This window comes from Rhododendron vialii, chromosome 7a (genome assembly GCF_030253575.1).
Source record: "Rhododendron vialii isolate Sample 1 chromosome 7a, ASM3025357v1".
In the NCBI taxonomy this organism is placed as follows: Eukaryota; Viridiplantae; Streptophyta; class Magnoliopsida; order Ericales; family Ericaceae; genus Rhododendron; species Rhododendron vialii.
The window spans coordinates 27,223,657-27,512,014 of NC_080563.1; the positions used below are offsets into that span (position 1 = coordinate 27,223,657).

The window sequence follows — 288,358 nt, forward strand, 5'->3', positions numbered from 1 at the left end:
GCGGAGGGGTGGTAGGTGGAAACCCAACCAACCTAAACACTCTCTCGCTAACTCTGTGTTCTTCTCACAGGTCCTAACTTTTGATTGACCAAGAATAAATAAATAAAGAGAGATTCTATATACAATTGTGAATTTAGTGTATGCAGCTTGTTTTTAAGTAAATCATATTCGGACAAAAATACCCTTAAAAAATGGACAAAAATACCCATAAGATTACTACATACAACTACATCCAAACAACCATAACATACAAACGCAACCCACTCATCTTCCTCCCTGTCTCCCACGTTTTCACCATAACCACCATCGGTTCCTCCCTCCCACGTATCCACCATAACCACTGGTTCCAAGCTCCACCTCCCACCTCCATTTTTGTTCTCCGATTAATTCCCCCATCGTTTTGTTCTCTAATTAAGAAGGACAAACAAAGATCAATTGCAAAGAAGCCCATTTCAAGAACAATGTGGAAACCCATTCCTGTTGCAGGAATCCATTTCAAGAACAATGTCATTTTTTTTGCTGAGAAACCCATTCCCGTTGCAGTTGCAAACGATTGCTGTGAATGAACATTCGTCTGCAGAGAAACTCATTTTCGTTCTCTGATTATTATTATTTTTGTTTTGAACGGTGTTCTTCAATTAACTTTCGATTAAATTGCCCCATCGTTTCGAATTCAAAAACCTAAAATCCATAAGCTTTTTCGGGTTTTAAAGATCGAATGTGACTTATATTTTCGGATTTTCAAGTATGAATTGTTTATTGCGCACTATCAAAATGCGTGATGTCAATCGCGCATGCACGAAATGTGTTTTTTTTATTTAAAAAGTGACACATCTTCAAGATGCGTTATATAGGGTTTGGGTTTTAAAACTTGAAAGTGTCATATATTTTCGAATTTTAAAGTATGAATTTGTTTTTGAAACCATTCAGATATCAAAACCCGAATATGTCTAAGATTTTCAGGTATTAGAATCCGAATTTTGCAAACATTTTCAAGTTTAAAAATCCAAAATTTTCTAAATTTTTTGAAAGCGTGTATTTGTCGGGAATTTTTGTTTTTTTGAAGGTGGCGGCACTGGTGATGGTGGGACACTATTGGTGGTGGTGGTGTTGGGTCGTTGGTGGTGTGGTTGTACTGGTGGTAGTGAATGTAGAAGAAGGGGAAAGAAGAAAGTTAGGAAAAATCATTAAGTTTTGGTGTTGTGCGGTGGTGATGGTGGTGTTGGGTGCTGGTGTGGTGATGGTGATGTGTTAACAGAAAGAGGAAAGAACGGGGAGAGAGAGAACGGGGAAGATGATTGCTGGGGTGGAAAAGGTATTTTGAAAAGCTCATGAATATTTGTTAGATTTTATATAGTAAATTATTATAAGATAAATTATTATAAGATTCATGAGTTTTATTTAGCACAAGCTACATGCCGTAAATTTACAGTTATATAAAGAATCTCCCTAAATAAATAGTCACAGTTTGGTTAGATATTGAATGACATAGCAATGTCGTAAAAAGGTAATTCTCTTCTCGCACCCCCCAACACACACATCCCCCGGCCCCACTCCCCCCTTTCCGAAAATACCCCCAGAAATACAACAACCCATTTTCTCATATTTCTCTGTTATTTACTAAATAATCTTTATACTCCTTTTTTCATTTTTATTTATTTAATATTATTTAAGTGTTCCAATTTACAATCCGATTGAATCAGTGTAAAGATCTTGTTTTTTTTTTATCATTTTATCTTCAATGGTCATAATGAATTTTTGGCTCTAAGGCCTTTCAACAAGCACCCGAATGCTCTTTATTTAGTTTCAGGTCTCTCTTAGGGTGCTCATTGAAAGGCCTAAGAGCAAAAAATTCATTAAGACCATTTAAGATTAAATGATAAGAAAAACAAGATCTTCGCACTGATTCAAAAGAATTCAAAATTAGAACACTTATTTTTTTTACATAATTTTCTTTTTTATTCAATTTCTTAATCCATGTACGTTATTTAATTAATTATTCATTTATCTATTTATTTAGGTCTTTTTATTTATATATTTTACTCTTTATATGTTTTTTTTAATTATTTAATCTACCTAATAAAACACAAGGGTGTGACGATCACACAAACATAATTTGAAAGAAGGCTGAGATTCATTTGATTCAATGACTGATGTGTGCTCTCCAACTCTCTTAAGAAAACACCCACACCCTTACGAATATATTACAAAATGCCATCAATTTTTTTTACTCACTGCTTGGCTTCTGGTGTTGACATAAAAAAATAAAAATATATTAAAAAAATACCCGTACGTGGTGCCGTAGGTATGGGTAAGCACTAGTATTATATACGTGAGTAAATTTTTTTTAATTTTTTAATTCTTTTATGTTGTTGAATTTATTAATTTTGTATTTATTTATATCTTTTATCTATTTTATTTCTAACCACTTATTCAGATTTTCTTTTATCGTTTTATCTTCAACTATAACCACTCATTTATTTTCACTCTTCGACGAAATTAGTAGTACAAGTTATATTTTAATATTAATTTTGTAACACCCCCAATTTCTGGGTACGTTAATAAGACATTTTATTACAAAAACAAATGAGTCTGGCTCATTATTACATCACAAAGTCTTTATAAGAGTACTTTTATCCAACAAGGGAGGGAACTAGGGTTCTTAACTATTGCTCCGCCTGCTCTTCCATCCTAGCAAGCTCCGAAGGCCTCCAATGTGTACAGCTCTCCCTATTCATCTATGAGGTCTGACACATTATACCGGCGTCGCCACCAATATAATATGTCAGGGTCACCAAAAGGCAACACCGTAAGCTACAAAAGCTCAATAAAGTAACTCATACCCTCTAACCCTTAACTGACAAACATTTAAACCATAAAGTCAACAATTTCCACATAGTTCAAACATTATTGACAAACAATGACACATCCAAACTAACGTTGGTGTCCATGATTTTCTGAGTTTCTCCTACGCAACTCTTCGTAGACCGTGTCAACATTTTCCACATTTCATAATCATATCATATTTTCAAAATCGTTTTTAACACACCCAACCTCGGTTCCGCTGTTCTGGTCTCCCGAGTATCCTCACAATAGTTCCGCCGTCCCGGGTTCTCATTGGCACGCATTGCATTGGCTCCTCTTCGTGGATAACCAAGCCACACACCCAACCTCGGTTCCGCCATTCCGGTCTCCCGAGTATCCTCACAATAGTTTCGCCGTCCTGGGTTCCCATTGGCACACAAAACACACACCACACAATGGGCTACCAAGTCCGGCCACATTGCGGTTTCCAAAACATTTCACCCTTTTCAAAACACGCCTTTTCATTAACCACACCCTAGGTGTCATGTTTCTACTTTCTCGATTTTCGTGTCTCGTTTTCATGCATCGACTCCGCAGTAGGACTTTTCACATACGACATCATTCATTGAACTCTTTAAACTAACAAGATCATCCAACTCAATATTATACCACTATTAATACAAGCAATTCATGTATGCATACTTGCAACTATCATAAAGATCAAAATACAAATACTTCTAAACAAGCGATAATTTTCTATCTTTCAAAAACCGTTCTTTCTTCTTTTGAGAGAAGTTCTAAACAATGTTTATTGAAGTAAAAGTCAATTATTCTAACATGCTCAAACTTCCATTTAGCAAAAATAAGTTTGTTAACTATCATGCATTTCAAATGTCATAACCTTATCTACTTTAACGAAAACGATTAAGAAAATTATACTTTGAACTTACGGACATTCTACTTTTCAACATACGATTCTATACTATACGTAGAGTAAGCGAACAAGGGTTCCTACCTTTCTTCTTGGCGGTAGTGGCGACTACGGAAAGTAAGTTGACGATCGGGCGGAGTAACTTCCTACGGTATGCTTCCGGAAGTTTCGAAAGAGAAAGGTTTCTCTCGAACTTGATCTTGACTAAACTACTTGAACTTTTTGGATCGAAAGGGGTTTTCGGATGAGTTTCTTGAAGAATTTAGAAAGAACTTCAAGAATGCTCAAGAACAAGAAAAACAAAGTAAGAACAAAAATCTTTTTCTAGAGAGAGAAGTTGTTAGGTGAAGGTATGAGTTGAATGGTTGGACAAGAGTGCTATTTATACCAAAAGTCTTGACTATTACCCAAGGGATAAAATTTTTCCTAGCAATTATTATCCAATGGGTAAAAGGCCTTGAATGACTAGATTTTGTACTTGGGTAGATTTTAGGAAGATTTCAAGATTTGGTTGTCATGAAGTACTAGGATTGTGTGTGAGGTTGGCTAAAAGATGAGCAACACATGCACACACATCACTCTCTCTCTCCCTCACCCTCTCTCGGCCTCTCCCTCTCTCTCTCTCTCACGGCTCTCTCTCTCTCTGTCACGCCCTCGATTTTTAACATAAATAAATAATCTATTTCAATAAATGATCCTCACATAGTACAGATAATACCCAAAAGAGAGAATTCCAAATAATCATTTACAAACTAGGTTTCCAAGTTTAAAAATTTACAACATTGGCACTACGGCCCAAACTCCATAGTTAGTTAAAGACAGTAAATTTAGAGGTTACATAATATCATAAATAAATAAATAAAAACTTCAAATGAATTTACAATTTAATCCTTTCAAAAGATCATAGAATCACTTCTCGGGATGGCTTTCAAAAGATATGAAGTCAAGCATGCACACCATGCACTCCGCGTCAAAATCCTTGAGGTGTACCTGAAAATGATAGGTTGAGCTACACTAGCCCAGTAGAGAATTCTATACCCAAGCTATATGTAAATGCGATAAAACATGCCACAAGAATGAATGATTTCCAATGGACGATCGAAGATACAAAAGGCACAATAAACCAACAAACAGCGACTAAGGAATTCAATACGTCTTATGGATATCCCTTGCCATTCGTACAACAACTAGGAGTAGCTTTAAGCACAAAATCAATCTAATCAACCCAATACCGTTTTCTCAAATCATTTTAAGATTTCTCGAATGACTGCCACCTTTATTTTCCTCATTTCTTACCTTTTACCATCAAGCCTCTTCTATAGAAGGAAAACGTTTCCTTTTTTTGTTGCCAAATTAACTTTGAGAAAACTCTCGACCTTCACGGGTCAAGCTCCGTTGATTCGCTTGAATACCGAAATCCGTTGATTTGTGCCCAAATACCGGAACCGTTGATTCGCTTAGGAATACCGGAGGATTTTTCATAGAAATCCTTTTTCCAAAACTAAATTCCTTTCCTTTCAAAACTTTGATAAAAATCGATCATTTATTCCTTTGTTCGACAGTTACCATCTCAAGCAACAAACACAACACGAACTTCTATAACCAATCATAACTTCCTTCATCATGCGAGACATTCAACCGTATTACCACCCCTTGCGTTACAGTGAATTCTTTCCACCTGGGTTTCCGCATTACCACACCTTGCGTTGCGGGCCCTCTAGAGTCTCTGCATTACCACACCTTGCGTTGCAGGACCCTCAATTCAAATTCACAACTCACACAAACGTATAAGTATTAACAATCCGAATACAATAAGGCAACACTTCCCAAGGCCACATTCTTTCATTCGTCGTCATTCAATGCATTTTAAACTCACAAACATGTCCTTTTGTACATCATTAAACGCATTTGGTCACGTTATCTCTCAAAGTCTATCACGACGCCCTACGTCACGTACCAATCCCACAACGACTCCCGACACACCGCCCACTAGGTTCTAAACGAGAATCTATGGAATGAATACCAAATGAACCTAGAATGATCCATCTAAACGAAGTACGAAGATACAAGTTACCCTATTCTCTTCCGGACCATTAGGCAAAACCCCATCGATCAACTATGAAACCTAAGACATACTTTACGGCCAAAGATACTCAATAATGCCTCCATTGTACGTTTCTCTACTCACCAATCATCACGTCATGTTATAACGCTTAACAAGTCTATATCGATCATTAAGACATACCACAACATTTACTTCAATCAACCAAAAGCGTAAAATAATGAACGAATATCCTAACCATTTAATTCTACACTTTTCTAGGTTATGACGAGAGCTTAAGGAGATCGATTGGTCAACAAATCTTTCGAGGTTCGAACAATCAAGTTTAGAAGTGATTCAAAAGTGTTTAAAGAGTGCTAAAAGTGATCGAGGTTCAAACGAGAATGAGAAGAGCAAGACATGCCAAAACTATCCAGAAAAATAGGGGGGTATCAATACCCCAATATGAGGTATTGATACCTGGACGGCTGCTGTCCAGAAAAGGCTGGGGTATCAATACCCCGGAGTTTTTCAGCAAATTTTCAGACTTTGAAAGACAAAATCCCAACAACAACAATGAATCAAGGCACGATCCAAGCACATAATCACCTCATAAACACATAGAGAGAGTAAGAAATCCCTACCTCGAAGTCAGAAAGCAAACACGAAGAGAGATCGGGCCATGCAAGCTCTAGAACTCAAATCTCAAAATACGCCAAGCACACTCCTTGCCGAGCCGAACCCCATGAACAACAAGCTCAAAAACACGCGAGGAAGGTAGAATGATGGTTGTTTTTCATGGGTTTTGAGTTTTGGGGTGAAGTTTTGTGTGATGGGCTAGAGAGAGAGAGCCGAAGGAGAGGGGGGGAGAGTCGGCTGGGGAGAGAGAAAGATGAGGGAGATTTTTGATCTCCTACATCACACACACCCCTTTTATACTAACACCCAACTCAATTACACTTACACTCCCTCAAACAACAATCCTATCATTTAAGCCCCAAATCAAATAAACTCATAATTTTTCCATTATTCGGTATTCTAGCATTTATAAAACCATTAAACCATTTTTGGATAATACGGGTCTCTACACTCTCTCCATCTCTCTCTCTCTCTCCTAGTACTAGTACATATATATATATATATTCTTCTATGTACAAGTAAATATATATATACAGTAATGTACTTAGAGTACTATGAGATTTTAAAACTAAGATTTTCCTAATAAACAATTCAATTAAACACATGTGTACATATATATATATATATATATATATATATATATATATAAATAAGTCCAAGTACACAAATATATATATTAGTATGTACCATGCAATCTATGTAGATCCCAAGTATCTAATAAAAAATTATAAGGTCAAAATCTTCTATTAAAATAATCCAATTTAGCACATGTCTCTTATTAAACTAATGAACTAGTGTACCTAGGAAATCTAGGGTATTAATATATAAAGTACACACACACACACACACACACACACACACACACATATATATGATTTTAAGGGTGCCCGCGAGAAATTAGCAAAAAAAATGACCGGGAAAGACTTGATTTGAGCAGTTTTTATTTAAACCGTTCAATAAAAAATTGTTCGAAACTGTTCAGATCAAGCCCTTTCCGGTCATTTTTTTGCTGATTTCTCGAGGGTACCCTTAAAATCACGTTCTGATCACATTGAGTGGCTCAGATTATCAAAATTTGATCAAGAACTATAAGGTATTTTTTTGGGTGTCCCCGGAACCGCCCCATATATATATATGTATGTATGAGTTAGGTTCCGGTGAGGGATCCCTCATTTTATTAAAATGCGGGACTCCCTATCCCGATTGAATTTCGATGATCCGAGCCGCTCAAAGTGATTAGAACGTGATTTTAAAGGTCCCTGAGAGAAATCAGCAAAAAAAATGACCGGAAAGGGCTTCATCCGAGCAGTTTTCATTGAACGGTTCAAAAAAAACTGCTCGGATGACGCCCTTCCCGGTCATTTTTTTTGCTGATTTTTCGAGGGGACCCTTAAAATTACGTTCTGCACACATTGAACGGTTCGGATTTTCAAAATTTGATCGGAAAATGAAAGTCCCTCATTTTAACAAAATGAGGGATCCCTCACTTGAAAATTCCTCATATATATATACGGAACGGTTCAATGGACACCCTAAAAAAACACCCAAAAAAACACCCATAATCTCATTCTCATAGTTCCCGATCAAATTTTTATGATCCGAACCGTTCAATGTGTGCAGAATGTGATTTTAAGGGTGCCCGCGAGAAATTAGCAAAAAAAATGACCGGGAAAGGTTTGATTTAAGCAGTTTTTATTTGAACCGTTCAATAAAAAACTGTTCGAAACTGTTCGGATCAAGCCCTTCCCGGTCATTTTTTTTGCTGATTTCTCACGGGTACCCTTAAAATCACGTTCTGATAACATTGAGCGGCTCGGATCATCAAAATTTGATCGGGAGCTATGGGGTGTTTTTTTAGGTGTTTTTTTAGGTGTCCCCGGAACCGCCCCGATATATATATATACTAGCGCATACCCGTGCCTGAAGGCACGGCTCAAAGAATGCGGCATGGGAATTGGCTTTTAGTGTCGTTACTCTTCAGCAAAATCGTGCCCATGGACACACACCCATATAACTTGACCCCAACACAAATCGATTTTTAATTAGTGGGGACCGCTTCGACTAATCTAAAATTCAACAGCTCCATCGAGAGTCAGTCACACTCACACTTGAAGTGAAATTAACTACAAACAATGTCATCTTAGCCTAAACGTAATGTGATTGCACGTTCAACAAATCGTATACAATAGCAATTACAAAACCAGACACAACACCAGTGAGAGACCCATCTTCGTCCTCTAACCTATTAAAACACAATCAACTGTAATAAATTTCAAACCCCAATTTATCATGACTTACATTCGAATCATCCTTTAGATTCTCACCCGTTCTAAGCCACTTCAACCCATTCGTATCTCTTTCCACTTCTTACCATAATCAAATCCTCTATTCTCATCTCCCTCTAGTAATAGCAGGAGGACCTCATATCTTGCAATATTTCTGCATGAAAACAGAAACCCATTGCATGTGATCCTTATGCACCTGCCCACCTCCGTAGCTCTCTCATGCAGTTTCTCCCATCTGCAACACCAACCCCTGCTTCATAACCTAATAAAAAGAAATTAACAAAACTAAGAATATTATCAAAATAAATATTTTATTTGTCCTACCGCATATTAATTTGACTCAACATCAAAAAAGCAACAAAGACACAATCTTCAATTAGAATTGGAATTCCCATAAGAAACTGGAATAGAGATCATGTTGGTAATGAATCTAATGAGACAAAAAAATTATGTTTACCATAGTATTAGTTTCAAGCAATGAGTTTCACTCCATCCACAACTCGTCACTTCATAGATTAAGCTAAGCCATGCAAATTTGAGCCAGTATGTACATAGATGCCTATGAAAAGGTGTTTTGGCACTTTTGGCGTACTATGGCGTGGCAATGGAAAACACAGCTGGCAAAGCATTTTGGTCATTATATTCCAACTAAATGTATAAAATATGAAGGCAAGCAAATTCAAAACAAAAAGGTTCTAAACGGTATCATACCACCAAAAACTAATCCTTATTAGACCACCAAAACCTCAGCCATATGATTTCTCTTACACCAAAAAAAAAAACCATTTGTAAAATAAATTCATGTATGATATTAAAACTTCGAAGTCCTGACTGAATGTAAATGTAATACAATAAGGAACATCTCTACCTAATTAACTTACCGTAATACAATGGAGTCTTCGGTCAAACTACAAAATTAATGCTGAAAGCCATGTACGGAAATATAGAATCGCAAGACCAAAACAATTCAGTCTTAATGTACACTCCAATTACTTTGTATTTAAAAGAGTTCCAAAATCTTTAGCAAGATGTGGGCACAAAACAAATTAAATTTCGAATTAATACGAACTATGCCTTCAAACTGAGTCGTCTCAATACCTACATTAGGAAGCATTTCTCTGACAAATCCTCTAAAGTTGGATTGCCAAATCTGTTTATTTCATCAAAGCCGTGATCAATAAAATAACCCTCCTACTGTAGTACACTAATTAACTCATGGCCTTTCATATGGCACCATTATACAGGGCCTTGCTATGAAAAAACATAATGTTTAATTAGTTGGCGACAAAGCGAAACTATATCAATAAAATGCAGTGCACTATAATAGTGATTACATAACATAAACATAAAAATATCTCACATACCTTGTTCAAAGATAAGTTTTCGGTATATACATCTGGATTGGGTTTCAGTGGTAATGGTTGTTGAAGACAAATGCAAATGAAAAAATTGGAGTTACAATTGGAGATCTCTTGGAGTTGCAATAGGTAGTTCCTAAACGTGGTTTGAAGGGGATAAAATCCTACGGAGGATTTGTGGATGCTTTTCCGAAGGCCAACTCTTCATTTTCAAAAAAGGGGAAGTGGGGGGGGGGGGGGGTTCGGCGGTGGGGAACCGGCAGGTTTTTTAAAAATACTAAGGAGTACATTTTACAAAACCAGTGGAACCAAAGATGTCTTATTTCTAAGTTCATTTAGTATCTAACTTATATTCAACAATGTCCACCCCACAACTTACCAAATGAAAGAAATATTAGAGGAAGCAGAATAAAATGATAAGAAATATTGGCATATGAAAATTCTTTTCATCTTTCATTCCCAATGAGAGGTTCCAGGAGACACAAAGCATTCAGTTGTAGCTTTACTTCAACTCCGTTCTTTTTAGAACCTTGTATACCAAAACAAACATAAATTTAGTGATTCATCACAGTGAGAGTTCACAAACATAAATCAAAAAATAAAGTGAGATTGCACCTGGAGAGGTAATATGTATTTAGAACAAAAACACGTTGTTTGTTTGACTTCAGAAATTTCAAATTGATTCTCACCTAATTGCCCACTGATAGTTGTCTAATGCTTTCATTGAATATTCGGCATAATTTCACACATTTTTAAGGCACAAATAGATCTTGTTGCTCTAAATATCCTACTTTAAAGATGAATCATCTAATTTCTAATTTGGATTTGAGAGGCTTCGTTCCAATCATAGTCCGATTTTAGATGTTTGACTTGCCCTTTTCAGTACCTAGTCCGGCTACTTTTTTCCATGATTTTAACGAACACTTTTTTATGCCCACAAAAAAAAGAGGTTTCATTTTTAGCACAGATATCACAGCAAATTCCATATACTTTTAGCCCCCACCCCGAAATTAATTATTAGTCTACTTGAATTACCTGTTTGGTTGGTTAAAATTGGGATACACATCCATTCCGCCTCCTGTGACCTCGCCGGACCCTTTAAACCCTTTACTCTCTCTCATTCATATTTTGAAAAAAAAGAAGGGAGAAAGTAGCTGATTGGAATTACCACAGAGGGAAAAAATCATATTCATTAGATCAGCCTCCCCTCCCTTTTTTGAACAACATCACTAAGTTTTGCAAAACACTCTTATTATGAGAAATTCATCAAAGATGCCTTTTATATTAAAAATCACATGCGAGTACACTTATCAAGTCTCCAATAAAATAACCAAACAAACTAACCCTTTGTTAAGGTTAATCTTAACAAAGATAAAATTACGGAAGAAGACCACCGGCTATACTCCAATTAAAATTGCAAAAGATAAAATTAGAAAGGAAATAGAGCTAATACTACCTAATCAAGAACTTAAATGTTTAGACAGCCAAAATGAGTTCTTCACCAAGGCTTTTTTATCACACATAGCGATCACGTCTTTTTATCAAAGATGTGTTTTTTTTTTTTTGTCTACATTCAAAAAATGAAAAAGCAGATTTAGAAGAAATAAAAAATCTCACCAAACTAACCGTCTACCTTCAATATAGTAAAAATTCATAAGCATGCGAATGGATAAATGTAAACAAAAACTTTAAGTGTACCTCAATTTTCCTATAAACTTGTTAGGTAAACCTGTTGCAAAACAAACTCAAACATCATAAATTAATTTAGAAATAATCCTTACGTAATCGAGTTTTGATGCGATTAAAAAAAAAGACCTGAATAGAAAGACCCAAACGGGAGCACCGGAAGAATAGAACTTTGTTGCCATCGACGTTGTTGGATGAACTCATATTCATGTTGCAAAAATGTGAACAAAAAACCCTAACTGAAGAGGTAAAGTACCTCTCAATTTTTGAACCACGGTTTAGAGAGAGAGAGAGAAGGTTTCAAATTTTGAACCAAAAGGAGAAGGGAACAAAATTAGGTTTTGGAAAAGGAAATGAAATTAAATCAAAATCATATCTCATTACTGATTCATCTAATTCTATATCAGGGAAACATTTAAGACTAAAAAAGGAATATAGAATGGAGGGCAGAGATTTATGCAGAAGAAGGGGATAAATCTAGAGCGTTGGTTGTCTATTGGATTCAAACACAGCTCTGTTTTATTATATAGATGCTTGGAAAGCGGTATCGATGTTTGGTTGTTACTTTCATGGTCTCCATATAAATAGTGTACGAAGTACCTCACGAACACGTATGATGTTCACATTCCGCTCTTCATGGATTTCAACTCCAACATTTTTGTCTCGAAGTGGCTCTACCTATAATTATGGCACATAATTTCAAATTTGTTTAAAAGATTCAAATTTCAAATTTAAAAGATTCAAACAATAAAAGAAGGTAGGGATACAATAATTATGGCACATAATTTCAAATTTGTTTAAACTCCAAATAATCCACACAACAGACTTTTTGGAAAGACACAAAGCATTGTGCAGGAATAATACCAAAGAATCTTTTTCAATAGCATAGGTGAGAAGTCCTTTCCCCTTATCTGCATAACTTGACTTCTGCCTTGCCTGAGCAATTGTGTTCGCCCTTTGTGTATCCTTTGAAGTAATGCATAATGAAACGTTTATTCGCAAAATTAACAACGCTGATTAAAATAATTATAACATAAAGAGCGTGCTTAAGGAATACCTCACGAATATGGAGGTTGTTGCCAATGTTGACACAGTGCTCATCACGGGTAGCCCCGATATTTATTTCGTGTAGAGGTTGTGTCTATAAATAGACAACGAATAGTTCAGTCAGTTGCATCGACTATCATATTTGTTGTTTTTAATTTAATTTTGCATGTCATTGTTTTTATTCAAAAGAGTCTTACCCTAGTATCCCATAGCAGGTGTTGTTCTGATCGCTGAGTAGTGCTTTGCTTTAGGTTTCGTTCTCTTTCCCGTCGCGCACGTTGTGCCGATGCCAATTTTGATATATCTTTACCAACCTGTGGCTAAAGAGAGAAGCAGTATTACTTAAGAAATTTTTTTTTTTTTTCAAATGAAAGGTAGAAGACATGTGTCATCTTGTGTTGTGTCAACGTGTGATACCTTAGAGTTTTCCTTTCCACTCCCTACATACGTTGCCTTCCTTTTCTTAGCCATTGCCCCTATTCTTTGTACATCCTGTTAAGAGACACATAAATTATATTACAGGTACTAATCAGTGTTTGGCAGAACCTCCATATTTATATGGAGACCTACCTCGTGAACATGGATAGCATGGTGAACATCAATTGAGAAAGAATTATTAAAAAAAAATGGTTAGAAGATATAGATAGTCGAACACATGAATTAATAGCACGCGCGTGAGAGTCGAGCCCCAAAACAAAGGCTTCGACCTACCTTGTGAACATGGATAGCACGGTGAACATCAATTGAGAAAGAATTATAAAAAAAAAATGGTTAGAAGATATAGATAGTCGAACACATGAATTAATAGCACGCGCGTGAGAGTCGAGCCCCAAAACAAAGGCTTCCTGAGTTCCATGGCGGTCTCGTGACTACAGTTGCACCATAACTGAGAGTTACCAAAGTGCACTATGTCTCGTCATAAAGAAAACCAAACCCATCCAACAGTGCATTCTTAATTGGTTTACTAAGAAACATATATAGATTTGCAGATTTGAACGACCATTCATTGCACAGGTTATCATGCTACCAGTTGAACACCCGAATCATTTTTTCCCCATGTATTTAACATAAAAATTTTGGAATACATATTTGCTTACAGCAAGATGTACTCTGAACTACCTATAGGATTCATATGCTGCAATGTTGTACATCAGCATGTAGCTTATCACATAGCAAAACAATGTTTATCTAGATGCCAAGGTCACAATTCTTTAATGTCTCGTGACCTAACTTTCCTCTACTCGCCTAATTCAATATCTGAAACTCAGGCGTCCAAAGTTTGGGTAAAAAATGCCCGTGCCTGAAGGCACGGCGCAACGCATTTTGAATACAATTAAAATGAATTACGAAACTATTGACCACCCCCGCCAACGAAGCTGATTTATACGGGAAGATTTGTTTTCTTAAATTAGGTTCATGCCCGTGCCTAAAGCCATGGCTCAAACGATCGCACACACAAATAGACATTGGACTCACGTGCAATATATCAACCCTTGTCCAACGAACCAAACTACGCAAAAAAAAAAAAAAAAAACCAAGCATATTCGTAGAAATTCCCTGTGCTTAAAGCCGCAACGCGATGTAATAGGAAGTTTGCAACTATACAAAATTACAAATCGGCCAGACACAGACAAACCACAACAAAGTAAAAAAAATGGTCCTGCCGCCTCAGACATGAACAACAGAAAAAAAAAAAAGGTCCCGATAATTAGTTACAGTTAGTTACATACAATTGCACAATGTAAATCTCGATAATTTGACATAAATATGGAATCTCATGATTCTTTGACAAAGTAGGATGATTCCCAACAAAAAAAAAAAGGGGCAGACTATAAGTCTCTAATGATTGAGGAGAAACATGCCTGATTTGAATCCAACCTAATAGCAAACGAAAAGCCCCTCATCCAGGTTGATTCATTGTGTAAATTGTATGTTACTTAAAAGGTCTTCATATGATGTCCCTGCTATACACCATTTTCCCCTTTTATGTGGAATTGTAAGGGAATTAACAATCACACTTGGGACAAAAGAAATCCCAAACTCCCACTCTGTCGAAGGACTTGGAAGCTTCACAGATAAGTTCTGATTTGTTAAAGAAATGGCTACCATCTAAAAAAGCTAGATTGATGAGCAATTGACAGTATAATAATCTTAGAACATGAAACTCCTATTAAACGGCATGAGAATGGTTCTCACTAAAAAAGTAAAACTGAAAGGTTTAAAAAAAATGTGTGGGGTAATCCGTGGAAGTCATCTTGTACCCAATAAATCCATGGAAGTTGTCCACTCTTAAGAATCTGAAACAAAATCATCTAAACTAAAAGCCTACTTGGACATAAAAATTGGATAACACAATTGCAAAAATCAAAACAAAAATGTGGTTTTCCTATTGAAGTGTTCAAATCAGATATTTCATTATAGCCTCCAGACTACATGAATTGGGAATCATGAGAAAAACTAAGTTAAATAGAGCATAAAGAACAAAAATATGAAACAAACATGTGAGATGCATGTGTGTGAAAATAAAAACACATCCAATATTTACCACACAAAAAAAAAAAACATGATTTTGATTAATAAGAGTCTTACACTTGTATTTATCGGCGAGTGTTGTTCCGATCGCCTTTCAGTGGTTTGCTTAAAAATACGTTCTCGTTCTCGTTGGGCACGTTGCGCTAGTGTACCTTTTGATATATCTTTACCGGATTGTTCCTAAAATACGTGTATAAACAAATTTGAGAAATTAGAATGTCGTTTAGCTTATTGACTATAAAGATAGAAGATAGAAGATACGTCAAAGGGTGATACCCGTGAATCTTTTTCTCCATTGCTAACACATGTTGGCTTTCCTTTGCTGGTCATTGCCTAATGCAAAAAGACAAAAAAAAAAAACGGCAAACCAACATTGGAAAGAAAATATTGAAATAGTGGCTCCTTATACTATTGATATGGGGCAGACCACCGCCTTGAAACGGCAAAAAATAAAGTCACTTAAGTCTCTGACAAATGGAGTACTAAAAGGCAATGGTGCACTCTGCTGGTGTGAACCGATGGAATAGAAAAGCTTCAATTGGCTTGGCGTAGACGAATGGCAACAACTTAATTGGTCTCGTAATATACTGAAGCATTATTTCTTTGAAAATTGAGGAGCTCAAGGAACACTATGCCATTCAACTGACCCACGTTGCAGAAGGCATAGTAGTTGAAGCTAATGAATTATGACAGAGCAATTCTATTTGTATGAGGCATTTTTACAAACACCTAGGATGCATTAAAATAAGGAACTTCCGGTTTGCCTGAAGACTACCGCCTGAACATACCGATTACAAATTGGGTACACGCAATGCATGTGCAGGGCATGAATCAAAGAACTGGAAAAATCTATACACAACGTACAGGGCACGAAAACAATACAATCATTCAATCAGATTATACAACGTACAGGGCATGAATCAACATTGCACAAAAAAAAATATAGGTATAATCAGTCGTGCTAACCCGTAACAATTCGTTTCCAAATGGGTAGCTGCATGTGTTTTCGTTTCCAAATTGACTTTTTAAGACAATTTGCAAATAGCATTATAGGGCACGAAAACAAATCGTATTATCAGGTTCCTTCGAAAATACATCAGAGCAAAAAAACATGTCAGCACATCTATGTGAAACTATGGGGAGAGAGAGAGAGAGAGAGAGAGGGAGAGAGTTACTGGACTGTAGGGTGATGCAGAGCCGGACATTGAAGCTTTCCGTTCACCTTTTTTATCGAAAATACATCATAGTTTCACATAGCTGCATGTGTTGGGTCATTAGGGATTGGCGATCTGCCGGCGCGGGGAGAATGAGGTGATGGCCAACCTGCGTGATGGGAGGAGGCGGAGGAAGGCCGTATTCGGAGAGAGAGAAGGCCGTATTCGCAGAGAGACAGAGCGCGAGAGAGAGAGCGTGAGAGGGAGAGGGGTCTGCAAATGGAAATCGGATTTCCAAAATAGAAGGGGAATGTGTGATTAGAAAATGGTCAAAAAAAGTTATCAATTTACGGACATGCCATTTTGTAGAATGGAGGGCAGAGATTTATGCAGGAGGAAGAGATAAATCTGGAGCGTTGGTTGTCTTTTGGATTCAAACACAGCTCTGTTTTATTATATAGATATATATATATATATATATATATATATATATATATAGATATATATATATCAACACATGGGAAATCTAGAAAATAATTTGTTTAATAATCCTTGTACTTATTAGAAAGATTAACTCTATTATCCAAGGGGTAATAATTTTCCTAGCGGTTATTGACCAAAGGATAAAAGGGTGAGGTATTATATACATTAAAATAATACCATGTCCTTTAAGCATGTGGATATATATATCTATATATAATTGTATATATGTACCTAACAAATCTAACTTAGATATTTTAATGGAAATCCTATTATCTAATGGATAAAAGTTTTCCTAACTTTTATCGTCCAATGGGTAATGGTTAAAAGGTAACTAAATGGTTTGGTGGTTAGATTCCTCCAACTAATTGGTTAGGAGCTAACTATACTAGCCATGGGATATAATTTAAGTATGACAGATTAACAGAGTTAACAAGAAAATCTTTAAGCCATCCAAGAGAAATTTAAGAATTTGAATAAACAACGAAATTTTTATTTACTAAAAATCGGAGTTGTAACAAATTTATTAATTAAAATTATAGTAAGAAGTCTTTTAAAAGTAAAACAAAAAAAATTAGTAAAAGTAAAACAAAAAAAACTAGTAAAAGTAAGAAAAAAAAAAACTAAAACAGTAATTAAAGTTTTTTAAAAGTAAAAAAAAAACTAGTAAAAGTTTAAAAAAAAACTAAAACAATAATTAAATTCTTTTAAAAGTAAAAAAAAAAACTAGTAAAAGTAAAAAAAAAAAAGGGAATAGTAATTAAAGTCTTTTAAAAGTAAAAAAAAAAAAAACTAGCATAAGTAAAAAAAAAGACAAAAAAATAATTAAAGTCTTTCAAAAGTAAAACAAAAAAAACTAATAAAAGTAAAAAAAAAGAAAAGGGGAGCAGTAATTAAAGTCTTTTTAAAAGTAAAACAAAAAAACTAGTATAAGTAAAAAAAAGAAGACAAAACTGGGGGAAGATGAGGGGCAAGTGAGGAAAGGTGGTGAGGCACGGAGGGGAGGGGTGTGTCAGGGGGGTGCGAATAGAGACTCCCCGTAAAAAGGAGTAGTAGTAAGGGGTTGTTTGGACAAAAAAGTCAAAGTGGCTTATTTTTTGTTTTTATTCAAAAAAATTTCGTATCACTTGGCTTATCATCATTTTTTTTGGGGATTATTGCATCCTCATGACAAGAGGAATTTAAAAACTAAAAATTTTTAATCGAAATTCAATTTTTTTTGAATAAAAATGAAAAAATTGACTTATTGACTTATTTTCGTCTCTATATGGCTTTATTTGGCTCATTTTTGACGGAAAAACTATTGGTTTTTTTAGGAGAAAAACAACCCCTGAATACAGTAACAAGAGACTTGGATCGTTAACCGTGGTCTTGTAGTAACCTCCCCTTGGCTTCCAACATCTTTTACTACTCCAGATCTTGCCACATCTTCCGGGTCCCACCTGTTAGTTAACGTGGCATAATCGAGGTTGTACTACATTCCCCCCAACAGTATATCCAACCCCCACCCTCCCTCCCTCCCTCAAAACCGTATCGTATGTTTCTCCCCTCCTCTCTCACTCAAAGCTGCCTGAATCTCACTCTCTCTTTCTCTCTCTCATAACAGAGAGTGAGTGACCTGGAATGGATTTGAAACCCGCTGGCACAACACCAAATTTAGACCCTTAAGAGCCTCCCCGTTTCAAAAATCAAAACCCACCTCCTAAATTTACCCCAACATTCCAAAGATCACAGGTTTCACGAATCTAGGGTTCCCATTCATCCACCCTCTCTCTCCTCTCCTCTCCTCTCCTCTCTCTCTCTCTCTCTCTATATATATATATATATATATATATACACTTTCTCTCTCCGCTCTCAGATCCTTCAAACTCCAAACCCATTCATATATTTCTCCCCCTCGCCCTCCAATGGCCCTCGCTTAATTTCTTTCCCCTATCTATGCTTTCTTCTAGCTAGGCAGGTGAGCCCTCTATACAGTAAAAGCCGTTCATAGTTATGTTTATAATTGCTTGCATTTGACTTTCTTGGTTTTGTTTTCATTTCTTGGGGTATTCAATTGCTATTAGAGATGATTAAGGGGCGTTTTGTGTTTCGATGCCGAGATCTTGGGATCAGAACAATGGATCTAATCATTAGTTTGAAGATCTAGGACACCGTTATCAATTTTCGTGTATTTGTTTATTTATTTGTTTAATGACTAGGGGGTTAGTGGGGCTTGGGTTATGTGTGGTCCCTGGTTACAAATGTATCAGATAATTGTCTTTCCTAAGCCCTGAGTGGCAACCTCAATGGAGTATGCAATGGAAATTGACTTCTCTGTCTATCGCTTTATGTTTGAATCTAAGACCTCTTAAAGAGAGAGGTCCTGGTTGTGACGAATTGACAACGGAATTTCTCCCTTGTCTTGTGGGTGTTGGTGAATGACTTTTAAGGTTTCTTTATAATTGATTGATGTCACTGCCAGCTGTATTTGCGGACAGTTTTGGGGGTTTCTTTTAGCGTATCTCGTTTATGAAGTTGGTTGAACTTCGAAGTTATAAACCACACCCAAATTCAATTCTCTTGATTATCAATGCTTTTTTCTTTCACAAACGAACACAACCGTACATAGATTACACCAATTTTACTTGTTTGTGTAGTGAACTATTGCCCGGCATTTTCTTTATTTTTGTTGCGTTTAAAGTTGTGGGTTCCTCTCTGCCAATACCTGCTTTGAAATTCATGTACAGTATACCTCTACTATAGAGTTGCTGCTATAGGTTATTCTATCTTTTAGTTTGTGACTAAACGGCAGTTGTTTTCGCATTACTTTTTCTTTTTTCTTTTTCCTTTTTTGGTATGGTGGTGGTAAAATCATTAGTTCTGGGGTTGATATATCCAAGAATTTTGGTTAACATAAATTCATTGGGTTTTAGAAAAATTTGTTGGCAGGACACTAATTACTTTTGACACGTGGTTAATAAAGAGTCTCATATTCTAGCATTTGATTTCTTTTAATCTTGGTCCCAAGAAAAAGCTTCGCTGTGTTTCAGGTCTTATCTGTAATCTCTAGGTTCTAGCCTGAGTCCTTTTAAAAATTTGCCTACATCTGGAAGGTTGTACATTTAATGGGTTGGATTAATTGTGATTTCCAGCGTTCAATGGTTGCTGACTTATATGTACCTGTTTCAGCAGACAAGATGAGTCATGAAAATGTAGTTCATGAACAACATTCTGCCCCTGGAGAAGGTGTAGTTTTGGAGAAAATGAATGGGGTTCCAGCTAGTGGTTCTGAGATTGCTGCGCCAAATGGGAATGCAGAAACTGTTGCCGTGCTGGAAGATGATGGAATTATTTACTCGTCTACCATAGCAGTGCTGGACAGACCAACTGCTCATGCTGAAAGTAATGGTTTGACTGCCTCTAAGGTAGGTGATAATTGTTAAGTTAGTTTACTAGCTTGTGCACCTATAAACTCACATTCCGGTGTTAAAACATGAGATGCAATGAACTTGGCATCGTTTGTTAAAACCAGTCTAAATGTCGATCGAACCTTCAGGAAGTTGGAGTGAAAAAGAGAGATTCATCAAAGGGCCCTAAACAAGAAAAGAGTCAAAGTAAGGAAAAAAATGACAAGCCATCTAGCACCAAATGTGCTGCAACAACGGGGTTGAAAAAGAGCAAAGATGGAAAAGATATGGAGACGACTTCTGCTCTTCCCAATGGTTCCTCGGCTTCAAATTCCCGACCTAAAGAGCCCCTTTCTCATGCAACAAAGAGTAGATCATCCAATGGCAAAGTGGTTTCTGGTATCAATTCTAAACCAGCACCTACTAAAGTCTATGTTCGGTTACCCAAGGTAAACATTGATCTTGCTCTTTTTCGATTTCCATCACTGGTGCATATTTTTGTTATGCAAACATACACAATAATTTTCTTTTTTTGGTGTTTGACTACCATATGTTACTAATTATTGTTGGGCTTTTCAACTTTCTTGCAGGAATCCGTAAATTCTGATGCTGCGTCATTATCCGTGAATGTGACACATTCTGAAGGCCTTTTGTATGTTCTGCTTGCACTTCTAGATTACTTGCCTCCTAAATGGAGCTAAATGTCTATATTGTACTTTTTTTTTTTGCTCGGCAAACGGAAACGATTTTATAAAACTTGAAATGGGGTACATCGAGTGGGAAAAAGGGGGAAAAACAAAAGGGAGCATCCAACCGAAAGTTGGATGTTACAACACCACAAGGCCAAACTTAGAGCTTTAGTCTACAGATTCCACCTAAAAAGCTCTTAAACTCCTCCACTGAGTACATCTTGATGTCGAACTTAGTTTTCATCCACATAGCGACCCTTGTTTTGACTAGATCCCCTACCTCACTCGCAGACCTTGTTACAATGTTGAACATGAGGTCATTCCTCGCAAGCCACAAAGACCACAAAGTAGCAAAGAAAGTCACCTCCCAAATGTGCCGTGCCAAATTTCGAAACCTGTTGCCAAACCACCAAGTAGCTAAGACTGCCAGAGAATACCCATTCCAACTTCCGCCACTGGATAATGATCGACCAAATGTTCCAAGAAAACAAACAATGCAAAAGGAGATGCTCCGGGGTTTCCTCATACAGAGAGCATAACTGGCAGAGAAGCGTTTGACCCTCTGGAATCACATTTCTGCTAGCAAGAACAGATCTAGAAATTACCCCAACCTTGAAGAGCCAACCAGGAGAAAATTTCCACCTTTTGTGGACTAAGGTTCTTCCATACTGATCCTAACACCTCATCTTGAACCTGAACAGATTGCTCCCACTGTCCATAAACCGATTTCACCGAGAAGCACTTATTTACTGTCCATTTCCATTGCAGCGAGTCCTGTTTGGATGGGTCCAAAACCGTTTTTTGCAATCTTTGTTGTAACTCCTCTTCTTGGCATTTTTCCCAATCATACAAACGCCTTCCGAATAGAAGATTCCATCTACCAGCCCCCTCTCTTCCTTCATAGCGCTGACCATGTGCTCTTTTTGAGTAGAGATTAAAAAGAGTCTGGGATATACTTCCTTGAGTGCTACCTCCCCGAGCCAAGCATGATCCCAGAATTTCGTTTCCTGTCCTGAGCCAACTCGCATTTGAAAACCCTCTTGAATTATAGGACCAATAGACGAAGAGACATTCCCGATGGAGCAAATATCTCTCCATATGTTCGTGATCTGACCCGAAGCAGGGAGATGAGGAAGCCAGCAGTCCTGAACCAGATTGTACTTCCCTCGAATGACTTTCTCCCACAAAGAATCCTTGTCGTTCCTATACCTCCACCACCACTTTGCAAGCAGCGCTAGGTTTTGAATCTGCAGGTTCTTCACTCCCAACCCTCCATTCTCTTTCTTCTTGGTAATCACCTCCCATTTCACCAAATGCATCTTCTTCTTGTTCACACAATCACCCCAAAAAAAATTGTTGCTGCAATTTCTCAATAGAGTGTGCTACAGCCACAGGCATTTTGAGTAAAGACATATAATAAATTGGTAGATGACCAAAGTTTGAGTTCAACAAAGTGAGTCTACCTCCTGTTGCATTAAATCTCCTTGTCCATATGCTCATTTTCTTACCCATCCTGTCCAAAACTGGTTCCCATGTTTTTATCCTCTTCGGATTAGCACCCAACGGCAGCCCCAAGTATTTGATTGGCAAAGTCTCAATTTTGCACCCCATCACCTGAGCAAGATCTTTCACATCCTGGTGACAAATCTTAACACCACACAAAGAGCTTTTGGAGAAGTTAATTTTCAAGCCTGACATAAGTTGGAAACATCTGAGCACCCTTTTTATATTAGCCAACTCCACTCTATCATTGTTACAAAAGAGAATCGTATCATCCGCAAATAGGAGATGAAACAAGATAACTCCATTAGCCCCAATCCGTGTTCCTTTGATTATGTTTAATTCTTTGGCTCTTTCCAACAATATATTCAAAGCTTCAACCACAATATTGAAAAGAAATGGGGATAAAGGATCCCCTTGTCTAAGACCTTTCTGAGTTTGAAACTCCTTAGTAGCTGAACCATTAATTAGAACAGACATTGCCACGGTAGAAATGCACTCTTTAATCCAGCCACACCATTTTTCCCCAAAGCCCATTTTCACATGCAAATCCAGCAAAAAGCCCCAATTAACACAATCGTATGCTCTTTCAAAATCAAATTTTTAGAATTAGATCACCTTGAGAACTATTTTTCCAGCTTTGTCCAGAATCTGTTTTCCCCCAATAAAGGCAGCTTGAGACTCACCAATTAAAGAGGGTAGATGCAATTTGAGTCTATTAGCCAATACTTTTGAGAGTATCTTATAGACCCACCCCACCATACTAATGGGACGAAACTCTTTAAAAGTATTGGGCAATCCACCTTAGGGATCAGAGAAACAAAAGTAGAATTAGTACCTTTTGTAAGCTTTCCGTTGGCATGAAATTCAGAGAAGAACTGAAGTATCAAGGGCTTTAAGAAATCCCACCCTTTCTTCACAAAGGAGAAGTTAAATCCATCCGGTCCAGGTGCCTTGAGGCTACTGCATGCTTTCAGGGCTGCAAATATCTCTCCCTCTTCAAACGGAATTTCTAAGTAAGAGTATACCAGTGGACTTAGTTTCCTGGTATACACTCCTCCCAAAACAGGTCTGAATCTTCGTTCCTCTGTGAAATTGGTGCAGAAGTATTCAACCGCTGGTTCTTTGATATCCTTAGGATTTTTCAGCACTCTTCCATTAGCCTTAATCGATCCCACTATGTTCCTCCTAAGCCTATTATTGGCCATCACTTGAAAGAACCTAGTATTTTTGTCCCCCAATTTCAACCAGCTGATTCGGGATTTCTGTCTCCACATGGATTCCGTCAGGCGGGAAAGTCTCCAGAATTCAGATTTGGACTTACATCTTGAAGCCTTTTCATCCTCACTAAGCTGTCTTTCTTCAGCTAACAACTCGAATTGGAGTTCAGCTTCAGTTTGTTGTAGAGCGAGGTTTACATCACCAAAAACTTCCTTATTCTACACCCTGAGCTTATCTTTAACAGCCTTCAATTTTTGCATAATCATGAATCCAGCCCGTCCGTTCACCTGGACCTCATTCCACGTTTCTTTGGCTAATCTCATACAACCTGGATTTGAAAGCCAGATATCCATAAATTTAAAGGGACTAGGACCCCAATCCCTACCATCATCGAAGAGCACAATGGGGCAATGATCAGAGATTGGTCTCGGCAATCCCCACTGAAGCACGTTGAAATTTCCAGCCACTGGGCAGACACCAGAAATCTGTCCTATTAGCTAGAATATCAAGATGGTGCGAATGACAATGTGGGGGCTCTTAAATCTAGCGGCTCGAAGATTCAAACATCTGATTAGTTGCATTTAGTTAGTTCTTTGTGAATTTTTATCTATTATTGACAACCTTCTCTTCTGGGGTTTTGAACTGTAATTTCCTGACCACAGGGAGAAGACAAAACTGAAACCATTGAAAAAAGCCCCCCCAAATAGTGCAGAAGGAAGCATAGAATCTACACCGTATCCTAATTCTGCTGACCTTTTATGACCTCCTTTTCTTTAAAGGGTGGTTAAGGTGCAAATAATGGCAACAAAGTTTTCAAAATATCATTCTCACACATTGCAATGCATTCACATTTCTTCATACATGGTTAACATATTTCAACGTACTTTTTGCACCGTAATCAGTGCCCAATGGGCTGTGGTATATGTACACCCTTCTGTTTGTAGAGTACCTTAGTTGATTCTCAGCTACCCTTAACCACATGACAGAAGCCCCACTGCATCGGATGGTACCCGCAGAGTGGGTACTCTTCCAGCCTACAGTTTCAGTTTTAAGTGTAACGAGAGAGCTGAAAAAAGAAAAGAGGTTAGCTTTTACTTGAAGCAAATTTTGATCCTACTTTGTCATTTGCTTGACATTCCTCATATATTGACAGTTTTATTGCAAGCTGGAGGAAAAGATTCATGCGAAGGAAGTAGAAAAAAGCAACTTGCAAGCCAAAACAAAGGTAGGTAACACTGTTGTACTAATAGATTCAAATCTACTAGTTCTGTGGTACGCTGTTAACATTTGTGTATGACTTGTTTGATAATTGTTGAATAGGAAACTCAAGAAGCTGAGATTAAGATGTTAAGAAAAAGCTTGACTTTTAAAGCTACACCCATGCCAACCTTCTATCAGGAACCTCCACCTCCTAAGCCAGAGTTAAAGAAGGTATTTATGTGTTTCCTACTACATATCTCTGGAACAGATTCAACAATCTGTTCATAATGTGATACAGTTGTCAAAATAGAATTGATACTCCTATGAGGACTATCAAGCGTGCTCATACATAAGATGGGCCGGCACCCACTATATTGTTGCTCACCCTCGGAGAAAGAGCCATTCTTGGACAGGATTTTGTACTTTTATGTGCCATGTCACATTAATTTCATGCTCTACCCAAGTCTCCTTCACAACCAGCTTGGCATAGGTTTGAACGCATCATTATACTCTGTATTTGAACACTTCCAGCCACTGTCTTGATTCTTCGTTCCATCACAAATTATTAGAACATAGAAAAGAAATAATCTAAGAAGCACAAATACGGACACGGGACACAGATGCATCATGACACAAACGATGTTTCTCTAAAAAGTAGGACAGACTCGTTGGGAGTACATTGTCTTGTATACGTTGAAGTATGGAGCTATATATCTATGGCCATAAGTTTTTTTTTTGTTGATAAGTATGACTATCAAAAAAAACGTCCTTGTAGCTCCTCGGTTCTTGGAGGTTTAGGGGGGTCACTGTTTTAGTGGTATTCTGAGAGCAGCCACTTTGTGCATATATTGCCAAAGGTTAGGTCTGTCTCCAATCATCTCCCGCCCATACCCCCAATGATTGGGGACTAGATGGGTTATGTTATGTTGTTGTTGTTGTTGATAAGTATGACTATCACCGTAAGTTTGCAATATTAAAATAGATAAGGTACAAAGAAATTATGAAGAATCTTGATGGTCACGGAACTCAAGAAATGATTAAAAAAGGGCATAAACACGGGTAGGTTGAATCCTCTTCCTCATAATTATTTTAATGTACCTTCTTCATTTCTGCACAAACTTTGTGTGAACTGAAAATATGTCCAACTTGTATGCGATAAATCTGTCAAATTTTAAAGTTTCAATAATAACACTTTAGCAAGTTTTTAAGAAGTGTCAATTGCAGCCAAATTGGCATAAACTGCTAAAGATGAACCCATTCAATTGGTACCATTTCGCTACAGTCAGTCCTTTCACGCAGATCAGTTGAAGCCAACGCGAATTAAAAGCCAATGTGAAATAGCCTTACTGCAGATTGAGACCTAGATGGATGAAGAAAAACATAGGAAGGAGCTTTCTTACCACTGTACGAGACTAACCTGCTATAACCATTGCTAGCAAAAGAAATTTCCTTTTAACCTCCCGTTGTATGGATTGCCCCCTGATTTTCATTTTTGACCACCTAACTTCCTAGTGATTTTTGGACCAAAGTGCACCACTAACTTCTGTTACGGAAGTTGTATAAAGACCTGGGTACCCCCAATATTCTTCATTTCATCTGAACAAGATCAGACCCACACTTTTATACATGTAAATAACCGTCGCATATGCACACCAATACAATTCTCCAAGTATCATAGCAACCATCACCATCTACCAGAGAACTAATTCTTTCCTCATAAAAATGACTTAACTTTAATGTTTTATTTTTCACCTTACTATCACCCTTGTGTGTGTGTTTGTGAGCAACCCTTCGCATGCCACCCTTCTCAGTATTCTCCTTGACATCCCTTCGCCTGAAAAGCCCCTCCCAGTGAACATAGTTGATGCTGGTTCATTCGACTGCCAGACCTTGTCCAACTCTCGATCTCCTCAAGGAACATGTTTCAATGCAGACGACCCCGTTAGATTCTGCATAAGCACTGCTTTCCCATTCTCGCACAGATGATCACTCTCTGTCTCTCTCTCTCTCCCTTCTCTTTCTCTTTTGGCTGTGTTAAACGGCGTGAGGCTTGATTTCCACAGTAATTGTTTGTGTTGAGTTACCAGTAATCCCAAAAGTTTAAGCTGTTAGGAAATTGGCTCAACAATGTATATCAAGCTATTTAATGTACTCCTTCACGTGCAACCCCGTCGTGCACGTTGAGATGCAAATTTTCATACATAGAACAAAATAGAATACGAAGGGGAGAAGCAAAATGCAAACGGAGAGAACAAATGTAAACAGAGAGACTTGAACCCAAGACCTCTTCCAACCAGAGCTTTGATACCATGTTAAGTTATCAGTAATCCTAAAAGCTTAAGTTGTTAGGAGATGAGCTCAACAATGTATATCAAGCTAATTAACAGTCGGATGCTTTTCTTTATTTTTGTGTTCCAGTTGTGAATGGTTCCTCTTTCAGTTTTTCAGCCAGGATGAGTGCGCTACTACTGTTTTTTTTTTTGGGTTGTTGTAGTGGTTGGTTGGTGTGTGCTGTTGAATGGATGAATAGGATTGGACGTTATTGGTGGTGGTATTTGAAAATGCTAGTGCGAGGGTAGAAGCAAGGGAGGATTGGCCAGAAAAAAATGGAGTGTGTCGGTGGAGGGAGAAATAATGGAGAGAACAAAAGAAATAGTGGCATTTCTTTCAAAACTTGGAATTCTGAGTGTATTTTGTCTCGAAAAATAGTCACTCTCTATAAAGGTGAGTGAGGTGTGTATGCAGTTAGTTTGGAGAAGAATGAGACAGTGCACTTCTGTCCAAAAATCATGGGGAGGTTAACTGGTGATGAGGAATGTTGGGGGCAATCCGCACATGGCATATGCTTCAGGAGATCAAAGTGAAATTTGCCCTAATAGGAAACTATAATTAATAAAGATGCCACAGTTCGATTCTGGTCGACCCTCGGAGGAAGAAGCCTTATTATCATACCTTGATTGCACCGTTGATTCCAAATATTCCAGTAGACCATGGGAGGAACGATGAACTTCACGACAGATCACTATCATTGGTTGAAATACAATGAACCAATGACCCTTCGATTGGTCCCTTTTCTGGTGGGCTCATCGCTCCAATAGTGTTCTAAAACTCGGAAATACTCGGTGAGTACTCAATGAGTACTCGGTACTCGGTGCCTAGCCGAGGAGAGTTAGGGCTACTCGGTGGGAATTACTTGGCCAGCCGATTACTCGGCATTACTCGGCGAGTACCCGGCGAGTACCGATTACTCGGTAAAACGAGATTACTCGGAAGTGGGGAGAAAATCGAAAAAAAACTTAAAAAATGGGGTAAAATACATATGTTAAATTTGAAGGGTCGTTAGTGTAATTTCAGAATAGTTTTATACTTGCCCTAATAGAGTAAACACACCAGTCAAGCTACTGCTGCTGTTCGAAGCGACTGCTGATGTTCATTTGGTTTGAACGTTGAACTTTGTAATTGACTATTAATTTCGTACTTGGTTTCATTGGTTTGAACGTTAAACTTTGTAATGGGCTAGTAATTTTGTACTTGGTTTGAACTATGAACATTGAACTTTTCATTATGCATTATGAATATCATTTGGGGAACATATAAAAAAAAAATCAAAGTAATTTCTACTCGCCGAGTAATTGCCGAGTACTCGGCCTCCAAGGTACAAGGTGGCCGGCCGAGCGAGTACCGAGTTTTAGAACATTGCACTCCAATCATGAAAACATTGGTGGTTATGAAAATTAAAGGGTAACCCTCCCTCATCCATAATGAACCAGACTTCCTTTCTAGATCCCAGCATCTAAAAAGGTTTAAAATTAGCTGATAGTTGTGGTCACCTTTTGGGTGTTTTGTCGACATGCTTGTGCTGTGTGTGAACTGTGAAATAACTGCAACTGTGTGCTATAAATCACTGGATTAAAGATGTAAAAGTCAATTGTTGTGTGTTTAAATGTTCCTATTTACTTTGGTCTTAAACGTCCACGAAACTGTGATGCAGATACCAACAACGAGAGCCAAGTCTCCCAAGTTTGGAAGAAAGAAGGACTCACCCTCCAGCGACATCGAAGGAAACACTAGCTGCAACCTCCGACCTGTTCGGTTAAGTTTGGGTGAGAAGTTGTCCGAAAATAATACAACCACCAAAGGGACTCCTACCTGTCCCAAGAAGCCCCAGCGTAAGTCCCTCCCAAAGCTGCCTTCTGAAAAGACCATCTTAACCCCGACTAATAAAACGAACGAAGCCGAGTCTCATGAAATCACCGTACCAAAGGAGACAACTGAAATCGCACCTAATGCTGAGCCAAGCTATATTCAGCCCAACAAAGATGACATGGCTGTGGCTGAGACTAACTTCGTGGAGGAACCAATTGCATTGGCAAATTGAACTCAGACGGCAATGGAACGTGGCAGTATTTGATGAGTCCTCAACCCCATTTTCGTGAAAATATTACCAGAGGTATATGTCTAAGAGTTTGAGTCAAAATGATTATGAATGCGTGAAGGATTTATATTATTGAGGGTTGTTATTGTGGTCTTGTCTATAGGCAACAGCAAGGTTGTGCTCACTTAATGTTCAATGAATTTCGAGATTTTCTAGTTTGGTCGTTAGGATTGTGCATTATCCTATGCAGCATTGTACGATAACTGTTTGCCAGTTTGGAATGCTAAATTATGTTAAATGTCTTTCGTTTGCTTGGTCAAGATGATATGTGAATTTTTGGGGGGAAAATCTTCTGTTAAGTAGTCTGGTGTCGAAGTATTTGCCGTTCAGACTCTATGCTGATGAACAAATCGGTAGTGTGACTGTTAACATTGCTCTGGTGATAGAAATTAGGGTATTGCTTAATTTATTGAGGCTTCTGTTGTAATTGTCAAGTTTCTTCTATCTGGAGTTGTTTAGTTTTGTTGTGTCGTTGCTCCTCATTTCAATTTCTGCTCACCCATAAGTAGAATCATTTAGAACTTCCAATCATTTAGTTTCTTTTCTCATCATCGTTTTTCCTTCTGTTTCTTTGTTTTTTTAAGCTTGCCTCTTTTCTCATCATCGTTTCTCCTTTTCAATTTCTTTGGGTTTTTTGGACAACTCACCAAGCACAGCCAGGTTGCGTTATGTTGTGTACGAAGTATATACTTTTCAGCTAGTTCTCCATTTTTAACCTCCAAAACAAGTTCAGCTGTTGCATATACTCAGTTTATTCAGAGCACTAGAATTGTGAAGAACATCTGGGCAAAAAGATTTTGTCTGTTATGTTTTCGAGTATTGTTGTCACTGTCAATATAGTGGGAGTTGTTTAACAAATTTGTTAATATGTCAAATACAGTAGCTTTGCAGTTAATACGTACCAAAACTTTTAGCAATGTCTAGTGAGTAATATATTTGCAAGTTTGGTGAGCGTGATGTGATCTGGTAGTTGAGAGTAAAGTAAATGGATATCTTCAAGGAGATTTCATTTAGATTTATGGATTTTGGATGGAAAGGATAAATAGTACTCATTCAAGGAGGATAGCTCAACTTTGGGATTTAAAGTAGTAAGTTGTTGAGAGCTTTATTATGATGAATTCCAAGTAAGGATGTGGAAGTGGTTTTTTACATATTCAGGGATAACCCAAACAAGTTGAAGCCTTTTAATAAATTACCATATTAGTTTTTTACATTTTACTAGCAAAGTTTTCAATCGCGCAATGTATAGGAATGGGGAAGTCACGGCCGGTCCGCTAAAACGGAACATGTGGCTTCGTGATATGTACAAGGCTGCCTGTTTCGTGCATATTCCATAATTTTGGCCATTAAAAACATAGTAATTGTTTTATTACTCTGTTCCAAGTTGTGAAATTACTAGGGATTGTCCGTACCTAAAGGCACAAAGCAACGCATTTTGAACACCATTTAAATAAATTACCCCTCTATTATTGACCACACCACCAATCAAGCTGACTTCTCCTAAAAGTAGTGTTTTCAAATAAACTTTAAATAGATTTCATCTAATCAACTATGCTTATATTTCATCTAATTTACTATGGCATGCATCAATTCAATATACCCAAAAAATATGTCAAAAAATAGCATATTTGCTGTAATACTTTAGAAATGCCTATAACATAAATAAATCTCACATGGAATATTAACCAATAAACAAAACAAAAAATGAATATCAAAACAGAAGTGTAAAGAGAGTATCTTCCTCGTAAAACTTCTTCCCGATCTTTTTATTTGTCACTTCTGACCATGAATGTCTTTAAACTTCATCGTCATCAATTTTCGAAATATCTTCAATTGTCTTCATCACTCTTGAACACACGCCTATATGCTTCGTCCAAAGAACAAAATTAAGAACATGAACAACAATATAAAAACATACAAAAAAATAATTGCATGAGTAAGAATTCCCTCTTGTAAAGCAAAATGGTGACGAAATACAAAATTAAGAACATGAACAACAATATAAAAACATACAAAAATAATACTTACATGAGTAAGAATTCCCTCTTGTAAAGCAAAATGCTGATGAAATAAGTTACCTTAACCATAGATCTCGTTTATTTGTCCTAACACGGGTGATCATTACCTGTACCGATGTTACCCTAACACATCTCATTTATTTTCATACAAAAGAAAATACATCCATGGAGAGAAACAGTGTACTACTCCACACGACACGACACGAAAGTGCCTCAAAATATCTAACCTAGAGAGAGGGAGAGAACGTGTAGAAAATAGAATAACGGAAAAAATAAAAAGATTTGATTACCTCTTGTTCTGTCAAAGTAGAGGCAATGACCCTCTCTCTTTCTCCAATCAAAGTATGAAGGAAGCTGGTTTCTTCTCTTCTTGGAAAAGATTACGAATTAAATTATTAAGGAAAACATAGATTCATTTTTTGAAGGAATGCTACTCCGTTTTAAGGAAACAATGTAATTATCAACTTGAAAAAAGGATTGTTTCCTTTTAGTATATGAATCAAAAAGGGTTTGTTTCCTTTTTGAATGTAGAAAAATCAACCTAAAAGGAAGCAAAATTAAAAGCAATTATTGAGTTTGATGTAGGGAGATTAAATAGGAAAACCTTTTTAAGTAAGCAACGTAAAAGTAATCAATTGAAAGAATTTATCACTCATAACGTTAGAGAAGTTTATATTATGAAGTATTCTCTCAATCGGACGGCTACAACTAACATGAAATATTGATCGGACGATTGTAGAGAGTGCTGAGTTTATATGTATAGACAAAAGCTGCTCATTTTATAATATGGATGTAACAAAAATATAATACAAAATATAAAATATGTATTGCTGTAAATTTGTAAACATCAATGTAGTGGCCCCGGAAATGGGGCTTGGATCACTCACCGAGCCATAAATGCACCGAGTGCGACTAAGAGGATCCCCGACTCCATGCTGGGCATAAGACCCAGAGACTCCTCGGGATCCCCTCGGACCACTCACTGAGCCACGGTGCACCAAGCGAGACCAAGAAGACCCTCGCTTCTCATTCAGCATAGGGTCTAGGGACCTCATTGTGTCCCCTCGGAACATCGCTCGATGGGAGGAGTCTGGCCGGGCACTGTTGCTATCTAAAGGCGCGGAGCATGCCTAACTCTGATATCCCGAGGCCACTTGAAGAAAGGTAGTTACACCATGAGGGCCCCAGACGGTTATGCCAGGAAGATAATCATTGGGGTCTGACCTGGCTATGTGCTCCATAACCGCCTTATCCCATTCGTCACATATGATGTCACCCGAGGCGGTTACCCGAGTATACCCTCCACACGATAGCTTGGAGGCCAAGCAAAGTAAGGTCTATAAATACAAAGGGACTCTAACTTAGAGAGGTGTGTCATTCTACCCTAACCCTATACCTATACTGTAATAACTCTGAATTTTAATAAATAAAAAGTTATTTATTATTCAAGTTATTATTTAAATTGCTTGATTGCTTTGATTTTTTTTTTATTTTTCCAGTAGTTGATCATAATTACACTTTAGCCCCTCAAGGATCGTTTCTTGACTTTTAAGTCCTACTTAGCAAGTCTAGCTAGCTTCTAATCGGCTTGTTGGAGAAACCAAACTAGGAAGTCACCTAGTTACTTTTCCCTAACCGTAGATGGACCATTTTGCCCATCTTGAACCTTTTCAAACCCTAGACTAGAAATTGTTTAATTAGTTTCTTTTATTGTTTTGGTTTTATTCTTTATCCTTTGGACGATAAAAGTTAGGGGAACTATTATCCATTGGATAATAGAAACTCAATTCTTTATAATAAAATGATTTTGGAAAGATTTGAACAAAGTACTATGATCTTTTAAAAATAAACTTTTATAATTACTTTAAAAGTACTTTTCGATTATTTTACTAATGGAAGTACCCTAGTAGCTATGGTCCATTGGACGATAACCGTTAGGGTAATCTTTACCCATTGGACAATAGCCTTTTCATTATTATAATTGTTATATATATATATATATATATATATATACACACACACACACACACACACACACACACACACGTGTAATTACAAAGGACTTGTAGTTTTTTTTTAAAAGACTTAATTTATTATTTAAAGTACCCGTCCTTTATTATCCATTGGTTATTAACCGTTAGGAGATTTGTTATCCATTGGGTTATAGGTCCATCTTTCAACTATGTACTTGTCCTATTAAACTAATATTTTGTTAAGATTCCCGGAAGTACAAAGTACACTATTATAATAATTAAGTACTAGTACTTTTTGTATTAATTTTATGGGAGAATCTTGACCCTTTTAACCCTAGAGTACATTAGTACATATGTATATATTTATATAAGTACTTGGATGATGTAATTTGCCTTAGTACACTTGTACCCATTTATTTGTTTATTGAGAAAATCTTGACCTTTTAAAGACTACTTGATCTTTTTGTACAAAAGTACATATATTTTACTCTTGCATTGTAGTACATATGTATATAGTTAGTACATGAGAGAGAGAGAGAGAGGGGAGAGAGAGGAGAGAGGAGCCGAGAGGGAGAGAGAGGGAGAGAGAGAGAAGGAGAAAGGAGAGGAATTGATGTGTACCTTGACATTGGTCTTCCAATGTACTTCAAATCTTTGGTGATTTCTCTTCCTAGCCAAATCTTAACTCCATTGTCCTCCTTTGTACATCTTTCAATTGTTTAACACAAGAATCTTGTACCATTGTCTCCAAATCTTCCAACAAATCTTCCAAAATCCCATCCAAGGACTAACCTAGCCATGCAAGCCTACCAATTAGCCTCCAACCTTTCAATCAACCTTGACATGTGAAAGAGAAGTGAGACTTAGAGAGAGAGAGAGGGGGCCGGCCAAAGGAGAGAGAGAGGGAGAGTTTGCCTATAAATAGAAGCTCACTCCAAGCTTTGAACTCACACCTCCAACCATTGCTCTTCCTTCTCTCTAGAAATTCTAAGTGTTCTTGCTTCCAAAGTTTTAGTTTTCTTGTGTTCTTGAGAGTTCTTGAGAGAAACCACCAAACCACTTTCAAAACCACTTCTAGATCCTTAAAGTAGCTTAGTTAAAGTTAGTAAATTGTTTCTAGGAAAAGAAAGTACAACTCTTTTCCTTTCGAAACAAACCGACGCCGTTACGCCGCCGAATTCCAAAATCGACGACCAAATCTTCATAGCCGACTACTACCGCCAAGAAGCAAGGTAGGATCTCCTTATCTTCCATCCCAAGTAGTTATCCTTACCTACCTTCCCAAGTATAGTCTTGTACCCAAATATAAGTTCATTAGGAAGTATCTTTAATCATTTCATTTAAAGTAGATAATGTTATCTTTTGTTGGAAACGTATGAAATGCATGATGTTCATTATTAAGTGATTCAAGCATGTCAATTAGTTTAAAATGGATGATCTTGCTAGATTGAATATTACCATGAATGATATCGTATATGAAAAAGTCCCACCACGGAGTCCATGCATGAGAACGAGACACGAAAATCAAGAAAATAGAAACATGACATCTAGGGTGTGGTTTATGAAAAGGCGTGTTTTGAAGGGTATGAAATGTTTTGGAAACCGCAATGTGGCCGAACGTAGTAGCCCATTGTGTGGTGTGTGTTTTGTGTGCCAATGGGAGACCGGGACGGCGGAACCATTGTGAGGATACTCGGGAGACCGGAACGGCGGAACCGAGGTTGGGTGTGTGGCTTGGTTATCCGCGTTACGGGAGCCAATGCAATGTGTGCCAATGGGAGCCCGGGACGACGGAACCATTGTGAGGATACTCGGGAGACCGGAACGGCGGAACCGAGGTTGGGTGTGTTAAAAACGAGTTTTTGAAAAGGTGATGAGTTTATGAAATGTGGAAAATGTTGACACGGTTTACGAGGAGTCCTGTAGGAGAAACTCACAAATCTTGGACACCAACGTTGATTGTTTATCGTATACGAATGTGTCGTTGTTAGTTATACGAATGTGTCGTTGTTAGTTAAATTGGCTAGATAAGCATGCTATGAGGAAATTCTTTGACTATGTGTTATATCGTTGGAAGTTAAGGGTTAGAGGGTTTGGATTATTCTATTGAGCGTTTAAGCTCACGGTGTTGCCTTTTTTGGTGACCCTGGCCTATTATATTAGAGGCAACACCGGTATAATATGTCAGACTTCATAGATGAACATGGTGAACTTTACACCTTGGAGGCCTTTGGAGCCGAAGAGCTAGCCCGGATGGAAGAACAAGCGGAGCAGTAGTTAGGAACCTTAGTTCCCTTCCGTTCGTAATAAAAGTACTTCTTTTAAGTTTTGTTGTAATAAAGAGCTCGACTCAGTTTCTTTTTCAATAAAATTACTTATTTAACGTACCTAAAATTCGGGGCGTTACAACTTGGTATCAGAGCTTTAGGTTCAAAACCTCGGCCATGGGTAGAATGGGTAGAACCACGAGATAAGTTTGACCGTTGTACAAACGTGAATTGAGTTTAAGTTTACCGTCCCAAATTGGGTGGAATTCTGTCAAAACAATCTTCGGATTGAAGCAAGGCACGGAAATTGGCAGTACAGCCGAGCTGGGAATTCCCGAACAATTGGATGATGACTTAAATCAAGAATCGAATGTGGAATGTAGAAACCTAAAAAGTTTTCTCTAAGTTTTTACTAAAAAAAAAAAAAAAAAACTTCCCTTCAAAAACTTGGCTAATAGAAATCTTTCCTTGTAGATGAATCACTTGAGCTCCTACCAAATCAACCTGCTAGCCGAAGCACACCATCTCGCAAGTACCTTAAGGTCAATAATGAACCAGCTAATAGAAGATCCTTACTTTCCATATGCCTTTCCCTACACCAATGACTACTACCGAGAACATGGCTCTATCATACTTCCCGAGGGAGGAGATGATGCCGAAGCAGCACCCGTCCTAGTCCAAATAGCACCTCCCAACGATGTGGAATTCTTGATTGAGGGAAATGGAGAGGACGATGCGGGAGCAGCCCTCGCCCAAATTCCAATGATCCCGCCCATCAACATGATTGCGGGAGAACCCGAAGAAGATCCCGAGGAAGATCCGGAGGAAGAAGAACCTATGGAAGAACCGGAAGAGGACCCCGAAGAGTTCAGCGACGAAGAAGATTGGCAGCAAGCGATGCAAGGACCAGATCTCGATGCACCGACCGACGACGAGGACTTAGAGAATTGGGAATCCGATGAGGAAGAAGTAGCATTCCTAGGAGCAGAGCCCGAAGTCATGGATATAACCACTAACTCCGGAGATGTGCCACCACCACCTTTCGAGACCGACATAGGCGCATATCGGATGGAATTTCCTAGTATTTTCTAGAATAGTTAGGAAGGCTTAAGAAGTAGTTGGACCTTTTTGATGTAATCAGTTCTAGTTGGAAGTTGTGGCTAGTAAGCCTTCTATGTTGTACTTGTTTATTAAGTAATGAAAGACTTGTGTTTTCTGTTAGACTTGGTCATTGTTTATGTATGTGCGTGCGATTTCCCCCTACCATCTTAAGTCTAATATATAACTTTCCTTGTTGTAGATATGAATTGCCGTATCACCGTAGCAGACCTGCTGTACTACAAGACTTTGATATCACCCGAGAGCCCCATTCCCATCCCACACTTGGGAGTCCGCGACCCCGAGACCGATGAACAGCTATACGAGATAGTTGTGACACCCTACACCAGTGAGGAGCAGTACTTGACACTCGATCCTCAGGACTCACCGCTTAGGGAACTTGCTGAGAAGATTCGCCGAGAGGGAGAGCGTTGGCTCGAGATCCGGGAGAAGGAATGGATGGAGCAGCTGAGAGAGTTATTCGGACTCATTCCGCCCCGTCAGTAGGGTAGTAGTATTAGAATAAGATTCGGATAGCTTGAGTTGCCTTGAAAGCACCAAGGCTAGAAGAACCATCGTTACAACTTGTATTTAGAATCTTGTTTTCAGTCTACTTGTTTTATAGTAGAACTCTATGATTGTAATTTCTTGCTAATCTATGAAAAGTTTGCTTTGTTTTTGAAAATACTGTTGCATATTAATTGATAAATGGCGAAATTCATAAGTAGACTAAATCGCCCCTTTACAATTTTTACTCGTAGATGGTGAACCGACGCAGCGGACTAGGGTACGAGAATGGTGAATCCTCTAACACTAACACCGATCTAGCTCAAGTCATGCGAGCACTTGTAACTGCTCTAAATGCTAACCGCCATGACCAGAATCGTGATGATGGACCAATGACCCGAACCCGGGCAATGAATGAATTTTGCAAGCGTCGACCCCCGACCTTCAACGGAGATCCTAACCCTACCATGGCGGAAGCCTGGCTGAAAGAAACCAAGGTGATCCTGGACACCTTGGAGATCACCCAGAACGGGGACCGAGTGGCCTTAGCTACTTACCAGCTGAAGGGAGAAGCCCGCTATTGGTGGGAGTTAATGGAGGCCACCCATGCCATCGCCACCATGACATTTGCCGAGTTTGAAACCCTATTCCTCGACAAATACTTCCCTACACCCCTTCGCCTAGCCAAGGAGCAGGAATTTATGAACCTGAAACAAGGGACGATGACCGTGACCCAGTACGTGGTCAAATTTGAGGAGCTATCCCGTTACGCCCCAACCGCTGTGGCAACCTAAGATAGTAAGGCAAGAAGATTCGAGTGGGGGTTGACTACCGCTCGAAGGGCCGTAGTGGCACAAGCTTTTACCACCTGTAATGGTGTGGTTCAGTGTGCTCTCCGCCTGGAAAGCGAAGAGGCTGACTTCAAAACTCGATGGAGGAAGGCGACGGGCAACACTGGCGGGCCGATCCGAACGCAGCCATCCAACAACAACCGCGGACCCTACCTGACCAAGCCTTTCACCCCAGCGCAAAACAACCAACCCTGGAGGACTACTGCATCCCGGCATGGTGAACCGCAGAGGGGCAGCCAGAACAGAGCAACGGTCCAGTGCTTCAACTGCCAGGCCATGGGTCACTACAGGCGTGAGTGCCCCCAGCCCCAGAAAGAGAGGAATGGGAGCTTTTGGAATCAGAAGGCTCAACAGCCCAGGCAGGCCAGCTTTGTGAAGCAGAACCCTGGAGGTCCAACACAGTAGCTGAACGGGCAGAACAAGGGAAAACAGCCCATTGGAACCCAGCAAGGCACAGGAGGACGTATCTTTGCTCTACAGGCTGAGGAGCAGGAGCAGGATCCCTCTGTGATCCAAGGTACACTACTATTGTATAGCACCTGTGTACAAGCTTTATTTGATTCTGGAGCATCGCACTCGTTTATATCTACCACTTGCGTATCTGCCTTAGCACTAGAAACGGAACCCCTTAGCAAAAGTACGAAAGTAGTATCGCCAATGGGAGGGAGCATAACTGTTAAATTAGTGTGTAGAGGGTGCGAGTTAGAGGTAGCCAACCTGCGCCTGACTTGCGATCTCAGAATGATCGACATGGTGGATTTTGACGTAATTCTAGGCATGGACTGGCTATCTGCTCATCGAGCAGTCATAGACTGTCATCAGAAGACAGTGACGGCCTACACTCTAGAGGGAACTCATTTCTATTTTAAGGGGGATAGAGAAGCAGCGAGTTTGACAATGAAAAGATCTAGGTGGCAGAATCAACTATTTGGATGGCTAGCTAGTCTCCAAATGGAAGAAACTGACAGGATGGAGTTAGGACTACCTCACATCGTGTGCGAATATGCCGATGTTTTCCCTGAGGAACTTCCTGGCTTACCACCTCCAAGGGAGATAGACTTCTCCATAGAACTTCAACCGGGAACGGCACCAATCTCGATGGCGCCATACCGAATGGCCCCGGCCGAACTAAAGGAGCTCAAGACCCAGTTACAGGAGCTATTGGATAAGGGATTTATTAGGCCGAGTACTTCACCATGGGGGGCACCTGCTCTGTTCGTGAAAAAGAAGGAAGGGACGCTGCGATTATGTATCGACTAAAGGAAGTTGAACCAAGTCACCATCAAGAATCGATATCCGTTGCCTAGGATCGATGACCTTTTTGATCAATTAAGAGGAGCAACCTGCTTCTCTAAAATTGATCTCCGATCAGGCTATCATCAATTACGGATTCGAGACGAGGATATTGCCAAGACGGCTTTTCATACCAGATACGGCCACTACGAGTTTGTAGTAATGCCATTCGGGTTGACCAATGCTCCGGCAGTATTCATGTGTCTCATGAACAAGATCTTCCAACCCTACTTAGACAAGTTTGTAGTGGTGTTCATTGATGATATATTGATATACTCTACCAACAAGGAGGAGCACGAAGAGCACCTTCGGATAGCGCTACAAGTACTTCGAGATAACCAACTCTATGCCAAGGCAAGTAAATGCGAGTTTTGGCTAGAAGTGGTTAAGTTCTTGGGACATGTAGTATCCAAGGAAGGGATTGCAGTGGACGAAGGCAAGGTCGAAGCAGTGCTGAACTGGAAACAGCCGACCTCAGTGTTCGAAATCAGGAGTTTCCTAGGATTGGCTGGGTATTACCGAAGATTCATCCCGGACTTCTCAACCTTGGCCAAACCAATGACCAAGTTGACTCAAAAAGGAGTGAAGCTGGATTGGAATGAAGCCTGCGAGAAATCTTTCCAAGAATTGAAGAAAAGACTGACCAACGCATCGGTAATTATCGTCCCTGAACGAGGAGTAGATTATACTGTTTATTGCGACGCTTCGAGAGATGGCTTGGGATGCGTGCTGATGCAGAATGGGAGGGTCGTAGCCTACGGATCTCGACAACTTCGACCTCACGAGAAGAATTATCCTACCCATGACCTAGAATTGGCCGCAGTAGTGTTCGCCCTCAAATCTTGGCGATACTATCTGTGGGGAGAACAATTCAAAGTTTTCACCGACCATAAGAGCCTCAAATACCTGTTCACTCAGAAGGAATTGAACCTGAGGCAGCGCCGATGGATGGAATACTTGGAGGACTACAAGTTTAGCTCCAGTATCACCCCGGCAAGGCTAACGTGGTAGCCGACGCTCTGAGTCGAAAAGACAGAGCACAGAAGGTCAAGACTGCCATCAAGGAATGGGAGATGGTGGACACCCTTAACGAGTTCAACCTGCGATCATCATCAAAAAGCGGAAACGCTCGACTGTATGCTCTAGTTGCAGAGCCAGCACTTCATCAGGAAATCTTACTAGCCCAAACCTTCAAGCAGAACTGTGAGTTCGTCCGACATCGAATCAGAGAAGGAAAGGCAGTGCCAGGATGGACTATCGAGGAGAATAACAGCCTAAGATTCAAAGGGAAAGTATTCGTACCTAATATTGGAACCCTTCGAGAAGACGTACTCTGAGTAGCTCACCATTCGAACTTCGCAGTTCACCCTAGCGGTACAAAGATGTATCACGACTTGCGAAGAACGTACTGGTGGGAAGGAATGAAGAAGGATGTAGCACGGTTCGTATCTACCTGTTTGGTGTGTCAACAAGTCAAGGCTGAGCATCAGAAACCTGGAGGAGATCTTCAACCCTTACCAATACCGACTTGGAAGTGGGAGCACATCTCGATGGATTTCGTGACTGGACTGCCAAAATCTGCCAAGTCCAACACAGCCATCTGGGTGATCGTAGATCGACTCACCAAGTTTGCACACTTCTGCCTGTCAAGATGACAGAAAACATGGAGCAACTAAGCATGTTGTACATTTGAGAAATCGTACGCCTCCATGGAGTACCAATCTCGACAGTATCTGACAGAGACCCACGTTTTGTATCACACTTTTGGAAAGGATTGCAGAAAGCATTGGGAACGGACGTGAGGCTTAGCATGGCCTTTCACCCCCAAACAGACGGACAAACGGAGAGAACTATTTAGACCCTGGAAGATATGCTGAGAGCCTGCGCCTTGGATTTCTCTGGAAATTGGGAGCAGCATTTACCGTTGGTGGAGTTCGCCTACAACAATAGCTATCAAGCAAGCATTGGGATGGCACCATATGAAGCTCTATACGGTCGACCCTGCCGATCTCCAGTCTGTTGGACCGATGCTGGGGAGACAGGATTGATCGGGCCTGACATAGTACGAGATACCACGGAAAAGGTCAAGACCATCAGGCAAAGGATCCAGACCGCTCAGAGCCGACAGAAGAGTTATGCGGATAAGAGAAGCCGACCATTAACCTTTGCTGTGGGAGATCATGTATTCTTGAAGATCAGACCAAAGAAGGGAGTTATCTGATTTGGGAAAAAGGGGAAGTTGTCTCTGCGCTTCATCGGACCATTTTACATCGTGGAGAAGATCGGGAAGGTTGCATACCGCCTGGCACTACCACCCCAGCTGGACCAAGTGCATAACGTGTTTCACGTTTCCATGCTTCGCAAGTATCTAGCCTTACCCACTCATGTTCTCAATTGGGAAGACATCACTATCGAAGAAGACGCGACATACGAAGAAGAGCCAATAGAGATTCAAGACCAAAGTGAGAAGGTGATCCGAAACAAGACCATCAAGTTGGTGCGAGTTTTGTGGAAGCACCGAGGAGCTGGAGAGACCACATGGGAAAGGGAAGAAACCATGAAAATGAATTACCCTCACCTGTTCGAATCCGAGCGTGCACCTAATTTCGAGGACGAAATTGTTTAAGCGGGATAGGTTGTAATAACTCTGAATTTTAATAAATAAAAAGTTATTTATTATTCAAGTTATTATTTAAATTGCTTGATTGCTTTGATTTTCTTTTATTTTTCCGGTAGTTGATCATAATTACACTTTAGCCCCTCAAGGATCGTTTCTTGACTTTTAAGTCCTACTTAGCAAGTCTAGTTAGCTTCTAACCGGCTTGTTGGAGAAACCAAACTAGGAAGTCACCTAGTTACTTTTCCCTAACCGTAGATGGACCATTTTGCCCATCTTGAACCTTTTGAACCTTTTCAAACCCTAGACTAGAAATTGTTTAATTAGTTTCTTTTATTGTTTTGGTTTTATTCTTTATCCTTTGGACGATAAAAGTTAGGGGAACTATTATCCATTGGATAATAGAAACCCAATTCTTTATAATAAAAGGATTTTTGAAAGATTTGAACAAAGTACTATGAACTTTTAAAAATAAACTTTTATAATTACTTTAAAAGTACTTTTCGATTATTTTAATAATGGAAGTACCCTAGTAGCTATGGTCCATTGGACGATAACCGTTAGGGTAATCTTGGATAAAATATCGTTAAATACTTCATCGGAATACATATAAGGGGAAATAACGAAACAGTGGAACAAGGGGCAAATATTGCCCAGTTCATGGACCACTTTTTCCTGAATTCATCTGGACATGAGAAGGAGACAAATAATCCCCTATACATGGAGAGGGCAACCTAGAATGACTAATATGCCCTTGCTGAAAGAAACCCTAAATTTCCCCAATTTTGAATCCCAGCCACTGTTCTCTCATTCCATCCTTCCCTCGTACGCTGCTGAAGAGGAAAGACCTACAGGGGAGGGTTCCGCCTCTGCTCGTTTGCTGCAACGACCATTCTCCTTCACCTTTTCTTCCTCTCTCACTTCATCTCTCTGTAAGCTATAGTCCTTTCTCCATTCCACCGAAGAAGAAGCAGTGTCTTCTCCCTGACCAAGCGAGTTCGTAGCTGTACGCATCTGGTAAGGAATGTTTTGGGTGTTTCAATTTTCTTTGCAGTTTTCTCTCTTTTCTCTTCTCTCATTTCGTCCATGTGTCTCTGTTTGCAAGCAATTTGGTTTTTTTCATGTATGAGAGAGTGGCCTCTTTGTTATGGTGTTATTGTGTTCAGGTCCTTTGTTTGTATGTTGTAGCACTTGCTTTTTTCCTTTCTAAAAAATCTGATCTATGAACTATATGTGTAACTGTTGAGGCTGTTTTGGTTTTTTGAACTGGTTTTAAGTTTAACTCTTTGTTCCAATTCTCATGTGTGCCCTTTGCTCTATAGTTGGACAATGGACATTTTGCGCAGGATTAGTGTGATGGAAACTCTTCACTAGCTTTGGTACAAATAGAACTGATGCCATTCATTGATGGGCATTCGTTGAATGCTATTTATTTGTTTTTCTTCCTTGGTGTAACTTTAGATTGATACTATCAAGTTGTTTTGATGACATTACTACTGTTTCAATGCTTGTTTATGTTATCTGCAAACCTATGTATCCAAGTTTGTAACTTTTTAAAGTTCAAAACGAATTAATTCGAAAGGACAATAGTTGTTCAGGTCATAAGAATGGTTTTGCATGTGTTGTCTATTTGTTTCTGTAAAGGAAATATGTGGACAAGGATAAGTACTACTAGGTTTGGTTTTGGGAAAACAATGGACATTGGCATTGTTTTTGACCAACGAAATGATGAGTCTCTATAATCTGGAAGTTGTGTTCAGAGGCAGACATGTCGTCCAACTTGGCCAAATATGGATTCTCTTTTTCGGTTGATTGATGCAAAGTTAATAAAAACCTATACTTTTTGGAGAAAAGGTTAAGGAAACCCTAGAATTGGTTATTGAGTAGGTGGATGTCCATATTTTGTTTGTATTACTCCCCATTTTTTTCCTGTGCTGGAAGGACAGGAAGCTGTTAGTTCCTCTATCTTTCATCTCTTTGAAATCTATTAGTTTAATTTTCCAAATAAAATTGTATGAAATTTTTGTGCTCCCAAAATGGTTTCTATGTCCTACCCCCTACTAAGAAACTCTAGTTTTTGTCTTTTTCTTGTGAAATTTGATCTCTATTAAAATATAACCAACGCCTATGTCTAAAAAGAGAAGTTAATAATATAAACACCCATGGATGAGAGAAAGAAGGAAATATAGATTACTATGAGTTACTCCTTTAATATATGCTTATCTATTTCTTAGGGTGGGATGGAATTATTGTTAAGTGTAGCCATGAGATGATTCTGGGCTATCACCTTAATCTGGCATAAGGTTACTTTCCCTTCCTACCTCCCTCCCCCTTCGTGGAAATTGTAGTTTGTACAGCAGAAAGATACAATGTGTGTTGTCCATTTTCAAAGATGTGTTGCTCTATATGAAATGTGGTTCTTGTTCAAGTCATGTAACATGTTTTTTTGCTGAAAATATAATACTTGCTCTTTAAGTTGCCTAATCTTACTCCTTGTAAGAAAATTTGTTGCTCTGTATGCAAGAATGGATGCTCCAGGGCAGTGACTTATATTTTAACTCATTTCAATGGTTGTCCCTTTACAAAGGTGTGTTGATATGTATGAAATGTGGTTCTTGTTCAAGTCATGTAACATGTTTTTTTGCTGAAAATATAATAGTTGCTCTTTTAAGTTACCTAACGTAACTCCTTATAAGAACTTTTGTTTCGCTCTATGCAGCAGACTAGTGTTCCTTAAAAAACTTTCTCCCTAGACAACTGTACATTGACGATGGGAAGGTGGAAAACAAAAAACTATTGTGGAAATGGACTTAGATTAGGGAAGTTTTAAAATAACAATTGTGGTTGATGGTATTCGATCATTGTTGAAGGATATGTCCTCGAGTTCAGTTAGTTCAGGTTGTAGTTTGACGAGAAAGTGCCTTTGTGGTGATGAAGTTGTTTTGAAGCCTTCTGGAACTAATTTGAATCCTGGTAGGAGGTTTCTTGGGTGTCCTAAATATCCGGTAAGTTTATGTTCACTTGTTGTTTAGTTCATTCTTTGAGGAGAGAAAGGGCTTAGTGTCATTTGATGGTATATTTTGTAGGATCCAAACCGTTGCAGTTTCTTCGAATGGGTTGATGATCCCATATGCAAGCGTTGCAAGGCTGTTATTCTGGAACAAAAGGAAACAATAGGCAAGTTATATGACCAGATTAAGTATATACGAGAGAAAGCCAACTTCTTTGAGGACAAAGCCAAGGAGTACGAGAAGAAGGCTCAAGAGTATGAGGATAAGGCAAAAGAGTTTGATAACATGACTTAAGTTTGTGAGTGGAAGATTATGGAGATGAAGAGAATTGAAAGAAAGAAAATTAAGGAGGCTAGGACAATGGAAAGAAATATTTGGATGAAATTGCTGGTTGCACTGCTGGTTCTTGTAGGCGGAAGCATTTTTTTTAATTATGGGGTTTGGGATGAGGGAATTGCGTTGCCTCATTGAGTTTCATGGGTTGAAATGCCATAATGTTAAGATGTAAATTACTAACTTGGTAATTTGTTGGATGTAAATTACAAACTTGGTAATATTTTGTGTATGTAAATTGTTGACACGGTTAATGGTTGTGTATGTTAATCTAATATTGTTGTATCTGTATCTGTGTGGTTTGACACGAAATGTAATAACTTTATTGTGTTGTGGTGTACATAAGTTGGGTCATGAATTAAATACATTAGGTACATTTTCTTTTTAGGTTATGGAGAATGCGGAAAAGAAAACATTGACAGGTTTTTGCTACTGGGGTGGGAAACGAAAGTTAAATGCCAATGGCACCTTCTTGTACAACGGTGGGACGTGTGTAGCTGTTCTACTTGAGGAAGGAAGTAAAATAAATGAGTTACGTGAGAAGGTTTGTGGTGCCCTTAACATGAATTTGGAAGGTAAATTGTACTTCTATAACACAAAGAGGGACAAGACGAAGTATGTAACATTGAATGATGACAACGGTGTTGCAATGTTGTTCCACCTGAACGAAGATGATGTCGACTTGTTCGTAGAAGATATAGGACAAAATAATGACAATATCCCAACCTTTTACAATTCTACAAGGTTAGATGAATTGTTTCATCTTAATTTAACACTTGGAATTTATTTGTTTGCATTTGAATAACCAATGTCATATATTTTGTTAGGGAATCGATGGTCACTGACAACATTAGCTCGCCTGGAGGAACAGTGGCAGTACCTTCTCCCAGTCAGGTAAGCAATAGTTGTAGCCAAGAGATGGGGTTGGTACCGTACTTGCCGAAAAATGCAAATGAGATATTAACCGGGAAGGGTCAACTATTTGATAGCCCTGACCTATTCAAGCAATCAGTGCTACTATTTGCTGCATCGAACAAGTTTAGCTTCAATTACTTGGATAATAGTAGAATGTACTACCGATTGGTATGTAAAGTAGTGGGGTGTCCTTGGAAGCTTACGGCAAAATGTGAGGGTTCCACTGATTTGGTTCATGTCATAATGTTTAGGAATGAACACCTACACAATGCAGAAGATGCTAGTAATTACAAGTTGATCTTTCGCAGTCAACAAGTGGGCTTGCTTTTCAAAAACCGAATTGTGGACAAGCCTGGATATTTGCCGAGGGATATTTGCAGGGACTTCGAGCATACCTTCCAATGTTGTCTGAATTACAGTCAAGGATGGAGGGCGAAAGAAAAGGCAAAGGAAGCCATCACGGGACCTCTTTCGATGACTTTCCACCTAGTCCCATGGATGTGTCGATCGCTTGTTGAAGCCATACCAAACACGAGAGCAATATGGACGTCGACAAATGAAGGCAAGTTCAAGCAACTATTTGTTTCTTATGGTTGCTCTATTGCTGCATTCAGAAAAGGTTATTTAAGGCCAGTTTTGAAATTGGACGCATGTTTCTTGACTGGATACTATCGGGGCCACGTTCTATCGGCTAGTGCACATGATGCGGACGATGGATTGTACCCCTTAGCATATGCCATTGTGTCGAGTGAGAATGATGAAGACTGGTTATGGTTCTTGATTAATCTTATCGAAGTTATTGGAGGACTTCAAGTTGTGTTGGTCACCGATCGGAACACTTCTTTGTTGAGTAGTATAATTAAGGTTTTTGGCGGGGATTGTAATTCATGGTGTCTCCGTCACCTAAAGGAAAACTTCAGCAAGTTTGCTAGCTCAAAGGGGTTGAAAGCTGAAAGACGGAACACGGCTCTAAAGGTGGTTAATGATTTTGCGTATGCAAGGACCGAAGACTCATTCAAGTATCATTTGGGCAAGTTGTATGGGATTTGTCCTGATCTTTCAAAATGGGTGGAAGATAACAATCCAAAGCACTGGTCGAATGCATTTTTCCCTTACAAGAGATGGGACAAGATGTACACAAATCTGGCTGAATGTTTCAATTCTTGGATATTGCCATTAAGGGAATTGGACATCATCCAATTTATAACAGGACATGTGTCCAAGACCACTAAGTTGTTGCTCCGTAAGCATACCGAGGTTAGGAAATGGAAATTGCCGGTTGGGAAACAAATTGAGGATGACATTAAGAAGTCTCAATAATATGCTCAAAAATTTACGCATCGTAACTCCTCGCCGACCGAGTTCATTGTCGCTAATGACACTAGGCGACTTTATGCAGTCAAGCTGATCCCACGTAGTTGCAGTTGTCTTGCTTGGCAGATGTCAGGAATTCCTTGCGCACATGCTGCTCGTGCTATTCAGAGCTCTTGTTTTTCTATTTACGATATGGTGGATCCTTTTCTAAAAAGGGAGATGCAAATGGCGATATATGAGAATACCATATCCCCAGTGCCGTTGCATGACATGCCTAGTGCTGAATCATTTTTGGCAGTCAATGACCTGAACGATAATGTAACGCCCCTCAATTTTGGTCAATAAAAATTTCGTTAAATATTTGAATTTTATTTGAATTACTTATTTTTCTCTTGAGTAGCTATACGATTTCTTATTTTCCGTCGTAGTTAGATTTTGGTTATTGGTAACTCTCGACTAGAAACCCTACTTGGCCAATCGAATTAGTTTCTAACCGACTACTTGGAGGAACCAAGCAACCAACTTACCTAGTTACTAGATGAACCTTTTGAACCTTTTCAAACCCTAGACTAGATATTGTTTAATTATTTCTTTTATTGATTTGGTTTTATTCTTTATCCTTTGGACGATAAATGTTAGGGGAACTATTATCCATCGGATAATAGAAACCCAATTTGTGGGCACGCGCCCCAAAAATGCTCGATTGGGTCCATTTTAAAAGATTGGGCGCGGCCCCTTTTTCGGAGAAAGCGCGGCGAAACGCCTCGATTCAGAGTCGCCACTGGGGTTTTAGTGGTGAAAACACCCAAGGAACCGAACTCGAAAATGTTTGCCACGTTTGTTTGATTTTGAAAAAGGCGTAGACCGGTCCGTCGTCACCTTCGATATCTGAGGTTCAGGAGCCAGTTTACGAGAGGGGAAGGGTTTTATGGCACCCCTATCGCCCAATCCAGAGATCGGTCTCTACTCAGGCATTTTTATAAAACTTTTGCATTTTTCTCTCATTTGATCATCTTTTTTAGCCAGTTAGGGCGGGGGAGCAGTTAATGGGGATTAAAACGGTAACAAGTTGCAATTTATGTGACAAAAAGCTTTATGGATGATTTGCTTGCAATCATAATCATAGATTGTAAACAAGCACCGAGAGCAGTTTGAGTAAGGTGGAGTATGCTGCTCTGAAGGGATGTGAGCAGGTATCGCACCAGTATGCACCGGCCAGGCCACTGCATACTAACGCAACCTGCGCACGCCACCTCATCGCTGGCGTAGTCCACTTACCATGAACTCACAGTCTTTGTTTGCAACCCTCTGGGCTCTGGAATGGACCAGCGCACACCCAGGACAAACCACGCAGTCAATATATCAGCGGTTATATAATTACAGACAGATGAAATGGCTTTAAGCCATGAAAATAAACAAAACACCCCATAAATAGTGTGGGAACCTAAAAGAGGCCAAGACTAAGCTAAGATGCAAGGGCCAGCCACTGGATCTTGGCATAACTGCCATACGCCAATCGTATGAGACCGTACGCCAGTTACACCCCTTACCCAGTGCTTGGCTTTGCATCATCTGGGTTCTGAAACATGACCAGAAAGCATCCCAGAGGCTTTCTAAAACAGATATGGACAAATATTGAATATTACAACTAAACAGTTCTAAATACAAAAAGCAGTAGACTAGTTTTTAGCATGCAATAAGGTGATGAATAGACAAGAAATAAAGCATAAAATAAAGATCTGGACCCCATTTCACAACTGGAGTACGCCAGTTCTGGAGGCCTTAGAACTGGAGTACGCCAGTTATTAACTGGAGTACGCCAGTTATTAACTGGAGTACGCCAGTTCCAGACAGACTCCAAATAGATCAAATTTAAAACTGTACGTTCTGCCACGGACCGGCGTACGCAGGCTTATGACCGGCGCACGCCGATTCTAGTCAGAAACGATTTTTTTTTTGTTTTTGAAGCCTTGACAGCGTTAGGGCCAGGACTGGTATTGATTACCAGCCTTGACCCTGTCAGCTCCCCTCAGAGATCAGAACAGGAAAACAGTTCAAAGGTGTATACCTTTTGCTTTTGAGTTTGATGGTGTGTTTTGAGCTTGAGATTGAGGTTTGAGGGATGGATGATGAATGTTTGGGCTTGGATGATGCATGAAAGGGGCTGCTTGCTTACTCTTTCAAGTGGTGGAAGAAGAGAAAGCAAGAAACCAAAGGAGAGAGATAGAGAAAGAGACTTAGGAACTCTCTCTTTTTTTGTAACCCCCTTGCAAGGATGAAGAGAGGGGGCTTATATAGGAGGAGAGGGAGAGAGAGGGGCTAAGGCCAGTCAAAGGGACTAGAGCCTTAGCCCTTAAGCCTTCCTTCTCATTGGATGAGAGGAGAAAGGTGATGGGATGGGTGTAAGAAAATGTCCCCCGGCGGAGAATGCTTTTTCAGTGGATTGGAAGGTTCCCAAGTGCTGTAGACCCCTACCCATGGCTGCTGCATGCTTAAAAACACAAGCTTGACCGGAAGTTTGACTGGCGTACTCCAGTTAATAACTGGCGTACTCCAGTTCGGGCTTGGTCAACGGTCAAAGTTGACCGATGACTGACACGTGGCAGAGAACCGGTGCACGCCAGTTGATTACTGGCGTATGCAAGTTGGGTTTTGTTGAGGCCTTTTGGTTCTAGTTTAGAGAATTTGAAAGGATCTGAAAGGGTTTTGGAATGCTCAAAGCTCAAACATACTAACATTTCCGGGGTGTTCTTGATCCATTTCATCATCGGGGAATCAAATACCGTAAGTAAACTAATCTGGAAAGTCCAAAATAGGGTGTCTACAGTAGCCCCCCTTTGACGGCACTTGGAGCACCATTGTCTTGGTACAAGTAATGTCAAAGGTTTCTAGACACCCTCTCAAGGCTATCCAGAACAGAACAGGCTAGTAAAGCAGACACGAATACTTAAAGAACCTGATTGATGGATTGAACTGAACGGGCAGGCTGTCGCCGATTGAATTGGTGGATAGGACAGACCTCCGCGTTGTTGATTGAATGGACATGAAGACCGTCGCTTGTTGATTTTTGAAAACGAACGGGCGAACCGTCGTTTTATTTGAACTGGTGGACGGGACAGACCGCCGCGTTGTTGATTGAATGGACTGGCCGCCGTTTGGGGAATAACTAGATGCAGGTGACTCATCACTGCTTGGGGACCAAACCTTTCGGCACACAAAGAACCCCAACATTCACGGGTAAGTCACGTCAGGGAGGTTAAATTCCAGCTGTTGGGAATCAGAGCCAATCTCCTTATCAAGGACCATCCGAGACAGAGCAATAAGACTGTTGGAAGATGTGTTAATATTTGGATCACTGTAGACCAGGACAGAGTGACGTTGCAAATGGATTGGATAGGACAGGCTGTCGTTGACTTTGGATAAGACTGGCTGTCACTGAATTGGAACTTGGACGGGCAAACCGTCGTTGCTTAGCAATTGGGCAGGCGAACCGTCGTTGCTTGGAAATTGGACAGGCGAACCGTCGTTGCCTGGAAATCGGACGGACGAACCGTCATTGATTTGAAAGTGGATGGGCAAACCATCGTTGATTTGAAATTGGACGGGCGAACCGTCATTGATTTGAAGTTGGACGGGCAAACTGTTGTTGGTTTGAAATTGGACGGGCGAACTGTCGTTGAGTTGAAATTGGACGGGTGAACCGTCGTTGATTTGAAGTTGGACGGGCAAACCGTCATTGATTTGAAGTTGACGGGCAAACCGTCACTCGTTTGATTTGAAAGTGGACGGGCGAACCGTTGTTGAAGGGATCAAGCTATCCTTGGCACACATAATTTCCAACAAACACGGGTAGGTCGTGTCAGGTAGGTTAAATTCCATCTGTTGGGAATCAGAGCCAATCTCCTTATCAAAGACCATCCGAGACAGAGCAATAAGGCTGCTGGAAGAAGTGTTTGAAGCTAGATTGAAGGAGAGGTATTCATTCAGGGCAAGCCGAGGTGGACTCTCGTGGGGAACAATTAGTTGCAGACGGATAAACCGTGGGACAACATTATGATCGTCATTGATTTGATTGAGAAGGACGACATGGCTGATCGTCGTTGATTTGATTTGAGTAGGACGACATGGCTGATCGTCGTTGATTTGATATGAGAAGGGACGACATGGCTGATCGTCGTTGATTTGATTTGAGAAGGACGACATGGCTGATCGTCGTTGATTTGATTTAAGGAGGACGACATGGCTGATCGTCGTTGATTTGATTTGAGGAGGACGACATGGCTGATCGTCGTTGATTTGATTTGAGAAGGACGACATGGCTAATCGTCATTGATTTGATTTGATTTGAAAGACGACATGGCTGATCGTCGTTGATTTGATTTGAGAAGGACGACATGGCTGATCGTCGTTGATTTGATTTGAGAAGGACGACATGGCTGATCGTCGTTGATTTGATTTGATTTGAAGGACGACATGGCTGATCGTCGTTGATTTGATTTGATTTGAAGGACGACATGGCTGATCGTCGTTGATTTGGACAGAACCGGAGGATCATTCTTCAGGATGAACGTGCCGTCGATGAACTTGGATTTGAGTTGCACATGCCATTGCTGCTTTGAATTGTATTCTGATTCCCAAAGTGTGCTCCAAGTGCTAGCAGAGTGGGCTGTATGCTTGACATTTTTCATGGAGAAATGGATAGGGAGAACAACATGTGGCACCCCCCTTACAATTGCACTTTCCCAGAGCAGCGGCTCCGGCTCCAGTTCCAGTAGTGACTAGATCCCAGGTATGAACCCCCGAAATCCTGATTACTTGCTGCTTTCGATATTGGACGGGCATGTTTTGGCACTTGATTGGCTTTTCCTGTTTTCAATAGTTGATATACAGTATGCAATGATATGTACTAAATTGAATGCATAAATTGAAAATGCAAGGGCAGACTAGGGCGGCTTCTAGAGGATGATGGCCTAGGATGGCCACATAAACAAGAGCTTCACAAAGCGATACTTTCACCTTAGCCATAGCTCAGAGATACGAGAGCAATAGATAACCAGCGGCTAGAGGTGTGCAGATGAAAAAGAGGCCCATAGGAAGGGTGGCTCGCGCCAAAGAGTTTTTTGTTTTTTTTTTTAGAGGTTCAGAGAGAGAAGTCTGAGGGATTGAGAGAAAGTGAGAGAGAAAGAGAGCTTGTCAGCGAAAGCCTCCCTAGAAGAGGAGGATGGGAGAGGAGCCCCAGGTACTTCAAAGAGATCAAGAGTGACGACAACGACGAGAACGTGGCTGAGCTCTACCACTGAGGACTACCACTGAGCCTCTTTACTTTACTGTCTTTTGCTTTTGAGATGTGCTCCTAGATAGATAGACGTTGAGCGGGCCAGCATGCCTCAGTTGACATTTAGGAGCGGCATCGGGTCGGTGTGCTCTTTTTCTTCGATGCTTGGGCAGATGAGCCCCATAGATAAGCTTTGCTTGGCCTTGAGCCAACATGCCCTCATTGCTCACAAGATTCCACTGCTTGCGGACTATAGATAGTAAGGTAGCAATGTAAATAGCATTTTTCCAATTTATTTGACTCTCTTTTGAGAATGTCTAAAAGAATGCATAAACAAACCGCTAATATCCAATTTTGCATTGACAGCGAACTGAATCGACAAACAGACACATATATGTATAGACTCGCCTAGCTCAAATGAGAAAGGAAGAAGAGCCCCGGATATGACATGGACTCCTAAACATATGGAAAATAATGAAATTTTGGGCATTAATGTGCCAAAACTCATAACATCCTTTAGACAGGTGAAACTGACACTTGCGTAAGGTCAAACAAATGTACAATGACCTGTATGAATCGGTAAAATCAGGAAAAACATCCCAATATGACAATGGATTGAAAACTTGAAAAGTGTCGCAAAGATGGACAAAAGACGCAAATGATGACTCATATAGGCCCGGATTGAAACCGACACCCCTGTGCAGCCACATTAGGACCATATGACTTGCACAGCATGAAAAGACTTGGTAAAAGCCCCTTGAACGAGATTCGAGGTGCTTTGAATTTGAAATGTGCCCCCGAGGGTCTAAAAATATTTGTTAGGCATGATGGCTGCCTACTGCTGTCTAATGCAGGAATTGAAGAAGCGCGCGCAGGCTTGAGACCAACGTGCATCACTTTTGTATGAGTGCATGTGAGCCTCAAACTAGCGCGCGAGATTGCAAAGCTGCTGCAGCCGCTTAAACTAGACGTTTGCTGAACTTAGAATAAACAGTGAGCCGTTAAGCCTCATAAGCATTTCGTTCTGTTTTTTATGCTTCAAAATATTTTAAGGCTTTTGCTCAGCTTTACAATTGAAATAGCAGTTTGCATTAAACTTGAAAGACAAATGGCTTCCCCCTTTTGATTCTCCAATGAATCAATGGACTTCAGCCTACCAGTCAGCACTTCGGCTTGTCTTGTTCTCAACCTTTCTTGACCCTTGATGTGCACCAAAACGTCAACCTTGGATCCAATTGATAAAGTATGACCGAGCCTCGAAGAGAGACTGCTTACGTATCCCTTTCTGGGAATCAAGTCAAAACGTAGTTCAGGCTAAGGTTCGCTCGTGTATTTTACCTCTCCTTTTATGCTCTAACTTTTGTCTAGTACCGCCCTTTCAGGTTTTTGGTCTAGCGAGCTTTCGACTTTTTGCCAATTCATTTTTGCCTAGACCGCCTTCATAGGTTTTCGGTCTAGCAGGCTGCTCTAACTTTTGCTTGGAATCGCCCACCCTTGTGGTTTTCGATCCAACGAGCATCTCTCAGGGATAATAACACTTGAGTTGATCTAAGTTGACCAAGGTATTGAATTTGTTGCCGTCGAGGTCGATGATCTTTGATTGTAGCCCCAGATAGAATGACTTTGATAGTGAAAGGGTCCTGACTGCTACAATTGGAAATGCCTCGCTCCAGGCCACTTTTGCACCCTTTTAATGTGCGCTTGATGGAACACTGCTGTTACTGTTTTGAACATGGTACGAGGCCCGGAGCCTTCTGAGCTTCTGCTTTCTGGCTTGGCATCCGGCGGCAGGAGATTTGATACTTCTTTATCCCATGATCAACGCCAAGCGTGTCTTTGTGAGACCATGCCAAGATATCGTTGAATTTTTTTGAACAAGTCTGAACAGGCACAATACTCTTATGGGGACAGCGCTGAACTAATTTGAACCATCCGGGGGTCTGCCCCATCTTTCAAGTTTATTTGAAATTACTTCTTCTTTTAGAGGATGAGCATGCCTTTCGTCTTCCCTTTCGGTGAAGGAACACATTTCCTTGGGGACATTCCCATCGAAATCTATCCCTTCATCGTCAGGGTCGACACAGTTTATTCAAAAGCCAGCAATGTACTTAAAAGCAGGATAATGCATATCATAAGAACCCTCGGGGTTGCCAAGTACAGCAAAAAGACCCAATTGAGAATAAAAGCTACGACATGGAGGGCCAAGAGTCACAAACTCCGACTCAGAGCTAGACTTAGACGACTTGACAGACACTACGTCAGACTCAGACTCGAAAGTGTCAATGCAAAAGAGACGCGATTTGAAAATGCAACTTTTATAGTTACCCTTGACTTCCTCGCAGAGAGGTGGGAGCTAGAGGACAACAGGCTCAAGCAACAGCACTTCTGCTTCTTCAGCTTCTTCGTCCAAACCCACTTGAGAGAACTCCTTGAACAACAGCCCCAAATTCTCATGATTGAAGGATCTCAGCCAGTCTATTTTCTCTTTTGATTGATTAAGCTTCCTCTTGAATTCTTCCTTTGTAGGCTTCCAGGTATCGGCGGTAAGGACCTCGACTGCACCTATGGCCATCAGGTTAACCTCGGGTTCGGATGGGAGAGACAAAATTGGCTTGGTTTGATTTTCTGGGATAATGAAAAGGGTTGGATTGAATATGGTGGAGCTAGGTTTGATTTGAGTGGAGCTTGAGTTGATTTGAGTAGAGCTGATGGATATCTGGCTAACACATGGGTTGGAACCATGTTGAGGCATGAGGTTGGATATGACATTGGGCTTTAATGGGAGTGGAGCTTGAATGGTGCCATTATCAATGAGATTTTGAATTTCAATTCGAAGGCGGAAGCAGGCATCGGTGAGATGGCCAGGCATTTGATGGAAAGCACAATAGGCATTTGGACTGTAGGATGCCGGGAATGTTCGAGGTGAAGGAGTTGGAAGGAATGGCTTGAGGAAGCCAGCTTCAAAAAGCTTCTCATAAACCAAGGACAAACGTGTGGAGAAACGGGAGAAGGTCCTTGGTGGGTTTCGGCGATTGGATTGGGGGTTCAAAGTGGAACCTTTGCTTGCTTTGCAGTTGCACAACACTGCGCCTTCCACATGATGCACTCTTTTGCCTTTGGGATTGACTTCTTTGTCACACATATCCTCCCTTTCGGTGTTGGCTTTGAACAAGGATTCAGCATTCTCCTTCGGGTGAGTTCTGGCTTCATGAAACTCAGCCAGGTCTTTAAACACGTCTTTCGAGCACAGCTTGGTTCCAACCGTAGGAGTGTGGCGGGCCTGAAGAGGTTCTTTGACTAGCCCCAGATCTGTCTTTGAAATGACAGAGGTAAAAAGGTCAACCAGTCCCTGGACCATAGCCATTTGTTTGTCCATTTTCTGGTTCATTTCTTGAACAGCCCTCTTCAGCTCAGCTAGCTCTGTTTGTGCTGCCATTTTGGATTAATGATTGAGGAGGGACAAATGGCTTTGGCAGACGCTCCCGAGTAGGTTTGGCTCTTTCTTTTGGTGAAATGGCCTAGAGCTTTGACAGTAAAGTAATGAGAACTCAGTGGTGTTCCTGCAGCAAGCTTTTGAAAGAATTTTGAAGGAATGCAATGCGCATGTCATCGTCGTCGCTGTCCTCCTAGACTCTATGACTAAAGAGAGTCTATCTTATGACATTTGGACGCTTGCCATAGAATCCTCGGATTTTCTTTTCGACGGTATATCCTTGATTGAATCGACTGTTACTAAGAGATGTCAAAACGGCCTAAGCCTTTAACTTTCTCCCCTCTCGAAGTTTCAAAGTATGAGCTCGGAACAACTCGGTGTAGATGGCGTGATACCGTAACCGAAGTGGCGTAAGCAGCACTGTGCCGGAGCCTGAGCGGTGTAAGTGATTAGCACTTTTAACCTGGGTGGTGTAAGCATCATGACATTCTCTCCGTTGTTCATAGTTTTCTGTTTGAAACTTCGATCGGGCGTTAGACAAGGACTTAGAAAGTCTTGATTTCCCAAAACATTGTTGATTCAAGGACTTTGAAAATTTGATAACGTGCACCATCGAGATGCACGACTCGTCATCGGTCCAAGGCAATGCCAAACAGGCATAAGACAAACTCGACAAGAGGCAACCTAAAAGCCACCCTAGCATGCTCCTACGCAAAACGGTATGAATGTATGTATAGACATGCGATATGAAAAGCAGTAACACATAGACAGTATATGGGGGTTAGATGCAAGTAACCCTACCCTGTGGGTTCCTGTCTTAGGTTGAAAGGTTCTAGTGCTTTGTACGCATGTAGAGGCCAGTTTTGGTTTAAGGGGGTTCCTCTGACTAGAGCCGCGGTATACCTCCCACTGCAACACGTGTAGCAAAGCAATGGTCGAACGGTATTACGACTCATCATCGTCCAAGGTTGTTGGGCATTCGAGGACCCCGGGCTCCAGTAAACTGTGCCGGTTACCCGAAACACCTCAACGGGGCTAGCCAATCATCGATGCGGATAGAGAATGCCAAAGAATGATAGAATGAGAGAGAAACACAACGTTTTTGAAAAATGCCCTTTTGAATTTGGCTCACTTTTATTAATCAATACTTGGAGAAAATTCCACAAGTGAACAATAGTAAAAGCCCCAGTTCGGATTGGTAGGATGCTGAGATCCTGTTACGTTACCACTCCGTTCTTCAGCAGCGCGAAGCGTACTGTTTTGATAGACTTTTGAAAATTTGTTCAATTATGTATTAATTGCCAAATACCAATCAATGCAATGAGTTCCCCAGCAGAGTCGCCACTGTGGGCACGCGCCCCAAAAATGCTCGATTGGGTCCATTTTAAAAGATTGGGCGCGGCCCCTTTTTCGGAGAAAGCGCGGCGAAACGCCTCGATTCAGAGTCGCCACTGGGGTTTTAGTGGTGAAAACACCCAAGGAACCGAACTCGAAAATGTTTGCCACGTTTGTTTGATTTTGAAAAAGGCGTAGACCGGTCCGTCGTCACCTTCGATATCTGAGGTTCGGGAGCCAGTTTACGAGAGGGGAAGGGTTTTATGGCACCCCTCTCGCCCAATCCGGAGATCGGTCTCTACTCAGGCATTTTTATAAAACTTTTGCATTTTTCTCTCATTTGATCATCTTTTTTAGCCAGTTAGGGCGGGGGAGCAGTTAATAGGGATTAAAACGGTAACAAGTTGCAATTTATGTGACAAAAAGCTTTATGGATGATTTGCTTGCAATAATAATCATAGATTGAGAACAAGCACCGAGAGCAGTTTGAGTAAGGTGGAGTATGCTGCTCTGAAGGGATGTGAGCAGGTATCGCACCAGTATGCACCGACCAGGCCACTGCATACTAACGCAACCTGCGCACGCCACCTCATCGCTGGCGTAGTCCACTAACCATGAACTCACAGTCTTTGTTTGCAACCCTCTGGGCTCTGGAATGGACCAGCGCGCACCCAAGACAAACCACGCAGTCAATATATCAGCGGTTATAGAATTACAGACAGATGAAATGGCTTTAAGCCATGAAAATAAACAGAACACCCCATAAATAGTGTGGGAACCTAAAAGAGGCCAAGACTAAGCTAAGATGCAAGGGCCAGCCACTGGATCTTGGCATAACTGCCATACGCCAATCGTATGAGACCGTACGCCAGTTACACCCCTTACCCAGTGCTTGGCTTTGCATCATCTGGGTTCTGGAACATGACCAGAAAGCATCCCAGAGGCTTTCTAAAACAGATATGGACAAATATTGAATATTACAACTAAACAGTTCTAAATACAAAAAGCAGTAGACTAGTTTTTAGCATGCAATAAGGTGATGAATAGACAGGAAATAAAGCATAAAATAAAGATCTGGACTCCATTTCACAACTGGAGTACGCCAGTTCTGGAGGGCTTGGAACTGGAGTACGCCAGTTCCAGACAGACTCCAAACAGATCAAATTTAAAACTGTACGTTGTGCCACGGACCGGCGTACGTGAGCTTATGACCGGCGCACGCCGATTCTAGTCAGAAACGATTTTTTTTTGTTTTTGAAGCCTTGACAGCGTTAGGGCCAGGACTGGTATTGATTACCATCCTTGACCCTGTCAGCTCCCCTCAGAGATCAGAACAGGAAAACAGTTCAAAGGTGTATACCTTTTGCTTTTGAGTTTGATGGTGTGTTTTGAGCTTGAGCTTGAGGTTTGAGGGATGGATGATGAATGTTTGGGCTTGGATGATGCATGAAAGGGGCTGCTTGCTTACTCTTTCAAGTGGTGGAAGAAGAGAAAGCAAGAAACCAAAGGAGAGAGATAGAGAAAGAGACTTAGGAACTCTCTCTTTTTTTGTAACCCCCTTGCAAGGATGAAGAGAGGGGGCTTATATAGGAGGAGAGGGAGAGAGAGGGGCTAAGGCCAGTCAAAGGGACTGGAGCCTTAGCCCTTAAGCCTTCCTTCTCATTGGATGAGAGGAGAAAGGTGATGGGATGGGTGTAAGAAAATGTCCCCCGGCGGAGAATGCTTTTTCAGTGGATTGGAAGGTTCCCAAGTGCTGTAGACCCCTACCCATAGCTTCTGCATGCTTAAAAACACAAGTTTGACCGGAAGTTTGACTGGCGTACTCCAGTTAATAACTGGCATACTCCAGTTCGGGCTTGGTCAACGGTCAAAGTTGACCGATGACTGACACGTGGCAGAGGACCCGCGCACGCCAGTTGATTACCGGCGTATGCAAGTTGGGTTTTGTTGAGGCCTTTTGGTTCTGGTTTAGAGAATTTGAAAGGATCTGAAAGGGTTTTGGAATGCTCAAAGCTCAAACATACTAACATTTCCGGGGTGTTCTTGATCCATTTCATCATCGGGGAATCAAATACCGTAAGTAAACTAATCTGGAAAGTCCAAAATAGGGTGTCTACACAATTCTTTATATTAAAAGGATTTTGAAAGATTGGAACAAAGTACTATAATCTTTTGGAGGTAGACTTTTATAATTGCTTTAAAGTACTTTTTGATTATTTTATTATAAAAAGTACCCTAGTAACTATTGTCCATTGGACAATGATTGTTAGGGTAATCTTTACCCATTGGACAAAAGCTTTTCCTTTATTATATTTGGCTAAGTACATATATATAAACACATGGGTAAATTTCAAAAGGACATGTAGTCTTTTAAAAAGACTTAAATTATGATTTAAAGTACTTGTACTTCTTTTACCCTTTGGTTATTAACCGCTAGGGAATTTATTATCCATTGGGTAATAGCCCAAATCTTTCCATGTACAAGGTTGCATTTTAATAATCAAGATTTGGATGCCTATGTACTTTTATGCATTAAACTTTTGGGGTATATCTAAACCCTAGATTTTCTTGTACTTGTACTCTTTTATAAACTAATGGGGAGAATCCTAGCCTTTTTATTTAATTGGGGTACTTGGTACCACACCTATATTTAATATAGGGCTTTTGTCACATGCTTTAAAAGGACAACCTTGATTATTTTACTATAAAAATTTCTTTTTAACCTTTGTCCATTGGACAATAAAAGTTAGGGGAATTATTGTCCATTGGGTAAAGGAGTTATTCTTTCACCAAGTACATGGGTTCATTAAAATAGTCTTTTCTAATTGCCCCATGTGATAAAGTACATATTATTTTATTATTAAAAGTACTTAGTAGCCTTTAAGGCCTACTATTCTCCTAAGTACTTTGTTATTATTTTATATTGGGGTTTTGTACCCAATTGGATTAATTTAATGGGGAGTTGATCTTCCTAGAGTACCCAATTGGATTAATTTAATGTGTGTACCTTTGCAAGAGAGAGAGAGAGAGAGAGATAGGAGAGAGAGGCCGAGAGAGGGAGATAGGAGAGAGAGAGGGAGAGATTTTGTTGTACTTTGCTTGACCTTCCATATCTTCCTCATCCTTTCAAATCCTTGGTGAATCTTTTTCCTAACCAAACTTAACTCCCCATTTGTACTTCCATGCTTTGTTTAAAACCAAATCTTGTACTCTTGTCTCCTTCTTTCCAAGCAAATCTTCCATAAATCCCATCCTTGGTACAAACTAGCCATGCAAACCTACCTTTTAGCCTAACCTAGCCATGCAAGCCTAGGATAGCCTTTGATCTTTCAAAGATTGCATGCCATGTGTCAAAATTTGAGGTAGAGAGAGAGAGAGGGGGGCCGGCCTTGGGAGAGAGGAAGAGGGCATGCCTTGGCCTATAAATAGCAAGCCATCCCATGCCATTCAACTCACACCTTCACCTAGCAACTTCTCTCTCTAGAAATTCTTGTTCTTTCTTTGTTCTTTCTTTTGTTCTTCATGTTCTTGAGTTCTTCAAGAAACTCAACCTAGGCCGCCACTAAGCTGCCACTCGACCACCCTTTCGATCCATAAAGTAGAGTAGTGTTAGTCAAGTAGAAGTTTCGAGAGAAACCTTTCTCTTTCGAAGCTACCGGAGACCACCGTAGGAAGTTACTCCGTCCGACCACCGACGTACTTTCCGTAGCCGACTACCGCCTAGAAGAACTGTAAGGAAATCCTTACTTACTCCCTATTTATTTACTTACTCAAGTATAAAGTAGGTTATCTTTATTTTCATACTTATCGTTTGTTTAGAAGTATTTGTATTGTGATCTTTAAGATGATTAATGCATATATGAATTGCTTGTATTACTTGTGGTATGTGATAAAGCATAAGTGATTTCACTCCAAAGACGTCCGTACATGTGGCGTTGTGCTTTGAATAAAGCATAAGTGATACACTCCAAAGGCGTCCGTACATGTGGCGTTATGCTATAAGTAGTAATTGAGCGTGATGAGTAATATAGAATTGGATGATCTTGTTAGGATGATTCTTGCTTACGTTTGTCCTACCGCGGAGTCTTTGTATGTAAACGAGACATGAGAACCGAGAAAGTAGAAACATGACACCTAGGGTGTGGTTAATTAAAAGAAATGTTTTCCGAGGAAGGAAATATTTTGAAACAACATAATGACCGGTTTTGGGTGGCATTATGTGAGTTGTGTGCGTATATGAAAGAAACATTTGAAAAGGCTAAAATATTTTGAAAACCGCAACGTGGCTGGACTTGGTAGCCCGTTGTGAGTATGAAAACTCGTAATGTGGCCGGACTTGGTAGCCCATTGCGTGGATTGTGAAAACCACAATGTGGCCGGACGTGGTAGCCCATTGTGTGGTGTGTGTTGACAAACCCAATGAGAACCCGGAGCGGCGGAATCATTGTGGGAGACTCGGGAACCCAGAGCGGCGGAACCGAGGGTTTTGAAATGTGTGCGTTCCCATGGGAACCCGGAGCGGCGGAACCATGGTGAGGTATAGCTTGGTTATCCGCGGTACGGAGCCAATGCAAATATTTTTGTGTGCCAATGGGAACCCGGGACGGCGGAACCATTGTGAGGATACTCGGGAGTCCGGAACGGCGGAACCGAGGTTGGGTGTGTAGCTTGGTTATCCGCGGTACGGAGCCAATGCAAATATTTTTTGTGTGCCAATGGGAACCCGAGACGGCGGAACCATTGCGAGGATACTCGGGAGTCCGGAACGGCGGAACCGAGGTTGGGTGTGTAACTTGGTTATCCGCGGTACGGAGCCAATGCAAATATTTTTTGTGTGCCAATGGGAACCCGGGACGGCGGAACCATTGTGAGGATACTCGGGAGTCCGGAATGGCGGAACCGAGGTTGGGTGTGTAGCTTGGTTATCCGCGTTACGGAGCCAATGCAAATATTTTTGTGTGCCAATGGGAACCCGGGACGGCGGAACCATTGTGAGGATACTCGGGAGTCCGGAACGGCGGAACCGAGGTTGGGTGTGTAGCTTGGTTATCCGCGGTACGGAGCCAATGCAAATGTTTTGTGTTAAACAAATGATTTTTGGAAAGGTTGTTTTGTAAATGAAATTGTTGACACAGTCTACGATGAGTCGCGTAGGAAAAACCCGAAAATCATGGTCACCAACGATAGATGATTATTGAATGTGGATGTGTCATTGATTAACTGTGTATATACTTATCATGTGGAAATTGTTGTTGTATTATAGCTTTGTTTTAAGTTATGGGTTAGCGGGTATGGGATTTCTCTGCTGAGCTTTGTAGCTCACGGTGTTGCCTTTTTGGTGACCCTGACATATTATATGGGTGGCGACGCCGGTATAATGTGTCAGATTTTTTAGATAATCAGGGTAAGCAGATCACCGTGGAGGCTTTTGGAGCTGAGGAACTGGCAAGAATGGAGGAGCAGGAGAAGCTGTAGTTAGGAACCCTAGAACCCCTTCCATTTGTGTAAATATTAAACTCTTATGGGAGTATTTGTTGTAATAAGAGCCAGACTCCATTTGATTTTATGAATAAAATGTCTTTTTAACGTCCCCAAAATTCGAGGCGTTACAGATAATAATGTTATGAGTGCCTCTTGTACTGATCCTTTTTTACGTCCCCCCATTGTGAAAAGGTCGGCCGGCCAATCGAAGAAAAGAAGGATTGAGTCACAGACACAAGATAAGGGCACAGTTTTTTGCAGCCGCTGTCACAAACCAGGGCACAACCGTAGCACATGCCAATCCGCAATACCAGGATGATAGGTACACTCACACAAAAGTCAAACTCTTTTGCCTTATCCTTAGTAACTTGTAATACCCCTGGCCTTTAATTATGCTTAGAGTTACTTGTGTGTTGCATTTTAGGCTAACCATGTGGGTTATTGACTTATTTTATTTGTTAATAGGAGTTGGAGCATATGTTACCACATGTCACACATACACTTGCTGAATACATGCTTTGGATAATTGGTTTGAAGTACAATTTCGGTATTGGTATGTAGTTGAAGTGAGAAAAGATATTTCAATTTCTGCAGAATTGAAAAACCCATGTTTGTTTCATTTTGGGGAATTTTATTCTATATAAATTCGGAACGTAGCATTACTCAATTTCAGAACTGTGTTGACTGCACCAACACATGTTGGGGAAATGGCCATAATTTTATGCTCGATGAAATCGTGAACTGATTTCTGATTTCGAAACTACATTCATAGACCTGAAAAAATATGTATAGTTTGTGCCGTACTTACTCTTATGTGACGTCAGATGTAATGTTCAAATTTATGGAATTGATGTTCAAATTTATGGAATTGCAGATTCTGGAATTCTTGCGTAATTGTAGGGTTGTTAACATCTTCTAATCATATTTTTTTCCTGATTTTGTAGGCAGCAAAGGTTGGTTGTAGTAGGTATCCAACTATTGGTGAAGCAGGCCGCAACCACATGGTTGGGATGCCATTTGCTAATTGTTTCCACTTCATTGCTTGTACCACTAATTGAACTTTTTTCTTGTTTTTTTGGCATGTACGGTAATTAGCCCTTATCTCTCTTACAAGTATTGTTGAGACTTACAGTGTAATGGTCATTTGTTGAAATCATGGTAGTTAATAGCCAACTTGGTTGTCCTACGTATTGGTGGTTTTGTAGTGGATTTTTAAGTAACATCAAAGCCTTCAATTCAATTCTAGTGGCGACAGGCCATATCAATGGTTCTTTGTATTTTGAGTAACACCAAAGCTTTCAATCTTATGTGCTTGCACAATGTTTGATATGTTTCGAGAAGGTTTGGAGGGTGGCTTGGTTCTTAGCACCTCTTCATTATTGTCCTCTTCATACAGGAAAAAAAACCAAATGTAAACTGATCTGGCTACGGATTAAAGAAATAAATGGGTTTGAATTGTTTGATTGGGGCCTTCTTTTTGTAGAATAAATTATTTTGTATTTGAACTCAACTGAAGGTATCCTTCCTTTACAATATTTATTCACGCTGGGTTGTCTATGAAATCAGTGTCCTCACTCTCTACCGTAAGGGCTCTATGAACTGCTTCTTGTGTAGTCATTACCAACACACCCTCCCCTTCCCTTCTGTGATGTAATGCTTCTTGAACAACACCAGCTGGTCGGGGAATCTTTCGATGACGTACCCTTTCTGATCCCGAACTACATTCTGCAATGCCTTTGCCCTTCCATTTTTGGTCTGACTTGTCCATGATTTTGTTCAAACTTCTTTCAATGTGCCTTCACAAAAAAACAAAAAAAAAAAAATACACAAACGCTCATAAATAACATTACCAACATACTTTCTTAAATATCACTACTCTTAACCTATCTACCTTACATACAAACTAATATTTTATGGGATTTATTGGTAGGGTACATTTATGACAAGATTCACTGGACTTCTTCGCTGGGCCCCTTTGAAAATGGCAAATAGAATAAGGGATAGCTCACACGTAATATTCCATAGTCCACATTTATATAATAACATAAGAGAACTCACCTACGACAATTAATATTTCATACTCCACAGTTATGTAATGCCTCACAATGAATATTTCATACTCCACTGTTATGTAACAAACAAATTGGTCTTTGTGATTCAAAGTTGTAGTCTATGTGAAAAAATAATTTACTCTTTGAGTAATATTTGCTTGCTCTTAATACCTCGGAGAATGGTTCTTGACTTGAACTCAACTACCACAGTTATGTCAAAACCAAGTTGCTCTTTGTGATTAAACATTTTAGTCATTGTGTAACAACAATGTACTCTTTGAGTAATATTTACTTGCTCTTACTACGTCGGAGAATGGTAGTTGAGGCGTTAAGCTGCGTATCCTGGCCTGTTTTTAGGTGCATTAAAAATATCATTGATTTGTATGGATGCTTTGTGGCTATTGTTATTCATACTTGTCTCATGTATGAGTATCACAGTCATTTGCAGATGGGGTGGTGGAAAAGATGATAAGTATTTTGCCCAAATTGGTAAAAGTGTTATCTCTGTCTATGAAACAGACACCTTTACTCTTATTGACAAGAAATCCATAAAGGTTGAAAACGTTATGGACAAGACATCCATTCTTCCACTCTTTTTCCCTGAACTTGGAGGAGGAAACCAACCTGCAAGGGTGATTTGAACTGTTTCATTTCCATATTCCCTTTATTTTTTAAATATCTTTCAATAGTGGAAGTTTATTAAATAGGCATGCTTTTGTCAGGTGAGTCTCATTCAAATCCCTGGCAAAGAGGAGTTCAGGCAGAAGAATCTTTTCAGTGTTAGTGATTGCAAAATGTATTGACAAAGCAGTGGAGAGTACCTTGCTATGAAGGTTGATCGGTATACAAAAACAAAGAAGAGCACATACACTGGCTTTGAGCTTTTCCGCATCAAGGAACGGGACATACCCCGGAACGGGACATACCCATTGAGGTTTTGGAGCTAGAGGAAAAAATTGACAAGATTATTGCATTTGCTTGGGAACCGAAGGGCACAAATTCGCTGTCATTCACGGCGACAACTGTAAGCCTGACATTAGTTTCTATTCCATGCGTAGCACTCATAATTCTGGCAGGGTTTCAAAGTTGACTACTCTTAAGGGAAAGTAGGCTAATGCCCTGTACTGGTCGCCAGCTAGACTTTTCATCTTACTTGCTGGGTTGAAGGGCTTCAATGGACAGTTGGAGTTCTACAATGTCAATAAGCTTGAAACCATGGCAACATCTGAGCATTTCATGGTAACGGATATTGAATGGGATCCAACTGGACGGTAATTTCTAAGAAGAATTTGGTTATGATTATGTTGGAGGTGATGAAAGTCAATTGGCAAGTTGGGGCTTGGTCAAAAACTTGCTTATGATTTGAAGTTAATTGAAGCTTATCGGTTTCCTGCCCTAGTATTTCCTTAGCTTTCAATAAACAGTTCTCTTGAAAGAACACAGAATCCTTGCTTTATTTTTTGCCGCGCATGTGGAGATAGAATCCTTGTTTTATTTCTGAAATAAATTCATCTAATTGTCTTTTTAAGGTCATCTGCTTGTGATTTTAGGTATGTTGCAACTTCAGTTACTTCGGTTCACGAGATGGAAAATGGTTTCAACATCTGGTCTTTTAATGGCAAGCTTCTATATCGCATACTAAAGGATCACTTCTTTCAAGTAAGATTCCATGCTTTTAGGGGGAAAAAAGTTATGTTATTGTACAACATTTATCCTTTGGGGTTGTAGATAGAGTAATTATTTCATTTTCGTGTGTTATTTTGGAAAGCAAAGAGACAGAATCATTTCAGAACATGTTTCACCACTATGCTGTCTTTTATTACAAACAGTGAAAGTACTTAATTTCACTACTGTTCCACTTCACTCTCTTAGGAACAAAAATGAAAATTTAGTTTCCAGGTAGTCAAATAGGACATGGCCTGACTATGGTATGTTTTTTATGTTGATCATTGCAGTTCCTGTGGTGTCCAAGGCCACCATCCTTCTTGAGCCTAGAGAAGGATGAAAAGATTGCCAAGAACTTAAAGAAGTACAGCAAGGAGTATGAAGCGGAAGACCAAGACGTGTCGCTGCTGTTGAGCGACCAGAACCGTGAGAAGCGGAAGATGTTGAACGAATAATGGGAGAGATGGGTTTTGGAGCGGAAGCGATTACACGAAGAAGAGAAGAGAAATCAGACAGACAATTTTTTAAGAACGCAATTTCAAGTTCAAAAATAATGTGCTTATGCAAATAATTTTCTTATCAATAGGGATCTTATTTGATAGATCTCATTGAGATTTTTAATACGGTGCAAACAAAATTGAATTTTTTTTCATTTACATTATTTTTGAGTTTGAAAATGTGAAATAAACTTTTTATTTGGGTTTTGTGGAATGACCATTCTTATTTTTCTTTGAGAAGTTCCAAAATAAGTACTTATTTTTCAAGAAGGTTTCCGGAACGGGGCCTTAATATTCCATAGTCTAGAGTTGTGTAAAAATTAACGTGATCCTTGTGATTCTAATTTGTAGTCTTTGTGAAAAAAATTATACTCTTTGAGTAATATTTACTTGCTCTTACTATGAAAATAAGTTGCTGCATATACACGATAAGGAGGCCAGTGAAAGGTCAAATCAACTAAGTTGCCTGTCTATATACACACTTGCTGGGCCATTGATGAAGCATTCCTCATAATTACGATATGGGTCCAAATTGGCCTTTTGGAAGAAGACTACAAAAGGAGGAGAGTTCTGGTTCTGGTTCTCGTACACGGGCACGGGCACCCCCCCCCCCCCCCCACCTGTTCAACATCCGAACATCCGTCCTTCCTTTGGTTCGGCACAAGATGATGAACTGCATCGTTTACTTGAAAGAAGAACTATGAGAGTTCTCACAACAAACGGGGAAGTTGTGGAACGATCGATAGACGAATATGGTGGATTACCAATCCAAGTGCCACCACCAATAAACCCCCCACGTGTTGATCTATCGAACAACTCCCATTTTTGTCGTTTCCGACTACCAAGTGAGATGGATGAAGGGGACGATCGTCGACAATCACGGCTTTCTGTTATGGATGCTTGGTTGGCCGACAACAAAGCAAGGACTCGTGATGCTTTTTCCATACACCTTATGCGTGGGTACCGCGGGGTCATGTCGCACAATTCATTTCATAAGTGGCCAAGGACAGCCAGTGAACCACCACTGCCAACAGTAAATCCACGTGAAGATCAACGTCTCCTGCCAAGATTGGACTATACACTTGCTACATACGATAGGCGTGGCAAACGAACATTTTTTGAACCTTTGGTGCAATATGATGCAACTGAAGATGCTTATTTCAAACTAGATTGGAACCAATCTTCATTTGAGGGTGAAGTCGGTGATTTTCTTAAGTGGCCTAATATGTTTGTACAGAGGAACAAGTTGGAAGCAAAATGTCATAAGTACCTACTTAAGGTGCCTAAAGCACGGTCAACGCATATGATGGACGGAAGAAGGCCAAACCGTCTCCATAACGACGTGTGCGAAAGGCTGCAGCTTGAGATTAATGCCATGTGCAGGCGACTAATTCGTCAAGGCTTGATAGTCAAGAAAGTAAGGGAAGCTGAAAGGGACGGCTTCGACCCTAGAGAGTCTATTACAGGAATTAAGAGGGATCCACAGTATGCATCCGACCCCGAAGTATCTGATTACTCCGATGACGAATAGGAGTAATTGTATTTCATTCCATTGTTGTAATTATAAATTGGAGTAGTATTGTTCTTCGATTTATGCAACAACTTTATGGAAACTTATAAGGATGGTGTATTAGGTAAATCTTCAACTCCGGTGGAATGGAGGAGAAGAATGGTGGAATTAGCATAGGGACTTTTGTAGTGGGTACTAAATTTCTTTCATTTGAATTAGCATAGGGACTTTTGTTACCTCGAAGAATGGTAGTTGAGCTGCTGAACTCCATAGTAATGGTAATACTTTCACTGTGGAACTATGTCCAAATAATGTCATAATGTTAGTCAAGATTTATTGGTAGGGTCCATTAATGACAAGATTCACCGGCCCCCCGTGGTGGGCCCCCTTTCATAGGGCAACTGGAATAGGGAATGCCTCACATTTAATATTCCCTACTCAACAGTTATGTACATTACAAAGTGCTCCGTGTGATTATAAATTGTATTCTTTGTGAAAAAAAAATGTACTCTTTGGGAAATATTTACTTGCTCCTGTTACCTCGGAGAATGGTAGTTGAGGTCCTGAACCCCATAGTACTGGTAGTACTTTCACTGTGGAACTATGTCCAAATAATGTCATGATGTTAGTCAAGATTTATTGGTAGGGTCCATTAATGACAAGATTCACCGGCTCCCCGTGGTGGGGCCCCTTTCATAGGGCAGCTGGAATAGGGAATGTCTCACACTTAATATTCCATACTCAACATTTATGTAAATTATAAAGTGCTCCTTCTGATTCTAAATTGTATTCTTTGTAAAAAACCAATGTACTCTTTGGAAAATATTTACTTGCTCCTGTTACCTCGGAGAATGGTAATTGAGATCCTGAACCCCATAGTACTGGTAGTACTTTCACTATGGAACTATGTCTAAATAATGTCATAATGTTAGTCAAGAATTATTGGTAGGGTCCATTAATGACAAGATTCACCGGCCCCCCGTGGTGGGCCCCCTTTCATAGGGCAGCTGGAATAGGGAATGCCTCACACTTAATATTGCATACTCAACAGTTATGTACATTACAAAGTGCTCCGTGTGATTATAAATTGTATTCTTTGTGAAAAAAAAATGTACTCTTTGGGAAATATTTACTTGCTCCTGTTATTCGGAGAATGGTAGTTGAGGTCCTGAACCCCATAGTACTAGTAGTACTTTCACTGTGGAACTATGTCCAAATAATGTCATAATGTTAGTCAAGAATTATTGGTAGGGTCCATTAATGACAAGATTCACCGGCCCCCCGTGGTGGGCCCCCTTTCATAGGGCAGCTGGAATAGGTAATGCCTCACACTTAATATTCCATACTCAACAGTTATGTACATTACAAAGTGCTCCATGTGATTATAAATTGTATTCTTTGTGAAAAAACAATGTACTCTTTGGGAAATATTTACTTGCTCCTGTTACCTAGGAGAATGGTAGTTGAGCTGCTGAACACTATAGTAATGGTAGTACTTTCACTGTTTAATTTATAGTACTAAATGATGTGTATAAATAAATATGAGATAGGAAACTAATTTGCATCTTCATCTTCTTTCTGCCTCATGCAATGTTTGTTGGCTCCCCTCAATTCCCATCCCAACTTTCTATATACCTTAGGTTCACATAGTCATAAACCCACAATGATTAACTACAATCAAAACTCAACATACTGACTTCATCTTCTTTTTGCCTCATAGATTGGTTGATGGCTCCTCTTAATTCTCATCCCAACTTTCTTCATACCTCAGCTTTGACTACAATCCAAACTTAACTTTCCCAACTTGTTTGTCCTAACAAAATTTTACTTGTTGCGCGTGAACAAGATGCAGTCCATTTCCGTTCAAAAACCCATAAACAAACAATACAATCCAAACTTCTGAAATGCCCTTCTTTCATAATCTATGGTTATATACATTTGTTGTTGGATTATTCTTCATGGGTATGGGCGGTGTTGGTAAAAAATAACTAAAGTGGCTATCTACCTTATTAGGTCATTCTGACACCCATTTGGAGCATATCTCACAATTTCGAACGCTGAGTTCGATATAAGTTCAAAAACCAACAAATCCATTTGTTTTCATTGACAATATCTCACGAGCTTTTCCAAGCAGTTGCTTTTTCCATAAAATTGATGATAGGTTCATTGCATGCGTGAACCTATCTACTTGGGTATGGTATGGGCGGTGTTGGTAAAAAACCACTAAAGTGGCTATTTACATTATTATATTGACTTGTTGTTAAGATCCGCAGCATCTTGATGAAGACTGGTCATGGCGGCCCTTCTGGCACTATCAAGCATCTTCACTTCTGTGGTGTTATGCTTGCAAACCGGGGTGACCTAAAGTGGCTATCTACATTATTATGTTGATTTGCCATGACGCAGAAACAAGCAATCCCCACAGATTTGATGAAGGCTGCCCATGTTGGCATTTCCAACAGTGTCAAATAGCAAGGACTTCTGTGGTGTTACATTTTTTAGGGAGGGGACCCAGTTAATGGATGTTGTATTTACACAAGTTTGATTGACGGACCTATGTGATCGAGATTATGTCCATCTTAAGGTTGTAAATTATTTGGGCCATTTTAAGGCAGATGAAATCAATTTTGTATGCAACAAATGTCTTGTTACTGCATTAAACTCCATTAATTATATGGTGTACACAGATATTTGATGTAATTGTCTTAGATTACTAAGTTCGGTCTTTTGGAATTTTCGAATAAGTTGGTTGAGGTTGAATGGAAGTTCGCGCACTTAACTTTCCACGGTCCTTAAAGTCAACACAACATATTCTCGTAATCAATACATTATATGGTCTTCATTGATGTATGATGACCTGGGAGAAAGTTAGATGTGGACTACTAAATTCCCATTCTCATGGCATTTAATACCATCAAGTTGTACCTCATATTAACATAGTCAGAAACTTCCCCCATTTCAGTGTCATCACAAAAAAACCACTACAAAGATGTAGTTGGTTTGAATTGTTCACAAACCCACTAACATGCGACCAGAAGACAAAGTTCAAAAATGGTCTTCCTTTACAAAGGTGTGTTGTTCTCATGTTCTTCTTATGTATGGGCAGTCTTACAAAAAACCACTAAAGTGGCCATCTACATTATTATATGACATTGTCTATCTGTCACGATAGTGCTGTTTATGTTCTTCTTGTTTCCCTCCGTTTGGAGCAAACTGTCGTTGAGTTAGATGGGGTGGGTTTTCAAACCCGATTACTCATCCAGTAGTAGAATGAAAAGATTGGGAAGTCGATCGGTGGCTGGGAAAGTTATGTCACTCCACTTGCGAACGACTGACGCGTATTGTCTTGTCACAGTCTTTACTTGCTCTTACTACCTCGGAGAACGGTAGTCAAACGTCGAACCATGGTAATTGAGGTGTTGAACTCCATACAGCATGTCAAGATATATTGGTGGTAGATTTCTGACAAGATTCGCTAGGCTTCTTAGGTGGGCCCCTTTCAAAAAGGCCTGGTGGAATATGGGGTGGGTCACACATAATATGCCATACTCCAGACTTATATAAAGAAAAAAATGCTCTCTATGATTCGAAGTTGTAGTCTTGTTGAAAATATAATATACTCTTTCAGTAATTGATACTTGCTCTAACTTTCTCGGAGAATGGTAGTTGAGGTTCTGAACTCCATAGTACATTTGGTACTTTCATTGCCAAACTATATATAATTAATTAATGTCATAATGTTAGTCAAAAAGTGATAACCTCAGTTCCAAATGTCCTTTGTTTCTTTTCTTCTTTTTTTTTTTTTGGGGGGGGGGGGTGGTGTTTCATTTAAGTGATTGATTTTTGTTGGCTTGTAATTTGCTGTCCTCATCTAATTGGTTCATCTAGTTGTTATTTATTAAAAAAAAGGTAGAACAAATAAATAACAACGAATTTGGATGACAATTCAAATTGGGTTTGAGGCGGCTGAGCCTTGTGGGTAGAGAAATTATTCAATACCTTTAGAGATGAAACTGGACAGAACCCTTGTTCATGATTTCGTGGGAGAGGGATACAATGCTCCAATGTAGACATTTTGTAATCATATCGATGATACAATTATATATTGGGCAATATCGGATCGTATGGACCAACACACAAGTATATAATGTTATCGGAGATCCAATGTCTCATTACTTAACGGCAGATACACAATATACATAACGGACTTTATTTACAAGGGACATTTACAATGTTATTGGAGATCCAATTATCTGAGCCAATGGACATTTGGCTCAGATAATTTGTAAGATTAATACACTTTTTGAAGGACTAGTAGGCTGCATATCATGCGATGCCAATTTGACCTTCTAATGTTGCCCCGCCTAAGTCCTCAATGTGTGTTGAATAAATTTATCATCATAGCTAGAAAAATATGGGAAAAAAGGCCGATTGGTGCTGCAAGCACAATCTTGGATACAGTTAGGAACCAAAACTGCATGCAAACTTTGAATTTTTTAACCAAAAACATACTTCACACACAGCAGTCAGTTCCACCAAAAAAACCTCTTGGATGGGCCAAACCACAAATACACCTGTTCATGAACACACCTGTTGGATCACAGCAACAATTTGAACAGCAGCAAAAGCAGAAAACCAGCCCTCAAAACACCTCAGAAACAACAAAAAAGTAGCAGCAATTTCAACAGAAAAACAGCCGCACACACCCCTCAAAACTCACTGCAACGGAAGCACACACCTGTTGGATCACACATACCTACACACACATTAAACCTACGCCTAACACACCCCTTCATAGCTCAACACACTCACTCATACAACTTAAAACCTGCTGCAAAACACACACACCTGCACTTTATACACTTGTACAAACAGTTTGCTCACACACACACACACACGAGGGTAAATCAGTTATTGGGGTCAGAAATGTACTACGAAAAGCATAAAAGGTACTCTTGGCTGCAACATAAAAAGTTACCCTGCCAAGGCACTATCTTCATTTAACATTATAATGATTTCATCATTGCCCTCTAAGGGGTACTTAGTCACCCATTGTCTATCATTCAACAAAAAGACTAGTTACTTAACCATATTTGCCATATATGGGATAATTAAAAGTACCATTACATGCCAACAAGCACCATAATTGAAAGTACGTACGATAATTAAAAGTACCATTACAAAGTTGTTACAAACATTGGAACCCTCAAACTTCTTAGTTACCCTTACCCCATACTTACGTAAAATCATCTACTATGCAAAATTAAGCATCACCAAATTCAGTTCGCTTCACCAATTTTGTAAGAACCACATCTCGCAACTGGTTGTGCGGGCTTAACAGCAACCGTACTAGCAGCCTCTTGCGCACATCAATAGCATCAGCTCCCGCATGATCCTATAATGCAACCACATGTCTAAGTTTCTAGTGCTCCTAACGTTCTATGCATAGGCAACTTCAAGCAAGTATTTGGGCAAACGTTTCTTACCTTAAGTTCTCATGTATTCATCCGGCCCCCCGTCCAATGCTCCATGAAATTTAAAGTATAAAATCCACAATCGTGCCTGCATCCAAGGAAATGCAGTTCATAATCATGCATGCATTATGTCGACATTAGAGTCGCTGTAGTATAAGTAACCACTCACGTGTTCGATTGTTGTGGGACTTCTGGTTCATGCACATCCCAGTCAATCCATGGGGTATGTAGTTGCCTTGTCCGAGTCCGACTCAATACGTTGAACAACATCCCAACCTGACTCACTCCAACAAAACAAGTACATTACAACTCAATACGTTGACACTTAAATGACCATGCGAAAAGAAAATGAATAATCAACAAACATGTCTGGCCTGTGCTTACCACTGTAACAGTAGCTACCTTCTTATTGGTAGTTTTTAACACCATTGAGTCAAGAACTTCAATCCGCTTATCCACCAAGTTGACAACAACACAATACCAATGTTCAATATCAGTCAACAACACCGGTAGAAACAGCTGCATAAAGCCACAAGGAATTGCAAATAAGTATTATCGGGACCCAAGCATGGTGGACAAATACAGGACAATGATAGTTTGACAAAAAGTAGACTGTAAAACTTGCCACATTGCACATTGCGACATCGTATCCCAAAATGTTTGCATCAACTGGATCTTCAATGACCTTCTGATCTTGTACTTTATCGAAATTCAACAAATTGTTCTACAGCGGGATGAAATGGAAGAAAAATATAAATTAGCACCACTATAAAAAAAGTAGCCGAACGAGTAAGGAATTTCAAATTACACATATTTTAAATTACCACAAAAGAACTTGAGAACATGTGTCGTGTCGGACGAGGGACCCCGTCTTTGATTAGGGCCTTCGCCTTTTCTTGTTTCATCAACCATTCGGTCATCGTCATCATCACCTGAAAAGCCATTCCAAGAAAGACAAAATGGGACATCAATATAAGCTTCAATGTAAGTGAAGTAATGAAGACTGAATATGTAAGGAACACTTGCAATTCATAATTCATGAAATTGTAGATAAATTTGTGCAATGTACTATAAATTACCATAGTGGACATATGACCCCTTGGTTTGAACACTTCGTGTAACATATCATGCGATAAATGGATCTTCCCGCCGCCTATTTTAACAACATAGTCCCTGCAAGTACCAACTTCTTTAATTATCGCATAGTTATGACCAAATTGAAAATCACAGGAGAGTACTTTTAGAATGTAGGAGTTAGTAGTCATACTCTTCTCCTGTTTTCTTTGGTGGTTGCATCACATACGCCTACACTTGAGTTTCTTGTTTTATAAGCTTTGATAGTTTGACCTCCGGTGGAGCCACATACGGCGTTCTTGTCGCTTTACTTGGTTTCAAAGTCCTCGTACCCGTTTCATCGATGGTCGGGTTACGGACTTACTTTTCTGAACACGTGTACGCGGCCCTTTGTTCAATGGCGAAGTCAATGGGACTTGTTCTTCTTTTTCAATCTCTTGATCTCCTTCTCCTTCTCCTTCATGTTCATCATCCTCTTCTTCTTCTTCTTCTTCTTCTTCTTCTTCGTCATCTTCTTCATCTTCTTCTTCTTCTTCTTCATCATCTTCTTCTTGTTCTTCTGCTTCTTCTTCCTCCTCCTCTTGTTCTTTACCTTATTTGTGACCTTCTTCTTTTTCCACCACAATTTTTTCTTGTAGCTCTACATGTTGCGCATGTTGTACAACATCCCCCATGACATGATCCGGAGAGTACAACGGCATTTCTTGGGCAAACAAAAGGCCACTCATACGGCTGTCATCCATGTCCTCCACGTCAACCCCATGCCTAACCTTCTTCGGATTGACAGTGGAGGTTGAAGGAAAGTCCTCCACATCCATATGTATATCACCCATCTCGACATCATCTTCATTTCGATTTTTTCTCTTGGTGGAGGCCTTCCTCTTTGACGGACTTTTTGTGCATGTTTCAGGAAAATCACCCATCAAGGCGCCGTCCATGACATCGATAAGTTGCATTTGCTTGACGAAATATTTCTTCAAATCATGAAAGGTAGCAATTGAGAACTGCACATAAGGTTAACGAGTAATGTTATGAATTTAAATGACATAAATGGTCCAATTGTATATCGGCAACGAAATTAAGTTTCCTCACCGGATGCCGATAAGAAGCCTCAGGGAATCGCTCAGAAATTGGATCTACCAACTCCAACGTCTTCTCCTTTGCAATACGTTCTTTTATTAACTTTGTCGTCCATGACTGAATAAGGGGTTCACCTTCACTCCCAACCTTCATACCCATTGGCTGTTTGTCAAAATATATAAGCTGCAACAAAAAAAATATTATGACTCACAATAGAGTACAGACGAATTTTATAGCAAACAATTGAAATGCAAAAAAAGCATGTTGATGTACTTACCATTAGAAGTAACACACAACCAGCAACGCCAACGCAATCCTTCTTACCACCAACAACCTTGCCACTTCTCTTCTTGTACTTCGCAATTTCATTCGCCAACCAATCAAGCACAAATTCTGCCCACGCATATGTTGGAGTTTGCAATAAATTGTGCACTGCCGGGTAAAATTTTGTGGCGGCCACATCCTTCGTGGTTGGACACAAGAAACAAGAAAGCACAAACAACACGTACGACATCTGGAACTTCACGTCAGCTTTCTTTTCATTGAATACTTGTTGCATCATCGCAAATGTCACTCCTCTCTTCAACGATTTTTTTTTTGTCCCAAACATCTTCCTAATGTGTTCAAAGTGGGGGTCTTGACAGTCCGTCGGAACTGGTATCGTTCCACAAGATAGCCCTAGCGCCCTTCGAACATCATCAGGCGTGATTGTATAAACCCTCACCCTCCCAAACTCCAAGCTCTTGGTGACAGGGTTGAAATGCTTAACTAACCGACTTATAAAATCATGGTTCAACATTCGACACTTCAATTGAAGCATTGAATCAAAACCCACTCCTTGAACAGCATCTTGTTGGGATTTGGTCAATGCCTCATTTACTTTGACCAACTTCAACGGTGAGCACCGGCTACACATATAAAGGGTTTACGATTTAATACAACCCATCATTGTTACACACATGATACGTTAACATAAAGATTAACTATATCAAAAACAACAATAATAACTGAAACCATACTGCCGCATTTTTCTTTTTTTCCTTCGGAATATACTTTTTAATGCGGGCTTTTCTTTCTTTCGCCATGTCCACGAATGGCGCTTTTTCCGCATCAGACATGTTATTCCATATTTCCGCAGCTAGTTTGGTATACTAGATAGTGTGGAGACAAAAATTTGTGTTAACACGACCATGCACTACAGTTTACCGAATAACCATACGAACTACAACCGCATTAACTCTAACCTTTGCAATTATAAACCTTGGACTCTTATTGGCAGCTTTGGCTTTTTTAAGATAAGCGTCACTGTAGTTGGAAATTTTAAAAAGGGATTACAACACAATCAATAAAAAATGGAAGTAAACACATTAACAAAGTAACTATATTCGTCATATAAATACGTACAAGAAAAACAGATAAGGATTGTTGTGGGTACTTCCCTCTCCTGCCTTTGACCCTTCTACTCTTGCCTTTGACCCTTTTTCAACTCGCAGTCGCTTCTTTCCAGTTGTCATCCTTCATACAGCGCAAAAATAACAAAACTTTAATCATTCAAACTATTTTGAGCAGCTAGATCAATAGAGCATTCAAAATGTAGTCTTTGAATATCTGAATAAATAATTGGACATTACTAAACAACCACAAGGGATCCCATGAATGTGACACATATCCTTCTTAGGAGACCATGGCTTTATGATAGAGATGTGCATCATTGTGGGAAAGAGAACACATATGCTTTTTCATTAAAAAACAAGGAGATCGTTTTGAAGGCAATGAATACAGCTGAAATGGAAAAATACAAGAAGCCAAAGGGTGTTGCTGAAAATAAGCCTAAATCTATCCACATTTTCACCAAGAAGTGTTTTCAAATAGAGAGTATGGAACTGGGAGTTATATATGCCGTGGTGGTAAAAGAAGTATCAGAATCAGTTGCTACAACAGCCTCTGAATTACCATCAGAAGTGGCTGAGTTACTGTCCCATTTTTCTGATGTTGCACCTAAAGAGCTCCCAAATGAATTACTTCCCATGCGCAATGTCCAGCATGCAATAGATGTCATTCCAGGATCGCAATTGCCTAATCTTCCGGCCTATCGCATGAATCCAAGTAAACATGCAGAGCTTAAAAAAGCTTAAAAGACAGGTAGATGAGCTTCTGTCCAAGGGGTTTATTCGTGAGAGTTTAAGCCATTGTGCTGTTCCAGCTTTGCTCACATCAAAGAAAGATGGCAGCTGGCGCATGTGCGTAGATAGCCATGCTATAAACAAGATTACAATCAAGTACCAGTTCCCTATCCCAAGGCTTGATGATATGTTGGACATGCTGGGTGGGTCTTCTATATTGACAAAGATTGATTTGAAAAGTGGCTACCATCAACTACGCATAAGGACAGGAGATGAATAGAAGATAGCTTTCAAGACCAAGGATGGCCTCTATGAGTGGCTAGTCATGCCATTTGGTCTTACAAATGCCCCAAGTACATTCATGCGCTTTATAGCGCAAGTATTACAACCTTTCATTGGTCACTTCCTGGTTGTTTATTTCGATGATATTCTAATATATAGCAAGACCAATGAGGAACATATCTTTCATCTTGAACAAGTTTTGAGGCTTTTCCGTCAAGAGAAACTCTGCACGAACTTAAAGAAGTGTTTTGCATGCATGAGTCCATGGGTTGTATTTTTGGGCTTCATTGTGTCCTCTAAAGGAGTGGAGGTTGACCCAAGTAAAGTGAAAGCTATTTTTGGGCTTCATTGTGTCCTCTAAAGTGAAAGCTATTAAAGAAGTGTTCTGTCACTAATTGTATGAAAGGGGGATAGTTCGTTTGGACCAAGGCATATATATGTACGAATATATGCATGTGTAATATATATGTATATATGTATCTGAAATGTTGAATACTATTAGATATGCAGTAGATATGTATATTTGTACTGATTTTGCTTTTTGTTGGTAAAATGGGTTTATATTTCATTTCATGCAATAAAAAATAGAAAATATATATATATATATATATATATAGAGAGAGAGAGAGAGAGAGAGAGAGAGAGAGTTAGGTTCCGGTGAGGGATCCCTCATTTTAATAAAATGAGGGACTCTCCTTCCCGATTGAATTTTGATGATCCGAGCCGCTCAAAGTGATCAGAACGTGATTTTAAGGATCCTCGTGAGAAATCAGCAAAAAAAATGACCGGGAAGGGCTTCATCCGAGCAGTTTTCATTGAACGGTTAAAAAAAACTGCTCCGATGACGCCCTTCCCGGTCATTTTTTTTGCTGATTTCTCGCGGGGACCCTTAAAATTACGTTCTGCACACATTGAACGGTTCGGATTTTCAAAATTTGATCGGAAAATGAAAGTCCCTCATTTTAACAAAATGAGGGATCCCTCACTTGAAAATTCCTCTATATATATATATATATATATATATATATATATATATATATATATATATATATATATATATATATATATATATATATATATATATATATATCCGTGCTTCCGCCCCCTAATGGTATCAGAGCCAAGTAGGATATAGTTGAAGAATTAAACTCAAGTAATCTGTAAGTTGTATTTACTCCTACTTAATTTTCATTTAGTCTTTTAGTCCTGCTGAAATTTTAGTTAGTATTTTAGTTCGGTTGTCATCGGTCGACCACCTTGCAAAAGACCACCTTAGGTAATCGGTAAAAGTCCCCGTGAGTAAGTCCCAGGGTAGGGCAGTGAGGGGTTGGGAAAAAACTTGGGGTATGTGTCAATTGGGGTATGTGTTTATCATGACAATTTAGGATTAAAATATTAATTAAGAAATCTTTAGGGTTAAAATACTAAAAGAAAAGTCTGTAGGATTAAAAACAATGAATAGATTATTTAGGTGTAGTTCTTCAACCAATTCTTCAATGGCTTCTCTATCTGAGTTAGCGGACATAGTCAACCAAGAAGAACATGAGTATCAAGATTTAGATACAGGATTAGGAAATTGGAATATACCTAAAATCCCAGTAAAAGAAATTTATAAATCAAGTTTTTTAGATGATGCTTTTCGTACTGATCAAGTTACTAAAACTGCTGAACATGTTTATGCCATTACTAAACAAGAAGAGAGATGCTCTCTCCTTAGTCAACAATCAGTCAAACGTCACCTTGAACGAGGATATAATTATATTCATGTAGGATTAATACAAGTTGCAATTAAACCATTAACAAGAAGAGGATTAAATTCCTCAGTTTTATTATCTTTAAGAGATAGTAGATTCACAGTCTATAGTGATAGTCTCCTAGGATTAATGAAGTCAAGTCTACATAATGGTCCAGTTTATTTTAACTGTTACCCCGATTTACCCCTTAGTTTAAAAGATAAAAATATTTTGAAAGCATTAACTTTAAATATTCAAACTGCCGGAGCAATCACTCAAATGCTTGAAGGTAGTCAGTCAATTGCATTAATTTACCGTATTTACTATAAATGTATGAAAACTAATTTAAATATTCATGCATTAGTCAAAAGTCCCAAAGATAAAACTGTACTTATACAAGGTAGCACAAATGCTAATGTACAAGTACCCAAAACCATTTCCTGGAATGATATCCAGTTACCTACCAGTTGGCTTAGTGAAAATGAGAGTTTCCCACAGAAACTCCAAAATGACATAATTGATCTAGACTATATTCAACAATACTTAGATGGTACAGTCAGGATAAGTTTTGATCAACAAAGAGTAAACCCTCCTCTGAGAATCAGAGAATTAAGTCGATCCAATAGCTCAATAGCTATGGATAGGTCAAATAGTTCAACTACTTTGCCTAGGAAGGACAAAAATTTAATTGATCCCAGTATTAGATTAAAAGGTGTTGAATCAAGTTCACAAATTAGTAAACCTTGTTATTCTACACAGTCAAAATTTGAGGATGAAGACACCTTTCAAGGGTCTCCAACTCAAACAGATTTTGAAGAACCCACTGATCCAACTTTATTAGTTTTAAATAAACCTTTTGAAATAAATTTGTACAAATTATATTCTGAATTTAAGTCAAAAGAAAATAAACAAAAAAGAAAAAATTATTTTGCTAAATATACATCTAGTAAACATGATAAAATTTTAGCTCATTGGGAAGCATTTATGGAAGAATCCGGAACTGAAATTTATTTTTTCGACTACTTAGAAAATTATTACAAAAAAGTCAATACTATTAAAAAGGTGAAAAGGAATAAGTCAGACCAGCCTGTTATAACCACAGGACACCCTCCTCTAGATCCAATCACCATTAGTGATACCCCACTATCTAACAGTAGTAAATTGGAAATTGAGGAATTTAAAAAATTAAACGTAATCACCAAAACCTTACCAGAAGAAGAATTATTAATTGACCTAATTAGTAAAATAGATGATTCAGAGTTAAAGCAAAATTATATTATTCGCCTTAAGCAAATTTTACTTCAAAAATCTCATTCAATTACATTGTTAGAAAATTCTGGTAAAAGATTAAACAAAGTCCACACTGAGGTCACTTTGCAAGATTTAAAGCAGGAAGCTAATCTTATTAAAAAAGATATTACCAAACTAAATAAATCTCAATTTGGTAAAGAAATTGCTACAATTCCTAAAAATTACCAAACATCTGATCAACAAGAATACTACCAACAATGGTATGCCAAAGTAAAATTAGTAATCCATGATTATCAAATTGAAATCCCTGCCCTCATTGATTCAGGAGCAGACTTAAATTGTATTCAAGAAGGTATAATACCTACCATGTACTATCACAAAACAACAGAACAATTGACTTCTGCTAACGGTAGTAAAATGGTAATTAATTACAAGTTGCCCAAAGTCCATGTTTGTCAAGACAAAATTTGTTTTAGGACTTCTTTTGTCCTAGTTCAAGATTTATCTGACAAAGTAATTCTAGGCACCCCTTTTATCTATTTACTTTATCCTTTTATAACTACTGAAGAAGGAATTTCTACTAAACCTTTTGGTCAACAAGTAATGTTCAAATTCTTAACACCACCAGAACAAAGAAAATTGAAACAATTAACATTACCATCTACTTATAAAGTAAGTCAAAAAATGAACCAATTAAAATTTTTACAGGAAGAAATTAGATACAAAAAAATTGAAGAACAACTCACCAATACACTACTTAGTCAACAAATTGAAGATTTTAATAAAAGATTAAAAGAGGAAGTTTGTTCTAATCTTCCCAGTGCTTTTTGGCATAGAAAGAAACATATAGTAACACTGCCATACATAAAGGACTTTAATGAAGCCCAAATCCCAACAAAGTCAAGGCCTATTCAAATGAACCCTGAAGTTATGGAAACCTGCAAAAAAGAAATAAATGATTTACTTAATAACAATATTATTAGGAAAAGTAAATCACCATGGTCATGTCCTGCTTTCTATGTTAACAAAAATGCTGAAAAAGAAAGAGGAGTACCTAGGTTAGTCATAAATTATAAACCATTAAACAATGTGTTAGAATGGATCAGGTATCCAATTCCAAATAAAAAAGATTTAATTAATAGATTAAGTAAAGCAGTAATCTTTTCAAAATTTGATTTAAAAAGCGGATTTTGGCAAACCCAGTTACACCCTGATGATAGATATAAGACAGCTTTTACTACCCCCTTTGGTCATTATGAATGGAATGTAATGCCTTTTGGATTAAAAAATGCTCCCAGTGAATTTCAAAATATAATGAATGAAATATTTAACCAATTCAGTCATTTTATTATAGTATATATAGATGATGTTCTCATCTTTTCTAACTCAATTGAAGAACATTGGAAACATTTAGAATCATTTATAAAAACTATTAAACATAATGGATTAGTCATTTCTGCTCCCAAGATTAAATTATTCCAAACAAAAGTAAGATTTCTAGGTTATGATATTCACCAATCAACTATAGTACCAATCAGTAGAGCCATTCAATTTGCTGATAAATTTCCGGATGAAATTATTGACAAAAATCAATTACAAAGATTTTTAGGATCCCTAAATTACATAGCTGAATTTTATAAGGACCTTAGGAAAACTTGTCAGCCTTTATTTGAGCGTCTAAGGGATAATCCCCCTCCTTGGTCACCAGTACACACCTCCATAGTCAAGCAAGTCAAAACATATGTAAAAACATTACCATGTCTAGGTATTCCTACAGTCAATTCTTTTAAAATTATTCAAACTGATGCCTCTGATATAGGATATGGTGGTATCCTCCTGCAGAAAGTCAATCCTACTTCCCCTGAGCAAATTGTCCGATTCCATTCTGGTCTATGGAATAAAACACAAAGCAATTACAGTACTATTAAAAAAGAAATTTTATCATTAGTTTTATGTATTTCAAAATTTCAAGATGATATATTAAACCAAAAATTCCTAGTCAAAATTGATTGCAAAAGTGCAAAGTATGTTTTAGAAAAAGATGTTAAAAATATTGCTAGTAAACAAATCTTTGCTAGATGGCAGTCAATTTTAAGTATTTTTGATTTTGATATCGAATATATTAAAGGAGATCAAAATTCCATTCCAGATTTTCTTACTAGAGAATTTTTATTTAGCACAACATAAAATTACTTTATAGCATTAAAAATTGTTTTCTCAGCAGCATTCATTGTATTTAACATTGAATTCATTTGCAGTTCAGTCATGGCAGAGAAAAGCAAGAAACCTACCTCCACTACAAAAAACCAACTTGCCCTTCCCCCAACTGATTGCAGAAACAGGTACCAAGTTCTTGGGCAAGTACCCAAAACTAGTTACAGTTCTGCACTAATACCTAGTCACAATATTACACCACCCAATTCAAACCTTCATGCTGATCCCTTTTCCTCGACTCAAACTATTCAACCTAGTCAACAAAGATTCCCTTACCCTGTAAGAACTACAGAATATATTCTCAAACCAGTCACCACTAACCTCTTCTCCATTGAACCAGCCCACAAAAATATTCAAAACCCAGTCGAATTAGTCAAAGCCTTTTTCCCCCCAGGATGGCATTTCATCCCTGCTCACCCAGCTAAAACCCTTTCTTTTTACAAAGATATCCTTCTTCACCACAAGTCAATCCTGATAAAACCCATTAATGACAGAGTCAATCCAACTAAAGTCATTTACCATTCCCTCTATATTCACAACATAGTCAGCCTAGAAGAATGGGGCCACCCATCACTACTCAGAGATCTTCCGAATCATCCCATCCAATATAATTATTATGATTATATTGATGCATGGTTCAAAGTCATCCTCCATGAGAATGAGTCTTTTACTCACTCCTGGTTCTTTTCGTTTGATCATAAATTCAAATCAGTAATTCCATCTTGGTTCTCCCGATGGTGGCACCAAAATGGAGCCATTCCAGACATCTTACCCAGTGAACTCATGGACCAAGTCACTTACTTTTCCACTCTGTATCTAGTCAATAGTCACACAAGTCAATTTCCAGTACTACTATTATTTATGGCAAAATACAAAGTTCCATGGATCTTCAAATGGAAATATGGTATCAATAACACGATAGTCAATCGCCAGTATTTGGTAAAATGGTGGGATGCATACAAGTATCAACGAGTTATTGATCAAGTCAAAGAAGAATTCCCAGTCAAAGTTCCAACACCAGTCAAAATTCCAGCTATACAGGTTCAAGTTCCTCAGATTCAACCAAGTTCACCTACACTTTCCACTATTAGACTTGGAAGTCCAACACCAAGCTCTTCCAAGCCTTCGAAATCCAAGTCAAAAACCAAGTGCTCCCAGTTATTAATGTTAGCACAACAGTTAATTGCTCAAGCCAGTCAAGAAGAAGATGATACATCATCTAAAGAGTCAGCTACAGCAACATCTCACAGGAATCCATGTGGGTCAGCTTTCCAAGATGCCCAGGACCCATTTGCCTAAAGTCATTATTTCTACTTTTGGCCCCACCAGCACCAAAAGTAGAAACAGTCACAGTCAAAAGAAGTAATCATTTCTACTTTTGGTCCCACCTGCACCGAAAGTAGAAACAGTAACCTCATTTATTTACTGTAGTCACGTGATTCTACTATTCAATGTTTGTAATTTCTCTGATCCTTATTCTATAAAAGGATCCGAGAAGTCAGTAGGCAACACAGACTGGAATAGAATAGAATAGACTGAAGTAGGAGAGTAAAAAGAGAGGAGAGAAAACGAGAGAGATTTTAGAGAGAGAAATTCTCCTACCACTTCCCCTGTTCCTCATCCTCTGTAGTAAACCCAGTCATTGCTGAGTATCAATATACTCCAGCAACCCTTGTAAACCAGTAAACTGCCATGCACTGTTTCTGATTCAGCAATTGAATTCAGATTGTTTTAGTAAGTAATTCATTTCAGTAATTTTGTTGTTCAAATTACTAGTAAAGCTATTCTATAAAATTATAGAGCTATTATATAATTGATTTATTCATTGTTCTTTCATAGATTCAAATTTATTCAATTATTCACTATTCACCCGACACTATTCACGTGTCACTATTCATCCATCACTATTCATCACTATTCACTCACGAATTTACTATTCATCCATCACTATTCACTATTCATCCGTCACTATTCATGTCACTATTCACCATAGGTACCATAGCCTTTGTTTCTGATTCTTTTGTAACATTTGTTTGATTCTTTTAATAGTAACATTATATCCCCAGTAAACTTTAGTACTCCAATTCCCACTGTCTTTACTCTGACCCACATGTTCTTCCCCCTTGTCCGTGTGTATATATATATATATATATATATATATATATATATATATATATTTGGCATACCCCCGTCGTACCCGTACCCTACATTTTTTGGGTTTTCCCATTTCCCATACCCGTATCGTGTACCGGTACCCGTGATCATAGATCTCAGGTCATTAAAGCAGCAACAAATTTAGATTGAAGAATCAGTGAGAACCAATGTCTCTTCTTTTATCTTTTTTTTTTTGTTTTTGATAAGTGCACAACCAATGTCTTGCATAAACCCTCAAAGGACTTGGAATGTGGAAGATAATCTCAAATTCCCATATTTTTCCTAGAGGTCACTACACATGTTCATTTGACTTGCTGGACAAAAGGAAGTTAGTCACAAGCTAGAGGAAGGAACCAAGTATAAGCATTCCCAGATGTAGAACCAAAATGACACCACCATTACGGCTCGATGAAGGAAATATGTCTAAAGGGCAAAGAAGTTTAATTAAATTTTATAGCTATATAAAGGACACAATTGCACTGGATTCTGGATAGGCAAGGAAATGAAGTGAATCAAAAGATGGTACAAATATCGTCGTCTGGGAATAGTAAGTTTTGTGAAGCGAAGTCTCACATCGCTTGGGTACCAAAGTAATATGCAAAATAGCGTGAGGGCACTCTCACTTCAATAGCTAGCTTTTGGGGTTAAGTACTACGAAGACCGTGTAACATGGTATCAAAGTTGGGTAGGGTGTGTGTCCCTGGCTTACATGCGGAAGGTGCTGCTGAGTGAGCAAGCTGGGCGTGAGGGAGGGTGTGAAGCGACGTCCCACATCACTTGGGTACCAAAGTAATATGCAAAATATAAGCGTGACGGCACCCTCACTTCAATGGCTAGCTTTTGGGGTTGAGTACCACCCAAGACCGTGTAAAAGTATAATCAAGAACTTAAATATTTAAGCTCAGAAAACCGATAAAGTAGGCCACAAGTTGAATTTCCCCCTCAAGGAGAGTGGTCAATACATGTTGAGGATGTTAAACGAAATAGAAGACCACCAAAGAGGACATGGTTGTTGCAGTCGGACAACACATGGATGCAATAGTTTACAGACTTAACTCAAAACATTGCTATGAAAAATGGAAGAGAAATGATCCAGTAGTCAACCACAAAGTAACTAGGACAAAACCTTGATGAGTTGACAGTTGATGGAAGCTGTCCCTTGATTCCCAAGAAACCAAACTATCACTAGTAACTTTTCCACCTTAGAACATGATTGCACTCACATGTATCTTCCAGGATGGAAATGTGGTTTATCATCAGTACTCATAATTTTTTTTGCTTGGAAATGTGGTTTATCATCAGCACTCATAATTTTTTTTGCCTAATGACCTCAGTTTTACATCCTGTACATGCTCTATATTCCAAATCATACCTAGAAAACCAATACGTACAAGTATGGCATATGAAATAGAACGATAAAACTTCAAGCAATTTTTTTTGCTAATGACCTCAGTTTTAAATCCTTTACGTGCTCTATATTCCAAACATACCCAGAAAACCGATATGTACATGTATGGCATATGAAACAGAACGATAAAAGTTTTTCAAAACTATCAATTTAATGACTCATTGTCTGTACAAAAGCCTCAAAGGCAAGCCTACCCAAGGTGTTGTACTCATATTATTTAGTAAGATTCATAATCAAATGTCTATTTATGTAGGAGACCTCACAGTTGTTATATTTAGACAAAAATACCAAGATAGAAGGCTACAAGTTCACAAGGGACAAAATCTGACCTTTGCCACGACCACTTCACTCAATTTTGAATAAACTAAATCCCGTCGAGTCTTCAAGGACTTCAAGGTAGTGTTATACTCATTCAACCTGCATTTAATTGAAATAATATATAAGATACCTCGTAATAACATAAGCATTTGCAAATGATGTGTGAATCTGTGATTACTAACATTATAGAACGAAGCTGTTAAAAAAAATCATAATAGAACGGCACCATTGTGCGTTAACAGATTTGTACACACACACTCAAATGCTCAAATGATTGCCATCAACAAATATGTATCTATTTTAGACTCAGAACTTCAATCTCAAAAAATAGAACTGAGTCGGGCTTAATACCCATGCTCAGAATCGGTAATTTTGTGGGCACCTTCAGTGGAACCAAGTCACGATCGTGTCGATAATGATATTAATGCTTCACCATCCTCATGATATATACCATTACTGCATATACCAAACCCAACCTCTAAATGGAGAGAGAGAGATGGGGGAACTTGGTGGGAGTGGGCGTTGGAGCAAGGAGCAGAGGCGGGTGTGTCAGCAGGGTGTATTCCAGACTAGACGAGCAGATCTTCAGATGGAGGAGAGCACAGACAAGATGGAGGGTGAGCAAACCCTAGGAAGGAGGAGATGGCGTTCTTCTTCTTCTTGAGCACTGTATTGATTTGAAATGGTTTGCCAGGTTTGGGGATGGCGACTGGGAAGGAGGGAAACCCAAAATTGGGAGACGAACGATGACGTATTGGAATGGAGGGGTCATTTTGTCCATATATGTTTTGGTTTCCATGTATGGGGAATTATATTTCTCCTTCCCATCACTTAGGAATTTCCAAAAACTAGTCCATGAGATGGGCAATATTTTCCCCTCCTTCCACTGATTGGCAATTTCCCCTACATATAACTTGGAAAAAAATGAATCCTAATGGATACGAAACACTAGATCAAAACCACTGAATCCATTCTTCTCAAATTATATGGGTTCCGATGAGGCACTTAATGATATTTGATCGGGTTGATTTTTGGTACACTTATAGTACTCGACGAGCTCTACGTAGTGGACGTCTCCGATCGTCGGGCCGATGCCGGCAAAGCGGCACCGGCGGTCGCGCAGCACGCTGCACAGCACATAGCTGTGCAACACGCTCCCAGCATCCCTCTGTCCCTTTTTTAAATGTTTCGCTTCGTAACTCTAACTTATTAAGAAAACATAATCATTACACATTTCACATCAACTTTTACCTCAACTTTCTCTATTTCCCCTCTATGGAGATATCATCATTACACTTTTACTCACTAACTTTTCAAAATGAAATCTATTTTTAAAGGCAAAATGGAAAATGTGCCAACTTTTATCCACTAATTTTACAAAATGGACACTTATTAATGGACAACTGAAAATGAAATACTGGACTTTAAAAACTGGACGGAGGGAGTATCCAATTTTTATTAACAAAGTTGTCAAACTCATAACAATGATTAACAAAACATGAATTTCATCAAGTTGCTACCAAACCAAACCGAGCCTTATATCCCAATCACTTGGGGTCAGCTACATGAATCATTTTCCATCATTGAGCTCTGTCTTTATCAAGTTGTTACCATTTTTTATTTTCCTCTTTCTTTCCTGCTTTTTTCTTCCCTATTAGGCTCAATTTGGATGGCACGAACCATGAGGAGGAATGATAATGTGACACCATACTTCCATGATTCTGACGTTTTGAAGGAGCAGGAATATGAATGTGATGCCACTCTCAAGATTCTCATGTTTGGTAGAGACAGTAATAGGATTGCGATTTCTAACGACACATCTAACCAGAAATCACATCTGATCCCTCCCTTACCCCATGGGAATTTTAGATTTCTGGCTTTAATCAATAAAAAAAAGAAGGAAATATTGACTTTAATAAAATTTTAAAATAATTGATTCATGCATAAGATTACTGAATTAATCTAAACACTGAAATGAAATTACTTCAGGTATTGTATTCCTAGGAATTTCATTCCTATTAATAATATTCTTATTCCCACTCAATAAAATTCCTGGGAATTTGATTCCTCGTAATCACATTAATGGAGGTTTGATTCTCCATGTATGTTGAGTGTAAAAGTAGAAAAAATAATGCATCTCCCCTGTATTTCTATAAAGGTGAGAGGCCAATTATGCATTCTTTTTGACACTTCACACAGACATGCAGCTCTCCTGGAACAGTTACCGTCCATTTTTGTGGTGTTGTTACATATATATTGTCCTTAATTGTCACAATCTTGTAGTACAAGGACTAAATAGACAGAGTTGATAGAAAAGGGATGAAGTAAAAAGACTTTGAATAATTGAGGAGATATAAATGTTAAAACCCTTGTATACAACCCCAAAAGAACAAAGTAACACCATGATGAAACTGAAAGTCGAGAACTTCTAGCTAGTGCCGCACCTCTTGAACTTCTTGAACATCCATGTTGCTCAGAAAGTGTTGAAATTCTAAAGGTCCTATAGTGCACCAAATGCAATACAGGGTTGTAGCACTTCGGTTGAGTCCTTTCAGGATCTTAACATTATGATCAAGACCGTTCATTTTAGACATGTCACTAAATAGTTTACTTATACAAAAAATGAGATTAATCAGACATTGACACTATATGCTTGAGATCAATTTATATTACAGTTCATCTTGAAATCATACTAACCATCCATTTTTTTCAAAGCTAATGTTGTCAGATATGGCTAGTATTGGGCCAATGTGATTTTTCCTACAAATAAAGTCTTAGATGATTTCTATTAAAATGAGCAGTTTAAATCATGATTTGTGAGATCTCGAAGGGTCCCATGCATTGAGGTGCACTACAACCCTTCAAAAAAATTAGATAAGGATTAGCAATAAGGTAGATAAGGCTTGATTTGCTCAAGCATGAGCCGATAGACTAGATTATGAGAAACCTTTGCGATACTGAAAAACAAAAAACATTTTTGATATCTCTATCGATGTAACAAAATTCTACCCAAAAAATGTCTTGCAGTCTTCCCGCCCATCTGTGACAATCAGCATAGCATAGTGTTTAGCACAAAAACGTTCAAGGACTGAGCGCGAGCGTGCTAGGACCTGTCGCATCCAATGTAAAGGACTGGATGCCTTTTTCTGACTTCTAATTGTGAGAGCGAAAGTGTGTGATCTTAATGGCAAGATCACAAGTGGTTTCTGGTTTGCCACAACGGTTGTGGACTTCGTAATTTTCTAACCGTGTAGGAAAGAAGAGCAACGTAAAAGGAAAGACAAACTTTATTATGTTAGAATAATAAAGTTAGGTATAAGGAAAAGTAAAAACCCAAATTACTTGATGAAGTAATTGAGTTGGATGCAGGAAAAGTAAAGATAAAACAAACTTTGGTGAAAGTTTGAGTTTGATAAGCGCTAGGCTTTGAGATATTAGAACCCTTTTTCCATCTTGTGAACTTGTATTTATAGGCCAAGCATCTCCACGGTTTTTGCATGCAAGTGTATTTTCCTGCCTTTTCCTGATGATGCCAAGTGTCCCACGAACCAAGTTGGCAGTTTCTAGCAGTTAGTTTGAATTGCCCATGTGTTCTTCTCCAATCGTGGGTAGTTACTTGCAATTGAGCCAAAGGCTTCCTTGTTCTCCTCTTCCGTGGCAGGTAAATAGGTAATGGGCCATTTGACTTGGTTAAATGGCCTTTAGAGTTGAGTTTTGTTCACCCTTTACTTAAGATGGTGAATATTACTCTTCTTCCTATTTGTTGAAATAATGTGGACCCCACCACAAAGTGATGTTATGCATATCAAAAAGTGTATTGTATGGTACGTGGTGGAGTCCACACCATTTCAACCAATAAGAGAGATGGTAATATTCACCCTCTTTTAAGAAGTTTGAACAAAAATGTAGTCGGCCTTTTACGGAGTAACCATCAACAACTCTCCTTTAGAGAACTTCTGGAACTACCCATCACTAACCGTGGGCCATGGGCTTGACAAATTAATTCCACTAATGAAGCCCATGCAAATTAAACCTATTACCGAATTGGATTAAAATTAACTGGGCCTGATCTATATTGTCTTGGGCCATTAATTTATATCCAAACATTTTTATTTCTCGGCCCAATTCAATTAAATATTAATTAAATGGTCATCCAACGCTAGTCTAGGACTGGTGCCAAAAACGGGTATAAACACAGATATATGAAGGAAAGAAATTAAGAGATAGAGCCCATCTAATTGCCCGACAAACAATCGCAAATTTTGTTTGAAGGGGGCTAGCTAGGACTAAAGCATGAAGAATAAAAACTGTCGGTGGAGGCTTCGGTTATGGCCTCGGAAACCTGGCCAGACCACCGTTAACCGAGGTCTCATGTTGGTACGATCTATAGAACTGTATAGGCGGGCCACGACATATATCCTTCGGTTATTCGCTCGGTATCCAATCTCTTGTTAATACTTCGGTGAATTACCGAAGTAAGCATTCCGTTAAGGTCTCTTGAAAGAATGTAGTGTAACAAGAGGGGACCAAGAGCGATACGTGGCAGATAGGATCATCTAGGCCAGGTCTGGCCATGTGCTCCGTAACCGCCTTATCCGGTGCGTCATCTATGATGTCACCCGAGGCAGTTACCCGAGCGTGACCTCCACGTGCTAGCTTGGAGGCCAAGCAAACCAAGATCTATAAATACAAAGGGACTCCAACCTAAAGAGGTATGTCATTCTTCCCTAACCCTAGATCTATATTCTCCCCTGAGGTCTGATTTGATCGTCGGAGGGTCACTGGGCTACTTCAGCCCTAGTGACTTGTTGCAGGTCCAGAAGCAGGAGAACGAACCTACGGAAAGAGAAACCTAACCCAGGCACTGGTCCCGTCAAATCGAACCCCTACAATTGGCGACTCTGCTGGGGACCTAGCCACTCTCAGTATCCACTTCCCTCTTTTTGCTTCGTTCAGCGTTCTTGAATCAAACATTGTGGAGATCGACGACGCGCATCACGGTGGTACCGTCCACGAGCTCGGTTCCCTCGTGGACCACAGCCTGGCTTCTGGTGGAGCAACCGCCCTTGGAAAGACCCATGTATCCGTCAGAGTTGGCGCCGGAGCGTCAATTCCAGACGCAGGCCCATCCTCCAAGCTCCACTCCTACATTTGCCATCTTGAGCGGAAAATCGACGATCTCACGACGGTGATGGACCGCGACAGACACGTCCGAGACGAGTTGGCGGAGATCAAACACCTCCTCCAAATCTCCCCGTCTCATTCCTCCGGGAGTGGCGGCGAAAGGAAGGACCGTCACACCCCCCCCCCCCCCCCCTCACAGTCATGAAGTTGGTCACCTGCTGGAGCACAGATCCCGCCCCTCAGTCAAGGATCGTCTCGAGCCACCAAGAGCTGCAGACACTCGAGCCACAAAGGACACATCGCATAGGGACCGTTCCCGTTCCCCTATACATCTTTGAAGGAGACCATCGGCCTTCGAGAGGCTCGGTGCTGAGAGCGTCTCTGCCTCTTCCACCCACTCGGTCCGAGTGAGCAAGACAGGCCGGGAATCTACCCCTAGCCTCACAAGGGCGGCCAGAAAAGATGACGACCTTGTGAAGTTCCAGACTAGGGGATACCACGAGCGCCTGAAGGGCCCCCGAGTCAGAAGTCCCATCGTCTCGCACCCCGGCGGCGCACACAGTAGGAGCCCGGTCACTGAGCGCCTCGAGCCTTCCGCTCGGGACAGCTACCGCCATCACCGCCAAGAACGCTTTCCCAGGAAATCGGTTAGTGTTGCCCCAAAGAGAAAGGAATATGAACGATTGGACAAACTTGTCCCCAAGAAGCGTACAGCGACAGAGCGTCCAGACGGCCCCGACTGTTCGATCCGACCTCATCGCGACGCGCGACTTACACGACTCACGACCTCCTCCTTTACAAGAGAAATCGACTCGGTTACCCCCCCCCCCCCCCCCCCCCCCCCAAGGGATTCACCCAACCCAAGTTTCCTAAATACGACGGCAAGACCGAGGCGTACACTCATTTGGTTTAGTACAAGCTCGTCATGTCTTTGTTTCTTCGGAACGAACCCTCGGACGATGCCTTCCTGTGCAAAGTGTTTCCTGCAAGCCTCGGCAACCTGGGCCTCACCTGGTTCAATCAACTCCCGGCTCGGTCAATTTCCTCGTTCGATTCCCTCTGTGTTGCCTTCATGGCCCGGTTCGTAACTCGCTTTAAGGATACTCGGCTTCTTCCCGAGCCCCTTATACCGACCCACCAAAAGTCTCTCACTGCTCGGACTCGCTGCATCCCAAACCTGTGGCAGAAGCCATATCCCTTCGCGACTTCGGCCTACGTCCCCAAGCAGTACTACCATCTCGCGTCTACTCCTCACTAGGCTTATTTTCGTTAACAAGCAGGGGCGTGAAAATCCAAAATTCAATAAATACTTGCTTCTGATTCCATAATTCGGTTCCTACCGACCCTCCTAAAAGTAGGGGCTTCAGATCAGGTCACTTTTCCCTGAATAAACATCTTTTTTATGCTTGGCAAAACGCTTCGGTTAAACTTGTTTAACAACTTTTCAAGTCTCACCGAAGCAGGGGCATCGTCACCCAAGCAGCAAACCAATTATACAAGCATTTCAAAGATAACATTCAGGAAAAGAAAGCATTCATTCACAAAGCATTATGGGTTTTAGCGCCAAACCATAAACAAAAAGGTACAGCTTCGGTATCAAATATTTACAAACCCTGGAACGGCAAACTCCAAATGTCCGGAGCAGTCCAGTCAACTGACTATTCAAATAAAAGATTAAAGTATTTCTAAAGTTATGAGGGATGGAGTTTCCTATGCATCATCGGGAGCAGGGGCGCTGGGGTCAACTTGCTTCTCGGACGCTTAAAGCTCTGGGTTCGGCACCTGCTCGCTCTCCTCCTCGGGTAGCACGAGCTCTTCGAGAGGGGGCTCAGGCACCGTTCGAAGCTCGGAATCTTCTGGCAGATTAAGCTTATTTACCAAGGCTTCGTGGCCATACCGAAGCCCACCCATGAATCGATCTCTGAAGAGCTCGGCTTCTATCTCCCAGACTTGTTTCTTATATTCCACTCCGGCTGCATTCCAGCCTTCATCGTAGCCCTTATTCCTCGCAAATTCAACCTCCCGGGCTCCAGCAACCCTCAAGGTGTTAGCGTCCTCCTCGGCTTTTGTGGCCCTCCCCTCAGCAGCTACCCGTTCCCTGTCGCACCTCTGAAAGTCTGCCAGGTAGAGGTCACAAGTCTCCCTCGCCACCTTCAGATCATCCTTTCTCTGAGGAAGGGCTTTCTCCAGCAGTTCTATTTCCTGCCCTTGCACCTTGCATCGGTCATTTACCACCAATGCCCGAGCACCGGCCTACCAACATAATTAAAAATGATCAAATTCCAACATTCAATCAAGGGGTCAAAGAAAAGTAACTTACTTTTAAAAGCGCATGTGCCATCTCTCCTGTCAGATCCTCGGTACACCCCTCAACAGCCCGGGCGTCCTTCGGAAGAATACACGACCGAAGTAGCCCAAACGCCGTCCCGATGTTGGCAGATGCACTATCGGCGTGATGAATTAGGCGCCCCGCGTAGTGACGAACCTCGGGGGCCCACGGGACCTCCCTCGCTGGAACACGGGTCCCCATGTCGGTTTCCCCCCTGCTCTCCATATCTCCCTCGTCTCCTCGGACTCCTCCTTCTTCTATCACGATCGGCTCCCCACTCCTCCCTTGGCCAAAGCCCTCTCCCTCAGTTCGAGCCCCCTTCTCCAGAGGCTCTTGTGGAGAAACCGGGACGACCCTCGAGGTTCCGGCCCCTGGCGAGTCAATCACGATGCCTGCGCCCCGTCCCCGTGGCCTCTGGCGCCGAAGGTTGAGAACTTCCCTTTCGCGACCACTCATCTCGTCGCTAAGTCCCGTCCTCTCTGGGGTCTCCCGGTCGATTTCTTCTCGGATTGTACCTCGGGGACCAGAATCACTCACTTCGTCTTCTGGCGCCCCAGCTCCTCCGCCTCCCCTCCCTTCTCCTCTTCCTCGGCTTCTCCCTCGGCCACGCCCTCGTCCTGCTCGAGGAACACCTTGCTGCCTCGGCCTCTTCTTCAAATAGCCGGTATAAGTCGATTTGTATCCAAGCAGGTCAGGAGCATACCGACTCGTGATAGGAATGGCATAAGCAGCTGTTATCCGTGCTCGAACAGCCCTCTTCCGAAGCTCTGCAACAATGCACTCGGCTGAAAGAGAAGCAATGGAAGAATCAGTATACGATAAGGTTAAAAAAAAAAAAAACATGCCAACATATGTACTAAAAATAAAAGAGGTTTCTACCGACCAGGAGCCCCGGTTTCGAACTGAACCGTGGTGGCGGTGTCCACGCTCTCCCCGGGCCCAAACATAAAATTCCAGGTAACCGATACGTAGATGCTTGCCCATTCTTCGAAGTCGGGAAGATGGTCAATAAGGAATGTGTCATATCCTGTCCTACAGGAAAGGTAATATCGATCGCTCTCTTGGTTAACTCCAACCAAGTACACACCGAACAGTTCCTCGAGTCCAAACGTAAGGTTGTATTGCCTCCTCAGCTCTATGATGCTAGTAATGATCCGGTAGGAGTTCACCGTGAGCTGAGAAGATGTGAGAAAAAGGGCTCGGAGAACCCTTCAGACTAACTGAAGAAGGGGGAATCTGACACCCCCCTTGGTGATAGCCATTAAAGGGAAAATCAGTGCTCCCTCCCGATGAGGAAGGTTCTTGGGGTCACTGTTCGGTAAAATCCGAACGTCAACATCATGAGGAATGCTGTACACCCTCTTGAATTCAGCATAAGAAGCCGAGGAGCCATCAAAATATTGGTTTCAATATGGGCATGGTCTCATCGCCCTCCTGCGTCCCCGAACTTCCTCGGGGGCATCCGCGAATGGACCCGGACCTTGATTCGAGGTACTTGGGGCTTCCATCTCTTGGGGGTCAAACGTAGTCACCTCATGAAGAGCTCTCGAGGTTTCGAGTGGTTCAATGCAGTCAATTGGAGTCCGAAAGAATGCTAGAGCCCGAAGTGTCTGGCGAATATCCTCGGGAATTTCGATGGGAGAAGAGCCTGAACTACTGGAACTGTCCGAAGAGAGCTCGATGACCATTCGCCTCTACCTAACCAAGGAAAAGAATGCAAAAATCCGTTAGCTATATGCTCAGGGAAAAATCAAGGTCTAACGCTCGGGACAGAATGGTCATCACTCCTCGGGATCTTCGGGTATCGGTTCCTACAAAAGCGCTTCCCTTTCGAGAAGAATCTTTGGGGTCTAGAAATCTATTCCTATGGTATCAGGATGAATTTAGGTCTCGGGATGAATTTAGGCCTCGGGAAAAACATGAGCAGCGCTGGAGAAGCCCAGCGCCGCCCTAAACCAGATGACGGCGAGTGGGTGCTCAGCCAGAATGCACACAGAAAACGACGAGAAACTCGAAAAAAAATGGTCAAAACATGAAGATTAAAGCAAGGAGATTGACATACCTCAAATTCGTACGAAATCCCCCAACCAAAACGCTCAAAATCTCGATCAAAAGGCGAAAGGCGACGGCGGCGGCAGTTCGACTTCAAAATCAGGAGAGCTTTATCGTCCTCTCTTTCCCTTTTCTCTTACATACTCGGGCGATTTGAGGGGGCGAGCGGGAAACAAAGCGTCGCACACCAAGTCGTTGGATCTTTGATGCACATCTGACGGATAAGGTTGAAAGTTCTGCACCGAGGTCGGAACGCCGAATCATCGAGCCATTGGGTTTTTGACGCGTGTCACCGAAAGGACGGTCCGTACCTATCAACTGGTGATGCACGTGCCAAGACAGCTATTGACTCATGTACCTCGGCAATGATCAACACGTGGCACCGAAAGCTGGGAATGGCGTTCCGATAATCTCCGATGTCGCTTTTCTCTTCGGCGATTTGTGTATTGAAAGTCGAAAGCATAATGGATCACGGAAAAGATTAACTCCCTGAAGCAAAGAGCCGATGCATCAGGGAGTTAAGAGGCTATTGTGGAGGCTTCGGTTATGGCCTCGGAAACCTGGCCAGACCACCGTTAACCGAGGTCTCATGTTGGTACGATCTATAGAACTGTACAGGCGGGCCACGACATATATCCTTCGGTTATTCGCTTGGTATCAAATCTCCTGTTAATACTTCAGTGAATTACCGAAGTAAGCATTCCGTTAAGGTCTCTTGAAAGAATGTAGCGTAACAAGAGGGGACCAAGAGCGATACGTGGCAGATAGGATCATCTAGGCCAGGTCTGGCCATGTGCTTCGTAACCGCCTTATCCGGTGCGTCATCTATGATGTCACCCGAGGCGGTTACCCACGCGCGACCTCCACGCGCTAGCTTGGAGGCCAAGCAAACCAAGATCTATAAATACAAAGGGACTCCAACCTAAAGAGGTATGCCATTCTTCCATAACCCTAGATCTATATTCTCCCCTAAGGTCTGATTTGATCGTCGGAGGGTCACTAGGCTACTTCAGCCCTAGTGACTTGTTGTAGGTCCAGAAGCAGGAGAACGAACCTACGGAAGGAGAAACCTAACCTAGGCCAAGGTCCCGTCAAATCGAACCCCTACACTGTCAGTTGTAGATGGCCCAATATTCATCTTAGCTTATTCTGAAAAAAAATATTATGATAATTCAGGTGTTCGAGATCTCCGGACCAATTTACACACGCCTTGACTAATCTTGGTGATCAATCTCACCATCAACTAGTAGAGAGCTCGTATGGAACCAGGGCCAGGGGAATGAACTTAACGCTAAACAGTTAATTATGTCAATTTTTATCAAATGTTTCTTAACAGTTACCGATGCTTAACAGTTCTGTTCGTACATGCTTAACAGTTAATGAACTTAAAGCTAAACCAATCAGCCAATAGGTAATGCTTAAAGCAAAACCAAAAAAAAAAATTACTCTTAACTGTTTCTTATCACCGTCAACTTGCAGAAAATAGAAAATATGTAATGCTTTGACAGTTCCGTTAGTGTAGGAGTGCAATTTTGTTCATCCTCCTTAAAAGAAGGTGAACATTACCGTCCCTCTTATTGGTTGAAATAGTGTAAATCCCATTCGTGCAATACATTTTTTGGTAAGCATGACATCACTTTGTCGTGGAATCCACACACTTTGTGGTGGAATCCACACCATTTCAACCTAGTGTAGTGTACTAGGCCAAATATCCCGGTTTGGTCATGATAGGGAGCCTGACCTCATTTATCAGTATTGCCAGTACTTGGTCGTCCGGGTCCTGGAGTTCGGATAACAGGGCTCGGTCATTACCAAGCTTGGATGAAGTATAACTTGGTCTACAACAAACATTATGTTGGTTTGGACACGATGATTCGGCTAGCTCACCCATGTGCACCTAACTGCCTTGCTCAATGTATCATACCTAACATTACCACACAAGCCCATGTGATGACAGCTCATGCACATAAACGGTAACAAACCTTATCTCACACGTCAATTGTGACGTAGGCCGGAGGCGATTACCGAGCATGCTAGTCATGCGCTAGCTTGGAGAGCAAGTATTGGAAGTCTATAAAAGGCACAGGGATAATCCCTAAGAAGTACACATTACTTCTCCCTTAAAACCCTAGTTTTGTACTTGCTCCTTCTCAGTGTTCTAAATGGCGCTCGGCACAAGTCGGGCAGCGACCCACCGCCAAGCGCCTAGGCACCGCCGAGCAATTCAGCGTTTTTTTCCAAAATATTTTTTTAAAATGTTTTTAAGGCAATCAAGATCCGCCAAGCCTGCCAAGACGGCCGCCTAGCTCCGCCAAATCTCCCTTAACTGCCAAGCTCCACCAAATCTCCCTATCCGCCGAATGAGCCGCCGAGAGTGAAATCATGGTGCCGAACTGCCGCCAAGCACCTAGGTGCCACCTAGGCTGCCATTTAGAACACTACTCCTTCTCCTTCACGTACTCACTAGACCGGTTGAAGTGCCTTGTCGGTCACCTTCGACCGGTTTAGGCACTAACGGTGCGTTACCTATGCAGGACTAGGACGATGGAGCTAGGCCAAGCAAGAGGTTAACCAGAGGACTCGACAAGGAACCCAGATCTAGAGGTGAACCCCACAATTGGCGACTCTACTGGGAAAGATTAACCCAGAATCTCACGGTGGTTCAAATCTAAAAACCCCTCAAACGTCCTCACACAACCTCTGTGCTCGAACAAAATGGGCAGTGAACGAGCTGATATTGGTGGTTCCGGCACCAAGGACGTTCCTCCTAGAGCTCCTTCGGTTAGAACTCGTCCGTCAAAATTCATCACTCCATTTCCGTCCTTTCTTTGGGGGGATTCACCCGTCTCTAGCGTTTCTCCAACCTACAATCAGCAATTGGAGAAGCTTTTGGGGGATAACGACGCAGTCACTGCCGCCATGAAGGAGGAATGGCAAAATTAAAGGTAATGGTCCACAGGACGGCCTCCTATGCCTCAGATCTGGTGGAGGAAGGAAGCAAACGCCGTCCCTTATAGTGGAACAGCGAGGTGAACAAATAAGGAATCGATCCGCCAAGGACCGGCTTGGCTGCCCTAATGATGACGGTCGCTCAGACAAGGTGGTTGTTTATAGAAAACGAGCCTCCTCACCAAGCTGACTATCGCCCCGTGGCCAAAGCCATTCTACGATATTCCGTAGGCTAGGAAGCACTTCGGTCGCAAGTTCTTATTCCATTGAATATAGGACTCCGGCCAAACGGCGAGCTATGAGACTGTACAACATCATGGCAAGGAGGTATACGACTAAAACAAGTACACAGAAGAGCCACGCACCGATTATCGCAAGGTCCAATCCGTGGTTTGGCAAGAAAAAGAAAATGGATGCTCGTCATGAGAAATCTCACGACAAGCACCTGGAGGGACGTCAAGGACAAACCTACAGACAACAACAAAGGAAAAAAACAAGAGGAGCATCTTGACACTATTTTATTTTTGGCTCATCGTGAGAAATCTCACGACAAGCACCCAGAGGGACGTGAAGGACAAACCTACTGACAACAACAAAGGGAAAAACCACGAGGAGCATCCTGACACTCAATATGAGATTTACAAGGACAAGCAACTTGCCATTCACTAGATGAGACTGGAAAGCGTCATGCCTACCGAACCAATTAGCGTCCAAAGGACCATCTTTCTCCAACAGACCCCTGACGTTCAAAGGAACATCAGTGTCCGAAGGTCTAGGGTGAACATTTATGAGTCTAGAATTTCCCTGCCCAGATGGATTGCCCCTATGCCCAGTACCATGGGAACACAAGTGTAAGGCCTAGCCCAAAGCTAGTAAGGTGATTCTCTATGGATTCACACATGGCATTTTGGAGGAAAATTTGGCACCTAAAAAGAAGTGGTCTCGATTGATAATTCTCAGCGTATTAGGGTTAGGGTTATTCAACGAGTGAGAGATTTGGAGATTTCACAAATTTCCTACGATTCAGCCAAATTAAGTTTGCAGTCAGGAAATTGAAGGATGGTCATGGCATTAGAGAGAGAGTTATGGTGGAGCCCCCTGCACTTCTTCTACTCATGTTGGAGTTGTCTCTTTTGTAAAAGCAAATATCTTTTTGCATCTGCCTTACATGAATTGATTTTTCTTAGATTAATATTGGTAGTTGATTACTATCTAAAGTCTAACACATTAATTTAATACTTCTAATGTTCATATCCTTCCTTTGGACATTTTACAATACAGATGCGCTATGGGGGTATGTTGAGGCATACACATTAATTTTTGTCTTTATTCAAATATTTTTTGCATTTCTTAGTTTTTTGTCAAATTTTTTAGAATTATTGCCTTGTTATGACGAGAAGAATCTAAAAAGTAAAAAATTACGATCGAAATTCATAATTTTTTTAATAAAGACAAAAAAATTGGCTTATTTTTGTCTTCATTCAAAAAATTTAGATTACGATCATAATTTTTTACTTTTTAGATTCTTCCTGTTATGTCGAAATAATAATCCACAAAAAATTAATGGAAAATAAACAAATGCAAAAAAAATTGAATAAGGACAAAAAAAATAAACCACAAACAAGCCAGCTTTCCATTCATAAGTTGAATTTTCCATTCGATCAGAATCAAAACTAGCCCGTTGCGAGATGCATATATCTTTTTTTTTTGTTTTTATTCAATTTTTTTTCGTATTTGATAATTTTGCGTCAAATTTTTGTGACTTAGTGATTGGTCTCGTCAAGAAAAATCGAAAAAGTAAAAAATTATGATCGAACTCATAAATTTTTTCAAAAAAACAAGAATAAGTAAATTTTTTTGGGTATTATTGACTTATTTTTGTCTTTATTCAAAAAATTATAAGTTTTGATCAAATTTTTTTACTTTTTCAATTCCTCTCATCGAAACGAATCAATAAGTCACAAAAGTTTGACGCAAAACAAAAAAATGCAAAAAAAATTGGAATAAGGACAAAAAAATAAATCACTAACTTTTTAATCTAAACCCTATGCGGGACTACCATGAGAGAAACTTATTCACGGTGGAGCGCAATTTCATCATTCCATTTGCGCAATCGATGGATGATATGTGTTTTCAATTTTGACTGGTCAAAATAATTATTACCGGTCACAATTGGTTTTTAATTCGGACCGTTCAAAATATTTTTGGACATGTGTAATTTAGCATAGAAGAATTGAAAGAAAGAGAGAGAGAAGATGGAGACACAGAGTATTCCACTTGATTCTTATTCCGTCGTTAAAAATCTCAGAGCTTCAATTGAGCTTCGTTGAATGATGGGAATTTTTAGTGGGTTACCTTCATGACCCATTGGGTCATTTAAGTTGACCCAATTGATGCCCAATTAAGACCCAACTAATAATGGGTTAGTTGGGTTTAGACACATTCTTACCCAACTAATAAATGAGTTGGATTGGATCTATTTTTTAATTGATGGGTCTGAATTTGTTAATGGGTCTGGGTTTAATTTGCCACCCATAATTTCGGGGTAGTGTAGACTTTTTTTGCTTTTGTCATTGTGATGAAATCTCTCTGATTGAGATTTGCAATATGATATGTGATATGCGTGAAAGGTTTGTTGTCATTAACTTTTTTTTACACTAGGGTCAGTGGTGAATTTAAAATTCTAAATTCAGACAGATGCAATGGAGCTGAGAACTTTGTTGGATGAAGATAGGGTGGTGCAGTTTGAACTCTATTCAGAAAAAAGCAAGATCAAGTGCATGTGGGGGACCCAAGAGAGCCAAGTTTGTAGACCTAATAAGCCCAAAAGGATTGGGTGAACATTTATGAGTCTAGAGTTTCCCCGTCTAGGTTTTTTTTTTTTTTGATCCGCAATTTCCCCGTCTAGATGGACTGCCCCAATATCATGGGAACACAGCTGTAAAGTCAAAGCTAGTAACGTGATTTTCGAAGTGGTGAAGGAAGTTAATAATATCAGGATCCCACAAGCAATAAGGCCAAGGTCCAGGCTCTAGTAATTAAGTGATGATATTGTGGATGAAGAGGACTCCTCAGATGAAGAAGGTGGGCCTAATAAGCAGGGAAAAGAAGTTCCCGCTGTTCAATGAGAAGACTGACATAGTCAATCTTGTGTTCAAGTTGGGATTGGAGTTCAAAACTCATGATCTATTTAGGAATCCAGTGAAGGAATATTCCATGAAAAGGAAGAGAAAATTCGATTTGTCTAAAGTGATAGGGATAAGGTGAGGCAATTGTGAAAGGAAGTCTATCCTTGGCCTATCTATGCAGTTTATTGGTTGAAAAGCTACGACGATGTACAAACCTGTAGTAGGTCATTCCGTGTGCCATGGGTTAGGCCAATTAAGTCCCATGCAGAGACCATTGGAAAGGAATATATTGTCAAGGTTCACATCCAAAAGCTCTGTAGCTTTAAAAAATGGCTCTGGCGATGATTCAAGGTAATGCTGCTAAATAGTTTTAGCAACTGTGGGGTTATGTGGTGGAGGTTAGGTCACAAACCCTAGAACAACTGTCAAATTAAGTCAATGTGAAAGCAAGTAATGGGTAGCAGTTTGCAAAGTTCAAGAAATTATACATCTGTTGGGGCATTGAGGACAGGATTCTTGGATGGCCATAGGGCATAGTGCTACCTGAAGGGGCCACATGGCGGCATTTTGTTGATAGATGTTAGCATTGATGCCAACAACTGCATCTGCCCCTTTGCATCAGCTGTATAAATGGAATCCCAAGCATACATGGCATTGCAACATTCATTTTTTTGAACTTAGACATTTATTGTTACTAGTACTTGTACACGTGCTTTGCACGTGGATTTCTTTCAACTAAAGGCCGTTTACTAACATTCCAGAAAAAAAAAACTTCTTATATGCTTCCTGTTGGAGTTTGTCCCGCATCGGTTAATTATCTCCTCCAAAACTCGTATATGAGTTTGAGCGGCCTCTCCACTCTTAACCAATTGGCCTTGAGTTGGATGCTTTAACATGGTATTAGAGCTAGGGTTTCGGAGAATATGTTCCCTCTTATTTGTGCCATAAGTGCACCGTCTCACGTGCGGGGAAGTGTTGGAGTTTGTCCCGCATCGGTTAATTATCTCTTCCAAAACTAGTATATGAGTTGAATGCTTGAACATTCCGAAAAAAAGGTTGCAATGTTACATTGTTCAAGATTACAGATGCTAACCGATGCCATGTATCCAACTACTTATATTTAGATGATGGTGGAATACTGCCAGCCATCAACTTTTAATTGGATTACAATTCCAAGGACTCAAATTGAGTACAAATAGTTGCTTTTAATTGTATTCCATTCCTATCCGTTTTTCAAACTACAAAAGTTGTTCTAACCACCGTTCACGCGGCCAAAATGCTAAAAAGTTTAAGTTTGAATACACATATCTCACAAATAATGTAGACCGCAAACATGCATGCTATCAGTCAAAAACTGCCTCAACTTTGGAGATGTTTTATCTGCCTTAAAATAATTTTGGTTGAAGGCCCCGTGTACAATTGCAAATTATTAGTTTGAACAATATATACTTGGCCTAAAAGCCGTACGGCCCGTACCTCCATTTCTCAGATCAAAACCATTGCCTTCCTACATTTCTCCTTAGAAGAATGACTCCACCTGCATAGTTGTGTTCATAACTATAATTGGGCTCAGTTGCTTGAAACATTTGAAAAGACTCCACAGTTTTTAATTTCTCGAACCTCGTAGAAACTTTCATTTCTGCTTTGCCGTCCCCCATGCTAAAGAGCTACTCTTTCAAGCTCTTCAATTATCATCAATGATTTACAAAATCAAAAGTCAAAGAATGTCTACCAATCAGACCATCACATAACTCAAAAGTTCTTGCCCTTCTCAATTTCTGTAGGTGATGCAATTTCCATTTCGAACATATTGACTGGTCTTTCGGATATAAAAAGAAATTATCTACATTTTGAAAGAATAGTTTTTATTTTCTTTTCATAAAAAGGCTCCAATAATCACTTAAGACAGCCCTAGATGAGTCCTACATGCTCCATTAAATACATCATGTTCAAATATAAGTCCAGTTATTCGAGTTTCCATGTGCATTGAACGTGCCTTCAACTAAAAACTGTCTATTTGTGGCCACTTTACACCAAGGGAAGAAAAAGCTCTTAAATCCAACATCCAGAAATATTGAGTAATTCCATTGAACAGTTGGTGTGCATAACATCAATGATTGAGGTTTGTTGAGGTTTAAGCCTGATGTACATATCCATTGCAAAGCAGAGATATATGTTGACTAAGTTTTTGCTATACGATAGAAAAAGATAGGGATGAAGGATAGAAAAGATTGAACTTACTGTAAAAATATTAGTGGCAGTAGAAGATCGCATTGAAGGTCAGAGAAGAAGATGGAGGGAGAGTCAGAGAGAGTCGGGGGTTTGTTTCTAGCTGACGACCATTGCAGCGTGCGTTTGAGAGATGGAGGGAGTCGTTTGTGACCACTGAAGCGCTTGAGAGATGGAGCCATGGAGGGAACCGTTTGCTTGTTTAACTCGGATACATGTTTGGGGCGAAGCATCTCCAAGGGGCTCAACAAACCCCTCCTTGCTGGCTTAAGTACCGAGCGGTTCTCGGTTGCACTCGGCAACCCGCGAGTCTCTTTGTCGTTTTTCATTTTCGCTGGCCACTGGTGACGAGCGAGAACTCGCTCGCAACTCTCTGTCTCTGGCTGCTGGTGACGAGGAGAAGATCTGGGTTTCCGACGACGGCGACAAGATTTGGGTTTTCGTCAAGTGGGCTTTGATTTCGAAGACTGCAACAAGATCTGGGCTTTCTTCTTCAAGCCCACCGCCATAGCTTCCAATTGCAGCTTTGCAATTGAGGTAAGGGTTTCGGACTTACTTGTTTTGGATTAGGGCTTTGATTTCGAATTTAGGGGTTTCTGACATTGGGTTTTGAAATTCAAAATTGGAGGATTTTGGGGGTTTGAATTCGGGTTTGTGGTTGACTGGTTGTTGAGGTGGTGTAGACATTGAGTTCTGAAATTCGAAATTGGAGGGTCTTGGAGGTTTGATTTCAGATTTGTGGTTGTTGAGGCGGTGTGGTGGTGATGGTGGTCTGATTTTGAACCCAGCGTTGGTGGTGAAGTTGGCAGAGGTACTTGGCAGCGGTGGTGGTGGACTGATTTCGAACCCAATGGGGGCGCTGGAGAGCAAAGATAGAGAGTTGGGTTAGAACACATAGATAAAAAATTGAATAGGTAAAGTAGAAATTGTCCTTCTCTTTTTTTTTTTTTTTTTTGTAGTTTTTGCTAGGTAAAGTAAAAAGTTGAGTTAGAAATGCTCCTAGGAAGGATAATTTTTGGCATGAAAATGTCAACAAATAGGGGGCGATTATTCGCAACCCTGTATTTTCTCCCTTAGTCCGTTAAAAATTTTCAATTATACTCGACAGTTAGTTACCGAAATTGAGATACATTTTCAGCATACAATTACTGAAATATAATATTTTTTTCAACAGCTATTTACCGAAAATATATGTTCGGCAATTGTTTACCGAAAGTTGAATATATTTTCGACACGTAGTTATCGAAATATAATCTTATTTTCAATAGCTATTTACCAAAATGTTATGTATGATTTTTAACAACTATTTACCGAAATGTAGTGGGCTAAGACAAAAAATACGGAGCTGCGAATAGTCGCCCCTAACAAATATCTTCCCCATTTATAAGTAGTAAGATGGATATAGATTTGCATGATGCTGATCAAAAAAGATTTAGATGTGCATGACTTTATTGATGGATACCCCACTTGAAATTAACCCCATTAATAGAAGGGATTTATAGGCAACGCAAAACCCTAACATTCTTGCCACTTGATTAAAAAAGAGAGTTGGAAGGCCAAAGAGACAAGTAAGAAGGAGCCATAAGAGCATATTCCCATTATAATAAGCAAATATGTGTGAATAAACAAATTTAACAACAATATTCAAAAAATACCACTTATTGTAATAAGCAAAGTTATAAGTCTTTTAACAAATAATCAAATTTCACTCATTCTATAATCAAACTTAATAATTTTTACCAATAACCAAACTCAAAACTCAATAACTTAAAAACACTTCACATTGGAATCGTCTCATTGTAATTTGGTATGGTCGGATGCGTGATTGAAACTCGTTTGCGATTGGACAAGTGTGCATTATGTAATTGCTTCGTTCGCTCCGATTAATGCCCCAAGCGTAAGGCTTAATACATCAGTTGAAGTATAATAACCGGAAGACCGATATCGTACCCAAGGGAATAATTAATACGGCTTTGCTGGATTTGTAAATGCAAGCAGGGGCTTTCGGCTTTCAGACAGCCAACTTGGTTTTACGTGTGTAGTGGAAATTAAAAGGGGCTAAACTGAAAAGCGAATAAACTAATATAAAAGGCAGGTTAGGTCTAGGAATTGCTAACACTCACGACTCAAGTTAAACTGCATTTCTCACCCAAATATGCGGTTCAGGATACACAATCAAGGTTCCCGAATCGGAAAATAAAATGATTCGATTACCAAGCTAGCTCTAGAATTTATTTAGCAAATGCCTCGTGCGTCAGAGCTCCAAGCATCATGTGTGGTAAGTAGGCGGTGCTCTTACCTATACATGATCAAGGAGATTAACACCTAAGCGATTTGACAAATAAACCCGAACCCCACATCAATTCTCGAACCAAAGGTTTCAACTTTATGGTGAAAAACACAATTCTACTTGAGCCATGAGGTGCTAATCACCCCATGACCTAACCTTGAAAACTACTCACACATATCTATTGAGATAGGAGCAAGCAAAAATCTACTTAGCATAATTGAAATAAAAACGCTAGAAGAAAATTATATTAAACGGTAGATCGAAGGATTCTCTACAACTTTAATGAAGACAACAATATCAAAAACTAATTAACGAAGACAGAAAATTAAAGATTCAAAGCTGGAAATTGAAGAACAACCAAGAACAATTCAAAATCTAGATCTAGATCTAAAAATGATGTAATCAAATCTATTCTACTTGTTTGTACAATGACATCACGGGCTTTTATACTCCAAGATTCGCGCACGGAATATTCTCAATAGATGCTTTGAAAATCTGCTCTAAGTCCTTCGGTACCGATAGCAAACACCTTAAGTTGTTGTGCTAAGGAGCTCGGTACCAATAGAAGAAAATGGATGGTATCAATACCGAGATGCTTAACTGCTGTCGCTGAAGCCTTGCTAATGCCCTTGGTACCGATAGAACAAATCGGAAGGTATCGGTACCGAGCTGCTTATCTCCAGCACTTAACTTTTGGTCCTCGCCTTGGTCGTTCGTGCCGTCGGGTCACCTTCGAGTCTTTCCGGCTTTAGCATTTGGAGTTCGGCTACACTCAAGGGTCATCCATAGCGTTAACAACAGCTTATTTGCACGAGTTTTCCTGAAATATCTTAAAAACACCTTACGTGCAAAAGTAAATAAAAACAACTAAATTAACAATGAAATCAAATTAAACTAGAGACTTAGCGCACCCTCATAAGCAATATTAGGTGTTTATCAGTATTGTGTGGGGTTTTTTTGGTTATGGATGCAAAAATAACCAATGTGGAGGTAGATGTTGTTAAATTTAATTATGGACTAAATGGATAATAAATGCTGACGTGGCACATCTTGGTTATTGATTTTTAATTATTACCATTGCGGATGCACTAAGGACCTGCAGATCATACCAAGCTGGGGAGAAAAGGGATAAAAATGACTTGTACCTTAAGCAGTAGGGGATAACAACAAGGGATATAAGAAGAAGCAAATACTTGCTAGTGGAGGACCAAGTGATGGAACTGGTACTACTATGCAAATGTTACCTCAATGGGTTGTGAAGAATATCCAATCGTCTTATATTCTAACATTTTTTTTGTCCGTTATTTTAGCTACGGCCTAATTTTTGTGCTTTCATTAATGCAGGTCAACATTATAATAAGAAAGTTAGGAGGCCTAAATCAACTGTAAGACTTCACTTTTTAACCTAACTCATTGAAGCGTAGATACTGCAATAATGGCATGTAATATAAATTATTGTATTTGTATTTGTACAAGTGTTGTGCTTTCATTAATGCAGGTCAACATGATAATAAGAAAGTTAGGAGGCCTAAATCAACTGTAAGACTTCACTTTTTAACCTAACTCATTGAAGCGTAGCTACGACAATAATGGCATGTAATATAAATTATTGTATTTGTATTTGTACAGGTGCAAAGGAGTGTCCAATCCATTGCAAATGCATGTTGGAGTGAAGGTGGATCTGTGATATTGTCCGAAGGAAGATGTGAAGGGATCTGTGGTACCATTATTACAATTTGTTGGTGTGAATGCTTTCCTTCCTCGCCTTCTTTTCCTAAAGCTGTGTTTTCATTTTATTGAGCCTCTTACGTTGCCTAAGAACAATCTAGACTGATTTCTTAAGTAGCCCAAGCAAAGTCTTTGCATTCATTGGTGGGGCAAATCATGAACCTTCGACCTGGATTTACATCGGTCCAAGAGGCACGAATGATGCTTTTTGGAGCCGCTGGACATGCATATGTAGTTCTCCAATGAGCTTGAGATGTTGCTAGCAGCATAAGATGCCACATTTGTGCTCTTAAAACTTAGAAGTGCCTCAAGTATGAGGGATGTTATGGAGGTGAAGGAGCTCTGACTTGGTGTCTAATAATGGAGAGATGTACCTTTTTGGTGGATTTTTGACAAAGCAAATGGGATTTTCTTCCAAAATTGTTTCTCCAAAAAAAGTCCAAAACCAAATCGGCTAGTGTTGTAGGTGTGCCAGAACTAGATTGCAGTCCAAATTCATACCAAGGCCTGAATGCCTCAGATCTGACTTCTATAAACAGTTGCGTATGACCTAAGAGGTGAGGTCGTATATGGTTTGTGGTTTGCCTTTGGGAGATAAGGACTTAAAATTTCCTAACCGTTGTTAAAAAATGGGAAAATGAAAGGAAAGGATTGAAAAATAAAAGATAAAACAAACTTTATTAAACGGCTTAACAAAGTTTGGGTACAAGAAAATGAAAGACAAGATCTAGGCTGAGCTAGATTGAACAAGAAAGTAAAATACTTTGTTGAAAAGTAAATGAAAAATAAATTTGATAAGCGCTAGGCTTGTTGGTGTTGGGACCTTTGCTAAGGCCTTCATTTCTGGTATTTATAAGCAATGCTTCCAGGCCTTGAGCTGCTTCCACAGGCTTTCATGCATGGCTGCCAAGTGTCCTTCTCCGGGCTTGAACTGCTTCAGAATGCTCCAATGGGAAGCTACTTCCTGACCTGGCCTTGCTCTCCACTCCAAGAAAGCGACTGAACTTTGTTCCAGGCCTGAAAGAAACTATTTTCGGACTTAATAATTCTCTTTCTACATAAAAACCTACCAAAAGCAAAAGAAATTTCGGCTGTGTAGAATCCCCAGCCTCTTAAGCTGCTTGTAAGTTGCTTGAATGCCTAGATAGTTGCTGAAAAGAAAACCTTGGGCCCACCAAGGTTAAAGGCTGAAGTTTTTCAGGCCTTTCAGCCATTATATTGGCTTTTGAGTCCTTTTTAAGGGTCCACTTGCTTTAACTTCAGTCACCAAACTTGGTTGAAGCTGATTGAATGATGTTAGAGAGAATCTTCTAGGCCTTTGAGTTGTTTGTGCAGGCCTGAGCTGCTTGAGCTGTTTCCCTGCATGGCTGCCATGTGTCCCAAGCCTTGCTTCGTGCTGAAGGATGTTGGCCATTCAGGCGTTGAGCTACTTGTGAGCAACTAGCTTAGACCTACTAGAGAGAACATTCTTGTAACACCCCGAATTTTGGGAACGTTAAATAAACAATTTTATTGAATATCTAAATGAGTCTGGCTCATTATTACATCATAACCTCCATAAGATTACTTTCATTACAAAAAGGAGGGAAACTAGGGTTCCTAACTACAGCTCCACCTGCTCCTCCATCCTAGCCAGCTCTTAAACTCCAAAGGCCTCCAAGGTGTAGAGTTCATCCTGTTCATCTAAAAGATCTGACACATTATACCAGCGTTGCCACCAATATAATATGTCAGGGTCTCCAAAAGGTAACACCGTGAGCTATGAAGGCTCAATAGAAAACTCATACCCACTAACCCTTAAATTACAAACATTAACAGTTAACAATGACAAGTCCGCATTTACTATTCAAACTAACGTTGGTGTCCATGATTTTCTAAGTTTCGCCTACCCGACTCGTCGTGGACCGTGTCTCCATTTATCACTTACCAAATCAACATTTCCAAAATCGTTTTAACATACCCAACCTCGGTTCCACCGTTCCGGTCTCCCGAGTATCCTCATAATGTTTCCGCCGCACCGGGTTCCCATTGGCACACAAAATTTGTATTGGCTCCTCTCCACGGATAACCAATCCATTCCTCACCATGGTTCTGCCACTCCGGGTTCCCATGGAAACGCACACAACCTCACAATGGTTCCGCTTATCCAGATTTCCATTGGAACACACACACACACATTCCCACAATGGGCAAGTCCGGTCACATTGCGATTTGAAAACACACCTTGTCAATAACACACCCTAGGTGTCATGTTTCTATCTTCCTTGATTTTTTTGTGTCTCGTCACATGCATAGACTCCGTGGTAGGACTTTTCATGTATACATAAATCATTCATTGTAATCTTGAAACTAAACTAGCAAGATCATCCAACTCTATGTTATTTAGCATGCTTAAATTACAACTTAAAGCATAATGCCACATGTACTGACGCCTTTTGAGTGAAAATCACTTATGCTTCACAACAAGACAAGGAATGCAGGCAATTCATGCATGCATGCTCATAACCCTCCCAAAGATCAAAATACGAATACTTCTAATCAAGTTTATAAATCCAAAAAAAAAAAAATTCCGTTCTTTCTTCATTTGTGGGAAGTTCAATACAGCATATGTTTGTTGAAGTAAAAGTCGTTTATTCAACATGTTTATACATCCTTTATCACAACAAATCTACTAACTATCATGCATTCCAAAACATTATAAGCAATAATCTAACTTCTATTTATACTAGAGATAGTAAGTAGAGATATTCTATATATACTTTGAAATAGGGGATAAGAATAATCTACCGTTTTTCTTGGCGGTAGGACGGCTACGGAAAAGTAAGTCGGCTATCGGACGGAGTGACTTCCTACGGTAAGCTTCCGGTAGCTTCGAAATAGAAGGTTTCTCTCGAAACTAGTTCTTGACTAAAAACTACTAACTTTTGGATCGAGAGGGTGGTCGGGTGGCGGTTTAGTGGCGGCTTAGGATGAGTTTCAAGAAGAACTTCAAGAAAAACTCAAGAACACCAAGAACAAGAAAGAACGAAGTAAGAACTCAAGAATTTCTAGAGAGAGAAGTTGAAAGGTTGGAAGGTGTGAGTTAAATGGCAAGGATGGGGTGCTATTTATAGCAAAAGTCTTGACTATTACCCAAGGAATAAAATTTTCCTTAACAATTATTGTCCAATGGGTAAAGATTTTTTTAGAAAAATAATAGGCCAAAAGGTACATGTACCCATATATAAATATATTTGTGTACTTAGAAAATCTAGTAAAATACTTTACAAGGTACTATATAATCTTTTAAGATTTTCAAGTATCCAATAAAAAAATATAAGATCAAAATTTCCTAATAAACTAATCTAATAAGCACATGTTCCTATTATATATATATATATATATATATATATATATATATATATATATATATATATATATATATACGCACACACACACATACACACACACACACACACACACATGTCCAAATTTTCAAATATAAATGTACGTACTATTAGGTACCATATAATCCATCAAGATTTCCAAGTATCAAATAAAATATATGGCCAATATTTTCTTATTAGAATAATTCAAGAAGTACTAGTACTTATATATTTATTAGTGTACTTAGAAATCTAGGAAATTAGATATTCACATATCTTTAATGCATATAAACACATGGGAAAATCTAGGAAGTGATTTATTTAATAAACTTTAGTACTAGTTAGTAAGACTAACTTATTATCCAATGGATAATATTTTCTCTTGTATTTTTTGACCAATGAATAAAAGGAATAAGGTAATATATATACTTATATAATATTTGAAATAACCAAATGTCCTTTAGGCATGTGTATATAAGTCTATATACAACTATATATGAGTTCTTTATCAAATCTAGCACAAAATATCTTTGATAGAAAATATAAGTTTCTTATTGTCCAATGGATAAAAGTTTCCCTAACTTTTATTTTCCAATGGGTAAAGATTCATCTATGGTTAGGAGATTGTAACTAGATGAATTGGTAGTTCGGTTCTTCCAACTAATCGGTTGAAAACTAATTTTACTTGCCACGAAGGATTTCTAGTCAAGAAATATAATTTAAGATTTTATTTTATACATTAGAAAAATATACAAGTGTTTCTACAAGCACACTTATCTTTTAAAAATGACAAGATTGTCCGTTGCAAAGAAATATAATTTTATAAGCCTCAAATATACTTATGACGGATTATTAAAGTTAAAATTTTTTTTTAAAGGAAATCCAAGTAATTTAAAATAAAATTTAAACTAAATTTTTATTTACAAAAAATCACGGTCGTTACAATTCTAGACTTTCAAGCTGCGTGTGAGCAGCTTGCTTCCCAAGCATGACTAAGCAGCTTGTGGCCTTCTTGACTTCTTCATTTCCAAGCCTGAATAAATTCGAAAAACTAGGCCCAGACCTGAAAATGAATCTTGGCCTAACTAGGCTAAATAGGTCTAAAAAACTAGTCCGAGCTTTGATTAGTTGGGCTAAGGTCTGAAAATCGGCCTAGATCTAAAAATTAATTTAGGCCTTGACTAATTAGACCATGCTCCAGATATTAATGTGGCCTAATCAATTTTCATTAGATTATTGTGAAACACTTATTCGAGATTCTTTAACTAATGATCTTTCGGTAAGTTGGTATGAAGTAATAATCACAACTAAATTCAATTTGTTCTTGAAAAAAAACTTAATTGGTGAGCTTCTTCAACTTGTTATGGAGTTTCTTTTTAAATCTTCATTTTTTTGGACAAGAGGAGAGATGAATGGGAGCTAAATGAGTTAGAGTAGATAAGTTTGCAAGGTTTGAGGTAGGTATGGAGAAACCTAGTACCATTAATGTCATAATTGGTAGTAGATAAACAAGGCAATTGGCAAAACGTGATCAATTTGCGTGGTAGGACTAGTTTAAGCATATAGTCGTTTTGCCCTTATTTCATGGTAAGTATTGTCAACCACGTGGTAAAGTGTTATCAACAAATATTAGTTCATCATAAAAATTCAACTTTTGTGATATCGCTAGCCTTATGCTTTGATAAGTAAGTCTTATTCTATAGTAAGTATGACATTAATGATGGGTAAATATACATATATGTATCATCATTAATGTTATAGCACCTGCCATATTAAATTTTATTTGGATCTACTTGTATTACTTTTATGATAAATTAAATAAAAGCATTTATATTAATAAATTTACTTTTAAAAAAGGATAAAATAAATGAGATATTTCAATTTACTGGTTAATTAGTGGTTCCTCCTACATTGGCCAAGTGATCAATATTAACTACAAAGACTATTACTTCTTCATTTGCCAAGTGGTCAATGTTAACCATCAAATAACCATTTTCGAAATTTGCTAATTGTGTAATTTGAAGGATTAAAATAGATAAGTCCGTGGTTAAGCAATTAAACAAATTAGTCTGCCTATTTTAGCCAATTATATCAATCTTCACTAATCACTATCAATCAAGATCATTGTTAACTACAACATCTACCAAATATGATCTTAATCGATTCAAATCGTCTGATCACTATAAACACTATTAATTGTTAGATTTGCAAATTATATCATATTGATCACTATAAACTATATTAATGAAATTGAATAGTCTAATTTCATTAAATACTATCATAAATTCAATTGAGAATCCTACAAAATTATTCAATAGATATTAAGCAAAAATATATTTATTGTTCAATTTTTTTGTAAGAATCAACTTATAGCGTTATTTTATAATATATATTAACTAAATTTGTAAGCTATCAAAATATTAAATGAATATCTTGTTTTCTTCATAATATTTAAATGTAAGTTACTTAAATATATCTATAAAAATGGTTATTTAAAAATAAATAAATGAAATACATTTATAATGTTATTTGAAAATTATGGAAAATATTTGTCAAATTTTTTGTTTTTAGATAATTCTTCTAATTATATCTTCATAACAAATTAAAGTTTTAAATTAGATTTATAATCAAACACCATTTTTTAGGGTTTTTAGTACTCAATGCTTAGCAAAAAGGCAAAACATATGGTGTATATAGATTAAAGTGGTGTGAATATATAAATCCCTAAATCTCCAAATTTTTCTGGCAAAAAATAGGGTACTCTTTTTTTTTAATTAATGGTAACTTGTTACCTGACCAACCGGTTGTAGTAAGTGTTTCTTGTTTGTGTGGTAAGTTTTGCCTTATATGATGTAAGTGTTGCATTAGTCAATGATAAGTGTTGTATGTTTTTGTGGTAAGTAATGCTTCGTTTTTTTGTCAAAAGTTCACAAAACCACCTCATTTTTAACAAAATTACCCTACTTTTGGTTTTTAATTTTGATCCAAGAATTGTGATTTATCTATTTTCAATCCAATGATCCATGTTTATTTGGAGTATGTTGCACTCATACCACTTGAGAGCAACATAAAAGTTTTGCAGTATCAAAAGACTTGGCTGGACTCTGAACTTCAGTAACATCAGGTTCCATAGCTTCAACTTCTCCTTCCTCAGCCTGCTCGACTCCTTCCTCAGCCTGCTCTGGTGTTGCCAGTTCCTCCTGTGCGGATAAATCCATAGGCGAAATTGCACAAGATGCATACAAGACTTGGATTAAGCAAAATCACTGCAAGGCTTAAGTGAAACTTGATGTTGATCGCAACAAGTACACAGTGTCGATAGCAAAATAACAAACATGCCACACCGGCAATAATTTCTTTATAATACAAGCTGTGTTTATAGAACATATATATGGACAGGAAATCCAACCATGTAAAGGTCACAAGGAACTTTGAAACCTTATACAACAATGGCATTATTCTCGAAAAAGTCAAGAGATGAATGCATCAAAACAAACATACACTCGTGAAACCAGAAGTTTCAACATACTATTTCCCCACAAAAAAACTGACCATTATGAGGCTGGAAAAGACCTCTCAACTTTATCCAGACCCGGGAGTAAATGAGCCAGGAATTCCAATTTTGGGGTGATGCCATCTTTGCCTGTTTTTCCAATTAGGTCCCCGGTAGAGATAGGCTTGTGTGTAATGGGTAGGGTTATTTGTGTATTTTCGCGTAATTAGTGGTGGGCCTGTTTCACTGTTTGGCCATTTACCCAAATTACTAATATAGGTTTTCAGACTTTTGCACTTTTCCTTTTGTATCCCTAAAAAAGCAATGGTATTTTGTCTTTATGCATTTGGTATTTTGCGGGTTTTTCAGGGTTAGTTTTGTCTCTGTAGCTTCTCTAAATTCATGGCCAGAATTCACCCGTGTTCTGCAATTTTGGTTTTCCCTTTTTCTTCTCTTCCTGTTTCTCTCTCTCACTCTTTTTTCCCCTCTCTCTGAGTTTGTGTTTTATACCTTCTCTGTTTGCTTTTTTCTCTGCTATAATATTTAGATCTTTTCCTTCTGCTATAAACTTTAGGTTTTTAATTTATAGTTGACGTAGGCTTGTGTGATTTCTATTGATTTTTGGAGTCAAAAGATGGCTTTAATGGCGCCTTTTGTGCATCCTCACTTTGAGCCGGAGTTAAATGTGGTTTTCTTGCAAGATTCACTTGGGCGATTAGAAATTGTTGCTAGATCTAGGATAGGGGATGCATCAGAGTTGGTTTATGAAGCAGATAAGGATTTCTTGGCCAAGTATGGCGAGATAATAGTAATGGGTGACGTTTTGATTTGGGATTCTAGGGAAGGAATAAACGCATGGCTTCATAGAATAATTGGCATGTCGTTCTTAGCTACATCTGAAGATCTTGACGGTTTGCATGGTTGTTTTAATTTTATAAATTTTTTGGAGCTAATTTATTTTGATATCTTTTATGCTGTTTTATATTTTTTTCGGTTTGTTTGTGAATTTACCAGATGGTGGAATTTGTTCGTTTATCAAAGTTATTGGGTATTCTGATTCTCAAGATTCAATGGTGAGTTTTAGATTTATACACTTCTATATTTTTTAAATAAATATATGTATATGTCTGGTAATTTTTTAAGAACTAAGATTGGTATGTGAATTTAGGATATTCCATTATGCTATTGGGAGGTATTCGGCAATAGCAATAAAGATACATGGGTTTTATTAAAGAATGGAATTACAGTGTGGCCAGTATGTGCAACAAACAACCGCTTGTATGATGGGTGGGATGCATTTTGGGAAGAACATGGTCTTCAAATAGGGTGCAGGGTTATATTTGGAGCAGAAAAGAAATGGATTTTTCACATTATTGTCCTAGACGAAAATGTGGTGAGAATTTATTATGATTGGCCAATGGCTGATGAGGAAATGGGTGCACTAATTGTTCCATCTGGTGAGTTATGATTCTCTTATGGTTTGAGTGATTGAATAATAGTTACATGTACAATCCTTTTAAATCTTTCTTTTCCTATTTTATTTTGGGAAACCATTTCAACAGGTCATTTGATAGCATCATGTATCCCATGTACTTTCATCAATGAGTGGTATTTGTTCCAGTTTGCATTTGTCAATGAGTTGGGAACCAATGTTAATGAGGTGTGTCTAATTAAAGAAATTGTAACGCCACATTGGTTTATTTTCAACCTCTAATAAATAACATAAGGTATTTTAATTTTTTTTTTGTTCTTTTAATGTAGGTTTTTATGAGTTGTTTTGAAGGATTGTTGGCGAATAGAGGTGTTGATGACATATATTTCTACATGCACGAAAGACAATGGATTGTCCCTGTTATTAACCATCAATTTCATGTTGCTCTTCTTGATTAGTTTGTGAAATCATTACAATTGGCATCATTGGAGCTAGTTTATGGTAGTGTTTTAGATCCAGGATATGTAAGGGTGCTTGTTTTCAAAAGAGATGGAGTAGAGAGGATATATTCATGGTTCTTTTAATTGAATTGTTTTGTTGCTCTACTAGAATGGTTTTTCTTCTTTTGGATGTCACATATTTTGTTGTAAAGTTTATGTAGACAGACTCAAGTATGAGACTGTTTCTCTCTCATGTATTAGTAGTTTTTATTAATAGAATATTTTGTTAACTAATTTTGTTCTTTTGACGTATGTATTGTCTAAATGTAATGTTCAATATTGTGATATGCTAACCAAATATATGCCATAATATAATAGAGCAGGAATTTGCATTGGTTTCAGGATTGGTGTAACCATTTACAGATTCTATGCAATTACAAGGTGATGTACATCGTTTCTTTAATTATCTCTATCTTTTAATTTTCCTACAAGAAAACGCTTTGAATTTTCCTCTGGTATCCTACCAGTTGAAAAGTGTAGAGATCTTAGCTCAATTTGTTATAATATCTTTATTTTAATTACTTGTTAGGTTATGGCATAAAATAGGATATATTGGATGTTTTAGAGTTCTAATGTATAATATGAGGAGGAGTAACAATTGCTGAAGTATATATTGTGAAACACAATGGATTTTATAGTTAAACTTATTTCATTATATAAAACCAGAAAGAAAACAGTATATTTAGCATGATAGCTGCATTATAGAGGTTCGTATATCTAAATGAAGATAGCAAACTTTATCTTTGCTTCTATCAAATTTACACAGAACTTTTTGTTCTCAAAAAAAAAGTACAAATATTTTGAGTGTTAACTGTTTTGGTATCAGTGTACCTCACAAAAAAAAATAGAAATTTTCTGTTCTAAAAAAAAAGTACAGATATTTTGATTGCCAGCTGTTTTGGTATCAATGTATCTCACCAAAAAAAAGGAAATGAAATTAATTATGATTACACAACAAATTCATTTTTATCTAAAAAAGCACAAGAATTGCTTGCTGTATAAGGACTTCTTTACTTGTATGACTACGTCAAAAGTAGTTACAGTAGCATTGGAGGATTGGATTCACTACTGGTCTACTTTTGAAATTTTGTTAGCCTCCTGCTGTTGTACGGTTTTCCAGTATTCAGTATTCAAATTATTGGCGTCATTTACTGTTTAGTTGCAGGATATTTCATTGTTATGTTCTCAAATATCCTCTATAAAAGGCACGTATACTACCTTTGCTATCTAGAAGCAGTTGTTACATGATAATTTCTTGCTCAGGTCCTCTATTTTTATTTTCTTTTCATAAAAATGTTGTTATAATTTACGTTCAATTAATTGCCTATATATATAAATATTCTGCTTCCTTGTTTTGTTTTTGAACCAAGTTTTACAGTTTTTAGTTTTTGACATAATTTTATTTCCATTTAATGGTTGTCTCTAGCTTTAATCGTTTTTTTATTCTCATGCTAGGAATATGGTTGTTAATGTCCCATTTGTACACTAGGGGTATAATCCAATTGATCCAAATTCACCTAGAAGTGGAGGTGCTTATCAAATGAACACAAGAGATGGTCGTTCAGAAATTATTGTACTGGCAATAAATACATGAGGCAATCATGTATACTATAGTGTACTCCCATCTTTTATCCAAAACTACGGTACCATAATATTGCTTGGAAACATTATTAGATGGAATATCAAGAAATGTTTTGTTAAATGGATGGAGTCTGTGATCTATCATTCATTCCTTCGCCATAGCCTTGATGGTATGTTTATTATTTCTATTGAATTTGTTTCAACATAAAACTTATTACATTCAACTTAAACAATTGGAAAATCTCTTTTTTTGCAGGAGTTCAAAACTGTTGGTTTATGAAAGACGTTTCTGCCTATAGTCTCACAACTCTCATGGTACATAAAAATCCATAAAAACAAAAAAAAAATATTATGCACTTATTTCTGAATTTTAGTTATTCTAATACTTTTGGTAAATATAGACTATTCCAATAGGTTATCGCGATAGTTTCAATGGGGACAACCAAACCATTTGGATCTTGCTTAAGCATGGGAAAAAGGCATGGCCTGTCCAAGTTATCAACAATGTTTTCTTTGCTGGATGGGCAACTTTTCGCAAGGCTCATGCATTGTGACCAAACTCTAGGCTTGTGTTTGCATGCGAGAGAAAATGGATCTTTAATGTCTTCTGTAACGACCTTGATTTTTAGTAAGTAAAAATTTCGTTAAAAATTTGAATTTTTATTTTAATACTTGGATTTGCTTCCAAAAATTCCCTTTTAATTCTAAATAATCCGTCATAATTAGATTTTTAGTCTTTTAAAAATTATATTTCTTGGCTAGAGATTCTACTTGGCAAGTATAGTTAGATTCCAACCAATTAGTTAGAAGAACCTAACTACCAATTCATCAAGTTACTTTCTCCTAACCTTAGATGAGCCTTTTGAACCTCCTTGAACCTTTTGAACCTTTCAAACACTAATAAAAGCTTTTGGACCTAGGTTGTTATTATATACATATACATACATATATATACATACATATATATATATATATATATAATACATATATATATATATATATATATATATATATATATATATATATATATATATATATATATATATATGACTAGTCAATCAAGTCATGCTTGTCATCTTGGATCTTTACCCATTGGACAATAAAAATTAGAGAAACTTTTATCCATTAGACAATAGACTTTTCATTAAAAAGATATCTATGCTAGATTGTTAAGTACAAAGATATAGTTATATATAGGTATATATACACATACCTAAAGGACATACGGTATTATTCTAGTGTATATAGTACCCTACCATTTTATTCATTGGTCAATAACCACTAGGAAAATTATTACCCGTTGGATAATAGCATTAGTCTTGCCAACAAGTACAAGGAATATTTAATTAAATCATTTCCTAGATTTCCCATGGGATGATATATACTTATGTATATATATGTATGTACTATATAATATATTACCCTAAGATATCCAAGGTACATAATCTAATATTTTAATGGAGCATGTGCCTAATAGGACTATTTTAATAGAGAATTTAGATCTTATAATTTTTTATTGGATATTGGAAATCTACCTATATTACATGGGTACATATATATATATATATATATATATCATATTATATAAAAGCCTAGATTTCCTAAAGTACATAATTTATTAGTTTAATGGAACATGTGCCAAATTGAATTATTTTTATAAGAGATCTTGATTTGAAAATCTAGTTAAAGATCACATAGAACCTTGTACCTTTATTTATATTCTTGGTCATACTTTTATATATATATATATATATATATATATATATATTATACAAGAGAGAGAGAGAGAGAGAGAGAGAGAGAGAGAGAGAGGAGGGCCGAAGGAGAGAGGAGGGAGAGAGAGAGAAGAAGATTTGGATTGTACCTTGGCTTGATCTTCCATTGTACTTTGACTTGATTTCAATCTTGGGTTGTATACTTCTTCAAGCAAAATCCCTTCACATTGTCCTTATTTGTACATCTACCAATATAAAACCTTGAACCATCTTACTTTCTCCACCAATCTTTCCATAATCCAATCCAAAGTACCAAATCTAGCCTTGCATGCCTAAGAACTAGGTAGGAGTTGTACAAGCAACCCATAACCTAACCTATCAAGCTTTCAATCAAACTTGACAAGTGAAAGAAATCAAAAATAAGAGAGAGAGAGAGAGATTCGGATGGGAGAGAGAGAGGAAAGAGCCTTGGCCTATAAATAGCAAGTCATTCCAAGCTTAAACTCACACCTTCACTCCTTGCTCCAACTTCTCTCTAGAAACCATTTTCGTTTCCAGACAGCCTACTGCCCTTCACAAATCCTCATTTTTCTCCTGCTTAAAGTAGTTCTTAGAACCAACTCCCTTCAGGAAAGTTGTAGAGCACTTCAAGACCTTCAAGTTAGACCCAAGAACCACCCTAATCGGTCAAGAAATGACAAAGATACTGACATCCGAAGTTCAGTAAAAATCTCGGATTTCCAGTTCCAGATAGCATACTGTCTCTTCCTTTATCACCATTTTTCTCCTACCTAAAATAGTTTCTAGAATCAACTTCCTTCACAAAAGTTGTAGAGCGCTTCTAGAACTTCGATTTCGACCCAAGAACGATCATATTCGACCAAAGATTGACCGAGTTACTGCCATCCAAAGTTTGGTCCAAATTTGCGAGTTTCATCACGTGTAGAATTTTCCAACTAGCTTATTCGGCCCCGACTAGTTTCGGATCAAGGTAGAATAATCTCTACTCATTCTCCCTAGCATAACTTTCCTAATCATTTTCTTTAAGTAGATGAGGTTTACTATTGTTTATAATGATTGGAATGCATGATGAACTTAGCTTTGGCGAATGGAAGTATGAGCATGTTGAATAATCGATCTTTACATTAATAAGCATATGTTATTTAGAATTTTTCACAAAGGAAGAAAGTACGGATTTTTTAAAAAAGATTGGAATGTTATCGCTTGGACGGAAGTATTCGAAATTTGATCTTTAAAAGCGTTATGTGCATGTTTACGTGAATTGCCTCCATTACTTGTGGTATAATATTGAGTTGGATGATCTTGTTAGTTTAGTTCCAAATTGTCAATGAATGATTTATGATTACATGTGAAGTCCTACCGCGGAGTCAATGCATGAAAATGAGACACGAAAATCGAGAAAGTAGAAACATGGCACCTAGGGTGTAGTTTATGAAAAGGCGTGTTTTTGAAAAGTGAAATGTTTTGGAAACCGCAAAATGGTCGGACATGGTAGCCATTGTGTGGGTGTGTTTTTCGAAAATCCAATGGGAACCCGGAGCGGCGGAACCATTGTGGGATACTCGGGAACCCAGAGCAGTGGAACCGAGGGTTTGGAATTGTGGATTGGTTATCCGTGGAGAGGAGCCAATGCCAAATTCAATGATTTTGTTCCAATGGTAACCCGGAGCAGCGGAACCATTATGAGGTTGTGTGCGTTCCCATGGGAACCCGAAGCGGCGGAACCATGGTGAGGATCCTCGGGAACCCGGAGCGGCGGAACCAAGGTATGGCTTGGTTATCTGTGGAGAGGAGCCAATGCAAATTTTTTGTGCCAATGGGAACCCGGAGCGGCGGAACCATTGTGTGGATACTCGGGAATCTGGAGCGGCGGAACTGAGGTTGGGTGTGTAAAAACGATTTTGGAAATGATGATTTGGAAAATAAAAAAATGAAAAATGGTGACACGGTCCACGACAAGTCGCATAGGAGAAACTCAGAAAATCATGGACACAAACGATAGTTGATTAGCGAATGTGGATGTGTCATTGTGAACTGTTTTGTTAAATATGCATGTATTATGTGGAAATCATTAGTATTATGATCTACTGCTCGTAAGTTAAGGGTTAGTGGGTATGGGTTATTTTATTGAGCTTTTGTAGCTCATGGTGTTACCTTTGGTGACCCTGACATATTATATCGGAAGCGACGCTGGTATAATGTGTCAGACTTTGTAGATAAACAGGGTGAGCTGTACACCTTGTAGGCTTTTGGAGCTAAAGAGCTGGCTAAAATGGAAGAACATGCGGAGCTGTAGTTAGAAACTTTAGTTTCCCTTCCCTTGTGTAATGAAAGTACTCTTACGGAGGTTGTGATGTAATAAAGAGCCAGACTCTATTTTGAAGTTCCAATAAAATTGTTTATTTAATGTACCCGAAATTGGGGGCGTTACAACTTGGTATCAGAGCTTTAGGTTCAACCCTCAGCCATGGGTAGACCATAAGATAGTTTGACCGTTGCACAAACGAGAATTGAGTTTAAGTTTACCGTCCCAAATTGTGTGGAATTCTGACAAAACAATCTTCGGATTGAAGCAAGGTGTAGGAAATTGGCAGTACCACCTAGCTGGGAATTCCCGAACAATTGGATGATGACTTAAATCAAGGATCGGAAGTGGAACTTAGAATTTCAAGTCTTCTTAAGTGTTACTCTGTCGTAAAACATTGCTAATTGAGGTTAAACTCTGTCCTTATAGATAAACCACCTCGCTAACCTATTGGCTCGAACTACATGAGGTAGTTGAGAGAGGTTATAGAAATTGTTCGACCCTAGAGTGGAGTAGCAGCAGTGTAGGTTAAAACCTGATAACCTATAGAACCACGGAATAGGAGTATGTAGGATCATTTCGTTTTAATTTGTATTAGGAAAAATCTTATCCTTGTGTCCCTACTTGCCATTATAGTGGAACTCTATGCTTATGATTGTAATTTTCTGCTTATTTGTGAAAAGCTTGCTTTTGTTAAGAGAGTACTGTTGCATACTACTTAATATAACTACTTTCAACTTTTGAAAGAAATGCCATTGGCAAAAAGGAAAATTTGTTTTAGTAGACTAAAACCCCCTTTCAATTTCCCCTCATAGATGGTGAATACGCGCCATGGATTAGGATACGATAACGGAGAACCCTCAAATGCTAACCCTGACCTAACCCAAATCATGCAAGCGTTCATAGCTGCTTTGAACACTAACCGTCAAAACCAAAACCACGACGATGGACCTATGACCCGAACCAGAGCAATGAACAAGTTCTGCAAACGCCGACCCCCGACTTTTCACGGAGACACCAATCCCGTCGTGGCTGAGACATGGCTAAATAAGGTCAAAATGATCCTCAGAACCTTAGGGATCACCCAGGACGGAGATCGCGTGGCCTTAGCCACGTACCAGTTGAAGGGAAAAGCCCGCTACTGGTGGGATCTGATGGAGGCAACCCATGCCATAGCCACCATGACATTTGCCGAGTTCGAGACTCTGTTCCTCGACAAATATTTTCTCACGCCTTTTCACCTAGCCAAGGAACAAGAGTTCCTGAATCTGAAACAAGGAACAATGACCGTTACCCAGTACGCGGCCAAATTTGAGGAACTGTCCCATTACGCCCTAACCTCCATACCAACCGAGGACAAGAAGGCTAAGAGATTCGAGTGGGGACTGACCACTGCTCGAAAGGCTGTGGTGGCTCAAGCTTTTACCACCTATGCCAAAGTCGTGAAGTGTGCACTCCTGCTAGAGAGTGAGGAGACTGACTTCAAAACCCGATGGAGGAAGGCGACAAGCGGCACCGGTGGACCGATCCGAACCCAACCCCTCAACAACAACCGTGGACCCTACCCCACCAAACCCTCTATCCCGCCTCAAAACAACCAACCTTGGAAGACTGCAATCCCCGAAAATGGCGAGCAGAAGAGAGGTGGTCGAGACATAGTTACAGTTCAGTGCTTCAACTGTTAGGCTATGGGTCACTATAAGTGTGACTGCCCCCAGTTTCAAGAGAGAGGAATGGAAGCTATGGAAATCGGAAGGCTCAACAACCTGGACAGGCTGGTTTTGAGAAGCAAAACCCTGTAGGCCCATTGCAGTAGCAAAACAAGGGAAAACAGCCCATGGGAACATAGCAAGGCGCTGGAGGGCGTATCTTTGCAATGCAGACTGAGGAACAAGAGCAGGATCCCTCCGTGATCCAAGGTACGCTGCTATTATATAGTACCTGCGTACAAAACCTCGTTAGACTCTGGTGCATCGCATTCAGTTACATCTACTGCCTGCATAACTGCTCTAGCATTAGAAACGGAACCCCTAAGTACGAGTTTGAGAGTAATGTCGCCGCTTGGGGGGAGTATAGCTGTTAGTCTAGTATGTAAAGGGTGCGAACTAGAAATAGCCAACCTACGTTTGACCTATGATCTTAGAGTAATCAACATGGTGGATTTCAACGTAATCCCAGGGACGGACTGGCTATCAGCACATCGAGCGGTCATAGACTGTCATCAGAATCTAGTGACCGTGTATACCCCCGAAGGGACTCGTTTCCAATTTAAGGGGGATAGACAGACGGTGAGCTCGACGACGAGAAGATCCATGTGGTAGAATCAACTGTTGGGATGGCTAGCTAGTCTCCAATTGGAAGAAGCCGACGGAATGGAAGTGGGATTACCAGACATCGTGAGCGAATACGCCAATATTTTCCCTGAAGAACTTCCTGGCTTACCACTCAAGAGAGAGATAGACTTCTCTATAGAACTCCAACCGGGAAATGGCACCAATCTCTATGGCATCATACCAAATGGCCCCTGCCAAACTGATAGAGCTCAAGACCCAATTGAAGGAACTTTTGGAAATGGGTTTAATATCGTTAGGTGGGGAAGCATACTGATTCGATAGGGACATGATATGGAACGTTTGGTGATTTGGTAGAGGTTTGCATTTGACGTTGGTGTTTACGATGGAAACCTTACCAAAGGCGTACGACGAGGAAAATTGTGCGACAGCAGAAGCAACTTCAACCCCGTCTTGTTCAGCAAGTGATGAGGCTTAATTCGATTAACAAAGCGTGTATAGGATTGTGAAGGGTGCCTTCAGCGCCGTCACACCTCTAAGACCAGCCAGAGCCTTTAGACAGTGACCGTGTAGTGCCAAACCGTTTTTGTAGGTCGCCAGAATATTAGAATCTTGTTTAGATCGCTAATCGGCAAAGCAACTATGTTTAATCCGTAGTCACGCGCCAATTTCAGGGACGAAATTATTTTAAGGGGGATAGATTGTAACGACCCTGATTTTTAGTAAGTAAAAATTTCGTTAAAAATTTGAATTTTTATTTTAATACTTGGATTTGCTTCCAAAAATTCCCTTTTAATTCTAAATAATCCATCATAATTAGATTTTAGTCTTTTAAAAATTATATTTCTTGGCTAGAGATTCTACTTGGCAAGTATAGTTAGATTCCAAACGATTAGTTAGAGGAACCTAACTACCAATTCATCAAGTTACTTTTCTTCTAACCCTCGATGAGCCTTTTGAACCTCCTTGAACCTTTTGAACCTTTCAAACCCTAATGAAACCTTTTGGACCTAGGTTATTATTATATACATATATATATATATATATATATATATATATATATATGACTGGTCAATCAAGTCATGCTTGTCATCTTGGATCTTTACCCATTGAACGATAAAAGTTAGGAAAACTTTTATCCATTGGACAATAGATTTTCCATTAAAAGGATATCTATGCTAGGTTGTTAAGTACAAAGATATAGTTATATATAGGTATATATACACATGCCTAAAGGACATATGGTATTATTCTAGTGTATATAGTACATCACCCTTTAATTCATTGGTCAATAACCACTATGGAAATTATTACCCGTTGGATAATAGCATTAGTCTTGCCAACAATTACAAGGATTATTTAATTAAATCATTTCCTAGATTTCCCATGGGATGATATACTTATGTATATATACGTATGTACTATATAATATATTACCCTAAGATATCCAAGGTACATAATCTAATATTTTAATGGAGCATGTGCCTAATAGGACTATTTTAATAGGGAATTTAGATCTTATAATTTTTTATTGGATATTGGAAATCTACCTAGATTACATGGGTATATATATATATATCATATCATATTATATAAAAGCCTAGATTTCCTAAAGTACATAATTTATTAGTTTAATGGAACATGTGTCAAATTGGATTATTTAATAAGAGATCTTGATTTGGAAATCTAGTTAAAGATCACATAGTACCTTGTACCTTTATTTATATTCTTGTTCATATATATATATATATATATATATATATATATATATATTATACAAGAGAGAGAGAGAGAGAGAGAGAGAGAGAGAGAGAGAGAGAGAGAGAGAGAGAGAAAGAGGAGGGCCGAAGGAGAGTGGAGGGAGAGAGAGAGAAGAAGATTTGGATTGTACATTGGCTTGATCTTCCATTGTACTTTGACTTGATTTCAATCTTGGGTTGTATACTTCTTCAAGCAAAATCCCTTCACATTGTCCTTATCTGTACATCTACCAATATAAAACCCTGTACCATCCTACTTTCTCCACCAATCTTTCCATAATCTAATCCAAAGTACCAAATCTAGCCTTGCATGCCTAAGAACTAGGTAGGAGTTGTACAAGCAACCCATAACCTAACCTATCAAGCTTTCAATCAAGCTTGACAAGTGAAAGAAATCAAAGATAGGAGAGAGAGAGAGAGAGATTCGGATGGGAGAGAGAGAGGAAGGAGCCTTGGCCTATAAATAGCAAGTCATTCCAAGCTTAAACTCACACCTTCACTCCTTACTCCAACTTCTCTCTAGAAACCATTTTCGTTTCCAGACAGCTTACTGCCCTTTGTAAATCCTCATTTTTCTCCTGCTTAAACTAGCTTTTAGAACCAACTTCCTTCGGGAAAGTTGTAGAGCACTTCGAGACCTTCAAGTTAGACCCAAGAACCACCCTAATCGGTCAAGAAATGACAAAGATACTGATATCCGAAGTTCAGTAAAAATCTCGGATTTCCAGTTCCAAACAGCATACTGTCTCTTCCTTTATCACCATTTTTCTCCTACCTAAAATAGTTTCTAGGATCAACTTCCTTCACAAAAGTTGTAGAGCGCTTCTAGAGCTTCGATTTCGACCCAAGAAAGATCATATTCGACCAAAGATTGACCGAGTTACTGCCATCCAAAGTTTGGTCCAAATTTGTGAGTTTCATCACCCGTAGAATTTTCCAACTAGCTTATTCGGCCCCGACTAGTTTCGGATCAAGGTAGATTAATGTACCGATCCGAATTTTCAAGTCATTTTTTAATTAAACATTTTATTATAATTCTTTTACTAAAAATTATTTTATGATTTATTAAAGTGTTTGTATTATTATTATTTAACTCTAGGAGCTAGCCATTAAAAACCCTTTGATATCATATGAATTTTTTTTTTTGTATCTTGAACCATGATATTCTTGTACCCAACTATTATAGAACCCTAACCTTCAATTCGTGATCCTAACAATCTAAGAAAGATTTGAGAAATCTAAGAGAGATTTGAGAGAGATTTTTCGAAGATATCCCTAGATTTTATAAAGATTGGATTAGATATTATATAGATTTTATTAGATATTATTAGGTTATATAAGATATGATTAGATTACATAAGATTATGTTTAGATATTATAAAGATTTGATTTGATTCTTTAGATATGATCTAGATTATTCTTCTTACTAGTATAAATAGGTAAGCCTCACACCCATGCACATCACACCACACCTCCTCATTTCTTGTTTTCTTTGATTGAGTTTTAAGAGAGAGGAAAAAAAAAAGGTGAGAAAGAGTAGTCGGAAAAAGAAGAGAAAATAGGGGAGGAGCCGAGGTGTTTTACGATAGACCGAATTCAATTGGTATGGAGTAGTGGTACTCGGTTATTCATATGGTTCACAACATATTTGAGGTAATCGGGGAGTATACGATATGCTTGCTACTTCCGGAATCTTTTCTTCACTCTCACCTTTGTACTCCTTTTAATTATCTCGTGATTTTCGTTCAATCCTTTGGAATTGTAAAGACCCGTAAATTTATAAAATCTATTTAAATGTTTTATAAGGAATAAAAGGAGGAAATTGATTTGAGTTATTGAGAATTGGGGCTAATGTGATAAAATGTTGCATTTGAAGGGTGAGCGTGTGATTTGTGCTAAGTGTGTGTATAACATATGTGTGTGTGAGCATAGGGAATAAAATTCCCCATCCTCTTTTCTCTCACTCTCCTGTCCTCCTCTCCTCTCTCGGCTCCCTCACCTTCTCTCTTGCTCTCACCCAAAATCACCCTAGAGCCTTCACAAAACAACCTTCAATCCTTCATTACATTGCGTAGTAGAGCTCGTTTATCGTTGGTTTGAGCTCGGTGGAGGCATATTCCGTTCGGTTTCAAGATTTGGGGCTAGGGCTTGGAAATTCTTTGAATTCGTTCTTCGATCTTTGAGGTAGGGAGTTCTAACTATCAATATATGTTTATGACTTGTTTCTTGTAGCTTGATTCTTGCCATTGATCATTGTTGATATTGTTGTGGTTGTTGTTGTTGAGAAACCCATTGAAATCTGCAGAAAATCTGCTCGAACAGTTATGTAATCGATACCATTGGTAATCGTTATCGATACCTTTACGTTACCAAGCCCAGAAAACCTGTTGTTATCGATACCATCTTCATAGGTATCGATACCTTTGAACCCCAAAACCCAGAAAACCTATTGTTATCGATACCTTTGGCCCTTGTAATCGATACCCTTGCGTCTGGAATGATTCTGGACCAAATGGTATCGATACCATTTCCCTTGGTATCGATACCTGTTGCTTATCTCCAGCATTTTCTGTTTTGCTTCGTACTTCACCGTTTGGGGTTCCAATCACTTCTAACCCATTCTAATACTCCCCGAATGATCCCTTAACTTGATTACTCATACCTAATGACTTCGTTGGACGTATCCATGACCTTAAAGCTCATTTGAACTTGATTTTACGAAAGTCGTTTTATAAGTCAAAGTTGGATTTGAACGATACGAACGTGTTGATAAAAGGATTTTGAAACTTACGGACACGACGAGAACATATCAGGACATCCCGAAAGGGTAAAGAGCCTGGCAGAGGACATCGAGGTCCTTTAATTGGCCCGGTATGAGTTATAAGCTCATAATTGATATTTCAGGACATCCCGAAAGGGTAAAGAGCCTGGCAGAGGACATTGGGGTCCTTTAATTGGCCCAGTTAGAGCTTCGGCTCATGACACATGTACGAGACACGTCTTGACATATGGTGTTTTTCAAAGTTTGTTCGGTAAGACTCATGATTGGTTTTGAAATTGGAGTGTTGGATTCAAACTGCTATTATTGTCCATCCGTTGATCTTACTGCCATTGTTCATCTCGTGACCATTCCTACACTTCACATGCATACATTGTTAGATTAGAGCTTTCTACTGAGCTAGCGTAGCTCAGACCCTCCATCATTTTCAGGTACTAACACAGGGCAGTAGCAACATGTTTGGAGTGCTTGGATATGGACACGGTTTTGAAAGCTAACATTGGAGAGTTACTTAGCCATCTTTGTAAACCTATTTTTGGAAGATGTATTTGTAACTCCATTTGACACTTTTGTATATTTTGGGGGCCGTTGAGCCGATGATGTACTTTCTGTAAACATTTGGACAAAGAAGTGTAATTTGTGGGAATGGAAACGTCAAACCCGAATTGGGGCATGGTACGGTTAATCATGAGGTTTTATTGTGGAAAACCCTTTTATATTTATGTTGAAAATCGAGGGTGCGACAGGAATATTGTTAAAAAGTGGAATAATTGGTATTGAATATGATGTTGTTGATTGAGTACTATGGAATTGTTTCATACATGGATCGAGTGAACTCATGCACCAATAGCCTATCCAATAGCCAGAATGGGTCGAGGATGACCCGGTGAGGAAGGAGTTGGGGGAGGATCACAGGTCATGTACTGAGGATGACATGGTATAAGGTTCCTTGTGATTGTTGCTTCGACTTGGTTGATTATCGTTTCTTGATTCCACTTATGAGCTTTGTTAATCTGTTGTATCGCATACTTCCCGGATAATTTCTTTTTCAGGTGTGGAGCCGGATTAGTGGAAATTGAATTAGAGCATATAAGGATTAATTTCGGAGAGGTCTTGGAAGAGTTGATAATTTTGGAGTATCTAGAAGATTATTTAGAAGGCGGCTTAAGTTTATTTTGGTGATGTAATTTATTTATGGAGAAAATAGGGGCCTAGAAGTGTTTGAAATACAGTGTATTTTGGAGTTTATTTTTAGAAAATAGCGGGACGTTACAATTAATCTCTACTCATTCTCCCAAGCATAATTTTCCTAAACATTTTCTTTAAGTAGATGAGGTTTACTATCATTTATAATGATTGGAATGCATGATGAACTTAGCTTTGACGAATGGAAGTATGAGCATGTTGAATAATCGATCTTTACATTGATAAACATATGTTGTTTAGAATTTTCCACAAAGGAAGAAAGTACGGATTTTTTTTAAAAGTTTGGAATGTTATCGCTTGAACGGAAGTATTCGGAATTTGATCTTTAAAAGCGTTATGTGCATGCTTACGTGAATTGCTTGCATTACTTGTGATATAATATTGAGTTGGATGATATTGTTAGTTTAGTTCCAAGTTTTCAATGAATGATTTATGATTACATGTGAAGTCCTATCGCAGAGTCAATGCATGAAAACGAGACACGAAAATCGAGAAAGTAGAAACATGGCACCTAGGGTGTGGTTTATGAAAAGGTGCGTTTTTGAAAAGTGAAATGTTTTGGAAACCGCAAAATGGCTGGACGTGGCAGCCATTGTGTGGGTGTGTTTTTCAAAAACCCAATGGGAACCCGGAGCGGCGGAACCATTGTGGGATACTCGGGAACCCGGAGCAGCGGAACCGAGGGTTTGGAATTGTGGATTGGTTATCCGTGAAGAGGAGCCAATGCCAAATTCAATGATTTTGTGTGCCAATGGGAACCCGGAGCAGCGGAACCATTATGAGGTTGTGTGCATTCCCTTGGGAACTTGAAGCGGCGGAACCGAGGTATGGCTTGGTTATCTGTGGAGAGGAGCCAATGCAAATTTTGTGTGCCAATGGGAACCCGGAGCGGCGGAACCATTGTGTGGATACTCGGGAACCCGGAGCGGCAGAACCGAGGTTGGGTGTGTAAAAACGATTTTGGAAATGATGATTTGGAAAATGAAAAAATGGAAAATGGTGACACGGTCCACGACGAGTCGCGTAGGAGAAACTCAGAAAACCATGGACACAAACGATAGTTGATTAGCGAATGTGGATGTGTCATTGTGAACTGTTTTGTTAAATATGCATGTATTATGTGGAAATCGTTAGTATTATGATCTACTGCTCGTAAGTTAAGGGTTAGTGGGTATGGGTTATTCTATTGAGCTTTTGTAGCTCATGGTGTTACCTTTGGTGACCCTGACATATTATATCAGTGGCGACACTAGTATAATGTGTTAGACTTTGTAGATAAACAGGGTGAGCTGTACACCTTGGAGGCTTTTGGAGCCGAAGAGCTGGCTAAGATGGAAGAACAGGCTGAGCTATAGTTAGAAACCTTAGTTTCCCTCCCCTTGTGTAATGAAAGTACTCTTACGGAGGTTGTGATGTAATAAAGAGCCAGACTCTATTTTGAAGTTGCAATAAAATTGTCTATTTAACGTACCCGAAACTGGGGGCGTTACATCTTTCATTTTGAATGAAAACAATATTGAGGTTCGGTATCCATGGTCAGAAGCAAATCCATCATGGGTGAATTTATTTCCTGTACCTGGTATTCAAAATTTCTATTAATTTTATTAAATGTCTTTATTTCATTGGTTGATCTTCATATATTATAATTAATTACTCATTTACCTTATAGCTGGTCTTGTCACTTCATGTATTCCTTCTATATTTGTAAATCTCCAATCTAGCAAAAAATTTGGCCATCAATATGCTGCTGGAAATCATGTTGCACCGGTATTTTTACTTTCCAACAATTCATACTTCTTTCCTAGGGTTATGTTATTACTATTAGAAATATCTAATCTATTTATTCATTGTTAGGTCTTCCAAGGGCAACTAAATGATGTCATCCAAGACAATCCTACCCAACAGCTAACAATTAAAGTTGGGAACTTTGCTTGGGTGGTTCCAATCCACAATGGTTATCTACACTATCCTACTCATGAGCAATTTATAGAGAACTTGGAGCTAGATACTTTGGATTACCTTTTCATATCGGTCTCAGGAGAAATGGAGCTAACCGTCATTGTGTTTGACTACTACTGTGTCGAGAAAATTTATGAATGGTTCTAATGTATAAACAAAGAACTGCTAAGTAGTTTGTATAATGAGATTGTACTATGCAATATCCATTTTCCAAGTGCAGAGGCAACAAATATACAAACTGTTATTATGCTGCTTTTTATGTGTTACTAATGCACAAGCTGTGCACGGATTGTAAAAGTTTAGTTATGTATATAGTTGTGGTAAGTTCCTTTAGCTTCAAATGATAGCAATGCATGGAGCATGCTTCCATTTTACATGGAAGACATATAGTCATCCTTTGAAAGTATGTTATTAGACTGTTTTAAGAAAGTGTCAATCAGTGTATTAATCAAATTCTGAGACCTCTGTTATGTGAGTAAAATGTTGTTATTTATTAGGCTATAATTAGTCAAATTTATGTCTATAATTGCTTCCTTTTTTCTTAACATCCTTAAAACTTTTTTGAACTGCATTATTTCAATTTATATAATGCAATGATTTCCAACAAAAAAAAAAACTCTTGAATGATTCACTACTACAAATTTTACCTATCTCAAGGAATTTGCCAAAAAACCTTTGAAAGAAAACAAATTCCATACCAATAAAATCCAAAAAGTGCACTGAAATTTAAATTTAAAAAATACTAACCTTCAGCAAAATTCAAAATGGATTCACTATTTTCTGCTCTCTTGGCGTCAGGTAATATAACTGCAAAAAATTCGCATTAGCAATGAAAGAATGTCTAGGTATATAATCATAAATTCTGTGTTTCCCTTCACTTTAATCCACATTCTTACCAAAAGGAATAAGGGAAAAAATAAAATCACCTACCAATCACATCAAAAAAAAAAAAATTAATCACAATTAAAAAAAAAGATAACATGATTATAGTCCCTATAGACAGTAACTGATCACATAATAAATGAAAACAATATCTTATCTCCATTACAACACAAGAGGGATAATAAATGAAAACAAGATCCTATCTCCATCACAAAATACAAGAGAAAAGATAAAACTGTTTATAACCATTATATTCCAAATCTTTCCTCTCAGGAGCTTGCTCAAAAAAATAAGGCAAACATGGCATTACTAATAAGTTCAAAATCATGGCTTCTTTTCTTCCGATCTGTGAAAAAATAAAAAAACAAATCTGGGTATTATTTTTTGCTACATTGCAAACATGTTACCATTAATAAAGATGCTCTATTTTGTGTTTTTGTGTTTGGTATCCAACGTTTTGTTTATAGGCAGTTTTATAATTCCACCTTTTTACCCTTCACACATTTACACATATTACTTCCTTTATAATGTTGTAATGCTTTCTCTCTTTCTCTATTTTTTCCAATAACCCACAAAACCAAGAAAAAGTAAAACCAGGCAACTCTCTTTCTCTTTTGTCTCTTTCTCCTTTACTGACACTGAGAAAAGACAAGACTGGTCACAAAACACTACAAAATCTTCATCACAAAATAGAGAAAAAGACAAGACTGGTCTTAACCATTATATCACAATTTCCCTTCTTTAAGGACGTTATTAAAACAAATTGGCCAAACCAAACATTCTTAACGAATTGAAATTCATTATTCCTATATTCCCAATTTTAAAAAACTTACAAAACCTATATTAGTAATTTTAAAAATAAAAAAAGGTACCTTGTGTCCATCACAAGCAAGGACAGATTCAGAAATATAGTGTAATGAAGACACTGGTTACAAAAACCAAACTTATGTTTTTAAAAACTTTTTTTTACAATATTTCTTTCATACGATTAAAAATAACAACAATCAAAACAAAAAAAACTCCAAAAGGACAAATAACTCATAAAAAAACAAAAATAAAATGCACCATATGATGAAATTCATATATAAAAATAATTCTGTATGTGTTTTTTTAAGATATAAACAAGTGTGTATAATCAATTTCCTATACCATTTAATAGTAGTATTTTTATAATTTATTTCCAATTCTCCACTCAAATACAATTGCATTGTATGAATTTCAATACCAAACATTTTCTTTAACGAACATACCGAAAACTAAAAAATCATATCAAACATTATATAAATTTCCGGTATGCAGGAAAAATTAATTCTGTTTTGAATGTTTATAAATGTCCCTTTTCCCAAGCTTATTTAAAAGTTTTAATACTATTATTTAAACTATTACTTCACCTTGTAAAATTCAAACCATCAATATGTTTTCATAAATTCTACTTTTTTAAACTGCACATTATTTAATTTCACTTCTAATACAATTTTATTTAAATTATTTTAGTAAATTTAATTTTTACCAATATTAAAAATATCCATAGAAATTCAGTTTTCAAAAATCCGTAAATCAAAGCTAACCCAAAAAAGATTATAGAAAATAAATATATATATCAGGACCCAAAAATAAAATTTCAAGAGAAAACTACATTAAATTACAATAGTACCAATTTATGTAAGTATATTCCAGCACAAAAATTAGCAACAAACTTTTTTTTATTTTTTTACAAAAACCAAAAAATAAATCAATTTAAAAAATATATATAATAGAAACCAACCTATTATTTTACTACCACAGTCCCATCACTAAGGTATTGCATTTACTGCAATTTGATCCACGTCAAAAGATACAATATGATTCTTTGCTATTGCAACCATTATTTTCCTGCACTTTTTTTCATACTTAAACTTAACAGAAATATCTCTTATTCATTCTTCAATCTCATTTACAGGCAAACGTGCAAAGCTCCAACTTTGACAACCATTGCTCAAGCTGCTCAACCTTTTCCAAAACTCTTCGAACGTCCAGAAACCTACGGCAAAGCATAGTAAGTCATAAATCTTCTATATTATATCTTCATCTACTTATTCCTGATATCGAAATTGTTAACTTAGTTATGTAGATTACCTAAAGGCAATAAATATATACATAAAATACTTAGAACCTTCAAATTTTCCCTGCAATTCATCTCACCAATAATGAAACACATAAACATATATGATTTAACAAAATTAATATCTGCATGAACTGGTAAAAGAATTAAATAATTGGCATGAAAATTATTATTCTGTGTTCTAAGTACCAATAACTATGATTATTACTTATAGTTGTAAAGAAAATGAAGGCATCAAGTTCCAATTCAAACCGATCAGAACATTCAAGGAACCAAAGAAATGCACACTTGAAAGAAACCCGAAGCCAAATGATAATAGACCAAAAACAACAACTAAGTGAGAAGAAAAGGATACAAAAGCTCAAAGAAAAAGCAATAAAACGTCAATTGACTATAGTCCCAGTACATTATGACGATCAGTTGCATAACTTGTCAAGAACTATTGAAACAGACTTGGTTGGAACCAATTCAAATACTATAACTTCAACAATATCACAACTTGGTATGTTATAGGACAAATCTACCAATAATTAATACCAATCAATTATTCAACTTCTTAACAAAATTATAATTAGTAACAAAAACTGTATGATTTATGGTGTTTTTTTTAGGACTGAGCTCAGGTTCATCATCTTATCCACAAGACCAAGAATGTATGATATTTACCATATGCTTTAATTCATTTAAGTTCATAACCTTTCAAATTCTTAATATTCCTATATTTTCCTTATTCTTATAGGTTTGCTCTATGATGTTTCCATAGGTAGGTTGACAATATTGAAATACAATTATTTATATTTATAACTAATAACATACAATCTTAGATAATTAAAACATCTAATTATCCAAAATGTAGGATATACACCTATCCTTACCAGAGCTATTATGAATCTAAAACATCCAGCTATACCCACAGAACAATATCTGTTACCAGACGTTCAATCTTGTGATAAGTGCGGAGCTAAGAGATTTCCATATGAAACCCCAACTTTCTGTTGCTCTAAAGGAGAGGTTGTACTGTATCCTATCTCTGTACCGGAGCATTTGGTACAACTTTACACTGAATCACCATCAACAACAGCTCACTTCATGCAATATATTCGAGCCTACAACAATGCATTTGCATTCACTTCTTGTGCCATGAACCTTGATCCTAAATGCACAACTGAACATAAAGGAATCTACACATTTCGAGCACAAGGACAAATGTATCATTTGATACGAGGCTTAAACCCTACAGATGGTCATCCAGCTTTTCTCCAAATATACTTCTATGACACAGCCAAAGAGGTCGAACATAAACGACTTGAAAAGTCAAAACTCAAACCAAATATTATTTCTAATCTCATTGAAATCCTAAAGCCAAATCCATATTCTCAATTTTTTCGGAACCTAACTGAGGTACCAAATCGTCCAGAATATGAAATACGTCTTAAAGCAGATCCAAACATGGACAACAATAATAGTGCTCCACCAACAGTATCTCAAGTAGCCGCAATATGGATTGAAGATAGCAATGCAGATGAACTACGTGAACGTGATATAATAGTACAGCAACAAGATGGTCATAGCCAAAAAGTACGATATTATTATGGTTGCTATGATCCATTGCAATATCCATTGCTATTTCCCTTGGGTGAACCAGGTTGGCATAGAGGTATAAAAAGACGAAAAATCAACCATACCAATAAATACTGCCTTGGTCAAGGAAAAGTTATATCGGCTCATGCAACAAGTGCATCACAGTTGCTCAATACTGAAGAAACAGGTACTACAATTATAAAAGCTTTATATATTTAATCATTCAACCATATATCCAAAAATCCAATACATATTCTTGTAATGTATTTGCAGTCTATGATGAAAATAAAAAAAATACTCCTACTGTATCCGCCAGAGAATACTATGCCTATCGTCTACAAATACGACAATCTATCAATTCTATATTACTTCAAACAGGCCGTCTCCTACAGCAATATGTAGTAGATATGTATGTAAAAATCGAAACTTCAAGATTGGACTACTTCAAAAACCATCAAAAAGAAATAAAAGCAGATTTATATCAAGGGATTGTTGATAGTGTCAACAAAGGAGAAACTCAAGCATCTAATATTGGAACAAGAATTATCTTACCAGGATCTTTTGTTGGTGGCCCAAGAGATATGAGGAAAATTTAAATGCCATGGCTCTCGTTGCTAAATATGGAAAACCTAATCTCTTTATTACAATGACCTGTAATCCAAATTGGAATGAGATTAAAAAGGATCTTAAAAAAAGAGAAGAAGCTCAAAATTGGCCTGATTTACTCACCAGAATATTCAGAAGTAAATTCTAAGAATCGAGAAAAGATGTGGTCAAAAAACAATTGTTTGGAGCCGTCGCTGCTTACACCTTTGTTATAGAATTCCAGAAAATAGGACTTCCACATGTGCACATGTTGTTAATTCTTGAAAATAAGTACAAGCTAATCACCACTGACCAATTTGACGCAATAATCTCGGCAAAACTACATGACAAAGAAAAATATCCTCACTTGAATGCAATGGTTGTAAAGCATATGATGCATGGCCCATGTGGAATATTAAACAAACAAAATGTGTGCATGAAAAATGACTGCTGCAAGAATAAATATCCAAAGAACTATTGCCAAGATACTATGATAATAGCTGATGGCTATCCAATATATAGAAGATGACCAATCAATGATAACATTATGGTGAGAGGACAAACACTAAACAATACATGGGTTGTCCCACATAATCCATATTTACTTGCTAAGTATAATTGTCATATACATGTGGAAGTTTGCTCAACGATCAAAGCTATCAAATATTTATATAAATATATGTACAAAGGACATGACAAAATTATTTATCGTATTGTAAACACAAAAGACAACGAAGATCTGGATGAAATTGATCAATTCCAATCTACCAGATGGGTATCTCCACCAGAAGCTATATGGAGAATATACAAATTCCCATTACATGAAATGAATCCAGCTGTCATAACATTACAATTACATCTATATGGTTGCCAAATGATTAATTTTAACAATCAAACAAAAATCAACAACATTGCAGAAAATGCATTCCTATCAAGAACAATGCTCACACAATTTTTCTGGATGAATGGCCATAACAATACTGCAATGCAAAAAAAATTACTATACAAAGATTTCCCAGAATCATTTGTTTGGGATACACAATCAAGAATTTGGAGAGAAAGACAAGCTCAAAATTTTATTGGCCGAATAGCAACATCAAATCCAAATCAAGGTGAACGATATTACCTAAGATTATTACTAGGTCATATTCCTGGACCAAAATCATATGAAGATTTACGTACAATCAATACAATTGAATATCCTACAAACAGAGAAGCTTGCATAGCATTGGGATTATTACAAGAAGATGAAAATAATACAAAATGTATGCAAGAAGCTGCTGCATTTCAAATGCCAACATCATTGAGACAACTATTTTGTACTCTTCTTACACAATGCAGCCCTACAAATCCCTTAGAACTGTTTCTCAAGTTTGAAGAAGAAATGACAGAAGATTATATTCACTTCCAAAACATGACAAAAGAAAATGCTCGTCAACAATTGCTTATTGCATTGAATCTAGAACTAGAATCCTTGGGCAAAAATCTAAAACAATATCAGTTGCATCAACTCATTACATCTATACAACTACAAAATCCAATATGAAAAGAAATCTTAGATGAAGTTAAACTTCAAATATCTGAAGTAGACATTGCAAGTGCAGCATTATTAAACAAAGAACCAAAATTTGCCTATGACCAAATACTAGAAGCAGTTTTCCAGGGAAAAAGCAAAGCATTTTTCATAGATGATCCAGGAGGAACAGGCAAAACATACCTATATAAAGCTTTATTAGCATCAATTAGATCACAAGGGAAAATAGCATTAGCAACAGCAACATTAGGAGTAGCTGCATCAATATTACCAAATGGAAGAACTGCACATTCAAGGTTCAAAATACCCATAGGTGATGGTAAATTAGCATGTAATGTTAGTAAACAATCAGGTCTTGTAGAGTTGTTCAAACAAACATCACTTATAATATGGGATGAAGCAACAATAGCCAAAAAACAATCAATTGAAGCACTAGATGCAATGCTTCAAGATATAACCAATAATAATTCCCTTTTTGGAGCTAAAGTTGTTATGTTAGGAGGAGATTTTAGACAAGTTCTGCCAGTTATTACAAAAGGAACAAAAGAAGACTGTATGAATGCAAGTTTAATCAGATCATACATGTAACGACCCTAATTTTTGGTAAATAAAAATTTCGTTAAATATTTGAATTTTATTTTTAATTACTTGGATTGCTTTTAAAATTTCTTTTTTTAATTTCTAATAATCCGTCATAACTAAATTTTAGTCCTTAAAATTTATATTTCTTGGCTAGAAGCCCTACTTGGCTAGTAAAGTTAGTTTCCAACCGACTAGTTGGAGGAACCGAGCTACCAATTCATCTAGTTACATTACCCTAACCCTAATTGGACCTTTTTGACCATCTTTGAGCCTTATGAACCCCTCCAAACCCTATTGAACCATTAGACCATAGAAGTAATCATTATTACCCCATGACTAGTCATTCAAACCCATGCCTAACTCTTTATTTCTTTAACCATTGGTTAATAATCGTTAGGGAAATTTTTATCCCTTGGATAATAGACCTTTGACTTGCCGATAAACTTGACAAGACAAGTCATAGAAAGGGAGTCATTATTTGGCTTCAAAAGGAAGCAACCCTAGCCATGCATGCATGCAAGCCTAAACCTAATTTGCCCACCAAAGTCACTTTCCTAGATTCTTTAAGTACATATAACCATATATGTAGTCATATATATATATATATATATATATATATTCATTGGACAAGAGAGAGAGAGCGAGAGAGAGCCGTGAGGAGAGAGAAAGAGGGAAGCCGAAAGAGAGAGGGAGGGAGTGTGGTGTGTGCATGTGACTTTGGTCACTCCCACAAGCTACCCTTTTTAGCCTTAAGCCTATTTATGACTTGACAACCCATTTCTAGTCAATTTCAAGCACACTTCCTAGCCATTAATCATCCTAGAAATTGACTACAACCTAGCCTAGGATTGACTAAACATGGAAAGACTACACATTAGCCTAGCCATCATTTCTTTCTTACTTACAAGGCTTGCCAACCTAGGGTATAATTACCTAGGATCTTCTTTAAAGCCTTGGAAAATCTCCATGATTACTTAGCCTTACACCTAGGATGGATTGACAAGGCATGGGCATGATTAAAGGTGAGATTTGACAACACAATCGAGTAAATCCATGGGAGAGAGAGAGAGAGAGAGAGAGAGAGAGAGAGAGAGAGAGAGAGAGAGAGAGAGAGATATGGCCGGCCAAGAGAGGGGAGGGAGAGCCCAACATTTTGCTATAAATAGGACCCTTGTCCAAGCATTCAACTCACACCTTCACCCATTCAACTTCTCTCTTTAAGAAAGCTTGTGTTCTTACTTCTTCTTGCTTAGTTTTTCTTTGTTCTTGAAGTTCTTCCTAAGTTCTTCAAGAAACTCATCCTAAAACACCTTTTTGATCCATAAAGTTTGGTAGTTTTAGTCACAAAGTAGTTTCGAGAGAAAATCTTTCTCTTTCGAAGCTACCGGAAGCCAACCGTAGGAAGTTACTCCGCCCGATCGCCAACTTACTTCCCGTAGTCGTCACTACCGCCAAGAAGAAAGGTAGAGTCCCATATACGCTATCTCTAAGTATACGTAGAGTCCCTTTGTTCACTAAACTCAACGTATAACGTAGAACCATATGTTGGAAGTATAAGTAGATTCTCCGTAGATAAGGTTATCTATTACTTATGATGTTTTGAAATGCATGATAGTTAATAATTTAGTTTCGCTAATGGAAGTATGAACATGTTGGAATAATCGACTTTTATCATAATAAACACATGTGTTGTTTTGAATTTCCCACAAAGGAAGAAATAACGGTTTTGCAAAAGATAAGACTTTATTGTTGATGGAAGTATTCGTATTTTGATCTTTAGATGGCTATGAGCATGTGTTATGAATTGTTTGCATTACTTGTCTTGTTGCAAAGCATAAGTGATTTTCACTCCAAAGGTGTCCGTGCATGTGGCGTTATGCTTTAAGTTGTGATTTGAGCATGATTAGTAATATAGAGTTGGATGATCTTACTAGTTTAGTTTCAAGATTACAATGAATGATTTATGATTTCGTATGTGAAAAGTCCTACCGCGGAGTCGTTGCATGAAAACGTGACATGGAAATCGAGGAGGTAGAAACATGACACTTAGGGTGTGTTAAAGGCAAGGTATGTTAAAGGCAAGGTGTGAATTTGAAACCCCAATGAGGCCGGACTTGCCCATTGTGGTATGTGTGTGTAAAGGAATGATTTTTGAGAACCCAATGGGAACCCAGAGCAGCGGAACCATTGTAGTATACTCGGGAACCCAAAGCGGCGGAACCGAGGGATGAATTGTGATTTTCGAAAACCCAAATGGAAACCCGGAGCGACGGAACCGAGGGTTTGAATTGTGGATTGGTTATCCGTGGAGAGGAGCCAATGCCAAATTCCATGTTTTTTGTGTGCCAATGGGAACCCGGCGCGGCGGAACCATTGTGAGGATACTTGGGAGACCGACGCGGCGGAATCGAGGTTGGGTGTGTTAAAAATGATTTTGGAAATGTTGATATGGTTATGAAATATGAAAAATGGTGACACGATCTACGAGGAGTTGCGTAGGAGAAAACTCAGAATGTAATGGACACCAACGTTAGTTTGGATAATGAACGTGGATGTGTCATTGTTAACCATTTTGTCAAATATGTATGAACTATGTGGAAATCATTAAATTTATGATTGATTGTTCGTAAGTTAAGGGTTAGTGGTTATGGGTTATTCTATTGAGCTTTTGTAGCTCACGGTGTTACTTTTGGTGACCCTCACATATTATATTGGTGGCGACGCCGGTATAATGTGTCAGATCTTATTGACGAACATGGTGAACTCTACACCTTGGAAGCCTTTGGAGCTGAAGAGCTAGCCAGAATGGAGGAAGAAGCGGAGCAGTAGATAGGAACCCTAGTTCCCTCCCTTATTTGAATAAAAGTACTTTTGTAAGGTTTATGATGTAATATTGAGCCAAACTCTATTTATTTTTCAATGAAATTTCCTATTTAACGTTCCCAAAATTCGAGGCGTTACAATACATATGGCAACATTTGCAAAAATACAGGCTCAACACTAATATGCGAGCTCAATTTGATCCTTCTTTCAATAATTACTTATTACATGTAGGAAATGGAACAGAACCAATGAATAAAAAAAAAAACCAAATAAGAATACCAAATTCATTGATACTTCGCCCATCTCTCACCATTCAACCTTTAGATCAACTAATAAATTTTGTGTTCCCAAATATAGATGATTATGCTTTAGACCCATTATCCATGACAGATTCAGCAATATTAACTACAAAAAATTTGGCTGCTAATGAAATCAATGACGTGCTAATATCAAGATTTTCTGGACAAGAAAAAACATACCTAAGCTTTGATGAAACTGAAGATTAAAGTCAACAAGGATTATACATAGATTTCTTAAATTCTGTAACACCACCAAGTATGCCACCACATAAATTATTGCTCAAAATAAACAGTCCCATTTTAATGCTTCGAAATATTAATCCATCAAAAGGCTTATGTAATGGTACAAGACTAATATGCCGACATTTTACACCAAACATAATCATAGCAGAAATTTCAGTTGGAGAAAACAAAGGAATTTTTGTTTTTATACCAAGGATATACCATTACAACCAAATGACCCTCAATTATACCCAGTTCAATTTACAAGAAAACAATTCCCTATACGAATTTGTTTTGCTATGACAATAAATAAAGCTCAAGGTCAAACTTTAAATAAAGTTGGAATCTATCTGCCTAATCCAGTGTTTTCACATGGCCAACTCTACGTTGCGTTATCAAGAGCTACAACAGCTGCAAAAGTAAAAATCCATCTTCAGCAAAGAGAAGGAGAAATGTTAGAATGCAATCATACAGAAAACATAGTATTTAGAAAGCTACTATCTGAGGCACAAGCTATTTAAATATATTTTCACTTCTTGCTTTTACTCAAATATAACTATATATTAGCAGACCATAGTAAAAGGTATATAACAATGTCACATCTCAAAATTACCATACTACTACACCTAAAGTTTTGTTCTTGTTACACAGGTAAATAACGAATGTCTTGAACATCATGATCATAGGACATATGAACACGTAATAACATAATTGATAAAAATGTAATTAAATACTATCTAACTATTAATGACGCATTACCGTAGTTCTAAAAGAATGTCCAGTTTCAATTTCACTATTTTACTGGAACTCAAAATTTCCCTTTTATTGAACAGGTGCATACAAATGGCCCCAAACATCATGATGATAAGAAATGTGAACACACAATCACACAATTGGACATGCCAAGTCATGGTATTGGAGGAGGCCATTCCACATTTCACCAAGATAGGCAGACCATACGAAAGGTTTATTCTCCAAGATATTCAAGTAAGCATCTAAATAGTTTAGTACAACTAAAATATCAATTATCTAAAAAAATACTAATTATTCAATGTTCACATATCAGGGAACCAAAATCCAGGCTACAATTTTTGGAAACGATGTTGATGTTTTCAAAAACAATTTGAAGCTATACCACACATATGCAATCAGTAATGCAAATGTCACTCCAATCGAGAATATACATCGTGTTGTTGAAAATGAACTACAATGGCTAATTTCATCAAGGACTCCAGTTCGAGAAATACAGATTGATGGACTTACTCTAAGAACCGTTAGACAAAATTTCACCAGGATAGCAGATATACCAAATATCTCAGGACCTGATCCCAGTTTCAGTATTTAAAACCCAATTTTTTTTTATAAATTTAACATATAATTAGACTCATAACAAAAATTATCTACTATTGTGTAGATATACTGTTTGCAATTTTAACCATTGGTGAGCGTAGGAAGACAACAAAAACATATGTGGATAATCTCCAAATAATAGATCAAAGGTAAAATCCAAGAACTCAATGTAATATTTTATATCCACTGTCTTAAATAGTCAAATTACTAATACACAATCAATGGCAGCATGAAACCAGTGACAATATCACTCTGGGCTGAAAACAGTGATCAAGATGCAATTGAAATAAGAAAGTTAAAAGGAGCATTCCCAATAGTGCTTGGCACAAGGCTTAGGCTATCACCCTACTACGGTAAATTACACTTAAATATAAATAATATATATCAATATTCTGGTCCATAACATCAGCAATTTATGGATAATTACAGCTTCGGGACTCGCCACAAAAGGCACAACAATGTTTATGCTAAATCCCACATTGCCTGAAGCAGCAGAACTTCAATCATGGTAAAAAGCACAACTTCTGCACTTCTATATACTAAAAATAATCATATAAATTCATTTCTTGTTTAGCACTAGAAACTTAGAAAAGTAAGACAATATAGGTGCAATCACAACATTCAAACAGCACACCATACACATTACTATTTTACATCAAACAAAATTGAATTTTAATGTGTATTGAATAGGTGTACTACTAATGCTCAAGCAATAAAAGCAGTTTCAATTGAAAACAGCAGCTCAAGTACTACAATAGTCAGGGCATCTCAACCACCAAAAGAACTAATGACAAAAATTGCCAATTTACCAACTACAGTTGATACGATATGTATACACAGGAAAAACCATAAATTTACAGCAATTCTAGCAATAAATCTTCACTTAAATATGCAGCCACAATATCCAAGTGTTGAAGGACACATCAGAGTGACAAATTTCAACCAACAATTCCATTTTGTGGCCTGCCCAAAATGTAGAAGAGCAACAAATGCATATGATGATGAAGAAATGTGGTGCAATCATTGCAACCAACAAGTGCCCCCACTTCCAATGTAAGATACTATTCCCAATATATAAAAAAAATTTAAATCATTAATTTCCATCCAACAGCTACCTAACATTTTAAAATATGACAGGCTCAAGTTTGAAACTGAAATATTAGATTCAACAGGTTCAATAATAGCAACAATATTCGTTACAGAAGTAGAGAACATCTTCAACATAACTACCACAGATGTGACACAAACTGAACCTGATGTAAGTTCCTACCATCACAATAAAAAAAATCTATTCATAGAGTACATAACTAGAATTCTGAAAAAAATAAAATTACTAATTTCAAATTGCAAATACTGGATCAACAAATAGCTATTGTGAAATAAAAGCTTTCAACTCCAAAATGGTGCGACATCAACCTTAAAGTCTATAACTATAATTTTGGAGGAATAAGTCAATGCAAATTCACAGTGAAATCACTATACCCAACAACAATGATGCAAAACAATGAAATCTTACCAATGCAAGCTCTCACGCTGCCAAGGAAATCACAGAAGCAACTCTTCACAGATGAGGCGGCATCCAAGTCAAAAGTGGCTGAAGAAGAGGAAATCAAAAGTGGATCAGAGGACAACAAAACAACTCCATCACCACAAAAAAAAATAAAAAATTAGACCCTTATCTTATGTCAACAACTTTTGAAAAAAAGACAAAGACAACTATGCTCAAGACAGTTCAAAACAGACTAACCTGTGGAAGCAAAACCAGGTAAAAATTTGAGCACTGGAATGGGGTAAGGATAGAAGAGGTAACGCAGTGTGCATCCTTTCTAACTGCCTTTCTTTTGTGAGAGGAATGCATGCTCTTGAAAAAAACGGTTCTGATATTAGGAAAAAGTTTTATAAGACTTTTGTTATTTATGAAGTTATATTTCAAGTGTGTAAAAGTTGTCCACGTTCCTACAACTGATGTAACCTGCCGCATGTTTTAAGCAGCGCTGAATGTATTATATATGGGATGAATGTTTTATCTATAAAAAAAATAGCGTAACAAATCAATTAAAAGACATCTACCCTAAATACATTTAATTATTGTATTTTCACTCCATCATTCTGATGCACCGCTAAAAATACAGTTCAGAAAAAAGTAAACTTTTCCAATAAAATGCTAATTAACAGGAAACAACATAATCCTCCTAAAACGATTCATAAAAATATCAAAACACAGATCTATATACATAAACAACTATAAACATACACAGATACATATGTATACACAGATCTATATACATACACAGATCTATATGTATATATATACATAAAAGTATACACTAAGAAAAGCACATAAAAATTTAGGGCATTTCTAGATGTGAATCAAATACATACCAAGGAAACATCCCTACACAAAGTCAAAGTTGCTTCTGTCCAAAACGTCCAATTCTCTATGTTTCCAACATTAACAACATTCAATAAACACACCTTCCTCTTTCTTCTTCCTCCTTTGCTCTGCTTCTTCACTGTCTATTTCCTCTCTCTGTACTGAAAAGATAACCGAATAAAATAGAGAACACATAAAGGTATCACAGCAAAGAAACTAAAAATACCAAAAAACCCCTAAACAAAACTCAAAATATCACACCAGGACAAAAAAAAGAAAAAATTATATTCTGCATTAATGTTCTTTATTTAAACACTATTCAAAAAGCCCCGTTCCGCTAAATAAGTAAATTAGCTTATTTTTGCCCTTTCTTAAGATTTTTTCATATTTATTAATTTTTCATTAATTTTTTTTATAGATTATTGCATCGTCATAAAGAATAAAACCTAAAAAATTATAATCCAAATCACATTAATGTTCTTTATTTAAACTATACTTTTTCATCTTTATTAAAAAAAAATGATTTCAATAGTAATTTTTCACTTTTTAAATTCATCTTATCATGACAATACAATAATCCCCTAAAAAATAACAAAAAAACTAACAAGTACGAAAAAAAATTAAATAAGGACAAAAAAATAAGCTAATTAGCAAACTTAGCCAAACAAAACCTAAATAAGCTAAGTAACTTATTTTTTTACCCTTATATAAAATTTTCTATTCTTTCTAATTTCCCATCAACTTTTAACAATTAATATATCATCATGACAAATAAAATCTTTAAAAAAATTACACTCAAACCTAATATTTTTCAACAAATACAAAAATAAACCAAAAAACTATACACATTATTTCAAAATTGCCAAATAGTAACAAAAACCCACCACTAGAAAGATGTACAAACAATTAATTGACAAAACAATAGAAACACCAACAATCTATTATAAAATTACCAATGAATATTTATTAAAATATTACAACCAAAATCCCTAAAAACACCAAACAAAGTAAAATACCAAAATATTTTTTTTTTAAAAACTACCAAAAAAAAAAAAAAACTGGTCTATCTAATCAACTCAAAAAACAATTTCCTCATATCTCATAACAAATAATTTCTTCATTTTCCACTTATGAAAATACAATATTGTCACTAAAACTTCAATAAAAAATTTACAACCTAAATATTTCAAAAACCTAATATTCAATTTAAAAAATTGATTATTCATTTCAACTTATAACCAAAAATAAATCTGTTAAAAAATGCTATTCATATGACAATTCAAACACAATAATTTATACAACTCCTTACATACATGTAGAGCTAACATAAAAAATTGTACGTAAAACGAACATAAATATGAGAAATTACATTTAATCTTATGTCTAAATTATTTGACAAATATCAATTTTAATATCTATTTATACCTAACTATGAATGGGGAATATAAACAACACATGATCACACATGCACATGATAATTTTCTCCTTTTCTTTTCTCAGCCCATTCTTGTCCCTTCCAACGTTTCAGAAAAACGGAAACAAACAAAACCAGAGCAAAAAAAGACAGACAACGGAAGAATGGAAAAAGAACAAAAAGGGGAAAACAAGAACAACCACACTTCGCACTCCCTTTTCCAAATCTAGAATCCAAAAGTCCCAGGTTCAATCTCAATTCTGTTTTTATTTTTCTTCTTCTTCTTCTACTTACTGTTTCAGTGACTATTGCAAAAAACGAAACCCTAGACCAGTTGAAATTCCATCAAAACTTTAAGAACAATAAAATCGTCCAAAAAATACACAAATTAGGGTTTTAAAAGTTCTGAACTATTTTCAGATTAACACTCTAATCAGATTCTAAAACAAAATTTACCAACAATAAACAAAAATACATTACTTTAGATCTGGATTTTTATACTTGATTAATCAAAAAACTAGATTTAAAATACGTCTTCAATATTACCACAAAAACAATCAACACATATTACTTAATTAAAATAGATTTATATGTTACAATATCTATTACCATCAATTATATTGTATTTTGAAACCTAAACATGAAAATTTCTTACAAGTTAAGAAATTTCTGAAGCAACAATGGCCTTGAAACCACCTTTTGTCCATCCGCACTTTGATTGAACACATGGAATTGTTTCTCTAGAAACAACACAAGGTCAATTGCAAACCGTTGCCCAATATTCAACTACAGGAACTACAAACTTGCTCTATGAAGCATGCCCCGCTTTCGTTGAACGATACAGTAAAACAATAGACATCGGCCCTGTTTTGCAATGGACTTCTCAGACTGATATGGATGCATGGCTTAACAAACTTATTTATTCATCCTTCTTAGCACAAGCTGAAGATAGTAAGTATAAATCTTATTAATCCATTCTTTTATATTACCCTTCATAAAAAGAAAGCAACTTTATAATTTCAAATACTTTGCCTAATATTTGACCTTTTTAACCAATTTAGATCATGAAGGCTACTGGTTTGTCAAGACAATTACTACTAGAGATCCTACTGAATCTGCAGTATGTTTTTTAGAATTTTAAAAATAACTTCCACAAACATCATTCAATAATACAAACAATAAACCTTATCAAATATACATTGATATTCTCCTTCCACCTATTATAGGACATCCCCACAGAATACAGACAAATCTTCAAAGGTGCTAACAAGGATGTTTGGATCTTGCTGATAGATGGAATCAATATATGGCCTATTCATACAATAAATAACCGATTCTGTGCCGGATGGGATAACTTTTGGATAAACCAAATTCTTCAACCAGGATACCGCATCGTCTTCGGAGCTGAAAAAAATGGATTTTTCACGTCATTGTTTTAAATGACAGTTTACAAAAAGTTCATCATAATTTACCTCAAACATCTTATCAACTCAACTATGCAAGATTTCTTGACTCTGGTACAAAAAACAAAGTTCCAACTTCATTTATTTACAACCATCCTTACATTATTAAACTGATTCACATCTAAACTAATTGTTTCCTGCTGTTAATACAAATTACCTTTTGACCGCATGTCCTCTATCAACCATTACAAATACCAACTATAACTTCCAATTTGCCCATGTCTGCAATGATGCCACTTCTATTAATCAGGTTTGTTTCACACATACAATTATTTTACTTTCCGACTTCAAACTATTTATTTAAATCCTAACTATACAATCTAATATATCGTAGGTATTTACTGAACAAATGGAACTATTCTGAATAGACAATGGTAATACAAGCGTGTAGTTCATAATGGGAATGGAAAGCTGGCTTATTCCAATTGTAAATGATGACTTCTATTACCCATTGTTTAGAGAATTTCTAGAAGCTCTGGAACTATGTAATGGAGATTTGATTTTAGTTGGAGTAGTAGAGAAAACAAGGGTTCGTGTGCTGGTTCTAAATACCAACGTGCTAGAAAAAATTTATCAATGGCTCTAAAAAACCCAACAATATGAAACTTTTAAACTTATGTCTGTAATAATTCCTTGCCCTCAAAACAACAACTTTAGATCTGTCTCCACTGCTATAGACTTTAAGTTTTATTCAAAGTTGACCTGCAGTTATGTAATATCTATTGATTTTGTGGTACAAAAATGGCTTTAATGCCGCCTTTTATGCATCCTCACTTTCACCTACAATTAAATGTTGTTTTCTTGCAACATTCACTTGGGCAATTAAAAATTACTACTTCATCCAGGATACCAAATACAACACAGTTGATTTATGCAGCAAATATACATATCATGCCCAAATATGACAAGATAATATTCATCAACTTCAACATTAATGAATTCTGCTATGTCCCTTAAAATATAAGAACGGTATGACCGAAACACTTACAAATTACTACCTCACCTTTTCTCACACATTCGACTAGCGAGCAAGACCAGACGTGCAACGCACGTAACAAACCCCCTAGTACAGTAAATGCCTGTATCTCATCACCCTCCGAGCCCTATGGGGGGCTTGCAGGTCCTAGACAAAAAAAGGATGCAATTAGTGGAGTACGATTCTTCCGAGCCAAAAAATATAGACCAAAAAATAGGAACATAGTGGCTTTGAGAGACCTTAAACACTCCTAGTGCTGTAACTAGCAAAAACTTGACCTATCCCTCACCTCTTGATTTTTTTTAAAAACAAAACAACATAAAAAGATAACACACAACATTGTAGATAAAATTTCAACAAAATCAAAACATTAAATGCTGATGTTCCCAAGGCCCTTTGCGCTGCCATAGAAACACCCCCTTTCCAAGAAAAGATCAGGAAAGCCTCCTTGCGATTCCAAATACACTCCAATCCAAAAGCCCTTTTCCAAGAAAAGCCCAGAAAAGCATCAACCCCTGCAAGCCACTGGACATAACTCGCCGAGAAGCCGTCGCCGCCGCTGTCGATGTCCACACACCACCTCCGCTGCTACCTCCCTACTTGAAGATGCCGCTGCCCATCACCACTGCCACAGCAAACCCCCCAAACCCCAAAACGCTGAAAACGGAATCCCCCAAAACGCCTAAGAGATCGGAAACAGCTAGAACAAAAGAAACACAAAACAGAGAGAGAGAGAGAGAGAGAGAGAGAGAGAGAGAAAGGGGGGGGGGGGGGGGAAGAAAGAAAAAGTTAATCGGCATCTCGACATCTAAGAACAAACGGAACCAAACCAAGCATAGTGTCTCAATCAATTAGGGTTGGCTACATGAATCCTATCCTATCTAAGTAGGCACCTAGCCACAAATGCATGTTTGCAAGTTGCAACCTATTTTAGCAATGAATAGGTGCTTATTTGTAGAATCACATTAAGTCCCAATTGAATAATTCCTCCATACGAAAAAGCGAGAATTTAATGTAGTGAAGCCTTACAGAACCAGAGAAATTGGAGCGTAAAATTACTGTAATGGCAAGCTTGAGTTATAGAAAGGAAGCAGGTTTGAGTTTAACAACGAAAGGTGGCACAGCCTTTTTTCGTTGGCTGCAGTTGGCTTGATTTGCCTAGTGTGTAAATTCTCAGTTTATACTGCAAGGCACTCTGGAGCAAGGTTGTGGCAAAGTTGTGAATAACGCTTCGTACCGACCGATACGTACCAATTTGGTGAGAAAACGATACTCTAACCCTACAATACCAGGCCTTACCGATTAGTGGTGGCAATTCTGGACAATATCTGGCAAGAAGGTGTTACCGGCGATTTCAGCTGGTATTTTGCACTGACTGGGTTTCAAAATTAATAGATCAAAGACACTTACAATAATAAACCCAAACGTACAGATTAGAAACTTCTGACTTCAATTTGAAGATCGACATTGGCGAACTCGGTTTGGTTGTATTGGTAGGCTTCAAATCAAAGATATCAATCATCTCCACAGGCGGTCACCGGCAACGGATTTTGGCTATTGAGGGGTGACGGTGAGGTGACGGATTTTGGGTTTCCCTGGTATCTCTAGGTGAGGTTAGGGGGGGTTTGTACTTTAGTTTTAGGGATTGAGTGGGCTAATAATTAATTACTCCCATGTCATTCTACATCATGAATTATAGTGATTCTATTCAAACCGAAACATTTTTAAAAAAATTCTCTCTAAATTCAGATTATTTACTTGCTCAATGCGAAAAAATTAAAAAGGTTCAAATTTTGCAAAGCACTCAATGATTTAGTATATGTCCGTATTAACTTGAAACTTTGACAAATGTATTAATTCAAAAAATGTTGCTCAATTTATATATTTAATTGGTTGTCGTTTTGAAGTCTACTATGTGATATTTTGTCGTATAATGGAAGTTTATGTTACGGCTAATTGGATGGTATGGGATTTTTTTTTTTTTTTAAGTATAAGTAATGATAGTAGCGCTAAATCCGAAATGGTATGCAGTATCTGACCGGTACCAATACGTACCGTAGCAGTAGGGAAATTGAGCGCAATTTGTTCACCCTTCATAAAAGAGGGTGAACGTTACCCTCCAGCATACTGGTTAAAATGGTGTATGTCCCACCCTTGCAACTGCAATATACTTTTTGATAAGTGTTAGAAAAACAAAGTTGGTAATACAAAATACCTGCTGCGGATTACACAAATATAACGGATCGAAGACTTGACTTACGAGCCCTACCAATACGCACACCCTGGACAAAGAAATATTAGAAACTCTTCCTTGCAGGTGGAGAGGCTACTAGAGTCCTCCACTAACTTCACATGTTTCAAATCCCTAGGGGCTAGATGGTGCCCTAGAGAGAACTAGGAGAGAGAGACTACAGTATTTTATATGTGGGAGAAATACAACTGATGTATTTCTATTGTAGGCTATGGGAATATATAGATGAGAAGAGTAGAGATATAAGACTTACTTATCTCTATCACTTAGGTAGTTTGAGTCCATGTAGGACTCATCACCTTAAGTGGTTGAATCCACTTAATATTTATCATCTAAAGTTGTAAAGTCCACTTAGGACTTATCACATATTCAAAATACATGATAAACACAACTTAAATATTATCCCATGTGGACGCACCCATGGACCCATGCAACATCTCCCACTCGTACACAGTGGGTATATTAAATTTCTCGTTCAATGAATTTTTTTAATCCTATTCTCATCTTCATACGGGAAAGTGAAACGTGCGACCAAGCGAGAAAAGTACTAAAAAGAAATGTTATATTAAGCTACCATCTAACTAACATAACACTCAACATCTCGTCTATACCCCAAATCATCTAACCACACCAAGTCTTGCACCTCTGATCCCTCACGTAGTATAACAAAGCCATGCAAGACCTCTTAATGCATTTGTGCTCAAAGATTGTATCGAACTATCATCGATACAATCGCCCGGACTAAGAGCCACAAATCATTAGTGTGATAACAAATGATCTTTCCTTAGACACTCATGGCAATCCATCTAATCTTGACTGCTTTCCTAGACACGCTCCGCTGGACCGTATAGCTCATGATCCTTGGATGACATGCTAAAGTAGCAACATCAAACTTCAACTTCATAACATAGTTCTAAGTCCCAAAGGGTATAAGTGTATAGGGACTACATAGTCCAAGGGCTCACACGATGACAAAGAAGGGATCTATTCTATCACACCCTTTCAAGGTCAACTCAAAGCACATACAATATGATTTGTATACTATGGTGGAGCTCCCACTTAGGTTATGTCACACTCTTACACCATACAGATCTTGGTTCAAACGCTACTCAAGCACCAACCTGAGTTTACGAGACAAGTTCTACTAAAGTCATTTCTCAAGAATTTCACATCCGGCTTTATACAGGTTTCATGGAGGTGTGGATACACTCCATGTTCGACTTGTTTCAGTCTCATCTTAGCCCTTGCTAAGGCGACAAATAGTTTTAACTTTAAACCCTAGCCCACTCACCAAGAGCCAAGGAGATCACACATTGTGATCATTTTATGTCTCATCCCGCGCACTACTTAAGCACCGAGGTGATCTCCCGTGTGAGAGGGACAATCAAAAAACCTGGTGACAAATTTTAATTACAAGATATGTGCACTAATTAAACAATATTCCAATTTTCATATGAATAATTGAAGACAAATTTCATTATTGCATAAAATACCAAAAAATGTCCATCAAACTCAAGCATATCAAATCCTACGTAAGCCCAAACCCCTAACATGTCTATGAAATATGTCTCTAGCAATGGGTTTGGTTAAAGGATCAGCAACCATGTCGCTCGTAGAGACATGCTTTAGGACCACCTGTCCTTGCGCAATGATATCACGAATGAAGTGATGACGAGTGTCAATGTGCTTTGTTCGACCATGGTACTTGGGATCTCTTGCATAAGCTATTGCTAATGTGCTATCACAATGAAGCACCACAGCCTCACCCAGATGTCCTGTTACACTCAAGCTTTGTAAGAATCTCCTCAACCATATCCCGTCTTGAATAGCAGCAGTGCATGCCACGTATTCTGATTCCATTGAAGATAAAGAAAAACACTGTTGTTTCTTGCTGCACCATGTAATGGCTCCTCCTCCAAGTATGAAAGCATAGCCGGAAACAGACTTACGTTCATCTCTATCAGCAGACCCATCTGCATCACTATAGCCGACCAATCTAAGAGTGCCGCCTTGGTAGCATAAGGCGAGGTTTGCAGTCCCTCGCAAGTATCGGAATATCCTCTTAACTGTACTCCAATGGGCGGTACCAGGATTACTTTGATATCGGCTGACCATCCCAACTGCGAAACATATATCGGGTTGAGTACACATCATCGCATACATCAGACTACCAACTGCACTTGCATATGGAACATTTGCCATTTGCCTTTTCTCTTCTTCTATTTTAGGACTTTGCTCAGTGCTAAGAATTTGACCCTTCTCAATTGGAGTATCTATGGGTTTGGAATAGTGCATACGAAGCCGTTCCAAAATTCTCTTTATAAAAGTCTCTTGAGACATACTAAGAAATCTCTTGGAACGATCTCTTGAGATCTTAACCCCAAGCACATAATCTGCTTGACCCAAGTCCTTCATCTTAAATGTAGAGGACAACCACTCTTGAGAGGCTTTGATTAACTCCAAATCATTTCCCGCCAACAGAATATCGTCTACATATAATGAGAGAATGAGAAACTTATTCTCAACTCTCTTAACATACACACAATGGTCCTCTTCAATCATCGTGAAGTCAATACTAATAATCGCTCGATGAAATCGAATATACCATTGTCTAGACGATCGCTTTAGGCCGTAAATGAAACGTTTTAAGTGGCACACCTTGCGCTCTTGTCCCTCGACCTTAAAACTCACTGGTTGATCCATATAGATCTCTTTGTCTAGTTCTCCATTGAGAAATGCTATCTTCACATCCATTAGGAACAATTCCAAATCTAAATGTGCGACGATAGTGAGAATGAGGCGAATTGAAGCAAATCTCATCACAGGGGAGAACGTTTCCTCATAATCTATACCCTCACATTGGGTATAGCCTTTCGCCACGAGCCTGGCCTTATACTTGTCAATTGATCCGTCAGCCTTGCGCTTAATCTTTAGAACCCATTTGTTGCCAATGATCCTGCGCCTAGGTGGAAGATCAACTAACTCCTAAACTTTATTCTTAGCCATTGAACTCATCTCTTCATGCATAGCAACTATCCATTTATCTGAAGCAGGTGACTTGATAGCTTCTTCAAAAGAAGCTGGCTCGTCAACATCCACCGAAACAGTCATGAAGGACTCTCCTTCAATCTCGAAGTGGCGAAGAGGAACTGTTCCACGTTGGCTTCTTCGAGTCTGTGGATCTTGAGAGTCTGCTAGTGGTACACTCCCACTCAATGGTACACTCCCACTAGGTGAAGGATCGCTCCCACTCTCTCCAGCAACTATAGGATGAGGTTGCATATCCTCATCTTGCCTATGTGATGGAGATAAATCTCCTTGTGGTTCCTCTAACTCATAGAGCTCAAAATCCTTCTTAACCTCACCAATGCTTGGAAAATCCTGCTCTAGGAAATCCACATCGCGCGACTCAATTTCAGTCATTCCCCCATCTGAGTGTTCACCATACAGAACGTATCCCTTGGAGTGCTCAGAATATCTAATAAAAACACATTTATTAGCTCTAGGGCCCAATTTCCCATGTTTGTGGGATGTATTGTGAACATACCTAGCAGTTCCCCAAGGACATAAGCCCTCTAAATTAGGCTTTTCGCCATTCTATAACTCATATGGTGTGGAAGAAACTGATTTGGATGGTACTCGATTAAGGACGTATGCCGCAGTCAAAAGAGCATCTCCCCATAAACTTATTGGGAGATTGGCTTGCGCCATCATCGACCTAACCATATCAAGAAGTATTCGATTCTTTCTCTCCAAAACTGCATTTTGTTGCAGAGTACCAGGAATCATTAGTTGTCTACGTAACCCTTTTTCCGCACAGAATATTTTGAATTGATCAGATAAGTATTCTCGACCCCTATCGGTTCGAAAAACTTTCAAGTTTCTCTCTTTCTGATTCTCAACCTCTACCACAAAGCACTTAAAACAATTCAAAGCTTCAGAGCGGTGAGACAACAGAAATACTGAGCCAAAGCGTGAGAAATCATTTATGAATGTTATAAAGTAGGATGCGCCATAACGTGCCTTGACATTCATTGGTCCGCTTATGTCAGAATGGACTAGCTCTAACGGATGAGTAGCCCTAGAAGCCTTACCAAAAGGCTTCTTGCATGCTTTACCAGCCAAACAAGGCTCACAAGTAGGCAGACTTACTTTGGTGAGAGGGCCCAATAGCCCTTCTTTAGCCAGTCTAGCCAATCTTTCTTGGCCTATGTGGCCAAGTCTCGCATGCCATTTTATTCAATCAGACACAATATCAGAAGAAGAAGATGCAACACAAATAACAGAATTATTAAAATCTGAATCCAAATCCAGCATAAAGAATTCATTCTGCAAATAACCATGTCCATAAAATGTTTTACCAAGATAAATAGACAAACTATTATTCTCAAACTGAAAAGAAAATCCTAACTGCAATAATGCTAAAACTGAAACCAGATTTCATCGGATAGTGGGTGCATGAAGCACATCATGAAAAAGTAAAGAACGCCCAGAGCGCATCTTGAGCTGATAGGTTCCAACTCCCAAAACCTCTTCTTGCGCTCCATTGCCCATTATTACGTAATGTCTACCTACTGGTATCCGATGATAATCTACAAACCCAGCTTGATCTCTAGTTATATGTTTTGTTGCTCCCGAATCTACAATCCAATCGAGGAGAGAATGAGTGACAAACACATGTGAGCAAACAAAATCTTTTAGAGAGCTAGTTTTAGGGTTTACCTTCTTTGGCTTAGAACACTCCAGAGCGAAGTGACCCTTTTGTCCACAGTTATAACATTTCAGTTTGGACTTATCCTTTTTAGCACGCTTGCCTTTTTGATGATTGGTTACCCTGCCTTCTTTTGGCCCCATCTTTTCAGCCCTTCCTTGTCTAGCTCCCTTTTGTTGTCCTTTGCGCTAGGACCTACGTCCATTGCGCTATCCAGTTTTAGCGACAAGTGCAACACTGTGGTTCGCGTCAACGCGTTCCGCCTCTAGGTCAAGGTTCCGAGAGATATCATCAAAATTCTTTATCCCTTCATTGTGTGTTAGCATAATTTTTATGTCTTTCCACAAAGGATCAGGAAGGGATCTGATGACAACTAAAATCTATTGCTCATCAATGAGATCATTACCAGCAGACCGCATTTCACGGATCATGGCTGACATCACCCTAAGGTGCTCAGCCATGGTATGTTTTGGGTCCATCACGTATTGATTGAACCTCAATGTTGACACGAAGCCTTGTTTGTCACGCCCTCGATTTTCAACATAAATAATAAACACTTTTAATAAATAAAGTCCTCGCTGTAATATAAATAATACCCCAAATGACCTTTTTGTTCACTGTTCTCAAATAAAATTCAAATATTACATTTCTAACCCGAAGGCCCCAAGTCATCAAAATACCAGTATCCTACGGAAATATTATTACAATTTACAAATAATATCTTTCCTAAAAATGCTCTTTCAAATCTTGTGCTATGAAATCCTTCTTGAATACCTTTTAAAGGTTTGGTCACAAATGCATAACAAGCACTCCATGCCAACATCCTTGAATCATACCTGAAAATGATAGGGTGAGCTACACTAGCCCAGCAGGGAAATCTATATACAAGCTATATGAAAATGCTATGAATCATGCACCTAGAGTGAGTGAATACGACGAGATCTACAAAGTAACATGGGTCTTCCACCACGAACGAGCATACTACAACTAGGGAATCGTAATTTCATAAAGATAACCCTAATAGCTCACACGTCAAACTAGAAGCAAAATCGACTCGAATTATTCCAATTAGACCACTACTTGTCCTCAACCGTCATTTGTCCATCGCTACGCAATCACTCCATTCTGCCTCGATCTATACGAATATGTGATGATCATGCACCAACAGTGGTACGTGAGCAACATTATATTGTACAACGAACCCCAAGATGCTAATGACAATGAGTATATCTATCAGCAGAACAACACGAACATATCATTGGATTTCCTTTTTGAACATAATTGATTTGTCTTTTATTTCTCAAGTATTAGCCATTTTCCTTTTTTGATACAATTCCGGGCATTCGGGACCCCGTGCGTCCACTAAAATTCTTTCGTTCAATTTCAGGCATTTGGGACCCCATGCGTCCACTAAAATCTTTTCATTCAATTCCGGGCATTTGTGACCCCGGGCGTCCCATTTCCGGCATCACACCTTACGGTAGATCTGTGGCTTTCTTCGTGTTCGTTCTATCATCTCAATTTTGTTTTACCTCTCACATTACTTAATAACATAACACTCAACACATAACAAATTCATAACATTCATCACGACATGCCACAATGCCCACATAATCACCCGAATACCTAGACAACGAATGGGTACCGTAATCATCTAAAATCAACACATGAGCATCTCCTGATTTCCAACAAAGCAGTCCGTGTTCAAATATTCATTAGAACTCGCATGCTTAATATTTTTCAATGATTCTAACGCCAAAATATCACCAACTTACCAATCTTTAAAACCCATAAGGACCCATAACCAATAGGGTCGTTTAACCATAACAAACGATGAAAAAACGCAGCTCTGTACGCTGCCCAGATTTCCAGATTTCAGTTCAATCTTCTAAAAATCACTATAAATCGATTTCTTAATATTTTTGAGTGATTCAAATCCCAAAAGTTGCGCGATTGAATGAAGCTAAAAAGGTATGAAGGAAGCCTTGTCAAATCTGCACTCCAAGGATGGTTAAATAGGCATTTACTGAAGCAATATGAATCTGTCAAGCAGCATAACAGATTGACACACCTCCACTCAAACAATTATAACTTTCTGTGTACTAAGAGTTTTAAGACGATTCTAGTGGAAAATGAAAGCTGACTTCAAGACCTTCGAATCGATATAAAGTTTACATGAAACGGACATCGGACGAGGAAGTTATGGCCATTCGAAGTGGGCTAAAATCCAGAACACGAGACAGATTGCAGACCAGTTTTCTAAAAATCACCATCAATTCAATTCTCAACGGTTTTGTATGATTCCAGCGGCATTAAAATAAGCTCTAAGTCTACTCTATTTCATACGAAGGAACCAAAATTCAAATCTGAGCTTAAGAAGGCGTAAAACCCCAAAAAGGCAGGCCCTGTTCTGCTGATTTTCGGAAATGGAAGGAACAAGCTTAAACAACGAAGCAAGATACGATCTAGGTACATAAACACCGTATAAACGCATAACAAGAGTAAGAAATCTCTACCTCATGGGTTTTGAGCATAATCTGACCCTTTGACCAAGTCAACCGAGCTCCCACGAAGGTCCGATCATGATTTTTCTTAGATATTCGGAAAGCCCATGCTCCGAATAGCAACTTTAATTCTTGGATTTCATCCGGAATCACACTCTAAGGTGTTGAAATCGAAGAGAGAAGAGAGTTTTTCGAAGGAGAAGATGAGAGAGAGACTGCCGAGAGAATAGAGAGAAAGAAAGAAAAAAAAGTGAAAATGGGAAAATGGGGTTTTCCCCTCTACGTCCATATACATATACATACGAGCTCTGCTAACAGCAGAGACAATTCGCAGAGAACCACGCAGAGACAAACGCGTTTGGTCCCATTTCGGATCTCAAAAAAATCTAGAAAAATATCCATAAATTTTTGAATATTATTTATGGGGCCCTGTAAAAAATCAGCTCCAGTAGATATCGGTAAGTATTATTTTTTGATTTGTAGGGGCGAAACTGCTCAGTTCGTCCTTACGAATCAAAAAGTAATACTTACCGATATCAACTGGAGCTGATTTTTTACAAGGCCCCATAAAATAATATTCAAAAATTTATGGATATTTTTCTAGATTTTTTTGGGACCCGAAATGGGGCCAAACGCGTTTGTCTCTGCGTGGTTCTCTGCGAATTGTCTCTGCTCATAGTTTTTTTGTATACATATATACTTATCACACTTTTACCCCTGCACTTGCAACTATGTCACATTGATCCCCTAATCTTATAACCATGATACTATTTGTATTTCCTCAATTTACGCCTCTACTTGATAATTAAAATATTCCTTAAAAAAAAATTATGGACCAAAAATTTGGGTCTCTACATTGTTACTAATGTGCCACCATATTTTAGGCGCAATTGATCCCACATTGATCCCCTAATCTTATAACCATGATACTATTTGTATTTCCTCAATTTACGCCTCTACTTGATAATTAAAATATTCCTTAAAAAAAAATTATGGACCAAAAATTTGGGTCTCTACATTGTTACTAATGTGCCACCATATTTTAGGCGCAATTGATCCCACATTGCTTTAGCAGTTTGAAAATTCTCAAATTCCCCGAGAAGGTCATCGTGCATGCAACTTAGCAAGGTAAAGCACGTACTTTTGTCCTTCTTACGCCAAACGTCATAGGCCTGCTCGTCATGACGATGCTGTGCAGTGGTCCCTTCCTCGGGCGGGGTCATGACATTGGTCAAGTGATCAAGCGACTCTAGCTCGTTGAGAAGGTACTGAACCTTCCTATGCCAGATATCATAGTTGGTTTTATTGAGTTTCTCTCCCTTATTAAGATCAGCAATAATATTTTTGAATGCCATTTGACTGCTTCATTGCACAAGGAATTAATTAGGCACATATCATAATATTTTATTCTCAAATTTTTTTTTAAACCATAAAATTCTTTTCCACATTATAAAATAAAATTTTTTTCATTTTTAGGTGCTAGTAATCATCTCCCATAATGTGAGACATAATTAAATATCTACTAAACTTAGAATAAAATATGGAGAACAAATCCCACTTTCCACATTATCTAAACATGTGTCAATATTCAATAATAATTCACATGCATCATTAGATATTGCAGAAATGACTTGAACTAATCAATAATAGACAAGATATAGCAATAAACTTGATGCGAACATGCTTAACAAAGAAAAACAGAACATGTCTCTATTCTTCTTCTTTTCAGGTACAAAAGAAATAGCTCATCATATATTCACATCATCAAATATTGCATAAATGGATTGAACTAATCAATAACAAAATAGGATAGCCATAGCATATTAAACTAATCGATAATGATCAGGTTAGCCATGAAACATTGAACTAATCAATAACTAGATCTTAATATGCTGACGGAATAAAAACAGAATTGATAGTCTCAGAAAAAATGGTTTTTCTTTTAAACTAGTACTGATACATGTTTTCCACCAGTTTGTGTACAACCAAAGACACGTACAGACCCAATGTGATAAACCAGTTGTAAAGGGGAAACAAAATTAGATTCATCCGATCACACAATTGAGATGACATCCATACCTACTGCGTGCACATAGCAGGAATTCATCAATGAACCTATTGTCCTCATAATATGCACTTAGCAGTTGTGGGAAAAATAAGCTAAAACATTAGATTGATTTCCAATCACGTGAACAACAAAGTCACATTAACCCATATTTATAAACTGATTACTAGTACAATTACTAATGCATCGTTATTGCACAAAGCATGAACTGGGTTGCTAGACACGCTACTGATTCATGTGCCAATGCATATGTACAAGTTATTGATGATTATCCAAACAGTAAGTTTTTCTTATTCTTGCAGCTATTGCACTAAGCATTTTATTATGTTTTATTTTTTTTAAAACCAGAGTCAAAACACACCTACACATGGCAGACCCACAAAGGGATGAATACCGTACCCTAGTCTAGTATCTCATAAAAAACATATGTTACATCTTTTGGATTAAAAAAAATAGATTTGTGCATATAAGAACAGCTTAAACATCTAATGGGACTTACCCACTATTCTCATCAATACATATACATGTCATAGGTAACGTGTTCTTCATGCAAAAGAAAGTGGAATTCTATGTGGCACTTTAACAGATAATAACCATACTCTGAGATGGGTTTTATTCTTGCATGAACCCACAAAAAAACAAAACTGTGCCTTCGAGACCCCCACTAGAACCAAGCCACCACGCAAAATGATGTCAATTAAACACCCATAAATCTGACGCACACCATACAAGTCAGAATAGTTTAATCCGATTAAACTAGATCATATGCACACACACAAAATACTATTCAATCGGTCATGGAAGTTTGTTTACGGAAAACAAAAAATATATTAGTCAATTAACAGATACTGACTTCGTATATATTGACACGACTGGTATGAATAGCTAATGCGTACAAAGAGCGAAAACAAACATCAAAGGCTCTGATACCACTGTTAGAAAAACAAAGCGAGTAATACAAAATACTTGCTGCAGATTACACAAATATAACGGATCGAAGACTTGTCTTACGAGCCCTACCAATACGCACACCCTGCACAAAGAAATATTAGAAACCCTTCCTCGCAGATGGAGAGGCTACTAGAGTCCTCCACTAACTTCACACGTTTGAAATCCCTAGGGGCTAGATGGTGCCCTAGAGAGAACTAGGAGAGAAGAGAGACTACAGTATTTTATATGTGGGAGAAATACAATCGATGTATTTCTATTGTAGGCTATGGGAATATGTATATGAGAAGAATAGAGATATAAGACTTACTTATCTCTATCACTTGGGTAGTTTGAGTCCCTGTAGGACTCATCACCTTAAGTGGTTGAATCCACTTAATATTTATCGAAGTTGTAGAGTCCACTTAGGACTTATCACATATTCAGAATACATAATAAGCATAACTTAAATATTATCCCATGTGGATGAACCCATGGACCCATGCAACAATAAGCATGACATCACTTGTGGTGAGATCCGCACTATTCCAATCAATAGGAAGGAGAATAATGTCAACCTCTTTTAAGGAGAGTGAACAAATTAAATTCAAGAAAACCGATACCAAGCTGGTACGATATACAGAAAACAGAACCTTGGTCTGGAGAGCAACTAGTATTTTAGTAGTTGGGCTCTGGTTGAAGAGGCCTACGAACAAGAAAGACCATGGGGATTCTTAGGGGTTGATAGAGAGTTAGGGTCTAGCTAGTAAAATAAAGCCTACGAAAGGGTTAACAACAGTGGGTATATTCGTAAACAATAGCTAGGCTATTATCTAAGAAAACGAAGGAACAGTCCCCCAAATAAGGGTAAAGTGTGTCACTTTACCACTTGCACTTCCAATGTCACTTGTCAAGCCCTCGTACTTTCGGTCAAGTATCACCATCCCCTTGCCATCAGATTCCGTTATTTCTGCTTGGGGAAAATATCAATTCAAGGTATACGAGCATCTAGAAGGGTATATTGAGTACATACCCAATAGACGGTATTAAATGCACAAAGTGGCTCTTCTCTGACTCAAACCCATAACCGATAGTCAGTATGCTTAGGTTTTGACAATTCAACCAGACGTACAGTGTCAAATGTCAATATCTTTATGCACAATTTTTTGGAGGAAAAAAAGGTACATTGTCGGTGTACTACAAAATTTACCATACTTACAGAAAGAAGTAACTATCTTTATCTTCGGGCACTTTTTATTACAAAAAGGGTATATGGTTAGTCTTTTTTTTTCTTTTTTGCACGTAAAAGGTACATGATTAGTTGACAAAACATTTCTAAGAAGAAAAATACTCTAATTGAGAAAATGAGGGGAGAAAATAAAGGAGGCAAGTGGAGTGGGATTTTAAAGAGAAAGAGGTCGAAAGTCTAGAAGTAATGTTCTAAAAAATGCTAAACGTTAGTCAGGCAGAAGAGGCACCTAGCGCCTAGGCAGTTTAGTCGGGGACTAACTGGGCCTAGAGATTAGGCGATTTTTGCATTGTTTTAGAAAATATCTACCCGCCTCCCCTAAAGTTTGATTAGGAAATGACATAAGACTAGGAAGACAATAATTAAGACTACAGTAACAACTAAAAATTAGGAAGTAACTAGTAACAAATAACTAGTCAAATACAAAGTTTGATATTCAAAATTAGGGGTGAGCAAAAAATCAGTTAAACCGCGAATCCAGTCTAAACCAATCCAAACCGAATGATTTTGTTTGGTTATTTTTAGTGTGGTTTGGTTTTGGTTTAAAAAAATTAGGAACCGCATTAAATGGTTTAGTCTGTAGATTTACGTTAATGATTTTACTTCCAAATCGATCAGAACTGTGTATATATATATAACTCATTTAATTTAGATATACCTAGTATACATGGGAGTTATAGTCAACTAATTTCCTGAATTAATAATCTATACAATCCACTGTTCTATTCATTATTCATTTACTACAAAAATTATTTGGCATAAACTTTTGTATATAAAAACTCATTTCTATAACTTTGGTACACCAAAAGCACATAGTATAATGTAATGCTCCATTCAGTGAGTAGTAATTCCACAACTCAATTAATTCCTTAATTGTCTTATATTCTTAGGGCTTGTTTGATAACCTAAATTCAGCACTTAAAACAGAATCAATTAAGTAATAAGTGATTCAGCAGGTTTGATAACGACATTATACAATGCTTAACAAAGTATGTGCTACTTAAAATGTAGGCTAAAAAGCTGAAAAAATTAAGTAGCTTTGAGCTACTTAATTCAGGTTGAATTCTTATGTACTTGCATTTAATCACCATACCACCACCACAACCACTCCCACCACCACGTCGCCACCATCCCCTACCACCACCACCACCACTTCGCCACCATGACCACCACTCCACACCACCACCGCCACCGCCACCATGACCACCACCACTCCTCCACCACCACCACCATCACCACTCCCCCATCACTCCATCACCACCACCACTACCACACTGTTGCCGTCGTCGCCGCCACCAGCACAATGCCACCATTGCAACTATCCTTCCACTGACACCACTCACTGTCACCACTACACTATCACTCCATCGCCACCACCACCACCACTCACTGCCACCGTTACATCACCATCACTCCACCACTACCATTATACCACTATCTTCAGCACTCCAACACCACCACCACCATCGCCGCCGCCGCCGCCGCCACCGCCGTCACCATTCTATCACCACCAACGTACCACTACCACAATCACCATTCCACCATTATTATAAGTACATTGTGACCATTAGTAAATTAAGAAAGAATCAGAACTGAAATTAATTTATCATTTTTTTAATTCAGTACTTAATATGTTTACCAAACAGCTTTTCAGCTTAAAAAATTCAGCATTCAGCTTTCAGTACTTAATTTTTCAGCATTCAGCATTCAGTTTTCAGTTTTATCAAATAGGCCCTTAGTTTATCTCTGCAATTTTGAGTACTTTAAATAGTTTACGAAGATGATATATTAGTTTTAAATAAACTGTGGTTCGAAACCGAAATCAAACCGTAGTCTAATGGTTTGGATTGGTTTGGTTGTATACCTTTTGTGGGTTGGGTTGGTTCTCTAAATTCATAATCCGTACATAGTGGTTTTGTTCTTAATTTACTATAAAACCGAACCAATCCGGTCCATGCTCACCCCTATTCAAAACTACCAAAAAAAAAAAAATTGAAATTACGTACATTTTAGATTCAATGGGCACAATATCAAATTTCAAGTTAGTAAAATTATTTGAACCTAGTATTCTGAACTGATAATTTCCCCTAAAGGAAATTAAAAGAAACCAACGGTAATGGGGACATCGATACTTGACCGAAGCAGTGAGGGCTTAACAAGTGAAACTGCCAATTGAAAGTGCAAGGGAAAAGTGACACTAATTGTAAAGCCAGGGGTGCAAAGTGTACTTTACCCAAAAAAGTGCAAGTAGAGCTTGGCAACGTATGGTTCCAAATAATTTCAAGCAGACAGGTTCTCCTGATGTAGAATTAAGGCTGCGACCTCATAGAGTTGTATCTAACCAAACCAAAAACCCAAGACTAAATTCTGAAATGGGCTCGTTAGTTTTTCAAGTCCAGCTAGGGCTGAGTTTATAAGGTGCACAAGAGCATGTAATACAATGATTTCATTACACGTGAATACAAAATATGTATCCATTGCAATCGTTGGTCCCTCCTCCCTCCCTACCTCGGGTGCGTGTGCGCTTGTTTAGTTGTAGATATTTGATAGTTTTCACCATTGTGACATTGCTAGCTTTGTGAGGTTCTCACTTTGACATGTACAATGACCTACGTGTGACGTTTGTCACCATTGTGAGTGTGCTTTTTACACATGACACCCTTAGCAGGGACGGATCCATACAGGGGCACGCACCCGCACTCAAACGCCTGCCCCCACTCGAAATTAAAATATTTTATAAGTATTTTTGTATAAATTAGCATAATTATGAAAGTGTGCTAATATATAAACATACACACTTGCATATATCATGAAAATACACATATAGAATTAATTTTTTGTTTGAATTTCATCATATGGTGCGTTTATAGTTGTTGCTTTATGAGCTGTTTGTCTACTTAGAACCATTCTTTCTTGATTCTCTTTATTTTTAACCATCTGGGAGAAATATTTTACAATAAAAGTCATCAACAAAACTAGTTCGATCATTCTCAAATTTGTCAATATTTATTTAAAACATACGTTAAAATTTTGTTTGAGATTTTATGCTCATTTTTATCTAATTTAACTTAAAGTACTCGTTATAAACTTTTGTAGTTAGTACTGTATGCCTTAATTTTGTACGATGCCTTAATTTTGTACGATCTTACTGTGGTTGACTTAAAAAATGAACTTTCGCTATTATGATTATCAAGCTACCCCCACTAGTCTATTTTTTGATCCGTCCCTGGTCCCTTAGTATTGATATCAAAATATGCATGTATGTGGCATTTTCTTTGTAGAACTTGAAAGTAATAATATTCAAATATAACACAATGAATACATCCAAAATCTATGCATAAACAAATTAAAGTAAAATAGTTTGCATTCATAACTATGTTTATAAATATAAGTACGACTAAACGGATAGTTTTTAAAGAAGATTATATAGTTGTACATATCATGTATAATACGAGTATTGGACGTACACATTAGATGTGTATATTTGCTTTGGTATCTATGTAGTTTGTGAAAAATGTGAAGCCAAAATAGTATTCCAAAATGAGAATGCAAAATGACATTTGGTCTTTGGACCTACTTTCGAGATCGTGATTAGTTATTCCTGTTTTTAAGAAAGCATTGTTGGAAAAATGCATTTTCAGAATCCCTCCCAAACATCCCCATTATTCATAATCGCCAGCCAGAATCCAAAATAAACCTCTAAAATCAATCCCAAACACGCACCAATACTTCGGATCATATCCAATAGCAAGTCTTTGTTTTTTTTAACTGGAGTTTCAGTTTCAAGTGGTGCAAGTAATGAAGTTAGCAAATGAACGTGTTATATAAACTGATGCTAAAACTTTGTCCAAAAACCTTGATAAAGGTCATCATGATATGTAGCAAAGATAAGATCTAATGTTCCAAAAGAACAAAATGACATGAATACATACGTTAATGTTGGGATTCACCTCATCGCCTGGGAATCCAGTTGAGTCATCTCTACATGAGTTCTCTTTTTCTTGGGCCGCAATTTCTTTTAAGTGCTCAATCACCGGTTGAAAATGGGAATGATCTGCAAGAGACGGCAAATTATCATACAATCCTGAAGTGCAGATACTCGTGATTTAATCAACCTAACCAAGTAAACAACTCAAACTACGCTCTGTTCTAATTTAATTTGGGCAAGAATTTTTTAATCAGCTGTACGAACGTCTTCTACTAGTGCCACAGTCATGAGACTTGTGTATGAACGTCTTCTACAAGTGCCACAGTCATGAGACTTGTGACCATACGAGCCTAACTAATTAGATGCATTTCTAGTCAAATGAATTGAAACTACAGTGACCAAGAGAGACACATGATTGGTAGTACTTGAAGCAGCCATACGTTAATATGTAGGTGTCTCACATCAACACAACACCTTTCATGGAAATAGAATAAACGAATTCTGGGTTTCGGAAAGAGAACAAAAATGTTCCATTAGGATCAAAATGAGAGAATAATCCAATGGAGAAGTGGCCTGGCAGCATACCTCAAAAAACCAAACCCGAAAGAGCATTACTTAAGCAAGACCAATTGACAAGGTAAGTGAATAGTTATGAAGGAGGAGTACGTGTACGTCATAAGGTATGGCAAACGGATAAGGCAGTACGGAAAAACCAAAACATACAAGTTACGGTACGGCCCTAATACGTGTTCTATTTTTTACACATAATTAATACTTCATTATAATCTTATCTCTAAACTAATTAAAAAAAGTTCCAACAAATTCAAAAGTACTTCATCTTTATCTAGTAGATATCACTAGTGTTCAACTAGACTCTTCAGATGGTCTAATTCGTTCCCCAAAAAGGTTTAAGCAAATGGACCGTTACTATAAACTACAACCCATGAGCTCAATTCAAATTCGACAGTCCTTCTGGCCTCTTTCTATCTATTAAGGTAACATAACTCCAAAAGAGGAGATCAATTAAATTGAATCTAAATTCGGTGATCCTTTTCTTTCCATTTCCTCGTTCTTTATTTTCATTATAACTCCAACGAGGACCATGTCCAAAAAAAAAACTATAGCAGGCCGAACATAACAGTCTGCACCTATCTGAATAACAAGACCAGGTCCATCTGTGGCTGTGCTTGAACCGGGGCTCGGCTCTAGGCCGAGACCCATCCGTCAACATTATATTCCCTGAGTTCGGTGACAGGGTACCTCAGGCTCAGCCACCTTCAAGGAGGAAGTCCCGTCGGCATGTTCTCCTCACAAGTCGCCTAATGGGCTCGGCCAACTACAGTAACGCGTGCTACTCCACGTGCAGAAACGGTTATACCGAAGGATAATCACGATCGCACATGGAATGTAACGCCCCGAATTTTGGGTACGTTAAAAAGACAATTTTATTGAAAATAAACTGAGTCTGGCTCTTTATTACAACAAAACTAATAAGAAGTACTTTTATTACACAAGGGAAGGATACTAAGGTTCCTAACTGTAGCTTCGCCCGCTCCTCCATCTGAGCCAGCTCTTCAACTCCAAAGGCCTCCAAGGTGTACTGCTCACCTTGATCATCTACAAAGTCTGACACATTATACCAGCGTCGCCACCGATATAATATGTCAGGGTCACCAAAAAGGCAACACCGTGAGCTACAAAAGCTCAGCAGAAAAATCCTATACTCGCTAACCCATAACTTACAACGATACAACACATAGTCAAAGAATTTCCTCATAGCATGCTTATCTAGCCAATTTAACTATCAACAACACATTCGTATACGATAAACAATCAACGTTGCTGTCCAAGATTTGTGAGTTTCTCCTACGTGACTCCTCGTAGACCGTGTCAACATTTTCCACATTTCACAACGTATCACCTTTTCAAAAACTCGTTTTTAACACACCCAACCTCGGTTCCGCCGTTCCGGTCTCCCGAGTATCCTCACAATGGTTCCGCCGTCCCGGGTTCCCATTGGCACACAAAACTTGCATTGGCTCCTCTCCGCGGATAACCAAGCCACATTACCAATGAGGCTACCACGTCCGGCCGCATTGGCAATCTTCACAGTGGGCTACCAAGTTTGGCCACATTGTGGTTTTCACAATCCACGCAATGGGCTACCAAGTCCGGCCACATTACGAGTTTTCATACGCACAACGGGCTACCAAGTTCGGCCACGTTGCGGTTTTCACAATCCACACGATGGGCTACCACGTCCGGCCACATTGCGGGTTTCCATACACACAATGGGCTACCAAGTCCGGCCACATTGCGGTTTCAAAACACATCTCATCATTATCCACACCCTAGGTGTCATGTTTCTACTTTCTTGGTTCTCGTGTCACGTTATCATGCATAGACTCCGCGGTGGGACTTTTTCACATACGATATCATTCATTGTAATATTCAATCTAACAAGATCATCCATTTTAAACTACTTGACATGCTTGAATCACTTGATAACGAACATCATGCATTTCATACGTTTCCAACAAAAGATAACATTATCTACTTTAAATAAAATGATTAAAGTTACTTCCCAATGAACTTATATTTAGCATTAGGGTACAAAACTACTTTATATTTGGGATAGTAGATAAGGATAACTACTTGGGATGGAAGATAAGGAGATCCTACCTTGCTTCTTGGCGGTAGTAGTCGGTTATAAAGATTCGGTCTACGGTTTTGGATTTCGGCGGCGTAACGGCGTCGGTTTGCTTCGAAAGGAAAAGAGTTGTACTTTCTTTTCCTAGAAACAACTTTCTAACTTAACTAAGCTACTTTAAAAGATCTAAAGGTGGTTTTGAAAGTGGTTTGGTGGTTTCTCTCAAGAATACTCAAGAACACAAGAAAACTAGAACTTTGGAAGCAAGAACTTTTGGAATTTCTAGAGAGAAGTGAGAGCAATGGTTGAAGGTGTGAGTTTAAGCTTGGAGTGAGCTTCTATTTATAGGCCAAGGCTCCTCCTCTCCCTCTCTCAACCGAATCTCTCTCTCTCTCTCTACATCTTTGATTTCTTTCACTTGTCATGCTTGATAGAAAGCTTGATGGGTTAGGCCATGGGGCTATCTAGGCTTGCATGGCTAATCTTAGTACCTTGGATGGGCTTTTTGGAAGATATGTTGGAAGATTTGGAGACAATGGTACAAGATTCTTGTGTTAAACAAATGAAAGATGTACAAAGGAGGACAATGGAGTTAAGATTTGGCTAGGAAGAATAACCACCAAAGATTTGAAGTACATGGGAGATCAATGTCAAGGTTCACACATCAAATCCTTCTTCTTTCTCCTCCTCTCTCTCTCCCTCTCGGCTCCTCTCTCCTCTCTCCCTCTCTTTCGGCCTCTCTTTCGGCCTGTCTCTCTCCCTCTCTCTCTCATGGTACATATACACACACACACACACACACACACACACATATATATATATATATATATATGTACTTACTAGTTCAAGAACAAAAATAAAATAATGGGTACTTTCGTACTTTAAAATCCAAAATGACTTAAGGGTCAAGATTTTCCCCAATAAACTAACAAATGGGTACATGAGTACTAAGGCAAATTACATCATCCAAGTACTTATATACATATATACATATGTACTAATGTACCCTAGGGTTAAAAGGGTCAAGTTTCTCCCAATAAACAATTAAAAGGTACTAGTACTTTAATTAATATAATAATGTACTTTTGTACTCCCGGGAATCTTAACAAAATATTATTTTAATGGGTTAAGTACTTAGTTGGAAGATGAACCTATTACCCAATGGATAATAATTCCCCTAACGGTTATCGTCCAATGGATAATAAGGTACGAGTACTTTAAATCATAATTTAAGTCTTTTAAAAGACTACATGTCCTTTTGAAATTTACCGATGTGTTTATATATATGTACTTAGCCAAATATAATAAAGGAAAAGCTTTTGTCCAATGGGTAAAGATTACCCTAACGGTTATTGTTCAATGGACCATAGCTACTAGGGTACTTTTTATAGTAAAATATTCAAAAAGTACTTTTAAAGTAATTATAAAAGTCTACTTCCAAAAGATTATAGTATTTTGTTCAAATCTTTCAAAATCCTTTTAATATAAAGAATTGGGTTTCTATTATCCAATGGATAATAGTTCCCCTAACATTTATCGTCCAATGGATAAAGAATAAAACCAAAACAATAAAAGAAAATAATTAAACAATTTCTAGTCTAGGGTTCAAAAGGTTCAAAAGGTTCAAGATGGGCAAAATGGTCCATCTACGGTTAGGGAAAACTAACTAGGTGACTTCTTAGTTTGGTTTCTCCAACAAGTCAGTTAGAAGCTAATTAGGCTTGCTAGGTAGGGCTTAAAGTTTAAGAAACGATCCTTGAGGGGCTAAAGTGCAATTAGGGTTTCTAGTCGAGGAATACGGTGATAAGGTGTTCAATTGCTTGAATACGAACGACTAGGAATCAAATAAGAAAATCATCGAGAAATTTCGAATAACAACGAGATTTTTATTGAATGAAAAATCGGAGTTGTTACACCAGAAATCTAACTACGACGAAAACAAGAAATCATATAGCCACTCCAGAGAAAATAAGTAATTTAAATAAAATTCAAATATTTAACGAAAATTTTTACTGACCAAAATTGAGGGGCGTTTCAATCTATCCCCCTTAAAACAATTTCGTCCCCGAAATTGGCACGCGACTACAGATTAGACCAGGTCGCTAGACCGATCTCGAAATCATCGTCTATCTCCCTTAAAATTAGAAGTAGCTCACCATCAATCGAATTAAGCCTCTTCACTTGTTTAACGAGATGGGGTTGAAGTTGCTTCTGCCGTCGAACAGCTTGCCTCGTCGTACGGCTTTGGTAAGGTCTGCACCGTAAATACCGATGCAAAATCTCTACTAAATCATCATGCAGACTTATATCCTATAGAGGTTTCCTTATCACGTCCTTGTCGAATTAGCTTGCTTCCTCTCCTAACGATATTAAACCCATTTCCAAAAGTTCCTTCAATTGGGTCTTGAGCTCTATTAGTTCGGCAGGGGCCATTTGGTATGGCTCCACAGAGATTGGTGCCATCTCCGGTTGGATTCTATGGAGAAGTCTATCTCTCCTAGGGGTGGTAAGCCAGGAAGCTCTTCAGGGAAAACATTGGGGTATTTGCACACGACGCGTGGTAATCCCACTTCCATGCTATTGGCTTCTCCAATTGGACGCTAGCGAGCCATCCAAATGGTTGGTTCTACCCTTCGATCTTTTCGTCACCGCACTTGCTGTCCGTCTATCCCCCTTAAAAGGAATCGAGTCCCTTCTAGGGTATAAGCTGTCACCATTCTTCTGATGGCAGTCTACGATCGCTTGACCTGCAGATCACCAGTCCATCCCCAGGATTACGTCGAAATTCTCCATGCCGATCACTTTAAGATCGCGAGTTAGGCACGAGCTAGCTACCTTGAGTTCGCACTCTCCACACACTAGACTAACAGTTATACTCCCCCCCAGACGATGATGTTACTTTCGTACACGTACTTAGGGGTTCTGTTTCTAGTGCTAGTGCAGTTATGCAGGCAGTAGATGTAAATGAATGCGATGCTCAAGCTTGTACGCAGGTACTATACAATAGTAGTGTACCTTGGATCACAGAGGGATCCTACTCCTGTGCCTCAGTTTGTAGCGCAAAGATACGCCCTCCAGTGCTTTGCTGGTATCCCATGGGCTGCTTTCCCTTGTTTTGCCCATTCTGCTGCTGTGATGAGCCTCCAGGGTTTTGCTTCACAAAACCTGTCTGTCCAAAGCTCCCATTACCCTCCTTCTGAGGTTGCGGGCATTGGCGACTGTAGTGGCCCATAGCCTGACAGTTGTAGCACCGAACTGTCGTTAAGTCTCGACCACCTCTCTTCTGCTCGCCACTTCCGGAGTTTGCAGTCTTCCAGGGTTGGTTGCCTTGAGACGGGGCAAAGGGTTTGGTGGAGTAGGGTCCACGGTTATCGCTGAGGGTTTGGGTTCGGATTGGTCCACCGGCGTTGCCCGTTGCCTTCCTCCATCGAGTTTTGAAGTCAGCCTCCTCGCTTTCCAGGCGGAGAGCACACTAGACCACACCATTATAGGTGGTAAAGGCTTGTGCCACTATGGCCCTTCGAGCGGTAGTCAGCCCCCACTCGAATCTTCTTGCCTTCCTGTCTTCGGTTGCTACAGCGGTTGGGGCGTAACGGGATAGCTCTTCAAATTTGGCCGCGTAATGGGTCACGGTCATCGTCCCTTGTGTCAGGTTCATAAATTCCTGCTCCTTGGTTAGGCGAAGGGGTGTAGGGAAGTATTTGTCGAGGAATAGGGTTTCAAACTCGGCAAATGTCATGGTGGCTATGGCATGGGTGGCCTCCATTAACTCCCACCAGTAGCGGGCTTCTCCCTTCAGCTGGTAAGTGGCTAAGGCCACACGGTCTCCGTTCCGGGTGATCTCCAAGGTGTCCAGGATCACCTTGGTTTCTTTTAGCCAGGCTTCAGCTATGGTAGGGTTAGGATCTCCGTTGAAGGTCGGGGGTCGGCGCTTGCAAAATTCATTCATTGCCCGGGTTCGGGTCACGGGTCCATCGTCGTGGTTTTGGTTTTGGCGATTGGCGTTCAAGGCAGTTACAAGTGCTTGCATGATTTGTGCTAGGTCGGGGTTGGGATTAGGGTTAGAGGAGTCACCGGTCTCATATCCTATTCCGCTCCGTCGGTTCACCATCTACGAGTGGAAATTGAAAGGGAGAGGTTTAGTCTACCGAATCGATTTCCCTTTTGTAAAAGGCGCTTCCTACTAAGGGTCAAATAGTATGCAACGGTACTCTTAAAACAAAGCAAGTTTTTTTTTTATTTTATAGATAAGAACATTTTACAACATAAGCATAGAATTACAAACATAAACATAGAGTTCTACTACAAGGCAAGTAAAGACACGAGATTTCTCCTAACACGAGTTGAAAACGATCCTAATCCTTAACATCCTACATCCCGAAGGATTACAATCGGCCTAAGATATGCCTAATTGGCATCGTTGGTTTCGGGTCTCGCCCATCCTCGAGATTCTCTACCATCTCTCGTCCAAAGTGTGGGGAGGTATTCCCGAGCAGATACATTTAGTTACCAAACACGTTATGTTTGGGAACATGTGGTAAATACGACTGGACTTATCGCCGGGCAGTATGAAGAACAGCGATATGGAACAAAGACATGTGAAGTCCTTGGTCCATGCAATCTGTTCGGCTGAATAAAGGTCAATGACACGACAAGTCACTGGAGTAAACTATCTGTTCGGCAGATAGGAGATATTCTGTTTACATTTGAACCAAGTTACATGTGAAGTCCCTGGTCCAGGAAGTCTGTTCGGCTATGAGACAGCCGAACAAGGAAGGAGCTCTAAATCGAGAGTAGGAGCAGAGGGAATAAACGGCGTTCGTACTCCTTTATGGCTGCGGCGAGTGCGACGATCACGGCGAGAGCCCAATACCAAAAGGTGTTGAGACGGTTGTTCTCGGCGAACCACCGTGGCATGCCTATTGTGAGTACCGCACAAAATAAGACGAGGGTGAAGAGTTGCAACCATAGGGTTTGGATTGATATGGTTATTTCGGCTCGCTCGATTTCTCGGAATATGGCGTCTTCCGGAAATCCTCGTCGTCGGGTTGCCATGGCTCGGCTCGGTTTGATAGGATAGGATTTGGAGGGGTTATGATGGTGAGAGAGATGAAATAAATGGAACTGGTGGTGGGGTATATATAGGGGCCGAAAAGGTGGGTGGAGGAGGGAAAAGGTTTGAAGTTTAAAATTTGAAATATGAATTTTTGGAGGTAAAAATTTTTAAATTTGAAGTTTAGAGAGGAGTTTGGTTTGCCGGCCTAATGGGGCTATGCCCGGCACCCACTCAGTGCAAGGCTCCCACTCTCATCCCTTAAAATATTTATTCAAGAACGGCTCCTCCACGAACTAGTAAATAAAATTTGCTTAATTAGCAACGTTTTTAGGCAAAGGTTTATTACAAAAAAAAAATATGTTTTCGAGTTTCTAAGTTCCACTTTCGATCCTTGATTTAAGTCATCATCCAATTGTTTGGGAATTCCCAGCTCAGCGGTACTGCCAATTTCCGCGCCTTGCTTCAATCCGAAGATTGTTTTGACAGAATTCCACCCAATTTGGGACGGTAAACTTAAACTCAATTCACGTTTGTGCAACGGTCAAACTATCTCGTGGTTCTACCCATTCTACCCATGGCCGAGGTTTTGAACCTAAAGCTTTGATACCAAGTTGTAACGCCCCGAATTTTGGGTACGTTAAAAAGACAATTTTATTGAAAATAAAGTGAGTCTGGCTCTTTATTACAACAAAACTAAAGAGAAGTACTTTTATTACACAAGGGAAGGAAACTAAGGTTCCTAACTACAGCTCCACCCGCTCCTCCATCTGAGCCAGCTCTTCAGCTCCAAAGGCCTCCAAGGTGTACTGCTCACCTTGATCATCTACAAAGTCTGACACATTATACCAGCGTCGCCACCGATATAATATGTCAGGGTCACCAAAAAGGCAACACCGTGAGCTACAAAAGCTCAGCAGAAAAATCCTATACCCGCTAACCCATAACTTACAACGATACAACACATAGTCAAAGAATTTCCTCATAGCATGCTTATCAAGCCAATTTAACTATCAACAACACATTCGTATACGATAAACAATCAACATTGCTGTCCAAGATTTGTGAGTTTCTCCTACGTGACTCCTCGTAGACCGTGTCAACATTTTCCACATTTCACAACGTATCACCTTTTCAAAAACTCGTTTTTAACACACCCAACCTCGGTTCCGCCGTTCCGGTCTCCCGAGTATCCTCACAATGGTTCCGCCGTCCCGGGTTCCCATTGGCACACAAAACTTGCATTGGCTCCTCTCCGCGGATAACCAAGCCACATTACCAATGAGGCTACCATGTCCGGCCGCATTGGCAATCTTCACAGTGGGCTACCAAGTCCGGCCACATTGTGGTTTTCACAATCCACGCAATGGGCTACCAAGTCCGGCCACATTACGAGTTTTCATACGCACAACGGGCTACCAAGTCCGGCCACGTTGCGGTTTTCACAATCCACACGATGGGCTACCACGTCCGGCCACATTGCGGGTTTCCATACACACAATGGGCTACCAAGTCCGGCCACATTGCGGTTTCAAAACACATCTCATCATTATCCACACCCTAGGTGTCATGTTTCTACTTTCTTGGTTCTCGTGTCACGTTATCATGCATAGACTCCGCGGTGCGACTTTTTCACATACGATATCATTCATTGTAATATTCAATCTAACAAGATCATCCATTTCAAACTACTTGACATGCTTGAATCACTTGATAATGAACATCATGCATTTCATACGTTTCCAACAAAAGATAACATTATCTACTTTAAATAAAATGATTAAAGTTACTTCCCAATGAACTTATATTTAGCATTAGGGTACAAAACTACTTTATATTTGGGATAGTAGATAAGGATAACTACTTGGGATGGAAGATAAGGAGATCCTACCTTGCTTCTTGGCGGTAGTAGTCGATTATAAAGATTCGGTCTACGATTTTGGATTTCGGCGGCGTACGGCGTCGGTTTGCTTCGAAAGGAAAAGAGTTGTACTTTCTTTTCCTAGAAACAACTTTCTAACTTAACTAAGCTACTTTAAAAGATCTAAAGGTGGTTTTGAAAGTGGTATGGTGGTTTCTCTCAAGAATACTCAAGAACACAAGAAAACTAGAACTTTGGAAGCAAGAACTTTTGGAATTTCTAGAGAGAAGTGAGAGCAATGGTTGAAGGTGTGAGTTTAAGCTTGGAGTGAGCTTCTATTTATAGGCCAAGGCTCCTCCTCTCCCTCTCTCAACCGAATCTCTCTCTCTCTCTCTCTACATCTTTGATTTCTTTCACTTGTCATGCTCGATAGAAAGCTTGATGGGTTAGGCCATGGGGCTATCTAGGCTTGCATGGCTAATCTTAGTACCTTGGATGGGATTTTTGGAAGATATGTTGGAAGATTTGGAGACAATGGTACAAGATTCTTGTGTTAAACAAATGAAAGATGTACAAAGGAGGACAATGGAGTTAAGATTTGGCTAGGAAGAATAACCACCAAAGATTTGAAGTACATGGGAGATCAATGTCAAGGCTCACACATCAAATCCTTCTTCTTTCTCCTCCTCTCTCTCTCCCTCTCGGCTCCTCTCTCCTCTCTCCCTCTCTTTCGACCTCTCTTTCGGCCTGTCTCTCTCCCTCTCTCTCTCATGGTACATATACACATATATATATATGTACTTACTAGTTCAAGAACAAAAATAAAATAATGGGTACTTTCGTACTTTAAAATCCAAAATGACTTAAGGGTCAAGATTTTCCCCAATAAACTAACAAATGGGTACATGAGTACTAAGGCAAATTACATCATCCAAGTACTTATATACATATATACATATGTACTAATGTACCTTAGGGTTAAAAGGGTCAAGTTTCTCCCAATAAACAATTAAAAGGTACTAGTACTTTAATTAATATAATAATGTACTTTTGTACTCCCGGGAATCTTAACAAAATATTATTTTAATGGGTTAAGTACTTAGTTGAAAGATGAACCTATTACCCAATGGATAATAATTCCCCTAACGGTTATCGTCCAATGGATAATAAGGTACGAGTACTTTAAATCATAATTTAAGTCTTTTAAAAGACTACATGTCCTTTTGAAATTTACCGATGTGTTTATATATATGTACTTAGCCAAATATAATAAAGGAAAAGCTTTTGTCCAATGGGTAAAAATTACCCTAACGGTTATTGTCCAATGGACCATAGCTACTACGGTACTTTTTATAGTAAAATATTCAAAAAGTACTTTTAAAGTAATTATAAAAGTCTACTTCCAAAAGATTATAGTACTTTGTTCAAATCTTTCAAAATCCTTTTAATATAAAGAATTGGGTTTCTATTATCCAATGGATAATAGTTCCCCTAACATTTATCGTCCAATGGATAAAGAATAAAACCAAAACAATAAAAGAAAATAATTAAACAATTTCTAGTCTAGGGTTGAAAAGGTTCAAAAGGTTCAAGATGGGCAAAATGGTCCATCTACGGTTAGGGAAAAGTAACTAGGTGACTTCTTCGTTTGGTTTCTCCAACAAGTCGGTTAGAAGCCAACTAGGCTTGCTAGGTAGGGCTTAAAGTTCAAAAAACGATCCTTGAGGGGCTAAAGTGCAATTAGGGTTTCTAGTCGAGGAATACGGTGATAAGGTGTTCAATTGCTTGAATACGAACGACTAGGAATCAAATAAGAAAATCATCGAGAAATTTCGAATAACAACGAGATTTTTATTGAATGAAAAATCGGAGTTGTTACACCAGAAATCTAACTACGATGAAAACAAGAAATCATATAGCCACTCAAAAGAAAATAAGTAATTTAAATAAAATTCAAATATTTAACGAAAATTTTTATTGATCAAAATTGAGGGGCGTTACAATCTATCCCCCTTAAAACAATTTCGTCCCCGAAATTGGCACGCTACTACAGATTAGACCAGGTCGCTAGACCGATCTCGAAATCATCGTCTATCCCCCTTAAAATTAGAAGTAGCTCACCATCAATCGAATTAAGCCTCTTCACTTGTTTAACGAGATGGGGTTGAAGTTGCTTCTGCCGTCGAACAACTTTCCTCGTCGTACGGCTTTGGTAAGGTCTGCACCGTAAATACCGATGCAAAATCTCTACCAAATCATCATGCAGACTTATATCCTATAGAGGTTTCCTTATCACGTCCTTGTCGAATTAGCTTGCTTCCTCTCCTAACGATATTAAACCCATTTCCAAAAGTTCCTTCAATTGGGTCTTGAGCTCTATTAGTTCGGTAGGGGCCATTTGGTATGGCGCCACAGAGATTGGTGCCATCTCCGGTTGGATTCTATGGAGAAGTCTATCTCTCCTAGGGGTGGCAAGCCAGGAAGCTCTTCAGGGAAAACATTGGGGTATTTGCACACGACGCGTGGTAATCCCACTTCCATGCTATTGGCTTCTCCAATTGGAGACTAGCGAGCCATCCAAATGGTTGGTTCTACCCTTCGATCTTTTCGTCACCGCACTTGCTGTCCGTCTATCCCCCTTAAAAGGAATCGAGTCCCTTCTAGGGTATAAGCTGTCACCATTCTTCTGATGGCAGTCTACGATCGCTTGACGTGCAGATCGCCAGTCCATCCCCAGGATTACGTCGAAATTCTCCATGCCGATCACTCTAAGATCGCGAGTTAGGCACGAGCTAGCTACCTTGAGTTCGCACTCTCCACACACTAGACTAACAGTTATACTCCCCCCAAGACGATGATGTTACTTTCGTACACGTACTTAGGGGTTCTATTTCTAGTGCTAGTGCAGTTATGCAGGCAGTAGATGTAAATGTATGCGATGCTCAAGCTTGTACGCAGGTACTATACAATAGTAGTGTACCTTGGATCACAGAGGGATCCTGCTCCTATGCCTCAGTTTGTAGCGCAAAGATACGCCCTCCAGTGCTTTGCTAGTATCCCATGGGCTACTTTCCCTTGTTTTGCCCATTCTGCTGTTGTGATGAGCCTCCAGGGTTTTGCTTCACAAAACCTGTCTGTCCAAAGCTCCCATTACCCTCCTTCTGAGGTTGCGGGCATTGGCGACTGTAGTGGCCCATAGCCTGACAGTTGTAGCACCGAACTGTCGTTAAGTCTCGACCACCTCTCTTCTGCTCGCCACTTCCGGAGTTTGCAGTCTTCCAGGGTTGGTTGCCTTGAGACGGGGCAAAGGGTTTGGTGGAGTAAGGTCCACGGTTATCGCTGAGGGTTTGGGTTCGGATTGGTCCACCGGCGTTGCCCGTTGCCTTCCTCCATCGAGTTTTGAAGTCCGCCTCCTTGCTTTCCAGGCGGAGAGCACACTAGACCACACCATTATAGGTGGTAAAGGCTTGTGCCACTATGGCCCTTCGAGCGGTAGTCAGCGCCAACTCGAATCTTCTTGCCTTCCTGTCTTCGGTTGCTACAGCGGTTGGGGAGTAACGGGATAGCTCTTCAAATTTGGTCGCGTACTGGGTCATGGTCATCGTCCCTTGTTTCAGGTTCATAAATTCCTACTCCTTGGTTAGGCGAAGGGGTGTAGGAAGTATTTGTCGAGGAATAGGGTTTCAAACTCGGCAAATGTCATGGTGGCTATGGCATGGGTGGCCTCCATTAACTCCCACCAGTAGCGGGCTTCTCCCTTCAGCTGGTAAGTGGCTAAGGCCACACGGTCTCCGTTCCGGGTGATCTCCAAGGTGTCCAGGATCACCTTGGTTTCTTTTAGCCAGGCTTCAGCTACGGTAGGGTTAGGATCTCCGTCGAAGGTCGGGGGTCGGCGCTTGCAAAATTCATTCATTGCCCGGGTTCGGGTCACGGGTCCATCATCGTGGTTTTGGTTTTGGCGGTTGGCGTTCATGGCAGTTATAAGTGCTTGCATGATTTGTGCTAGGTCGGGGTTGGGATTAGGGTTAGAGGAGTCACCGGTCTCATATCCTATTCCGCTGCGTCGGTTCACCATCTATGAGTGGAAATTGAAAGGGAGAGGTTTAGTCTACCGAATCGATTTCCCTTTTGTAAAAGGCGCTTCCTACTAAGGGTCAAATAGTATGCAACGGTACTCTTAAAACAAAGCAAGCTTCTTTTTTTTTTTTTTTTATAGATAAGAACATCTTACAACATAAGCATAGAATTACAAACATAAACATAGAGTTCTACTACAAGGCAAGTAAAGACACGAGATTTCTCCTAGCACAAGTTGAAAACGATCCTAATCCTTAACATCCTACATCTCGAAGGATTACAATCGGCCTAAAATATGCCTAATTGGCATAGTTGGTTTCGGGTCTCGCCCATCCTCGAGATTCTCTACCATCTCTCGTCCAAAGTGTGGGGAGGTATTCCCGAGCAGATACATTTAGTTACCAAACACGTTATGTTTGGGAACATGTGGTAAATACGACTGGACTTATCGCCGGGCAGTATGAAGAACAGCGATATGGAACAAAGACATGTGAAGTCCTTGGTCCATGCAATCTGTTCGGCTGAATAAAGGTCAATGACACGACAAGTCACTGGAGTAAACTATCTGTTCGGCAGATAGGAGATATTCTGTTTACATTTGAACCAAGTTACATGTGAAGTCCCTGGTCCAGGAAGTCTGTTCGGCTATGAGACAGCCGAACAAGGAAGGAGCTCTAAATCGAGAGTAGGAGCAGAGGGAATACTCTGGAAGATTCCAGAGTAGTCATGTCCCATAAAGGGATAAAGATCCCAAGAATATAGGATCTGAGAGAGATACCCAACGAATATGGGATGTTCGGCTCTTAAAGGAAAAGAATCCTAAAAGGACTCTTTTCCATAAACTGATAAAGGAAACGAGACTCCTTGATATCCTGGGTTTCCTATACGAGTTAGGAATCCTATGGCAACAGGAACGCTTGGGCAGCAAGCATCCATAAATCTATAAATATGAGATAAACCTAGAGGTGAAAGGTACGCAATACATTGCATTATTATTGCTTTCCTACTGATAATTAGGGTTGAGTTTTCTAGTACGTGATACTAACAAAGGCATCGGAGGGCCTTTGCCACGAGAGGCAAAGGTGCGCTCACCCCCTGTCTATTTTGCAGATTAGGGTTCAGACGTCGAGCTAGGGTTCCGGTGGAAAGGTACAAATAAGCCGTTGCAATCCAGTTGATCCGAAGCACCAATTGTTTTCATCCCCCTACAATTGGCGCCGTCTGTGGGAAACGAAAGAATTCCCTTTTGAAATACGACCATGGTGGAAGTAACTCCAGCAACACCGCATGAACCAAAAGATGTGTTAGATGAAGGAAGGGACAAATCACCACCTGGGGCTCCGAGAAAGCCCCAGGGTGGGCACAGGAGGGACACGAGTAAGGATCGCCCCCTTACCGTGCATCATAACTCCAAAAATAGAGGAGATGGAGAGACGGCTTCGAGATCCACGAGAAGGAGTAGATCCCATCAAAGGGATGAATCGATCGCGCACTCCAGGAGTGTGCACCATAGCGACGACGTTCTTGATAGGAAGAGGCAAGAAGTCGAGGAGTATGCTCGTCTGATTAAAAAACGAGAGCATGAGATCAGAGAATTGGAAAGAATTAGGGAGCATCCGGAGGATTCTGGCCTGTCTCGAAGAAATTCTAGAGACAGTAAGTATGCTATGGTACAATACAGAAAAGATCCTTCACGAGGAAGAAGGAGCAGAAGCAGGAGCAGAAGTCCTGTTATAGGGCGTCATGAAGCTTCTCCACGAAAAAGGGGAAGAAAAAGTAGAAGCCGAACACCAGAGAGAAGGGCTTCTTCACGAAAAAGGAGGAGCAGAAACCGGAGTTCTACCCCCGAGGAAGAGGACACGAGAAAGCATCATCGAGACAGGTACGAGAGACCTGATGCTGATTGGGTCAAGGCTTCGGCCCACAAGTCAAAGGAGCAAGAGGATGGGACAGTGACTGCACGAGAAGCAGCACGCAAGGCCCTGAGTAATATTGCAGCCTCCCCCTTTACAAAGAGGCTACAAGAAGCAAGGTTGCCGAGCAGAGTGAAGCACGGCGCATTCGTACTTTATGAGACAAATACGGATCCCGTAGCTCACATACAACATTATCAACAGGCCATGTTTATGCATGAGGGGGATGATTCCATCTTGTGCAAGATGTTTCCCTCCAGTCTTGGCAAGGTGGCCTTATCCTGGTTTCATAAGTTGGCCCCACGATCCATACGAGGATGGAGGCAGTTGGCAGAGGAATTCACTGCTCGGTTCTTAACGAGCAGAAAGGCCCCAAAGACTTTTGAGAGTCTTTCCACCATGAAACAGGAGGAGAACGAGCAGATCAGGGATTATGCAAAGAAGTACTGGGAAACTTTCAACGAAATTGAAAGTTGCAGTGAAGAGTATGCAATTGCTACGTTCAAAACTGGTTTGCCTGTTCGGGGAGAGCTGCGCCGTTCATTGAATAAACATCCCGTAGCCACCTTGGCTAAATTGATGGAACGGATAGAGCAACACGCCAGAATGGAGGATGACATACTCCGTGAGGATGGTAGGACGGTTGCCGAACAGCAGAAGGCACCTGCCAAAAAGGTGGATAAGCCAGAACCCAAGTCTTACAAAGACAGAAGGGAGTACGGGCAGGCTAAGAAGGAGGCATACAAGGACAAGCAAGTTCCTGACCCCAAGTCCTTTTTTTCTATCACTACGGTTTGGAAAGAGCCAATATACAGGATTCTTTATCGAATAAAGAATCAGCCATATTTTAAATGGCCCCTAAGTCTAGGTGGAGACAAAGATGCAAAACGTGCTACGAATCAGCACTGCAGTTATCACAAAGATTGGGGCCATATGACCGAGGATTGTGAGGTGTACAAGAGGCACCTTGATAATTTGGTCTCTCGAGGCTATCTCAAGGAGTTTATCCAGGAGGACCCTAAAGAGAAAGGGAAGGCTATGGAGCTGGGTTACGAGCAACACCCTAAAGGCGTGATCCATATGATACATGGGTTAGCTGCACCTTATACGAGGAGTGAGGTGAGGCTGTTTCAAAGGCAAGTTAAGCATGATCAGCACGTGATGCGGTTGGGAAACAAGAGAGGGCGAGAGACTAATGTATGTAACGAGAGCATGGCATTCAGTGATGACGATTTGGCGGAGGTCCAAATACCCCACAATGATGCATTGGTCGTAACCCTACGAGTTGGGGAATACGACATCGAAAGAATTCTAGTGGACTCGGGGAGTTGTACAGAGGTATTGTACTATGATGCATTCAAGAAGCTGGGCCTGGCCCAATCAGATTTAGAACAATCAACAACACCTCTAATTGGGTTCGGTGCAGGAGCAGTTTGGCCCCTAGGAAAGGTAACTTTACCTGTTCGGGCTGGATCAGTGGTGTTAAGAACAGACTTTTTGGTAGTCGATGTCCCATCTTCCTATAACGCGATTATAGGGAGGACGTGGTTGCACAAAATGAGGGCAGTCTCCTCGACATATCACCAGATGGTGAAATTTCCAGGATCAAATGGGATTGAAGTCCTTAAAGGAAACCAGAAAGTGGCACAGCAATGCTTGATTTCCATCATCAAAACAGCCCCGAAGGTCCACCATGTACACACATTAGAAGTACCAGATCAACCAACCATCGAGGATGTTGGAAGAAGCCCGGCTGAAAAAGTGGTTGAGGGCCTGGAGAAGATTCAGATCAACGAGATTGATCCTGAAAGATATTTTTTGATTGGGGAATCATTACCAGCAAACGAAAAGGCTGAGTCGATAAGATTTCTAAAAGAATATATTGATGTTTTTGCATGGGTGCCAGAGGAAATGCCCGGGGTGGATGCAGACGTGATCTGTCATCATTTAAACATTGACCCCCAACACAAGCCGATCATTCAGAAAAAACGAAGGGCTGCCGTGCAGCATGTTGATGCAGTGATTGAAGAGGTTGATCGTTTACTGGAGGCCAAGGCAATACGCGAAGTCTATTACCCAGAGTGGTTATCCAACACTGTTGTGGTAAAGAAGAAGAATGGGAAATGGCGTGTCTGTGTGGACTTCACAGACCTGAACAAAGCATGTCCTAAGGACAGTTTCCCTTTGCCTAGGATTGACCAATTGGTTGATGCAACCTTTGGTTACGAGCGAATGAGTTTTCTCGATGCATATCGAGGATATCATCAGATTGCTATGTTTGAACCTGATCAAGAAAAAACTTCATTCATCACACCACGAGGGTTATACTGTTACAGTGTTATGCCCTTTGGACTGAGGAATGCTGGGGCTACATACCAAAGACTTGCAACCATTATGTTCAAGAAGCTCATCGGGAAGACTTTGGAAGTTTACATAGATGATATGGTGGTAAAGAGTCGAGAAAAGGGAAGGCATATTTCTGATCCGAAGGAAGTGTTCGAAATCCTGAGGAAGTATAAATTAAAACTCAACGCCTCGAAGTGTGCGTTTGGAGTTGGTTCGGGAAAATTCCTGGGCCATTTGGTAACTTTGAGAGGGATAGAGGCAAATCCCGATCAGATTGATGCTTTGCAGAGATTACAGAGTCCCAAAACTACCAAGGAAGTCCAAAGGCTGACTGGGATGGCAGCAGCACTAAACAGATTCATCAGCAGGTCAAGTGACAAGTGCAGACCCTTTTTTCAGCTTTTAAAAAAGAGAGAGGGGTTTGAATGGGGAGCAGAATGTGAGCAAGCTTTCCTGGACCTGAAGAAGTACCTGGCCGAGCCCCCACTGTTGTCAACTCCACAGCCTGGTGAGTCTTTAATTCTGTACTTAGCTGTTTCCGAGCACGCAGTAAGTGCAGTCTTGTTGAGGGATTTGGGGATCGAGCAAATCCCCATCTATTATATTAGCAAGACATTGCTGGATGCAGAGACGAGATATCTGCCTTTAGAAAAACTTGTCCTGGCACTTAGGACAGCAACCAGAAAATTGCCACACTACTTCCAAAGCCATAAGATTGTGGTTTATACTGAGTATCCATTAAAATCACTGCTTCGAAAGGCAGATTTCTCGGGACGGATCTCGACATGGTCCGTAGAGTTAAGTCAATATGATCTCAAGTATCAGCCACGCACAGCAATTAAAGGCCAAGTGTTGGCTGATTTTGTGGCAGAGTTTTCCCCCACTGTTGCTCCCTTGCCTCCTACGAGAAAGGAACAGGCAGCTAAGACATCATCCTTAAAGGATCAACCCGTAGCCGAACAGGATCCCAAAGAATGGAAGTTATTCGTTGATGGATCAGCATGTAATACTGGTTCCGGAATTGGAGTTGTCCTCTTTCCTCCTCAAGGAGTTCTGATTGAACTCTCTGTTCGGCTTGGATTCAGTGCATCGAATAATGTGGCTGAATATGAAGCACTCTTGGCAGGATTAAGAAGTGCAAAAACCCTTAAAGCAGAACGGGTCAGGGTGTATTGTGATTCCCAGCTCGTTGTGAATCAACTGTCCGGCGAGTACGAGACTCGGAATGAAAAGATGGTAGCCTACGTGCAGGCAGCAAGAGATTTGCTCGATACCTTCGAGAGGGTATATATTGAGCAAATAAGTTCTGGACAGAATGCTCATGCAGATTCTTTAGCTTGGTTGGCTGCAGCAGTACCAACAGAGTTTAAAAGAAAGGTGGCAGTAGAATACCTAAATGAGCCGAGCATAGGGAGTAATGTAGACTTGGTCTTGGACGTGAACCAAGGACCAAGTTGGATGGACCCAATAATGGAGTTCTTACGAGACGAGATACTCCCTTCTGATAAAAAGGAGGCCCACAAGATAAGGGTCAAATCTGCTAGGTTTTGGCTGTCTCCAGAGGGAAAGTTGTATAGGAAATCCTTTACAGGTCCCTATTTGCTATGTGTACATCCTGAGATGGTACAGAAGTTCCTTCATGAGATCCACGAGGGTACATGTGGGAGCCATGCTGGAGGGAGATCCATTGCCCACCGAGCAATTACTCAAGGCTACTGGTGGCCACACATGCAAGAAGATGCAAAAGTGTATGTAAAGATTTGTGAGAAGTGTCAAAAATTCTCACCAATGATTCGAACACCCGCCGAAGATCTGGTGCCTTTGACAAGTCCCTGGCCTTTTGCTCAATGGGGGATGGATATCGTGGGTCCATTGCACAAAGCAACTGGGAATCGAAAATTCCTGCTTGTTGCAACTGACTATTTTACAAAGTGGATTGAGGCAGAACCACTGGCCAAAATCACTGAGCCTATGATAGAAAGGTTCGTGTGGAAAAGCATCATCACTCGTTTTGGGGTCCCTTATTCATTGATCACGGACAATGGATCCCAATTCCAGAAGAAATTCAAGACTTTTTGTGCCCAATATGGAATAAGAAATTTTTATTCCACCCCAGCCTACCCTCAGAGTAATGGGCAAGCAGAGGCATCCAATAAAACTATCCTAGATGGGATAAAGAAGAGATTGGACAAAGCAAAGGGAAAATGGCCTGATGAGTTACCGTTAGTTTTGTGGGCTCACCGAACAACGCCTAGGAGGTCTACGGGAGAGACCCCCTATTCGTTGGCATTTGGAACAGAGGCTGTCATACCTCTGGAAGTGGGTCTGCCGACCAACAGGACAGCTCTGGTTGAAAGTGGAGGCAATGACAGGGCCCTTGAAATCGAGCTTGATTTTGTCGAGGAGAAGAGAGAAAAGGCCTTGGTACATCTTGCTTCTTACCAAGAACAGCTGATGAAAAGCTACAACAAACATGTTCATCCTAGAGAATTTGGTGTTGGGGACCTTGTGCTACGAAAAGTGCTCGGCAACACCAAGGTGGCAAATGAAGGCAAGCTGGGGGCCAACTGGGAAGGCCCGTATAGGGTAACTGAGATTGTGGGCATAGGAGCCTATAGATTGGCAGATCTGGATGGAGATCCAATTCCGAGGCCTTGGAATGTTCATAATTTACTAAAGTTCTTTGTTTAGAAGTATTAAATCCTGTTTTGGATTTACACTACGTGATTGTGTGGGAATTACGAATATAATTCCTTTGTTCTAGTTTTGATTATTTTTTAAAGGGTACACGAGTAACGCCCTCTTGCACTTTACAGATTATGAATAAAATCACTTCTTTCGAAAAACTATTGTGGTATTTAAATACGAACTACAAGTTTAGGTTCTCCTTATTTGTATTGGGGAGCAGGGTATACCTTTTGAGTATGTGAAACTTAAAAGTTTTATACATTTTTAAGTACGTGGCACTTAACGAATACAAGTACGAAAACACTTGTATAGAATCCCAAATATGTGAAATTTGGGTATACATTTGAATGCAAGTATGAGAACACTTGTATTTTCTTAAAGTACGAGATACTTATATGGTATTTTAAGTACGTGATACTTGAGAACCTATATTGGCTTGACTTAAATGTAAGCCACATTTAGTTCAGTACGTGAAACTGAAACACAAGTATACTTGTAAAATTTTCAAGTATGAAACACTTGTAGCATTTTCAAAACTTGAAGTACGAGATACTTATAGGTTTTTGTGTGATGTTCTAAGTACGTGATACTTATAGGTTTTTGTGTGAGTACGTGATACTTAACAAGTATGAATACACTTGTAAAGTACTAAACTTAAAACAGTACGAGACACTGGGAAACAAATGTTTTTAAGTACGTGAAACTTAGACTCAGTACAAAATAAATCATGTTTGTAGGATTTGCTTAAAGTACGAATACTTATGCACATAAACGATGCTTAAACAGTACGAAATACTTAGATTGAAATTGCATACGGGCAGATGCAGCAAACGTGGAAGCCGAGCAAAACAAAAAAGTTAGGCCACGAAGGGCCGAATACCTGTTTTAAAATAAAGTATTAATAGTACTGGTACCACGCAGGGTAAAGAAGGCTATGGTCATGCAAGACCAGCCGGATGATTTATCTTAATCTAGGTTCTGAACCTCAGGAGGGACGGCAGCCTCAGCAGCAGCAGCAACAGTTTGTACCTCTGGGATAACTATCTCAGTGGTCATTTCCTGAACAGATGGTTGCACGTCATTTTGTGATTCAACTTGTATTTCTTCATCAACATCTGCAAAATTGTCAATCTGTTGATCAACATCATCTGCTTGAGCTGCAACTTGGCGACTTGGTAGATCATTCTCAACCCATAGGGGAGAATCCTCAGCGACTCCTGCCTCTGTAAGGCACGCCTCCCAGCAAGCAACCCAGATTTGATCTTGAATATCAGGCATCTGCTCGACGTAACTTGATGTTGTGGCGTCGAAACCCTTCTGATAACCGTCTTCAAAGGATGCCTTTTTGGTGCTGTCCATCTCAGCCAAAACTTGATGAAGGCTCTCCTCTGTGGTCTCAAGCTTGCCCTTTGTTTCAGACAAATCAGCTTTAGCTTTATCTCTCTCCCTCTCTAATCTCGTAACTGTTCGGATCAGCCTAGTGTTGTCATTTAAAAGCCTGATCCTCTCGGCTTCAGCTTCCTGGAATTTTTGGCCCAGTACGACCATTTTTTGGATAAACTAAAGCAAATAACAAAACGTGAGTAACCTTTCTCTTAAATATTACAACATTGGAGCTTTTAAAGGAGAAGTTTATGTTACCTTGATTCCACTAACGAGACCAGTGGATACAAGCCGATCAGGGGGAGACGAAGACTCTTTCTGTAAGTCAACAGGGAGTAACAATCCTTGGGCCAGAGCAAGTGCTGTTTCCGACGAACTAGCACTGTCCCCGACGTGAACGGGACGGTCTCCTCTAGTGAATAGAGGAGTCCATGTTTGAGGAAGTACTTGGGTAGTTGGTGAAACGGGGTGATGTGTTTCGGTATCTGCTTGAGATGCAGTACCAGTAGGGTCTTCTGATCTAGGCCGTTTGTCTCTGTGAGCATCACTGGCCTCTATGGTAGTCTCCACTTCACGAGATGAAGTGGAGCGGTTCGAACCTCCTCTATTGCGACGGGGTGCGGGGGGGGCGTTCCCTGTGGAAGCTACCCGACCAGATCCCCGTCCCCGAGAAGAGACGGTGAGGAGGGAGCTGAGGTTTAAAGGATGACGTGTCATGGTGCTTGAGTTAGGAGAAAATAGAGAATAACCTGAAGAGGATGATTGACTGGTGTCAAGATTCAATACTGGCTGTTCGGGTTGAAGAGGAATGACCTGTCTGGATCTTCGAACTCTAACTCGAGGTAATGGAACACCTTCGGAAATAGGGATTTCACCCAATTGACCAGCTACAGTTACTCCTGCGTTAGCTCTTGTGCTCCTAGGCTGAGGAGCAGTCGATGTAGAGGCAGCGCTGGTGCTAGGATGAGCAAGCCTCCTGTCGATGACACCTCTGTACGCAGGATCGTATCCCAAAAGCACGTCAGCGTCACGACCCCGACCAGCTGTTCGGGTACCAGGCACGCCTTTATATTTCAGAACTTTGTTAATGTCCTCTGTTCGGATGTTGCTTGGTGTACGTCTGGGACGATGATTAACGTTTTCAGCTGCAAAATTCAAGTTGAAAAACCAAATTTAGTGCATGAGAACAGCTACGAGAAAGCAGTAAATGAAGAATTGTAAAAGAGGAAAATCAAGAGCATACGTGGATAGCCCCATATGTGGGGGCAATGGAGCCCCAGCACTTGGCCATCTTCCCCTAAAGGCTCGAATGCTCCAGTCACATAGAGGAAGTCGATCTCATGGTCACGAGCAGAATCTGGCAGATTGAGCACGAAGCGCTTCTCTGCCCTCCTAACTTTGAAGTAGTAAGTATTGTACTCAGGGTTTAGTACTATACTATACCACCACTGGATGTCCCAGATTCCTAAATTGGTTTCTAGAATCCCATTTAGGGCTATAGTCCCCATTATCAGTCTAAAAACGTTCGTAGAAACTTGCATGGGTGTAAGACGGTACCAGCTTAAAATCTGGCGGAGTAATGGATGAAGGGGGAAACGGACCCCGCCTTCGACTATGGACACGATTGGGATACACATTCTATCCCACGATCCAGCATCCCTATCCGCTCCTAATGGGGCGAGTTCAAGACCTACGTTTTCAGGGATATTGTATTTTTCTCTAAATGCCGCCATGGCAGCAGGGGTATCACAAAGCTTCCTAAACTTACTGGGTCTAGGAGGGTTGTCATCCGCCATGAGTATATTCAGAAAAGAAGAAAAGATGGAAATGGGTACGAATTGAAACCCTAGAAACGACCCACAAAATCTGAGAATGAAATCTCAGATAGAAACCTAAGAAGAAGAAGGGGAATGAGAGCAAGAATCTTACGAGAATATTGTGACGATTCCCTGGAGTGCAATCGAGTTTGCAGGCGGCGGCAATGGCGGAAAGCTTTAAAAGAGAAAAACTGAAAGTTTGGACGTTTTGGATAAAAAAAACCAAAGAGAGCCCTTTCAGGGGTTTAAGGGTAGGAGACGGAGACGAAACGTCTCCTCTCACGCCGTTACAGGTAAAAGTAACGGAAAGCAGAAATCGTTCTGACGCCGTTTCATAGAACGTCAGTTCAAAATTAATGCTAGGCATATGAAACATGCCACGTGGAGTCACTTACCCCGAAATGGTATAATGACAAAGGTGCCAAAAGGCATCAATGAAATATTGAAATTATAACTGCACGGGATCAAAAGAGTTTGGTCTAGATAGAATTCTGTTTCTAAGCATCATATATTGCCCCCGAACAGTGGTAAATACATGAAGCTGGGGAGCAATTGTAGGGAGGTATTCCCGAGCAGATACATTTAGTTACCAAACACGTGATGTTTGGGAACACGTGGTAAATACGACTGGACTTATCGCCGGGCAGTATCAAGAACAGCGATATGGAACAAAGACATGTGAAGTCCTTGGTCCATGCAATCTGTTCGGCTGAATAAAGGTCAATGACACGACAAGTCACTGGAGTAAACTATCTGTTCGGCAGATAGGAGATATTCTGTTTACATTTGAACCAAGTTACATGTGAAGTCCCTGGTCCAGGAAGTCTGTTCGGCTATGAGACAGCCGAACAAGGAAGGAGCTCTAAATCGAGAGTAGGAGCAGAGGGAATACTCTGGAAGATTCCAGAGTAGTCATGTCCCATAAAGGGATAAAGATCCCAAGAATATAGGATCTGAGAGAGATACCCAACGAATATGGGATGTTCGGCTCTTAAAGGAAAAGAATCCTAAAAGGACTCTTTTCCATAAACTGATAAAGGAAACGAGACTCCTTGATATCCTGGGTTTCCTATACGAGTTAGGAATCCTATGGCAACAGGAACGCTTGGGCAACAAGCATCCATAAATCTATAAATATGAGATAAACCTAGAGGTGAAAGGTACGCAATACATTGCATTATTATTGCTTTCCTACTGATAATTAGGGTTGAGTTTTCTAGTACGTGATACTAACAAAGGCATCGGAGGGCCTTTGCCACGAGAGGCAAAGGTGCGCTCACCCCCTGTCTATTTTGCAGATTAGGGTTCAGACGTCGAGCTAGGGTTCCGGTGGAAAGGTACGAATAAGCCGTTGCAATCCAGTTGATCCGAAGCACCAATTGTTTTCATCCCCCTACACAAAGCTTGGCCTAAACGGCGTTCGTACTCCTTTATGGCTGCGGCGAGTGCGACGATCACGGCGAGAGCCCAGTACCAAAAGGTGTTGAGACGGTTGTTCTCGGCGAACCACCGTGGCATGCCTATTGTGAGTACCGCACAAAACAAGACGAGGGTGAAGAGTTGCAACCATAGGGTTTGGATTGATATGGTTATTTCGGCTCGCTCGATTTCTCAAAATATGGCGTCTTCCGGAAATCCTCGTCGTCGGGTTGCCATGGCTCGGCTCGGTTTGATAGGATAGGATTTGGAGGGGTTATGATGGTGAGAGAGATGAAAAAAATGGAAGTGGTAGTGGGGTATATATAGGGGCCGAAAAGGTGGGTGGTGGAGGAGGGAAAATGTTTGAAGTTTAAAATTTGAAATATGAATTTTTTGAGGTAAAAATTTTTAAATTTGAAGTTTAGGGAGGAGTGTGGTTTTCCGGCCTAATGGGGCTATGCCCGGCACCCACTCAGTGCAAGGCTCCCACTCTCGTCCCTTAAAATATTTATTCAAGAATGGCTCCTCCACGAACTAGTAAATAAAATTTGCTCAATTAGCTGCGTTTTTAGGCAAAGGTTTAATACAAAAAAAAATATTTTCGAGTTTCTAAGTTCCACTTTTGATCCTTGATTTAAGTCATCATCCAATTGTTCGGGAATTCCCAGCTCAGCGGTACAGCCAATTTCCGCGCCTTGCTTCAATCCGAAGATTGTTTTGACAGAATTCCACCCAATTTGGGACGGTAAACTTAAACTCAATTCACGTTTGTGCGACGGTCAAACTATCTCGTGGTTCTACCCATTCTACCCATGGTTGAGGTTTTGAAGCTAAAACTTTGATACCAAGTTGTAACGCCCCGAATTTTGGGTACGTTAAAAAGACAATTTTATTGAAAATAAAGTGAGTCTGGCTCTTTATTACAACAAAACTAAAAAGAAGTACTTTTATTACACAAGGGAAGGAAACTAAGGTTCCTAACTACAGCTCCGCCCGCTCCTCCATCTGAGCCAGCTCTTCAGCTCCAAAGGCCTCCAAGGTGTACTGCTCTCCTTGATCATCTACAAAGTCTGACACATTATACCAGCGTCGCCACCGATATAATATGTCAGGGTCACCAAAAAGGCAACACCGTGAGCTACAAAAGCTCAGCAGAAAAATCCTATACCCGCTAACCCATAACTTACAACGATACAACACATAGTCAAAGAATTTCCTCATAGCATGCTTATCTAGCCAATTTAACTATCAACAACACATTCGTATACGATAAACAATCAACATTGCTGTCCAAGATTTGTGAGTTTCTCTTACGTGACTCCTCGTAGACCGTGTCAACATTTTCCACATTTCACAACGTATCACCTTTTCAAAAACTCGTTTTTAACACACCCAACCTCGGTTCTGCCGTTCCGGTCTCCCGAGTATCCTCACAATGGTTCCGCCATCCCGGGTTCCCATTGGCACACAAAACTTGCATTGGCTCCTCTCCGCGGATAAACAAGCCACATTACCAATGAGGCTACCACGTCCGGCCGCATTGGCAATCTTCACAGTGGGCTACCAAGTCCGGCAACATTGTGGTTTTCACAATCCACGCAATGGGCTACCAAGTCCGGCCACATTACGAGTTTTCATACGCACAACGGGATACCAAGTCCGGCCACGTTGCGGTTTTCAGAATCCACACGATGGGCTACCACGTCCGGCCACATTGCGGGTTTCCATACACACAATGGGCTACCAAGTCCGGCCACATTGCGGTTTCAAAACACATCTCATCATTATCCACACCCTAGGTGTCATGTTTCTACTTTCTTGGTTCTCGTGTCACGTTATCATGCATAGACTCCGCGATGGGACTTTTTCACATACGATATCATTCATTGTAATATTCAATCTAACAAGATTATCCATTTCAAACTACTTGACCTGCTTGAATCACTTGATAACGAACATCATGCATTTCATACGTTTCCAACAAAAGATAACATTATCTACTTTAAATAAAATGATTAAAGTTACTTCCCAATGAACTTATATTTAGCATTAGGGTACAAAACTACTTTATATTTGGGATAGTAGATAAGGATAACTACTTGGGATGGAAGATAAGGAGATCCTACCTTGCTTCTTGGCGGTAGTAGTCAGTTATAAAGATTCGGTCTACGGTTTTGGATTTCGGCAGCGTAACGGCGTCGGTTTGCTTCGAAAGGAAAAGAGTTGTACTTTCTTTTCCTAGAAACAACTTTCTAACTTAACTAAGCTACTTTAAAAGATCTAAAGGTGGTTTTGAAAGTGGTTTGGTGGTTTCTCTCAAGAATACTCAAGAACACAAGAAAACTAGAAATTTGGAAGCAAGAACTTTTGGAATTTCTAGAGAGAAGTGAGAGCAATGGTTGAAGGTGTGAGTTTAAGCTTGGAGTGAGCTTCTATTTATAGGCCAAGGCTCCTCCTCTCCCTCTCTCAACCGAATCTCTCTCTCTCTCTCTCTCTCTCTCTCTCTCTCTCTCTCTCTCTCTCTCTCTCTCTCTCTCTCTTTGATTTCTTTCACTTGTCATGCTTGATAGTGTGGGCATGCGTGCCCGTTTTCGGAATTTTCGAATTCCGAGACGCGAGGCAAGGGGCCCGGGTCGAGGGAGCGCGAGCAGGGAAGCAAGCGCTCGCAAAATACAGAGTCGCCACTCGGGTTTTGAAGGTCCGACACCCAAGGAACCGTATTTTGAAGCACTTGCCGCGCTGATTGATTTGAAAAAGTTAAGGAACCAGTCCGTCATAACCATATCTGGGTTCGGGAGCTAGGTTACGAGAAGGGAAGGGTTTTATGGCACCCCTCTCGCCCAATCCGGAGATCGGTCTCTACTTAGGCATTTGCGAAAAATGTTTGTTTGCGATTCTGCTTCATTAATCAATTTTTAGCCATTTAGGGCGGGGGAACAGTTTAAGGACTTAAAACTGTAACAGTTTGCAAGATGTGATAGATGGCATGGATGAGCGAGATGACGAGTAATAAATGGAATGAAGTTCAAAACATCGATCATACATCAAGACAGCGCTGTGTATGATTTTGGCACAAACAAACAGCCAGCTTGCATGCGTGAGTTCATCCGCATGCAAGCAAACCGTCGTGCGACATAACCATATACTCGCGCGAGTATTGATGCTTCACCAATGGTTTGAATTTCATCCCCTTCTGGGCTCTGGAAGGACCAGTGCTCACCCAGGTGCAAACCAAGCAGTTTATAGGTACTTGAAAATAAACAATATTACAACAAACAAACAGAAATATAATATAAATGCAACCCCTAAACAGTGGGGGTGTCTAAACGGAGGCCAAGGCCAAACTGCTCATGCAAGGGCAGTCCCTGGAAGACACAGAACCCTCGCGCGACAATGTGAGACAACCGCGCGATTGTTCAGACTGGACTTCTAGGAATTGCTTTGCATACTTAGGGCTCTGAGACGCGTTCAGGAGCATCCCAAGAGCATTCCAAACCAAGAAGTATTATAAACTAAGCCAAACAATGATTTTCAACATGCAAAACAGCAAAGCAGTGAGCTAAAGCTCCTTAAAAGACTTTTAAAAGACTACAAACACGATAATAAACTTAAAGGCCAGGGTCCCTTCCCCACGTGGTCCAATCTCACGCAGACAGAATTGTCGCGCGAGCATACGGGACCATCGCGCGAGGGTTTCCCAGCTAACAGCTCTTGAAACTCTGCCGGCTTTAGGGCCAGAACTGGTATCGATTACCAGCCTTGACCCTGCCAGCCCCCCTCAGGGGTTCGAACAGTGAGCAAAAAGATATTATACCTTTGCTTGAGTGTCTTGGAGATGGCTTGAATGATGAGATGGTGAGATTTGGAGGGTGATTATGTGGGAGTGAATGGTGTGAGATGTTTGTGCTTGAGTTTGCCTTCTTCTTTCTTAGAGAGAGATTGGTAACCCTTTGCAAGAAAGCATGAGAGGGGGTATTTATAGGAGAAGGGGGTTAGTGGATGGCTAACCAAGGCCTTGTAACCAGCCAACAATGCTGGTTACAATTGCTTGGTGGAGGAGTGGGTGGCAAAGGTGATGGGAGAATGGGGGGTGAGGTGGTGCAAGGGGAGCCCCCCCAGAACGCTGTTCAGCCGAGAAAACGGGGTCACATAGGCCTGTAGCCCTCTGACCACCACGCAATCTGGGTGAAAATGACAGGTGTTGACCATCGCGCGATGAAGTGAGACCATCGCGCGAGGGTCCAGCCAACCCCGCGATGGTCAATGGTCAAAGCTTTGACTTTGACCACCACCTGGCAGACGAACCATCGCGCAAGGGTCCTAGCTTGTCGCGCGACATTCAGACCAAGGTCCAGGTTCTGATTAAAGGTTTTAGGGCTAAGGATGGGTTCTTCACATGCCAAACTCAAGCCATTCCAAGTTCTCGAGACTGTTTCGACCTGATTCATCATCGGGGAATCAAGAAACCGAAGAACAAAGTAAAACGATCGGGAAGTCAAATTGGGGTGTCTACAGTAGTCCCTCTTTGACAACACGCGGAGCACCATTGGCTGGTACGGGTAACGTCAAAGATTTCTAGACACCCATCCAATCCACCCAAAAGCCGATTTAAACGAAAAGTGCTAGCAAGTATATACAAATACCGTGCGCCAACGAATCGGTGGGCAGATTGATTGCTGATCCGAATTTGGACGGATGGATCGTCGCCGATTGAAATTGGACGGAGGGATCGTCGCTGACTTGAAATTGGACGGATAGATCGTCGCCGTTTTGATGATCGGACGGATAGATCATCGCTGACTCGGAATTGGACGGATAGATCGTCGCTGTTTGATACTGGACGGATGGATCGTCGCTGTTTGATATTGGACTGATGGATCGTCGCTGGCTTGAAATTGGACGGATGGATCGTCGCTGATTGATATTTGGACGGATGGATCGTCGCTGACTTGAAATTGGACGGATAGATCGTCGCTGGCTTGAAATCAGACGGATGGATCGTCGCTGATTGATATTTGGACGGATGGATCGTCGCTGATTAAAATGGGACGGATGGATCGTCGCTGATTGATAATTGGACGGATGGATCGTCGCTGATTGATAATTGGACGGATGGATCGTCGCTGATTGATATTGGACCGATGGATCATCGCTGATTGAAGTTGGACGGATGGATCGTCGCTGATTGATAATTGGACGGATGGATCGTCGCTGATTGAAGTTGGACGGATGGATCGTCGCTGATGGAAATTGGACGGATGGATCGTCGCTGATTGAAATTGGTCGGATGGATCGTCGCTGATTGATAATTGGACGGATGGATCGTCGTTGATTGAAAATTGGACGGATGGATCGTCGCTGATTGATAATGGACGGATGGATCGTCGCTGATTGAAATGGGACGGATGGATCGTCGCTGATTGATATTTGGACAGATGGATCGTCGCTGATTGAAATGGGACGGATGGATCATCGCTGATTGAAATTGGACGGATGGATCGTCGCTGATTGATATTTGGACGGATGGATCGTCGCTGATTGAAATAGGACGGATGGATCGTCGCTGATTTTGGTGCGGGCGGACCACTGCTGGGGATATATAAATGTGTTTCGGGTTTAAAAAAGACATTGACTCGTGATAACCCTCAAAATCGTTGTGGGGCCTAGGCGAAAACCCGTGTGCTTTGAACGGACGGATAAGCAGGATCGGGCTTGTCCAGAAGTTGGATTGGGCCTAAGGCCCACTTGAATCATCGCGCAACAGAGCCAGACCATCGCGCGATGGTCGCGTGCTAGGACTTCGGTCTAGGAATGGCCCAAACCCGGCCCAACCTATTCCACGCCTTTAAACTTCCCGGGGACGTTACAGAAGCAGTTCTCAGTGGTTTCGAAATCCTACAACCCCTCACCACTCTCAAACTTCTCCAAGCCCCCAACTCAAAACCTTTGATTCCTTGACCAAAAACCGACAAACCCACGCCCAAACACGCACCCATGGCGGATCATAGCAATGGTGACGGTGGAGAAGAAGGGGTTGATCGTCCGGAGGACGAGGGAGGACCCACGGAGGTCATTACAGGAGATCAGGCGCAGGCGGAGACGACTGCTGGTACTGGCACAACGGCCACAGGCGGCGGCGATGGAGTTCAGGGCCGCGAGGAGGAGGCGGTTGGCGACGAGAATCGTCGCGCGACGCAGTCAGACCGTCGCGCGACAGTGGAGGTCGGGGCCGCGAGCCCTGGAGTCGTGCAATTGGACCCGAGTTGGCGGCACTCTCGAGGGTGTAGGCAGTGGAGGTACCGAGGGTGGTGGCGACGAGCCAAGCGAGACTCCGCCAAGGGATCCGGCGAAGGGTAAGGGCGTGGCGGCCGAGGAGGAGGAAGCCACGGAGGTTCCTGAGGAGGAGGTACTATTTCGGCCGGGGGCCACGTCATCAGGCCACAGGCCGATCACGAGACAGGATCTTGCGGAGTTCCTGAGTGACGAGAGATTAGCCCGGCTTCTGGAAGAGGATCCCATGATTGGGGCTGCCGTGTTGGAGGCTCGAGAGGAGCGAGAGCGAGAGATAGCCGCTTCAGAGGCTACGGCGAGGGCCGAGAGGGCGAGGGCCGCCGAGGAGGAGGTTTTGAGAGATGCGGAGGCCGAGGAGCGGGTTGGAGCGAGGGGGGAGGGACCCAGAGTGACAGCAGTGTCAGAGGCGGAAGGCTTGACTCGTGCTCCGTTTTCAGCAGAGGGGTACAGGTCACCGGTTCCACACCTGTTTGTACCGTCAGGTTTTGCGGCATACAAGCCACGGCAAGCGGAGTACGACCCCGAGCTCGTTCTGAGAGACCCCGACACCCACATTTCGAGCAGCTGGGCTGAGGTAAATTTCTGAAAATCCCTCATTTACTTTTGTGATTACCATTTTAATACAACGCATGCTGCTTACGTACCGAGAAACATAGGATGATCCTTTGACGTAGATACGAATAGTGACACTATAGTTTCACGTTGAATGCCATGCATGAGACATAATAACTTGAACCAACCATCTGCTGCCAAGTTGTATTGATTACCTGGAACTTGAGAATGAAAGCCCCACATGCTGATATATTTCCTGTTGCTTGTTTCCGTGTCTAATGCAGGAGAGAGCGAGACAGAGGGACATCCGGGGTTTCGGAGGCGCCTGTAGCTCCTTAGCGTTATACTAGGGTTTGCCGGAGAGGGTGAGGCAATTGGTGGATATGGCAGGCTTTGGGGAGTTCATACAGACCTTGACTCGGGCCAGGAATGACCACGCGGTCTTGGTTTCACTCGCAGAGAGATGGAGAGACACCACCAACACTTTCCACCTACCGCTCGGGGAGATGACAGTGACACCCACAGACTTTGCAGCAATCACTGGTTTGAGAGTTGGAGGCAACCCCATCCCGTTTGACTCAGGCATTCAGGAGGACGAGGCGGCCCTGGAGTGGTTCTTGGGAGAGGTGCCCAAGGTTGAGGAGGGGATGGCGAGATATGGGCAGTTTACCCGGTACCTTGCAAAAGAGGTGGCGACGGAGCAAGAGGCGGAGCAGATGGCCCGGGCTTACTTGCTGTACCTTTTTGGTGCCACCCTGTATCCGAACAGGCGAAGCAAGGTCCACCTATCGTACTTGCCTGCATTGAGGGATCTGAGGACAGCCTCACACTTTGACTGGGGAGGAGCTGCGCTTGGTGCGGCTTATGGTTTCATGGGGGACTCGTCGAGGACTGAGATGAGCACTGCTGGCTACTGGCGGATTTGGGAGGTATGATCAAAATTGAGTAAAGCACATTTTCCATTATGTACTTATCTGTTTGAATACATAAACTGCTTAAATATATTCCTGCATTGTACTAATGATTTGAACCTTGATAACTGTGCAGCTCTGGGCCTATGAAGTTCTGAACATGTGCCGTCCAGTGACAAAGAGCCTGGACTTGGGGATCCTCCCACGTGCTCATATCTGGAGCAAAAAGAATATGGGAGAGAAAAGAGGGCGAGGCGACCTGAACGGCTTCAAGGTATACCTAGACGAACTCCGACCCTCACAGGTATGTCCGACTTCATCAAATATAAATATGCGTCCCCTATATTGCTTTAATGCTGTCGCTGACCGACGTTTGCATTGCTTGCTTGCGCAGGTAGAGTGGGATCCTTGGAAAGTGGCAGAGTCAGAGCCTGAGTACTTGGCCAGGAGCAGGGCCGTGACGGCGAGCTGAGTGCTGCTGGAGTCAGCTTTTGGTTGGCAGTGGTACTTGGGTGACCGAGTGACACGCCAGTCGCTTGGCCACGCAGGGTTCCAGGTGCCCGGACCGCTTCCACCACGGGCCTCACACACAGGGGAGTACACGTTGGCCGAGCTAGAGGTCTTCACACGGCCCGACACTGACTTGACACGCTATCTGCGTCCCGGCATGGACTATGCGGTTTACCAGAGAGAGCACTTGGCGGGGCCGCTGAGAGTACGAGAGTTCAGGGAGGTCCGGAGTCAGGCCCGTGGAGCTGCTGAGGAGAGGAGGGCCGTCGCTGCGAGGCAAAGCAGTGGCGAGAGTCGCGCGAGGCGGGGTCCGAGTGGACCTGTGAGAGGTGGGCCACCAGAGTTGACATGGCGTATAGCCGTGGTGGATTCTCAGGGCAATCCGGCCGAGCTACACCTAGTTCCTGCCAGAGTTGAGCCAGCGCCCGTCACTGTGTCGGTAAGGCATTGTACCCTTCATTATTGTACTTCCATAAAGCCTTGAGATATTGCTCCATTACTTATGCTCAAGTTATTCTTGCAGGTGCCCAATGAGTGGGCGAACGAGGCCGTTCGGCGTATGCTTGCACTGGAGAACGTGATAAGGCGGGCGGCAAGTGGCCTGCCTTTGGACTTGCGCTATCCATCACCGGCAGCTCAGAGATCTCAGGTATATACCCTTCAGAGAAACGATACATTTCTGCATTCGATACTTGACATATGCATGCTTTGCTCAATACATAGTGTACTTTAATTGCCGTCAACTTTGAAATAGATTGTACCTGCTTGCAAACATACAACATATAGAATGTATACTAAATGTGCAAAAATTTTACAATGCAGACACAGGGACAGGCGGCTCCTAGGAGGAAGAGCGCGAGAGAGCCTCCACAGAAGAAGCTAGCAAGCAGGACTCCCGCTCCTCCACCTACTACTAGACCACAGACGCGGGGCGTACAGCCACCCGTCGCGAGCGACGAGGCGGCCCGAGAGGCCGTGGCGCGCGCAGAGGAGAGGTATCAATTGAAGATGCGCCAGAGGCCCTCGCAAGATGAGCCGGTCCGCAAGAAGCGGCTGATCCTGCCCGAGGATTCTGAGGAAGAGGAGGGAGAAGAAGAAGAGGAGGATGAGGAGGCGCCTGACAGCAGTGGTTCAGACGACTCAACCGATGACCCTGGTTTTAGACAGGATCCTAGAGAGGGAGACGACGACGACGACGGGGATGGTGACTGGTTCGGGGAGGACTGAGGGCTACTAAGAAGCCTCACTTGTCTCTCCGTATCTTTGATTTTTGCTTTTGGGCCTGCGTGCCCGCGTAGATAGATGAAAGGCCGGAGTGCCTTAGTTGATACATAATACATGTTTTTGTGGCCTGTGTGCCTTTTTGATTTGATGGGCGAGTGTGCCCGAGCTGACATGATGACTTTTGACCGGCTGAAGCGCCGCATGCACAGTAGTATTCCTTGTTTCGACATGGATAGATATGGATTAGCTATAAAATATGCATTTTCAGTTCATTTTACTCTTGCAATGATCTTAGAATAAATAAACACTTGCCACTAATACCATGCTTGCATTGATAATGTACCGAGACTGTTCACAAACGCACACACACGCACACACATGATTGACTCGGAGGAAAACAAAAATGTACCCCAGGATACGGTTAGGATACAAGGATACGAAATATTGGACATTCAAAAGCCAAAACCTAGAATATTCTAACTTGGATAAAAGAACACCTTCATGAGGTCATGAATACACAAAATGACTCAAGAGAGCCGACGGATTCGAGAAACACCTCCCGGAACGCAAAATTGCCCAAAAACCTTACGAAGGACACAAAAGGGACACGAGATGGGAAAACATGACTCTATTATGTCCCGAACTGAAACCGACACCTCCGTACAGTCACAAAAGGTCACCATGACCTGTACGGCCTGAGACAAAAGGACACGACTCTCCGGAACAAGTTTCGACCTTCCGAAACACACATTTGGCCTTGAAACGAGCCACCGAGGGTTCAAAAACCTCGTTAAACGTGATATCTCGAATTCGATGCTTGGATATGGTTGCATATGCTCACATTGACTTGCCGGAACCACAAAAGTTGCAAAAGTACCCTTGGAATAGGACGCGACCAAAATTGGACAGTAGCTGGTGAAATCTGTCAAAATGCAGACTGAACCATCGCGCGAGGGAGTGAGAACGTCGCGCGATGGAGTGGATGGTTCTCACTAGCGCGATGGACTGAGACCATCGCGCGATGGTTGGGCCGTGCCAGGCCACCTTTATTTGACCATCTCAGATTTTTGGACGTCCAAGCCTCGTCATCAACCTTTAACTACTCAGAGTACTTCAGGGGGGGGGGGGGGGGGGGCGCAGTGCAGAGATGCCCTCACTTTGGAGAAGAAAACGCCACATGGCATGGATGTTTGTACTGGGAAGGGACGACACTCTATGCATTCTGCCTATAAAGAGGCCAATATTCTGCAAATGAAAGGCATTCCTCCCATAGTTTGAAAGTCCCACAAGGAAGCAGAATGGCAAATAATCTTCCGGCCTTGATTAGCCCTTGGCTCACGGCCTTTGTTGCTGGAGATTGGTTGTCATTTCGGTTTCACGGGCTGGCCGCATTCCGTTTCCTTCGCAATGTGAGGGTCCGTCCAGAGTTTCTGAGGGCAGCCCTACAATTCTGGGACCCAGAGGTTCACGTATTCAGGTTTGGGATTAACGAGCTGTGCCCAACCGTGGAGGAATTCCAAGCATACCTCCAAGGAGTTGCCTCGAGCGTGATTGTCGTGCCGCCTTATAGGAAAAGCATGCCAAAGCTGTTACAGTCAAGTCTTGATATTACTAGAGGAGCGGCCGAAAGTTTGCTAACTGGAGGGCAAATCAATATCATGCGCCTAATGGAGTGGTATGGGCCAGAAGGGGACGTAGAGAATGTAGCCGTGCAGGCTCGACGTCGATTTGCCCTGGCAATTGGCGTGCTGGCTGCTTATTTACTGGTATCTCCAAATGGGCAAGTCAACCCCATGCTGGTGAGCGTCGCCGCTCAAATGGGTGCCCGGAGAAATGTGGTACCACTGGTTCTGGCAGAGACACTCGTAGGTTTGGATTTGGTTTCTTCCGGCCAAATAGACGTGTTCGGCGGTAGTCCACTACTACTGCAGGTTAGCTTAGTTCTCACTCAGCTCTCCTTTTTCCGGCTTTCACACGTTCTGTTTTTACCTCATCTCTCAGCTAATGCTATATCGAAGCTCTTTACTTGTCTTTTCTCTCAAGCTTTATGTGACTTCTCACTTCTTTTTCCACTCATGCAGCTCTGGTTATCTGACAAATTGGGATTGCTCACAGCACCAGAAGCAAATTGGCGTCATCTGCCCGGTCGAATGCATCAGCGGGGTATGATCTATCCGGAAATGACTGTGCATCAATGGTCCACATTTATGAGAGAAATGCTACCGAACGAGATCACATGGCGGCATGAAGCTTTAAACATTCCAGACATGGCCCTGAGTTTTGCAGGATTCGAGAGAGTAGTGATAGCTGGGCTGATCGCTTTCACATTCTACATCCCCGGACGCATCCTTCGTTAGCTAGGAATGAGCCAAGGACTCCACCGAGCTGGGACTGAAGATTTCCAAGTCCCTGCTTTCACTGCCCAGAATCTGAAGGGGTATGAGCACGACTGGGGCCTGCGGCAACTCGGAAGAGCTGACCCAGACTTCAGCACGGAACTTACGCACCGATATCAGACATGGCTAAGAAGGGAAATCGCAAGCAGGCAAAACAACAATTGACTTCTGACGAATCCTGATGATCTAGAATAAACCGTGAGCCTGTTAAGGCCTCAAGCACTTTATTCTGTTTTTATGCTTTAATCTTTTTAAGACTGCTCAGCCTGTGTAATAGAAGTTATAATTTGAATAAAAATGAAAGTTCGAGAGTTTTCCCCTTTTGATCCAAGTGTTGAACCGCCGTGTCACCCAAGTATCGGATCAACTCCTGGTAATGGGAAACCGTGGATCAAGTTGAAGGATTGTGACCAAATCTCACGGAGAGATTGCCTACGTATCCCTTTTCAGGGAATCAGGTCAGCACGTAGTTCAGGCCAAGGTTCACTCGAGTATTTTAACTCTCCTTTTACGCTCTAAATTTTGCCTAGTGCTGCCACTTCGGGTTTTCAGCCTAGCGAGCTTTGATTGATGCCTATTTATTTTTGCCTAAACCGCCTTCTCAGGTTTTCGGTCTAGCAGGCTTGCTCTAATTTTTGCTTGGAACCGCCCACCCTTGTGGTTTTCGGCCCAACGAGCTTCTCTCAAGGATAGTATCGTTTGAGTTGATCCAGGTTAACCAAAGAGCTGAATTCGTTGCCGTCAAGATCAATGAGCTGAGCCGCTCCCCCAGAAAGGATGGTCTTGATGATGTAAGGTCCGGAACGCTTGGGTCAAAATTTGCCGCGGGGGTCAAAAACTGGCGCCCGAATCTCTTTTGTGACCATGTCTCCTTCGACTAAGTCTCTAGACTTCACCTTTTTGTTGAATACCCGGGCGATTCTCCGCTGATACCCCTGAACATGATACAGGGCCCGAAGCCTCCTTTCATCGAAAAGCATGAGTTCAACAAATCTCCCACTGAGCCATTCAGATTCCGAGAGTTCCGATTCTACCATGATCCTCAAAGACGGCACCTCAAGCTCTATAGGGAGAACTGCTTCCATCCCGTAGACCAAGGAATAGGGGGTTGCCCCCGTTGATGTTCGAATCGACGTTCGATAACCCCAAAGAGCTAAAGGCAGTTGCTCGTGCCCTGGCGGACTCTGCAGACTTCTTGATGATTGTCTCGACATTTTTGTTGGCCGCTTCAACCGCACCGTTTATTTGGGGACGATAGACCGTTGAGTGATGGACTTGGATCTTGAATTCTTCAAAGAGCTCTAGGACCCTACCTTTGAAATGACTCCTATTGTCTGATACGAACGCTTGCGGAACCCCATATCGGTAGATGATGTTTTTCCTGATGAAGTGAGCGACTTGAACTGCCGTTAGGCTTTTATAAGATTCGGCCTCCACCCATTTGGTAAAATAATCTATGGCCACGAGGATGAACCTATGACCATTTGATGCAGACGGTCTAACCATGCCGATGACGTCGATACCCCATACAGAGAAAGGCCAAGGCGAAGCCATGCCAAATAGGTTAGAGGGTGGAACATGCATTGATTAGCATGAATTTGGCATTTGTGACATCGCCGCACATAATCTACACACTGAGATTCTATAGTAGACCAGAAATAGCCTTGGCGCAAGATTTTCCTAGCCAGCATGACGCCGCTCATGTGAGGGCCACAGACCCCCTCGTGGATCTCCTCCATGATTCTAACAGCCTCGGCCCCGTTGACACAGAGCTTGCGCATTCCGCAATGAGACCTCCTATATAACTTTCCCCCACAAATGATGTACTAGGCGGCTATTCTTCGCAATGCAGTCTGATCCTTCTTAGAGGCCTCAGCCGGATACGTGCCATTCTCGACGAAATTCCATATGTCATGGTACCAGGGTAGGCCATCATCGACATCATCGATGGCGTTGACATATTGATAAGCGGGGCGGTCCCGTTGTTCAATTAAGACTGGGCAGAGTTTAACTCCGAAGGGTAGTTCGACCATGGAAGCCAAAGTCGCGAGGGCATCGGCAAACTGGTTCTTCAAACGGGTGATGTGGGTGAAAGTCACTTTGTTAAAGCGAGGAATTAGCCCCTCCAAATCTTGATGATAAGGTTTCAACCCCTCTTCACGCACCTTCCAGTCCCCATTGGCTTGAGATACAACGAGATTGGAGTCCCCGATGACTTCGAGTCGTTCAACGCCGAGCGTGAGTGCAGCCTCCATACCCACGATACAGGCCTCGTATTCAGCTTGGTTGTTTGTAACATCGAAGTTAAGTTTGAATGCAAGCGGAATATGAGAACCATCGGGGGCGACTAGCAAGACCCCGATCCCAAATCCTTTCTGATTGGCCGCCCCATCGAAGTACAGAGTCCAGACGTCCTCGACAACTGTTAGCACCTCCTCATCTGGGAACACGAAATCTGAATCTTCCGGTCCATCCACAGGGTGATCAGCCAAAAACTCAGCGATGGCTCGCCCCTTTACCGACTTCCTCGTGACGTATTCGAGGTCGAATTCTGCCAGAAGGAGCAACCAGCGTGCTAACTTACCAGTGAGAGCCGGTTTCTCAAACAGATACTTGAGTGGATCCATTCGAGAAATCAATTTCACTGGGTAAGCCAGCATGTAGTGTCTCAACTTCTTAGAAGCCCAAACCAAAGCCCAACATGTTTTTTCCATGGCTGTGTAGCGCTCTTCAGACCCAACCATTTTCTTACTTAAGTAATAAACGGCCTTCTCAACTCCCTGGTCACCCTCTTGAGCTAGCAAGCATCCCATGGATGTAGAACTCACAGATAAGTATAGAATCAAGGGCTTTCCGGGCACCGGTGGCATCAAGACAGGCGGGTTTTGCAGATAGTTCTGAATGGACATGAAGGCAGCCTGACATCTATCCGACCATACGAATGGGGTGTCCTTCTTGAGTAGACGAAACATCGGCTCGCAAGTCAAAGTTAACTTGGCGATGAATCTGCTGATGAACTGAACCTTCCCCAAAAAGCTCCGCACTCCCTTTTCAGTCTCTGGTGGCCTCATTTCAAGCACCGCTTTGATCTTGGATGGATCGACCTCAATCCCACGCGAAGTGATCATGAAACCAAGCATCTTACCTGCTGTGACCCCAAAGGTGCATTTCTGTGGATTGAGACGCATGCGGAACTTTCGGAGCCTCTCGAAAAACTTCCTCAATACAGGAACATGCCCTTCCCGAGTTTTTGACTTAGCAATCATGTCGTCCACGTAGACCTCAACTTCTTTGTGCATCATGTCGTGCAGAATGGTCGTAGCGGCTCTCTGGTAGGTGGGACCAGCATTTTTCAAACCAAACGGCATGACCAAGTAACAATAAGTCCCCCATTCGGTGATGAAAGTCGTCTTCTCACGGTCTTCTGGCGCCATAAGAATCTGGTTATATCCGGAGAAACCATCCATGAACGAAAGCAGGGCATGGCCCGCCGTATTATCAACCAGTACATCGATATGAGGCAGGGGAAAATCGTCCTTGGGGCTAGCCTTGTTCAAATCCCTGAAGTCCACGCACACTCGAATTTGCCCATTCTTTTTAGGAACTGGAACAATGTTGGCAACCCACGTAGGGTATTGAGAAACCATGAGAAAACCGGCGTCGATTTGCTTAGTGACCTCTTCCTTGATCCTCTGCACCCAATCTGGCCTCATCCGCCTCAACTTCTGCTTCACAGGTTTGGCATTTGGTAGTAAGGGGATTCGATGCTCCACTATTTCTGGGTCGATGCCGGGCATGTCTTGATGAGACCATGCGAAGATGTCACTGAATTCTAAGAGCAGCTCTTTGAAATCGTGATGTTCCTCTGGAGATAAAGTGGAGCCCACCTGAACCATTCGGGGATCATTCTCGTCTTTCAAGTTTATTAAGACTATTTCTTCTTTTAACGGCTGAGCATGCCTATCGTCTTCCCTCTCGATGAGGGCACGGATTTCCTTGGGAATGTCCCCATCGAAATCTATCCCTTCATCGTCGGGGTCGACACAGTTTATATAAAGATCATTCAAGTAGTCAGAAGAGGATTCCTTCATTTCATAAGACCCTGCAGGGTCGCCAAGTACAAGGGAATCAAACTCAAAGTAAAAGCCATGACGTGGAGGGCCAAGAGGCACAAACTCCGACTCAGAGCTAGACTTAGACTCAGAGGACTCAACAGACTCAGTGTCAGACTCTGATACATCATCAATGCAAGTAAGGCGTGGTTTGAAAATGCAATTTTTAAGGCTACCCTTTGCTTCTGTGATGAGGGAGAGAGGATCCTCGAGGTCATCGGAACCGAGCATGAACACCTCGGCCTCTTCAGCTTCCTTGGCCAAACCCACCTGGGAGAACTCATAAAATAACTGCTCTAAGCTCCCTTGATCAAAAGACATCAGCCAATCAGTCTTCGGCTTAGGCTGGCTAAGCTTCCTTTTGAACTCCGCCCTTGCTGGCTCTTCATCACTAGAGGACCAAGTGTCATCAGCGAAAACCTCAAACCCAGGCAGCAAATCCCCAGTGACTGAATCGATAAAAGGCTCAGGCTGTCCGGTGTAGACGTCATTCCCCACTTCGCGCACAAAGTAGCTGTCGGGTTCACCATAGAGAGATCGAGGTTTTCCCGTGCATTTCCTTCTTTTGGCATCCTTGGTAGAGGAAGAGTACCCCAAACCAAAGCGGCCCTCGCAGGAAGGGAAGGCAGGGAACTCCGGGATCCCTTGTTGGTGAATCCCAAGACCAAGACCAGGTAAATAGGACATCCTCCTCTTGATGTCCAAGGCGACAGAGCTTATGATGAAGTCCCCATCCACATTGATAGTCAAAACCGAACCAGAAGTGTCGAAAGAGAAACCCCCGAGATCAACGTCTTCCTCGCCGTGTGCAATCCCCAAAACAGGCGTGCCATCTTCCTTAAGCGAGCGAATGCCCGAGTCCCCACAAATAGTCAAAGTTCCAGTAGGCAGTCCCAACATAACCTTTTGGTGAAGAGTAGATGGTACAGCCATGATGTCAGATCGGTGAAGCCACGGCCTTCCCAGCAGAAGAGTAAAGGTGGCGGGGATGTCGACCACATGGAACTCAACATCCATCTCAAATCCCTCAGCGTCAAGTTTGAGCACGAGCGTGCCTTCGACCACGCGACGAGTGCTGTCATATGCCTTAACAGCCAGATTGGAAGGTGCAAAGTCTTTCTTGGCCAGTCCCAAGCGGTAAGCCACTCTCAACGGGCAAACATTGATCGCCGATCCGTTGTCGATCAAAACAGTTGGAATCCAGAGTCCCTTACACTTAACAGTGATGTGCAAGGGGCGATTGTGATCAACCCCTTCGATCGGTAGATCCTTGTCAGTGAAGACCACGGTGTGCTTCGAAGTAGGCGGGAGAATTATGGATATCATGGCTTCAGGCGTGACATCGGGTTGGATCTCAAGGCGAGAGAGAGTATGGCAAAACTTTTGACGATGCTCGCGGAAGGAACAGATTAGTCCCCAGAGTGATATAGCAGCAGGAATCCGCTCCAGCTGCCTCTGAATCATGTCATCATTCGGGGAGCTAGGAGGTGCCTCAAACGGTGCGGACCTTGAGAACGCAGAAGGTTCGTTCCTTTTGTTAGAAGAATTGGACGAGCTCCCAGCCTGAAGATTGGAAGGCTGAAAAATTCGTCCACTCCTCGTAACGTTGTGAACGTTCTCTAAAGAGGGTATCGCTTGAAGGTCTTGACGGTCATCCCAAAGATCAGCAGGGACCTCCCCCAATTTGCATTTTCCTTTGTCAGAAGGCAGTGGGGCTACAGGTGCTTCCATGCCTAGATCGAGGTCTTGAGCTAAATCGTTCCACAGTAGCGACTCCCAGAAATCTGGCTCCTTAACAGCTACAGCTCCCCAATGGGCTCCGTGTTAACAATAAACGGGACGTCCCAGAGTCCCCCATCGGCAAGAAAGCGGTTGACAGTCCAGACCTCGGACCCAACTTGGATATTAACGACATCATCAACATCCCAGAGGTCTGCTGGTGGAACAAGGTCCGTAACCATAATGTCGTGATCTTCCTCGGTCGGATAAGGCGGTGCGGGGCGCGAGAGTTCCTCACTAATGATGTAGAATGTAGGGTCGTACTCAGTGTTAGTTATAGAGCCAACCAGCCTGTCAAGAGTAGAAGGGAGAAAGCATTCCCCCAAGACACGAGTTTCCTCCTGAACGAAACCCTCTTCTATGAATTGAATCTCGTGATCGGGCAGAGCATATCCTTGAGGAGGATTAAGATCGAACTCTAATGGAAACTGCCACGCAGGCTCGGGATCCCAATAGTACTCCTCCTCAGGCAGAACGGGTTCAGGCTGTTGAAAAAGCATGTTCAAAGAGAATCCATCCAAAGGGTCAAGCATGCCTGCCTCATAATTAGCCATCTAGGCGTCATACCAAGCATGGTTAAATGGGACATATTCGGGGTTCTGGGGGAAACCGTCTAACTCTAGCTCCGTCCATTCATTGATTATGGGGGCTGCATAATCATCATTATCGGCGATAGCCCATCCTACTGCTTGCATATCAATCTGCCGTTCCGGTAGAAAAGGGACAGCAGACCTAAAGCGGCTTATCAAATTCGGAGAGGAGTTTGGATCCGTCACATCGAAATACGGGCTGTCCAAGGAAGAAGCAGAGTTGAGCTGCACGGAAGGAATGGGCTGGTGAAACAGTTCGCTGATAGAGGCATTGAACACGAACGTTCCATTTTGCAGGCGTGCGAGAGGCACATCGGGATTGGACGACTGTCCTTCTTCAAGATGGATGTAGAGAATCTCGGCTTCGGGCTGAGAAAGGATGGGCACGACCGGCCTGGGTTGGTTTGTTGAGGTTATATGGTCAGTGGGGTTGAATATAGTGGAGCTGATGGATATTTGGTTGATACGGGGAGCAGCATTGTGCTTTGGCAGGGAATTGGAGAGGATGTTTGGTTTCTGGGTTGGCGGAGGTGGAGCGTGGAGAGTTTCTTCATCTATGAGATCCTGGATCGCATGTCGGAGACGGAAACAGGAGTCCGTAAGATGTCCAACCCCTTGGTGGTAGGCACAATAAAGGTTAGCTTTGAAGTTGGGTGAAGGGTTCTTAGGCAGAGGAGTCGGGTCAAGGGGTTTCAGATGCCCTGACTGGATTAACTTCTCCATGACAGATGACAGTGGAGCTTCAAATGCGGAGAAACTGCGGGACTGACCGCGGGGCTGGTTATTTTGTGGGGTTTGCACCTGGTTAATCTCAGCGACGCGATTGGTTGTATTGGAAGAGGAAGCATTAGTGCCGCTAGTTGCTGTGCTGGAAGATGTCCCACTGCCAAACAACCCGTTGGTGTTTCCTGAGTAGACCCGAGGCTTTGGTTTTGAAGGGTTAGAAGACTCCCCTCTTGACAGGATCCCGCTTTGTAGCGCATCCTCGATGGCCATTCCAGATTCGAAGAAAGTATCAAAGTTCGAGGAGGCTTGGACAAGAACCAAATGCCTAGCATAATCAGGCTGAAGATTGCGAGAGATGATTCGGAGCTGATCTCTCTCACTCGGGCGATCGGTCATCTGAGCAGCCTTCGTCCTCCATCTTTTGACAAAATCCGCAAAGGATTCCTTAGCTTCCATTTTCGTGGACTCAAGCTCTCGGGTTGTCATCTTGAGCTGGGAGTTGTAACTATACTGCGAAATAAACGCAGCACCGATATCCTCCCACGTCCTCCTTTTAGCGATGTCGAGCGACAAAAACCAGTGAAAAGCGGGTCCTGAGAGAGTCTGAGGGAATAGCTGGGACATGGCTTCGGGTTCAATAGCCAAGAGTTTCATGGCGGCATGGTAGCCATAGAGATGAGTCTTCGGGTCGCCACTCCCATCAAACTTGGCGAGATCAGGCATTTTGAACTTGTCGGGGAGCTTAGCATTAGGATACAAGCAGAGGCGATCTAAATCAATTCCCCCGGCGCTGATCTTTTCAGACTTGGACACAGATTCCTCCAGCTTGACGATCTTTGCCATGAGAGCAGTCATGTTAGGATCCAGAACGGGTCTTGCCACAGCGAGATTCAGATTCGCAGCCTCCGGGTGAGCCTCTCTCGGGTTGGGCTGAACTATGATCCGCCCCGCATGGTTAGGGTCTTCAACAAAGACCGGTTCCGCATGGTCGTCCTCATCGACCTCGCCTCCCACTTCTGCAGCTGGCGGAAGACGAGTGTTGATAAGGTCATTGAGCCTAGTGAGATTTGCATCGGTCTGAGCACCCCTTTGCTGCATGGTGGTGATGCTGTTCTGGATGTTCATGAGCATGGTTTCGAGACTCAGTGGTTGCGGATGATCTGCCATAATAGGGGTCCCGGATGAGCTTGACGAGGACGGGGAGGTTGGTGACGCCGGAGATTCAATTTCCTGGAGAACTGACGGTGATCCTGATCGTAAAGCGGCCAAAAGGGAACACGGAGAGTCTTCCGTTGTGACTGACTGAGCTTGCAACCTGACTAGCCTTTGAACAGAATTCTGATGCAGACGTTCCCAAGTGGGTTTGGCTTTCTGCCTCGATACTTTCCTTGGTGGCGCAATGGTTCAGAATTCTGCTTTGCTTTGCTATAAGAAAAGGTTCAATAAGGGCCCTGCAGCAACCTTACTCTAAGCAAAAGACTTTAAAGTGATAATGCAGCCATCGTCGTCAGTGTTGCCCTTAGACTCTAAGACTACAGACGAGTCTGTCTCATGATGTTCGGACACTGCCAAAATCCTCGGATTTCTTTTTGAGAGCGTATCCTCGTTTGAATCGAATAATACTAAGAGATGTCAAAAATAGCCTAAGCCTCTGACTTTTCCGTTCTTGAAGTTTCAACTTTGAACTTGGAATAACTCGGGGTGAATGACGTGACACCATAACCGGGGCGGCGTAGGCTACACAGTGCCATAGCCTGAGCGGTGTACGTGCTGTGCACGATAACCAGGGTGGTGTGAGCATCACGGCATTCTCTTCGTTGTTCCTTGTTTTCTATTTGAGACTTCAATCGGGATATGGCCAAGGACTTAGAAAGTTTTGATTTCCCAAAGTCTTGTTGATCCTAGGACTTTTGAAAATCTAACAACATGCACCGCGAAGATGCATGACTCTTCATCGGACCTAGCAGCGTCCTAATAAACATAAGACAGACTCGAAAGAAAGACAACCTAGAAGCCGCCCTAAACATGCCCCTACGCAAAACGGTATGTATGTACAGTGCATGCGATAGGAAAAACAGTAACACATAGACAGTATATGGGGGTTAGATGCAAGTAGATCTTACCCTGCAGGTACCTGTCCTAGTTTGGAGAGTTCTAGTGCTTTGTATATGCAAAGGCTGGTTTTGGCTTGTAACGGGTTCCTCGGACTAGGGCCAAGATATACCTCCTGCTGCCCGCGTAATCGCAGAGCAACAGTCAAACGGTAGAATGACTCATCATCGTCGAAGGTTGTTGGTCATTCGGGGTCCCCGAGCTCCGGTAAACCGTGCCGGATTGCCAAAACGATCCAACGAGGCTTATCCCACATCGATGCAAATGAAGATGCTAAAGAAGTTGATTAATGAAAATAGAATCGCAAATTCGCAAACGCCCTTTTCAAATTTGGCTCACTTTATTTAGTCAATGCTTAGAAGAAACTACACGAGAGAATGATCGGAAAAGTCCCAGATTGGATTGGCCGGACACGAGGTCCCGTTAAATCACCATTCCAACCTTCGGCAACGCGAAGCTCACCGTTTTGACAAACTTTTGTGGGATCGTTCTTCAAGTGTATTGAAATCTAAACATAGACCAATATTGGTTCGATCCCCAGCAGAGTCGCCACTGTGGGCATGCGTGCCCGTTTTCAGAATTTCCGAATTCCGAGACGCGAGGCAAGGGGCCCGGGTCGAGGGAGCGCGAGCGGGGAAGCAAGCGCTCGCAAAATACAGAGTCGCCACTCGGGTTTTGAAGGTCCGACACCCAAGGAACCGTATTTCGAAGCACTTGCCGCGCTGATTGATTTGAAAAAGTTAAGGAACCAGTCCGTCATAACCATATCTGGGTTCGGGAGCCAGGTTACGAGAAGGGAAGGGTTTTATGGCACCCCTCTCGCCCAATCCGGAGATCGGTCTCTACTTAGGCATTTGCGAAAAATGTTTGTTTGCGATTCTGCTTCATTAATCAATTTTTAGCCATTTAGGGCGGGGGAACAGTTTAAGGGATTAAAACTGTAACAGTTTGCAAGATGTGATAGATGGCATGGATGAGCGAGATGACGAGTAATAAATGGAATGAAGTTCAAAACATCGATCATACATCAAGACAGCGTTGTGTATGATTTTGGCACAAACAAACAGCCAGCTTGCATGCGTGAGTTCATCCGCATGCAAGCAAACCGTCGCTCGACATAACCATATACTCGCGCGAGTATTGATGCTTCACCAATGGTTTGAATTTCATCCCCTTCTGGGCTCTGGAAGGACCAGTGCTCACCCAGGTGCAAACCAAGCAATTTATAGGTACTTGAAAATAAACAATATTACAACAAACAGACAAAAATATAATATAAACGCAACCCCTAAACAGTGGGGGTGTCTAAACGGAGGCCAAGGCCAAACTGCTCATGCAAGGGCAGTCCCTGGAAGACACAGAACCCTCGCGCGACAGTGTGAGACAACCGCGCGATTGTTCAGACTGGACTTCCAGGAATTGCTTTGCATACTTAGGGCTCTGAGACGCGTTTCAGGAGCATCCCAAGAGCATTCCAAACCAAGAAGTATTATAAACTAAGCCAAACAATGATTTTCAACATGCAAAACAGCAAAGCAGTGAGCTAAAGCTCCTTAAAAGACTTTTAAAAGACTACAAACACGATAATAAACTTAAAGGCCAGGGTCCCTTCCCCACGTGGTCCAATCTCACGCAGACAGAATTGTCGCGCGAGCATACGGGACCATCGCACGAGGGTTTCCCAGCTAACAGCTCTTGAAACTCTGCCGGCTTTAGGGCCAGAACTGGTATCGATTACCAGCCTTGAGCCAGCCCCCCTCAGGGGTTCGAACAGTGAGCAAAAAGATATTATACCTTTGCTTGAGTGTCTTGGAGATGGCTTGAATGATGAGATGGTGAGATTTGGAGGGTGATTATGTGGGAGTGAATGGTGTGAGATGTTTGTGCTTGAGTTTGCCTTCTTCTTTCTTAGAGAGAGATTGGTAACCCTTTGCAAGGAAGCATGAGGGGGGGTATTTATAGGAGAAGGGGGTTAGTGGATGGCTAACCAAGGCCTTGTAACCAGCCAACAATGCTGGTTACAATTGCTTGGTGGAGGAGTGGGTGGCAAAGGTGATGGGAGAATGGGGGGTGAGGTGGTGCAAGGGGAGCCCCCCCAGAACGCTGTTCAGCCGAGAAAACGGGGTCACATAGGCATGTAGCCCCCTGACCACCACGCAATCTGGGTGAAAATGACAGGTGTTGACCATCGCGTGATGAAGTGAGACCATCGCGCGAGGGTTCAGCCAACCCCGCGATGGTCAATGGTCAAAGCTTTGACTTTGACCACCACCTGGCAGACGAACCATCGCGCGAGGGTCCTAGCTTGTCGCGCGACATTCAGACCAAGGTCCAGGTTCTGATTAAAGGTTTTAGGGCTAAGGATGGGTTCCTCACATGCCAAACTCAAGCCATTCCAAGTTCTCGAGACTGTTTCGACCTGATTCATCATCGGGGAATCAAGAAACCGAAGAACAAAGTAAAACGATCGGGAAGTCAAATTAGGGTGTCTACAGATAGAAAACTTGATAGGTTAGGCCATGGGCTATCTAGGCTTGCATGGCTAATCTTAGTACCTTGGATGGGATTTTTGGAAGATATGTTGGAAGATTTGGAGACAATGGTACAAGATTCTTGTGTTAAACAAATGAAAGATGTACAAAGGAGGACAATGGAGTTAAGATTTGGCTAGGAAGAATAACCACCAAAGATTTGATGTACATGGGAGATCAATGTCAAGGCTCACACATCAAATCCTTCTTCTTTCTCCTCCTCTCTCTCTCCCTCTCTCTCCCTCTCTGCTCCTCTTTCCTCTCTCCCTCTCTTCCGGCATCTCTCTCTCCCTCTCTCTCTCATGGTACATATACACACACACACACACACACACACACATATATATATATATATATATGTACTTACCAGTTCAAGAACAAAAATAAAATAATGGGTACTTTCGTACTTTAAAACCCAAAATGACTTAAGGGTCAAGATTTTCCCCAATCAACTAACAAATGGGTACATGAGTACTAAGGCAAATTACATCATCCAAGTACTTATATACATATATACATATGTACTAATGTACCCTAGGGTTAAAAGGGTCAAGTTTCTCCCAATAAACAATTAAAAGGTACTAGTACTTTAATTAATATAATAATGTACTTTTGTACTCCCGGGAATCTTAACAAAATATTATTTTAATGGGTTAAGTACTTAGTTGGAAGATGAACCTATTACCCAATGGATAATAATTCCCCTAATGGTTATCGTCCAATGGATAATAAGGTACGAGTACTTTAAATCATAATTTAAGTCTTTTAAAAGACTACATGTCCTTTTGAAATTTACCCATGTGTTTATATATATGTACTTAGCCAAATATAATAAAGGAAAAGCTTTTGTCCAATGGGTAAAGATTACCCTAACGGTTATTGTCCAATGGACCATAACTACTAGGGTACTTTTTATAGTAAAATATTGAAAAAGTACTTTTAAAGTAATAATAAAAGTCTACTTCCAAAAGATTATAGTACTTTGTTCAAATCTTTCAAAATCCTTTTAATATAAAGAATTGGGTTTCTATTATCCAATGGATAATAGTTCCCCTAACATTTATCGTCCAATGGATAAAGAATAAAACCAAAACAATAAAAGAAAATAATTAAACAATTTCTAGTCTAGGGTTGAAAAGGTTCAAGATGGGCAAAATGGTCCATCTACGGTTAGGGAAAAGTAACTAGGTGACTTCTTAGTTCGGTTTCTCCAACAAGTCGGTTAGAAGCTAACTAGGCTTGTTAGGTAGGGCTTAAAGTTCAACAAACGATCCTTGAAGGGCTAAAGTGCAATTAGGGTTTCTAGTCGAGGAATACGGTGATAAGGTGTTCAATTGCTTGAATACGAACTACTAGGAATCAAATAAGAAAATCATCGAGAAATTTCGAATAACAACGAGATTTTTATTGAATGAAAAATCGGAGTTGTTACACCAGAAATCTAACTACGACGAAAACAAGAAATCATATAGCTACTCCAGAGAAAATGAGTAATTTAAATAAAATTCAAATATTTAACGAAAATTTTTACTGACCAAAATTGAGGGGCGTTACAATCTATCCCCCTTAAAACAATTTTGTCCCCGAAATTGGCACGCGACTACAGATTAGACCAGGTAGCTAGACCGATCTCGGAATCATCGTCTATCCCCCTTAAAATTAGAAGTAGCTCACCATCAATCGAATTAAGCCTCTTCACTTGTTTAACGAGATGGGGTTGAAGTTGCTTCTGCCGTCGAACAGCTTGCCTCGTCGTACGGCTTTGGTAAGGTCTGCACCGTAAATACCGATGCAAAATCTCTACCAAATCATCATGCAGACTTATATCCTATAGAGGTTTCCTTATCACGTCCTTGTCGAATTAGCTTGCTTCCTCTCCTAATGATATTAAACCCATTTCCAAAAAGTTCCTTCAATTGGGTCTTGAGCTCTATTAGTTCGGCAGGGGCCATTTGGTATGGCGCCACAGAGATTGGTGCAATCTCCGGTTGGATTCTATGGAGAAGTCTATCTCTCCTAGGGGTGGTAAGCCAGGAAGCTCTTTGGGGAAAACATTGGCGTATTTGCACACGACGCGTGGTAATCCCACTTCCATGCTATTGGCTTCTCCAATTGGAGACTAGCGAGCCATCCAAATGGTTGGTTCTACCCTTCGATCTTATCGTCACCGCACTTGCTGTCCGTCTATCCCCCTTAAAAGGAATCGAGTCCCTTCTAGGGTATAAGCTGTCACCATTCTTCTGATGGCAGTCTACGATCGCTTGACGTGCAGATCGCCAGTCCATCCCCAGGATTACGTCGAAATTCTCCATGCCGATCACTCTAAGATCGCGAGTTAGGCACGAGATAGCTACCTTGAGTTCGCACTCTCCACACACTAGACTAACAGTTATACTCCCCCCCAGACGGTGATGTTACTTTCATACACGTACTTAGGGGTTCTGTTTCTAGTGCTAGTGCAGTTATGCAGGCAGTAGATGTAAATGAATGCGATGCTCAAGCTTGTACGCATGTACTATACAATAGTAGTGTACCTTGGATCACAGAGGGATCCTGCTCCTGTGCCTCAGTTTGTAGCGCAAAGATACGCCCTCCAGTGCTTTGCTGGTATCCCATGGGCTGCTTTCCCTTGTTTTGCCCATTCTGCTGCTGTGATGAGCCTCCAGGGTTTTGCTTCACAAAACCTGTCTGTCCAAAGCTTCCATTACCCTCCTTCTGAGGTTGCGGGCATTGGCGACTGTAGTGGCCCATAGCCTGACAGTTGTAGCACTGAACTGTCGTTAAGTCTCGACCACCTCTCTTCTGCTTGCCACTTCCGGAGTTTGCAGTCTTCCAGGGTTGGTTGCCTTGAGACGGGGTAAAGGGTTTGGTGGAGTAGGGTCCACGGTTATCGCTGAGGGTTTGGGTTAATTCGGATTGGTCCACCGGCGTTGCCCGTTGCCTTCCTCCATCAAGTTTCGAAGTCAACCTCCTCGCTTTCCAGGCGGAGAGCACACTGGACCACACCATTATAGGTGGTAAAGGCTTGTGCCACTATGGCCCTTCGAGCGGTAGTCAGCCCCCACTCGAATCTTCTTGCCTTCCTATCTTCGGTTGCTACAGCGGTTAGGGCGTAACGGGATAGCTCTTCAAATTTGGCCGTGTACTGGGTCACGGTCATCGTCCCTTGTTTCAAGTTCATAAATTCCTGCTCCTTGGTTAGGCAAAGGGGTGTAGGGAAGTATTTGTCGAGGAATAGGGTTTCAAACTCGGCAAATGTCATGGTGGCTATGGCATGGGTGGCCTCCATTAACTCCCACCAGTAGCGGGCTTCTCCCTTCAGCTGGTAAGTGGCTAAGGCCACACGGTCTCCGTTCCGGGTGATCTCCAAGGTGTCCAGGATCACCTTGGTTTCTTTTAGCCAGGCTTTAGCTATGGTAGGGTTAGGATCTCCGTTGAAGGTCGGGGGTCGGCGCTTGCAAAATTCATTCATTGCCCGGGTTCGGGTCACGGGTCCATCGTCGTGGTTTTGGTTTTGGCGGTTGGCGTTCATGGCAGTTACAAGTGCTTGCATGATTTGTGCTAGGTCGGGGTTGGGATTAGGGTTAGAGGAGTCACCGGTCTCATATCCTATTCCGCTGCGTCGGTTCACCATCTACGAGTGGAAATTGAAAGGCAGAGGTTTAGTCTACCGAATCGATTTCCCTTTTGTAAAAGGCGCTTCCTACTAAGTGTCAAATAGTATGCAACGGTACTCTTAAAACAAAGCAAGCTTTTTTTTTATTTTATAGATAAGAACATCTTACAACATAAGCATAGAATTACAAACATAAACATAGAGTTCTACTACAAGGCAAGTAAAGACACGAGATTTCTCCTAACACAAGTTGAAAACGATCCTAATCCTTAACATCCTACATCCCGAAGGATTACAATCGGCCTAAGATAAGCCTAATTGGCATCATTGGTTTCGGGTCTCGCCCATCCTCGAGATTCTCTACCATCTCTCGTCCAAAGCTTGGCGTAAACGGCGTTCGTACTCCTTTATGGCTGCGGCGAGTGCGACGATCACGGCTAGAGCCCAATACCAAAAGGTGTTGAGACGGTTGTTCTCGGCGAACCACCGTGGCATGCCTATTGTGAGTACCGCACAAAACAAGACGAGGGTGAAGAGTTGCAACCATAGGGTTTGGATTGATATGGTTATTTCGGCTCGCTCGATTTCTCGGAATATGGCGTCTTCCGGAAATCCTCGTCGTCGGGTTGCCATGGCTCGGCTCGGTTTGATAGGATAGGATTTGGAGGGGTTATGATGGTGAGAGAGATGAAAAAAATGGAATTGGTGGTGGGGTATATATAGGGGCCGAAAAGGTGGGTGGAGGAGGGAAAATGTTTGAAGTTTAAAATTTGAAATATGAATTTTTGGAGGTAAAAATTTTTAAATTTGAAGTTTAGAGAGGAGTGTGGTTTGCCGGCCTAATGGGGCTATGCCCGGCACCCACTCAGTGCAAGGCTCCCACTCTCATCCCTTGAAATATTTATTCAAGAACGGCTCCTCCACGAACTAGTAAATAAAATTTGCTCAATTAGCAACGTTTTTAGGCAAAGGTTTAATACAAAAAAAAATGTTTTCGAGTTTCTAAGTTCCACTTTCCATCCTTGATTTAAGTCATCATCCAATTGTTCGGGAATTTCCAGCTCAGCGGTACTGCCAATTTCCACGCCTTTCTTCAATCCGAAGATTATTTTGACAGAATTCCACCCAATTTGGGACGGTAAACTTAAACTCAATTCACGTTTGTGCAACGGTCAAACTAACTCGTGGTTCTACCCATTCTACCCATGGCCGAGGTTTTGAACCTAAAGCTTTGATACCAAGTTGTAACGCCCCGAATTTTGGGTACGTTAAAAAGACAATTTTATTGAAAATAAAGTGAGTTTGGCTCTTTATTACAACAAAACTAAAAAGAAGTACTTTTATTACACAAGGGAAGGAAACTAAGGTTCCTAACTACAGCTCCGCCCGCTCCTCCATCTGAGCCAGCTCTTCAGCTCCAAAGGCCTCCAAGGTGTACTGCTCACCTTGATCATCTACAAAGTCTGACACATTATACCAGCGTCGCCACCGATATAATATGTCAGGGTCACCAAAAAGGCAACACCGTGAGCTACAAAAGCTCAGCAGAAAAATCCTATACCCGCTAACCCATAACTTACAACGATACAACACATAGTCAAAGAATTTCCTCATAGCATGCTTATCTAGCCAATTTAACTATCAACAACACATTCGTATACAATAAACAATCAACATTGCTGTCCAAGATTTGTGAGTTTCTCCTACGTGACTCCTCGTAGACCGTGTCAACATTTTCCACATTTCACAACGTATCACCTTTTCAAAAACTCATTTTTAACACACCCAACCTCGGTTCCGCCGTTCCGGTCTCCCGAGTATCCTCACAATGGTTCCGCCGTCCCGGGTTCCCATTGGCACACAAAACTTGCATTGGCTCCTCTCCGCGGATAACCAAGCCACATTACCAATGAGGCTACCACGTCCGGCCGCATTGGCAATCTTCACAGTGGGCTACCAAGTCTGGCCACATTGTGGTTTTCACAATCCACGCAATGGGCTACCAAGTCCGGCCACATTACGAGTTTTCATACGCACAACGGGCTACCAAGTCCGGCCATGTTGCGGTTTTCACAATCCACACGATGGGCTACCACGTCCGGCCACATTGCGGGTTTTCATACACACAATGGGCTACCAAGTCCGGCCACATTGCGGTTTCAAAACACATCTCATCATTATCCACACCCTTGGTGTCATGTTTCTACTTTCTTGGTTCTCGTGTCACGTTATCATGCATAGACTCCGCGATGGGACTTTTTCACATACGATATCATTCATTGTAATATTCAATCTAACAAGATCATCTATTTCAAACTACTTGACCTGCTTGAATCACTTGATAACGAACATCATGCATTTCATACGTTTCCAACAAAAGATAACATTATCTACTTTAAATAAAATGATTAAAGTTACTTCCCAATGAACTTATATTTAGCATTAGGGTACGAAACTACTTTATATTTGGGATAGTAGATAAGGATAACTACTTGGGATGGAAGATAAGGAGATCCTACCTTGCTTCTTGGCGGTAGTAGTCGGTTATAAAGATTCGGTCTACGGTTTTGGATTTCGGCGGCGTAACGGCGTCGGTTTGCTTCGAAAGGAAAAGAGTTGTACTTTCTTTTCCTAGAAACAACTTTCTAACTTAACTAAGCTACTTTAAAAGATCTAAAGGTGGTTTTGAAAGTGGTTTGGTGGTTTCTCTCAAGAATACTCAAGAACACAAGAAAACTAGAACTTTGGAAGCAAGAACTTTTGAAATTTCTAGAGAGAAGTGAGAGCAATGGTTGAAGGTGTGAGTTTAAGCTTGGAGTGAGCTTCTATTTATAGGCCAAGGCTCCTCCTCTCCCTCTCTCAACCGAATCTCTCTCTCTCTCTACATCTTTGATTTCTTTCACTTGTCATGCTTGATAGAAAGCTTGATGGGTTAGGCCATGGGGCTATCTAGGCTTGCATGGCTAATCTTAGTACCTTGGATGGGATTTTTGGAAGATATGTTGGAAGATTTGGAGACAATGGTACAAGATTCTTGTGTTAAACAAATGAAAGATGTACAAAGGAGGACAATGGAGTTAAGATTTGGCTAGGAAGAATAACCACCAAAGATTTGAAGTACATGGGAGATTAATGTCAAGGCTCACACATCAAATCCTTCTTCTTTCTCCTCCTCTCTCTCTCCCTCTCTCTCCCTCTCGGCTCCTCTCTCCTCTCTCTCCCTCTTTTCCGGCCTCTCTCTCTCCCTCTCTCTCTCATGGTACATATACACACACACACACACACACACATATATATATATATATATATATATGTACTTACTAGTTCAAGAACAAAAATAAAATAATGGGTACTTTCGTACTTTAAAATCCAAAATGGCTTAAGGGTCAAGATTTTCCCTAATAAACTAACAAATGGGTACATGAGTACTAAGGCAAATTACATCATCCAAGTACTTATATACATATATACATATGTACTAATGTACCCTAGGGTTAAAAGGGTCAAGTTTCTCCCAATAAACAATTAAAAGGTACTAGTACTTTAATTAATATAATAATGTACTTTTGTACTCCCGGGAATCTTAACAAAATATTATTTTAATGGGTTAAGTACTTAGTTGGAAGATGAACCTATTACCCAATGGATAATAATTCCCCTAACGGTTATCGTCCAATGGATAATAAGGTACGAGTACTTTAAATCATAATTTAAGTCTTTTAAAAGACTACATGTCCTTTTGAAATTTACCCATGTGTTTATATATATGTACTTAGCCAAATATAATAAAGGAAAAGCTTTTGTCCAATGGGTAAAGATTACCCTAACGGTTATTGTCCAATGGACCATAGCTACTAGGGTACTTTTTATAGTAAAATATTCAAAAAGTACTTTTAAAGTAATTATAAAAGTCTACTTCCAAAAGATTATAGTACTTTGTTCAAATCTTTCAAAATCCTTTTAATATAAAGAATTAGGTTTCTATTATCCAATGGATAATAGTTCCCCTAACATTTATCGTCCAATGGATAAAGAATAAAATTAAAACAATAAAAGAAAATAATTAAACAATTTCTAGTCTAGGGTTGAAAAGGTTCAAAAGGTTCAAGATGGGCAAAATGGTCCATCTACGGTTAGGGAAAAGTAACTAGGTGACTTCTTAGTTTGGTTTCTCCAACAAGTCGGTTAGAAGCTAACTAGGCTTGCTAGGTAGGGCTTAAAGTTCAAGAAACGATCCTTGAGGGGCTAAAGTGCAATTAGGGTTTCTAGTCGAGGAATACGGTGATAAGGTGTTCAATTGCTTGAATACGAACGACTAGGAATCAAATAAGAAAATCATCGAGAAATTTCGAATAACAACGAGATTTTTATTGAATGAAAAATCGGAGTTGTTACACCAAAAATCTAACTACGATGAAAACAAGAAATCATATAGCCACTCAAGAGAAAATAAGTAATTTCAATAAAATTCAAATATTTAACGAAAATTTTTATTGACCAAAATTGAGGGGCGTTACAATCTATCCCCATTAAAACAATTTTGTCCCCGAAATTGGCACGCTACTACAGATTAGACCAGGTCGCTAGACCGATCTCGGAATCATTGTCTATCCCCCTTAAAATTAGAAGTAGCTCACCATCAATCGAATTAAGTCTCTTCACTTGTTTAACAAGATGGGGTTGAAGTTGCTTCTGCCGTCGAACAGCTTGCCTCGTTGTACGGCTTTAGTAAGGTCTGCACCGTAAATATCGATGCAAAATCTCTACCAAATCATCATGCAGACTTATATCCTATAGAGGTTTCCTTATCACGTCCTTGTCGAATTAGCTTGCTTCCTCTCCTAACGATATTAAACCCATTTCCAAAAGTTCCTTCAATTGGGTCTTGAGCTCTATTAGTTCGGCAGGGGCCATTTGGTATGGCGCCACAGAGATTGGTGCCATCTCCGGTTGGATTCTATGGAGAAGTCTATCTCTCCTAGGGGTGGTAAGCCAGGAAGCTCTTCAGGGAAAACATTGGGGTATTTGCACACGACGCGTGGTAATCCCACTTCCATGCTATTGGCTTCTCCAATTGGAGACTAGCGAGCCATCCAAATGGTTGGTTCTACCCTTCGATCTTTTCGTCACCGCACTTGCTGTCCGTCTATCCCCCTTAAAAGGAATCGAGTCCCTTCTAGGGTATAAGCTGTCACCATTCTTCTGATGGCAGTCTACGATCGCTTGACGTGCAGATCGCCAGTCCATCCCCAGGATTACGTCGAAATTCTCCATGCCGATCACTCTAAGATCGCGAGTTAGGCACGAGCTAGCTACCTTGAGTTTGCACTCTCCACACACTAGACTAACAGTTATACTCCCCCCCAGACGGTGATGTTACTTTCGTACACGTACTTAGGGGTTCTGTTTCTAGTGCTAGTGCAGTTATGCAGGCAGTTGATGTAAATGAATGCAATGCTCAAGCTTATACGCAGGTACTATACAATAGTAGTGTACCTTGGATCATAGAGGGATCCTGCTCCTGTGCCTCAATTTGTAGCGCAAAGATACGCCCTCCAGTGCTTTGCTGGTATCCCATGGGCTGCTTTCCCTTGTTTTGCCCATTCTGCTGCTGTGATGAGCCTCCAAGGTTTTGCTTCACAAAACCTGTCTGTCCAAAGCTCCCATTACCCTCCTTCTGAGGTTGCGGGCATTGGCGACTGTAGTGGCCCATAGCCTGAAAGTTGTAGCATCGAACTGTCGTTAAGTCTCGACCACCTCTCTTCTGCTTGCCACTTCCGGAGTTTACAGTCTTCCAGGGTTGGTTGCCTTGAGACGGGGTAAAGGGTTTGGTGGAGTAGGGTCCACGGTTATCGCTGAGGGTTTGGGTTCAGATTGGTCCACCGGCGTTGCCCGTTGCCTTCCTCCATCGAGTTTTGAAGTCAGCCTCCTCGCTTTCCAAGCGGAGAGCACACTGGACCACACCATTATAGGTGGTAAAGGCTTGTGCCACTATGGCCCTGCGAGCGGTAGTCAGCCCCCACTCGAATATTCTTGCCTTCCTATCTTCGGTTGCTACAGCGGTTGGGGCGTAACGGGATAGCTCTTCAAATTTGGCCGCGTAGTGGGTCACGGTCATCGTCCCTTGTTTCAGGTTCATAAATTCCTGCTCCTTGGTTAGGCGAAGGGGTGTAGGGAAGTATTTGTCGAGGAATAGGGTTTCAAACTCGGCTAATGTCATGGTGGCTATGGCATGGGTGGCCTCCATTAACTCCCACCAGTAGCGGGCTTCTCCCTTCAGCTGGTAAGTGGCTAAGGCCACACGGTCTCCGTTCCGGGTGATCTCCAAGGTGTCCAGGATCACCTTGGTTTCTTTTAGCAAGGCTTCAGCTATGGTAGGGTTAGGATCTCCGTTGAAGGTCGGGGGTCGGCGCTTGCAAAATTCATTCATTGCCCGGGTTCGGGTCACGGGTCCATCGTCGTGGTTTTGGTTTTGGCGGTTGGCATTCATGGCAGTTACAAGTGCTTACATGATTTGTGCTAGGTCGGGGTTGGGATTAGGGTTAGAGGAGTCACCGGTCTCATATCCTATTCCGCTGCGTCGGTTCACCATCTACGAGTGGAAATTGAAAGGGAGAGGTTTAGTCTACCGAATCGATTTCCCTTTTGTAAAAGGCGCTTCCTACTAAGGGTCAAATAGTATGCAACGGTACTCTTAAAACAAAGCAAGCTTTTTTTATTTTTATTTTATAGATAAGAACATCTTACAACATAAGCATAGAATTACAAACATAAACATAGAGTTCTACTACAAGGCAAGTAAAGACACGAGATTTCTCCTAACACAAGTTGAAAACGATCCTAATCCTTAACATCCTACATCCCGAAGGATTACAATCGGCCTAAGATATGCCTAATTGGCATCGTTGGTTTCGGGTCTCGCCCATCCTCAAGATTCTCTACCATCTCTCGTCCAAAGCTTGGCGTAAACGGCGTTCGTACTCCTTTATGGCTGCGGCGAGTGCGACGATCACGGCGAGAGCCCAGTACGAAAAGGTGTTGAGACGGTTGTTCTCGGCGAACCACCGTGGCATGCCTATTGGGAGTACCGCACAAAACAAGACGAGGGTGAAGAGTTGCAACCATAGGGTTTGGATTGATATGGTTATTTCGGCTCGCTCGATTTCTCGGAATATGGAGTCTTCCGAAAATCCTCGTCGTCGGGTTGCCATGGCTCGGCTCGGTTTGATAGGATAGGATTTGGAGGGGTTATGATGGTGAGAGAGATGAAATAAATGGAAGTGGTGGTGGGGTATATATAGGGGCCGAAAAGGTGGGTGGAGGAGGGAAAAGGTTTGAAGTTTAAAATTTAAAATATGAAAATTTTTGGAGGTAAAAATTTTGAACTTTGAAGTTTAGGGAGGAGTGTGGTTTGCCGGCCTAATGGGGCTATGCCCGGCACCCACTCAGTGCAAGGCTCCCACTCTCGTCCCTTAAAATATTTATTCAAGAACGGCTCCTCCACGAACTAGTAAATAAAATTTGCTCAATTAGCAACGTTTTTAGGCAAAGGTTTAATACAAAAAAAAATGTTTTCGAGTTTCTAAGTTCCACTTTCCATCCTTGATTTAAGTCATCATCCAATTGTTCGGAAATTCCCAGCTCAGCGGTACTGCCAATTTCCGCGCCTTGCTTCAATCCGAAGATTGTTTTGATAGAATTGCACCCAATTTGGGACGGTAAACTTAAACTCAATTCACATTTGTGCAACGGTCAAACTATCTCGTGGTTCTACCCATTCTACCCATGGCCGAGGTTCTGAACCTAAAGCTTTGATACCAAGTTGTAACGCCCCGAATTTTGGGTACGTTAAAAAGACAATTTTATTGAAAATAAAGTGAGTCTGGCTCTTTATTACAACAAAACTAAAGAGAAGTACTTTTATTACACAAGGGAAGGAAACTAAGGTTCCTAACTACAGCTCCGCCCGCTCCTCCATCTGAGCCAGCTCTTCAGCTCCAAAGGCCTCCAAGGTGTACTGCTCACCTTGATCATCTACAAAGTCTGACACATTATACCAGCGTCGCCACCGATATAATATGTCAGGGTCACCAAAAAGGCAACACCGTGAGCTACAAAAGCTCAGCAGAAAAATCCTATACCCGCTAACCCATAACTTACAACGATACAACACATAGTCAAAGAATTTCCTCATAGCATGCTTATCTAGCCAATTTAACTATCAACAACACATTCGTATACGATAAACAATCAACATTGCTGTCCAAGATTTGTGAGTTTCTCCTATGTGACTCCTCGTAGACCGTGTCAACATTTCCACATTTCACAACGTATCACCTTTTCAAAAACTCGTTTTTAACACACCCAACCTCGGTTCCGCCGTTCCGATCTCCCGAGTATCCTCACAATGGTTCCGCCGTCCCGGGTTCCCATTGGCACACAAAACTTGCATTGGCTCCTCTCCGCGGATAACCAAGCCACATTACCAATGAGGCTACCACGTCCGGCCGCATTGGCAATCTTCACAGTGGGCTACCAAGTCCGGCCACATTGTGGTTTCACAATCCACGCAATGGGCTACCAAGTCCGGCCACATTACGAGTTTTCATACGCACAACGGGCTACCAAGTCCGGCCACGTTGCGGTTTTCACAATCCACACGATGGGCTACCACGTCCGGCCACATTGCGGGTTTCCATACACACAATGGGCTACCAAGTCCGGCCACATTGCGGTTTCAAAACACATCTCATCATTATCCACACCCTTGGTGTCATGTTTCTACTTTCTTGGTTCTCGTGTCACGTTATCATGCATAGATTCCGCGGTGGGACTTTTTCACATACGATAGCATTCATTGTAATATTCAATCTAACAAGATCATCCATTTCAAACTACTTGACATGCTTGAATCACTTGATAACGAACATCATGCATTTCATACGTTTCCAACAAAAGATAACATTATCTACTTTAAATAAAATGATTAAAGTTACTTCCCAATGAACTTATATTTAGCATTAAGGTACAAAACTACTTTATATTTGGGATAGTAGATAAGGATAACTACTTGGGATGGAAGATAAGGAGATCCTACCTTGCTTCTTGGCGGTAGTAGTCGGTTATAAAGATTCGGTCTACGGTTTTGGATTTCGGCGGCGTAACGGCGTCGGTTTGCTTCGAAAGGAAAAGAGTTGTACTTTTTTTTCCTAGAAACAACTTTCTAACTTAACTAAGCTACTTTAAAAGATCTAAAGGTGATTTTGAAAGTGGTTTGGTGGTTTCTCTCAAGAATACTCAAGAACACAAGAAAACTAGAACTTTGGAAGCAAGAACTTTTGGAATTTCTAGAGAGAAGTGAGAGCAATGGTTGAAGGTGTGAGTTTAAGCTTGGAGTGAGCTTCTATTTATAGGCCAAGGCTCCTCCTCTCCCTCTCTCAACCGAATCTCTCTCTCTCTCTCTCTCTCTCTCTCTCTCTCTCTCTCTACATCTTTGATTTCTTTCACTTGTCATGCTTGATAGAAAGCTTGATGGGTTAGGCCATGGGGCTATCTAGGCTTGCATGGCTAATCTTAGTACCTTGGATGGGATTTTTGGAAGATATGTTGGAAGATTTGGAGACAATGGTACAAGATTCTTGTGTTAAACAAATGAAAGATGTACAAAGGAGGACAATAGAGTTAAGATTTGGCTAGGAAGAATAACCACCAAAGATTTGAAGTACATGGGAGATCAATGTCAAGGCTCACACATCAAATCCTTCTTCTTTCTCCTCCTCTCTCTCTCCCTCTCTCTCCCTCTCGGCTCCTCTCTCCTCTCTCCCTCTCTTCCGGCCTCTCTCTCTCCCTCTCTCTCTCATGGTACATATACACACATATATATATATATGTACTTACTAGTTCAAGAACAAAAATAAAATAATGGGTACTTTCGTACTTTAAAATCCAAAATGACTTAAGGGTCAAGATTTTCCCTAATAAACTAACAAATGGGTACATGAGTACTAAGGCAAATTACATCATCCAAGTACTTATATACATATATACATATGTACTAATGTACCCTAGGGTTAAAAGGGTCAAGTTTCTCCCAATAAACAACTAAAAGGTACTAGTACTTTAATTAATATAATAATGTACTTTTGTACTCCCGGGAATCTTAACAAAATATTATTTTAATGGGTTAAGTACTTAGTTGGAAGATGAACCTATTACCCAATGGATAATAATTCCCCTAACGGTTATCGTCCAATGGATAATAAGGTACGAGTACTTTAAATCATAATTTAAGTCTTTTAAAAGACTACATGTCCTTTTGAAATTTACCCATGTGTTTATATATATGTACTTAGCCAACTATAATAAAGGAAAAGCTTTTGTCCAATGGGTAAAGATTACCCTAACGGTTATTGTTCAATGGACCATAGCTACTAGGGTACTTTTTATAGTAAAATATTCAAAAAGTACTTTTAAAGTAATTATAAAAGTCTACTTTCAAAAGATTATAGTACTTTGTTCAAATCTTTCAAAATCCTTTCAATATAAAGAATTGGGTTTCTATTATCCAATGGATAATAGTTCCCCTAACATTTATCGTCCAATGGATAAAAAATAAAACCAAAACAATAAAAGAAAATAATTAAACAATTTTTAGTCTAGGGTTGAAAAGGTTCAAAAGGTTCAAGATGGGCAAAATGGTCCATCTACGGTTAGGGAAAAGTAACTAGGTGACTTCTTAGTTTGGTTTCTCCAACAAGTCGGTTAGAAGCTAACTAGGCTTGCTAGGTAGGGCTTAAAGTTCAAGAAATGATCCTTGAGGGGCTAAAGTGCAATTAGGGTTTCTAGTCGAGGAATATGGTGATAAGGTGTTCAATTGCTTGAATACGAACTACTAGGAATCAAATAACAAAATCATCGAGAAATTTCGAATAACAACGAGATTTTTATTGAATGAAAAATCGAAGTTGTTACACCAGAAATCTAACTACGACGAAAACAAGAAATCATATAGCCACTCAAGAGAAAATAAGTAATTTAAATAAAATTTAAATATTTAACGAAAATTTTTACTGACCAAAATTGAGGGGCGTTACATGGAATGTGCCAACTCACACTAAAATGGTTACCAAATCTATTTAGTGACATCACGATGATGCCATTTGGCTCGTGCAAGGCACATGCCCGTGCTTGGAGATCAAGTCAAGGAGACTCTATAAATACTGAAGGATAGCCATCCTATGAGGTACACATCACAAAACACCAAACCCTAGTCTCTTGCTTTGCTCTCTGCACATTCTCATCCTCTTGCCAGAGGGCCTTGTCGAGCAACCCCCGGCTAAGTTTTAGTCGTGCGTTCATTGTGCAGGTTAGAGCGAGAAGGTTAGGAGATCAACGAACCAATGAAATAGGAATTTGGATCAAGGATCTCGGGCCACACAATTGGTGAACCTAACGTGAAATACAAACTTCTGATTCAAACAGCTCCAATCTCCTTCAATCCACCTCCCTCCTCCCAAAAACGAACACAATTTCAACCACCATGGGCGGAGATCTGATCTGACAGACATCACTATCTCAGGGGCAAAAGACACCAGTGGAAACACGATTCTTCCACCATTCTCGGAGAGGCACATGTCCATTTCACTCTCTTCTAGCTCCGGATTCTCCCCAGCAGCAGACGACGGCCTACATCTGCTTGCTACAACGTCGCAACAACAAGAGAGACAATGAGCTGGCGGCTCTGAGGGCGGAGGTGGCCCAAATGAAACCACAAATGCAGTAAGACACCACTCCTACCACATCCAGATCTGCTGGAGGTGGGAGGCGACGAAGGCAAACACCACCTCCACCACCACCACCACCACCACTGGAGCGTCTTCACGAAATAGGCCATCGTGGCTCCGTCAAGGATCGCCTTGGTTTCACACTAGACACGGTCGATGCAAGGGAGATAATCCTTTACAAGCGACCTACAACATCTAGAACACATCGCTCAAAGAGCCACCATGATCGAACCAACACAAGAGATACCAAGTCATTCACGAGCACATACTCGACCGGTCGCGCGGAGTTCTCTCGCACAACGGTTTCCCACCGTAGCCGAGATTCCATGGAGACCAGGCGCCATGTCTCCAAACGTCTTGGGGAGATCCCACCAGAAAATTTGGGCAATGAAAATCAGACTCGACGGAACGAGAAATGCGTACGGATCGAAGGGTCGAACAATGACACCAAGACCCGCTGGGACAAAGAGAAATCTGTTAGACAATAGATTTGTGCGACAAGCTTCGGCACAGAGATCACGAAAAATCCTCTGACAGAAATTCCAAAAGAACGAAGACAGATGGCCACGGCAAACCGCCACGCCCTGGTTTTGAACAGCAGCTGAAGGATCTCGGCGTCTCGTCGTTCACATCCCACATAATCAACACAACAGCCAAACCCAACTTCCACTTGCCGAAGTTCACAAAGTTCGATCCAACCACTTGCGAAGCTTACACCCACCTGATTCATTTTCGTCAAACAATTGAACTGTGCACCACAAAGGATGAGAATAAATGCAAGGCATTCCCATCCAGCCTTGGCTCCCTTGGACTTTAGTGGTTCAACAAACTGCCCGCTGAATCCATACGAAACTTGGCCGACCTTGAACGTGCCTTCAACACTCGCTTCATCACAAGCAACAGGACCGCCAAGGAACCTGAATCCTTATCTCAGATGAGGAAGCTCCCATCTGAAACCCTCAGACAATATGCTGAACAATACTGGCAATTGTTCAACGAAATCCCTGGAATCGACGAGTACTAGCTTGCACGAACCTTTAAAAACGGCTTGGAAACTGGTAGCAAGATCTTGGACGAACTTGCTATCTGCCCACCTCACGGCATGGGCGAGTTGATGCGTATCGTGGAATGATTCTGTGCTCTTGAAGAATTTTACGCAGACCGCACGGCTCAGGGAATACCAAACCCAACTACCATATTTCCAACAGCCATGTCTCAGCTGCTATCACCAATCATAACCCAACAGTCCCAGCAAAAGAAACACGTCAACAACATCAAGGAAGGAAAGAAACGTCCGCCGAAGGTGCATGACTACGTGGCTGAAACCACGTACTTCAAAGAGCCCATCTGGTCGTTCCTAAATGAGATAATGAGGCAACCATGGTTCAAGTGGCCAACAGGGAAGCTCGGCACAGACACTGGCCAAGAAGATCAAAACCCAAGGAAAAAGTGCTCGTATCATAACGAGCTCGGCCACTACACAATGACATGCGCCCCGTACAAGGCACTATTGGAGCGTTTGGCGGCCTAAGGCCATCTCGACCAGTACATTGATCGAACCAAAACACCCACCCGTCAACCTGCCGGAAATCTCAATCCAAATGAACCACGGCCGACGATACACGTTATCCACGGCCCCGTGATGAAGGAATCTGAAACAAGCCGTCGTGTCGATCTCAATCGCGCATCCACTTCTAAGCAGGTACTCACTATCGGACCTGGATCCAAACATCCACGTCTAGAAGAATTGCCTAAGTGGACAATAACTTTCACAGAGCGCGACCTCGAGCGTGTGCAAACCCCACACTCTGACGCCCTCGTTGTGACTGTCCAAATTGGAGTCCATGACATTAAGCGCGTCATCATCGATCAGGGAATCTCGGCAGAGCTCATGTATTATGACCTGTTCAAAAAACTTGACCTACCAGAATCGGCATGCAACCCATCGAAGTACCTCTAATTGGATTCAACGGAGCACCTATTTGGCCACTTGGACGAATCTTCCTACCAGTCGTTGTCGGCTCAAAAACATTGAGCATTGAATTCATTGTCGTCAACGTGCCGAGCCCATACAACGCAATTCTCAGCCGAACCTAACTCCATGGCATGCAGGCCATTGCTTCCACTTACCATCAGGTCGTCTGATTCATTGGCACAAATGGAAGACAGGAAGACCTACGCAGCGATCAAGTCGCCTCCAAGAAATGTTATGTTTCAACTGTCCACAATTCCTCCAAAGCCAAGCAAGTTCAATGAGTTAAAATACCGGACATGGCAATTATTGACAACATCGGCGAAAATGCTGATGACAAAGCAGAAGAGGACCTCGTCCAAATGCCCATTAACGAGAATGTCTCCCATTTCTTCTTACTCAGTTGTTCCATCAGTCACGCCGAACGTGAAGAAATGTTCTAATACCTCAAGAAAAACATAGAAGTTTTTGCTTGGACCCACAACGAGATGCTGGGGGTCGACCCCAATTTTATCAGTCACTCTCTCAACATAAAGAAAGACGCCAAGCCCGTCGTCCAGAAGGTGCAGCGTTCAACTGACGCCATCGTGGAAGAAGTCAACCGTTTGCTGGAAGCCAACGCCATCCAAGAAGTACAATACCTAACCTGACTGTCCAACACAGTGGTCGTTAAGAAGAAAAATGGCAAATGGCGAGTTTGCGTTGTTTATACCAATCTCAACGATGCTTGTCCAAAGGATTGGTTCCCACTCCCCAAGATTGATCAACTTGTGGATGCAACGGCAAGCCATGCTCGGTTAAGCTTCCTAGACGCCTACCGTGACTACCACTAAATAGCCATGGACCCGGATGACATGGAAAAAACTACTTTTATCGCACCATATGGTATCTTTTGCTACCGAGTCATGCCCTTTGGGCTCAAAAACTCGGGTGCCACATTCAACCGGGCCATATTCAAGATGCTGCAAGCCCAAATTGGCCACACCGTAGAAGCCTACATTGACGACCTCGTTGTCAAGAGCCAAAAGGAATCCAACCACCTCCAAGATTTGGTTGAAATCTTTGAAATCCTTAAACTCCACAAGCTCCACCTAAATCTTGAAAAGTGTGCATTTGGCGTAAGCGCAGAGAAATTCCTTGGACACTTGGTCACTCAACGTGGTATTGAAGCCGACCCCAACCAGATCAAGGCCGTTAAAGACTTGCGCCCACCAAGAACAATCAAGGAAGTACAAAGGCTCACTAGGATGGTAGCGGCTCTAAATCGATTTATCAGCAAATCCTCAGACAAGTGCCACGCATTCTTCCATGTCTTGAAAGGCAAGAGTCGACACAGTTTTGAGTGGACTCCGGATTGCAACTTCGCCTTGGCCGAACTTAAAGAATACTTAAGCTCGGCCCCACTATTGATGAAACCAAAGGAGTTCGAGACCTTGTATCTGTATCTTGCCACTCCGCCCACGCAGTCAGTTCAGCACTGGTGCGGTGAGTTGGCACAAACGACGTGCCCATCTACTTCATTAGCAAAACACTCCTCCCAGCGCAGAAACGCTATCTACCACTTGAGAAATTGGCACTCGCTCTCGTCTCGACAGCCAGAAAACTCTTGCCCTACTTCCAATCCCACACCATAATCGTCTTAACAGAGCACCCTCTAAAAAACCTTTTCCGAAAAGCTGATCTCTCTAACAGGGTCTCCAAATGGGCAGTCGAATTAGCAAACTTCGACATCTATTTTGAACCACGGACGACGATTAAGGGTCAAATTCTCGTCGACTTCATCGCAAAATTAACACCGGAGGACACGAAAACTCTCAACACTCCCACTCCTCAATTGGTCGCTGAATCAACAAAATCACCAATGCCTTGGCAACTTTTTCAAGGCGACATTTGGCGATTACATGTCGACGGGGCTTCCAACAGCAACGGAGCCGGAGCAGGGGTTGTCTTAGTTTCCCCTTGTGGCACACTTCGTGAAAGATCTCTCAGCATCGACTTCCCCGCCACCAATAATGAAGTTGAATACGAAGCCCTCCTTGCTGGCTTCGCTCCGCAATTGCGATGAATGTCGCCGATCTAGTCATCTACTGTGACTCCCAACTCATAGTTAATCAAGTACTTGGGGACTACGAGGGTCGGGACCCACGGATGTTGAAATACCAAGCAACAACAGCCGAGCTCATCACGCACTTCAAGAATTTCAATATTGAACAGATCAACCGGGAACACAACGCGCATGTAGATGCACTCGTTGGCCTTGCCTCAGCTTCCAAAGCCTCCAAATTCAGAACCATCAACTTTGGCAGCATTGACACCACTCCAGAAGTAGTCAACGTTGAACTCGGTCCAAGCTGGATGGACGAGATCGTTGCGTTCCTCAAACATGATACTCTACCAACGGACAAGAAGGAAGCTTATCGCATCAGGAACAATGTTGTTTACTACTAGCTATCGGAAAGTGGTCAACTCTACAGGAAATCTTCGGCCCTTATCTCCTCGTTGTCCACCCAACCCAAGTACCCGAGATTCTCACCGAGCTTCACTCAGGTAGCTGTGGCTGCCACTTTGGTGACCATTCGCTCTTCCAACGCGCAATGAGTCAGGGATAGTTTTGGAAGAACATGAAGAAAGACTACAAAGAAGTTGTTCGCAAATGCCAACCGTGCCAACTATTTTCCCGTATCCCAAAGCAACCAGCCCAGAATCTTTCCCCCATCACAAGTCCCTGGCCCTTTGCACAATGGGGGCTTGATATCGTGGGAAAGCTGCCAACAGCCCCTAGAGGCGTCAAGTTTCTGATCACGGCAATGGACTACTTCTCAAAGTGGGTGGAGGCTGAATGCTTCATTTTGCTCCGATATAAGGGATAAGATCACCCCAAACGTAGGGTATAAGCGTCCAATTGAAGCATAATAGTCCGAAAGACCGGGATCGTACCCACGGGAATAATTAGTACGGCTTGGTTGGATTTGTAAAAGTAAGCAAGGTTTTCAGTTTTTAGGCAGCCAACTTTATTTTACGTTTGCGGTGGAAAATAAAATGCTAAATTAAAAGCGAATAAACTAGGATAAAAGTAGGTTAGGTCTAGGAATTAGTAACACCCACGACTCGAGTTAAATCATATTTTCACCCAATTACGCGGTTAAAGATACTCAATTAAGGTTCCTAAACCGGAAGATAAGATGGTTCAATTACCAAGCTAGCTCTAGAATTTATTTAGCAAACATCTCGAGCGACAGAGCTCCATGCATCATGTGTGGTAAGTAGCAGATGCTCTTACTTACACATGATCAAAGAGGTTAACACCTTAGCAATTTGACAAACAAACCCGAACTACACATCGATTTTTGAACCAAAGATTCAAACTTTATGGTGAAAAATGCAATTTTACTCAAGCTATGAGGTGTTAATCACCCCATGACCTAACCCTAGAAAACTACTCACACATATCTATGAAGATAAGAGCAAGCAAAAATCTACTAAGCATAGTGAAATAACAACACTTGAAGAAAACTAGATTAAATGATAGATCGGAGTAGCGACTACAACTTTAATGAAGACAAAAGTAGCAAAAACTAATTAACTAAAGTAGAAAATTAAAATTAAAGTGTTGGAAATGAAGAACAATGAAGAACAATTCAAAAAATAAGCAAATCTAGGCTAGATCTAAAATTATGCAATACAATCTACTCTACTCTCCTGGTACAATGTGACATCACTCCTTTTATATCCTCCAAGGTATGCGCACGGAATATTCTCCAGGATGCTCCAAAAATGCCTTTCAAAGCCCTCAGTACCGATAGCAAAGGCCTTACACTGCTATGATAAAGGTCTCGGTACCAATAGGGGTCAAAAGATGTTACCGATGCCGAGTTGGACTAAGGCTGTCGCTGGGGTCTTGTAAATGTACTCGGTATCGATGGAAAATGAAGTGTGGAACCGATACCGAGAGAACTAAGGCTGGCATCACTGAGAACTCGGTACTGATAGGAAGAAATGACATGTACCGATACCGAGATGCTATCTCCAGCACTTGTTTCTTGCTCTTTGGCTTCCCTTCGGCCTCATCAAGTCACCTTCGGGTCGTGACTCTTTGTGCTTGGATTCTGGTGACTCCATTTTTGATTAACTTTGAGCTTCGAATATTTTTGGCCAGCTTTTAAGTTTAAAAACTCCTGCTATGAATGATTTTCTACAAAACGAAACTAGAATACCTTACAAGCAAACGCAATTAAAAATAACTAAATTAACGACGGAATTAAACTAAAACTAGAGATTTAGCGCACCCTTCATTGCATTATCGGGTGCTTATCACACCCCCCAACTTAAGGTTTGCTAGTCCCTAGCAAACAAAAACAAAACATATTTAACTAAGCTATGCAACCTTCCCGAGGTTCAAGATAGAAAACTATGCTCAACAACTAGAACTAGGCAAGAGTTCTAAACACCCCTTCAAACTCGAGTACATGCAATTCACACACAAACATGCCATAAACTAGGCTGAACAAACTATGCCATATGAGACCAATCAAGCATATGTACACCACATTGAGTTTCGACTCCAGAAACTCACAAGGATACGCTTCAAATTAACTTTTCGCATAGTGAGATACATGATACACCCCATGACAAGCGCTAGCGAGTAAATGAAATAGTAGGAGACAAAAGCCATGCTTGCTATCAAAAGAGTGCTTAGAAAAGAAAGGAAAGATGTTTATTCACAACTTTGCACGACAAGAGACAAATCATACTCAAAAAGCGATAAATATCAATCATGCATCAAACGGAGTTAGCAAGCCTACAAAAGATCAACGGAGGACTTTATTAGCTTGTAATGACCTTGGATACAAAGAGAAAGGAACTATAAAAAGTGTAGTGGCCATATACTAGCATGGTTTATCTACCCTTGGCCACTACCGACCCTAAACTACCCAAGACATGACCACACGCCGGCCAAGCATCAAACAAAGTTATGAGGAAGAAATAAAGAAAACTACTAGATAAGGCCGACTAAAACTACTACCACCAACTCCATCACACCTAGCCACCATCCTCATCCGGCTTCTCATGGTGTTGTGCCTCAAGCTCCCCCTTTTTCATCGGACTCTTTCTCATCCAGAATGAATGCTAGTCCACAAGTCAAACCAATTCTCTTATCAAAGTATTCAACCCTCTTTCGAATTCGCTTTTGCTCTTTCATAGTATTTCTTTGATCTCTTTTCTTTGAGGAGTAGGGTCATTTAAGGTGAGATTAGTAGTGAGAGAGATATTGGAGCCAAATTTGAAGGCTTTGGAGAGGGAGATGAAAATTTGGGACTTTAACTTTTGTAGTGAGAAAGGAAAGATATGGAATCATATATCAATTTTTTGTCTTTTCGCATTCCAACCACTTCTATCACATTCACACCACCCCCAAATCTCCTTGAATAATTGAAAACTATTTTCACGCAACCCTCCAAACATCCGGTTACCTAAGTTTGAACAATGGAAGAGACTCGGACTATGGTTCAGAATTAGGATGAGGTGACTCTTATGTGGTTGAATTAAACAAAAATGCCTTGAATCATTTCCTTCATACGCTAACCAACTCCAACAAGATGCAAAAGAGATATTCACAACTACTCAAGCATGAACAAAAGAATATATTATTTGCGCAAGTTCGGGAAATGCGAACAAAAAGCATGGGATGCTTAAGAAATGAATCTCCACTCTAGCGATGCACACTACTTGACATGACTTTTAGGCCCAACTTGTTCATCAAATTTAATGTATATGCATGTGACATAGATTCAACATATAACCAAATTCGACGGGATTATTAACACGATTGAGCATAATTAAAGTATCTAGCACGCGAAAGCACTACTAACGGGAAGATTGCAAGTAAAATTTTATTTATTTTATTTATTTTTGAATTTTTTCATTTTTTGGATTTTCAATTTTCAATTGTTTTTGGATTTTTTCAAAATTTTCACAAAAATGAAACAAACAGCACATAGCTAACCCCTCCCCCAAACTTAAAGCGATGTTATGCCCTCATAGCATGAAGAACAAGAGCGAAGAGAGGAAAGTGAGCGAATGTACTGTCCAAGGGGAATGTCAACACCTAAATACCTCGACCAAGTTGGAGGATTTTATGTCAATGTTTTGCTCCAGTCAGATTAGATGCTTCCAGGGTTTACTCCTTCAGTTCTACCAACTTGGAACCACAGCTAGTCACACTGGGTCATATCCAAGGCTTTATCGGATTAACAACCACGGCACTTAGACGCACCCATGCTTAGGGCTCCTAAACGTCTCACTCACCCCAGCTTTAGGCCCAAACTACCAATGCTAGTGTGGTAGCATATAAACCCTGCAGAAGACTTAAGAGAACGACTTTCTACAAAACAATTAACATTAGAAACATCGGCCCGTGTTATCCGGCTTCAATCAAAATGAAACATAAAAGACAGAAAATTAAAGAAAACACAAAGGAAAAACACAAAGAAAACTCAAAACATGCAAAACAAATAAATGAACACCACCCGATCTTCACGCGATCACACGAGTTATACTTTTCTTCTCATTTCTTACTAGTGGGGTAAGAAATGGGTGGCTATACTAGACCGTTAAAAGAGAGAGAGAGAGAGAGAGAGAGAGAGAGAGAGAGAGAGAGAGAGAGAATATGTTCAACCACACGATGGTTTCGAATAGTTATCATGCCATTAAGACCCCATGCTACACTCTTCGCCAAGAATTGAACTCGACCTTGCCACAAGAAAAGATACTTTGAGTAAAGGAATTACCGAATTCGTTTTAAAAACTTAAGTTCCACTAAGTACATAGCCCAAACAAAATTAATTTTCAATTTGTTGACAAAATCTACAATATAAAGATGATAAACCACAAGAAAATTGTCAACACCAAGAAAATCAATAAGTTCTATAATTGGTAACTTTTCAAGATTAGACTCACATGCATCTTGTTTTTCTAACAAAGAGTATAAGGAATCTACCTCGCCATCCATTTCCTTAGCGGTGAGAAGATCAAGGCATGTGGGATTGGAAGGGACAATTGTAGCTTCCATGGGCTCCAACTCTTCAAAGATTGGTTCATAAGCATCTTGTTTAGCCAACAACGAATACAAGTAATCCACTTCGGCATCCATTTCCTTAGTGGTTCCTCCGGGGAAGAATCAAGATACGGGAGATCGAAAGAGACAACTTTAGTGGTGAGGCGTTTTCCCCCCGGATCATCATATAGAGGGGCATCCACAAGAGAGGGAAGAACCTTCTTCTCTATTGGGGGTAGTTCTTCAAACTCTTCAAATTTTGGAGTCCAAGAGGTCATGGCACAAACTTCATCCTTATCGAGCAACGCACACAAATAACTCACTTCAGAAGACTCAAGAAATTCGGCCTCTTCGGCTGTAAGAGCAACTTCCAAAGGATCACTATAGAGCAACTCGTCCACATGTTCTTCTACGAAGGTGTCAACAAGGCTCACTTCATTCACATTCTCGGTGTCCCTCATCTGACTGCCCACATTAAAATCGTTGACCTTCATCTTCACGTTACCGAAGGTCATATTGAGAAGTCCATTCCGACAGTTGATAATTGCATCCGCCGTGGCTAGAAAAGGTCTCCCAAGAATCAACGGAGTAGAGGCAGCAGAAGAGTCAGTCGGATTTGTATCAAGAATCATGAAATCCACCAAGTAAATAAATTGATCAACTTGTACTAGAAAATCTTCCACTACTCCTCTTGGTACACGAACGCTCCAATTGGCCAACTGAAGTGTAACACGAGTCGGTTTCATCTCCCCCAAACCAAGTTCTTGGTATATAGAATACGGAAGTAGATTAACGCTAGCACCAAGATCAAGCAAGGCTTGTACGATATGCTTCCCTCCAATTGTGACAGCAATAGTAGGGCTCCCCGGATCTTTATACTTAGGCGTGATATTCGTTTGAATGATAGAACTCACTTACTCAGTAAGAAATATCTTCTTTTGAACATTAAGCTTGCACTTCTGAGTATACAAATCTTTAAGAAACTTAGCATATGACAGAATCTGCTTGATCGTATCCATGAGAGGAATGTTGATCTTCAATTGATTGAATAATTCATGCAACTCCGAATTAAAATTTGGTTTCGCCAAAGCTTTCAAATGATTAGGATATGGTGCCGATGGAGGAATAACTCAAGGATCCGATACACTCTCCTTTTTCTTGCCTTTATCCTTTCCTTCTTCTTCAAGAATCTCCTTGCTCGCTTCCTTGGGAGATTCCCCAAGGATTGGTGTTGGATTTGAACCTTCGATAGGAGAGGGCAACAAGGTAGGTTCCGAAGGCATCACCACTTGGTTATCTACTGTCATGCCACTTTGAAGAGAAATAATAGCCTTTGCTTACTCGGGGAAAGTCACTGAAGAGCTAGCAAAGTGAAGACCTTGAGAAAGTGCATTAGACAGATTCGACGTAGTTTGCGGATTAGGTTGAGGTTGAGTAGGAAACTTCCCTTTCTCCTATTGTAACAAATGCACCGTAGTTGTTAACTTGCCCAACTGGTTCCTGATATCACCCATCATTTGAGTTTGTTGTTCATTGATGACTGTTTGGCTTTGCAAGAACATATTCAGTTGATCCTCCAAAGAACGTTTCGGGGGTTGTTGCTGAAATTGGCTTGAGTTTGGAAAGGGCCCCGAAGGAGCAAAACCTGGTGGACCTTGCATTTGAGAGAAACGAAAAGCATTTTAAGGTTGCTTCCAAGGTAACTGTGGAGCGAGAGGTGGAATTTGAGAAGAACCTGCATCATTCGATTGATTCCATCGGAAAGCTGGATATTGTCTTATTCCCGGATTATAAGATTGAGAATATGGATCAAAATGTTGTGCTACATGTACCTCCTCTGGAGCAATTCCATTAATCACGTTCTTAAGAGCATGAATGTTGGGGCATGCTTCAGTAGAATGGCCCACATTCTCACAAATAACACATACTTCCTCCACTTGGCGTATTGCTTTCACCTCCCGAGATTGAGCAGTTTTCAACTCCAGGTTATCAAACTTCTGAGCAATTTCCTCCAAAGGAGTCTCAAAAGCACTTTGCTCAGCAATAGAGAATTTTTCCGAACCAGTAGGACCTTGATTGTGCATTGCTCTCTCCCCAGATCTGCAAACTGCCACGTTTGAGTTTTCTCGGCCAACTTCTCATAATAATCCCAAGCATCCTCAGGTGTTTTCCCCATAAAGTCACCGCCACCCATTGTGTCTAGAAGCTTTTTACTCTCTTGAGAACACCCCATGTAGAAATAGTTGACTTGAAGATACAAAGGAAAGTTGTGATGAGGAACCACCATGAGTGAGTCCTTATACCGTTCCCAATACTTGTGAAAAGTCTCTTCCTCCCTTTGCTTGAAATTTTGAATTTTATCCATAAGCAATTTCGTTCAGCTAGCTGGAAAGAACTTTGTTGTAAAGGCATCTTGAACTTCTCCCTAGGTACGCAATGACCGAGGTTTCAATGAATTGAGCCATTGGTTCGCCTTATCCTTCAAGGTGAATGGAAAAAGCTTGAGACGAGCCTGATCGAGTTGATTCTGAGCTGGTACCAAGGAATCAGAACAAATTCGAATTCATGGATATGAGAATATGGATCCTCCAACTCTCGGCCTCGAAATTCTGGAATCACCCGAAGAAACTCAGCCTTGAAATCAAAAACATTCCCAGCAGCTGGAGTCGGAATAACTATAGGCGATATTTGAGGACCCCGTTCTGGATTAAGATATTCGCGAAGAGTACGAACTGCAGCTTATTCGGCCATTGGACCTTTGCAATGATGTTTGCGATTTACTTTGTGAGGCAGAGAATGGGCAAGTTATGCTCGAGCAATACTCTGGATTTTAGGCGGAGAAGAAGAACGATGAAGCCAATTGGAAATAGAGCTTCGGTAAACACGCATACACAAAAACAACTACTAACTAACTACCAACAAACTACCAGACTGGAGGGGCTATGCCGCCACCTCATCTCATCAATAGAATATGCGAGAGGTTATGCCATCGCCTTGGCTAAGCAATGCAATCAATTAAAGCAATTAACTAAATTAACTACACTAACTAAGTACGATCTCGATATTTAGCCTGGCTTCGTTACACCTTAGGTTTGGTATGAAACCAGGTTGGAGGTATCCACCAAACTAAATACGAATTACTAACACATAAACTACTAAACTACTACTACTAGACGAAAGCGGGATACTTACAGTGGTTTGTCGAACCTCCAAGAAAGCCATAATAAGAAATCCCCGGCAATGGCGCCAAAAATGCTTCGTTTCGCTCCGATATAAGGAATAAGATCACCCCAAGCGTAGGGTATAAGCGTCCAATTGAAGCATAATAATCCGGAAGACCGGGATCGTACCCACGAGAATAATTAGTACTGCTTGGTTGGCTTTGTAGAAGTAAGTAAGGTTTTCAGTTTTTAGGCAACCAACTTTGTTTTACGTTTGCGGTGGAAAGTAAAATGCTAAATTAAAAGCAAATAAACTAGGATAAAAAGCAAGTTAGGTCTACGAATTACTAACACCCACGACTCGAGTTAAATCACATTTTCACCCAATTATGCGGTTAAAGATACTCAATTAAGGTTCCTAAACCGGAACATAAGATGGTTCAATTACCTTATTAAGCAAACACCTCGAGCGACAAAGCTCCAAGCATCATGTGTGGTAAGTTGGCGATGCTCTTACCTACACATGATCAAGGAGGTTAACACCTTAGCAATTTGACAAACAAACCCGAACTACACATCGATTTTTGAACCAAAGATTCAAACTTTATGGCGAAAAACACAATTTTACTCGAGCCATGAGGTGCTAATCATCCCATGACTTAACCCTAGAAAACTACTACACATATCTATGAAGATAAGAGCAAGCAAAAATCTACTAAGCATAGTGAAATAACAACACTTGAAGAAAACTAGATTAAACGATAGTTCGGAGTAGCGGCTACAACTTTAATGAAGACAAAAGTAGCAAAAACTAATTAACTAAAGCAGAAAATTAAAATTAAAGTGCTGGAAATGAAGAACAACGAAGAACAATTCAAAAAACAAGCAAATCTAGGCTAGATCTAAAATTATGCAATACAATCTACTCTACTCTTCTGGTACAATGTGACATCACTCCTTTTATATCCTCCAAGGTACGCGCACGGAATATTCTCCAGGATGCTCCAAAAATGCCTTTCGAAGCCCTCAGTACCAATACCAAAGGCCTTACGCTATTGTGATAAGGGGCTCGGTACCGATAAGGGTCAAAAGATGGTACCGATGCTGAGTTGGACTAAGGCTATTGTTGGGGTCTTGTAAATGTACTCAGTACCGATGGAAAATGAAGTGTGGAACCGATACCAAGAGAACTAAGGCTAGCATCACTGAGAACTCGGTACCGATAGGAAGAAATGACATGTAATGATACCGAGATGCTATCTCCAGCACTTGTTTCTTGCTCTTTGGCTTGCCTTCGGCCTCATCAAGTCACCTTCGGGTCGTGACTCTTTGTGCTTGGATTCTGGTGACTCCATTTTTGATTAACTTTGAGCTTTGAATATTTTTGGCCAGCTTTTAAGCTTAAAAACTCCAGCTATGAATGATTTTCTACAAAACAAAACTAGAATACCTTACAAGCAAAAGCAATTAAAAATAACTAAATTAACGACGGAATTAAACTAAAACTAGAGATTTAGCGCACCCTTCATTGCATTATCGGGTGCTTATCACTGAACCCCTTGTAACAATCACCAAAGCAGACGTTCGCAGGTTCGTGTGGAGGAATATTGTCACCAGGTTCGGCGTCCCCTACGCCATCGTATCAAACAACGAAAGCCAATTCATCGGCAAAGACCTCACCAGCCTCTACGCTGAATTTGGGATATGCTTCTTCAACTCTACTCCAGCTTACCCCCAAGGGAACGGCCTAGCCGAGGCCATGAACAAAACCGTCTGTGCCGGGATCAAGCGTCGGCTAAACTCTAAGAGAGGAAGATGGGCTGAGGAGTTACCACGAGTTCTATGGGCTTACCGTTTTACACCAAGATGCTCCACTGGCCAGACACCCTTTTCAATGGCATTCAGAATGGAGGCCGTAATACCACTAGAGTCGAAGTTCCGAACCCTTAGAACGGAAACATTCGACCCCAAGACCAACAATGAAGCTGTGGAACAAGAGCTGATTTTGGCAGAGGAAAAGCGTGATGACGCTCGGCTCAAACTCGGCGAATACCAATAGCAAGTGGCCAAAGGGTATAATCTAAGCATGAGGACTAAAACATTCAAACTCGATGATTTGGTTTGGCGAAATGTTGTACAGACAAGTAAGAAAATGAAATTCAAGCCTAACTGGGAGGGACCTTTTCATGTTGTCAAGATTGCTGGTGAAGGTGCATACGTGCTAGAGGATATGAATGGGAAAATCCTTACTAACCCCTGGAACGCACAGAATCTGAAGAAGGCATACATGTAATCAAAATACCAACAATGCATCTCATGTTTGGTCATTGACTATCATGTTTTTTACCATCTTAGTTTTTCATTATGTCAGCAGCATTGGCTTCGGCCACTACAATGTCAATTCCTTTATGTTGGCTTCGGCCAAAACCTTTACATTCAACTTGTATTTCACGCTTCTCAAATCAAAGAAAAATCTTGTTCGACAAAAGATGTCTTTTGTACTTTTTATCTTGTTGCGATCATGTTTCCAATACTTTAACTCACCCTCGGCAACTTCTGCCAACCACAAACGTTGACTTCGGTCACACCCACAAACAGCCTTCATGCCCTTGCTTCGGCCACTATTGCTGCCCTAAGAAGCAAAAATAGGACATATGGTCCACCGAGCCTAAGACACACATTACGGCTGGAATTTAGGCTCTGGTTCGGCTTGGCAAGACACTAAGGTCAGCCACAGCCCGGCTACACTCACGTTTCGGTGAGCAAGCCACCCACAAACATTTAACAGCATTAAGTTCCTAATACCTTGGGCTGGCACCCTTTTCGCCGAGCCCCAACCACGGGTAAGGGGCACCTATTCAACTTTTTTGCTAAACTAAGTATTATCCCCCAAATGGGCATAAAAGCCAAAGACAACGCCAAGCTCGGCGATCTATCAATACAATTCGACTATTCTACTTTGGTCAAGGCTCGGCAATTATCCCACTACAGTTCAACAATTTACAATCTACTACTTAGCCGAACCCAGACCAAAGTGGGGGCTATGAATAACGACCATTCAAACAAGCAAGCATGTCAAAATTCGTAAGGCATGGAAATGGAATACCAAGAAGCAGGAACTTGATACATTACAAATAGGAAGTCAAGACATTCATTTAAAAGATAAGTGTTGCAGAATATCCCTAAAGCTGGGAGGTACGGCGTAGTAAATCGTTTGATGCCGACCCCCCACAAACTAGTACATCTAGAATGGCATACTCCAACTTTGGAGCTGTCCAATCCAACAAAAGTTCACACATTGTTCTAACAACGAAATTTACGAAGATATAAAAAGGAAAACAACCATAATGCTTCTCAACTGTCAGCAGCATCTTCGGCATGAACATCAGCCTTGGCATTTGGATTGGCATCCATCTTATCCTTCTTGGCGCCCGTGGCTAAGTTCCCATCACCATTGCCAGCAACCTTCTTCCCTTCACCATCACCACCCACCTTTTTTCCAGCATCGCCTCTGACCTCAGCATCAAAAACATCCTCAATGTCTTCATCACTCTCGGGGTATTCCTCCGGAGGGAGAGGTGCACATTCCTTTTCAGTATACAGAAGAACGAGTTCAGGAACGACAGCGGCAGGAATCGACTTGGTCAAATTCATATCAGCCTCCAGCTGCAGAATGCCGCATGTAGCCCTCACTCTATCTTTATACCCTGTTCGGTACGCAATCGGCATCCGTTCTACGATAGCCTCATTGACCATCTTCCAAGCCTCCCTTATGTACTCGGCATCAGCCCTGTCAAAATCGGCCTGAAAAGCCTTCCCATCAACCTCCTTCATCTTTCTCTTCTCTCTCTTCTGCACCCTTCCAAGCTCGCGCTTAGCTTTCTTTGCCCTATTGGCGGCCTCATCTCTCTCCTTCTCCATCTCTGCCACCTTGGCCTTAGCAGCTTTCAAACTACCCTTCAGTGTTCACCTTTTCACGCTCGAATTTAAGATCATCGTGATAACACGACTTCTCGGCCGTCGTAATCTCGGCCTTATTATAAGCACAGAGCAGAGCCTGCCCAACCTACAAAAATAAATAAGATAAGCTCAAAAAGCTCTCAAATAAAGACAGGCTCGGAAGTAAACAAAAGAAAAAGTTGAAACAAGTAAGGCTTGGACAAACCTGAACTAAGTAAGCACTTGCATGGATTAGGCTCGGTTGAAGGTCTTGCAGCACCTTCTCCATGTCGTTCGGCAAGGCGAGGCCTTGAAGCACGGTAACGGCAAGCCCAAGCTCCAGCTTGACACTATCCTCAATGGAGGTCACCCTGCCTTCGGCCATGGCAAACGATGAGCAAACTCACGTACCGCAACACGGTCAACTGAGCCAATCGGCCTTCAACGACCTTCAAGCCACCTGCAAATGAAGACTCGATCCCCTCTTTTTCGATCGGATGCGGAGTCGACGGCTTCATCGGGAAAAAGTTGCAGGTCACCTTCTACTTCTTCTCAGCGGGCTCAGGCGGATCCGACGTACTGCGTCAAGTCGAGGCACCATCCCTCAAATTAACACGAACAACATTCTGCCTTGACATCTCCTCTATAAATTCGGGAACGAGGGTCCGGAGAGGAACATTGTTACCTGGGAATTCGGCCTTTTGACTTTCTTGAAACCAGAATTCTATTGGCTTCCTGAATGTGAGAAATTTTACCCTCGGCTCCTTCCCCTTCTTGCTCAACTCAGGCTGCCAACCCTTCCTTGGTTGCCCCTTGCCTTTCTTGTAGCCACTAGACTTCTTGCTCAGCCCAGCCTCTTTCTCTCTCCTTTTGAGCTTGCCCTTGTACGACAGGATGTAACCAAGCAGCGTTGGTGCGTCTCTGACAGCTTGGGACAACAAGATATCTATATGCTTTTCAAAAGCCAAAGATTGTTGAGTCTTGGTAATGGATCGATGATCTGCAAACAAAAACAACTATCAGGACTAGAAAGTTAGGTACCCAAAGACAAAAATTGGCCTCGGCAAAAACAAAAGAAAAAATTAACTCAAAAATCCTTTATCTTCGACACATTATGCCTACGATTGGTTTGGTCGCCGAACTCGTAGTTACCGTTTACCTCAACATAAAAGTTAGCCCACTTATCAGTGTCGGGCAACCCATCTATCAACGATTCCTTATCCCTATGGGTAGACAAGTATCGGCGCTCGGTCTAGCCATGCCTGGACATTATGCATGTGTGAAAAAGGTCGGCAATGGCGAACTCGAGATTGTGGAGCTCCTTCAATGCGATCACCGACATCACAATCCTGTAACTGTTGATTGCAAAGTAGTAGGGAACATGGCTAAACCAAGCCAAAATTTCCCTTAAAAACGGATGAAGAGGGAACCGCAACCCAGCTTCACAAATCGCCATCAAGGGAACCGTGATGTGCTCGGGGTGGTGCTCTCTTCTATCCCTAATACGGTTGCTAGCCACCTGACTAATAACGACGTCGTCAGAAATATCGTAGTCTCGGCAAAACTTCCCGTATTCGCCAAGTTCCCCATTGAAGAAATGAGCATGGGGACAAACTTGGCCCCTCTCGTAGAGGTCAGCGACCTCTCTATCCTCTGAAAGCACTTCACCATGCCCAGATCGTGCGGAGGAAGTGGCTTCGATTTGAGGGTTGAATCTCGATTCAGCCTCAGCCCCTAGCTGGGGCTCGGCCTCTGAATGTGTTGATGGTGTAAACGAGATTTCGGGCTCGGTGTTGAACCCATCCCCGCCATACTCATAGTTGCATTCGACGTTTGAGTTGTTAGTGTCAGTTGACATGTTTGAAGCAATTAAAGAGATCAGGCATCGACTTCTATGCCTTTCCAAATACTCTTGGATTATCAAGTCTCCAGAGTCATCCCCTGAGCTTTCAGAGTCGGAAAAGATGACTGTGACCGGGTGAGCCAGACCTATCAACACAAGAAAATAATGAGAAACCTTATCGTCGGCGACGGACGAGGATCTCCCTATGTTCGGATACCCTACTGGCCCACCCTATTTTCACCCTATAAAAACTCAAGCTTGGGAAACTCTGAGACTCGAGTCATGGGGCTCGGCCTAAATCAGTGTCGGCCAAACCCAACCAACGTCAAAGTTGGGGCTCAAAAGAACAAGTTGAACATAAGGATGAACATGTTCATCTCCAGGGGCGTACTATTCATACAGAACAAAAAACCTACAAAAAAATCCAGAAAAGCAAAGCAAAAAGGTATAAAAACTATAGAAATGAAGAGAGGAGTAAATATCGAACACATACCTGGAAATTTCAGCAAGATCTAATGATGAATCCATTGAGAATCAAGATTGGAAGATGAACGGATGCAAGTGTAAATGGACAAAAACTGCCCTCTGTAAATAACAATATGTTGGAATAACAGCTTCATGTGCTCCTTGACCGAAAGCCTAGCTTCTTGTTGGGACCTTAATCTGCAAAATAGACAAGGGGTGAGTGCACCTTTGCCTCTCGTGGCAAAGGCCCTCCGATGCCTAAGTTAGTGTCACATACTTTGTAGAAAACCCTAATTAACAATAGGAAATATCGTCTGAATGCAATGTATTGTGTACCGTTTACCTCTAGGTTTATCTCTTTATTTATAGATTCATAGATGCATGTTGCCCAAGCATATCCCTATTGCTCTAGGATTCCTATCTCGTATAGGAAATCTTGGATATCTTGGATTCTCGTTCCCTTATCAGTTTTTTACTTAAGAGTCCTTTTAGGACTATTTTCCATATTTGGCTGAACATCCCATTCTCGTTGGGTATCTTTTCCAAACCCTATACTCTCAGGATCTCATCCCTTACAGGATATTATGGTTTTGGAATCTTCCAGAGTACTTCCACTACTCCTACTCTTGACTGGAGTTCTTTCCTTGTTCAGCTATCTCGTCGCCGAACAAACTGCCTCGACCGGTCACCTCATGTCCCTTTCTGCCGAATCAAACAGTTTGGACCAATGACTTCTCATGCCATTTGTTTATATCACCGATCACCGCTCATGGTGTTTTGTTTTTATCGTATTTATCTCGTGATCCTTCGTACCACGTGTTCGGCCATTGTTTTATCTGTTCGAGAATACCTCCCTACAATTGCTCCCCAGCTTTGGTTGTTTGCCACTGTTCGAGGGCAATAAGTAAAGCTATAAGTACACTTCAAGACGGACTTTTTGATCCTGTGCAGTCATGGTTTCAATTGTTTCGATGTTTTTGGCAGTTTAGTCATCATTTCCTCGAAGTAGTAATTCCACGCGGCACATCTTGTACGCTTCTCATTTAATTCTGACTGACGTTTCAGCCAAACAACGTCTTTCAAAAACCCTCTTTCCGTTACTTTCTTCGTAACGGTGTGTAGAGGAGACGTTTCGTCTCCATCTCACACCCTTAAACCCAAAAAAAGGGATTTTTTGGGTTCTTTTACCAAAAATAGAATGTCCTCTTCCTCTCTCTAGGATCTAGGCGAAAAACATCCACTCCTCTTCCATCGCCGTCGTCTGTAACTCGCTCGTGTCACAAGGATCCCTTTCATTAATCTCGTAAGATTTCTTACTTCTTTGCTTGGGTTACCCACTGAGATTTCTTTCTCTTCTCGTCAGTTTCTAGGGCTTCGTTCGTTCCCATTTTTGAGTTTTTCTTTCCCTTCGAGTATATCCATGGCAGATGCACATGGTCCCAAGCCTGGTAAATTTAGGAAACTCTGTGAAACCCCCGCTGCCATGGTGGCATTTAAGACAGAGTATAACATTCCTAATAATGTAGGACTCGAACTTGCCCCATTGGGAGCGGATAGGAATGCTGGTACTTGGGATAGGATGTGTATCCCAATCATAGCTATTGTCAAGGGTGGAGTCCGTTTTCCCCTCCACCCATTACTTCGCCAAGTCCTAAACTGGTACCGACTCACACCTATGCAAGTTTCGATTAATGTTTTAGACTAGTAATGGGGGTTGTAGCCCTAAATACGATTCTGGGAACTCAAATAGGCTTATGGGACATCCAATGGTGGTACATCATCGTACTTAACCCTAAGTATAACACTTTTTACTGAAAAACGTCTCGTGCTAAACCTGTCAGACTCTGCTCGGGATCACGAAATCGATTTCCTCTATGCCACTGGAGGCTTCGAGCCACTGGGGGAGGATGGTCAGGTAGTGGGCTTTCACTGCCCCCACATATGGGGCTACCCACGTATGCTTTTGATTTGCTTCATATTTTATTAATTTTCCTGTTGACTACCTCCATAAGCATCCTCTAACTTCTTATTTTGACTTATCAATTTTCAGCGGACAATGCTAACAAACGTCCACGCCGAGAACCTAGCTGTGTCCGAATAGTAGAGATAAACAGAATCTTAAAGTACACAGGAGAGTCGGGTACTCCATCGGCTGGTAGGGGTCGTGATGCCAACGTCCTGCTAGGCTACGATCCCACTTACAAGGGGTTCATTGACAGAAGACTTGCTAACCCAAGCACTAGTACTGCCTCAACCGCAACCGCTCCCCAGCTGAGGAACTCGAGATCCATTTCTAGAGTTACTATTGCCGGACAATTAGGTGAAGTTCCCATCTAAGAAGGCGTCCTTTTACCCCATTTGAGACTTAGAAGATCCTCAAAAAGACAGGCCGTTCCTCAGCAACATGCAGCCCGAACAGCCAGCTCTCACCTATGATACTAGCCAATCATCTTCCTCTGGTTACTCTCCGTCTCCCCCACACTTAGGTACTATGACTCGTCAACCCTTGAATCTTAGCACCCTGCTCACTATTTCTTCTCGGGGACGTGGTGCCGCCGGTAGAGGGGCATCAACCAGGCATGCTCCCCGGCCACCTCGTTGCACCAGGGGAGCTTCAACACGATCCTTTTCTTCTCCTCAAGAATGGGACAGTTCTGTTGAGACAACTGAGGCTCATAGGGACAAACGCCCTAGGCATCAAGATGCCGGAGTCCCTGATGCACAAGCTTCTACATCAATGCTGGAAATGCCTTCACCGGGCACCCAAGTAACTCATGAGGCCTAGGCCCCTCGACTCCTATGGGGTGATCGCCTAGTAAACATTGGGGACAGTGCCAGTTCTTCAAAGACTGCACTGGCCCTTACGCAAGGCTTACTGCTCCCCGTTGATATGCAGAAAGAATCCTCATCTCCTTCTAACCAGCTTGTGTCCACTGGTCTCGTCAGTGGAATCAAGGTAACTAAAACTTTCTCATAACCTTTGCTTTTACCTTCCCTGTGGTAGCTGAATTTCTTAGCATTTAAGTCCTTTTTGTTACTTCACAGTTTATCCAAAAGATGGTCACGTTGGGCCAGAAGGCTCAAGAAGTTAAAGCTGAAAGAATCAAACTTTTGAATGACTACACCAGGCTGCTTCGTACAGTCTCAAGACTAGAAAGAAAGAGAGACAAGGCAAAACAAGAAGCAAACGAGACAAAGGCCAAACTTGTAACTGGTGAGGAGAGTCTGAACCAAGCACTGTCAGAAATTGATAGTACCAAGAAGGCGGCTTACGAGGACGGATACCAAAAGGGTTTTGATGTTGCAACAGCCAGCTATGTTGATCAAATGCCATTAATCCAGGATCAGATCTGGGCTGCATGTTGGGAGGCTTGCTTGACAAAGGTTGGAGTTGCTGGAGATTCGCCCCTTTGGGTTGAGAATGATCTACCGAGCAGCCGTGCTGCAGCCTTTCAAGAGCATGAAGAGACCCTAGAGGAGGATGTTGACCAACAGATTGACGAGTTTGCTACTGCCAATGAAGACACTCAAACAGCAAACCAAGATGCTTCTGCTATCCGTTCACCTACTCGGGATATGCCTGATGAGACTATTAATCTTGACAAGGATGTTGTTGATGGAGGTGCTGGTACTGAGGTTAATGCAGAGGCCACAAGCGAGCCTCTCCCAAAGATCCAAAATTTGGATTAACTTAGTAAGTATGCTTTTTTAACATTTAAAGCATTTTGGAGGTCCTGCGAGACTGTAACGTTTGGCCCTGCGCGGCACTAGTTCATGCATACTTTTGATAACACAGGTATTTGGCCCCTCGGGGCACGACAGTTGTTTTGGTCCCCAAGTATCGCTTTTTTGCTCGGCAGTGAACTTTTGTCGTAGCCGTTTCAGTGTTTGCTGTTACTGCACACCATTTCATATGAATATCTTGCATTCTTCGTTTGCTCTAAATGCATATGTGCGTATGCATTGGTGTTATCTTTGTTTGAAATTCAAGTTAAGTCTCTCGTACTTTAACTAAGTTGCTTTTTTACCCAAGTTACTCATACTTGGTCCTGAAATATTGCATGTATTCATATGCAAATAAGTTTATTCGTACTAGTTTATTGCATGTTCTCGTATGCATTCCCAAGTTTGTTCATACTTGGACTTTATTCATAAGGAACTTATGTCCTACGAATCAAGTGTTTCGTGCTTTCTCATAGCCCTAAGTTTCTCGTACTTAGAGAATCAGTGAGTTCCAACTTTATTCGTACTTAGGTAAATAATCAAGTATGTTCGTACTTTTGAGAACTTGAATTTGCTCATAATTCAAAACTTGCTCATAATTCAAACTACACCTATTACCTCACTGCTCCCCAATACGTTAGCGAGGAAGGACGGTGTAGAGCTTTCTAGCTCTGTATTTAAACAAGTAAAAATTCATAACTCTATAAGTTTGATATATTGCAAAAAAGTGATTTTATACATAATCTTGAAACTCAAGGAGGCGTTATTCATACCCCTTGCAACTAATAAATAATAAAAAAAACGAGGGAGCTTTATTCGTAACCCCCACACAATCACGTAGCGCTTTATAAAAATAAAACTAGATTCTTTTAAACAAAGAATTTTCTCAAATTGTGGACATTCCAGGGCCTTGGCATCGGGTTCCCGTCCAGATCTGCCAATCTATAAGCCCCTATGCCCACAATCTCAGTTACTCGATATGGGCCTTCCCAATTAGCCCCCAACTTGCCCTCGTTTGCCACTTTGGTGTTGCCGAGCACCTTACGAAGCACAAGGTCTCCAACACTGAATTCCCGTGGGTGAACGTGCTTGTCGTAGCTCTTCATTAGTTGCTCCTGGTAAGAGGCTAAATGAACCAGGGCTCTCTCTCTTCTTTCTTCGGCAAAATTAAGCTCAATTTCGAGAGCCCTATCATTGCCCCCACTCTCAACCAATGCTATCCTGTTGGTTGGTAAACCAATTTCCAGAGGTATTACTGCTTCTGTTCCATATGCCAAAGAATAGGGGGTCTTTCCCATAGACCTCCTCGGCGTTGTTCGGTGCGCCCATAAAACCAAAGGCAGCTCATCAGGCCATTTTCCCTTTGCCTTATCCAACCTTTTCTTGATCCCATCAAGAATGGTTTTATTGGATGTTTCTGCCTGCCCATTGCTCTGAGGGTAGGCCGGGGTCGAATAATAATTTCTTATCCCATACTGGGCACAGAAAGCCTTAAACTTTTTTTGAAATTGGGACCCGTTATCTGTAATCAAAGAATAGGGGACCCCAAACCGAATAATAATGCTTTTCCACACGAACCTTTCTATTATAGGTTCAGTGATTTTAGCCAATGGTTCTACTTTAATCCACTTGGTGAAATAATCTGTTGCTACCAACAGAAATTTCCTGTTTCTTGTAGCTTTGTGGAGTGGACCCACGATGTCCATTCCCCATTAAGCGAATGCCCAAGGACTCGTTAATGGCACCAAGTCTTCTGCTGGTGTTCGAATCATTGATGAGAACTTCTGACACTTCTCACAAGTTTTTACATACATCTTCGCATCTTCTTGCATGTACGGCCACCAATATCCTTGAGTGATCGCTCGGTGAGCATTGGATTTACCCCCAGCATGGCTTCCACAAGTCCCTTCATGAATTTCGTGTAGGAATTTTTGCACCATCTCAGGGTGCGCACAAAGCAAATCGGGACCTGTAAAGGACTTTCTGTACAATTTTCCTTCAGGTGACAACCAAAACTTAGAAGATTTGGTCCTTATTTTGTGAGCCTCCTTTTTGTCAGAGGAGAGTATCTCATCTCGTAAAAATTCCATAATTGGGTCCATCCAACTTGGTCCTTGGTTCACGTCCAAGACCAACTCCGCACTTCTTCCAATGCTTGGCTCAGTCAAATACTCCACTGCTATCTTCCTTTTAAACTCAGTTGGTACAGCCGCAGCCAACCAGGCTAATGAATCTGCGTGAGCATTCTGTCTAGAACTTATTTGCTCGACGTATACCCTTTCGAAGGTATCAAGTAGATCCTTGGCTGCCTGCATATATGCCGCCATCTTCTCACTCAGGGCTTCGTATTGCCCGGACAGTTGATTAACCACAAGCTGTGAATCACAATACACCCTGACTCGCTTTACTTTCAAAGTTCTTACACTCCTCAATCCAGTTAAAAGTGCCTCATACTCTGCCACGTTATTTGATGCATTGAACCCTAGCCGAACAGATAGCTCCAACATTACCCCATCAGAGGGAAAAAGGACAATTCCGATCCCAGATCCTGTATTACATGCTAATCCATCAACAAACAACTTCCACTCGAGGGGATCTTGTTTGGCTTGGGTTTTAACTTTCTTTGCCGGTGGCCTAGTCACTTGCTCCTCTCTCGTAGGTGGCAGGGGTGCCACTGCGGGTGAGAACTCCGCCACAAAATCAGCCAATACTTGGCTTTTAATTGCCGTGCGCGGCTGATAGTCAATGTCGTATTGGCTTAACTCAACGGACCAAGTTGAGATTCGTCCCGAGAAGTTTGCCTTTCGTAGCAATGGTTTTAGTGGAAACTCGGTGTAAACTACGACCTTATGACTTTGGAAATAATCTGGCAATTTTCTTGTTGTTGTCCTTAATGCTAGGACCAGCTTCTCAAGGGGCAGATATCTCATTTCTGCGTCTAGCAATGTTTTGCTCATGTAATAGACAGGGATTTGCTCGGATCCCATATCCCTTAATAGGACTGCACTTACAGCATGTTCAGAAACAGCCAAATACAAAATTAAAGACTCACCAGGCAGTGGAGTTGACAAAAGTGGGGCCTCGGCCAAATACTTCTTCAGGTCCTGGAAGGCTTGCTCGCACTCTGCTCCCCATTCAAATCCTTCTCTCTTTTTCAACAACTAAAAAAAGGGTCTGCACTTATCACTTGACCTGCTGATAAATCTATTGAGTGATGCAGTCATTCCAATCAACCTCTGGACTTCCTTGGTGGTTTTGGGACTTTGCAGCCTTTGCAAGGCTGTTATTTGATCAGGATTAGCTTCGATCCCTCTTATGGTCACCAGATGTCCTAGGAATTTCCTAGAACTGACTCCAAACGCACACTTCGAGGCGTTGAGCTTTAGTTTGTACTTCCTCAGGATTCAAAATCCTCCTTCAAATCTGCTATATGGCCTTGTCTAGTTTTACTTTTTACCACCATGTCATCTATGTAAACTTTCATAGTTTTGCGGAGCAGCTTTTTGAACATGATGGTTGCCAGTCTTTGATATGTTGCCCCTGCATTCCTCAATCCAAAGGGCATGACACTATAACAATACAACCCTCGTGGTGTAATGAAAGAAGTCTTCTCTTGATCAAGCCCAAACATGGCAATTTGATGATATCCTCGATACGCGTCGAGAAAACTCATCCATTCGTACCCAGCAGTTGCATCCACCAACTGGTCTATCCTTGGAAGAAGAAAGCTATCCTTTGGGCATGCTTTGTTTAAATTTGTGAAATCCACACAGACACGCCATTTTCCATTCTTCTTTTTCACGACCACGGTGTTGGATAGCCATTCTGGATAGTAAACTTCCCTTATTACTTTGGCTTCCAACAAACGACTACCTCCTCGATCACAGCATCAACATGCTGCACGGCTGCCCTTCTCTTCTTCTGAATGACTAGCTTGTGTTGTGGATCAACATTCAAGTGGTGGCAGATCACATCTACATCTACTCCGGGCATCTCTTCTGGTACCCATGCAAACACATCAACATGTTCCTTTAAAAAGCTTACCAACTCGGCCTCTTCGTCTGCTGGCAATGTTTCCCCAATTAAAAAATACCTTTTAGGATTAGTCTCGTTGATTTGTATCTTCTTCAGGCCTTCAACCACTTTTTCTGTCGGACTTCTACCGACGTCCTCGATAGTCGGTTGATCTGGTACTTCTAACGTGTGAACATGATGGGCCTTTGGGACTGTTTTAATGGTGGAAATTAAGCATTGTTGGGCTACCTTCTGATTACCCTTTATTTTCTCAACCCCGTTAGACCCTGGGAACTTCACCATCTGGTGATAAGTAGAAAAGATGGCTCTCATCTTGTGCAACTAGGTTCTTTCTATAATCGCGTTATAGGAAGAAGGAACATCTACCACCAGAAAGTCTGTTCTCAATACCACTGAACCAGCCCGGACAGGCAACTTTATTTTCCCCAAGGGCCAGACGGCACCTGCACCAAACCCGACCAAGGGTGTTGTGGATTGCTCCAAATTTTTCTGGGCCAGACCCAACTTCGTGAACGCATCATAATACATCACCTCTGTGCAACTCCCTGAATCCACTAGGATTCTCTCAATGTCATATTTCTTAATTCGTAGGGTTATGACCAAAGCATCATTGTGGGGCACTTGGACTTCTTCCAAGTCTTCATCTGTAAAAACTATGCCCTCGTTGCATTTGTCGTCTTCTCACCCTCTTTTTTTTCCTAACCGCATAGTATGCTGGTCGTGCTTGATTTGCCTTTGAAGAAGCCTAACCTCATTTCTCGTATAAGGCATGGCTAATCCATGTATCATATGGATTATCCCCTTAGGATTCTGTTTGTAATCCATCTCCAAGGCATTCCCTTTATCTTTTGGGTCCTCCTGGATAAATTCCTTGAGGTAGCCACGAGAGACCAAATCATCAAGATGCTTCTTATACATCTCACAGTCCTCAGTCATGTGGCCCCAATCCTTGTGATAGCTGCAGTGCTAATTCGTAGCACGTTTTGCATCTTTATTTCCACCTAGACTTGGAGGCCACTTGAAGTAAGGCTGATTCTTTATTCGATAAAGAATTCTATATATGGGTTCCTTCCAAACTGTGTTTATTGAAAAGAAATACTTGAGATCCGAAGCTTGTTTATCCTTGTACGGCTCTTTCTTTGCCTGCCCATAGTCTTTCCTCTCTCGGTAGGTTTTGGGTTCTGGTTTATCTGCTTTCTTCACAGGCCCCTTGACTTGCTCGGCAAACACCTTACCGTCTTCCCGGAGTATGTCATCCTCATTTCTAGCGTGCTGCTCTATCCATTCCATTAATTTCGCCAGTGTTCGTACTGGACTCATGTTCAGAGATTTATGCAGCTCCCCTCGAATAGGCAACCCAGTCTTGAACGTTGCTATTGCGTACTCCTCACTGCAACCTTCAATCTCGTTGAAAGTTTCCCAGTACTTCTTCACATAGTTTCTGATCGGCTCATCCTCTCTTTGCTTCATAACGGAGAGGCTTTCGAAAGTTTTTGGGGCCCTTCTGCTTGTTAAAAACCGAGCAGTAAATTCTTCGGCCAACTGTACCCATCCTCGTATGGAGGGCGAATCTAATTTATGGAACCAAGACAAAGCCACCTTTCCTAAACTTGATGGGAATATCTTGCACATAATTCCATCATCCCCTTCATGCATAAACATTGCCTGCTGGTAGTGCTGGATGTGTGCCACAGGATCAGCATCTGTCTCGTAGAGGACAAACGTCCCGTGCTTTACTCTGCTCGGCAACCTAGCATCCTGTAGCTTCCTTGAAAAGGGGGAAGATGCAAATTACTGAGTGCCTTCCGTTCTGCCTCTCGTGCAGTCATAGTCTCGTCTTCTAGTCGTTTTGTCTTGTTGGGTCTATTCTTTTCCCAATCGGAATCAGGTCTCTCGTACCTGTCCCTATGATGTTTTCTAGTCCCTCCTCTTCAGGGGTAGAACTTCAGCCCCTGCTCCTCCTTCTCTTCGAAGAAGCCCTTCGTTGTTCTGGAGTTCGGCTCCTCTCTTTTTGGGGAGAAACTCTATGTCGCCTTGGGGTGGGACTTCTGCTTCTGCTCCTTCTTCCTCGTGAAGGAGCCTCTCTATATTTCACCATGGTATACTCATCTCCCCTGGAATTTCTTCGTGAGAGTCCAGAGTCCTCTGGGTGTTCTCGGATCCTTTCTAACTCCCGAATCTCGTACTCTCATTTCTTGATTAAACGAGTGTATTCCTCAATTTCCTGCCTCTTTTTATCGAGGACATCCTCGCTACAGTGCACACTTTTTGAGTGCGCAACCGACTCATCTCTTTGATGGGATTTACTCCTTCTCGTGGATCTTGAGGTCGTTCTTCCCTCTCTGTTTTTTAAGTTGTCATGATCAGTAAGGGGGCGACCCTTACTCGTGGTCCTTCTAGGTCCGACTTCGGGCTTTTTCGGAGCCCCGGGTGGAGATTTATCTCTTCCTTCATCTAGCAGATTCTTTGGATCGTGTGGTGTTGCTGGATCTACTTCCACCATGGTCGTATTTCAAAGGGAACTCTTTCGTTTCCCACAGACGGCGCCAATTGTAAGTGGACAAAAACTGCCCTCTGTAAATAGCAATATGTTGGAATAACAGCTTCGCGTGCTCCTTGACCGAAAGCCTAGCTTCTCGTCGGGACCTTTACGTCCTTGAACAGATAACTATCTTTCGGCTAACCTAAAAAAATACCTCATTGTTTTCGATTAAATTTTGATGATCTGAGCCGCTCAATGTGATCAGAACGTGATTTTAAGGATATGCGTGAAAAATCAGCAAAAAATATGACCGGAAAAGGCTTAATCTGGGCAGTTTTTAGCTTAGATTTGATGAACGGTCCAATTAAAAACTGCTCAAAATAAGCTCTTCCCGGTCATATTTTTTGCTAATTTCTTGCGGGTACCCTTAAAATCACATTCTGCATATATTGAACGGTTTGGATCATAAAATTTGATCGGGAACTATGAGATTGAGATTTGAGGTGTTTTTTTGAGTGTTTCTTGAACCTCCCCGTATATATATATATATATACACACACACACACAGCCTTTCCAATAAGTGCGCCCTTATAATTGTTAAATGCGAACATCACTTGTAGCCGTTTGATCGTGTTTTCAATGGTTTGGATCTAGTGATGGTCATAAACCATTTATGATCGATCATACATTGTTTATGACCATCAGCAAATCCAAACCATTAAAAACACGATCTAACGGTTGTGATCACAAGTATGCATTTTACTCCTATAAGGACGTCTTGGAGAGTTTGGAGTGAGCTCCCTCACTCACTAGTTGTAGCCTCTTAAAATAACGTCGTTTTGCTAAATGAAACCCAGGCATTCAAACTCTAACAGATGGTGCAAAGTAGGGGATAAAAGTTCAACATAACATTTTACAAAAAACGAGCCCTATTCAGTCGTAATTCCTGTGCATCAATGGCTCCCATATCGCCCACAGCCACTACCTCATCACCGCCGCCCACCGTCGTTCTGTTTCCTCTGGTGTCTCCATCTCGACGGTTTCATCCCCATCGGCGCCACCCAGAACCAAAGAGAGGTATTTTCAAGATTGTATTTCACCACCAATGCCAACCGCCACCTGCTACCACTAGCAACCACCATTTGAAAATTTGGTATGGGTTTAAGTAAGGAGTGGAGGTGAAATTATTATTATTATTATTATTTTATTTTTTATTTTGGGGGAGGGGGATGGGGGAGGGGGTTGCTCAAATTTGAACTTGAGTAAAAACTGGAGATGCTCTAACACACAATTTTTTAGTTCCACTTTTAATACTTTTTGTCATATAAGAGCATCTATAGTGGAATAATCAAAAGTTACCATATCATCTTTTGGTTATTTATTTAAAGGGATACTAAGGTTAACAATGTAGAGGTCCACAATGGTACAATCAAAATTGAATAACCAAAATTTGCCATATCACATTTTCAACATATAAAAATCTAAAAATTGTGACATAGAAAACAAGTTTTTTAAAATAGTTTTCAAACTAATAAAAGCGGGTTATTAGAAAAAGAGAAAATAATTTTTTGAAAATTTTGATTAAAAAAATAGTTTTCGGTCAAAAGTTTTAAAAAATAGTTTTTGAAATTAAAAAAAAACTTTTTTGAAATAAGTTTTTGCAAAAAAAAGCAGTTTTGGGAAAAATAGTTTTAATAAAAAAAATAGTATTCGCAAAAAAATAAACAAACAGTTTTTGCAAAAAAAATAAAAAGTATTTTTCTTATAAATATATTGAAAATGGAAGAGAGGGAAGATTTATGTGTAATGATGGTGTACTTGATTGAGAAAATATTGGGACAACTAAATTTGATTATTGACAAAATATTGCTAGTTTTGACTATCTAATAAGAGCCAAAATTTAATGAGTTGCCAAGAGATTGCTAAGTTTGATTATTCTAATGTGAGTTTTTTTTGTTAACCTTAACAACCTTTTGATTTTGATTATACTACTGTGGGTGCTGTAACACATAATACCTTCAAGAGTCAAATGTGAATGTTTTGGCTTTCCACCACATCGGGAAGTTTGGGTTTTTGTGTGTGTGTGTGTGTGTGTGAAAACTCTCATTTTTGACACACGTACATTGTGCAAGGCGCAAATGCGTTTGTAGGCATTAATTGGTTAAGTGCGGGCGTGCCAAGACTTGTAGCACCTAACTTGGATGGTGATTGCTGTGAATCTTGACTTTTAACTCATAGAGCGATTGTATTTGATCCAAAGGGTAAAGATCACAAGTAGGTTCGTGATTTGCCACACGGTTGTAGACTTAGAATTTCCTAATTGTACAGGAAAGATAACGTAAAACGTAAACTTTATTATGTCGGAATAATAAAGTTGTGGGTACAAGTAAAGTAAAATCCAATTACTTGAAGAAGTAAATTGAATGGAGTTGAGTACGAGATACTTGGATAATTCAACTTTGCTGAAAGTAGAAAAGTTTTTGAAGCGTTGGACTTAATTGGTGCTGGACCCCTTTCTCCTTGTTCAATTCCCATATTTACAGGCCAAGGTGGTGAAGAGGAGAGAGCAGCCGGATTGCGGAGGAGTAGTGGCCGCATAAGTTGAAATCATGGGGTGGTGGGGTTGTTGGATGTTGGACAAGTGTCGTATGTCTTGGCAAATATAACTCCCTCCTTAACTTTTTGGATGCCAAGTTTCCTTAATTGCTTTCAATATCAAGTTAAAAAACCCAACTGTTTTTTACAACGTGGGGCACTCCACTTTTGTAGCAACAAGCACATGTCAACATTTTTTACCCAAAGTTCCGAATAATAATATCCATGGAAAATTATTCGGTGTATCTCACTTCACTTAGGCTTTAATTTATCGGGCTTGCTTCAAATCAAAAAATTAATATGGCCCATTAATTTTTAGCACGACAAACTCTAGCTTGAATATCAGTCCAATTTAATTAATACTTAATTAAATGGCCTTCCAGCGCTCTGGACAAATTTGGTGCCAAAAACGGGTAAAAATAGTGTGTTAAAAGGGTCCTCTTACCTCTTAGACCCTCACTAGTTAACAATTGCCTAATTGGATGGGTTAAGAGGAATTACTCTCTTGTTGTTACTCAAAGGTTGAGATTTTGCTTAAACACGTGGCAGCGTTAAAGAAATGGCACTGAAGATCAAGCCAGAGTAAGGGACCAGAGGCCAAGCCTAGAGGGGGAGGAGTGACCTGCTGAAACAAATTATGAGGGCCTCTAGAGTTCATTTTGGACAAGTTGCATCACAGATCTCGGGCATTATGGAAGACAAAACAAATACGGAGTAAAAACAAACAGGATTATTTTGGACTTGTTCGTTTTAGATTTTGAAGGAGGTATGAGTGAAGAGAAATAAATAGGAGAAAATTTCAAAATGGCACATGAACTTTAGACTCAATGTCCCATAAACACTTGTACTTTAAAAACCCCCAAATTAAGGCTCCTGTTGTTATATTCCATTAATATGTTAAGAAATGTGATGACATGACATGTTTTTCTTGTTAAGTGCTCCATTGGCACATGACATCCAATCCTTGCAAAGCACAGAATCAAAGCCCTTCCTCTCTCCCCCTCTCTCTCTCCTCGCCTCCCTCCCTCCCTCTTTCACCAGAAATTTTTCAGTGTCGGGTGGGTACCACATAGTGCCCGGTTGGCACATTCTAACCATCCGATGCGATTTTGGACGGCTCGAATTTGGAGAGAGAAAAAGAAGAGAGAAAGAGGAGGGGTGAGAGGAGAGAGAAAGTTTCAATTTGAGCAGTCCAAAAATGCATCGGACGGCTCGAGAGGACTGAGCGGGCACGACGTGGGATATACCCTCTTAGCACTGAAAAATTTCTCCTCTTTCACCCGCACCTCCCCTCCACCGCCTCCTTCGTTGCTGTCCGGTTTCCCTCCCGCTTGGTTAACTCCATTCCAAAGTTAATTTTAAAAAAAACTCCATTCCGAAGTTTTTCCCTAATGAAAATGAGTTTCGGATTCAGTTTTACAAAAGTTGGTTACCTTTTTCAAGTTATTCATAAGGGCAGGACATGAATTCTTGAAGCAAACCCCAACAATTGACCAATAATGTCGAGAGTCATTGCCCGAGTAGATGCATGTTCCAAGGCAAAATTGTTAAAAGTTCAAAGGCTCTCTCTTTTTGACTCTGATCTCTTTCAATCGCAAACCCGTAATCCGCATAATCGCAACCCAAAACCCTCATTTTTCAATCCCAATAGTGTAAACCCACATTCCCCAACGAAAATCAAAACCCACATTTGTCAATCGATGGCAAACCCACTTCCCCAATTGCAATCTAAAACCCAATGTAAATGGACAAAATCAGAGAGTGCTAATTAGAGTATGATCAGCATAACGGCTACTTGTGCCTCTTGATTGGAACCCTAATCCCTCGCCGAAACCATAATCTGCAAAATAGACAAGAGATGAGCGCACATTCGCCTCTCGTCGGCAAAGGCCCTCCGATGCTAAAGTTAGTATCGTGTACTTGAGTAACCCTAATTATCAATAGGAAAGAATCAATGATTGCAGTGTATTGCGTACCTTTTACCTCTAGGTTAACCTTGTTTATATAAGCATGCACTTGCTTGCTGTCCAAACATCCTTGTTGCCCTAGGTTTCCTTGTCTCGTATTGGAACCCAGGCTATGTTGGATTCTTGTTCCCTTATTGGACTATTTCCAGAGTCCTTTTCAGATTCTCTTCCTTAACTGGCCGAACATCCTATTCTTGTTGGAAGTCTCGCTTAGATCCTTCATTATCGGGATCTCATTCTTATCACGGTGTATAATCGTACTGGTACCTTCTGGAATTCCCCATCGCCTTATCCCTTAAGGCTGTATTTTCTAGTCTCCTTCCTCTGTTCATCCTTCTCATTGCTAAACGGAGTTCTCAGGCCAATGATCTCTCATATCACAGGTCCTTATTGTCGACCACCGCCTTCTTCGGCGGTGTGACCCGCCCCACGTATTCCGTGGTCCCACGTACCACATGTTCAGGTACTAATTGAGCCTGTTCGGGAATACCTTCCTATACCCAAGATTCCATACCTCAATCGGTTGATGCGGCGATGGAGTGGCAACGTTTTTTTCCCTTGATTGCAAATCTTGGTGGGAAGGTCTGGCAGTGTGGATGGTGGTGCACGATTGGGGTTCCTTCAGTTCTGTTTCGGGTAGAGATTGGAATTGTTGGCTTTTTGCACAGGGTAACGATTGTTGGCGAAACATGCGATGGTTGTTGATGGTGGATGTAGCACGTTGTGTTATGAACTTATGAGAGAGAGAGAGAGAGAGAGAGAGAGAGAGAGAGAGAGAGAGAGAGAGAGAGAGAGAGAGAGAGAACCATGGAGTTAATCGCTACAGCGGCAGGGAGAAGATCGGGTGAGAGGCAAGGAGAGAGAGGGAAAGAGGGGAAGGGCTTTGATTCCATGCTTTGCAAGGGCTAGAAATCATGTGCCAAATGGGCACTTAACAGGAGAAGCATGCCACATCACCACATTTCTTAACATATTAGATGGAATATAATGACAGGTGTCTTAATTTGGGGGTTTTGTAAAGTACATGTGCCTAATTAAAATAAAGTAAACTTCAGGTGTTTATGGGACATTGGGTCCAAAGTTCATGTGCCATTTTGAAATTTTCTCAATAAATCGAGAAAATATATTGGAGACTGTGCCTAGGGGCTTTAAGGCCCCGTTCCGGAAACCTTCTTAAAAAAAGTACTTATTTTGCCACTTCTCATTCAAAAATAAGAAGGGTCATTCCACAAAACCCAAATAAAACGTTCATTTTACATTTTCAAACTCAAAAATCATGTAAATGAAAAAAAAAATCAATTTTTTTTGCACCGTATTAAAGATCTCAATGAGATCTATCAAACAAGATCCATAGTGATAGGAAAATTATTTGCGTAAACACATGATTTTTGAGCTTGAAGTTGCCTTATACAAAAAATAAGACTGTTGCTATGATAATGGGCGCCAACGGAGGGAAATCGTACCGGTGGCCGCGCCGAGCCGTCTCCGGCCACCGGACGGCCGATCCCAGCCGTCCAAAAATTCTTAAAAAAAAAACCGAAGGGGCTGTAGCGAGAATCAACGGCATCCGAGGTGTGTAGGGTGCTTGATCCGAGCACCCCTTTTCCGTGTATATGTGATGATCATATATACACGGAAAAGGGGTGCTCGGATCAAGCACCCTATACACCTCGGATGCCGTTGATTCCCGCGATGGCCCTCTCGGTTTGTTTTTTAGAATTTTTGGACGGCTCGGATCGACCGTCCGGTGGCCAGATATGGCCCGGCACGGCCGCTGATACAATTTCCTTCTCCGGCGCCCATTGGTTCCTATATAAATTCTGAAAAATAAGCACCTCCTTCTTATTTTTTGGGGAACAAGCCGTCTTATTCAACAAAAATTAAGTTCTTATTTGGGTTGTGGAACACAGCCTAAAGCTCTCAAATGAGCGCATGATGGCTTGTGGGACCACTTCACGGTACCACACAAATTTTCCAAACAGTTCATTATATTCAAAACAAAATTTTGAATAATTTTGATATAAAATCAGTTCAATCGAATAACGATAAGTTCTCGATCCAACTTTCTAACCTTTCATTCAGAATTTAGGCGGTGTTCCAGTAAGGTCCCTTAACAAAATAAATATTTATTTGTAATTTCAAGCTTAAAAATAATATGCTTACTAAAATTAAAAAATATGCAATATGGATCTTATTTGATAGATATCGATAAGATCTATCAAACCTTGCAAAAAAAATTGAACAATTATTTTCGGAAGGTCATTACTTTTAAGTTTGAAAATAAGTTCTTATTTTTAAGTACTTATTTAAGAAAGTGAAACAGAGACTTAGTGTCTTGATTCTGAATCAAAAGTTAGCAGATTGGATTAAAAACTTACAAACATAATCATTAGACTGAGATGATTATTTTAAAAACGGTACTCCATGAATCGTCTGTAATTGTATGGAGAGAAATTTTTCAGTGCCGAGCGGATACCACGTGGTGTCCGCTCGGTGCACTTGCGTTGTCCATTTCGATTTTGGACGGCTCGAATTTGGAGAGAAAAAGGAGGGTGAAAGAGGAGAGAGAGTGTGCGGGTGATAGGAGAGAGAGTGTTTCAATCTAAACTGTCCAATATACTTTTGGATGGCTAAAATGTGCTTGCTCGGACACGACATCAGTCGAGTGACATGATACCAACCCGGAATTGAAAAATTTCTCCCAAAGAAAGCTCAACAAGCCGTGTTATCCGTAGGCTCAAACCTGTCCGCGTAGTGTGTTTTTTTTTGACAGAGCCAGAATCCCGTCACAGTTCATTATTGGGCGCAAAACACCCAATCAAAAACCCCTAGCTTCCCCAAAATCATCGGCAGCTTTTCTCTCAAAAAAGGCCGGCGTCTTCTCTCCATCATTGGTCCAACCTCAACCTCCATGTCTCTGTCTTCTTCCTCACTCAAATTTTCAAAATCACCCAGTTAATTTTTCCGCCCAAACTCTATCTTTCTTCATTTCGTATCCTATATCCTTCGTCTGGAGAGAGAGAGAGAGAGAGAGAGAGAGAGAGAGAGAGAGAGAGAGAGAAGATGGCGATTCTGTATGGACTGGTGGCTCGGGGATCGGTGGTGCTGGCGGAGTTCAGCGCCACGTCAACGAACGCCAGCGCGATCGCCAGGCAGATCCTCGAGAAGATACCGGGGAACAACGACATGAACGTGTCCTACTCGCAAGATCGGTACATCTTCCACGTCAAGCGCACCGACGGCCTCACTGTTCTCTGTATGGCCGACGATACCGCCGGAAGTAAGCCCTACCCTTTCCCTTGTTACATTTGATTTGATTTGATTGTTGTTTTGGTAGATTTTGAGGTGCTTGCTTGTTTGGAACACTAAAAGCTTAGATTCCGATCAATTGAATTTGCGGGGCACCAAGTGGGACCGATGTGGAGTTTGAGTACGGAGGTTTTAATGTGAATCATAGTATTTAAGTTGGGATAAAGCTAGAATTAGGATTCACCTGTTCAGCGAAAGATGAAAATTGGGTCCAATCTTTAGAAGTGATGAAGTCTAGGTTTGGGTCCAATCTTCCCTTCGAGCAGCTTCAATATTTAACCAAAGGTTCCAAAATGGCCACTGAACTGTCTCTCCTTCTGTTCCAATTTTGTCATGAAGTTGAACTAATTTTAAGAAAACTAGAACGCATGTCAAATCTGTACGCACTCCATGATATGACCGCCAGTAATAGCATAAACCTTTTGGCATACAAAAAATGAGTTGAAAGATGTACTTTGCAAGGGTATGATTGTAAATGAAGGAAATGGCTATTTGTGCCAGTAATGAAGACGTCACTCCTGTTGTTTCTGTTGGATGGGTTACTTTTTATTGGCATTGGAAGCACATCACATAGATCTGTGTTACAGAAAAACTCACACCCTCACAGTTTTCGTTTTCTTACCCATGTTCTGACACATCCTACAGCTTTGTCTCAAAAGGGTGAGTTTGCAATTCAAAGTGATCACATGTAGTCTTTCTTCATTCACTTCAAGTTTTCCTTTGGAGGAAAAAAAGACAACTCGAAAAACTAAAGAACAGCAGGGAGTGGAGCTTTGGCAAGACGATATGTGAAAAGATTACCCTCATGACTGCAAAATTTGGATTTGTTGAATCCACATCACTTGTAGTACAAGCAGGTGTCTCACTATTGCACCGTGTGATCCTCAATTCATCACTTTCTTATTAATTGAGGCCTAAAATAATGTCTTTTTACGAAATACTCGGTATGTTTTAAATCCGAAGGCATAGATAAATATTTCCACATAATCTAAATCAGGACTTCATGATTTGAAAAAGGACCACTTCAATTCTTGATTTGATTAATATTTGGAAACCATGGTTTTGGGTAACATAGATATGAGACATTACATGTGTTTGCGGATTAAAAAGATGGATATTACATGCTTATAGGCTAAATAGCATGGACATGGATGACGTGACATGGACATGCCTACATGGCTAGGTACAGAAAAAAGGATGGTACGACGCGTTGAGGGCTCATTAGAAGAGAATGTTTAACTTATCTTTGCATGTCATATACATTGCTATTTCTTTCATGAATAACAAAAAGTGCAACATTGCACTAGGTAAAACTGTCTTGCCCACAGCAACCAAGTAGGGGGCTGGAGGTAGTCAGCTGGATGCTTCTTCGCCATGCCTTGGCACTTATGAAGTTGGGGTGCGTACTACAGACTACAGTAACACAGTTACCTGTGGCAGTCAAAGACCTTAGGTGAAAAGAAGGATTATGATGGTCCCATGGCAAGGCCTTGTTAGGTCATACAATCCCATTGTTCGTACTATTGATCTCCTTAGAAGTAGCATTTCAACTCCTAAACATTCTGCAAGCTAGTGCAAAATGTGTTTGATTAATACTTGTTAGCATGTCAAGATTTAAATATTGCATGTTTCTTGCTTGAGGAAGTTCTATCTTACCGCCTCTGATGATCTCTGTTTTGTGTTTTACCAAATCTTTTCTCTCTCCAGGGAGAATTCCTTTTGCATTTCTTGAAGACATCCATCAGAGATTTGTGAGGACTTATGGTCGGGCAGTTCTTTCAGCCCATGCTTATGGCATGAATGATGAATTTTCAAGGGTTTTGAGCCAACAAATGGAATATTACACAAACGATCCAAATGCAGACAGGATAAACCGATTAAAAGGTGAAATGAGCCAGGCAAGTTTTCGATATCTAAGTTCTAGTTGCTTGGTTTTTTTGTGCATGTGTTTGTGTGGGCGTGTGTGTGTGTGCTGCGTATATGTAAAACCTGTTTATATTAGTCTTCCTATTCGAACATCTATTTCTTTCTTTTTCTCTTCCCTTATTTGTGGCTTTTGACCTTTGTCCTCCTGTGCTGCCTAGTGGTTTCCGTTTACATAGCCCATTAATAATTCCTTCTGTTCGACAATATCCGTTGATTAGTTGAACTGGATGATGCCCATGAGATACACTTCCGTACCTGAATAGAAAAATAATGACGTATTAGGCCCTGTGGTAACTATAAACTGAAGTCTTGACTTTTGGCGACAATATAACCAGTTGTACAGTTGGGGTTGATTCAGCTTATATATCATACCAATTTATATTCTTGGATCATTACATTGTGGTGGCTATTAACTGGTGAGTTTAATTGTTTTGTATATCAGGTGCGGAATGTCATGATAGAGAACATTGATAAAGTTTTAGAGAGAGGTGACCGCTTGGAGTTATTGGTCGATAAGACGGCCAATATGCAAGGAAATACTTTTCGCTTTAGAAAGCAGGCTCGCCGTTTCAGAAGCACTGTATGGTGGAGAAATGTCAAACTCACGTATGTTTTGTGAGCTTAAACATCTGTGATCTTTTGAGCATTCCATGAACAACATGGTTTGATGCATCTTTATCTTCTAGGGGTAGGAGTTTCATGGTTATTTTCCCCCTGGTAAGTAAATTTGGAAGGCGGCAGTTCTAGTCCACTACTAGACGAATTTTGTTTTAGTAGTTGAGGCTATTCTTGTATTGCTTGATTATCTTCTAGTCCACTACTAGACGAATTTTGTTTTAGTAGTTGAGGCTATTCTTGTATTGCTTGATTATCTTGCATCCAAGAAAGGAAAATGTTTTGTAATCTGTCTGATGCAGGATGATTAATATAAAGCCTTAGGAATCTGCATCTAAGGAATCCTAGAAATTCGCGTGTAGGGGTTGTAAGCATGAACACCAATAGTAAAGACAAATTCTTTTATATCATAATCTAATTAGTCTCTTAATTAGAATATTCCAAAGGATAACTAAAGAAAAGGTAAATATCCTAAGAAAAGTCTGATGGATAAACCCTGGCAAATGATTTTGGCACTCCACTTTTTTATGATGGCACTCCAAAACTTGTCTTTTAGTGTAAAAATTATACATAGCAAGACATACTAAAAGGCAAATTTTGGAGTGCCATCATAAAAAAGTGGAGTGCCAAAATCCTTTTCCATCCGGAAATAACAACTATCTACTAAATAATAGCCTTATAGATAATAATTACATGGGTAAATATCATCCACGATCAAATATAAATATCATGTCTTGTTCCCTCCTAGTCGCCCTTTATGTGAAGAATTCTTTGAGATTATTACTGAGAAGACGTAGATTGCGAAAAATGGATTGACAGGTGTTGTAGAGGCTGTTTTAGGGTGAAAAACAAGACTGGCTAGGGATAGAGTTGCTGACATTGAGAGCAGCAGGGTTTCTGGAGTTGAGATCGAATGAATACTACTTAGAGAGCAACCCTCCTTTCATAGGCCTCGGAGGGTCCTGTTAAGGAAAGGCCGGGACTCTTTATAGCCTTGTGTTGTTTAGAAAGAGAGAGAATAAGTGTATAGGGTGTTAAATTAACCCTAACACATAAAGAGCTTTATTTATATTATGTCGAGACCTATTACATAACATGACTACTCGACGAGGGACTAAACTATTCTAACACTCCCCCTCAAGCTGGAGAATAAATATCACAAAATCCCAGCTTGTTGCATAACAATTCTAAACGTGGTTTGAACAATGATTTGGTGAAGATATCGGCCAATTGGGCTCCGGTAGACACAAACGGAGTAGCTAATATACCACTGTCAATCTTCTCGCGAACAATGTGACAAACTACCTCAATATGCTTGGTTCTCTCATGAAACACCGGATTTGAGGCAATATGTATCGCCGCCTGATTGTCACAGTACATAGGAATGGGCAATTGCACCTGAAATCCTAGCTCCTCAAGAAATGTTCTCAGCCAAACAACCTCACATGTAGTATGAGCCATAGCACGATATTCTGCTTCCGCACTAGACCTTGCAACCACAGTCTGCTTCTTACTCTTCCAGGTAACTAGGTTGCCACCAACAAAAGTACAGTAACCAGTTGTTGAACGTCTATCAGAAGGTGACCCTGCCCAATCTGCATCAGTAAACGCCTCAACGCGCAGATGACCATTGGAACGGTAAAATAAACCATGTCCAGGATGAGCCTTAAGATACTTCACAATGCGAATACAAGCTTCCCAATGTGGAAGACGAGGAGCAGACATGAACTGACTCACCATACTAACAGCAAACGAGATATCAGGACGGGTATTGATAAGATAATTCAACTTACCAACCAAGCGACGATAGTGGTCTGGATGAGAAAACTCCTCCCCTTGATCAACACAAAGTTTGACATTAGGATCCATTGGAGTTTCCATAGGCTTGGCACCCAACAAACCTGTCTCTTCTAGATTATCCGACACATATTTCCTCTAGGACAAACTAATCCCATCCTTAGACCTTGCTACCTCAATACCCAAGAAATACCGTAGCTTACCCAAGTCTTTAGTGTGAAACTGACCATGTAAGAACTGTTTTAGGTCTTTGATCCCTTTCTGATCATCTCCAGTAATAATGTCATCAACATAGACAATGAGCAATACTTTCCCTCGAGTTGACATAAGGGAAAATACAGAATGATCGGATTGACTTCGACGCATGCCAACCTCAAAACAGCCTCACTAAACTTGCCAAACCACACTCTAGGAGATTGCTTAAGTCCATAAAGTGCCTTGCGAAGATGACATACCTTATGATGCTCCCCCTGAGCAACAAATCCAGGTGGTTGCTCCATATAAACTTCTTCCTGGAGATCGCCGCGGCGAAAGACATTTTTGACATCAAGCTGAAACAACGGCCAACCAAGATTGGCGGCAAGAGAAATAAGAATCCGCACAGAGGAAAGCCTGGCAACAGGAGAGAACGTATCAGAATAATCAACAACATAAGCCTGGGTGTAGCCTTTCGCAACTAGGCGAGCTTTGTGACGCTCAACAGTGCCATCAGGAAGATACTTGACAGTATAGACCCAACGACAGCCAATAGTAGACTTTCCTGTAGGAGGAGTAACCAACTCCCATGTGCCATTTGTATGAAGAGCAGACATTTCATCCACCATAGCTTTTCGCCACTCAGACCGGGATAAGGCCTCCTGAACATTGTTAGGAATAGAAACGGAGGAAACAGTAGTAGTGAAAGCACGAAGGGAAGGAGAGAGATGAGCATAAGAGATGAATCAAGAAATAGGATGAAAAGTGCTCGAGGTAGTAGTATAACCATATTTTACCGGTGGACGTCGGATAACGAGGAGTAGGCGGATCTGGCGACGGGGGAGAAGACAAAGGTGTGGACACGGAGAGTTCGGCAGACTGGAGCGGTGGAGGAGGCGGAGGCGGTGCTGGTGCGGGGAAACAACGAACATTTACCTGCAAAGGGTTGGGTGAAACAGGGCCAGTAAGAATAGCCATGGGTAATACAGACTCAAGCGGAAGAAGGTCGGTGGTAGTAACAGGATTCGAGTAATACAGCAACGACTCATTGAACGTGACATTAGCACAGACAAAGTGACGACGTAAAATAGGAGAGTAACATCGATATCCTTTTTGGGTGTGAGTAGCCCAAAAAGATACACTTAAAAGACCAAGGATCAAGTTTACTCTGATCAGGGTCAAGAGCGTGAACATAACAGGTACACCCAAAAATCCGAGGAGGGAGAGGATGGAGAGGTTGACCAGGAAATAAGACCGTATGGGGGATCTGACCACCTAAGGCCATAGAAGGCATACGATTGATTAGGTAACATGCAGTGAGAACGGCGTCACTCCAATAGGACATAGGGACCTGCATTTGAAATAATAGAGCTCGCATGACCTCAGATAAGTGCCTAATCTTGTGCTCAGCAACTCCATTTTGCTGTGGAGTTCGAGAGCACGACGATTGGTGAACAAAGCCATGATCAGTAAAAAACTGAGAAAGTAGATGGTGAAAATATTCGCGGGCATTATCTGAATGAAATATCTTAACACAAGTATCAAATTGATTTTTGACTTCCATGTAAAAAATTTGAAAAACAGATTTCAATTCAGATCGCTCTTTCATTAAATAAAGATATGTGATACGAGAAAAATCATCCACAAAAATAACGTAATACTGAAAACTAGAAACACTGGGTACATGAATAGGCCCCCAAATGTTTGAAAGGACTTACTGAAAAGGATGTGACGCACGACGCTCAACCCTAGGTAAAAAAGTGTCTACGGTGTTTACTAAACTCGCAGACCTCACAGACCAACTTATTAATGGAACGACAGGAGGGCACAAGGTGCTTCAGACTCTAAAGAGAGGGATGACCAAGACGACAGTGCTGTTGGTAGGGAGATTCGGATGCCTGAAGAGCTGTAGGTTGAGGATCAGTTAGGTAATATAGGCCACCTCGCTCAGTGCCCCCACCAATCTTCCTCCCCATCTTGAGATCCTTAAAAACACAGTTATGAGGAAGAAATGTGACTGTACATTTAAAGATTTTGTAATGCGGCTCACAGACATAAGATTAAACGGTAAACGAGGAACATGTAAAATGTAAAATAGATGACAAAGTAAGAGAGGAAGTGACAGGGATGGAACCAAAACCAGTAACAGTAGTGGTAGAACCATTAGCCAAGGTAACATGTGATGATCTACAAATTGGCTGTCGATCAAAAAAAATAGATGTACCAGTCATATGATAAGTGGCGCCTGAGTCAATAACCCAAGGAGAGGAAGAAGAGGAGGCAACACAAGAAACAGATGTACTGGTAACCGGTTTGAGCGAGCGTAGTAGTATAGGATCTTGTCGCAGCCTGAAATGACAAAAAACGGTGGTACTCATCCGTTGAAATAGCCACATTGTCGGCAGAGGATGGAGTAAACGGTCCAGTATCCTGAGAGATAGCAGCTTGATGAGTCCGGGAAAACCGTGAAGATTATAACAGGTTTTCACCGTATGATTGGTTCCCCAACAATGAGTACAAAATTTAGAATCACAGCTGCGACTGCGGCCACCTCGCCCTGATATGCGACCCCCACGAGTATCAAAACCAGAGTCATGGCCACCAAAGCCACGACCAAAACTACGGCCTCCAGAGTCACGACCACTACCTCCAAACCCAGAATCACGGCCGCCAAAGCCATGACCACTCACCCCATAATCGCGGCCACGACTGCTAAACCCAGAATCACGGCCGCGACCATGACCATGGCTGACAGAGAGAACAGAGCCGTCGGAAATAGCGGAAGACAAAGCAAAATGGCCAGAAGTCGGTGCAGAAATAGACGATGACTGCCAGAGACGACTAAATACCTCACTGAGAAGAGGTAAATCACGATTCCCAAAATCTGATTACCCACAGGGCTAAAAGTGGAAGATGCACCGGATAAAAAACGAGTAACCCTCGTTCACTCACGTTGGAGCCGCATAACCTGAATATCAGTAGTAAGTGGCTCACATGTATCCAATTCATTACAAATGCGCCGAAACTTAACATAATAATCCTCAAAAGAATCATCACCCTGAGATATATCAAAGAAAGATTGATGGAGATCATATGTGCGATGGAGATTGTCGACACCGGAATACAACTCCTTTGCCTGTGTCCACACCTCTCTAGCTATATCACAAAACATCAGCGTACTAGCAACCTGTTCCATCATACTATTCCATAACTCTGAACGAATACGGGCATCAACAGGTTTCCATACCCCATATGTAGGTGCATCTATAGCAGGGGGCTCACCAATCAAATAGGAGTCCTCGGACTGACCTCAACAGCTTTAGCCCAAAGAACATAATTGCCCCCATTTAAAGGTGTGGAGGTAATAGAGTGCCTCTCGCGAGACCGAGAGCCACTAAAAAAACTACCAATACCAGTAGAACCAGAACCAGAAGTAGTACCACAACAGTAGAGAGAGGGCCTTCTAAGTACCAGAACCTGTTTTCTCCTCTGACATTTTCCCAAACACGTAAGGAGTAGAAACCATTGATCACCAACTAATCAACAATGATCAATTACCAACCACCAACATCAACAAAATCCACAAACCAACTGATGAAACTTCTACCACCGACTACAATAACTACCAACAGCTATAAATCTTTGGCAACCAAAAACTTTCATACCAGAACTAGCGACAAATCGAGAGCACCAACCAAAACAGTAAAACCCACTACAAAAAAAAGTAGGTAAAGCAAATCCAGGCGATACATACATGCGACAGAAGCTATGTCGAGCAGCAAGCAACTTGGTAGACCAATAGAATCACAAACCCAGGTACAAAGAATGACAATCAACAACCGACGAACATAGTGCAGACTATTATAATTAAAACTGAGTGATGTAGAGTAATTTCGAAAAGGTTTTGAACACTGGATGTGAGTTTCAAAGGTTTTTAAAGGTCAAAAGTAACTGGGTAATGGGTTTTGAGTGCATATGGGGGACGAATAGTGGTCGGCGAGTGGTGGCTGAAGGTGGGTAGAGGTACGGCAGGATTAGGGTGGCTAGGGTTTCGGCTAATGGTGGGTTAAGGGTGGCTTTGATACCATGTTGTTTAGAAAGAGAGAGAATAAGTGTATAGGGTGTTAAATTAACCCTAACACATAAAGAGCTTTATTTATATTATGTCGAGACCCATTGCATAACATGACTACTTGATGTGGGACTAAACTATTCTAACAGCTTCCATTGACTAGAGAAAGCACAAAGTCTCAGGAAAAGTCCCATCATAAGCTACATATTTATGGGCAAGCCACTGCCTACCTAGAAGAATTTTTTTTTTCTTTTTGTCCTTTTTCCCCCCTTTGGCAATGCTTTTTCCCCCCGCTGTAGATATTTCCAACTCGATATCTTATGTAGTTCTAGGTTTGTTCCTATGACATACATTGTGTCAACACAAGTTAAGTAGACTGTTATTTAAAACTCCATTCTGTATCATTAAGAATCGAAGGCTTTCTTATTTTGGTTTAGTTGGTACATGTAAGGGGTACGTTAACTGATCTCTCAGCTGCAATTATGGTCAGTCCTGTTGTGCACAAAAACAACCTTTCTGATGATGAATAGAAGATCTGAAATTTAACACTACCTCCGTTCCTAATTGATAGTAATTATGAAAATTTGCGGCATTATTAGAAAACAAAAATAAAGCAGTGTCGTGTATGAGTTTTGAAATTGTGCTGCACCAAATTAAAGAACTAGTTCACATCTTTAATTTGGTGTGAAAAATTCAGAAAATTTTACAAAAAATTAATTTATTTTTTATTCGGATAGTGACACGACTTTTTGTAATGAACTATTATTAAAAAAAAAGGGGCATCTGTTTTGAGAGAACTTAAAAAATTTCACTATAGTAGACAACGTGGTGAATATCAGGCTGTGTATATTGTTCTATTTTGAGTCCCCTACAAAAAACCAAGAAGAACGATGATTGAAAATTTATTCTGCATGTTTAATGGTTGGTTCTGGGATCATATTTTCAACTACACTATGTTGTGGACATCCTATTAATTTCCTGGGTTGGGTATTTCTCCCCCCCACCCCCTTGATTTTATGTGCTAAACATAATGTTTATTGTGTATAGATGAGGTAGTGCAACACTGATACAATGAGAACTGGTTGTGATCCTAGCCTGACTTTCTCATGAAACAATTATGGACTCACTGGGTTACCATGTCAATCCTGATGCTGTGATTTACTTGATGCTTTCTCCTACATCATTCCTGTTCTTCTTCCAGCCGTGAGTGTACATATGGATCTCAGGAATCATGAATGCCAATTCTGTCCTGTTTATTTTCTTGATTATAGGGGCAATCGGAACTGAAAGATATGTGGTCCTTACATGCCCCTCCTATTCCTCTTGTCCATTTTTTATTACGAAATCGTCGAAATGCCTTGTCCCAGTACTATTGATTATACCTCATGTTAGGTATTAGATGGGGAACATGTAACACCACCTCTCCCATGAGATTACTCTTAGTTGCCTAATTCGCCAATTTACAGCAACAATCATGAGCTGGTGAGCAGCCTGTAACTTTCAGAGCGAATTCGTGGATTATTTTCGAATCTAATATCATCGATCTGCTTATTGGATTCCATCTACTGTAGACATGATACATTGACCTTGCCTACCTACGCAGACAGAACTCTGTTTGAAGAACTCGCCCATTTAAAATCCTCTAAACCTTGGACTCACTTACTCTGCTTGAAAACCGTGCCCATTTAAGATCCTCTACAGCTTGGACATTCTGCGCCTTGATTCCTTGAGGTCCAAGAGCATTGACCTTTACCACGCCTGCACCTACTCAAGTGCCATGCCTATGAGCATCGAATGCAAAGGAAGTTTTATAGAATATGAAAAATAAGACGTATTAAGACTTGAAATACAACAGAAAAATATATATAGTGCAAAATGAGAAATAATTTTTGAATAGTAGGTAATAAAATGCTCGACTGTATTAAATATATGATTAGAGTAAATAGGTGCTCTCATGAAGTTCTCAGCCCTATGAATTTTGAGAATCGATGCTCTCACGTTGTTTCTTCAGCTCCCACACTTGCTTTCGCATTGCAAACTTATGACTTAGGGACACCTTGTCTCTATACTCCGGATTTTCCTCATCTAGTGGTTATAAAAGATCGTCCCTCTTTATCCATAATAGGACTGATCCAATGGTACATATATCCTCATCCATTGTTCTATGGTATTAGTTTTTCTGATTTCTGAATACAAACGAGTAACATATTAGTAGCAATTTCCCAGTTGCATAATGTACTTTCATAGTCCGCACTTTTTTGTTTACGGGAACTTTCATATTCACGCTAATACAGATTTGTGGCAATGCTAGAAGAAAGTCTAAATTTTGTTTCTTACTATGAAGACTTGCTCTTGTCGGATCTATGATGCTGAAGTATATTAATGTCAATTATCCTGCACCCTCATAGGCTTCTTCTGTATAGATAGGTTTGAGAGGTTTGATTGGTCGTATTGAGGGATTCCCTCTTGTTTTTTTGTAATATATTCTTAGCTACCCAAAAGAAAACAATATTAATGTCAACTATCCTGCACCCTTTTCTGCTCAGCTCTCTTGACTCGTGATTGTGAGAATAGTTCCTCCTAACATGTGATCATTATTGGCAAAATTACTTTTTTCTCCATTAGGCTATTCATTGTACATAACAATTAACACCAGATTTCTAGTTTTTTAACCATGAGTGACGTCTGGTCAATATGAATGTGTTCTTTAGGGAGGGATACCTACATACAAAAGAATCATTCGCATGACATTGGAGCGTTCTAGATGTGCTTGACATAACACCCCTCTTCCAACCCATGAATTCATTCTTGAAGCTTCTACCAATTTCATTTCCAAAATACCTGCATTTCAACTTTGATTTGCACCTAGAGATTATGAGATGGATCATCCCGTTCTCTTTCACAATGTTGCCACTGATATAGTGTTTGCTAAAATATTGCAGGGTCGCCCTGATAATCCTTCTCCTTGTGATTGCTTATGTTGTGCTGGCTTTCGTTTGCAAAGGGCCATTGCTACCTTCTTGTATTAAGTGAGAAATCGGTGTTCAGCTTGTTTTATTCCCTTTCGGGTTATATTGGATTCTCATATGTATTTGCTTTGTCTTATTCTTTGTGCCAGAAAAATCTGTGTGCCTTTTAGCATCTGTCATGGGAACTATTACTTTTTCAGGTTTAATGTATTGTTGATACCTTGGCTTCTTCTTTTTTGATCCGCGTTGATACCTTGGCTTGAACAGGGGCTTGAACAGGTGATCTTTATAGAGGACTTTATTTATTGGGTGAAGACACTTGCGTCCACATTGATTGAGAACTTCGGACTTTTGTTGTGATTGTGTTTTATAGCAAAAGGAAACGAAAACGGGAAACCAGAAATCGGATATATTAACCTAAGAACATTTAATGGCAATATGCAGTAGGGGCAAACCAGAGACTGTGTAAGTGAGTGTGCATCATGCATACTCCAACCAAGACTATATAGACTGTGTAATCATCCTTTCTACCTACCCCCTCCCTCCTATGTAACCTAACACATGTGTTACCTCTGCTCTTTTTCACTGTTTATTTTCTGTTTGCAGTAGTCTGAGCTACTTGAGAGAGAGAGCAAAAAGAATAGTTTCAAACTCTCTTGAGTCTATGTACTCCTCAAGCTCTGCTAACCTCCTTCCACTCCTTGTTTCATGTCATCTCTAACATGGTTTGATGTCATTTTGAATCCCGAGGCATGCTTTAGCAAACCTAGCCTTATATCTGTCCACACTTCACTTTATACCTCACTTAATCATAGTGTTTCGAGTCTCAGTCTGGCTTTACTAGACGTTCACCCAAACGGACATCTGGTAGAGAGGGCTAGATGTCCAACCCTGTTTCGTCTTGACTTTGTGTTTTGCTCCTATTTCCCTTCAGGCAACCAACCTACTTTTATATCCTCTGATTCACAGGTATCATGCTTTTCGACACTTTGAAGTCTTGCACATGCACTTGGCCCTTTTTAGCCCTTTAGACTTGAGGGTGGCCAAACAAGTACTCGTTGTAGTCATTTTCTGTGTATGCTGTCTTTTTTTAGTGATGAATATCTTGAACTTATAAGTTCAACTTTTGAGGCGCTTGGTGTTCTTCATCGCAGGTGAGTCTTGATATGACTTAAGATATTTATGCAATAAATGTAAACTGTTATGCAGGCTTCCAAGGCCATGAATATGATGAAGTTTGAGTACTTTGTTTGACAACATGATGGTAAATGTTGGCTTATGATTTTTGAACTCTATGAAATGTTTTGGATTGGAAATGCATGTTGCTTTTGACACACCCTGGATTTGACTTACAAACATGGATTACAAAGAGATTCAAAATGGCACTTTGGTCGCTAGGGGTTGATGAAAATACTGGCAAGGCAAAATAATAAGGGCGGGATCATAGTCAGATGAACATGGTCTGATAATTTTTCTCAAAATCCATATTCTTATCGGTATAAGTTAGTTACCGAGAAAAAATGATAGTTATAACTTAAGCCTAAAAGGTTAGCTATAATTTTTTTCCTACACTAACGTGATACAACTTGGTATTTATAAGTATGCGGAAAACTTAATGTTTTTTACACATAATGTAAGAATTGCAGCAATAATTATACAACCACATACACTTATACACACAATCATACAAACTCACTCACTCAAATATGGGGCCCACACATAGAGTATGTACTGTGTGTGGTAGTAGCATAATTAAAATTGAAGCATATAGAATGACGAATTCAAATCAGAAAAATCACATTTCAATGGCTTTCATATGAATTAATTAATTGATTTTATATTTAACTTTCTCCTTCAAATTTTTTCGCCCAACACAAACAAATTCCCATGGAACGGTGCCACTCCAACTTTCAAATTCTGGCTCCTTTACAATTAATATGTTTTGAGAACGTTTATAACCTTGATACATCTTGACTCACAGTGACACCATAACCATAATAACTTTTAAAATTTCACCCTTACCTCTAATGGGATTTTACAAACGCTTTAACAGATCTTCTCGTTGTTTAGGATGTATGTATGATTTAGAAATAAGGTTTTTAGAGGCCGGCCCTTTTTTTAGTTTTGGTTTTATAATAGTTCTCTACATATTAGTTTTACTCAATTTTTTTTTAAAATAGTCCTGATCCATATTAATTTGGATAAAAATACCCTTGACTATGTAAAGAGCGATAGATAGAGGAAATTTATTGAGAACTGTGCACAAGGTTTTTTATACCCAAAATGAACAAGTCACAAAGAAAATTACATATTCTCCTGCAGCAGCGCACAAGTCACATAGAAACATATTCTCCCTCTTATGTCGGCTCCTCCCTCCCTCGTCTCCCTCTCATATTTGTTCCTCCCTCCCTCGTCTCCATCTCATATTTGTTCCCAATGGTCCTCTCTCTTCTACGTTGTTTCCGCGCGATGTACCTTTGCATGTGTTCGAATCGTGGTCAAACCCCTTATGTTGTAGAGTAGATATGCGAGATTTCAATGGTACAAATCTCTCTCTCTCTCTCTCTCTCTCTCTCTCTCTCTCTCTCTCTCTCGGTGAACGTCTGTTCAAATCTAGCATATTGATTTCCAACTGGGTGAGGTTTCCTAGGGTGTTAGGTTTCCTCTGATCGTCATTCCTGAAAAAATAATCGCTCTTGTGAATTTCATGTTCTAGTCTAATCTAGGATTTTAGTCATCAATCCTTCTTTTGATTTCCCTTTAATGTCTAGGTTTCTAACTAGTCAGGTTTCTAGTGTTAGGGTTTTTCCTTTCCTACGTTGTTTTGATTTGGCACTGAAATAGGTTTTTAGTAATTAGTACCTCTAGGACTCGCTTTCAAATTTATAATTTTTTTATAATCTAGGTTCCTTGGCGTTTTATACGGCCTTTGTTTCTGCAGTCTCTACATACATATAGATAAACACACGTATTTCCATACATATCGTTTCGCTATGTAAGAATTATGGTTTACTTAATAGTCCTTGATTCTTCCAATTTGATTGTGAATCGTTTAGTGTTTACTTGTGGCCTAAACGACCTCCAATCATGAGCTAATGTTCTTCCTCAATTACTCTCTCTCTCTCTCTCTCTCTCTCTCTCTCTCTCTCTCTCTCTCTGCATGTGTGTATATCTATATTTATGTCACGCTCTCGATTTTCAACATAATTAGATAATCCTTTCCAACAAAAGATCCTTGCATAACATATGTAATACCCAAAAGGGTTCCCACCTGTCTAACTTTACAAACGAGTCACCAAGTTTAAGGAATTACAATATTGGCACTCCGACCCCAAATAAGTTTAAGTACAAGTACGAATAAGTTATTAAGTTGCAAACAATTTGATCAAAAGAAATTATAGAGTAATTAGTTACAAACTCATCTTTGTCAAAAGAAAGCCATTACAAGATGAATGAGTAACTAAATGAAGTTAGCTTCCAAAAATAAGTCTTCCACATCAAAGCACTCGAATGCATGCAAGCTATTGTCCAGCGTTAGAACCTGAAAATAATAATAGGTTGAGCTATACTAGCCCAGTAGAAAAATATTTACCAATTCCGTGTGCAAATATGGAGACGAGTGCAAAGGAAGTAGACAAGAAGATAAAGCTCAATCACCGGATAACAATCAACACCTGGGTATGCCAACATTCACTACGATCGTTTTAAGACATGGTATTATCACAACTAGCCACAAGATTCACAAGACATCAATAACTCTAACAATCTCGACACGACTCGCTATCACCGATCTCCATCGTCTGTATTTCCACCCCTCGTTACAGTGTAATACCACAAGAGTTATTGTATTATCACCCCTTGCGTTACGAAGAACCCCAGTCATTTGGATCACCGTATTATCACCTCTTGCATTACGAGACCCACTTGAGTCTCCGCATTACCACCCCTTGCGTTACAAGACTCTCTATCCCAACTACCGACCCCAAATGACTACTTTCTTACTCAACATGCGAACTAAGACTTTCTCATGATCACGTTCATACATAAATCATCATATGTCATGCCAACACTGCTAACATTATGCCATAAATACTCTCAAGTAGTCAATCAATCAATAAGATATATTTCAACACATTTTTAACCTAGAAATTCCCTATACATTCCTCATTAACGGAAGGCTAACGGATTAAGTTGACATCGATTAATCAAGGGAAGTCAATTGAACATGCTTGAGAGAGGTTAGGAGGTGTCAAAAAGGTGCTAGAAGTGTCTGGGGTTCAAAACAATCGAAGTGGGAGCAGCATGAACAAAACTGCCCATAAGGCTCTGGTACGATACAGCCAAAATGGCCGTATTGATACAACAATCAAATCAGGAAGTTTTGAAGCTTCTGTTTTCTCATGGTATCGATACGGCAAAAAACCCATATCGATACAGCGAGGTTTCAAGCAGTGATTTCACAGAATTTTGAGGGATCAACGAAACATCAACAACTATAGGCACATTTTTTTCCCCAAATCAACATATTTACACATAAAGAAGGAAAAGAAATCCCTACCTCGGAACAATGGCTGAGATTCAAGTGATTTGGTTGAGCCCTAGCTCCAAACTTTTGAAATTAACCAAAATCTTCTTCCTGAGCCTCACTAATGCGATACAAGCCCAATGAGGATGGATTCTTGGAGTTCTAGTGAGATGGAGTGAAGTTTTGAGTGAGAGGAGAAGAGAGAGAGACACACGGTAGAGAGAGAAAGATCGGTAAGGGAGAGAGAGAGATAGAGATCAAATGATCTCCTACACCACACACACCCCTATATCTATATATTACACTCACACTCCCTCAAGATCCCATTCTTTCACTTCAATCCTCAAGCCACTTAATCACCAAATAAACCATATTTTTCTCAATTAAACATTTAACAAACATTTCAAAAATTAATAATTATTTGGGTCTCTACAATCTATCATCCTTAAAGAAATTTTGCCCTGAAATTTACATCTCAAGCCATCTAAGAGCATGCATCAAGTAATCATGCTCATGCCATAATACATATAGCCAAATAACAAGTAAACAATCATAAGATTGAAGTTTCAAGAATCACATTGGTTAATTCGGAAACAATTGCGGGTGCTTCTCTCTAACTTCGTCTTCCCTTTCCCACGTCGACTCCTCCTTTGCAAGATTACTCCATGGAACTCGCACTAATGGAATGGTCCTACCCCTCAAAACTTGCTCGTGCAAATCTAAGATACGTATCAGCTCCTCCCCATAAGATGCATCGGCCTCTAACTCTAGTTCGGACCACTCTAGAACGTGTGACAGATCTGGCTCGTACTTCCGCAACAACGATACATGAAACACATTATGAATGCCCGATAGCTTTGGTGGCAAGGCCAATCGATACGCGACTTCCCCAATCTTCTCGATAATATCAAACAGTCCGATAAAACGTGGTGCAAGCTTGCCCATTTGCCCAAAATGAGACAATCACTGACGCGGTGACACCTTAAGGAACATGTGGTCCCCCGCTTCAAACGATAATGGTCGGCTACGACGATCGGCATAACTCTTTTGCCTACTTTGCGCAGTTAAGAATCGTTGGCGAATCACTTTAACTTGCTTAGTGCTTTTCCTTTGTGCTTCAAGAAGATGTTGATGAATCACCCTCATATTTTTGGAGGTTTCTTTGATCAAATCCGGCCCGACCAACGTAGCCTCACCCAACTCGGTCCAGCAAATGGGTGATCGATACGGTCTCCCATACAAAGCTTCATACGGTGCCATCTCGATGCTAGATTGGTAACTATTGTTGTACGCAAATTCGACTAATGGTAGGTGATCTTCCTAATTACCCCAAAAATCCATAACACAAGCCTAAAGTATATCTTCTAAAA

At 40.6% G+C, this 288,358-nt stretch overlaps 10 protein-coding genes, 1 long non-coding RNA gene and 1 pseudogene across 17 annotated transcripts; 5 read left to right on the top strand and 7 right to left on the bottom strand.

The window, feature by feature from the left end:
• Positions 1-12,544: 12,544 nt before the first annotated feature.
• On the bottom strand, positions 12,545-13,367 carry LOC131334097 (uncharacterized). Its single transcript, XM_058368974.1, has 3 exons — positions 13,210-13,367; positions 12,990-13,112; positions 12,545-12,886 (listed from the first exon to the last, which is right to left on the bottom strand). Exons 1-3 carry the CDS (start codon positions 13,261-13,263, stop codon positions 12,653-12,655), a joined length of 411 nt encoding a protein of 136 aa, XP_058224957.1. The 5' UTR covers positions 13,264-13,367; the 3' UTR covers positions 12,545-12,652.
• Positions 13,368-15,309: 1,942 nt separating this feature from the next.
• Positions 15,310-16,672, bottom strand: LOC131334098 (uncharacterized). Its single transcript, XR_009202048.1, has 3 exons — positions 16,500-16,672; positions 15,601-15,657; positions 15,310-15,504 (listed from the first exon to the last, which is right to left on the bottom strand). It is a non-coding gene; the product is annotated as an uncharacterized LOC131334098 (long non-coding RNA).
• Positions 16,673-18,685: 2,013 nt separating this feature from the next.
• Positions 18,686-29,652, top strand: LOC131332458 (protein WVD2-like 5). 5 transcript variants are annotated; one of them, XM_058366688.1, is made up of 9 exons: positions 18,686-18,918; positions 20,093-20,365; positions 20,497-20,796; positions 20,938-20,999; positions 24,420-24,491; positions 24,744-24,840; positions 24,911-24,982; positions 25,078-25,188; positions 28,949-29,652. In XM_058366688.1, exons 2-9 carry the CDS (start codon positions 20,099-20,101, stop codon positions 29,333-29,335), a joined length of 1,368 nt encoding a protein of 455 aa, XP_058222671.1. In that variant the 5' UTR covers positions 18,686-18,918; positions 20,093-20,098; the 3' UTR covers positions 29,336-29,652. The 5 variants fall into 5 exon arrangements, with proteins under 5 accessions (XP_058222671.1, XP_058222673.1, XP_058222674.1 ...); XM_058366690.1 differs by having other exon boundaries at positions 20,133-20,365; XM_058366686.1 differs by lacking the exon at positions 18,686-18,918 and adding an exon at positions 19,239-19,374 and having other exon boundaries at positions 20,130-20,365.
• A 15,237-nt stretch (positions 29,653-44,889) lies between these two features.
• Positions 44,890-45,321, top strand: LOC131332846 (uncharacterized protein At4g04775-like). The gene is made up of 2 exons (XM_058367155.1): positions 44,890-45,021; positions 45,103-45,321. The coding sequence occupies exons 1-2, from the start codon at positions 44,890-44,892 to the stop codon at positions 45,319-45,321; spliced, it is 351 nt and encodes a 116-aa protein (XP_058223138.1).
• Positions 45,322-45,691: 370 nt separating this feature from the next.
• Positions 45,692-47,595, top strand: LOC131332847 (uncharacterized). Its single transcript, XM_058367156.1, has 2 exons — positions 45,692-46,104; positions 46,188-47,595. Exons 1-2 carry the CDS (start codon positions 45,752-45,754, stop codon positions 47,593-47,595), a joined length of 1,761 nt encoding a protein of 586 aa, XP_058223139.1. The 5' UTR covers positions 45,692-45,751.
• Positions 47,596-65,477: 17,882 nt separating this feature from the next.
• On the top strand, positions 65,478-68,857 carry LOC131332848 (eukaryotic translation initiation factor 3 subunit B-like; annotated as a pseudogene).
• Positions 68,858-74,662: 5,805 nt separating this feature from the next.
• On the bottom strand, positions 74,663-75,455 carry LOC131334428 (uncharacterized). Its single transcript, XM_058369435.1, has 3 exons — positions 75,390-75,455; positions 75,135-75,242; positions 74,663-75,034 (listed from the first exon to the last, which is right to left on the bottom strand). The coding sequence occupies exons 1-3, from the start codon at positions 75,432-75,434 to the stop codon at positions 74,804-74,806; spliced, it is 384 nt and encodes a 127-aa protein (XP_058225418.1). The 5' UTR covers positions 75,435-75,455; the 3' UTR covers positions 74,663-74,803.
• A 522-nt stretch (positions 75,456-75,977) lies between these two features.
• LOC131332849 (uncharacterized) lies at positions 75,978-77,380 on the bottom strand. Its single transcript, XM_058367157.1, has 3 exons — positions 76,742-77,380; positions 76,477-76,647; positions 75,978-76,388 (listed from the first exon to the last, which is right to left on the bottom strand). Exons 1-3 carry the CDS (start codon positions 77,378-77,380, stop codon positions 75,978-75,980), a joined length of 1,221 nt encoding a protein of 406 aa, XP_058223140.1.
• LOC131333577 (uncharacterized) lies at positions 77,374-162,080 on the bottom strand. Of its 2 annotated transcripts, XM_058368164.1 has the most exons (4): positions 161,848-162,080; positions 77,869-77,979; positions 77,709-77,769; positions 77,374-77,615 (listed from the first exon to the last, which is right to left on the bottom strand). In XM_058368164.1, exons 1-4 carry the CDS (start codon positions 161,850-161,852, stop codon positions 77,448-77,450), a joined length of 345 nt encoding a protein of 114 aa, XP_058224147.1. In that variant the 5' UTR covers positions 161,853-162,080; the 3' UTR covers positions 77,374-77,447. The 2 variants fall into 2 exon arrangements, 1 of the variants encoding a protein (XP_058224147.1); XR_009201838.1 differs by lacking the exons at positions 77,374-77,615; positions 77,709-77,769; positions 77,869-77,979 and adding an exon at positions 159,846-160,167.
• A 108,284-nt stretch (positions 162,081-270,364) lies between these two features.
• On the top strand, positions 270,365-282,698 carry LOC131333041 (vesicle-associated membrane protein 711). Of its 2 annotated transcripts, XM_058367349.1 has the most exons (5): positions 270,365-270,588; positions 270,619-270,860; positions 272,597-272,787; positions 273,258-273,421; positions 282,437-282,698. In XM_058367349.1, exons 2-5 carry the CDS (start codon positions 270,644-270,646, stop codon positions 282,525-282,527), a joined length of 663 nt encoding a protein of 220 aa, XP_058223332.1. In that variant the 5' UTR covers positions 270,365-270,588; positions 270,619-270,643; the 3' UTR covers positions 282,528-282,698. The 2 variants fall into 2 exon arrangements, with proteins under 2 accessions (XP_058223332.1, XP_058223331.1); XM_058367348.1 differs by having other exon boundaries at positions 270,365-270,860.
• Positions 274,152-277,512, bottom strand: LOC131333040 (secreted RxLR effector protein 161-like). Its single transcript, XM_058367347.1, has one exon. The coding sequence runs from the start codon at positions 275,309-275,311 to the stop codon at positions 274,568-274,570; it is 744 nt and encodes a 247-aa protein (XP_058223330.1). The 5' UTR covers positions 275,312-277,512; the 3' UTR covers positions 274,152-274,567.
• A 4,872-nt stretch (positions 282,699-287,570) lies between the features above and the next one.
• Positions 287,571-287,933, bottom strand: LOC131332850 (uncharacterized). The gene has a single exon (XM_058367159.1). It carries the CDS (start codon positions 287,931-287,933, stop codon positions 287,571-287,573), a length of 363 nt encoding a protein of 120 aa, XP_058223142.1.
• Positions 287,934-288,358: the final 425 nt, after the last annotated feature.

What these genes read in the sequence shown, in the direction of transcription:
- LOC131334097 (XM_058368974.1), bottom strand. Translation starts at nt 13,263, where the DNA reads ATGGCTAAGAAAAGGAAGGCAACGTATGTAGGGAGTGGAAAGGAAAAC. An exon ending in GTGGAAAGGAAAACTCTAAG is followed by an intron (nt 13,113 to 13,209) that starts GTATCACACGTT and finishes TTCTCTCTTTAG; the next exon opens with CCACAGGTTGGTAAAGATAT. An exon ending in ACCTGCTATGGGATACTAGG is followed by an intron (nt 12,887 to 12,989) that starts GTAAGACTCTTT and finishes GTCTATTTATAG; the next exon opens with ACACAACCTCTACACGAAAT.
- LOC131332458 (XM_058366686.1), top strand. Translation starts at nt 19,254, where the DNA reads ATGCAATGGAAATTGACTTCTCTGTCTATCGCTTTATGTTTGAATCTA. An exon ending in GGAAGCATAGAATCTACACC is followed by an intron (nt 24,492 to 24,743) that starts GTATCCTAATTC and finishes ACCACATGACAG; the next exon opens with AAGCCCCACTGCATCGGATG. An exon ending in GAGCTGAAAAAAGAAAAGAG is followed by an intron (nt 24,841 to 24,910) that starts GTTAGCTTTTAC and finishes ATATATTGACAG; the next exon opens with TTTTATTGCAAGCTGGAGGA.
- LOC131332846 (XM_058367155.1), top strand. Translation starts at nt 44,890, where the DNA reads ATGTCCTCGAGTTCAGTTAGTTCAGGTTGTAGTTTGACGAGAAAGTGC. An exon ending in TTGGGTGTCCTAAATATCCG is followed by an intron (nt 45,022 to 45,102) that starts GTAAGTTTATGT and finishes TATATTTTGTAG; the next exon opens with GATCCAAACCGTTGCAGTTT.
- LOC131332847 (XM_058367156.1), top strand. Translation starts at nt 45,752, where the DNA reads ATGGAGAATGCGGAAAAGAAAACATTGACAGGTTTTTGCTACTGGGGT. An exon ending in ACCTTTTACAATTCTACAAG is followed by an intron (nt 46,105 to 46,187) that starts GTTAGATGAATT and finishes ATATTTTGTTAG; the next exon opens with GGAATCGATGGTCACTGACA.
- LOC131334428 (XM_058369435.1), bottom strand. Translation starts at nt 75,434, where the DNA reads ATGTTACACGAAGTGTTCAAACCAAGGGGTCATATGTCCACTATG. An exon ending in GGGGTCATATGTCCACTATG is followed by an intron (nt 75,243 to 75,389) that starts GTAATTTATAGT and finishes ATGGCTTTTCAG; the next exon opens with GTGATGATGACGATGACCGA. An exon ending in TGTTCTCAAGTTCTTTTGTG is followed by an intron (nt 75,035 to 75,134) that starts GTAATTTAAAAT and finishes ATCCCGCTGTAG; the next exon opens with AACAATTTGTTGAATTTCGA.
- LOC131332849 (XM_058367157.1), bottom strand. Translation starts at nt 77,380, where the DNA reads ATGTGTAGCCGGTGCTCACCGTTGAAGTTGGTCAAAGTAAATGAGGCA. An exon ending in GTTGTGTGTTACTTCTAATG is followed by an intron (nt 76,648 to 76,741) that starts GTAAGTACATCA and finishes TTTTTGTTGCAG; the next exon opens with CTTATATATTTTGACAAACA. An exon ending in AGGCTTCTTATCGGCATCCG is followed by an intron (nt 76,389 to 76,476) that starts GTGAGGAAACTT and finishes CCTTATGTGCAG; the next exon opens with TTCTCAATTGCTACCTTTCA.
- LOC131333577 (XM_058368164.1), bottom strand. An exon ending in AATCCTTATCTGTTTTTCTT is followed by an intron (nt 77,770 to 77,868) that starts GTACGTATTTAT and finishes TTCCAACTACAG; the next exon opens with TGACGCTTATCTTAAAAAAG. An exon ending in CAAGGTTTATAATTGCAAAG is followed by an intron (nt 77,616 to 77,708) that starts GTTAGAGTTAAT and finishes CACACTATCTAG; the next exon opens with TATACCAAACTAGCTGCGGA.
- LOC131333041 (XM_058367348.1), top strand. Translation starts at nt 270,644, where the DNA reads ATGGCGATTCTGTATGGACTGGTGGCTCGGGGATCGGTGGTGCTGGCG. An exon ending in GGCCGACGATACCGCCGGAA is followed by an intron (nt 270,861 to 272,596) that starts GTAAGCCCTACC and finishes TTCTCTCTCCAG; the next exon opens with GGAGAATTCCTTTTGCATTT. An exon ending in TAAAAGGTGAAATGAGCCAG is followed by an intron (nt 272,788 to 273,257) that starts GCAAGTTTTCGA and finishes TTTGTATATCAG; the next exon opens with GTGCGGAATGTCATGATAGA.
- LOC131333040 (XM_058367347.1), bottom strand. Translation starts at nt 275,311, where the DNA reads ATGGAAACTCCAATGGATCCTAATGTCAAACTTTGTGTTGATCAAGGG.
- LOC131332850 (XM_058367159.1), bottom strand. Translation starts at nt 287,933, where the DNA reads ATGGGCAAGCTTGCACCACGTTTTATCGGACTGTTTGATATTATCGAG.